This window comes from Nuphar pumila, chromosome 16 (assembly GCF_984573655.1).
Source record: "Nuphar pumila chromosome 16, dmNupPumi1.hap1.1, whole genome shotgun sequence".
Lineage (NCBI taxonomy): Eukaryota > Viridiplantae > Streptophyta > Magnoliopsida > Nymphaeales > Nymphaeaceae > Nuphar > Nuphar pumila.
The window spans coordinates 80,472,446-80,760,803 of NC_143264.1; the positions used below are offsets into that span (position 1 = coordinate 80,472,446).

General features: G+C 38.4%; 5 protein-coding genes across 12 annotated transcripts in view; 3 read left to right on the forward strand and 2 right to left on the reverse strand.

Moving 5' to 3' along the window:
* Window positions 1-27,486: 27,486 nt before the first annotated feature.
* On the forward strand, window positions 27,487-36,390 carry LOC149813804 (putative fucosyltransferase 10). 5 transcript variants are annotated; one of them, XR_016428294.1, is made up of 3 exons: window positions 27,487-29,820; window positions 29,941-30,189; window positions 30,488-36,390. XR_016428294.1 is itself a non-coding variant. In XM_089991750.1 (2 exons), exon 1 carries the CDS (start codon window positions 28,176-28,178, stop codon window positions 29,793-29,795), a length of 1,620 nt encoding a protein of 539 aa, XP_089847876.1. In that variant the 5' UTR covers window positions 27,487-28,175; the 3' UTR covers window positions 29,796-29,820; window positions 29,941-36,390. The 5 variants fall into 5 exon arrangements, 1 of the variants encoding a protein (XP_089847876.1); XR_016428295.1 differs by having other exon boundaries at window positions 30,520-36,390; XR_016428296.1 differs by having other exon boundaries at window positions 30,603-36,390.
* Window positions 36,391-62,642: 26,252 nt separating this feature from the next.
* On the reverse strand, window positions 62,643-64,226 carry LOC149813805 (putative fucosyltransferase 9). The gene has a single exon (XM_089991209.1). It carries the CDS (start codon window positions 64,224-64,226, stop codon window positions 62,643-62,645), a length of 1,584 nt encoding a protein of 527 aa, XP_089847335.1.
* A 3,516-nt stretch (window positions 64,227-67,742) lies between these two features.
* NODGS (nodulin/glutamine synthase-like protein) lies at window positions 67,743-208,902 on the reverse strand. Its single transcript, XM_089991248.1, has 19 exons — window positions 208,733-208,902; window positions 207,406-207,657; window positions 206,633-206,701; window positions 206,423-206,537; window positions 206,214-206,319; window positions 183,978-184,134; window positions 183,810-183,905; window positions 165,053-165,101; window positions 163,632-163,897; window positions 116,007-116,179; window positions 97,469-97,589; window positions 97,321-97,373; window positions 90,795-90,924; window positions 78,863-79,008; window positions 78,485-78,676; window positions 77,663-77,895; window positions 75,925-76,067; window positions 67,979-68,095; window positions 67,743-67,887 (listed from the first exon to the last, which is right to left on the reverse strand). Exons 1-18 carry the CDS (start codon window positions 208,898-208,900, stop codon window positions 68,033-68,035), a joined length of 2,532 nt encoding a protein of 843 aa, XP_089847374.1. The 5' UTR covers window positions 208,901-208,902; the 3' UTR covers window positions 67,743-67,887; window positions 67,979-68,032.
* A 45,455-nt stretch (window positions 208,903-254,357) lies between these two features.
* On the forward strand, window positions 254,358-263,117 carry LOC149813807 (uncharacterized). Of its 4 annotated transcripts, none has more exons than XM_089992194.1 (8): window positions 254,364-254,798; window positions 255,128-256,620; window positions 256,895-257,013; window positions 259,653-260,243; window positions 260,411-260,720; window positions 261,571-261,736; window positions 262,680-262,776; window positions 262,877-263,117. In XM_089992194.1, exons 2-8 carry the CDS (start codon window positions 255,238-255,240, stop codon window positions 262,992-262,994), a joined length of 2,784 nt encoding a protein of 927 aa, XP_089848320.1. In that variant the 5' UTR covers window positions 254,364-254,798; window positions 255,128-255,237; the 3' UTR covers window positions 262,995-263,117. The 4 variants fall into 4 exon arrangements, with proteins under 4 accessions (XP_089848322.1, XP_089848320.1, XP_089848319.1 ...); XM_089992193.1 differs by having other exon boundaries at window positions 254,371-254,798; window positions 262,674-262,776; XM_089992195.1 differs by having other exon boundaries at window positions 254,371-254,798; window positions 259,671-260,243; window positions 262,674-262,776.
* A 24,741-nt stretch (window positions 263,118-287,858) lies between these two features.
* LOC149813808 (elongation factor 2-like) overlaps window positions 287,859-288,358 on the forward strand; it is a 5,029-nt gene continuing 4,529 nt past the window's right edge. Inside the window, exon 1 of the mRNA XM_089991524.1 lies at window positions 287,859-287,929. The gene's annotated coding sequence lies outside the window, so the exon portion shown is untranslated. The remainder of the gene's footprint in view (window positions 287,930-288,358) is intronic.

A 288,358-nucleotide genomic window follows, 5' to 3' on the forward strand; every position in this document is an offset into this window, starting at 1 on the left:
TTGTTGATCTCCTTAAATCCAACTGGTTAAGATCGTTGTCAAAAATTTCTTTAACAAGATTTGCTTGGCAAAGGAAAAACTCACGAGATTTTAAAGAATTCTGTAAAAGGTCATAAACTAAGCGATAGAAAATCACAATAACACCACTCGACATATTGGAAACATTGAACATCTCGAGATGCTACGAGGATTTTCACGGCCTATGAATATTCCACCACAATATTGAAGATATTTAATATCTCATTCGTATTTGCAATGTTGGTCAGGTTGCCTGCTCATCCCTTAGATAATGTAGGATGCAAACGGTTATGATCCGGAACAGCTAAATAAAGGGGATTCAGTTGGGATCGGACGGAAACCAGTAAAAAATTGCAAAAATCTTCATCCTGGATACAATCCATTTTCATCCTTAGGTAAATTAATATGTTGGCCTGAGTTTAAAAAGAAAAAATTACAAATACCATTTTTATTTTTTATTTATTTACAAATACTAGTTTAACCTTTGAGATTTTACAAGTACCCGCCTTCGCTAGCAAAATAATTCCCAAATTCCCGACTCTTTTAACTCAATTAAGTTTACCAGACTATCCTTATCTCTGGTTTTGAGATCCCACGGGTCCACCTCCCGTGAGAGAGGTGAGAGGCCTTCCGTTTAGGGATGGCAGTGGACCGGGGTAAAGCGAGGCCCCGCCCCGTTTGGACCAGGGATGAAGGGTATGAAACGGGGACGAAGGTTAAAATCCATCCCCGTTCGGGGATGGAGGCGGGGATGGACGTACCCTTTTCCCCGCCCCTGCCTCATCCCCGCCCCGCCTCGTCCCTGCCACTTTTTCCCGCCTCATCTCTGTTTGAACCGGGGATGGAGGACATGAAACGGGGATGAAGGCGGGGGTGGATATTAAAATCCATCCCCGCCGGGGATGGAGGCGGGGATGGAGGTTCTAATCTTGAGGCGGGGCGGGGGTGGAGACCTTGTCCCCCGCCACACCCCACTGCCATCCCTACTTCAGTTGATGGGAGAACTCTGACCATGGTCTCTCTCTTTTGCTTTAGCCCCATTGTGTTCATTTAGGGATGAAAGTGGACTGGGAGAAAACGAGCCTGTTCCTCCTCGCTCAGTTTGGACCAAGGAGATGGAGGCGAGAATGAAGGTTAAAATCAAAACATGTGCAGGGTTTTCCTTCTCCGCCCTCGCCTTCACCCCATCCTCGATTCTGGTTAGTAAAATAACTAAAATGTCTTTAGGGATGGTAGTGGACCGAGAAAAAAGAGACCCCGCCTCGCCTTGCCCTTGGATCGGGTATGGATGTTAAAATCAAAACCTGTGCAGAGATGGAGAGCAAAATTTTGAAACAGGGTAAGGCCCAGGTCCACTGCCATCCCTATGCTCATTCATGGTCGTGCAGCCACCTACTGGTTTTATACATGCTCTTTGGCACCCATATGTCTGCTTTTTCCCTTCAGTCAAGTGAAGGTCACCACTCACCACCAAAATCTTCACGTGCCCCTAAATTCATGACCATTCGAATACCACCAACCCATAATTCTTCTCACCAAAACATCGTGTGTTTTATTTTAGAGGGGCGTTGTTCATCAGAAGCAAGGAATCTAGTTGCAGCAAAATTTGACGCATCCCATCCATAGTAAGCTAGTAACCATTTCGTATATGGGTAATTCTGAGATACAGATGGCTACGAAAAACCAAGACAAGCACGTACTTCCAGCGGTGGCGGAGGAATGGCCGCCGCCGGACAGAAGGAAACAGAAAAGGAGTGAGATGGAAGGAGTGGAGATGTCTAGAGAAAAATCAGTGGGATTGATGAGGAGCTCGTTATGAGCAAATATTGTGTCTACGGGTAGCTCGCGGGATTTCCCAGCTGTTGAATAAAAGAACAAGAACCAAAGAAGGCAGCCACAATTAATGTGGTTCAGATTTGTGATCCTACATCCATGACCAAGCAATCATGCAACAACGTAGTTGTTTCACTTCATTAATTCTTTGTGTGCCTATTTTACAAGGTATATAATATATATATATAGAGAGAGAGGTTGACAACGATAGGAATGCCAGTTATCAATACAAAGAAGAAAACTAAAAATGTGAAAACATAATATATTGTTGATAACATAATAGAAACACCTAAAACTGCTGCTCCATGATTGCCTTGATACACCACCGGCTTTTCATCACTCCCCCTCACGTGGGGCGTAAACATTGTAGCAGCCCCACTTGCTTAAGAAGGTGGTTAATTGAAGTTTTGTAAGACCTTAATCAACTCGTCAGCCAATTGATCTAAGCTTTGTGTATATGGTATACTAATTTCTTCATTCTGCACTTTTTTCCGCACAAAGTGGTAGTCAATTTCTATATACTTCATTCTTTCATGAAAGATTGGATTTACTGCTATATGGATCACCACTTGATTATCACAGTGCATGAGAACAAGAGACAAAAACTTGAGCTCAATTTTTGCCAACAGAGTTCTCACCCAAGTGATTTCACTAGTTGTAGTGGCCATGACCCTGTACTCTGCCTCGTCGCACGATCTAGAGACAACCTTTTGTCGTTTGCAAATAAATAAAATGCCCAGTGGTAGAACAACGATTCAAATTTCCTGCCCAATCTGCGTCTGAATATCTTCTGATGTCAACATGATTATTTATCTTGTATCATAACCCTTGTCCTGGCGCCTTTTTGAGATAGCTTAAGATCCTTTCTACTACATCAAAATGGTGTTTGCATGGTTTATGCATGCGCTGACTCACCCAACTGACTGCATAGGTAATATCTGGCCTAGTCACTGTCAAATAAATGAGTCTTCCAACTAGCCACTGATATCTAAAATGTCAGATATTGGTTCATCCTCAACACTTTTATCCTTGTAATTGCATTCAATAGGAGTATCCATTGGCCTATATCTAAGCTTCCTTGTTTCTTTCTGCAAATCAAGAGTGTACTTCATTTGTGACATGAAGATTCCTTTTTTTTGAATGAGCAAATCCAATCCCTAGAAAGTATCTCAACCTTCCCAAATCCTCTATATCAAATAATTTTTGAAGCAACCCCTTGGTAGCCTCTATATAGTGTCATCATATCATCTAAATAAATAAGCACCAAAACCACATCATCTCCATTTTTATAAATAAATAGAGAATTGTTGGCTTTACTTCCAATGAAGTTGTTTTGCTCAAGGGCATTGCTTAAATTCAAATGACATGCATGTGTGGTGACTGCTTTAACTCATATATTGACTTCTCAAGTCTGCACACCATCTTTGAAGACTCTTGAAGATGTCGTGGGGGCAATCTCATATACCTCTTCATGTAAATCACCTTGCATAAAAGCATTTTTAACATCCAATTGAGACAACGACCAATTATAATTGCAAGCAATAGAGATAAGTATATGCACCGTATTCATTTTTGCAACCGGCACAAATGTCTCATCGTAGTCCCACCCTTGAGTTTGCATGTACCCTTTGGCAACAAGCCTTGCCATGTGCCTCTCCACAGAGCCATCACTATTATATTTAGTCTTGAACATCCATCGGCATCCCACAACTCACTTTCCTTTAGAAAGTTTAGTTATATCCCACGTATGATTCTTGTGTAAGGCATTTAGCTCTTCTTGCATCGCCTTTACCTAGACGAGATCATTTTTTGCCTCTTCATATGTGGTTGGTTCCGGCTGGTTCTCAATGGCACTTAAATAGGCAAAGTATTTGCTTGAAACATTTTTTGTAATTCATATGTTTCTCAATCAGGTGTGAGAAAGCACTATAGGTAATGTAATCACTCAAATAGCTTGGAGGTTGGCTGAAACGTTGAGATCTTCTCAACTCAGGCATGCTAGGCGTTGTCTCGTGACTTTCATTTGTCCTAGGTTGACCTTCAGTATAGTTTTAACATGTTCACTAATAACCGGGTCATACCATTTGAAAATTGTCAATATGTCATCATAAGAGTTCACGCTACGGAGCACAACCTCCCCCTATCGTTGAGCTTCTCTGTAGTGATTTTTGAAGAATGACATACATTCATCAAATTTCACATCTCTTGAGGTATAAACACACTTTTCCTCCATGTTGTAACATCTATATCCTTTTTTACTTATTGAATAGCTGACAAACACACATTTTTGGGCTTTTGGACTAAGTTTATCACATTCAGTTTTATCAACAATTACATAAATTGTACTTAAGAAGACTCTTAGGTGGTCTATATTAATCCTGTAACCCTTGAGAATTTGAAGATGTGACTTACCTTTTAACCGGCTGCTAGGCAGTCAATTTATGAGATAGCATGCGGTCATGACCGCATCACTCAAAAAATGTTTAGGCATATAAGATTGAAAGAGCAACGACCAAGCTATTTCGAGAAGGTGCCGATTCTTCCTCTCGGCAACCCCGTTTTGCTGAGGGGTTTTAACATAATTAAACTGATATTCCATGCCACTATTGTTCTCAAAACATTAAAAAAAGGTGTTTTTAAACTCAGATCCATTATTCGTTCATAGAATTTTTATCCGAGTGTCAAATTGAGTTCTTATTAAATTGTAAAAGGACTCAAATTTTTTAAAAACTTGATCTTTGAATTTCAACAAATAAAGTCAGGTCACTTTAAAACAATCATCAATAAAAGTCAAGTAATATTTGAAACCATTGTAGGACTCTACAGGCGTTGGGCCCCAAACATCAACATGAATAAGATCAAACTGTTTTTAAACCACATTATTAGACAAAGTAAAGGATGGTCTAGACATTTTTCAATACTGACATACTTCATAAATACTATGATCATAAACAGAAATATGTGGCAGTAGAATTGAGAGAGTTTTATTTGACGGATGGCCTAACCGTGAATGCCATAGCTCGTCATCCTTGGACATACGAGTTATCAATGCCATGGAGTTTCTTTGATATACCACATACAGACCATTTTTAATCTTTCCTTCACCGATCATCTGGTTCGTCGACTTGTCCTGAAATATCACTCCAAAAAGTGAAAAAATGGCATTACAATTTAAATCTTGAGTCAACTTTGATACCGATAGGAGATTTGAAGCCAGATCTAGCATATAATAGACTCTCAACTTATTTCCAAGTAGATGAGTTTCACTTGTTCCCTTGACATTAATGGTGGATCCATTAACTATAGTTACCAGTTTATGGCCATTTATATCTTTCAAATTTTCAACGTTAACATTTGAACATGCCATATGTTCTGAGGCGCCAGAATCAACTATCCAAGTATTTAAAAAAGAAGAGGATGAAACCATACCTAACTCAATATTATTGGAGGTCGATGCGACTGTCATAGTTTGTGAGTCATTGCTGCTCTGTCCAAGGTTTTTAATCATTTCTGCAATGGTAGCCAAAGTTACCTCACTTTTTTTCTCATTTGTTCAGACCATATGAGCCTTCATCGGCTCCTTAGATTTTTCATTGCTACTATTGTTGGGTTTTTCATGCAATTTTCAGTAGCGGTCCTTCATGTGACCTTTTTTGCAATATGTATATGTAGAATGTTTCCCATCCTAGCCATGGTATCTTCACATTTCTGGTTTGGGATAGTATAGGCATTAAAGACCACCTTTTTACTCTAATCTTCCACTATTTCTTATTTCATATTCATAACTCTTTTACAGGATTCCTCCCTAATAATCATGGAGCAAACATTAGTCAAAGAAGGAAATTCATGGGTCATTAAGATTTGGCTACACAAATGTTCATAATCAGTCCCTAAACCAACCAACACTTTGAATGTTTTCTCCTGAACTCGAAGTCGTTTGAGAGACACAAAATCACGATAAGAACTGGTAAGAACCTTTAGCTCGTCCCACATGATTTTTAATTTTCCCAAATATGCACCAAACGACATGTTATTCTTCTTATATTCATGAATATGTTGTGTAAGCTGGTACATCCGCGCTATGTCCTTTTTTCACTATATAGATCTCGTGCAGCATCTCAGATTTCTTTTGCAGTATTCAAGAACAAAAAATCTTATGTTATAGAGATTTTTATGGAGTTCAATATCCATGACCCGACCAGATCATTAGAACTCTGTCGTTCTTCATATTTTGGATTGGTATCATTCGATTATGGGCATTTCCTAGTGATATAGCCTAATTTGGATTTATCACTGAGATAAGCCTCACTGATCTCTCCCATGACAAGTAATTTGATCTATTCAACAAAATAGACGTGATCTTAAGATTCAATGTTACATGCTTGTGAATTAGAAACTTTTCACCATTGCTGCTATAATTATCCTCAGATCGATTATTGGAGTTTTCTGCAGCATCCAAGTTTGGTGGAATATTGTTTACCATCAAAAGAAGAAGCAGATAGCGGCACCAAGAAAATGATTTGCCTCAGAAAACAACCTGCAATTTTGATACTATGTTGAATAAAAAAGCAAGAAGAACAAACGAAAGAAGGCAACCACAATTAACATGGTTCAAATTTGTGATCTTACATCCACGACCAAGCAATCACGTTGCAGCATGACACTTCATTAATTCATTGTGTACCAATTTTACAAGGTGTATATAGAGAGACTGACAACTATAGGAATGCTAACTAAAATTGTGAAAACAGAATATATTGTTGATTATATAATGAAAACACTTAAAATACTCCTCCGTAATTGTCTGGACCAGCCTTAGGTTCAACAAACCAGTTTGGGATTGAATCCATGGAACTCACTATGCTAGCAGGATTTTCGAGAGGTCTCTACCACAAATGTATGGATTATCGAAGCAGGTTATATGTCCCCCCCCTCCCGAAGACGCACTGTTTGCTACATTGCATGTTCGGGGGTCCCAATGAGTGCCACATATGTAAGCATGTGCAGCTCTTATCCCCATGTTTGTCAGCATCAGTTAGCGTCGGAGTCCGATTGCGGTTGCAAAGACTTAAGTATCATTTCTGCCATTGGTGTCATAAAACGACGATTCTAGAAAAAGAGCGGTTGCAAAGACTTAAGTACCCCAAAGATGGTTATTTAAGACCAAGTCCCTACACTGCAGAATTATCCAAAAAAGGAATCCCCCCTGAAGAAGGCCATGAACATCAACCCTCTCTCTCCCTTCTCTTTCTGCCTCTGTGCACATCCAACAAACGATCCTACATTGCTCCATCAAGCACCGACTGACCTGCACACTGACTGTAGCATGGTTCAACTTGATGAGTTTTGGAGTCTGATTCAGAGTTTTTGCCCTTACAAGAGGGGGGTCCGGGGGCTCCCCCCGGTGTGGGTTCCGCTGCGCGTTCAACGGGCGGGGGTCAGGGGGTCTGCCTCTGGCGAGGGGTCTCTAGGGGGCAGCGCCTCCCAGACGAAAAAAAAATAATTGGGCCTTGTATAAATTCTTTCTTTTCTTTCCCTCTTGTAACTGTGAAAAAAGAGCAATAAAGTTTTTTCTCCGAACGACCATGGTTTTTTACTCCCTCTCAGATTTGAGGGGAGGTTTTTCCACATAAATCTATGTGTCATTGTATTTTGTTTGATCATTCTTGTTTATTGTTTCCTTTAGTTGTTTCTAACTCACGGTTTTCGTAACACCCTTCTCCGCCATTGGTGTCATGAAATAACGATTCTAGAAAAGGATAAATTTTTTTTACGCGATTTACGAAAATTGTATTGCGATTTACCTTTTTTTTTTGCAATGATTTAGCGATTTACGAACATTGCGTAGCGATTTGCGGATTTTTTTTTGCTACACAATTTTCGTAAATCGCTACTCGATTTAGCGATTTTCTATTTTTTTTCACGTGATTTTCATAAATTGCTACTCAATTTAGCGATTTGCCATTTTTTTCGCTACGCGATTTGCCATATATTTTATTGTGAGTTCCGTGATGGGGAAGCCGGAGAGGAATGTGCCATTTTCAACGTTGGCGGGGAGGTGGGTCCTGTCGAAGAGCACGACGCTGGAGGTCAAGATGAGGACCTCGCAGTGCCATACCCCAATGAATGCCTGCCAGAACTTGAAGGTGTGAATGCTCGTGTTGAGTAGCGTCAGGGTGGCCTGGAAGGCATAGCCTTGATCGAAAGTATTGCCAACGTAGGGGTAGACAAATTGTACTTTGAAAAACTCCATTGTAGGTGTACTGGAGGAAGATTCTGTTATAGGTATCCCTCGAAGGCGGCAAAGAGGCCGCCGCAGTCGGTTTGCCTGCTGGACCAGGGCAACATTCTGGCCACTGCTAGCAGGAAGAGGACGATGATCGCCGACTCTTTGCCTCTCTTAATTTTTTCTCTTTATATATATAGAGAGAGGGTTTTACAGTGTTTCACAGAAGAAGAAGAAGATGACAACGAAAAGTTTAAACGGAAAAGAAAGAGAGAGCGCTTCAGGTTCATTTCGCTCTTTAGACTTTGAAGAGTTAACATCATCCTCGATTTTCTAAATGAACATTTTTGTCTTTTTCTCGAATCATCATTTGAGGATATTTTTGTCATTTTCTCGAAGCAAAAAAGAGTACTTAAGTCTTTGCAACCACACCGGTCTCCGATGCTAAGTGATGCCGACCCACACAGAAATACGAACCCCACATGCTTATACATGTGGCGCTTGTTCGGACCCCAAACACACACTGTAACAAACAATGCGTCTTCGGGGGAGAACACACAACACCCTCCCATGGATTATAGATTCACACTGGAACAAACAATGCATCTTCGGGGGAGAACACACAACACCCTCCCATGGATTATAGATTCGCAATAGAGGCCCTTATTCCTAATAACAACCAGCAACATGGAACAGCTCCTGAATATTTTTCAAAGGGGCGCATGGCATCCTAGTCACTAATCAGCGAAAGCCAAGAATGTCGTGCAGGAATCGACGAACCTATTATCCGCATATGAAGACTGAGAAACGAGCAGAGGTAAAATTAGTAACAAGCCAAAACCTCTTCTCGCACCTTTGAGTATCCGTTAACTAGCAAAAAGAAGATCTACCAACAGTAACCGAGTCTGTCCAAATGAAGCACACCCCACTAATAAGAGTGTTCATGCATTGGAGAGAGAATGGGCCCACCTCTCTCCCCATGTGAACAATGAAATTCACGCCGATGAAGTTAGATGTTAAAACCACGGTACCTATTTGGATCCGTCTGCCAAAACTCTCTTGTGAACTCTGGTCGCTGAGCGTATTTGAGGGTATTGCAAAATCATTAGGTGCGGAATATGTGGAACTAGACTACTATACAAAGATGGAAGAAAGGCTTCAATATGCCCGAATGAAGATCGAAGTTGTGCTGGACTTTCGCCCAGCTCTTTTTGTTGAAATCGATATTGAGCATGAACGATTATACATCAAGAGGTTGAATATGAGAACAGCAACAGATACTGCGGTCATTGCTGAGCCATCACCCATTCCTCTGATCAGTGTCGAGACCGGCCAGCACCGACAGCAGCAGGCCAACAGCGTGATGAGGATGGATGGCTCCAGGTGAAGGTAACCAGGAGGCAAATATACATCAACCACGACTCAACGGCCGATGAACAGTTTCGAACTTCTTTCGGGGAGCATGGAAGCTGAAGACCACGGTGGGCTGCACATGACTGTGACCCACGCAAAAGACACGCTGGGTTCAGTCGAATCTGGCCAGACAGAGGAGACGGCCGTAAAAAGCATAGGGCAACTATTTCATCCAGAGGCGGTGGCCGGAAAAGGGGCTGCCCCTACCTCCGACCAGACAGAAAGGAGGTTGGAGAAGGGGCTGATCATCGTAAATTGGCCTGGGCTCTTTTTCGGCAAGAGAGAGAGAGAAAGCACCTGTCAAGGAAGAGACGCCGGAAACCACCGATAGCCTGAGGGAAATTCCGGTGGAACGGCGAAATGGGCAGAGATGGGAAAGAGCACCAATAAAACAAATTTTATAAGACAAAATGGTGTCCGGCTCAAAGCAACAGATGGAGGGGAGAGGGTTGTGTATGTTCGCCCCCGATGATTCACTGAATCCCACGTCCGTGTTCGGGGGATTGAATGAGCGCCACGTATTCATGCACATGGGGCTCGTATTTCCGTGTATGTTGACATAACTTTGCATCGGACTCTGGTGTTGTTGCAAAGACTTAAGTACCCTTTATTGTTATTCTTCTCATAAAGTGGTGGTTTGAAAAAATGACAAAAATGCCCTTCATTTAAAAAAGAAAAAACAAATAGTTCAAAAAAAAGACAAACATGTCCTTCATCCAGAAAGTCGAGGATGATGTTGACTCTTCAAAGTCTTCTTCTTTTTCTGTTCAAAAAAAGGACAAACATGTCTTCTTCTTCTTTCTCCATAAAACACTGTAAAACCCTTTCTCTCTCTAGAGAAGAAATCAAGGGAAACAAAGAGTTCTTCCTAGAGAAGGCCATGAACATCAACCCTCTCACTCTCTCTCCCTTCTCTCTCTACTTCTGTGCACATCCAACAGGCGATCCTACATTGCTCCATCGTCATCTTCTTCTTCTTCCTTCTTCGTAAAACACTGTAAAACCCTCTCTCTCTGTAGAGAAGAAATCAAGGGAGGTAAAGGGTTCCTCCTGGAGAAGGCCATGAACACCAACCCTCTCACTCTCTCTCCCTTCTCTCTCTACTTATGTGCCTGATTTAGAGTTTTTGCCCTTACAGGAGGGGGGTCCGGGGGCTCTCCCTTCTCTCTCTACTTATCGGGCTTTCCTACAGCAATTTGTAGTATTTGTAGTGTCTTCCGTAAATCGCGAAACGCTATAGCGATTTGTAGTGTCTTCCGTAAATCGCTATAGCGATTTGTAGTGTCTTCCGCAAATCGCTATAGCGATTCGCAAATCGCTATAGCGATTTGTAGTGTCTTCCGCAAATCGCTATAGCGATTTGTAGTGTGCACATCCATTGATGGCCAGATGCACATCATCGCAAATCGCTATAGCGATTTATAGTGTCTTCCGCAAATTAGGACCAACTTGTCAGAGCCATATCTCCCTAACCGGAGGTCATATTCCAAATCCGTAAAAAGTGGTGTCTTTGTTATTGAGTCTAGTTTATTTCTGTAAATTTTCAGCAATTTCTATTGTCATTTCATTCCCCATTTTAACTTCAACGATACATTACAACCACAATCATCAAAAGAAAGATTGCCCAAGCTAAGAGTCACCGTTCTCGCCCTCCTCCTCGACAGCAACCCAGTCGGTGCAGTCGCGCTGAGGATGGCCAGCAGAAGCTCCACCACGTCGTCTTCCTCTCCCTAGCGAGGAGGTCTCAGCGGAGCCGTCGTTCCGGTGACGGGTGTTCATCTCGTTACGGTGACAGGTGTTCTACGAAATGTAAATCCCCCCTTCTGTAAGGGCAAAAGGCCATGAACACGCTGGGAGGAGCCCTCAGACCCCCTTCTGTAAGAGTAAAATCTCTGAATCAGACTCCATAACTCTTCAAGTTGAATGATGCTACCCACACTGGGAGGAGCTCTCAGACCCCCCTTTCTGTAAGGGTAAAAACTCTAAATCAGACTCCACAACTCTTCAAGTTGAATGATGCTACCCACGTTGTGATCTTCTAATGGATGTGCACAGAAGCAGAAATAGAAGGGAGAGAGAGAGTGTGTGAGAGTTGAATGATGCTACCCACGCTGGGATGAGCCCCCAAACCCTCCTCCTGTAAGGGTAAAAACTTTGAATCAGGCTCCACAACAGTCAATGTGCAGGTCAGTCGGTGCTTGATGGAGCAATGTATGATCTTCTAATGGATGTGCACAGAAGCAGAAATAGAAGGGAGAGAGAGAGAGAGTAAGAGGGTTGATGTTCATGGCCTCCTCCAGGGGAGATTTCTTTCTCGGATAATCCTGCAGTGCAGAGACTGAGTCTTAAATAATCATCTTCGGGGCACTTAAGTCTTTACAACCATTCCTTTTCAAGAACCGTCATTTTTTTTGCACCAATGGAGGAGAGGGTACTTAAGTCTTTGCAATCGCATCAAACTGCAATGTTAATTAATGGTGACAAACATGGGGATACGAGACACACATGCTTACATACGTGGTGCTCTTTGGGACCCCCGATCATGAGATGTAGCTAACTGCCCTGTTCGGGGGGGAGGGAACATATAACCTGCTTCGGATGGAGGGCATCCCAACAACTCGTCATTCTCTTAAATGATCGCAACACGATTTTTGTGCAATCATATTGCACCTGATGCGGACTCGCTTTCCTGACATCAAAGATGATCCGCCAACTGTCGCCCTCTCTATGTCTGTATACACCGTTGTATGCATGGATGAATGAAGCGGTAAATCTAACCATACATGTGTTTAGCACAATTTATTTAGTATATTATAAAATTTTATCATGTTTATTACACCATCAGATTTTATTTTTTAATTGATTAAAATCAATGGCTCACAATAAGATTTAAAAATTGAGTAAAATATCATAAGGGAGGCAACTTTGGCACATGAAAATACTAAATAGAATATGTTAAACCTGATTCAATAGTTAGATTTTCCTTGTAGAGCTTAGATTTATATAAATCTAAGTGCGTACGGGGTACAGTACCATCATAAAAGCACAATATATATATATATATATATATATATATATATATATATATATATATATATACAAAAGGAATACACGAAAATGTACAAAGATTTTAGACACTTGATTTTTTCAACCTTATAAAAACTTGCCCATGTGTCCGAATTGAACACTTCAAGAGCTGATCCCTATAAAATCAAGTACATAGATTGTATAATCAAATTTTAAAAATAAAACAAAAATACCTTGAAAAACTCATTTAGAACATATCATTTAGTACCTACCAGAGTTACTCTTTACTTTATATATATATAGGAAAATGGGTCTGTGCTAAACCAATTCAGTGCTAAACCGCATGCTAAATGGGTTTTTGGGCTTCTCCAGTGCTTTTTAAGCGGTTTCAGCCCCATAAATGTATTGGACATAGTCGATTTACTAAGAATCCTCACCCGGATCATGTGTTTTCGATGAAAAAAATGATGTTTGGACCCTCCAAAATTTACAAAGATTTTGGACCATTGATTTTTTGAACTTTATAAAAACCCACAAATGTGTTGGAATCAAATGCTTTAAGAGCTGATCCCTCTAAAATTAAGTACATAGATCACATCTGTACGGTCAGAATTTAAAAAAAAAAAAAAAACCCAAAAAACATTTAGCATGCAGTTTAGCACCAAATTGGTTTAATAGGGATATATATATATATATATATATATATATATATATATATATATATATATATATATATATATATATATATATATATATGTGTGTGTGTGTGTGTGTGTCTTGAGTGCGTACTCTGTGAGTGCCGTTTCACTCATCCCCTATGTCATCCCCAATAGGATGGGCTGGTAATGCCATGGGCTTCGGTCAAGCTAAGAGATTATAAAAATCATTAAAAATATTAAGGGAATCTTTTTTTTTGTTTTTGTTTTTTTTGAAAGGCAAGCTGGGGTTAGGCATACCCCCTACCAGATTTCATTAGTGAAGTAAACTGTTTACAAGGCTATAATCTTGTCTGCTAGGCGTCCAATCTTGGGGATGATCTTTCCATAATTTTTGGATCCCCCCTCGCCTATTTGGCCAAAATTTTAATTATGTGATTTGAACTGCATTTTGCTGTTATCACAAAAAGAGTCAAAACTGTACAAAATGCTTTTAACATCATCTGGCTTCCAAAAATCTTGCAACTCTGGTTGCTAGCTCTCTCCTGCCTGATTCCAACATTACTTTGTCATTGTGTTCTACCTGTCTCAAGACGGCACTCCATCCCCACCACTCCTTGTCTTGTAGGGGACTCTTTGAGAAGCATCCAGCTCTTATAAAGTCACTTGAATGGTTACGAATTGTGAATTTGTAATGCAACTGGTAGGTAGTGGAATGTGCCTGTAATGGACATCTGAATCCATCCCGGTTTGGGCAAAAACCACTTACACAAACGCCTCCAGCGGATTGTGATTTCATCATCCCTGTTTGAGAGAACCTGAAGAACTTGTTCTCTAATCATATGTAGGTTTTCTTTTTTTAATATGGTTGTGGTTTTTCTTGATAGAATCACCAAAGATTTGAGTGTTTCTTATCTTCCAGATAACCACCTTGAATGTTCTCCTCCAACACTGGTAAACTATTTTTTTCTTGAATTTCCTTGAGTACCAGGAATTTATGGCATCCATCAGGCTGTCTGGGGGTTGCCATGTGACTCCGAATAAATTTGTAGTCTGTCTCCAAATCCTAGCTGCAATAGGGCATCTTAGGAACAAGTGGAGACTAGGGAGCTGGAACCCTCTGTGTTGTAGCTTGTCTTGGGTAAGCAGGAGGACGTCTTCCATTGACCACCTGAGTGTGGTAGCTGCTCTGGGAAGGTAGCCCTTTGACCAAATTTTCTTGAATATCTGATTTTTCTGTCATCTCGACCTTAAAGATTCGCACGCAGACTTTATGGAGAATTCATCTTTTGGTTTCCAAATTAGTTTTTCAATGCCATCAGGATTCCATTTTTTATTATTTACCTGAGATCTCACAATCGGAGGTGTGCGCAGAATACCTTCTTTGTAAACACATTGAGGGAAGAAAATGGTTATTGGATCATCTTTTATCTTGTGTCCCATCAGACTGTGGTATAGAACCCCTTCAGAATTTGGTGGAAGATGATTAACGGGTCAAACCAGAAATCTATCTGGTTTCCTGCACCCACTTCCCATTTCACCTGTTTGATTATTGCCAACGATCCCTGGGTTATCGATACCTTTCCAAGCATAGGAGGGTTTTATACAATTTTGTGGTACTTGGATGGATTCAATGTGAAGGTATTTGCATTTTATAAGCGGGCCCCATGGTGATTGTTGATTATTCCAATTTTCTGTGATTGTTTGGCTATACATGCCTTCATTTCTTCAATGTTTCGAATGCCAAACCTTTTCCCAACTTATCAAATGGACCTGATTTTTCTATGGGGTACCTTGCCAAAAGCAGTGTCTAGTGATTTTATCCATGGTATTCGCAACACTTGAGGGGAACTGAAAAGACCCCATCCAATATAAGGGGAAAGCTTGGAAGATAGATTTGATTAGGATAACTCTGGCCGCTAGAGATAACAGTTATCCATTTCAGGTTTCTAGTTTGGCACAGAATCTTATAAGAAGAGAATCACATAGATGTTTCATAAGTTGACCTTTGAAAAGAGGAAGGCCAAGTTATGAGATTGGAAGCTCTTTGGGTTGCCACCCGCTCCAGTCCATGATTGTCTTCACTCTATCATGCGCCAAATTGCATTTGATGAAGATTGTTTTCTCTTTACTGATCTGCAAGCCTGAGGCCATTTCAAAAGAGCCCCATACATTCTAGAAATTTTTTTATGAAGCACTTTTGATCCTTTAAAAAGAATAGGGCATCATCTGCATAAAATGAATGATGCCAACTGAATTCCCTGTAGAGGCTGGAATGATTTTCCTTGTAAGGCAACAAGGTTTAGATGTCTGGTGAGGCGTTCCATGATCAGAAGAAATAAATAAATAAGGGGAGAGGAGTCTCTTTTTCTAATGCCTCTGCTTCCTTTGAACTGTGATGTTGCTTCAACATTTACAATGACAACATTAGAGATTTTTCTCATGCATTGTATGATTCTTGCAATCCAACTTGGAAAAAAAAAAAAAAAAACAGGAGGGTTTCCTTCAAGAAATCTCAGTCTACCCTATCATATGCCTTTGCTAGGTCTGTTTTGAATATGATTCATTTATTTTTGCCGGAGAGCATCTAGTCCACCATTTCATTGGGCAACAAGATACTATCTTGAATGCTTCGACCTTTTAAAAAGGCTGGCTGATTTGGGCTGATTATCCTATCTAAGACCCCCTTCATTCTAAGAAAAACCACTTGTGTAATGAGTTTGTGTATATGGTTGCAAAGCCCTATAGGTCAAAATTGACTCAAACTGTTGGCTCCCTTCTTAAGAATCATGGTGATGTGAGTGCAATTGACCCTTTTCAACAACTTCCTAGACTGAAAAAAATTACTGACTGAATTCAATAAATCCTCTCCTACAACATGCCGGTATTTTGAAAAAAGAACCCTGGAAAACCATCAGGGCTTGGGGCACTAGAGGCATCAAGCTCAAAACCTGTTTTTTAATCTCCTCTTGGGACACAATCTGTGTCAATTGATCATTCTCTTTGGGAGAGACTCTTGGTTTCCGAATGCCAGAAAATTGAGTGATTATCATAGGATCTTTTTGGAAGCAAGCGGAAAAGTAGGCCACTGCTTCCCGCTTGATGTATTCATGATCATTGATTTGTGATCCATCATTGAGGATTAAGGATGATATATTATTCTTTTTTATATTGTGGTTGTATTTGGAATGGAAAAATTGTGTTTTTGTACTTCTTTGCCAGAGAGTGGCATCGAGCTTTTTGATGCCACATAGATTCTTCCATTTCTTGAAGAGCTTCGAGTAAGTCTTGAAGCTGAATTTCTTTTTGGATTGCTTCTTGATTTCCTACTTTCAATTCTTTTAGTCAGTCCTCTAATTCCTTATGAACAGCTTTGATCCTTTCTGGGATGCTGTCAATCTTTGTTTTCTTCTATAGACTTAGAGCCTTTTGGTATTAGATAATTTGGTAGTAACCCTTAATGTTTTTAGTCCCAATTAGCTTTGACAATATGCTCATATTCCTCCATGGATCAGTAGTTGAAAAACTTAAAAAGGGGTTACTCGTGATGCTACTAGCAGATTTGAGAAGCACTGCATCCTGATCTGAAATGAGTCTTGGTAGCAGAGAGCCCTATGAGTTTGAGAATCTTTGAATCCAAAGGTGATTCACGAGACATCGGTCAAGGTGACCCGCTCGAAACCCTTGGCCGCCTTGCTTTTTTTTCAAAGTGTAACTAAGATTATTAGGTTAAACCGTTCACTAACACCCTTTACGATCCCCCTTTCATCCCCTTCCTTTCCCTTTCATCTTCTAATCAACTTCACACTGGCCATCTCTGGCAGGTGAATGTGCAGCCTGGTACTGCGCCAGATTTTTTTCGACCTTTCACCAGTCAAAAATGATCCTAACTTTTTTTTTGTTAGATATGCAGTCACTCCTGGCCAGTTTTAGATGGCCGAAAAATGGCCAAGATGGCGACCGGTGCTAGTTGGTGCCATCCCAACAATTTTCTGGTCCCAGAAATTTTCACTTTTTTTTTTCATTTTCATAAGACACCTAGCCATTTTCCAGCCATCTATCCGTCGAAAAATGGCTGGAATTGCACCGGCTGCATAAGCTATGCTAGCTAATACTATCCCAGCCATTTTCCAGCCAATAGATAGCCCAAAAGAAGCCAGAGAGTTTTTCTGCTTTTTTCTTTTTCTTATTTCAAAGGATGCCTGGCCATTTTCCAACCATATACCGGCCCGAAAATAGCCAGTCTGATACTGGCTGGCAAGGATGATGCTATCCCAACCATTTTTCTATCGGTGGATGGCAGGAAAATAAAGATTTTTTCCTTCTTTTTTTATTCTCATAGCCAGTGCCAGTCCAACCAGTTTTCAGCTGATAGATGGCTGGAAAATAGCCCAGTCTGGTACCAGCTGGCAAGGCCAGTGCTAGCCACTGTCATCCCAACCATTTTTCGGTGGATGGCAGGAATTTTTTATTTTATTTTTATTTTTCATAGGTTGCTTGGCCATTTTTCTGTCATCTATCAGCTGAAAAATGGCTGGACTGGCACTGGCTATTTCTGCTGGTGCAATCCAGCCAAATTTCTGGCCAGCCACTGGCCGAAAAATGACTGTGATCCATTTTTTTATTTTAATTGTTTTGATTTTGACTGTTTTTCCGCTGGCCAGAACATGGGAATTATTTAGGACTAATGAGTGCCCAGAAATTGGCTGTTCACTTTTTTTTTTTTTGGAAAATTTCTATAAAGTTTTTGAAAAACTTGAAAAACCAAGTTTCTGTCATCCACACAACCAAAAATTCGAACCTGGCTTTAGGCAAATCTTGGGTATCTCAAAAGCCAGGTTTTCATGAAAGCACACACACTAACAACGACACAACATGCACATGCATCCTGGCCCTGAGCTGGGTCCCACTATAGTGACAAACGTTTTTATAGGCAAAATCTCGTTTTTCAAAAACTCATGAGAAATTAAAAAATTTCATAAATCTCGCATTTTTTTGGCAAAAACTCAGCAAAAAAATAAATTTTAAAATATTTGTTATAAGAATATATTAATAAAAATTATTTAAAAATAAAAATACACGGGTTTTTCACGATAAATAGCCATTTAAAACATAAATATCGTATTTAAATAACGGTATTTATGTTTTTTCATAAATCTCACGATATTTTTAAAATCTCGCGAGAAATTGCCATTTTAAACTTTCAGGCAATTCTCGCAAGATTTTCATAAATCTTGTGATATTTGTCGCTATGGGTCCCACTAAACAAAGGCATTTGACGGAGCTCTGCCAAAGCTCCGGGGTCTACAGTTGTTACCATCCGTATAAGGGGCATTATATTTCATCACCACCGCACATCTTACTTGATGAGGTGCGCTTAGTCTCATATCTCACGGTTCTCATGTGAGATGTGCGGTGCAGATTGAGTATAACCCACCATCAGTAATATACAACATGACGCTAACTGATTTCCCCAAATCCTCTCTCTCTACAAAAAAAAAAATAACACGATTTCGAATCAGGTTGAATCAGTTAATTTTATTTTAAATTAGAAAATCATGAAAATAAAAATATGTAACAAAAGAACTGATCGATCCAATTCGGCCAGAAAGGAACCGATCCAGACCAAATCGAGCTAAATCGGGTTTGAATCGGCTGATTTTTCAAGGAGGGCTCCCTTCGACCTGAAGTGAATCAATTTTTGGATGATACGATTCAAATCAACTCAAGCAGGCCGATTCGCTTCAATTTTGATAACAATGGTGTGAACCGGATTTTATCCGAATGGTGATTTTGAGGATCAGGTGACACTTTCAGCGTGCGGTTGCACCTGATCACCCTTCATCGTTGGGATACAGCCAGTTGCGGGGCCGAAGCAATGATGGAGGGTGATCAGATGCAGCAGCACATTAGAAGTGTCCAATTACATTGCACCTGATCCTCCCTCCCTACTCCTTAAGGGAAAAATGCCTCTTTCCCACTAATGTCATCAAACAAATGATTCAGGTAGAGTTTGTGAAATTTTATACCAGACTCGGACCCGATCTGAGTTTGGATTAAGACCTGCAAATTTTCAATGTAAAAATGATAAAAAAATATGGTTTTATCCGGTATGATCCGGGTTTGGTTCATGTAGTTTTTATTGGGTCTGAGTATGATTTTTCTTATAGTGGACCCGATTAGACTCAAGTACCATACCTGAAAATCTGATCCAAGTCTAGTTCCACCAAGGTTCGAACCAAACCTGACCGTTGACACCTCTAATGTAACCCAACCATTTGCATTTTCTTTTCAATAATAACCATTTATATTTTCACCAACGGCCTGTTTGAAAACCAGGTAATGGTACATGAGTTAATGCATTTGGCAATAAGTTGGTTCAACTACCACTTGGTGGGATGGGAGTAGGGGTGGCAATCGGGTCGGGTTGGCGGGTTGGCGTGTCAGCATACCTCAACCCGAACCCGACCCGTTTATTAAACGGGTCGGCTGTGGCAAACACGAACCCGACCCGTTTAATAAACGGGTAACCCGACACGACCCGCCAACCCATTTAATAAATGGGTTGGGTCGGGTAAACGGATTTTCAGGTTCGCGGGTCAGGTTGGCGGGTCGGGTTGACGGGTTGACGGATCGGGTTGGCAGGTAGGCAGGTTGGCGGGTCGGGTTGACGGGTCAGGCAGACGGGTTGGCGGGTTGACCCACCCGCCTAACCCGTTTATTAAACGGGTCAGCCGGGTTGGCATACCCCCAACCCGAACCCGACCTGTTTAATAAACGGGTTACGCGGGTCGACCCGTTTATTAAACGGGTTGGCTTAAGCCCAACCCGAACCCGCCTAAGAGGCGGGTTGGCGGGTCCTGTCAGAAATTGCCACCCCTAGATGGGAGTTAATGCATTTGAGATGGAAAATGGTATTGTATTTACACCTGTAAAAGATAGCTAGATAATATATATGCAAAAACCAATAACATATATACGTACAAAAAAAGAAACTTGGTTAGCTTATCGATTGCAACAAACTTTGGTGTTATCTCATAATAAAAAATAATAACAGTAAAAAATATATATTTTTATAAAAAAAATGGAAAAAATTATTTCAGCAAAAACTAGTCGTTCAAAACCTTATAAAAAAAACTTAGTTGAGGGATGTCTGTGAAGTTGATAATGATGGTTTTACTAGAATATTTGCAGGAGATTGTTGAAAAACTCATTGGAAGAGGGTCAAAATTCAAAGATTTCTATCATTGATGAATAGCTACAAATAAAATTGATGCTGATGAAGAATTTTTGCAAAATTATCTCTCACCTAAATATTTGTCTAAATATCACTGAAAGATCACCAGAAAGATTGGGGACCACAAGAATGCTAAGTGTTACAAAAACAGAGCATTAGTATGAAAAAAATGGTTGAGAAACAAAGTGTCATTTATATGAAACAAAATTTTGCAAAAAAAAGTAATTTTGTAATACAAGTGTAATTCAAATAATAAATTTTGTAATACCAAATTTTTACATTTTTTTGTAATTTTATAATACTTCATGTGATACTCATCAGCAATTTCACAATTTTTATGATTTTTGTTTGTGACAACGTGAAACTCATCACGAGCTTCACAAATTGTTTGTAATTTTACAAACTTTTTTGTTATATCTCAACGTCCAATGTGATTTTGTTGATGAGTTTCATTAGTGTATTATTTTGACATCATGACGTGAGAATATAAAAAATTCATACTTGCAAGGGGTAAAACCCATAAAAAAAAATTTGATAACTTGCAATATTGTTAATTGGGCAAATTTGATAAATTATAAAGCATTTTTTTAAAATGCATCATTTTTGCTGTACAATATAATCATTTTCCATCTTTATAACCTCTAGGCTGCATAGAGATTAACATGTCTAAAAGTAACTTCATTTTAAATCTTCGGACTGAATGGGTTTAGAAGTAGGATCCATTTTCATAATTAACCGGGTTCAAATGAGAGAGTGGTGAGCAACGGATCAACCTGCTAATGAATCAGGCGGATTGACTGGGATGGGCCCACTCAAGCCCAGTCCATTAATTAATGGGTCAGGCTTGTGCCCAATTCAGGCTGGACCACTGCCAAATGTCCAGCCCACCCATTAGGCCCATATATATATATATATATATTTGAATGAAAGTAAACTTTAACTAGGGGTCACAACCAGCCCAGCTAGCTGGAGCTCGACCCGTTTAAGCTGAGCTCAAACTTGTTCAAAAATTTTAATGAACTGATCTTGAACAATGGTCTAGCCTTGACAAATATAAACGAGGCGATCGAGCTTGAACAGGCAGTCAAACTCGGTGAAGCTTGATTAGGCCGATTAAGCACAGTTTATATAGGTATATGATACCTTAATTTAGTATATATACCACTTCTGTTGGCAAAATCAACAAAAAGGATCGTTATACCCAGATGTTGGGCTTTCATGTGAGAGTGCTGGGATCGAATCCCAGTAGTGGTCAGCAAAAGTTGGATCTCCATTAGGGGTGGCAATCGGGTCGGGTTGGCGGGTTGGCGTGTCAGCATACCTCAACCCGAACCCGACCCGTTTATTAAACGGGTCGGCTGTGGCAAACACGAACCCGACCCGTTTAATAAACGGGTAACCCGAAACGACCCGCCAACCCATTTAATAAATGGGTTGGGTCGGGTAAACGGGTTTTCAGGTTCGCGGGTTGACGGATCGGGTTGGCAGGTAGGCAGGTTGGCGGGTCGGATTGACGGGTTGACGGGTCGGGTTGACGGGTTGACGGGTCGGGCAGACGGGTTGACCCACCTGCCTAACCCGTTTATTAAACGGGTCAGCCGGGTTGGCATACCCCAACCCGAACCCGACCTGTTTAATAAACGGGTCACGCGGGTCGACCCGTTTATTAAACGGGTTGGCTTAAGCCCAACCCGAACCCGCCTAAGAGGCGGGTTGGCGGGTCGGGTTGGCGGGTCGTGTCAGAAATTGCCACCCCTAATCTCCATGAGGTCTTCTGAGAATTTATCTAAGTTCATACATGACCTATTTCATTTAGAAATGCTATTCAGACACCCATGGGCTAAGTTCGTTTTTGGTTGACCACCTGTCTACTTGCACCAGATGGAAGGCCCCTGCTGGTAAGACTAATTCTACAAGTATAGCTGGTTTCAATTACAAGAGAGTGAGAGAGATCAATTTTTTAAAAAACTTATTTCCACAAATAAGTTTCTTAAAATCCAGTTTTCAAAAATCTCGTCCAAAGAGGCACTTGTTTAGAAAATAATAAACCTGATTCTACAGTTGAATCCCAAATATACATGATACCTTCGCTACATGACTAGGGCTGGTAAACTAGCCGAACAACAGGGCATGTTCGGGCTCGGGCTCGGGCTCGGGCTCGGGCTCGGGCTCGGTTCGTTTACCAGTGGATTGAGCTCGTGGCTCAGCTCATGTTCGTTTTTAGCTGAGACGAGCTTGATCTCGGCTTATCCCGAATGAGATGAGTCGAACGCGAGCCGACTCCTATAATGTTTTTATACATGAAATATATAATTTTATATATTATATACTTAATAGTTTGGATTTCACGTATCAAAATTTTCATAAAAGTGGCAGCCATCTTTGGAGTTAGGTGCAAAAGGTGGGGCCCGGAACACAAGAAAATATCACAAAGAGGGCCAGGTGGCTGTCGTGACGCTCGATGTTTGATACCTTCTTATCATTAAAGTATGGTTGTGTGGCTGGCAAAGGTATAAGGTAAATTCATATTCAGCCCTATTATCAGTTTTATTATTTTTCTAAGCAATTGAGGGGGCTGTTTGGCTGGTAAGTAATTCTTTCCAAAACATAATTTTCAAAGCGCTTAATTGGCTGAGAAAGTTCTGGTAATGACGTTTCGTAAACGTTGTTTTGTGACCTACAACGATCTTTTTCGAAAAAAAATTGGAAATTGAATCGTTTCTTCAAAAGTCTAATTTTCAAGCCGACTTGTGAAGGTAACCGGACGTCAAGAGTTTGAAACCCGTAGAGCGCGTTCTTTGCCGCGTCGGTCGAAGCTAGGTATAGTTTTCCGTGGGCCAAATGGATCGGATTTTGGATCCCAAAATACATTGAAAAGTAGGATTAATTTGGATCCCGGACAGCCAAAATTGTGCAAATTTGGCTTCCTGAATCTGACCCGTTTGCAACCCTAACATGGGGGCCTCAAGGGTTTTACCAATCCAAGTCCAGCCAATATGAAACCAGCAATGAAGAGTTTTTTCTTCAGCCAAGCAAAAAAAACAATAATAATAATAATAACTATTTTTATTCGTCAGGGCACCTAGGAATGGTAGTGGACCTAGGGAAAACAGGGTCCCCCCTGCCTCGTCCTGTTTGAACCAAGGATGGAGGTTAAAATCAAAACCGGTGCAGGAATAAACTTACTCTGGTCCGCCTCCTGTTAAGAAAACTACTATTATATCTTTATACATATTATAAAATCTTATATATATATTCTTAACCCTAATATAAAACCCTTAATCTCTCCTCTCTTCTTTCTCTAACGAGTCGAGTGAGCTTCCATTTCTCTCATCTTCTTCCTTTAAGAAGGAGGCAATGACGAAAGATAAAAAAAACAGGGACCCGCTCCGCCTTGCCCCGTTTGGAATAGAGATGAAGGACATGAAACCAAGAATGAACTAGAGATGGAGCTGAAAATCAAAACCCTTGCAGGAATAGTTTGAAATGGGGCAGGGGTGGAAACCTTGTCTCCCGCCCCAGTCCACTGCCATTCCTAGGGGCACCGTCTGTCTCCTTCTATTTCACACTTAGGCCCAATGTTGTCAGTATCATTGCAAATTGGCTTCAATCAGCAGATTTGTATTGTATCGGTAAAAAAATAGGTTCATAACTGACCCGTTTTATATTTTTTTCAAGTAAATAAAAATGCTAAAAATAATTTGTTTATATTTATAATATTATTTTAAAACTATATATACCATTGGGTTTTGAACCAGCAATATCCCAAGTCAACACAAGGTGATGTGCACTAGCTGCTCAGCCCCCGTTGGTCAAGAGCTGCTGCCTCCTCCTCCAATGTTGTCAGTTAGGTTTGTGGGGGAAATGAATTAATAAAGATGCGCTCAAGCAGGGTAGTAGTAAGCTACTTTGCTGTAGTGATTAATATTGGTGGAAGCGGTGGTTATGCTCTTACATAAAGATGGGCTACCCAGCACAGGTGATATAGCCTTGTGAGTAGGGGTGTCAACCGGTTGGGTTTACCCGGACCAAACTTGGACCAAATCCTATAGGGTCCGGGTATGGTGACAAATAAGAAAACCTGATTAAGACTCGGGTCCAGACTCGAAGGTCCAATTAATACATGGAACCGGGTATAGTTTGTGAAATTTTATTTCAAACGCGAGCCTGACCTGAGTTTCGAGTAATATCTGTCATTTTTCAATGTAAAAATGATAAAAATATTATTTTGTCAGGAATGTGTTGGGTCTGATTCATATAGTTCTTATCGGGTTCGGGTTTGATTTCTCTTATAGTTGACCTAGGTCCAAACTCGATACCATACCCAAAAATCTGGTCCAACCAGGGTCGCAACTAAACCCAACCAGTTGAACCCTCCTTGTGAGGAGTAACCATGAGAGAGAGAGAGAGAGTCCCGACTCTTGACCAATTTTGCGTCAGTATCAGTATCGGCCGATTTTCAAAACCATTCAAAGAATCGGCTGGTTTTCATTCTTCCTTGCCCTCTGAATCGGCCACTTATCAACTAGGGATCAACACGTGTCAGTAAAATATTTTAAATAGTACTAAAATATTAAAAAATCATTCTTTATAAATTTTAGGTATTTTTTTTTTAAATTAAGCAGAATCTGCCCTGTTTGGCATCGATTTTGGGGCAATACATTCAATTCGATTCACAACGATACTGATAACATTTGTTTTGACATATCATTTTTCAAAAAACTATTTTTAAAACATCGAGTTTTCATATGTGCCCTAGTTTAGAAAATAATAATAGTGAGTCTCATCAAAGTGGAATACGAATATGTCAGAGACCTTTGGTCCGCACACCATAGTCATAAATAAATGAAAGGAATGCATCAACCTCAAGTAGGGGTGGCAATCGGGTCGGTGGGTCAGCATACCTCAACATGAACCCGACCCGTTTATTAAACAGGTCGGCTGTGGCAAACATGAACCTGACCCATTTATTAAACGAGTAACCTGATACGACATGGTTAACCCATTTAATAAACGAGTCAGGTCGGGTAAACAGGTTGGCGGGTTAGCGGGCGGGTCGGGTTTGGGTAAACTAACGGGCGGGTTGGTGGGTCAGGTACGAGTAAATGGGTTGATGGGTGGGTCAGGTTTGGGTAAACGGGTGAACCTCCTGCCTAACCTATTTATTAAACGGGTCAGCCGGGTTGGCATACCCCTAACACGAACCTGACCCGTTTAATAAACGGGTTAGGCGAGTCGACCCATTTACCACACGAACCTGTTTAAGCCAAACCCAAACCCGGCTAAGAAGCAGGTTGGTGTGTCGTGTCAGATTTTGCCACCCCTAACCTCAAGCATCATGATCCTTTGCCCTCTTTTATGATATTTATTTCCATGATGTTGACCTGAAGTCTTTGTTATGCAGTTATCAGTATCGGCCCTGAATCCAATAATTCAGCTGCATCGAGACAATACCGATACTCAAGTGGATCACTCTGTATCGGCCCAAAAATAATAAAAAATTATTGCGTGTCAATCTGACGTATGTTAAAACTATTAAGATAATTTTAAAATAATATTAAAAATTTATTTTTGGCATTTTTTACATTTATTAAAAAATAGCTGGTTCAGGCTTGCAGCGTATTGATTTTCTGCCCGATACAATGCGTATCGGCTGAAACACACCGATACTGATGGTTCAACCCGTCAAAAAGATATTTTATTTATCAAGGACCAGACTCGGACTAGCTTAATGCCCGAGCACCAATAAAAATAAAAAAACATTACGTGTCAATGACATGTTTAAACAATTAAAATAATAATTAAAATATTTAAAAAGTAAATTTTAGTATTTTTTATTATTTATTAAACAACATTGGGTGCACTCTAACCTCGGGGGTGGTTTACTCATTCAGCATGAAAAAAAAAAGCCTTTGATGATGGCATCGCTGTTCATTAAGTTTCTTTTTTCCCTTGTATACGAGTGATACCGTTTACTATGGTAGAGAAGAGAGATTGTGGTGGATAAGGTGATGGGATGTTTAGCGATTTTTTCTCTGTGGACAAGTTGGACTTGTGGGACAGCGTTCACATTCATGTAGGGCACCTTTTATGCTTTGATGGATTCGGGCTTTGGACCATTGTCATATTCACGCCAGATCATCTTGTCCTCACCTCTCTTATCTTTTGTTTGTCTTCCTGGTGTAAATTTAAAAAATAAGAAGAGCGAACATTCCATCGAAGGTGTCAAGTTCTTGCTTTTAATTGCGAAAATGAGCCTCGGTTTCTGAATTTTTTTACAGGGGTCACTGTTTTCCTAAAAACTATTAAACAATGTTTTACCTTTATTATTATTATTATTATTATTATTTTTATTATTATTATTATGATGATGATCTATTAACCCAGATTGATTTCAAAAGGCAATACCAAAAAAAAAAACAATCATGTTTTTCCTCTTCTTTAAAAAAAAAAAAAAAAGTCATCAAGGATTAGGGATGGCAGCCGGGCGGGGGACAAGGTCTCCACCCCCTCCCCGCCTCAAGATTTTATCCTCCACCCCCACCCCGCCTCCCTGGCGGGGATGGATTTTATCCTCCACCCCCGCCTTCATCCCCGTTTCATGTCCTTCATCCCCGGTTCAAACGGGGATGAGGCGGGGCAGGGTGGGGATATTGGGGGGAAAAGTGGTTGGGACGGGGATGAGGCGGGGGGATCGTGGCAGGGACGGGGCGGGGCAGGGAAAAGTGCACGTCCATCCCCGCCTCTACCCTCGGACGGAGATGGATTTTAACCTTCGTCCCCGCCTCCATCCCCGTTTTATACCCTTCATCCCCAGTCCAAACGGGGCTAGGCGGGGTGGGGCCCCGCTTTCCCCTGGTCCACTGCCATCCCTATCAAGGATGTTGACTTGATATTTGACAGTTTTCAGCAAAAGTGTGGTTGGAAAATTTTGCAAAAGGTTAGCCCGTAAATGAAATTTAGCAAGGAAATATCATACAAGAAGACAAGGGGTCGTCGTCAGGCTTGAGATCGATGCCTTCTTTTCATTTATTTATCATACAAGAAGGAAAGTGGTCGTCGCCAGGCTTGCTAACAACTCGAAAAATCGATCAGAATTTTCGCAAATGAGACTGAAAAAATGCGAACTCAACATCATCCAATTCGGGCTCAGTAATGCGGTGAAGATGATCGTAGCAAGAGGAAAAGATGCTTGTACAGTGATCAAAGAGAGCAAATGAGGGGAATCCGATCGAGTTTCTGCAAATGAGGACAATCCGATCGTTTCCCACTCGAGCGAACAAGAGACAACGGGAGCAAGATAGAATGACAGACTTTTTGTTCTCTTATCCCTTCTCGCACTTCACGAGGGCAAGTCTGTCGCTAGCGTGCAAAGTTGAATGACAAGGAATATTTCCGCAATTTTAGACTTTTCTTGTAGTGGGTATCTATTCGACTTTTGACATCAGTTTTTATTATTTTACAAACAATTATTGGGGTCTTCTTAATAACTTTCTTGACCACTATCCTTTGTTTATGCAAACCATTTCTCTCTCCCATTTCTCTCTCTCTCTCTCTCGGCGTGAGCCCGTTTTATCTGTCTGATCTTCTTTTTCTCTTCCTGCTTTCTTTATTTGTTTTTGACTTTGCTCTTGTTCACTTCAAGTTCAACATTTTGTTGATATTCGTAATGTTGAATTTCTTTCGTCTCTCTCTCTCTCCACCAGTATTAGCAAGTACTTGAGATATTCCCCTTTTGCATCCTTGGCTCCCATTCTCAACATTCATGGTGATCAAGATGGTTCCCTTCATATTTTCCATGCTTGTATATTCTCTTAGCCTAACCATGACCCATGGCAGTTACAGCCCACCTCCAACCGAATACAGATACACCCTCTCCAACTTTTCCCAAGAGAAAATCCTTCATTGCACCTCTCTGTCCCCAACCGATCGACTTCTATGTGAGCTAGAAGGTGCCCTTGATGCCCAAGGCCATCCTACCACTACCAAGAACACCAAGCCTTCTGATCAACCACTGCCGCCCAACAAGTCATGCAAGTTCAGAGAAGACAACATCTACAGCCTTTATCCCTATCCTATGTCTCCTAACCCAGTGTTGGACAGAGTGCTAGAGAAGTATGTTGCCATGCACAAACGTTGCAGGGATGCAGATTTTGAAAACCTCAATGATTTCTATACTTCTTCTGAGGGTTTCTTTTTTTTCAAACGGTATAATCCCAACAAGAGACCCACCTGCCAATTCTTGATATGGAGGCCAGGCCGCAATGGATTCGGCAATCGACTCTTAACTTTGATCTCCTCCTTCCTCTATGCAATCATGTCTGCAAGAGTCCTCCTAATTGATTACCCAGTGTGGGATGACCTCTTCTGTGAGCCGTTCTTGGGCTCTTCCATCCAACTCCCTTCCGGAACGGAGCTCGAAGGACGACGCGGCCCGTGGTACACGGAATTTCGTGACGCTGGGTGTGGATCGGGCGCGCCGAGCACTAGCGACGTCTGCGAAACAAACGTAGTGAACTTGAAGCTGGAGCACACTACTCCTATAAGGGAGTATGAGTCACTTGTATGCCCAATGGGCTATGCAAGACTCAGGAACATACCGTTTATAACTATAAGGGAGTGCAACGAATATTTGGTGCCAGGGTTCTATGTCAACCCTGTGCTCTCCCCTCTACTTGATGTGTTGTTCCCGGAAAGGAATCCATTTTATTTGTTGTCAAGATTTCTCCTTACACCAAGTGATGCTATGTGGTCTGCAATTAGCTCCAACTTGGATATCCATGCTAGCAGGAGAATTGGGGTCCAGGTAAGAGAATTCAATAAACGGAAGTATACGTCGGAATACGATGCAAACGTGGTCGAATGCATCAAGAAGATAGGAGGATTTTTGCCGAGAAGGTTCCGAAAGCCGGTTCGTGCCAGCGAGTACGTCGGTGTCTATATGGCAACGTTGGTGAAGCGTCATCTGGAGGAGGTGAACTCCACCATGAGGGAGTTGATGGAGGAGACAGGGAAGGAGTTTAGGCTGAGTTTTCAGAGTTTGGATGGGAAGGAAGTGCATGACAAGAAGCATCAGGAGGAGGCATTGATTGATATGTGGGTGTTGAGTATGAGCCATGTCTTGGTCACCAGTCCGGGCTCCACCTTTGGTTACATTGCAAGTGGGTTGAGTGGTGTCCATGCTAATTTCTTACAAAAGATAGCTGGTAAAGGCTGTGTTACGGGAATTGGGGTGGAGCCTTGTCTTCATATTACACCCGGCGGTGTTTCTTGTGTCAAAGATGAGCCTGTGGTCTTAAGCGTAAATGATATGGTTCAAAACTCTTCTCTGGTGGAAGTATGCAATGATCGTGGGGAGGGTTGGACTGTGGTACACCCGATGTAATCTACACATAGCTACTAGAGAAAACGTAAGTAATTCAATATGTTTTTTTTTAACTATTACAAATGTGATTGATGATTAATTCAATGTGTTGATTGAGAACCCATCGATCCCATCATCTGATATGTATGATGGATCCATCCTACAGTCGATCCTTGCCGTCCTTTCAATGACTAGGATTAGTTCACATCTTCATCCGGATGTGGGCTAATCTTAGTTGTCCTGATGCATCAGTTGGAGCGCTAATTAAGATCAAGCTAGATTCTGTGACGTCTTATTTCAAATGATATGCTTTCCCGGCAAGCCCCAACTTCCTCTTCTTGTTGGATAGCTTCCAAGTGCTGCATAGAGCACAACCCACTGCTTCCATCCTCTGCAAATAAGAGTGCCTTTCCAGGTGAGCCTTCTTTATTCACTCTAAACTCTAAACAAGTGGGTGCGGACAGAGAGATGCCTGTCAGAAGATAGGATACTTTTTTCCCCCTTTTTGGCAATGAATTATTTTCAACGATCATCTTTATCTTTATCTTTATCTTTTTCTTTTTCTGAAATATTTACAGAAAACACTTAACTTTCAGTCTATTTACAAACATACACTTAACTTTTGAGATATTGCTAATACAAGCTTAGTCAACAAAACAATTCTAAAAAACTTAAGCGCTTGTTTTATAAAATTTTCCATCCTTTTTTTTCAGTTTATGCATGACAATAATGTGCTTCTACATAGGCACTCAATTGGATACCCAGATCCACACCTGCACTATGTCTTTAAAGGCTTCCTGTGGTTGGACTTCCTTAGTGAGTTTTTAGCAGGTCCAGCCTTGTAAGATCCAACTTGGGTGAAATTGAAGCTCACTGCTCTCTTAGCCTAGGTGAGAAGAGAAGATCAGGTCATATTGTATGTAACTGATCACAGGTTATATTCAATCTCCACCATATATGTAACTCACTTGAAAGCCATGAGAATGGAGCTGACAGACATTTCCGTCAAGTGAGATAGGCTGTGGGGTCTTTAAAAATTTGACAAATCAAGTGAGATGGTCTAGAAATAATTTTACAGAACATGAGCCTAAAATTTCTTCACCACATGCTCTTCTTCAAAGCAAGCTTACAGGTGCTTTGTTTTCTTGTTAGGCCTGTATGAAACCTAAAGGTTTTTTTTTTGGTTAATTACCAATCAGGGTTTTCCCTTCACGTGGATGGGTCACCAACCATCGCAACTTGCCGACAACCATGATTAAAGTTGATAGTGATGGATTTTAACCTTTTCAATTAAAAGCAACAATAATATTGATGAGAGAGAGAGAGAGAGAGTTTTCGTTCTGCTTGCTGGCACATGGTTGGATCTTTAATGCCAAAAAGATAGTACTGCAGTAAATATTCATATCTAGAAGGTTTTTTATTTGATTATCACCATTAGAGGTGGGCACTGGGCTGGGCAGCCAGCGGCTGGTCTGGCCGGGCCTGTCCGGTATATTTGGCCCTGGCTCGGTCCGAACCCGATCCTACCCGAAGTGGGCCAACACGGGATGGACCCCGGGCCAGCCCATTATTATATATATTTTATACATTATATATATAATATATATCACATAATATATATATATATATATATATATATATATATATATATATGATACATTATATATAACATAATATATATATATATATAATATATGTTATATTTTATATATAATATGAATATATATTATATATTATATAATAGGGCTGCCCTGGCCGGATTGGTCCATGGGCCTAATGGGCGGGCCATGGGTCAGGGTTTTCCCAAATTGGGCATTTGGCCCAATCCATTAGCCGACCTGATGCCCATCCCTAATCACCATTATTTGATTGGAATGACACTCTAAGACATATACATGCCATCAAAAAAGTCAATTTAATCTAAATTTATTATCAATAATATATGCCAAAAAATAAGGTTGCAGCTGCTAACCACCTTTTTAGATTACCCCTACTCTAACCTGGCTTTCTAAGGGGTTTCGAACCACAAACCACTCAAAGCTTTGGAGAGAGTGAGAGAGAGCCGAAAGAAACATCAACATTACTAAGGAAGAGGATCAACAAGCCCGCAAGCAAACAATAGACCCAAAACAAAGGGCCGAAAGTATGAAGGCAAACTAGAGAAAAAAGAACACAAAGATCAACCAGGGTCGTAAGGAAGAGAGGACAATTGAAGAGGGTAGATAACATGGGAAGATGTGCAAAATTGCGTACACATCAGTCAAGATGCAATGGACGAGCTTATCTAAGGCAACCGGAATTTGACAAAAGATCACATTGTTGCAAGACATCCACACATCCCACCAGTAAGTAAAAAGCCAAGTTTTCTAGATCAACCGTCACTACTTGCAACTGTGAACCTGCAGCAGGCCTCACAGAAGGTTGAGCGCAAAATATTCATGTCTCATGATGACATCAAGTTGATTCCACGTACTTTTAAAGACGTCCACAAAGATTGGGTAGGCCCGAAAGAGGTGGTAGGTGAATTCTTCTGCCGCTTGGCAAAGGACACATCTACTCGGATACTGAAATCTCATCTTCTTTAGGAAGCTGTTTGTCTGGACCCTATCGTGCAAAATTAACCAAGGCTAAGAACCGAGAGCGGGGAGTTGGGATATTAGCCCATAAAAGGCGCTCAGGAAGCCAGTCAGCCCCAAGAGGAAGAAGAGACCGATAAAAAGTTTTGGTGCAAAAAGCACTGTTAAACGCAATTTCCCATTGCGAAAGCTGTAAAGGGAAGTTCTGCATCCATCGTTTGCTGAGGTTGTCTTCGAAGGGCGACCTATCATCGGAGTGAACCGACTCAGATCGTCAAGGCTATTGTATCCTGAGGGAAGGATGCCAGACCCTTTTTGCACCGTATGTGGGGGCAAAACTTTTCTAAGGGGAGTATTTTTATACGCCTTTGCCTTTCGCAGAATAATAACATGTTTTATTTGTTGTTCTTATTCTGTTTCGTGCATATGTTTGCTTTGTTGCCTTTGTCTGGATTTTGGTTTCAAACCGAATATGACATGTTTGAACCCTGTTACGATTTGAATCAAATGTTTCATTTGCATATCATGTTATATGAAAATCTGATTTATATCGTGATTCTATTTTTTATTCTAACACTAAATGCCACATGCTCCTCTTGGATGTAAGAAAGATTCTTTGGTGCAACATGAAAACAAGGCTCCACGCCAAGTCCCGTGAAGCAGCCTTTGCCAGCCTCCCTTTCTAAGAAATTTGGAACACCGGCCAACCTAGATCCAATGTAACCAAAGGTGGATTCCTAGCTTGTGAACAAGACATGGCTCATACTCAGCACCCACATATCAATCAATGCCTCCTCCTGGTGCTTTGTGTCATGCACTTCCCATCCATCTAAGTTCTGAAAATTTAGCCTAAACTCCTTCTCAGTGTCCTCCACTAACACCCCTCTTGGTGGAACTCACCTCCTCCAAATGACGCTTCATCGATGTTTCCATATAAATGCTGAAGTACTCTCTGCCGCGAACCTGCTTTCGAAACCTCCTCGGCAAAAATCCTCCCTTCTTCTTGATCCATTCAACTACGTTTGCATCATACTCTAATGTGTAGGTACACCCACCAAATTCTCTTATCTAGACTCAAATTCTCCTGTTAGCACGAACATCCAAGTTGGAGCTAATTGCACCCCACATTGCATCACTTGGTGCTAGGAGAAATCTTGACAAGAAATGAAATTCATTCCTTTGAGGGAACAACACATCAAGTAGAGGGGAGAGAACAGGGTTGGCATAGAACCTAGGCACCAAGTAATGGTTGCATTCCCTTATGGCTACAAATGGTACATTTCTAAGCCTTGCATACCCCATTGAGCATGCAACTGACTCGTACTCAATCATAGGAGTAGTGTGTTCTAGAAGCAAATTCACCACAGTTGAGTTGCAAATGTTGTTAGTAGTACTCGGCACGCCTGATCCGCACCAACCGTCACAAAATTGCACGCTACACCAGCCTAGTTGTGGATTGAGCATGGTTGTCGCCGAGAGTTGGATGATAGACCCTAAAAACGGCTCACAGAAGAGGTTACCCCACTCTGGGTAATCAATTTGGAAGACTCTTGCGGACATGATTGCACAAAGGAAGGAGATCAAAGACTAGAGTCGATTGCCGAAACCATGAGGGCTTGGTCTCCATATCAAGTATTGGCAGGTTGGTCTCTTAGAAGAAGTATAGAAATCATTTGAGGTTTTCAAAGTCTATATCGTTGCAACGTATGTGCATGGCTATGTACTTCTCTATCCAACACTGGGTTAGGAGGCATGGGGTAGGGACAAAGGTTGTTGATGTTGTCTTCTCTGAACATACATGTCTTGTTAGGAGGCAATGGCTGAGGAGGGTTGGTGTTGTTGGTAGTGGTAGGGTGGCCTTGGGCATCAAGGGCATCTTCTAGCTCACACAAAAGTTGTTTGGTTGTGGGGAGAGAGGTGCAATGAAAGACCTTCGCTTGGGAAAGGTTGGAGAGAGTGTACCTATATTCTGTTGGTGGTAGGCTGCCACTGCCATGTGTCATGGTTTGGCTATGAGAATATACAAGTGTGGACAATATCAAGGGAGAGGGTGGTGTGTGTTCTCCCCCGAAGACGACCATTAGCTACATCGTGTGTTCGGGGGGTCTCAATGAGCGCCATGTATGTAAGCACATGGGGCTCGTATCCCCATGTTTGTCAGCATCAATTAGCATTAAAGTTCAGTGCGGTTGCAAAGACTTAAGTACCCTTTCTTGCTATTCTCGCCATGAAACGACGGTTCGAGAAAATGACAAAAAAATCCTCCATTCAAAAGAAGGGAAACGACGGTTCAAAAAAAGGACAAAAATATCTTTCATCCAGAAAGTCGAGGATGATGTTAACTCTTTAAAGTCCAAACAACAAAATAAACCTGAAACACACTCTCTTTCTTTTCCGTTTAAACTTTTCGTCATCATCTTCTTTTTCTTCGTTCTCCGTGAAACACTGTATTAAGGGAGGCAAAGAGCCGGCGATCCGATGGTGATCATCGTCCTCTTTCTGCTAGCAATGGCTGGAATGCTTCCCTCGTCCAGCGGGCAACCGACTGCGATGGCCCCTCCGTCGCCTTTGAGGGACACCTACAACAAAATCTTCCTTCAGTACACCTATAACAGAGTCTTTCAAAGTACAATCCATCTACCCCTACATCGGCAATACTTCTGATAAGAGTTATGCCTTCTAGGCCACCTTGACGCTGCTCAACACGGGCGTTCGCACCCTCAAGTCTTGGCGGGCATTCATCGGGTTCTGGTACCACGAGGTCCTCATCTCAACCTTCTGCGTCGTGCTCTCCGACAGGACCCACATCCCCGCCAAATCAATGGCAAATCGCTACACGATTTTCGTAAATCGCTACTCGATATAGCGATTTGTGAAAATCACGTAGCAAAAATAAATGGCAAATCACTATGCGATTTTCGTAAATTGCTAAATCGAGTAGCGATTTACAAAAATTGCGTAGCAAAAAAAAAAGGAAAACTACTAAATCGAGTAGCAATTTATGAAAATCGCATAGCAAAAAAAAAAATAGAAAATCTCGGGAAAGGGTGTTACAAAAACCTCGAGCAAGAAACAACCGAAGGAAACATATAAGCATTGTGATCAAACAAAACACTTTATTGCTCTTTTTCGACAGTTACAGGAGGGAAAGAAAATAAAAAAAATTTTATTCTGGGGGCGCTGCCCCCCGGAGACCCCCCAGGGGAGGACCCCCGCCCGCTAACCGTGCAGTGGGACTCGCACCGGGGGAGCCCCCGAACCCCCCTCTTGTAAGGGCAAAAACTCTGAATCAGGCTCCACAACTCATCAAGTTGAACCATGCTACAGTATAGGATCGTCTGTTGGATGTGCACAGAGGCAGTGTGCAGGTCAGTCGGTGCTTGATGGAGCAGTATAGGATCGTCTGTTGGATGTGCACAGAGGCAGAAAGAGAAGAGAGAGAGTGAGAGAGGGTTGATGTTCATGACCTTTTTCGGGGGGCGGGGGGGATTTCTTTCTCAGATAATCCTGCAGTGCAGGGATTGGGTCTTAAATAACCATCTTCGGGGTACTTAAGTCTTTGCAACCGCTCCTTTTCTAGAATCGTCATTTTATGACACCAATGGAGGAAAGGGTACTTAAATCTTTGCAACCGCACCGGACTCCGACGCTAATTGATGTTGACAAACATGAAGATACGAGCTACACATGCTTACATACGTGGCGCTCATTGGGAACCCCAAACACGCGATGTAGCTAACAACCATCTGGGGGGGGATATAACCTGCTTCGATATCAAGAGAAGAATTATTTTCACCATGTAATGTTGGGGATGGAGGGAGGTAGGGCATGCGAAAAGAGATCACAAGTCGTTAGTAGAGAGAGAGAGAGAGAGAGAGGTGGGAGGCAATTCAGTTCTAGGGGTGTTGTGGGATAAATGGCTTTCATCAAGAAATAGAGGTGAAACTATAGGAAGACTGAAAAAGAGAGTGACTTTTATTATCTTAAAAGCAAGATACCTGAACTTGGGCGCACGACATTCCTAAACGAAAAAAAGAAAACACAGTCATATGCCCTGCAATTTCTGCTAAATTAAGTATGGCCCTTTCACAAACTGGGTACGCCCCCAAACCCACAGAATCCTTTAAAGTTCTGTTCTGGCAGCCGCAAATAGTAGAGGAGATGAGGATTCAGTGAATTTTCAACCCATCTCACCTACACAGTGACAAATGTTTAAAACGGCCTAGCCCAGAAAAAATTCCTCCATCACTGACCGACCACACATCGGCAAGCCTCCAATTGGTACAACCCTTGAGTAGGGCTGGTAAACGAGCGGATCTTGAAGTGTTCAAACTTGGCTCATTCTTGTGGCGAGCCAAGCCGAGTTCGAGCTCATAATGAGCCAAGTTAAATGAGTTGGCTTGTTTATAAAAAAAAAATACATTGGTTTAAAGTTAGAAAGAACAGTATTATTAAAAAATACATGTAAAGTATATGTAAAATATATCTAAAATATTTTTTTAAATACCTAACGAGCTTATACGAGTCGAGGCAAGGCAAGCCGAGTACCTATTGTTCATATTCAGCTTGCCAAGCGTATTTTATGAGTTCAAATGAGCCCTTTACTCGAACTCAGCCGGCCTTGAACATGAGCCGAGCCACGAGCAGCTTGGCTTGTTTCCCAGCCCTACCCTTGAGTCTCTCCAGCCCACTAGGAAGCACACCTAGCTTTGACCTTGGGTTAAAGAACACCTCGTTCAAACTCGTAATGTCCTTCAGCTTGATGACATTTAGGAGTCGCCCCTACCAGATGAGCGGAGCCAGGCAGAACTTGAAATGTTCTTGTTACATAGATGCAAACATTTTTTTTTTGTTGAAAAAAAAGGCATGTATATGTTTTAAAGACTAAACAGTAGGATTTGAACACCAAACCCCTTATTTGCAAGTCGGGTACTCTATGCAACATGTATTATATCTTGGAAGTTTTATTCACAATTATTTATGCTCGTTTGCACATTAGGATTTAATATAAATATTCAGTTTGATTCTAGGTTGTGTTTGGATTTAAGGAAATGGTGGGGGCAGGGATTGGGATCCAAGTCCTCACTGTTTTTGCTTGGTTTCGGTTCTGGATCTCTGAGAATCATATTCCTTAGAAATAAGAGTTCAATCCCTGAAAATTGAATTCCTTCATTATTTACAATAAAAATGAGAGCAGTCCACCATATGGATCTGAGTACTGGTGGCCTTTTCTCATTCATCGGCCGGCCCGGCAAATTACTGAAGGGATTGCTTCTAGAAGTCGCCGGCCAGAGAACCCTTCGAAAGCAATTCCTCCATGTGAAGATGAAAACTTGTGGGAATTGAACACACCAGAAGCAGTTCTGCCTCAATATGGTGATGGACCCTTGCACGAGAACCTCTCTCAAGGGTCCCAACCTGTCCTGAATATGGTGATGGGAACCCGCTGGAGACCCATCAGAAGCAGCTAGATCCACATAAGATTATTTGTACCGACCGGATCCAGATCTCTATTTTAAGATCCGAATTAGATTTAGAACCAGTTTATATTATACGCTCTTATTCTTCAAGGTGTTGTAAAAACAACAAAGTTTAATTTGGCTGGTTGTGGGTAGCAGCCAAGCTCAATTAAGCTGCCCGTAGTTGGCTCTTATTTCTCTGCACAATGGAATGATTCCAGTCCACTTCGCCCATTATATATATATATATATATATATATATATATATATATATATATATATATATATATATGAGTGAGTGGTAGCTAGAGGTGTCAACGGGTCAGGTTAGGGTATGGTGGTAAATAAGAAGACCCAGGTCTGGACCTGAAGGTCCAATTAATACATGGATCTCGGTATAGTTTGTGAAATTGTATACTAGACCCGGGCCTGACCCAAATTCTGATTAAGACCCAAAAATTTTTTATGTAGTTCTTATAGGGTCCGGGTATGGTTTCTCTTATGGTGGATCTGATTAAACCTGAATTTAGACCTGATACCATACCCAAAAAATTAGGCCAGGTCTGATTACACCTGGGTCCGAACCAAACCCGACCCCGACACCCCTAGTGGTGGCTGCTTAATCCCATCCATGATTAATGAAACGCACTGAAGGAATTAGCGATGCTAAAGGTCCCAGTTTAGCGTCGATTCAAAAGCATGCTAAAAGCACATTATGCTAAAAAAAAGAAACAAAGAGTGTCCACGTACGCGCGGTGGATGTTCAGTGCACATGCGTTTTCATTATATATATATATATATATACACACACAAAAGGGATTTCATCGAACCCCCTTTCGTCGGACTTGAATCAAATGCGCACTTTGCGTGCAAGTGTTTTAAAAAATAATATTTTAACGTGGTCTTTGGCCATAAAGACCTGGTTTCCGCCCAAGTCTTTAGCGGAGCTCAAGACCGCAGCTAAAAAGTGTTTTTACTTAAAAAAATTTGTGCCAAAATCATCTGATTTTCGTCAGATTTTTTTGGGTGTTTAATGATACATCCATCTCGTATGTGCATGCGAAACCACTGAACTCAAAATCATAGGTTCAAGACAGTATCGCCTCAATCTGACCACATAGATATGTTCAGCATGGTTTGTTTGCTAAGGATTAGACCTTGGATTGTGTTTTTTTTATGAGAAAATATGGTTTTTGAGTCATAAAACTTTGGTATATTATGATCCATAAATTTTTAAAGCCATTAAAAAAAGTCTGCTTATATGTTATAATTAGATGACACAACTCATTTTCTACTAAAAAAACTTGTAAATTACCTTCATAGGGTCCAATCGAAAAAAAATGAAAAGAAAGTGTTTCTACTCAATAATTATGTACTTTCATTAGCGCCAAATGTTTACCATATATGTGTGTGTGAAAATTGAAAGTTAAATCATATTTCATTTTCAAATCAATTGAAATCCAAACAAAGAAATTGAAGTCTTTGAAAATTCAATTTGAGGAATTTTAATTCCTCAAATTGGATTCCCCAGGTCAATTCCTCAAACACAAGGCTGTCTTCAAATGAAGATTCGTAATAATTTAACTTTAGATTAAAGAGGAGGTAAAATGCTTGAAACTTCATGGAATAGAGAGGTTTTTACTCCAAAGAGCTCTTTTTGGCGCATTGTCTGCCTTCTTTTACTCGCGTGAGGTACAGTTTAGACCCTTATATTATCCAGCCCTTGCAATATTGATAATTTTATTATGAAGTCAATCCTTGTTCACTTCTTCCATCCATATTCTACTTTCCTAATTTCTCTCCTCTTTCTTGATGAAAAAAAAACAAATAAATAAAAGACCTCAACCCACGAGTGTCGTGTCCCTAAGTGACCGATTCTTAATGAAAAACAACAAAAAATAGCCTATTCTTAATGAAAAACTGCACAAAAATAGCATGGGACGTGTTTTTTTTTGGTGTCTCCATGTAGGGATAGCAGTGGACCGGCGAGGGCGGGAGACAAGGTCCCCACCCCCGCTCCATCTCAAAATCCTGCCCTACATCCCTGCCTCCATCTTCGCACAGGTTTTGATTTTAACCTTCATCCCTGCCTCTATCCTTATTTTTTGAGGGGTCTGGAAAAATCGATTTTTAACAGGATCAACGCTACTTGGAAAAAAGCTAAAAAAATACTAGAAAATAGTAGACTCTAACAAGGATATACTGTATTCTTTTGAGGAAATTCGGATCGTCCATCTAGGAGATCCCGAAGGTTTTTGTCTGCTAAAACAGAAATTGAAATTTCTTGAATTGTAAAATCCCAGTTTGGGATCCGATTTATTAGGGAGAGTCTCAGAATCCAAATGGATCTAGATTTTTTATAGGACATCACAGACAAGCAGAGAGATTCACAAATCAATTTTATGGAATTTTTGAACAAGAATACATGCATGAAATAACGACTAGGTTCTGCATAAAAAACAAAAATTTATGGAATATTGGTAAAGCTATGTAAAATTAATGAAATTAATCTAAATGCATATTTTTAATTATGAAACTACATGAAATACAAAACTAAAATAAAAAACCAATGGGGATATGATCTAGTTTTTATGTTGGCTCTCAAAACGAGAGATCTAATCCATTGAGTGGATGGATCTTTTCATTTTCTTAGCCTACACACATAAAGTGTGCATTTTTGTATTTATATATTTTTATTTTTTATTTACCATTCATGACTATAAATGAGAGCTTTCAACAATGTGAAACCAACTTTGGGATTGCCACCCCTACCCTGAGGAGTCGCCAAGCTTCAGCTTACGCAGGTGGCAGAAGACTGTTTACCAATGCTTGTTCTTCTAACTTACTACGTAATGATTCAAGATATCATTTCCCTTCATCAAAAACACGTCTGTGATACAGAAAACTAACAACAGAAGGCTCCATTCAGATTAAGGGTCCTTCAAGGGATGCATTAATTGGAGGCTTTCGACTCATGTACATGTTAAAATAAATTTTTTTTATTGAAGTAATACTTAAAACCATTAAAATATTAAAATAATATTAAATTGCTGGTTGTACGTGTCAGTGTCAGTGTCCGTGTCTATGTGCATGAGCGTGTCTACCTGTGTCATGGAAGACACACCACCAAAATGGCCTGTCACTGTGGCATAGGACCTAGCTGATCAAATTTCAGTAAACATCACCACAATCTATTTGGACTTGCATAAATGGATACTTTTTTGGCGCATTGTCTGCTTTCTTTTACCCGCGTGTGGTACAGTTTAGACCCTCCGTGCTATCGAGTATAGATCATCCAGCCCTTGCAATATTGATAATTTTATTATGAAGTCAATCCTTGTTCACTTCTTCCATCCATATTTTACTTTCCTAATTTCTCTCCTCTTTCTTGATGCAAAAAAAAACTCAACCCACGAGTGTCGTGTCCCTATGTGAGCTATTCTTAATGAAAAACAACACAAAAAAACTTATTCTTCATGAAAAATTGCACAAAAACAACATGTGTCTAGTCTTTTTTTGTGTCTCCATGTAGAGATAGCAGTGGACCGAGCAAGGGAGAAAGACAAGGTCCCCACCCCCGCTCTGTCTCAAAATCCTGCCTTTCATCCCCGCACAGGTTTTGATTTTAACCTTCATCTCAGCCTCCATCCTCATTTCATGTCCTCCATCCAAGGGGGCCCTGTTTCCCCTCGGTCCATTGCCATCCCTAAAGAACGATTGGGGATGGAGTGGGGCGGGAGAAAGCGTAAGTCCATCCCCTCACGAGTTTTGATTTTAACCTTTATCCCCGCTTCATGTCCTCCAACCCCAATCCAAACGGGCAAGGAGGGGCGAGGTACTTTTTAAGCACTTTTTGACAAAGATAAGTAACATGTGGTTTTCTAAAACTCAGAACCATTTTTCTGCAATTTCAGAAAGTATTTAAGAGCGGTTCTGTGTAAACAAAAATCACAGAAACCTGTTTCTGCAACTTTCTGAGTTTATCAAAAAGATAAACCTCTTTTCTACATTTTTCAGAAAAGCAGAAGCCTTTTAAAGCAAAAATGAAAACAAAAACCTCAAAATTTTTTAGTTAAAAAGAAAGGTTCAACCCTCTTTCTGTAATTTTAGAAAAGATCAATGCCTTTCTAAAATTACAAAATTTCTTGAAGCAATCAGAAAAGAAAAGAACCACTTTTCTGCAATTTTAGAAAAGTCAGATACGAGTTTTTCTATTTTTTAAGAAAAGTAACCCCTTTTTCGAATTTACAATAAATTTAAGGTTTAATCTAAAATTTTGTTTTTTTATGTAAAAGGGTTATATGTTATAACGAAAAAGGGGAAAAACAGATTAGGGTTTTCTCTTTTCATTTTCTCTTAACATGCTTTGAGAAAACCGTCGTTGGGCAGTGCTGAGCGACGTCGATTTTCTGGCAACCTCCTACTGCCTATCCAGAGACGCCCCGGTAAGCAGGCCCTCTCTCCTTCCTCTTTTTTCTGATTTTCTTTTTGTTTTCCGTTGTCGACGGACCAAGATGTTGGTCAAGCGGCAGCTCATGGTATTCGCCTTCGACGACTGCACAAGGCACCCGGCTTCCTGTTGGTGCCAGAGTGAACATTAATTGCACGGTGATGACCCAACGGAGTAGCATGTACCAGCGTTAGACCGATGTTCTTCTGCTAGCCATGAAGTTTTGGGTTTTCTGGCAGTGACCCTACAGAATGGAGGAAACCACTAAAACCCGATTTGGGCGTGCGCGGTTCCAACGCAGGCCAGAGTCGGTCCAATGATAATTTTTTTTCACTAATCAAACACTGTGGGCCTATGTTGCCGAATACGGCTCCATCCATTTTTGGTGACAGGTCTTAATGATCGTCGTTTACCAGAATATATATATATATATATATTATTTGGGAAAAAAAATTTACCCTAATAAATCGGGTTTTCTCAAGCAGAAAAAACTCATTGACCTTAATCGTTTATTTTTCCTGTTTGAATTGTTTGTTTTTCTTTTCTCAATGATGCAAAAGATATCGGCATGCACACTTTCACCGATAGGGATCTGTCAAACCCGCACAACCCGCGCTCTGATACCAATGTTGGGAACCAACCTTGTACGAGGCCAAATTTGCAGCTGGATGAAGACTTCACAGTTACACTCAAAATTGTCAAGGAGTTTGAACTCTCAATCCTCTTCTTCTTTTATGCTATGATTTCTTGTGTGTCTACCATACACTACTTCACTTGCATTTTATAGACTATGAAAAGGGTTCAAGCTTTGGGATACAACCCCTGGGAGAAATCCCTTCATCCCTCAAGAGACACTTCTCTTGAAATGTGGTTGTTGAAATAACCTCCAACCTCAAGAGATACTTCTCTTCTAATGCGACAGTTGGAATAGCCACTCCAAGAGTCACTTATGGCCATATGTTCTTACACTTACATGATTCAAATGTCAGTTTCTACTAAACTTCGTACGTAGATCCCATTTAGAGGGTCAGGCAAAAAACAGAAAAAATAAAATACAAAATATTATACTTTTTCACTAAGTGGTTTCTTATGCATCAGGTAGCCAACATCATATATATATATATATATATATATATATATATATATATATATATATATATATATATATATATATATATATAATGAACACGGTGCTAAATGAAACATGCTAATAGATTTTTGATATTATTTTTCAAAATGTTGACCCCATAGATGTATTCAGTATTATTGATTTTCTAGTAATTGACACTTGGATCATGAATTTTGAATAGAAAAAGTAGTATTTGGAGCCTCAAAAATTGTAAGCAATTGATTTTTGAAACCATATAAAAACCTATTAATGCATCATCAAAATCAAATGCCTAAAAAATGATTCTTATATATAAAAACAAACATATAGATCACATATGTATAGCCAAATTTTTAAAAAAATACTAAAAAACCAACATGTTCACTTAGCACCATGTGTTGGGATAAGCCACCGTAAGTAGCAGTTACCCACATTGCGGATAACCTCCCACATAAAGTGTTCCTTTCGATTTACATGCGCAAAATCAGGGGAGAACGGTTACACAAATCGTTCCCTTTCTGTGCCTATAAAAAGGGTATCATGGGCGACCCCGATATACAGAGAAACACAATAAAAATACAAAGGAAAAACAAAAAGGGAAAATAGGTCGAGAGCCTTACCTTTCATCTGGTGTTTTTCCATCTGGTGAGGGAATAATGATCCTGCTCACCGACTGCTTCTATAAGCCTGCGCTCGTGGAGGGTAGCAATCCGCCTGAGGAGTGAAGCCCCTCTGCTTTAGCCACCGCCAGCTACCATCCGACGCTTCCACTGACAACTTCAGGTATGCTCTGCCCATGTTGTTTTGCATTTTTTGTCTTTATGCGCAGGCTAAACCCAACAATGGGTTATGGGCCCACGCATGCCGCTGCGCTTATGCCCATCAGACCAGGACTTTTCTTAGTGGGATCGCCGCCTGAAGGCTACCCCTTTACTCGACCTTGACAGGGTTGATTTTTTAAGGGCAGAAAGGGGAAAATGACTCCATTGAGACCAGGCCGATGATCTGTCACCGTTTTCCATCGATGTCGGTAGTGGAGCTGGCTTCTTCCAGAAAACACCCAAAAATGCTCTTACCTCCGTTTTAGGCGTTAGTCGGGAAGGACAACCAGCAGTCAGTTGTTTCTTCTTTCTTTTCTCCTTGCAGAGACGTCAGAACTGTCATCGACGATTGTCGAGTCGCCGAACCTCTGCAGCATGCCGGGCTGCCAGAGATGTCGCCTCCCCACCATCGTCGGCCATGGCCGTTAGGCTATTGGTCAGATGGTAGAGGGTGCCACATCTTTTGCCGACGAAGGTGCCAACGACTATCCAGTTGCCGGATCATCAGAGATGGCGACGACGCTCTCTGAGAAAGTCAGAAATATCGGGGTTAAGGGTTTTTTTAAACCCTATTTCGTAAAATAGGATTTTGTTGTTTCGGGTCTGGTCAAATTTTGGATCCAAACCTGCCCCATCCGAACTGATCCATAAAGCTAACTGGATCGGATCCAGGATTTGGGTGAGGGACCCAGTTTTTGTAAGAAACCGTAATCCGCTATGATTTTGCATCTAGATTGGGTCCATGATTAGATCTGATCCAAATTACCCATTTTAATCCATAAAAGACACTTGGATCAGATCCGGTTCTCAGGTAAAGGATCCAAAATCTATATGACCCCAACCCATTATGATTTTGGATTTGGGTCAGGTCTGTGAAATCCGTTTTGGATTTCTGGAGCCCTACCTGAACCACTCAGTTCTTTTGGATCGGGTTACGGTTCAGACCCGGATCTGTTGACCTGTACCAACCCATGATATCGATCCAGTTTGGATTCGGATACAGATCTTCGGGTCTCAAATTTTGAATATGAAAATCAATCTCTAGATCGGATTCGGGTAAGCCAGACCCAGTTCTTTCAGTGGCAGATCTATAATCTGGTTAAAACTGGATTATACGGTTCTGGATCCGTCAGCTTGATAGAACCGAATCCAAATGGTCTGTAGCATAGCCCAAACTGGCTCATCCGGTTCTGCCTATTTTTGAACTAATATGGGTCACTCTAGAACCAGTTCTAAGACAACTGAGACTGGTTCATTGTAGCAGAGACTAGTTCAGAGTGATATAAACATGTTTTAGTGTATTCTGAACTGATTCTGAGTTTGTTTTGATCGGTTCATCTAGTTTTGGAACCGGTTCAGGGGTCATTGACCAGTTCATCCAATTTTGGCACCGGTTCGGGGTCTTTTGAATGGTTCATCCATTTTTAGGATCGGTTTGGGGGTCTTTTAACCGATTCATTAGGTTTTGAGACCGGTTTGGGGGTCCTTTTGACCGGTTCTTTGCATTTTGAGATCGGTTCAAGGGATTATGTCGTCGGTTCAGAGGTTTTATAGTCGATTCATAAGGATTGAGAACTAATTCAATAAATTGGTGACCGGTTCAAACTTTCATTCCATCGGTTTATCAATTTTTTGATATGGATATTGATTTTTTCTTCGGTCTATGAGCATAAGCATTAAGTTACAACATGTTTAAAGTGTTATTTCATTATTTTTATGAATATTCAATATTGGCATTAAGGATAGTTAGATGATTTAGTGTATTCACATCACCAAAGTGATTGAATACATGTATGTTGTCGAAAAAAATTTAATATTATCATACAATTTTAGCCAATATAAACATTGTACTTAGATTCGTGAAATGATAAACAACCCAAAGGAAGTTTTATCGTATTTAAAATTTATGCAGGGTAAAATAAGGTAAATAGGTTGAGATACATCGTGCATGTGTACCCAAATGTACCTTGCATTGATGGTCTAACTTCACAAGAACCTTAGTTTTATTAGGTATGGTCGGTAGGCGAAGTGGTTTTATGTGTTGGAGCTCTTACCAAAGTAAGGCTTCAATGACCCCCTACACTCGCCTGAAAATAAGCATATTAAGGGCCTTTATTCATTTGCTTTTTTCATTAAGTTTTATCTCGTATGAATGTCATTTGATACATGTCTTTTGATGTACAGTTTCTAGTCCTGTGATTTTAGATGGCTCTGGCTGTAATCCCTTTCTAGATGGATCAATCTTTAGTGATTGGAAAAAGATTATTTTCTTTACATTAGGATATATGGATTTAGATATGGCCCTAAGGATAGATGAACCTGCTGCCCTGACTGATTAAAGCACTGCTGAACAAAAGAGTGCTTTTGAGAAGTGTGATCATTCGAATAGGCTTAGACTGTTGCTTCTACCATCTAAGGTAGCTGAGAATATTTGAAGTATCATCCCACAATGCAGGACAGTGAGCGAATTCCTGAGTGCTATTGAAGCGCAATTCATGAGTTCAAACAAAACCAGAGCTAGTACCCTGACGTCAAAACTCATATCTATGAAATATACTGAAGGAGAAAACATTTGTCAGCATATTTTGGAGATGAGAAACATAGTGTCTCAGCTAAATAACATGAAGCTGACCATTTCTGATTCTTTCCTAGTGCATTTAGTTATAGCATCCTTACCCTTGGAGTACGGACCTTTCAAAATATCTTACAACATACGTAATGATGAATGCGCGTTTAATGAACTTATATCCAAGTGTGTTGAAGAAGAAGAGAGATTGAAAGGAGAGAAGGTATAGAGTGCACATATGGCTTCTCATGCACCCAAGATAAGACCGAAGAAGAATGCATTCAAGAGAAATGCTAGGAAGAAACCAACAAGGAATAAGACATTCCAAGGCAAGCAATCTGACTCTGCTTTAATAAAATGCTTCTTTTGCAAGAAAAATGGACATCGGAAGGCAGATTGCATAAAGTACAAGAAGTGGTTAAACAAAAAAGTAATTTGTCATTTATTTTTTATGAATGTAATTTATTACAAATATCAGAAAATAGTTAGTGGATTGATTCTGGTGCTACTGTTCATATTTTCAACTGTGTACATTTGTTCCTGAGTAGAAGAGAACCAACAATGCATGAGAAAAACATCTATTCGGGAAACAAAATGTGTTTGCATGTGAAGGGTGTTGTGACCTGCAAGATTACTTTAGATAGAGGCGTAGATTTGGATCTTCATGATGTCTTTTATATTTCATCATATAGTAGAAACTTAATTTCAATTTCAAAATTGGATAACATTGGATATTGTTTTAAGTTTGAAAATTCCAAATTGTTCATTTATAGAAATTCAATTGAAATTGGTGTTGCATTAGTTTATGATGGTTGATATAAATTTATCGTGAAGATCCAAACTCAGGAGTCCCTGACTTCTGAATATGCATTGGTTGAAAATAAACGTAATTTGATAAATGACAAATCCTACATGCTTTGACATCGAAGGTTGGGTCATATCTCTGAAAATAGAATAAAGAGACTCATAAATGAAGGAATTTTGAAATCTCTAGATTTTACCGATAATGACCCATGTGTTGATTGCATAAAAGCTAAGCATAGAAACACATATAAAGAGGGTGTCAAACGCTGTAGTGAGATATTAGAGATAGTCCATAGAGATGTATGTCGACCCTTTCTCCCCTGTTACACAAGTGAAAAATATTTTATCACCTTTATTGATGACTATTCTCGATATATGTATCTCTACTTAATCTTTGAAAAATCTAATGTTTTTCAGATGTTCAAAGAATTTAAGAAAGAAGTAGAGAAACAATCTGATAAAGTTATTAAAATAGTCAGATCTGATAGAGGTGGTGAATATTATGGTAGGTTTACTGAGATGGGACAACGGGAATGACCATTAGCACGATTTCTCAAAGAAGAAGGAATTGTGCCTCAATATACCATGCATGACAGTGCTTATTGGAATGATGTAGCTGAAAGGAAAAATTGAACGCTTAAAGAAATGATCAGGGCTATATTGAATTATTCAATACTTTCTATGAAGTTGTGGGGTGAAGCCTTAAGGATTGTTGTGCATATTTTGAATAAGGTTCCTACGAAATCTGTGCCTAAAACTTTCTACAAGTTGTGTATAGGTAGAAAACCATCACTGTCTTATATGCACATATGGGGATGTCCTGTATAGGTTAAGTTGTATAACCCCTACATTAAAGCCTTTGATCTAAGAACAACCAATAAATATTTCATTGGTAATCCAAAGATATCAAAAGGATATAAGTTTTATTACCCATCTCATTCACCACAGATTGTTGAAACAGATAAGGCAAAATTCCTTAAAGATGGTTCAGTAGGATTAAGTGCAATTCAAAACCTTGGTTTTGAGGAAGTACAGGATCCAGTTTCATCACCTGTTAAGGAAAACACCAAAAGAGACCACATTATTATTCCTAATGATGATGTGGTTAATCACCCGGTTGTTGATGCACAGATCCAAAGTGAACATATTGTGGACAATGCAAAAGAGAATGAACAAGATGAACATGTTCAATCTGAGCCTGAAGAACAACCTGTTTTGAGATCCACAAGAGTTAGGAAACCTGTCATACATCCTAATTATGTGGTGTACCTTCAGGATCCTGATGATTTTATAGATATAGATGATGACATGTTGACTTTTATGGAAGCTGTTGAAAACAAACAATCTTCGCACTGGATAAAAACCATGAAAGAAGAGTTGGACACTATGACTAATAATTAAGTGTAAAATCTTGTCGAGTTACCTAAGGAAGTAAAACCCGTAGGGTGTAAATGAGTCTTTAAGACCAAAAAAGACTTCAAAGGTAACATAGAGAGTCATAAGGCAAGATTGATTGTTAAAGGGTTCACCCAGATGAAAGGTATTGACTATAATGAGACATTTTTTCCAGTCTCAACTAAGGAGTCAATGAGAATTATTTTAGCCCTCGTAGCTCATTATGACTTAGAGCTACATCAGATAGATGTGAAAACAACATTCCTCAACGAGGATCTGAATGAAGATGTATACATGAAACAACCTCTTGGTTTCTCTGAAGATGGATCATTTGGTTTGCAAGCTTAACAAATCAATATATGGACTTAAACAGGCCTCCCGATAGTGGTATATTAAATTTTCTCAAGTCATTGTGACTTTCGGGTTTACATAAAATATTATTGATCAATGTATATACCTTAAGGAAAGTAGGAGTAAGTTCATTATATTAATGTTGCATGTGGATGACATTTTGCTTGCAACCAACGATATAAAGTTACTTTCAGAGACAACTATTTTTTGCATCACATTTTGATATGAAGGTTATAGGTGAGGCTGCTTATGTACTTGGCATTGAGATCCGTCGAGACAGAACAAAAGGTTTTCTAGGCCTTTCCCAAAGATCCTATATAAATAAGGTGTTAAAGTGATATGGGATGGAGAATTATTCTCCTAGTTCAACACACATATCAAAAGGTGACAAGTTGAACCTAAAGGATTGTCCAAAGAACGATGTTGACAAAGCACGGATGAATGCTTATCCATATGCATCAGTTGTTGGCAGCTTGCAATACGTGCAGACTTGTTCATAGCCAGATATCTCTTTCGCAGTAGGGGTGCTTGGCAGATTTCAGTTTAGCCCAGGCATAACCCATTGGAAGGCTGCTAAGAAAGTCACACGGTATTTGCAAAGGACAAAAGACTATATGCTGACATATCATAAAATTGATTATCTTGAGGTCATTGGCTACTCAGATGCGGACTTAGGAAGATGCCTTGATAGTAGAAAGTCTACTAATGGGTATATCTTACTTGCTGAGGGCATGATCTCTTAGAGGAGCGAGAAGCAGACGACCACTGCTGCTCACAACATGGAGGCAGAATTCCTAGCATTGTACGAGACTACCTCGCAGGCCATATGGTTGAAGAACTTCATATCACAGTTAAAGGTGGTTGATTCCATTGAGAAGCCACTGAAGGTCTACTGTGATAACGAAGTTGCAGTGTTCTTTTTGAATAACAATAAAAGTACTACGTCATGTAAGCATATAAAATTAAAGTACTTTATTGTTAAAGAAAGAACAGAAAATCATTTAGTGTGTATTGTCAATATTGGTACCAAAGAGATGATTGATGATCCTCTTACTAAAGGGCTAGCACCAGGATTGTATTCCGAACATGTATTGAGGATATGCTTGTTAAACTCTTTTTGACATATGTATATAAATAAAATGATCACGTTCAGTTCTTTGATTCTCGTTGTTATTTGTTTGTTGTCAATCTCATAAGGATTAAAGATTCAACTAAGGATATATAGAATATATTATAAAGGTGGATCTATTCATCAAGTCATTTCCATAAGGTTTTCTGGTTAAGGGTTTATCATTGGAACATGTGAGAGAATGTTGGGATAAGCCACCGTAAGTGGCAGTTACCCACATTGCGGATAACCTCCCGCATAAAGTGTTCCTTCCGATTTACATACGCAAAATTAGGATGGAACAATTACACAAATTGTTCCCTTTCTGTGCCTATAAAAAGGGTATCATGAGCGACCCTGATATACAAAGAAACATAGTAAAAATACAGAGGAAAAACAGGTCGAGAGCCTTACCTTTCATCCGGTGTTTTTCCATCCTGTGAGGAAATGGTGATCCTGCTCACCGACTGCTTCTATAAGCCTGCGCTCGTAGAGGGCAGCAGTCCGGCTAAGGAGTGAAACCTCCTCCCTCCTTCAGCCATTGTCCGACGCTTCCAATGGCAGCTTCAGGTATGCTCTGCCCTTGCTATTTTTGTTTTTTGTCTTTTGTTTTTTCTGTCTTTATGTGCAGGCTGAACCCAACACCATGCTCATTTTATAGGTTTTCATCTCTCTCTCTCTCTCTCTCTCTATATATATATATATATATATATATATATATATTGTAAGGAAAGTGGAAGGTACCCCCTTTTCCAGCCAGTCGCATGATTGAAGAAACGGAGTGAACGATCACTCCACAATGAATGTGCGAAGGCCATGGAAGAGATCCCCTTTTCCAGTCAGTTGAGTGATTGAAGAGACGGAGCGAACAGTCACTCCACAATGAATGTGCCAACAGCTCCCATTCGGGGATCAGACTTTCCTGGGATAGTAGTCTCTTTCATCACCTGAGGGTTCATAGATTCCTTCACCCTTGAGTTCCTTCGATCTTACCTTTTTAGGATGACAGTCTTTTTAACCGAGGATTCATAATATTCCTTATTTTCAGCCATCCTTTTCGGGGATTTGTATTTTTTTTAAGTTTTTCGACATTGAACTCCTTACTTATGGATTTTAGGAATTTTCTTATTATTATTTTCATCAATATATATATATATATATATATATATATATATATATAGAGAGAGAGAGAGAGAGAGAGAGTCGAAAGTAATTCAACATTACCACTCATGAAGATCAACAAAATGTTGAACCCATGATCTGAACAAGAACAAAAGCCAAAACAAATAAAGAAAGCACAAGAGAAAAGAACATTAGACAGATAAAATGGGCTCACGCCGGAGCCGCTTGCCCAGATTGCGACAAAGGATAGGTAGCATTAGCAGGAGGGAGTGGAAGATCACTAAGATGCATACGCAAGATCACATAAACATCTACCAAGATTTTATGCACCAGGTTTTGAATGCTAACTTGAATATGACGAAAATGAGCATCGTTTCGCGCCATCCAAACAAACCACCAAGAAGTAAGCAACCACGTCCGCCAGATGAACCTCCACCTCTTGCTGCGCCTAATATAAACCGGCCCCAAGATCAGATCTAGCGCAAAGGACTCCTCCTTAACAAATACTTCCGGATGCCTCCAGGTCCTGCTAAAGATTTCCATAAATATTGGGCAAGACCAGAACAAGTGAAACATAGATTCTTCTGCAGCTTGACAAAGCACGCACCAACTCGGGAGTTGAATGCCCCACTTCTTTAAATTACTGTGGGTCTGGATCCTATCATGCAAAATTAACCAAGCCAGGACTCTAGAACGAGGGGAAGGACCCTTCGCCCAAAGCACATCCTCGGGCAACCAATCAGCCCCTGGCGGTAGCAATGATCTATAGACTTTTTTGGTGAGAAACTCTCCGCTTGGTGCCAACGCCCACTGCAACCACTGACCAAAATTTTCGGAGACCTCAAAATGGTCTCTAAAGCAGGCTAAAGCCCTCAACCACGATTTACGCAAGTGCGAGAGCGCCAAACCTCGTGTTCCCAAATGAACCAGAATAAGAGTTGGATCCCCATATTTAGCAAGAAGAAAACTTGCACAAGGGTTATCCGGTTGGTGGGCCAACCAACATTGCTTGGCGACAAGAACAATGCTTCACAGTCTGGGCACCGGAATGCCTAAACCACCCATACGCCGAGGTAGTACCACCGAACGCCAACCAATCAAGTGACGCTTACCTTTGAGTTTACACCCAGACCATAGAAAGCCTGCCAGCAAGTGCGTCAGCTGCTTCTCTACTCCCACAGGCATCACAAACAGAGACATGAAAAATTCTGGAATAGTTGAAAGAACATGTCTGACTAAGGTTAGACGTCCAGCGCTAGAGAGATAAGACGACTGCCACGAAAGCAATTTGCGCTTCACTTTTTGAAGTGTCGGAGCCCAAGCCACTGAAGAGAGGGGCTTCACTTGTAACGGCAAGCCAAGGTACATAATAGGCAAGTCAGAAGTAGTGCAATTGAAAATTCTCTTTCCAGCTGCAAGCATATTGGCATTAACATTGAACATGGTAATAGAGCATTTGGTCTCATTTAGAGAAAGCCCGGACATGGAGAGAAAGAACTGAATGATAAGCTTGAACCTAAGCATCTGTTGAACATTTGCACGACCAAAAATGATTATATCATCAACATAAGTAAGAATATGACCCGGAACGTCAGAAACCTGCAAAGGATCAATGAAACCCGATACAACAGCCCGCTTAAGCAAGACCACAAGACCCTCAACAACTGCATTGAAGAGAGAGAGAGAGAGAGAGAGAGAGAGAGAGAGAGAGACCTGATGAAGCTAGAACCTATTAAAGTTTGAAGGTTATGCAACAGATCTCCCAGTCTGGGTCTGATTGCAGATTAGATCAAATGTAGCAGAGTTCAGTCCGGATCAAAATTTGATGGGATATACCGGATCCAACATGAAAATGGTTAAAAAAAGGGTTTATAAGTGAAAAAATGAAAATGGTTTGGATTTAATACGAAGATGAATGTAGATCCAACAGAAAATATTGATCGAAATCTCAACATGAATCTGTAAAAAGTACGAGCATTACAACAAAATCCAATCTAAATCGAAATTTGGATATTTTGTTAAGATCCAAGTCCTACAATAACGTGTCAAAGTCTGATTAAACATCCAACTTCAATTGCCTATTTGACACAAATCCAATAGCTCAACTTTTGAGTTTATGCCTTTCAATTTTGTAAAACTCCAGTTTTTTAAAGGTTGTGAAAAAAATGTTTTAATGAACTTTAAAATCTTGGGGAAAAATCCGGATTTAAAATTTTTCTCTTTTTCTTTCGGTCACCGCTCCGGCCTCTTCTCAAAGCTCCTCGTGCCGCTCCACGTGACAACTCGACCTCTCCTTCTAACAAACGCAGTGGTAGGACACATGGACAATAAATTTGGTGAGATGTGGGAACAAGGGCAAGGCATGGAGACGAGCACCCACCCCTAACCCCTTACTAGGGGTGGCAATCGTGTCGGGTTGGCGGGTCAGCATACCTCAACCCGAACCCGAACCCGACCCGTTTATTAAATGGGTCGGCTGTGGCAAACACGAACCCGACCCGTTTAATAAACAGGTAACCCGACACAACCTGCCAACCCATTTAATAAATTGGGTTGGGTCGGGTAAACGGGTTCTCAGGTTCGCGGGTCAGGTTGACGGGTCGGGTTGATCGGTCAGGTTGGAGGGTTGGGTTGGCGGGTTGACCCACCTGCCTAACCCGTTTATTAAACGGGTCAGCCGGGTTGGCGGGTTGGCATACCCCCAACCCGAACCCGACCGGTTTAATAAACGGGTTACGCGGGTCAACCAGTTTATTAAACGGGTTGGCTTAAGCCCAACCCGAACCCGCCTAAGAGGCGGGTTGGCGGGTCGTGTCAGAAATTGCCACCCCTACTGCTTACCAAATCAACTTCAACATGGACAAGTCATCAACATCACAAAGCCATAACACTGGATCAATTGCGGAGAGAAATTGGTTCAGTGGTCGCTGTTCATATTAATGCATTGATTTTTAAACAGATACTCACCCATAAAAGTGCGTAAAAGATGCATCTGACTTTTTAAAAGCTCGTACAGGATGCGTGCTAGAAATTGGTTAAATTAAATAGATTTAATTCTTTGGTTTTAGCACAGTCGTCACCAAATATCACGATTACGTAGGACATAGAAACTCGTTTATTGTTTGTATGCGTTTTTAATTATCTCGGAAACAAGAGTGGAGTTGTTTTTTTTAATGCTATGTATATATTTTGGTTTTGATTATATAATAGTTTTTTTTATGTGTAATTTACACCGAGAAACCACCTAATCAGAAACCTAATCGTACTGGCTCTGCCTGTCGTACTTACAGTCACTATCTTGGCAGCGTAAAACTCAGTGAGCTTACCCTTGCCCTTGCGTGATTGGATAATAGCTGCATTTGATAATTGATAAGCATTTAACGTTCAACCTTCGCCACCGTCGGCATTGAATAAGTTCAAGGGCGCGTTTGGATCGTGGTGCTTCGTAAGGGCATGTTTGATGCACCTTTCTCAGCGTGATTCGGACAAAAAATTAGGTTGAGAATGACAATTTTCAACAAACATTGAACTTTGTGGACAGCGTTCCGCGCGTCCGCTGCATCCATATTTGTTTGTGATTTGCGATTCAACCCACCCCCTATTACAAAATGAACAGGAACGAAAGGGATGGGAAAAAATGCATCGACGGGCACACACTCTCTCTCTGGTCAGTCTCACACTCTCTCTTTGCTGGGCTTCCACAGATCGTCTTCCACTCTCTCTTCTACAATAACCGGAGGGCTTCCACATATCGTCTTCCATACTCTCTTTTACAGTGATTGGAGGGCTTCCACAGATCGGTCTCTCACTCTCTCTCTCTGGACGATACCATCTCTCTCTCTCTCTCTCCTTCGCTTGCTATCCGTACGTGTACCCTAGATAGATGGCAGAAAGGGATTCCATGAAAGAAAATACTGAATATGTTACAAGAAACCTCTCATGAAATGAACACCACTGGTGTACCTTTTTTCCCCTTCCACCACCATGCCACCACCGGCCTCCCCATCGTCGTTCCTTTTTCGTTGCCCTTCCTTGGTAGCCGCCCAAGGCACACTACAAGAAAAACTCTAATTAGCAACAAAAAATTACGATGGATTTTTTTCGTCGTCAATTTGCGACGGATTAGCTAGAGAAAACTATCTGTCGCTAACATTCAAATTATTTGCGGACTTAACCACATAAAAAAATTCATCGAGAATCCATCGCGAATTAGCGACGACAAAATTTTGTCTCAAATTCCGTCGCAACTTTGCGCCGTCTCAGCATAAAAAAAAATTTGTCCCTACTCTGTTGCACATTTGCGACAACATTTGCGATGAAAAATTTCCTTCTCTAAGTTGTCACTAATTTTCTCGTAAATCCCTAATGCGAGTCCTTTTTCCCTTTTTGTTTCGTCAATCGCCCGACCGTCGCCCGTCTGCCTCCTGTCGCCCGTCCGTCGCCCGCCCGACCGACGACCTCCCGTCGCCCGCCTGCCCAGCACCCGTCGACCTCCGTTGGCCCGCCTGCCCGTCTGCCTCCCGTCGCTCGTCGTCTTGTCGTCGCTCGCCCGTTGCCAGGCGACCTCCCGTCGCCCGCCTGATCGGTGACCTTCCGTCGCCCGCCCGCCCGACGTCCGTCGACCTCCGTTGGCCCTCCCACCCAACCAGCGCCCGTCGACCCCTTTTTTCTTGTCTCGTTGCGCCCCCTCTGGATTTTCAGATGAGCCCTGTCCACAGGTAACCATTTCTCTTTCCCCTATGGTGTAACCGGTAACACATAAACGTAAGACTACGGGAGAGTTCGTATCAGAGAAGGCAAAAATGACAACGATATGTATTTATTGTATTAATAAACATTGTAATATACAAGTTATCATAAATATTGTAATTCTTAATTATTAATTCATACTATAATCATTACTTTGTAGGAGTTGTATGAACAATAGATGGTAGAGCGATATGGCGATGACTTCACTCAGCATTCACCTTTTGATCCTGCAGCATGGGTGACTGCAACAGGTGAACTAAAAAAGAGTCTTGTGTTCGGGTTTGAGAGTAATATGAACACTTACTAGTCGTTGCCCTCTCCAGTCACAGCTCACAGAGTTCTTCCGCCAACATCAACTCCAAACATTCAACTGACCCGCCTAATTCTTGGGATGGTGTACGCCAGCTTGTTAAGGACACAATGCGTGACTATTTACATGAAGCAATTTCCGATGTTGTCCGTAATAAGTTGTGCTGCTTTTTTAGGGACATGAGAACTTCGTCTGCAGGTGCCTCTCATATATGAAAGTTTCATATGATTTATTGCATGTCGTTAGTTTTCATGTTACTTTGATTGCCTAACCTTTCTTTTATCTTATATGATGCTGAATATAATCAGCATAGAGAAGCTGAAGGGGCAGATCGAGACAATGAAGAAGATGACGCACAAAATCTTGGTGATGATTAGATTCATGTGTTGAATTTGTTGTACCTTGTTGTTTAAAAAAAAACTGTTTGTAAATGTTCACTAGTAAATAATTAGAACTTGGCGAGAATTATAGTGGATCGATAAATTGTTTTAGTTGCTTTTTATATGTATTTTTATGTGTAATTTGCTTTTTATACACAAGAAATATAAATTGTACAAAAAATATAAATTGTATCACGAGAATTTTTTCTCGATATTTATATTTTAAACAATTTTTTTTTAAAAAAATTATTGTTTGCGACGGATATTATCCGTCGCTATTTACTATTAGCGTCCAATTTAACGATGGATTAGGGATGAATATTAATCCATTACAAAAGTGAATTGGCCAATGTTTTTGCGATGAATTTTAATTTGTCGCTACAATAGCGACGGATTTTAATCCGTCGCCAAACCAAAATCTCCGTATATTAACGATAACCTTGCGATGAATCATGGCATTCGCTAATTCGTTGTAAATTAGCGACGAAATTTGTAACCGATAGTTTGCGTCGTTAATTAGCAACTATAATTTTGCGATGAAAGTTATCCGTCGCTAAATCAATGTTAATTCGCCGCTAAACTATTTAGCTATGGATTAACGATGAATTAGCGATGGATTGAGGTCGTCGCTAATCCACAAATTTCTTGTAGTGGCAAAGCCCCTTATTCTCCCTCTTCGCCTTCCACCCACCATCCTTAACTGCGGCTGCCACCACCATCACCCTCCCACCACCTCCACCACCACTTTCTGACAGGCTCATAGTTGTCCACTAGACCGATTCTTTAGAGTTCAGACTCCTTTTTGGGAGGAATTGTTAAATTGGATTTGCTCTAAGTTCGGCGAACGGTATAGGGCAAATAGATCCGGTTCTTTTGCTTCTAATCTTAGTTGCATTTGATGAGAGATTCAGATTTTGTATTGCTCCAATGGTCTGAATCTTGTCTGAGATGGTTGTGCTTTTATATATTGCTTCTGTCTAGTTTTTTTGCATGGGGTTGATTGATTCAGTTTTATGTTGTATTTATATATTGTTTATGCTATGGTACAAATGGGAAAATAATCAGATTTGTGGCAAATTACTTTGGATGTTAAAGACAGATGTGAGATCTCAAAAAAATTAGAAATTACTTTGGATGTATTTAAGATTGTTGATGCCATTTGTGCTCACTCGAGTCGAGGATGTAAAGGGTTTAAAGTAATGTTGTTTTTAGGATTGAACCAAGCATAGCCTAATCATTGTGCCAAACTAAAATGCACTCCAAATCTTATGTTCAAGACAAACTGACTTGCTCAAAATTTGATTTCTCATATTTACTCAAATTTAAATTCAAGTTGCTATTGATTATGATCAGTTTTGCTTGCAAATGAGTTGAGACAAAGGCTATTTGATAAGAAATATTAGATAATCATTATATATAGAGGCAATAATATGTGCTTTTTTAAAGACGCTTCTTTTTATCAGGATTTGATTTGGATCCAGTTTGATATCAGACAGAGAACAATTTATTTCTCCGGTTGGTATGGTAGCAATGACCTTTAAAATTTATTTGTTCTCAGATAAGTTACATGGGGTTTGGTGAGATTTTGTTAATGCAAAAGGAAAAAAATGCTCCACTGAAAAAATCATCCCCATCACATTTTTTGCATCACAGTGTTTGAAACAATCTCATGTTTTTTATTTAAATGACACTTATTTCTGAGCTTTCATTGCATCCTTTATTATTTTCATGCTGAAGTTTTTTATCTTTTACTAATCTCTTGTTATATGTATTGGCATTCATACAGTAATTTGATAACCCGTACTATGTTCTCAATTTTTTTAAAGTAAGAATGCTTTTTCTTAGCATTTAATATATCCTTTATTTACATGTTTCATAGAATTCAGAATGGCAAATGTAACGGGTAAGGTACAAGAAGTGCAAGGCTGAGAAAATGCAATGGGGTACTCTTCGCAGTGTAGAATACCTATAATGAAATGTTCTTGAGGATTGAAAGAGAAGGCAATGAGGGTGGTGGAAAGTGAAGGAGAAGTTTGGGGTAGAACTTACCTTAGAAAAAATAAAGAACAAGTTTAAGCGTGCTAAACTCAACTTGCCAGTAATGAACAAAATCTTAAACACATAAGGCTTTGGATGGAACGTTAAAATGAAGGTGCCATTGGCAGATACAAAAATATGGATCGAGTGTGTTAAAAAAAACCCAACATAAAAAAATTATCAAAAACCTGACAAATGACATTATTTTGAACAAGCTGTGGAAATTTATGACGAATCAACTGCTATAGGCCGTTATAGGTCCATTCAATCAAAAGTACAACCACCACCACCACCATCTCCCATCAATCTCGGTGTGGAGGAATTAAACTCATCAACAAAATTTTCAAGTGATGAGATACCCACGAATAGCCCACAAAACAATTTTCAACATACCACAAACCAAAAAATCTGGGCCAGGTCTGGTTACACTTGGGTCCGAACCAAACCCGACCCGTTGACACCCCTAGTGGTAGCTGCTTAATCCCATCCATGCTTAATGAAATGCACATACGCTGAGCGTCAACGCTTTTTTTTTTTTGCAAAAAAACAGTTTTAGCAGTGCTTTTGCTCAAAAGCACCACTAAAAATAGGGATTAGCGACGCTAAAGGTCCCAGTTTAGCGTCTCTTTAAAAGCATGCTAAAAGCACATTTTGCAAAAAAAAAATAGAGTGTCCATCACGCACACGCGGTGGATGACATGCGTTTTCATTATATATATACACAAAAGGAGTATCATCGAACCCCCTTTCGTCGGACTTGAATCAGAAGCGCACTTTGCGGGCAAGTGTTTTAAAAAATAACACTTTAACGTGGTCTTTGGCCACCTCTAAAGACCTGGTTTCCGCCCAAGTCTTTAGCGGTTGGGTGTTTAACGATACACCCATCTCGCGCGCGTGTGTGTGAAACCACTGAGCTCAAAATCATAGGTTCAAGACATATCACCTCAATCTGACCACATAGATATGTTCAGCATGGTTTGTTTGCTAAGGATTAGACTTTGGATTGTGTTTTTTTTTATGTGAAAGTATGGTTTTTGAGTCATAAATTTTGGTACATTATGATCCATTAATTTTTAAAGCCATTAAAAAAACCCTGCTTATATTATAATTACATGACACAACTTATTTTCTACTAAAAAAACACTTGTAAATTACCTTCATAGGGTCCAATCTTTCTACTCAATAATTATGTACTTTCATTAGCACCAAATGTTTACCATATATGTGTGTGAAAATTGAAAGTTAAATCATATTCCATTTTCATAACAATTGAAATCCAAACAAAGAAATTGAAGTCTTTGAAAATTCAATTTGAGGAATTTAATTCCTGAACTTGGATTCCCCATGTCAATTCCTCAAACACAAGGTTGTCTTGAAATGAAGATTCGTAATAATTTAACTTTAGATTAAAGAGGAGGTAAATGCTTAAACTTCATGGAATAGAGAGGTTTTTACTCCAAAGAGCTCTTTTTGGCGCATTGTCTGCTTTCTTTTACTCGCATGTGGTACAGTTTACACTCTCCGTGCTATCGCCTATAGATCATCCAGCCCTTGCAATATTGATAATTTTATTATAAAGTCAATCCTTGTTCACTTCTTCCATCCATATTCTACTTTCCTAATTTCTCTCCTCTTTCTTGATGAAAAAAAAAAAACCAAAAGAAAAAGACCTCAATCCACGTGTGTCGTGTCCCTATGTGACCGATTCTTAATGAAAAACAGCACAAAATAGCTTATTCTTAATGAAAAACTGCACAAAAATAGCATGGGACGTGTTTTTTTTGGTGTCTCTATGTAGGGATAGCAGTGGACCGGCGAGGGTGGGAGACAAGGTCCCCACCCCCCGCTCCGTCTCAAAATCCTGCCCTACATCCCTGCCTCCATCCCTGCACAGGTTTTGATTTTAACCTTCATCCCTGCCTCCATCCTCATTTCATGTTCTCCATCCTCCGTCCAAACAGGGCTAGGCAGGGTAGGGGCCTGTTTCCCCTCGGTCCATTGCCATCCCTAAAGAACGATTGGGGGTGGGGTGGGAGAGAGCATTAGCCTATCCCCACCTCTATTCCCTCACGAGTTTTGATTTTAACCTTCATCCCCGCTTCATGTCCTCCAACCCCAATCCAAACGGGCGAGGAGGGGCGGGGCCCCATTTTCCCTCGATCCACACTGCCATCCCTATCTCCATGTAACATAGGTTTGCATGTGAAATATGCGGAGTATGTAAGTAGCTAAGCAACTTCTAACATTAATAAAGTTGTAATGACACAGTCCAAGGAGCCAAATGTGTACTTCACATGTTTGAGAAAATGCTCCCACAATGTCACAGGTGGCAGCAGGCTGTTTTTATTTTTTTGACTAGGAGAAACCACCCCAGGCTCAGAGACCTCGCCGCCCTGGCTTAGCTTGCCGTACTATAGTCTCTATCCATGTTAGCCTAAAACTCTGAGGGCTTACCCTTCGACCCTGAGGTAGGGGTGGCAAAATCTGACACGACCCGCCAACCCGCTTCTTAGCCGGGTTCGGGTTTGGCTTAAACGGGTCAACCCGCCTAACCTGTTTATTAAACGGGTCGGGTTCGTGTTAGGGGTACGCCAACCCGGCTGACCCGTTTAATAAACGGGTTAGGCGGGCAGGTCAACCCATTTACCCAAACCCGTTCCGCCAACCCACCCACCAACCCGTTTACCCGACCCAACCCGTTTATTAAACGAGTTAACTGTGTCGTGTCGGGTTACCCGTTTAATAAACGGGTCGGGTTCGTGTTGAGGTTGCTAACCCACAGACCTGACCCGCCAACCTGACCAGATTGCCAACCCTACCCTGAGGAGTCGCCAAGCTTCAGCTTACGCAGGTGGCATAAGACTGTTTACCAATGCTTGTCCTTCTAACTTACTACGTAATGATTCAAGATATCATTTCCCTTCATCAAAAACACGTCTGTGATACAGAAAACTTACAACAGAAGGCTCCATTCAGATTCAGGGTCCTTCAAGGGATGCATTAATTGGAGGCTTTCGACTCATGTACACGTTAAAACAAATTTTTTTTTATTGAAGTAATGCTTTAAACCATTAAAATATTAAAATAATATTAAATCGCTGGTTGTACGTGTCAGTGTCCGTGTTTATGTGTCTGAGCGTGTCTGCCTGTGTCATGGGAGACACACCACCAAAATGGCCTGTCCCTGTGGCATAGGACCTAGCTGATCAGATTTCAGTAAACATCACCACAATCTATTTGGACATGCATGCATGGATACTTTTTTTTTACACGGAGAAACCGTACCCGGAATCGGAGATCTAGTTACACTAGTCTTAGCCTAAACATGTCTAAACATCCAGGCACTAAGGAAGACAATTCGAAGAACATATACAAGGGTTTTTTGAAATTAAAAACATAAAATTTTTTATGCAAAAACAACAAATTTAACCATTAAATTACATTTTATTCAACGCGGGACGAGTCATAACGTGACTGGATCAAAACTCAAGCAAACTATGGATTTTATGTTCTGACAAGACAAACAAGTCACAAAAAAAAAAACACTGTTGAGAGCAATATTTCATTGTTAAGAACATTTATGGCTGTTACAAATTAGAACATATTGAAAGTATCCTCTGTTTCTCTAGTGTCTAGGGATAGGTCACATCGCGAGGTATTACTGTCCAACCGGATTCACGATCATTGCAGACTCTCACCTTAGAAGTCTTTTGAACCATATCATGCAGGCTAAACGCCACAGGCTCCTCTTGAACACACAAAAGACTCTTTGGTGCAGCATGAAAACAAGGCTCCACCCCAAGCCCCATGAAACAGCCTTTCCCAGCCTCCTTTCCTATGAAATTTGGAACCACACCACCCAACCCAGTTGCAACATAACCGAAGGTGGACTCCTGGCTGGTGACCAAGACATGGCTCATGCTCAGCACCCACATATCAGTCAATGCCTCCTCCTGGTGCTTTGTGTCATGCACTTCCTTTCCATCCAACCTCTGAAAATTCAGCCTAAACTCCTTCCCAGTCTCCTCCGTCAGCACCCTCATGGTGGAATTCGCCTCCTCCAAATGACGCTTCACCAACGTTGCCACATAGATGCCGAAGTACTCTCCGGCGCGAACCCGCTTCCGGAACCTCTTCGGCAGAAATCCTCCCTTCTTCTTGATGCATTCAAGTGCATTTGCATCATACTCTGATGTGTACTTCTCTTTAAGAAATTCTCTTACTTGGACTCCAATTCTCCTGCTAGCATGGACATCCAAGTTGGAGCTAATCAAACCCCACATAGCATCACTTGGTGTTAGGAGAAACCTTGACAACAGATGAAACGGATTCCTTTGAGGGAACAACACATCAAGAAGAGAGGAAAGCACAGGGTTGACATAGAACCCAGGCACCAAGTATTGGTTGCACTCTCTTATGGTTACAAATGGTATATTTCTAAGTCTTGCATAGCCCATTGGGCATGTAATTGACTCATACTCACGCAAAGGAGAACTATGGTCCAGAAACAAATTCACCACGTTTGTGTTGCAGAGGCTGTTAGTACTCTTCGCGTCCGACCCGCACCTGGAATCGCGAAATTGCACGTACCATGGGCCTAGTCGTTGGTTCAGCTTGGTTGTAGCAGGGAGTTGGATGGAAGAGCCTAAGAATGGCTCGCAGAAGAGTTCGCACCATTCTGGGTACTCAATTAGGAGAACTCTAGCTGACATGATTGCGTAAAGGAAAGAAGAGATCAAGGACAAGAGTCTATTACCGAACCCAGCTGGGCTCGGTCTATATATCAAGTACTGGCAGGTTGGTCTCTTAGAAGAAGTGTAGACATCATTGAGGCTTGCAAACTCTATGTCCTTGCAACGTATGTGCATGGCCAAATACTTGTCTAATACTCTGTTCAACACTGGAGATGGAGGCATAGGGTAGGGGTAAAGGCTGTAGATGTTGTCTTCTCTGAACTTGCATGACTTGTTATTGGGCAGTGGCTGATCAGGAGGCTTAGTGTTCTTGGCAGTGGCAGGGTGGCCTTGGGCATCAAGGGCACCTTCTAGCTCACATAGAAGACGTTCGGTTGGGGGAAGAGACGTGCAATGAAGGATTTTCTCTTGGGAAAGGTTGGAGAGAGTGTGCCTGTATTCGGTTGGAGGTGGGCTGTCACTGCCATGGGTTGTTGGTAGGATAAGAGAATGTACAAGCATGAAGAAGATGAAGGGGATCATTTTCACCCTTTAATGTTAACAATGGGAGCTAGGGATGTAAAAGGGTATCAGAAGTTATCTCAGAGAGAGAGAGAGAGAGTTTGCAGCAATAACGACAGAGGAGACTTTGCAAGCAGGAAAAGGTAGGGAAGACTGGAAAGAGATCGACTTTGTTTAATATAAAACAACAAAATGTCAAGAAGAGAGGGATATAAAAAGATAAAATGCCAAGATTGTTTTGCCGCAAGGGGAATTTTTTTAGATCATGTTTTTCTGACATAAAAACTTCTTTTTAGCAGTAAAATTTTAGTACATTGCGGCCTGTTGATTTTTCAAGCTGTCAAAAAATCTGCTTTTCACACCATCCAGAGACCATTTTCTACTAAACAAACCTTATACATGGATCATATTTGCAAGGTCTAATTTACCTAAAACTCTGAAAAACAAATATGAAAAATATGGTGTTTCCTACTTCTCATGATATAATGGTGCCATGAGTTGTAATTTTCTAAATGGGTTGTATAATTTCCAAAGTCAAGACCACCCAGTAACAACTAATTACACTGCTTTTAAGGTAGCTTATTGTGCTCCTGAAGCAACGGTGGCATGATCAATCTCTTAAGAGCGACTCAACATAACTCGAACCACTCGCTGTGTTTACTGTAGTCAGTATCAATTAAATCGATGACCAACGGTCAACACAGCGAGTGGTTTAAGAGGTGCTACAAAAGTCACCAGTATCTTTCTTGCTTTATAAAAATCATGGGTTTGTTTAGGCCCAAACATCAGACCGGGATTAATGATCTCTTAACTCATCCCCTATGTGGTCAAGCCGATCACATGGCATTCTTTCATGGGCCCCACCGTAATAGAACGCACCACTCACAATGCCACCATGTGATCGGCTGGGAGCACACAGGAGATGAGTAGGGGTGTAAACGGGTAGGATTCAAGCAGGATCTTATCAGATCCCAGTATGAATCTGAAATTTAAACAGTAGACCTGGATCTGGATCCAAATTGGATCCAAGGAAGTAAGATTGATTCCAAATCCAAAATACATGTGGTAATATTGGATCCAGAAAAAATAGAACAAAAACAAGCTATTTACATGTAAAAAATGCAATCAAGTTGGATTTTGATTCGGATCAACTCCAGATCTGACTTAAAATGCTGACCTGTATCTGAAAGTAATTCGATTGAACAGATCTGAATCCAATCCGAATGCACATTCGGATTTTACTTAAATGATCCCACATCCGGAAATAACATGTTGGACTTGGATCGGACCATATCCGGTCCATTTTCATCCTGGAGATGAGTTAAGAGATCATTGGATCCCGAACGGGAAGCAACTTAAAACGGTTTGCTAATGTATCTGGCTTTTGTGCAATGCGTCACCAAACTTTCAATTTTTAGGGCTACGGCAGTTGAGGAAGGATCAGGTGCAATCACATTGTACAAATGCAATGTGCCGCCCGATCACCCTCCATCTTCTGTTCTAAGCCTGTTAGAGTGGGCCCCAACGGAAGATGGATGGTGATCAGTAAATCAACACATTGCATTTGTGCAATGTGACTGCGCCTGACCCCAACGCATGACAGTCTAACCTACCTTTATGTGGTCACAGTCGTTCACATGGCATGCTTTCATGGGCCCCACAATAGTAGAATGTGCCAATCATAATTCCACCATGTGATTGGCTGTGAAACACATGGGAGGTGAGTTCAAAGATCATTTGGATCCCGAACATGAAACATCTTGAAACAGAATGTGGCTTTTGGGCAAGGCATCACCATTCACCAGCATCCGTAATTTAGGGCTATGGCAGTCTACCGCACCCACCGAGGCTCCGCAGACCTGGTTGGGTGGATTGTGTTTAAGGCCTTGAAGTTGAAGAAGGTTAAGAGTTCGATACGTGCGTCTCTTTCTACTTGGACCAATCCAAATGAGAAACCATCTATTGTGGCTAAGGGAGGTAGGAACACGGATCCCATCATTTGAAATAGGATGGGTTCCATAGTACATTCAATCATAGCCGTCAAATCCATGGCGGTTCTGCTGGATGGCTAGGATTGAATGTACGATGAAACCCATCCTATTTCAATGGGATCCGTTTCCGGGCTGTAGTACTTGTAGAGTTTTACACGGAAGAAACGGATTCAGACCCACTGTCAACATGACACCTCTTAGACTGCATTGGAAGATCCAAACCAAAGTAGTTGTTTTCCATATTAAATCGAAAAATGGCAGTCTACCATTTGTTATGTCTGAATGTGCAACGAAAGGCTTGGGGTAAAAGGAAATAAATAAAGGATTGGAATAAAAGATAATACCCGGAGATGAAGAGATGAACTGGGACACAGGAGCTGCAGATCAAACGAACTGCTGACACTGCTTCAACCATTGACTGCCCTTGACCTGAGCGGGCTTGACTGACCCTTTCTCTGTTTACTCGTGCCTATGGCGCTGCCTAGTTGTGGCACTGCTAACTAGGGGTGCAAATGGGTGATCCATCTGCTTGGTAGGAGCAGTTTGTGCAAGTCACCCTATGATGGGACGTTACAAGTTAGAACCGCACTGGTATGGGTGGTTGAATAGCCACCAGTAGGGCTTGTTTACTGAAAAGGAGGGGGGCCTTAATTCTCCATCTTGATCATCAAAAAATGAAATGGGTCGGATATGGGAAACGTCAACTTGACACGATATGTGAGACTTTTGTAAATTGGGTTCTGTTCTGGGCATGGATGCAATTCAGATCTCGCAGCGGAATCTGAAATAAAGATCCAATCCAGGTCTTTGAGAATGAATTTACTGACAACAGAAAAGAAATATTGTTTTTTATGTGAAAATATTGAAACGGTTCAGGTCAAGCACAATTCCTTCCTGGATCCAATGACATTTCTTAATCCGATTCCGGTCTACATCCAATTAGACCTGAGCATGTATGATCCAAATCTGATCAGCATATGGATGTCTGATACGACTCTGATAATATGTGCTGGATATCCAGTAGAACCCTGGGTAGAGACCCATTTGCATTCCCCGTGCCAGCAACCCCAAGGCTTGCATGAATGACAACGATCACCTGAATAGAAACGGGGCGGCAGCATGGTGGCAGTACTGTAACGTTTATTAATCAAATGAAGAGGTCCTTATCCATTACACTTAACAAGGACAAAATATTTTGAAATTTCTTGGCCCCAAACTAAATGGCCCACCCCTGTCCCCTTCAAAATGTGCATGTTAGGTATGTTTTTTGGCAAATCTGACCATATGAATGTGATCTCCATGGTTGAAAACATATGAATAGACTCAGGATTTTAAAGGATCCAAGAATTAACCGTTCTGAAATTTGTGAAATTCTACACATCAAAAAAATTTAATCCAAGAGTCTATCATATGTTTTCAACCATGGAGATGACATCTATAGTCAAATTTGCAAAAAAAAACATATCTAGCATACAGATTTTGAAGGGGTGGACCATCCCCCTTCTGGTAAAAAAAATCAAAGTTTTTTTATAGTGCGCTTCAATTATTGAATATTAAAGTTGATATCTTCTTTTATTTTAAACAACAAACTCTGTGAGAGCAGATCTTATAATGCTTTGTTGCAAGACACCAAATTTTATAGGATAAACTTTCTTAGTTGAGATGCAAAAGAAAATCACCCATCTTCATTCCTGCAGTATCCATCATGGCAATCAAATAGCAACCAAGTACTGAATTAGTTCTTTGTTTGAAAAAAAAAATGAGAATTCTGGAAAATCTTACTCTTGCAGATGATATGGCAAAACATCTGGGGCCGATAAAAACCAATAGTGGCTCTCAGTATCGGTGTATGAGTTGCTTGACTGCATCACTATTGGCCAAGTAGTAATCAACCTCTGACTGCAATCCATTGGCACGGAGCAAAGTCCATGATCAGCAGAAACAATACAATGCAATTCAAGCAACAGAAATAACCAAATTAATGTACATAGATAACAAACACATGAAAAATCTGAGGCAGCAAAACAGATGCCACTCAGAGCACTGAAACTCCATATATATATATATATATATATATATATATATATATATATATATATATATATATATATATGAGAAGGGGGATGGTCTTACCCTTTTTTTCATTAGGCCCCGTTAGGACCTTCCAAAATTCATACTTTCAAGTACTTTTTTCTCAATATATACCGTTAAATGTGTTTATCATTGTAATGACCCCAACTCATACTTCTTGAAAATGCAGTTTTTTTTTAAACCATTGCGAAAACATTCTCAGAGACTCGGGGCCTTTACAGTTCCATTTCCCAGACAACCAACAAACCACAAGAGATCTTACATTTACTAATTAAGAAGACAATTGCTTTAGAAATCAGAGTGCATAGACAATTAAAGGTAAGAAAAAGTAAAGAAAAACAGAGTCACGTTTTCCATCTGCGAAGTTGTCTAGCAAACGTTTAAACTCGTAGCTCTTTCAGAAACGAGTCGCTTCACTGATCCCTTGCAGCTGCGAAAATCATAAAAGTAAGGGTCTCAAAAATTCGAAGAATCCTGCGTACGAATCTCTCTAATTAAATAAATTAGCACAACGAATACATATAAGAATTCATACAATAACTTAGAAGGATACAATTATGATAAATTCATAATTCAATTAAGCATCAATGCAATAAGAAACAATTATTAAGCAAGAAGAAACATTATATAAATAACAGAGATCACAATTTAAGCAATACAGTCATTTAACATGCATTAGAGAACAATATCATGTATTCACCAACATTTAACAGTTAAGAGAACAGATAAACATGCATGATCTAATGCATAGCAAGAATATACATGGCTTCAATGCAATACATGAGTAAATTATTACCTCTTATTAGAATTTTATTTTCATATGCATGTCCATATTGAATGCACACAATTAAAGTTTTTTTTTTTAATTATCGCTGTCCGCGAATACACCAAACGGGTAAAATCTCCGATGTCAAGTTAGGTTCTCAGGGTAACTTAGCACAAAAGTTGTATTTTATTACTGGGTTCCAAACTTAGCCCTCGACCGAAACAGCCTTCGGAACATTAGACCACCCACTTAATGTTGAGAACACTAGGGATCACCCATCCACAAGTGTCACTTTTCTTGGTATACTAAAACAACAATTGTGTCTACACACCACCCCTAGGAAAAGTGACGGACTTTCCCTAAAACCGTGGACAGGAAAAAGAACCTCAATATCGGGTTCAAGGACAACAATAATGTACATAGAGTTTTTGTATTCTTTCGATTTTTCCAAAACCACAACTCCAAGAGTCTCGTACTCCCGACGAGGCATCTTAGAAAGTACATTATATTGTTCTTTTTTTTATGTTATTATTAATAGTTTCATTAATTTGTAATTCAACATGCCAAATTAATATCACAAATTCGCATTTTCAAATGCGAGGCTCATTACAGGGCTCCAGCCCGTGGAAAAATGCAGAACGCAATATAGAGGAAAATGTCAAATGTAATTTTTGTGACGTATAAAAGCAAAGGAGTAATCCAAGCTCAGGGCTCACCAGGCTTGCGATGATTCATTGATCATTGATACATCATATGTAAAAATCGTAACAACCATGCTATAAATGCAATGATGTCAACATGTTTTTAAGATACACACTTATATATGTCGAATAACAATGTGCATGCATTAAACATCCATATGCATATGTTCACAACCTTCATATGAATGAGCTTATGTGTAGTCATTCACATATATGCTTTCATTCATGAGCGCTAAATTTTAAAAATGTAAACATGCATATATTCCCAAACGATACATCATCTCCATTTGAAACATATGAATATTCATACAATAATGCCCATGTGAAGCACACACAAATTTCTAGTGAGCACATGCCATATCTTTGGAATAACACCCTGAATAAGCATATCATAACAAATAGGCATGTGGAACATACACAAAACAAATAGACGTTTACATATGTACATGTTTTGTAACCTGTAGAAAATTGCGCCCAGGTTTTTGTATAGGACACCCGACTGAAATTGGTTGGACCCAGTCTGTTGCACCAAAAAAAGTGCAGCAACTGCTGCCCATCCTGCTCAAAAGACCGACAACAGACCTTCTATGTTCGGTAGGGTGCGGCTCTCGGTTGTTCAGCCATAACAAATAGTAGCTGGCTAGGGCTTGGCAGACCGCAGCCAGTCTACATGCACGACAGGCTGGCAAGGCCTGGCAGAGGGCTGTCAGGTCTATACCAGTTCAGCAGCAAGCTATACTGGGCCTGACAGGGCCCAGCTTGCCCAGTTCCATTGGTTCTGCCTACAACTTAGTGTTTATTATAAATATTTTTTTTTTAAACAAACCAACACATACATGCTGGGCCTGACAGTTGTTTGCACCTACCCAGCCGACTACTCGACTGGGCCTGGCAGAGAATGGTTACGCCCAGCCGAGCCGAGTCGGGCTGCCAGCCAACCCAGCAACATCGCACAGAATAACCCAGCCAGCTTCGAATGTGCAGAGACAAACCATGGTTTGTTCTATATCTGGTATACATAAATACAAATGTATATGGTTGATACTCCTACAAGTTCAGATGTTATGAACATATATACACACATGAACACTCAGTTACAGGCATGCATATACAAATTCTGGGCATCCAAAGTTTGCTACGAGTCTTTCAAGAATAAATTGACATGAAGCATTCAACAGTATATGCTATTCTCGTATAAACAATAAGAAAAACATTAGAATAAAATTCTGTTTTAACATGTCAACGAATATGCCTAGAAAAAAAACCTTTTGTAAAATGTCTGCCACATGCTGCCAAGGCCAGCCAACACAAAGCTTAGTTTTTCAAAACAACATTTCTTTTTAAAACACTTTTTTTTTGCACCACCGAGCCTGCCCAGTCAGGCCTAGCAAGACCTGGTTACACAGGGGCAGGTCTGGCCAGACCATATGGCCCCAAAGAAAACTTAACAAATATTAATTTTTTTTCTCAGTAAATCTAGCCCAGAATTTGATCTGATTCCTCTCAGATCAAGCACATACAACGATGAAATAAATAACAAGCCATCAATCCCTTAATGAGCCTAAGCTCAAACTCGAGCCAAAACTCATGTACACTTTGATTTTACCTAAATGAACATTACGATTAGAAGGATAAACCATGCAGGAGGTCACGACAGACTTGGACAGATTTTAATCTAAGCATTTAGCAACATACATATTTCATATGCATTCCTATATAGTTATACATGCACATGATCAAGAGTAATAATCCTAAGCATTCACTGTATAAGATACACATGCGGATTCATACCATGATCATGCAACTATTTAAGAGAAATACATGTTGAAAATCAGAAACAACTTGCATGTCTTTCACGATTCTACATAGATATTAATCTAACATAAACAAGCACTACACATGCTCTTTGGATCATGATAAAAATTTGTTTCAACAAAGAAAAACATGTACCAAAATTTTTATGTGAGAAACGATCGTAAGGATCACAAGTATATCAATGGAAATCGATATCCACCAAAAGAAACCTCTAAATACGCAGCTCTACTACCAATAAAAATTTTGTTTTAGCAAATACAGAATTTTTATTGCATAAAAGAATGAAAATATCAAGAGTACAACCATGGAGGAAGATCCATGCATCATCTTCCATGTGTTTTTGCAAAAGCATAGATATAAACATTTTTTTCATGAACTTTTATCAAATTATTGCATAAAAATCCAATCTATATCAATTTCTCACTTGATTCAAGAGAGAAAACCCATACCTTGAATAAAAAAGTGAAGAAAAATAGGAGTGAAAGTTGAAAAACGTGGATGGATGGCTAGGCCAGCTCTCCTTCCTCCTTCCTCTCTTTTTTTCTTTCCTTCCCTCTTTCTTCCTTTCTCTCTCTTTCTCTTTCCTTTTTTTTTTTTGACTTTATATAGACAAGAGGGAGAGTGAGCCCCCCCCCTTTTCCAGCCCTCTTTAGATGGGCTGGAGAGGGAGAGTTACATCATAAGTGGACTCTCTCTCACCTTCGTTTCCAAGAATTTCCAAAACTCTATTTTTTTTTTACTTTTTCAAAGTTCCTAAATTTCTAAAGTCCCTTCTTAAAACCTCTCAAGCGTTTTTAGGCATGAGTAAGGACTCTATTAAGAAGTCCTTCTCAACCCTAAAATACAAATTTCGGAATTAATAAAAATTAATTAATTAAATATTAAAAATTAATTAATTAAATATTAAAAATTAATTAATTAATAATTATCTAAAAACTTCCAAAAATAGCCAAATTAATTTAGGAGGCTTCTTAACCAAAATAAACTCGAACTTAAAGCTTGAAACTGTTTTTAAAGTTAGATTTTCATTGGACATGAATTTGGATCTGGATCCAAATCCAAAATCCAAACCCATATCCAAAACGAAATTTGATTATGATCTGGATCAAATTCAGATTAATATGGGTCTTGGATAAGATCCAATTCCATATTAATTCAGATTAAAACCATTGAATCCAGTCCGATCCAAATCCGACAAACTGCTTCTTTTTCAGAAAAATGTGATTTCTATGCCAACCGGAACTCGAATTCGAAAAAGTAACATACCGTTGCGCTCGGCATTTCGAGACGCATCCAACGACATATTACACTACTATCGAATTCTGAACTTTAACCGAAAATAATCTGAATTTTGCCAAAATTTCGCTTGAATTTAAAGGTTGAATTTAAAACTCTTTCTTACGCTTCGATTGGCTCATCTCGACCTTGTAAATGATACCTGAGCCAGGCTCAGACTCAAAAACATCGGTCTAAATAACGAGGTTCAACCGATTTTTCTCTCTGAGTGCCAAATTTTCAAAAATCTCAAATTTAACTAAGTGTGAAAATACGCGATATTACAATCATTGTTTACTCAATAGGAAGCATGTATTGGATTAAGATTTTTTATGGTCAGATGTGTATTTTAAAGAGGTAAAAAATTAATGGTTGATATTATACTAAAATTTGATGATAAAATATTTACATTTTTATATCAAGTTAACTATAGTACCTAGGGATGTTCTCTGGTGGACAATGATGAAGAAAGGTGTTTCTCTCAAGTACATTAGTATAATTAAAGATATGTACAAAGGAGTAGTAACCAATGTCCGCACTTGTGGAGGGGTGACAACCAATTTTTCTATAACGGTTGGGTTACATCAAGGATCTGCATTAAGCCCTTTTCTACTTGCTATAGTGATGGATGAGCTTACGAGATCAATTCAAGAAAATGTGTCGTGGTGTATGTTGTTTGCTGATGATATTGTTTTGATTGATGATTCTAGAGTTGGGGTTAATGCTAAGTTAGAATTATGGAGACAGACATTGGAAGCAAGAGGTTTTAAGTTGAGTAAGAGTATGACAGAATATATGGAATGTCGGTTTAGTAAGCAACAAAGTAGTGATGGGAGTGTAGTGAAGCTTGGTGAGCAAAAAATATCGGTGGATGACTGTTTCAAATATTTGGGATCTATCATTCAAAAGTAAGGAGAAATTGATGGAGATGTAAATCATAGGATAAAGGTTGGGTGGATGAAATGGAAAAGTGCAACTGGAGTGTTGTGCGATCATAGAATGCCATTGCAGTTGAAGGAAAAGTTTTATAGGACGACAATTAGGCTTGCTTTACTATATGGTACGGAATGTTGGGCTGCCAAGAGACATCATATTCAAAAAATGAGTGTAGTTGAGATGCGCATGCTTAGATGGATGTGTGGAAATACAATAAAAGATAAGATTCGAAACGAGGAGATACGTAAGAAGGTAGGCATTGCATCTATTGAAAATAAGATGAGAGAGAATCGTTTACGGTGGTTTGGACATATTCAGCGAAGGCCTAATGATGCTCCAGTTAGAAGGATGGAGAAATGGGAAAATATATTAGTTACAAGAGGTCGGGGTAGGCCTAAGAAGACTTGGATGGAGATGATAGGAAAGGATATGAATGCTTTGAACCTCACCGAGGACATCACATTGGATAGAAATGATTGGAGGAGAAGGATTCATGTGGAAGACCCAGAATGATTTTCTTTTTTGGTTCATATCGCCGACCCCAATTGTTTTGGGACAAAGGCGTAATTGTTGTTGTATATCAAGTCAACTTGAAAGAAAGCTTGTTTCTTAGTAAATAAGCAATGATAAACACATCTAATTAGACCGAGCAAAAAATACTTGAAAGTACGATTTTTAGAAGATCCTAATGGGACCTAACAAAAAAAGGGTAGGACCTATGTCACATGGGTGCGGGTGCGGCGCAATTTCAAAAATTTTGGACACGAGGACTCGGCTATATATATATATATATATATATATATATATATATATATATATATATATATATATATATATATATATATATATATAACAATAAATTAATAAGATAGCACTAGGAACAATCAAAGTAATAAGATAGCACTGGCCATGTGACTGTGCACACAGTCTGGCTATATATATATATATATATATATAAAGTTTTTTTAGTTTTTTCCCCTAAAAAATAGACAAATATAGACTCGGTCAAAGTTGACCAAGTCTATAAAATAGACGGACTCGGCCCAGGTGCGTTGACCGAGTCCGACACCTGTTGACCGAGTCCGCCCCATGTCTGAAGCCGCACCCGTGTCGGGGCGTGTCGACGCAGGTGCGTCGACCCCCTAGCCGAGTCCGTGTGACATAGGGTAGGACCATCCTCTCTCTCTCTCTCTATATATATATATATTTATACTTTGAGAAAAATTATGTATGCATGTAACTATGTATGAATGTATATGTGTGTGTATCTATGTCACACGGACTCGACTAAGGAGGTGCCGCACCCGAGTCGACACGCCCCGACACGGGTGCGGACTCGGGTGCGGCTTCGGCCCGGACTCGGTCAACGCCGAGTCGGACTCGGTCAACGAGTCCAGGCCGAGTCCGTCCACATTTTGGACTCGGTCAACTTTGACCGAGTCCAAAAATGTCCCTAAAAAACCAATTTTTTATATTTTTTATTTAAAAATATATATATAAAAAGGCACAGTGCAGACTGTGACTGTGCTGCGTGACTGTGACTGTGCACAGTCTGTGCAGTGTGCACAGTCACAGACTGTGCACAGTCTGTGCCTGTGCACAGTGCACAGTGCTGTGCCTGTGCCTGTGCCTGTGCCTGTGCACAGTCTGTGTCTGTGCACAGTCTGTGTCTGTGCACAGTCTGTGCCTGTGCACAGTCACAGTCTGTGACTGTGCACAGACACATAGACTGTGCTGCCAGCTGTGGCATTTTAAAAATAAAATAAAATTATATATATATATATATTTTTGCCGAGTCCCCGTGTCCAAAAATTTTAAAATTGTGCCGCACCCGTGTCGCACCCGCACCCACACCCATGTGACATAGGTGTGTATCAAACACCATACAAGAATGGTTGAAAACAAGTAATGGATCAGGTCAGATCCAAAGCTGCTCTAACCCACACCCAGAGAAGTGCCAGTACCACTGTCAACACAGGACGACACGGGTATGACACCTTTCTGGAAGTATGCATGTTATATAGGAGCTAGGATACTGCGATAAAATTCTATAAAGAGCTTCACGCTTCTCAATCATGCTTTTTGGGAAACTTGGACCAGAAATACGAACACAATGTGGCATGAAATATGCCAAAGGAACTAACCTTTCTAACAGCAACCACTGTGGAGACAAGCTTCTCACCAAGTAAGTTCTTCAAGACTTCATCTTTAGCAAGAGCTTGAACAGATTCCTGAAGTGATGTCGGCAATTTATGAAGGGTTTTTTCATGATCACTAGGGTTTGTATCTGTCCATGAAAGAGTTTCATTAATTACAAAAGGTATATCTATTATACTTGCAGCATACTATAGAACCACAGGACCTGTTACAATAGACAACAAACACGATTGTGAAACAAAATGGCATAAAGCAATGCCCATGATAACTGTGAGCAATGTACCATCATGTGCATTGGTTTGTGTCCTATATCAAGGATATCCACATCAAGGTAACCCATTTTTACATTTTTTTCTCTTATCATAGGTATGATTAGCAAAAACTACAAAAGGCTGAACTATTGTCAGAACGCAAGTTCACAGGAAGCATTAGTTTCTCCTAACTCATCTAGAATAGTTTTGAACCATATCTCTTGATACAAGTTGATCTCTTATCATCTATAACAAGGTACCCATCGTCCCTGCAAAATCTCCACAAAATGGATGATGCTTGAAGTAAAGAGCTATGGTTTCTCTTCAAGTATTAAAGGATTCTGTACATGTAAGAGAGATTTATCACAAATTCGCTAACAGATTCATGGTAAATGATATAACCATGTAAGTCCTCAACTCATCTTAATACATCCTCGCATCTTTAAGAGTTTCACCCTTATTAGCCCCATTTTTTTTATACAATTCAAGCAACTTTCAGATATCTTGCCTTTAAACATCCCGGTCTCCTTAAAGGGGTCAACAACATTCTTTGCTTGATATAAGGAAACACTAAGAATCATGATCTCCTTCTTGCTCCATCAGAATCTCTATCCATTCATAAAATTATAAATCTCGTGTAATCATCCTCAATGATTCAATTACTTTAACTACAGTATTAAAAAAAATGAAAAGAAGAATAAAAAAGCCTTTTGACATGAAGAGGCACCTAAAAAAAGCTTTTAGCACACAACAATCAAGAATGACATCATAATATGCAACGAAAGAAAGACACAAGCATGAGAAGCTACTGAAAGCGAAGGTACATGGAGTGAAAGGCACCATTGTGATCATGTCCAGGACTCAAAAAAACCCTAGAGGCCCAATCCTTTGCATAGATGAGGACACTAGAAAACAAACAATCAATGACATGCTAAACTCATTCCAAAATAGATACATACATCAAATACCAATAACCCAGTAAACCTAAGCATAAATCAGGGAGACAAAATTTACACTATTTCACAAATAAAAAACAATGAGGAAGTGAGCCAGTCCTTGTGCCAAGAACATGATTGTCATCCAATAGTCAACAACTGAGTGTGTTAACCTTTATATATATATATATATATATATATATATATATATATATATATATATATGCGTAGCAGGTATCTAAATTACAATGAATCAACATGAGGAATGAAGTAATCTTTCTTTTTTGGCAAAGACCAGGGAAAACACCCCAACACCTGACCGCACATTGGCAGGCCTCTGGTTGGTAAAACATCGAGATACCCCTGCCTACCGAGGAGTACACCCAGCTTCAACCCTGAGGCAATGGATTCCCTCCATGTATTTAGGATCGTGATCATCATATGTCAAATGACAAACCTCGGTCACCCCTAGCCAAGAAGACGGAGCCTTTGTGGGAAAAATTAACCTGACTTTGTTACTCAATATTTCAAAAACTTACCAACTGGTTCTGGCAAAATAAGTTTTCTTCTGAGCCCATCTATACCAGCAGCCATTATTGCAGCCAAACCCAAATATGGATTTGCACACCCATCAAAAGTTTTAATCTCAAAGTTGCTCACAAGTCCACAGCTTATTCCAGGAGGACATGCTGTCCTGAGGGGTGCTTCCCTGTTCTCCTTTCCCCAACAGTGATATGCTCCGCTCCAAGTATTAGGTTTAATCCGATCATAACTGTGAAACAGATTGGAAGTGTGAGGATGTATATAAAGTACCATTTTAGAATTTTCAAGAAAACAATGTGTTCATGCATGTAGCGGCACCTGCACTTATGTGAAGTTGCATTTACATAAATTTGACATTCCTTTACTTTCTAATTCCCCGATTGTATGCTGTTTAGCATATTTTAACAAGAAAAAAATTCACCAAGTGGGTGGAGTGCCCGGGCCTCATTCAACAAAAGAAAGATCCATGGATGTGAAAACCTACCTCCCTTCTAAGAGCTTGGATAGTGGGCAAGGCCCATTAACCCAGACTAGAGCTTGGTAACCCAATCAACATTGTCACAAACATGTAATTTGTAAATTTAATTGATTCCAAGGAATAAATAAATTCTGCATATTCTTAATATTTTTTTTAGACTTTTAGACATCTGCCTCCTAGGCACCAACTAGTGCTTTTGACTACATAGGGCCCATACCACCTTATGTACAATTTCATCACCATCAAAATTGCGTAACTCTAGCACCACAGAAAAGCATATTGACAAGAACATGTGGAAAGAGAGCTGAATTGACAATACAGATTCAACATAGGTTAGTACCTGTTTGGAAGTGGAGCTGTAAATGCCATTATTGAAGGAAGATGTTCGAAAACACCAGCCATGAACTCCTCTGCAACTTTTGACATTCCAAATTTAGTTGGTGATTCATTTGAAGCCATAAAGACATTATTTCCATTTTTCCCCAAACTTAGATGTACATGTGACCCTGAACCAACATCATCAAGGAAGTACCTGAGTGTCATTAAGAAACATGTATTAGTGATCCCTGTGCAACAAATTCACATCAGACTGTAGAAAAATATTCAATATACAATGCAACAAGTATAGACAAGAGATTAAATTTAAGATATGCACTAATACGCTGGGATTTTGCATTATAGAATTATAGAACACATTGCATGCAATGGAACAGCATACTTTGGCAGAAATGTAGCTAAAAATCCATGTTTTCGTGAAACTGCTCTTATGGCTTCACGAGCCAAAATCAAATTATCAGCAGAATGAGTACAGACTGTATGCCCCAATGCTATTTCAAACTGCCCTTTCCCTGCTTCTGCATGTATCTGAAAATTCAAGGCCACTTTGTGAAGCATGATAAGCTACAACTCATGTATTTATTAATTACTGAATAAGAAAAGAAGAAAGAAATCTTCAATACCAAGAAAGATCTCTTAAATAAAGAATGAATCATATAATGTTGGTTCTGTTACAAATAAATCTCTTACAGGCAATGGATAAATTTCAGCTAGTACTGGAAACATAAAAAAGTTACAATTCTCACATGCAATAGATCAATTTCAGCTAGTACTGCAAATAGAAAGGAGTTCTACTAAATTAAAAAGCATTACATGACAAAAAATAGAATCCAGAATCAAATTGCCTAGGCAATAAATATTTCATGCCAGAAACAAACTTAGTGACAAAAGTGACCAGTTGAAGCACCAATTTTCACACGACACTTTTGAACTGAAAATTTTGATGTAAATATTGAGAACCACAATAACTAATCAATTTTCCATGGAAAATTGGTTATTCAAATATGTTGGTGTAGGTATGTATTGAGAAGTCTTGGGCGAACATGAATAGTTGAAAACAAATTTTACCCAAAGTACTTGGATAAACAAGCATGGGTGGACATGCACAAGGATTTCAAACTTATCTTGTCTAAGCAGACAAGAATGACATCATATAAGACATTCATATTGAATAAAGTAGAAAGTACACAAGTGTGTGAGCATACATAAAAATAGAAAGCACTTCAGAGTTTCAAAACGGCACATGATAAGAAGTCAAAACTGTGGCCACCTATGTCACATGAGTGCGGGTGCGGGGGTGCGGCACTTTCAAAAACCTTGGGTGCGAGGGTGCGGCAGGGGCAAAAATGTAAAAAAAAAAAATTATATATATATAATTTTGAAACAGTTAACATTTAATAGTAAACATTGTCATAATATCATTCATCATGCATGCAATATATCAACCTAAATATCAATCAAATAAGTAACGCAATTACATAAATCAACCTAAATATCAATCAAATAAGTAAAGCAGAAAATGTAACGCCCCGAAATCTTAACCCAAATTTTGAGGATTTTTTTTTCAATACAGCGGAAACAAGTAATATTATAAGGTTAAGCATTCTGGAACATTACAGTGGGGAGAAAATCAAAATCATTTATTTCATTTCAATATCAATGAAAATTAACATAAGAGTTTCTCGAACTATCTCTGGAACAGTAAATCCAAAAATTTCGATCGAAACTTCATCCCGCAGCCGCTCCTAACTCCAACTCTTCACCTGAAAATTTATAGGAATTAGACTACAACTGTCTAAGTAGAAAATCTATAACTTTTAATGTGGTACATCATGAATCCAGTATGTGATATGAGTGTCATGTATGATTTTCGGCACATACAAGGATAAGTAAAAATATATGCTACGACCGTCAACAATTTATCAGAAGTTAACTGACAAGTAATATTAATAACAACATTTATTTATCCCACAACCACAATATGAATCTACACAATTATTCAGAGAAATGCATTTATGACAATTCATAATTCAGGTACGCATTCATACCACAAGGTACATCCATTATGCATAAAGAAACATTAAACCATACCATGATGCACAATTTTAGTACAACAAGACATTTAACATACATTGAAAGTTAAACATCACGCATCCACCAAACATATAACAATTAAGGAAACAGATAATATATGTGTGTTCTAATGCATATCAGGAAAATGCATGACTTATATGTAATGCATGAATCCATCTATTATCTTTCCTTAAGTTTCCCTTTCCATATGCATGCTCTATTAAATGCATACAATTTAAGTTTCTTTTTTTAATTACCGTTGCCCGCGGATACACCAAACGGGTACAAACCCCGAGGTCAAGTTAGGTTTTCAGGGTAGCTTAGCACACAAATTGTATTTTATTACTGGATTTCAATCTTAGCCCTCGACCGAATCACCTTCGAAACAATAGACATCCACATCTAATGTCGGGGACACAAAGGACACCCCACGCTCACAAGTGTCACTTCTTTGGTACCAAACAAACTCACACATGTGACCAACACACCACCCACAAGTAAAGTGACGGACTCTCCCTAAAACCGTGGCCAAGAGAAATAACCTTAATATCGGGTTCAGGGGACAAAATTGCAGCACACAGAGTTTTTGTATCCTCACAGTCTCCCCCAAGACCAGAACTCTAAGATCCGCATTCTCCAGATGAGATATCCCAGAACGTATATTACACTGTTCTTATTCATTATCTTTTTATTAAGAGCCAATTATTGAGTTTTGCACTTCCACATGCAAAAACAAAGCAAAAGCTCGCATCTACCCCTGCGAGAACCATCACGAGACTCCAGCCCATGGAAACACATTGAACAGTGCAATATAGAACAATAAAGTAAAATATGATTTTTGCGATGCATTTAAACAATTAAAGAAAGAACAAACCAAAGCTCAAGGCTCTCCAGGCCAATGATGATTCGTTTAGACCATCGATGCATCATATGCAAAAATCATCACAACTTGCAATTTTGTGACGAGGTCAGCATGCCTCCAAATGCACATTCATTCAAACCAATTTAACAATGTGCATGAGTTACCACAATCATATGCATGTGTTCACCATCCATGTGCAAGTGCTTTCATGTAATCACTTAACACACATGCATTCTTCCATAATTCATAAGTATACGAGAACATTTATGCATAATTTTACATGCTAAACACATATCGATTTTGTGTATGCACATGTACTTGAAACCAATCCATAAATGCAAAACAAATAAACATGTCCCATCAATGTAGGCACATAAAACTTTTCATTCATAACATGTGTTAACATCCGCACACAAGAACATAACCCAATCATAAGCATGCCATTTCCCAATCATATGCATCCTCACTATGTGTGTTACCTACATCACATACGGGTATTAACCAATGCATATCCCTTTTGAGTGTGTAAGTGTGCATATAAAATTACACATACTCATCAAGCATACATGCTCAAGAAGCAACATCAATAACCTAGTCATGCTCACATTCAAGATTACACAACTGGTACCATGAAATGCAAAAACAACATTTACATAATTTTCGGGCAGAAGTGTAAGCTTTAACACATGCTAGGAACTATGGTCGGACTTACCAATCCCGGACCCCCATCCTCCTAACTAAAATAGTCAATTCAGTCCAGCCGACTATATGTCAACCAATCATATTAAAACTTCATGAACTTCCATGAGAAGAATACAGTTTGCATAATACCAGGATCCAGTACCACAAAAATAAACACATATACACAAGTTAAGTTGTTTTTCTTTTTTTTTTCAACACCCCATACCTATGATGAAGCATCTTTAACATGACCTGTCCACTTTTGTCTAACATCTAAATAATGATCTAGCATAGTTTATGTAAATAAGTGAAATATCATTCCTGAAAAAGGTACGTTCTTATAAGATTTTATGATAAATTATAATAATTCTTCCCACACAACCTTCAAGATTGCTTTTTAGCCACAATTTGATACAATGCCAAGCCCATCAAGATATACCAGAACTAAACTAATAAATGTGAATCATCGTTGTTAATTATCTGACTACTGTGTGAGGAGGGAACAGGCATGCATTGAAAACACCTCACAGTGGCATTGTTCAAATAATACAAATGTACTGCATGTTATCCATTGTACAAAATGGGTGCATTTCATCCATTTGATAAGCACTTGCAGACACCCCTCATTCTTCAAAATCAAACTGTTGAACTGGATGACCTAAACAGCTTATTCAAATAAATCACAGGGTTTTACCAGCATTCCATTTAAACCAACATTTCTACATTTTTATTAAATGCAAAAGAGAAATTTTCAAATTAAAGGATGCAGTGGATGCACAGCTTGTCCAGGAAGACTGATGTCTACAGGAGATCAACCTAACAGAAATAGTCATTTCAGACATTCTTTCAAAATTTTGAATTCAAAGAAAGCAATTAGCAGCCTATTAGGAACTCTAGATTCATTTGTAGCATCTCAGTTCCAGTGTTAATAGCAGTCCAACTTATTTAAGCATACCTCTCCTTGGAACAAATGTATCCTACACTCAGCCTTCTTCATAGCATGTATAATTTTTATTGCCAAGAAAATTCTAACCACTCTTTGCCCTAAAACTAGGGATGGCAATGGGGCGGGGGACAAGGTCTCCACCCCCGCCCCGCCTCAAGATTGTTAGATTTGCAGATCTCCAATCTTTTATCTGTAGAAGAGGGAATAAAGAAAGTGATGATAAGAGGCTGCACGAAATAGAGGGGGAACCCTTTCACTTTGGGCGTCCATTCTCATTGAATATAAAAAGAGCTTACAAGACTTATTAGGGTACAAAGTTACCCTTGAACAACAATAAAAATTACAACATATCCACCTTATAGGTGACGTATGGAAATTAGACATACAAGTGACTGGATCCGGATCTTAAGGATCCGATCCAGATTCAAGACACTAATACAGAACTAATGTTATCTTTTCACCCTCCCTCAAGATGTACATGGCCTTGTACCATGGACAACTTGCCTTTTTGTATCCAAAATTTGTCCTTCGTTAACCCTTTGGTGAATAAGTCTGCTACTTGATCTTCAGTTCTCACAAATTGAGGTTCAATCTCCTTGTCTTCAACCTTTTGCCTCACGAAATGTTGGTCTATCTCAATATGTTTAGCTCGACTGTGATGAATGGGGTTGAAAGACATATTAATCGCACTCTGATTGTCACACAATAAGAGTGTTCGAGAGATATGTTGTCCCACTTCAATCAACATATGCCTTATCAAAGTGGCCTCAGCTGTGGCCGCCGCCATTGATCTATATTTTGCTTCTGTACTTGATCTTGCAACAGCCTTTTGTTTTCTACTGCTCCAGGATATTAAGTTTAACCCAATAAAAACACAGTAACCTGAAACTGACCTTCGTTCATCTGGATCTCCTCCCCAATCAGCATCACTGTAGACAATAATCTCATGTTTTGTTGTCCGTGACAAGCTCGATTTATACAGGAGACCATCTCCAATCGTCCCTTTTAAATATCGAAGAATCCTTTTAATAGCTTCCATATGCCCTACCCTTGGTTCGTGCATGAACTGTGAGACCTGATTGACAGAGTAAACTATGTCAGGTCGAGTAAAAGTTAGATATTGGAGCATGCCAACCAGGCTTCGATATCGTGTAGGATCTTCATATAAATCACCATCCTTTGAACTCAACTTCTGGTGAAGCACACATGGAGTGCTCAGAGGTTTACATTCCTTCATACCTGCCTTAGTTAAGATATCCATGGTGTATTTCTGTTGAGTGAGCATTAGGACATCTGATTTTCTGTCAACCTCAATTCCAAGAAAATACCGCAACTTCCCTAAGTCTTTCATCTTAAATCTTTGACTTAGAAGTTGTTTGACCTTTTCAATATGATTTCTAGAGTTCCCAGTAATAACAATATCATCCACATATATGAGCAACAAAGTGACCAGATCTCCCTGTCTAAAAATAAACAGAGAATGATCTAAAAGTGACCGTGAAAAACCGTGCCTCTGTATTTCCACAGAGAAACTGTCAAACCACGAACGTGATGCTTGTTTCAATCCATAAATTGCCCTTCTTAACTTACATACATACCTTTGAGAGTCTCCTTCAGCATATCCTGTGGGTTGCTCCATGTAAACTTCCTCCTTAAGATCACCGTGAAGAAAGGCATTTTTAACATCAAGTTGACTTAGTACCCATCCATGTTCAACGGCTAAGGAGAGAATAAGTCGAATTGTCCCCATCTTTATAACAGGACTAAAAGTTTCATCATAATCTAGCCCCTGTTCTTGGGTGAAGCCTTTGGCCACAAGCCTCGCCTTGTAGCGTTCAATAGTGCCATCTGGCTTGTATTTTATTTTATATACCCACTTTGATCCAACAACATTTCTATTTGATGGTCTTGGAACAATCTCCCAGGTTCCACATTCATGTGGTGCCTCCATCTCATCGTTCATGGCCTCAACCCACCTTCTAAAATGTGTTGCTTGGTGAAAGGTAATGGGTTCATCCTCTTTGTTCAAAGAGGTTAAAAACAGTTGAAAATCCATGGAGAAATTCTCATAACTAACCCACCTTTCAACAGGATGTCGAATTCGATTCGACCTTCTAAGATCGAGATTTTGTGAGGATGCATAACCAGGCATATTGGCCGTTGGTCTGTGCTGCTCTCGTCGAGTATATACAATGTCCTTGTACCTGCCTGGTTGTGATGAGGTTTCTGCATCTTCTTGATGTCTCATATTGTCATGTTGTTCAAACCTCTCTGTTACCTGTCTAAATTCTGCAGGACAGCTAATATCGGTTTCAGTAAATAATTCTGAGCTCAGCCATGGATAATAGAACTCAACATCATTCGACGAGGAATTTGTGAATTCTGGATGAGAGTCAAAGTTCATCTCATCAAAAATGACGTGTCTGGAGACTTTGATGCGCTTTGTTCTTGGATCATAACACCTGTAGCCCTTGTAGTCATCTGCATACCCGACAAATCTGCACTTTACAGCATTATCTTGAAATTTGTGCCTTAATGAGCTGTCAACATGGACATAACAAACGCATCCAAACACATGCAGATCATGATAATTGGGGTGAACTCCATGTAAAGTAAAATATGGAGATTTGTTTTCCAAAATATTCATTGGCAATTTATTTATAATATGGACTGCAGTATGGAATGCTTCCGTCCATAAATTTATGGGTAGATTGCTGTCGTGCATCATGCTCATTGCAGTTTCCACAATGTGTCGGTGCTTTCTCTCAGCAATTCCATTTTGCTGAGGGGTGTGTGGGCAAGACACTTTCCTTCCTATTCCGTTATTCTGGAGAAAACTAATAAAGTCACTAGAAGAAAATTCACCTCCCCCATCGGACTGTAAATATTGAATATTTTCGGAGAAGTGGTTCTTGACAAAAGAGTAGAATCTTTGAAACAAAAGGAAAGTTTCTGATTTATGTTTCATGAAAAATATCCATGTATAACGAGAATGACTATCAACAAAAATAAGATAATACCTAGTACCAGAACAAGAATTGACTGGAGCAGGTCCCCAAACATCCGAACAAATAATTTCAAAAGGCTTTGAAGCTCTTTTATTAACACTATGAAAAGGGAGCACATGGCTCTTACATAGATGACAACTAGAACATTTTTGTTTATTCTTTTCAAGACTCAAACTCTCCTTAGGAATGAGATTATTAGTGACAAGTTTTTTAATAAAATGATCACCACAGTGACCCAACCGACCATGCCATAGATCTGGCTTATTACAATCTGAGACACTGAAGACAAAATCAGAGGGGGCAAAGGAAGACACAGACGAAGGCTTCAAGGCATTACAGACTGGCTGACGACATGTAGAAGGATCCTCTTGAAAGATGTACATGTTGCCCTGTCGTTTCCCTTCAGCGAATGTTTTCTTCGAGTGTAGATCCTTCACATGAACAGAAGAAGGAGTGAATTCAACAGAAACATGATTATCATCAACTAGTTTGGAAACAGAAATAATATTCTTTTTGATATTTGGGGCATGAAGAACATTGGAAAGTTTGAGAGTGGACTTGGACATAGGGATAACCGAATTTCCAACATGAGAAATAGAATGGCGGGATCCATCTCCAGTGACTATACAGTTTTTGCCAAAATAAGAAATAGGATTTAGAAGCTTACCTGCATCTCCAGTAACATGGGTTGCTGCCCCAGAATCAACATACCATGTCCCCTCCTCATTCTGTTTCAAATTCAATGCTGCTAGGGCTGACATAAGCAATTCTTTTAATTCTCCATTTGATTCAGTTCCTTTCTTATGTTCTCCTTGCTGGTTTTTGTCTTTATTCTGTGGGTTAAACCAACAGTTAGCCCTAACATGACCCCTTTTGTTACATATGTAGCATGTAGGCATGTTTCTCTGTCCTTGAGAACTCGGAAGAACATTAGGAGTGGGTAAAAGCCCACGTCCTCCTGATGTATTTCTGCCCTGTCCTCCGCATTCTCGAAAACTGAATCCACCTCTCCCTCGTCCATAGCCGATTCCTGTAGCAAGAACATCATGAGTGTGTCCTTGCTTGTGAGGTTCCTCTGGCAAACCTTTTAATGACATCTCATACTGTAACAACTTAGCGCGCAAATCTTCAAACTTTGGTAATTCAGGTAAACACAACAATGAAGTCGTGAGAATATGGTAATCAGCCCCCAATCCACTCAAAATCTGCTGAACCATGTCCTTATCGCTAACGGGGCATCCAATGACAGCTAACTGATCAGCAATTCTTTTCATTTTATTCAAAAATTCCATGACGGTCGAAGATTCCTTCCTCATCATCTGAAACTCACGCTTGAGGAATACAACTCGAGCTTCTGAAATCTGAGAATATGTGCTAACCAATCTGTCCCATAGCTGTGTGGCTGTGCAATCATCAGGAATGGCAAGGAGAACCTCCTGCGATAGAGTCGAAGTGATATAGGCCACAAGCAGCTGGTCTCGTTTTTCCCAATTGCGATATTCTGGATTCTTGATAAGAATGGTAGATGTTGCCCCTTTGTCATCTGTATCTTCACGAGATACAAATTCTGGAGGGGCTGGCATGGATCCATCGAGATGACTGAGGAGACCCTGACTCCTTATAAAAGGGATTATTTGTCTTTTCCAAATCAAAAAATTCGAAGTATGCAGTTTTTCAGACACAAGTTGGTTAAGGAAGCTCGCAGAGAGATTGGATTGCGCAGTTGGGAAGTCCATGAGAATAAAGACAATATTCAGCGAGAAAAATAAAAGGGAAAAACAGAAATAACAAGTTTAGGGAATGACAGGTTCAGATTTGAAGATTTGACGCAAAGGTAGAAAGTAGATAAAAAATAGATAGGTCTGAATTTACAGTTTCAGATCTGCGGTAGCCTGAAATCTACGACAGTCTGAAAACAAAAATTTAGGAGACGATCTGAAATGGGTAGAAGAACGAGGAAAAAGAAAAAAAAATAGGTGAGTTTAGGTAACGATCTGAAAGGGGTAGAAGAACGAGGTAGAAAGAATGGCTACACGATTTGAAATGGGTAGAAGAGCGAGGTAGAAAGAATGGCTACACGATTTGAAAGGAAGTTCGTGTAGATCATACCAGGCTGCGAAAGTAGAATCTTAGATTTGGAAAATAGGGAGACTCTTCAATCATGCCTTCTGGAAATCATGTCCACGCCCAGATCTAACGTGCTCTGATACCATGTTAGATTTGCAGATCTCCAATCTTTTATCTGTAGAAGAGGGAATAAAGAAAGTGATGATAAGAGGCTGCACGAAATAGAGGGGGAACCCTTTCACTTTGGGCGTCTATTCTCATTGAATATAAAAAGAGCTTACAAGACTTATTAGGGTACAAAGTTACCCTTGAACAACAATAAAAATTACAACATATCCACCTTATAGGTGACGTATGGAAATTAGACATACAAGTGACTGGATCCGGATCTTAAGGATCCGATCCAGATTCAAGACACTAATACAGAACTAATGTTATCTTTTCAAAGATTTTATCCTTCACCCCCCGCCTCCATCCCCGGCGGGGATGGATTTTATCCTCCACCCCCGCCTTCATCCCCGTTTCATGTCCTCCCTCCATCCCCGGTTCAAACGGGGATGAGGCGGGGCGGGGCGGGGATATTGCGGGGAAAAGTGGTCAGGGCGGGGATCGTGGTGGGGACGGGGCAGGGCGGGGAAAAGTGCACGTCCATCCCCGCCTCCACCCCCGGACAGGGATGGATTTTAACCTTCGTCCCCGCCTCCACCCCCGGACAGGGATGGATTTTAACCTTCGTCCCCGCCTCCATCCCCGTTTCATACCCTTCATCCCCGGTCTAAACGGGGCGGGGCCCCGCTTTCCCCAGGTCCACTGCCATCCCTACCTAAAACAAAGATCACTATTGCATTCCAATCCGGGCATTATCCCAAATAACATAGTACACACTTTAAGAACCATACAAACTGCACATTCAGGAATGACATTAGTGTTCATCTTATTTCTAAAACATTTCATGCCTTTCACTCGTTACCAAAAATTTTAGAAAACAATAATACTATGTATTTCAGTAATGAACAGAATCACCTAACTCCAGATGTAAGTGAAATGTCCAAACCACATATTCAAGAAATCTATGTGGGAAAACCTCATTGGCAAATTCCGAACTAGGCTCATCGATATCCCCAAATCTGTCTAGATTTGGGGTGTAACCCAGCCCTAAATCCCCAAATACACCTAGATTTGGGATTTACGGCAAAAACCCCAACTCATCTGGAGTTCTCACAAGGGGTTGCCGGACTGGGCGATGGCAGTGGGTCGCTGGCAGAAATCGTCGTTAGGGCCTGCCGAAAAATGCTGCGGAGAGGGAAGCAGGTGGGAGTCGAGGCAAAGAGGGCATCAGCGGTGGTCGACCGTGGCGTCGCGGCTCCGACGATGTTGCGAGGACCGGTGGCATGGGGAGGTCGCCAGCATGGGAAGGGAGATGGGTTATGTGGCGCAGAGAAGAGAAAAAGAAAGAGAAATAGAAGACCTACCTGTGCGAGGAGGTCGGCATCGTCGGTGCCACCGCACGCAGAGGAGGAAAGGTGAAAGAGGAGGAGGAGGGAGGCGCAATCGATGGGAGCCCTCCCTCCCCTCTCATGCTTTTAAAGAGGATTGGGGGCGTCGAACAGGGAAACCCCAAAGAGTTTCCCGTTTTGTAATGGGGACGAGGGGAAACGCAACTGCGAGGGGGGGGGGGAGAAATAAAGGCGAGGGTTTAAACCCTTGCGATAACTGTTAATAACCCTAACAAGTTACGAGTCCGGGTCGGATCCGACCCGGGTTCGAAAGTTTTTTTTTTGTAAAACTTGGGTTTTACTTTTACATGTATTGGATCCAGTCCAATCCAAATTCGAACCCGACCCGTCGAGGCGGTCCTTTTTTAAAAAAATGTGATTTTCAGGCCAACTGAATCCAATCCGATCTAAATTCAGACTCGGCCCATCGAGGCGGTCATTTTTTGAAAAAATGTGATTTTTGGGTCAACCGTAGCCCGAATTCGAAAAAGTAAAATACCATTATACTCACCAAAGCAATATCAACAGACTTCTTTCTATTCTTTCTATATGGAAAGATCCATCTGATCCCCTTTCTTTTCATTTTGTAAAGACGAAAAAACCTATTTTCGTTCGCCCCATCCACATCATTCATTATTTTTTCTTTCTATTTACGGCGACGAAGAATAAAAATATCACTATATTTATTCCATTTCCTACTCCTTTGACTAAGTATAAAAATACACGATATTACACAGGCCCACTCATAATAATTCAGAATCAAAGACTTCCATGTTTGATCATTTCATGTCACGTCCCAAAACCTGTCAGAGTCATCATGATGTTTTTAGACACTGATATAATCCAAAACATATTGTGATATTTACAAGATAGATGCCATTTCAAAAATAGTACAATAATAATCCAATATTTACCCGATAAAGGTCACCTTTATTTCTATTACTTGTATATGTTTCCTTCATATTATGTATTTGCTGATATTTTACCAAGATTTTACAGGAAAAAACAAAAAGTTCTAATTTATTGCCAGTTCTAATTCATCAGCATCACCTATCACAAGAAGCTACCCTTACACATATTGGACAAGAAAGAACCTATAAAAGAATAATAAAATCAGGCACTAGGAGCTCTTTTTGCAGACCATGTTATGAAGGCAATCGCAAACCATAGAATTAGTCTACCTGTTCCACTGAAATTCCCATGGCACCGAGAGCATCATTCACTTCCCTTAGAATTGGATATGCAGCATCAAATGCTGAAGTGGAGCAATATGGAGTTAAATCTAATGTCAACCATTTTTCTTCCCCATCCCTGCATAAATTAGGGAAAGGGTTGAGGAAAAATTGAATGGTGAATTAAAAGCACTAATAAAAGAACTCTCAGATTAAGTCCAACTGTAATTACATGTTTTTTTTTTCATACAAACTGTGGTTACATTATTTTTATACATTTGTAATAGGGACTGTCCATTAGGGACAGATCTGACTTTTTTATGTTTTCTTTATTTTTTTCTTTATTTTTGCCATTTACTTTTGTAGTGAGGGCATTTTGGTCAAAAGACCATCGAGTAATTGGGATCTCCCAGAGACTATATGGGGCTCCCTTGGCCCCTTTTGGGATGTATATAAAGGGACCTCTTGTCCCTATTTTTGTAATGCTTTTCTAACCATTTTAACTCAATAAAAGATCTATTATTTTTATGTTTGTGTTCTTTTGTATATGCCCATTGGTGGCTTTTGTAATCTTTTGTATTTGCCATTGATTGGCTTGTGTATTGTCCCTTTGTGGAATTGTGTTTATGCACTCTCTTTTGATCATTGTATGCCCTTGGTGGCTCTTTTGCTTTCCTCTTGCTTTCATTACATGGTATTAGAGTCAAAATATGATCATCTTGGTATTTGGCTTCTCGTGATGGATTCAAGATTCTTTGATTGTGGAGATAAGGAAATCTTAATCCGGCAAGTATTTTAAAATCATTGTTTGTCCTTACTTTTGTTGCCTATCTCATGCATTTTGTATGAGAAAGCATTTTTTATGGTTTTTTAAAGAAATTTATTAAAAAATGTTTGCTTGTTATTCCTTTGAAACCTTTTTTGAAATACTTGGTTTTTTGGTTGATTATAAGCACATGATTGAGTTCTTTGGAATTTCTTTGCATATGTTTTATTGTTTTTTTTAAATTTACTGTGTTTTTTATCCTTATCTTAGACTTAGTTGAACTCATATTGATGTTGTTTTTTATTCTTGTTAAATATTTTTAAATGATTTTAAATATTTATTTTAATTTCGTATAATGGTTTTGTGTGTTATTCACCCGTGCGATCTTATGAGATCTTGCTTAACTTGTGTTTGAATTTTCTTTGACATACACTTATGTGAAACCTAGAATACTTTATGTATTTGAGAAGTATTAAGATTATATGTGGTTGGTTCTTAGTGATCATGAGTATCTTATTATTTTTGGAATTTTGAGTTTGTATAAATGATTTTGCTCTATTGATATATGATCGTTATGCACTTGTGATTGTCTTATATTTTACATACACATTAATGAATGAGTTTGTTTATTTGTGCATAAGGTTTTAAGCATGTTCTCTTCATGCATGACTTGTTCTTTATGGGAATTATTCACTCATCCTTGTGGAATTTATGTTGAACTCTTCTATGAGCTTTATGAATGCATTTTAATGTGCATTTCAAATATAACTGATCATGAGTATCTTATTATTTTTGGAATTTTGAGTTTGTATACATAATTTTGCTCTAATGATATATGATCTTTATGCAAGTGTGATTGTCTTATATTTTACATACACATTAATGAATGAGTTTGTTTATTTGTGCATAAGGTTTTAAGCATGTTTTCTTCATGCATGACTTGTTCTTTATGGAAATTATGCACTCATCCTTGTGGAATTTATGTTGAACTCTTCTATGAGCTTTATGAATATATTTTAAATATTATTAAAAAATATTTATTTTATTGTGTGCTCTCTTGTTGGCCCTTTAGTGGCCCTTATGATTGTACCCATTTGTGGCTTGTTTTTTTGCCTCTTGTGAGGTATTTATGACCTGAGCAGTTTTATAAGTGCACTTATTGCACTTGAATGATTTATGCCCTACATGCTTATGTATCATAATTATTAATAAAATATTTATTGAAAAGGGTTTTGTGAGGGCTTTCTTTGGAGACCTTAGTGGCATTTGTTGTAAAACCCACGTTTTTTTCGAGAAAAAAAAATCGGAGTCGGTTCGGACCCGAATCCGACCCGGACCCGCTATAGTTATCGAGGGTGAGGGTTTCTTTTAAACCCTCTTGTCCCCCCGTGCGCCACACTAAACCCCTGCCTCTGCACTTCCCTCTCCATGCCACGAAACAGGAAACCCTTCGGGGTTTCCCTGTTGAGCTCCTCCTCGATCCCCGTTAAAGGCATGTCGAGGGGAGGGAGGGCTTCCATTGCCTGCACCTCTTTCCTCCTCTCCTCTCTCGCTCCCTGCGTGCGGCAGCACCGATGACGTCAGCCAATGCCACTGACTCTCCCCAAGTATTCTCCTCCTTCCTTTCTTTTACTTCTTCCTCTTTTTCGGGTTGCCAGAGGGCCGGCAGGAGGCCGGCGGCCCTTGTTGTGCCTTCCCCTTCTCCCCTCTTGCTCTGTGTACGTCGGGAGGTCGGCAGGAGCCGACGGCCCCTTGCTGCGCCTCCCCTCTCTCTCCCTTTCTGATTTCGGCAGGCAGGGGAGATGCCCCTACCGCCTCTCAATCTATGGCAGACAGGGGACTCGCCCCTACCTTCTTTCTAAGTTTATGTCAGGCAGAGGCTCGCCCCCTTGCCGCACCTTTCCCCTCTCTTTATCTCTGAGCTGTCGGAAGGCTGGCAGCCCCTGCCATGCTCTTCCTTCCACTTTATCATTTTTGTTGGGCAGGGGCTTTGGCCCTTGCTGTTCGTCTTGTTCAGGCAAGGGCCTCGGCTCCTGCCGTCTGCTATACTGTCAGGCAGGGGCCGAGGCCCCTGCCAATTGAAGTCTGTCAGGCAAGGGCCTTGGCCCAGTCCTGCCTCCCGGTCCAGTTAAAAAAAATTAAAAGCTCAGTCCTAGCCCAACTCTGATTCCATATGAAATAGATTTTTATCCATTTTTGTAGCCCAGTCCTAGCCCAGCCCTGACTGCAGCAAATAGTTTGATTTGTCCATATGAAATAGATTTTTATTAATAATTGTAGCCATTTTTTATTTTATCTCAAAAAAAAAAAAAAAAACGGGGGCGCTGCCCCCGAACCCTTATCACGCCAAATTTTTGTTTTTTGCTACACCCCTATTTGCCCCCTCCCCCCCCTCACATGAATCCTAGCTACGCCACTGCCGGTGGTGCTCCCTGTTGAAGCCTCCCCCCCCAACCTTCTCCCTCTTTGTGTGTCTCTGTCGAGCCACCCCCCCCCCCCGCCCCCCATGCCCAAGCCACTTGCCATGCACAGGTGGTCAGAGGTCCTCCTCTCCCTAGGGCTCGCAACTGGCAGAACCCAACCGCCATCAACTCCTCACGAGCCCTTTGCATCTTTGTGGCCGGAGGTCACCCTACGCCCAGTGTGCCCATGCTTCGTGTTGGGACTGGTCGAGCCCTCCAACCCAAGTTACCAACCCTAGATTCTTGTCGTCCCCTTTTCACCAAGGAACCAGCAGATCCAGATTCGAGATAGACAGAGTGAGAGAGCGTGAGAGAGAGGGGGTAAGAGAAGATAGCGTACCTGAAGGTCCTGAACATCTTCATCGCCGGAAGTCAGTGGAGGCCACCGAAATTTTTTGAGGTCGCCAAAACTCGGAGGTCGCCGAAAACTCGAGAGAGAGAGAGAGAGAGAGAGAGAGAGAGAGAGAGAGAGGGAGGAGTCGGAAGATACGCGTGAAAAAACAAAACCCTAAGCCCCTTTCGATTTTATTTTTTCACAGGTTTTGTAAAATACCCATTTTATCCTCAGTAAAAAACATATTCATGCGTAAAAAAAAATTAAGGGCAAATTCGACCTTTCCACAATAGCATCCCCTTTTAAAGGGGTACACGTACCCGTTTAAAGAGGTACGCGTCTCCCATTAAAGAGGTATGTGTCTCCCTTTATCGGGGTATGCGTCCCCCTTTAAAGGGGGATGCGTACCTCTTTAAAGGGAATCACGTCCCTCTTTAAAGGGAATCGTGTTCCCCTTTAAAGGGGTGCGTGCTTCCCTTTAAAGGGGGACATGCTTCCTCAATTGAACCTGCGCTTCCTCTCGCGTTTCAGAAGCATCGCGTTTCGCGCTTTCAAAGCGCGTCCCAGAGAAGCGCGTTTCCCCTATTCTATAGGCATTTCCGGTAACTCTGGTTGTATCACTCAATTGTTTATATGGCCCTTGTTGTTTATAGGATACTATTGTTCTTTGTCTATGATGGCTAAACTATTATTTGCTTATGACCATTATGGTTTGTAAGTATTAATATTATAAAATTTATTGTTCATACCTTGGTTGGAATATTATTTTCAAATCATCCTTCTTATCTCCTTTTTGTCATTAGTTTGTTTTTTATTACAAGCTCACTTATACCTCTCTTGTTCTTTCACTCCCCTCTTATTTGAGTGATTTTTCTTTAGATAAGAGATTTTGTTTTATCAGTTTTATAGCCATGTGTATGATGAGTTAAGTGTACACATTGTAACTTATGATATTGTTTACAGTTTTACAATCATTTATGATGTGAGGCGTGTGCATCTCTTGGGGTTGTAGCTAGTATTTAGTGTCAGTTTAGATACTCGGTATTGCTGGTGCATGGTCACTAATATAGTTATTGTTGACATTTGTGTTTGGTCTCTTGTCCTACACGTTGATACACTCCAATTTTGAAGATGATGAATTTGAGGTCAAAGAGGTCATTGATTGTGGTGAGCAAACTATTATTGAGATTTGCAAATATCATTTCTCCTGTTATGATTTGTTGTATGTGGGATTTTTAAAATTTCTTCATGTATTTTCTAATCTTTTTCGCTACCCATTTTCCTTTGTATGAAAAATGGTTATTCACTTAAAAATTTTCATGCATTATGTGCATTAAATATGCTTTAATTGCATGTTGGATATATATGTTGAGGGTGTTTGGATTTGTTCCATGTTGGTTATTGCATTTTAATATGAATTTAATTAGTTCTTTTGTTGTGAGCTCCTTTGAGCACTTAGGTTTAATGTGCATGTTGTCGTGTTTTGCTTAGTATAATTAATGATTTGTACTTTTATTTAAAATGTTTACCTAAGACTTTGGGACTTTATTTATGCATAATTGTTTATATCTTCTTGATATTTTATGTGCTTGTCTTTTGAACTTTAGTGGTCAAAATTCAACTATGATTAGTATTTATGTTTTCTTGAAAATTTACTGATTTTATGGTTATGATTGTCCAAACTAAAATTCTTAAAAATTGTTTTTTTGAAGTATATTCATTGTGTCAATCTTAATGATTATTGTACCTTGCTTGAATTGGTGCTAATTTTTATACAATTTTAAAAATTATTGTGTAAACTTATTTTTCTTAATACTCATTTTTAAAATTGGTTAGTTTATTTTTTATATAAGGTACTTCTATGTTTTGTAGGAGTGCTCACACACACACACACACACACACACACACACACACACACATATATATATATATATATATATATATATATATATATATATATATATATATATATTGGTCTACTTTAATTTGTGTTATTCTTGTTCAAAATATACTTTTTGAAACTATATACATATAATCTATAGTTATTCTTAAGTTCTATCATGTTAAAACTCTTTTTCATTTAAAACTATTGAGTTAGGATATTTTCCTTTGTGTAGTTGTAACATTTGTTTTGTTCTCCCTGTAGGTTCTTAAAGATGAGATGGGTTGAGAAAGTAATCTTTTTGATGCATCATATCATGAAAATGGTGATAGCTGATGAACGCATTTGGTGACGATTACCAATGAAGACATTTGAAGACTTGTATTTACAAACTTTCAGTTATCACACCATAAGTTTGAGGGGGAGTGTTAATATATATATATATATATATATATATATATATATATATATATATATATATATAATTATGCTTATTGATTTGTAATAGCTTATGTCCTCTAGTGGTATTTTGGTCATTTTGCATATTTATAATAGGGATTGTCCATTAGGGACAGATCTGACTTTTTTATGTTTTCTTTATTTTTTCCATCTACTTTTGTAGTAAGGGATTTTTGGTAAAAAGACCATAGAGTCATTGGGACTCCCCCAAGCTCCCAACAACTATATGGGGCTCCCTTGGCCCCTTTTGAGATCTATATAAAGGGACCGCTTGTCCCTATTTTTATAATGCTTTTCTAAGCAGTCTAACTCAATAAAGGATCTATTATTTTTATGTTTGTGTTCTTTTGTGTAAGCCCATTGATGGCGTTTGTGATCTTTTGTATTTGCCATTGATTGGATTGTGTATTGTCCCTTTGTGGATTTGTGCAAGTGCACTCTCTTTTGATCAATGTATGCTCTTGGTGGCTCTTTTGTGTTCCTCTTGCTTTCATTACAATCATGTATCCTACACTTATTTATGTTTGTTTGCCATTTGGTTTTTAAGAGATAACATTTTTTCTTTCTCTCAAAAAAAGATATGAATGACAAGATCAAGATTGTGATTAGTGAACAACTCAATTCAATCTTACCTCCATGCACTTTTTAAAAGAAAGAACTCATTTTCAAACCCTGCATTCATTTCCTGAATTCACAAATTAAAAAAAAAAACTATTAGTTAGTAAATACTTCTAGAAGCCAAAAATAGGGTCTCTTAAGGAAGATGTCAAGCTTCAGCACCAAATCAAATTCTTCCTTTAAAACTTTTGAAAGCCTTCTCAAAGCTTCTCGTGGACAATATTCCCAAGCTTGACCAGGTTTAATTTGCATGTCAGCCAAGACCATCTCTTCTTGTGGCGACCTGTTAAAAATAACAATTATCTAAATAGTCAGGGTCCACCAAATTGAAATTAGGCACAAAATGGTGGAAAGAAAGGTGTTTATTCCATGCAAGAAAGAAGGATGCAGAAAATATAATCATCAGATAATATCTTCTGGAAGTGACCTATTAAAAGTAATGGCTAACATAATGGTTCATAAAGGATTTCAAACTGAAAGCTTTGAATACCATACAAGCAACAGAAAGGATGCATAACATAAATTGGAAGCAATTTTAGCAAAATATCAATGGGATTTTTGGAGATCTTGAGGTTTCACAAAACTTTTTCTTGTCATTGCCATTGGATATGATTGTTAAAGTGTATATATATATATATATATATATATATATATATATATATATATATAATCACTATCACTGATATTGCCGATATTTTGAAAATATCATGATATTATTGGCTATTTCAAGTTAGTCAATAATATCGGGAATATATCACGATATTTTTAAAATATCACCAGAAACAAAATATCACGATATTATAGTGATGTTTTTTGAGAAAATTTAATTTTTTTTTTTAATTTTAAGTTTGCATTTCCTATTTTTTGTTTCTTTTATATTTTAAAACCTTTAAACCATGTTTCTTTAAATTTTTGAAAGAAAATTAATGCAAAACTTATTATTTTCTTATCTTTTTTGTTATTATTTATATTTTTCAATTTTTTAAACTCCCAAGATTTATCAACTTTAGAAAATCTCTCCGAGAAATACCCTTGTCAAGAAATTACCTTTAACGATACAGGTGACTATGATATATACTTATAGTTTTGTGTATGTATATAAATATACATATATTTCTTGGTGTAAGGAGTAAAACCTGTAGAAGGATAGATGAGATGCACCGAACCCTAGGTAGAGAGAGAGAGAGACGGCTGCACAATAAGAGAACTTGTTAAACATGATTAGGGCTAATATCTATGTTAAATAGAGAGAGGCCAAAAAGAGAAATTACACATAAGTCCCTCATTAAAATAAAAAATCAAATAACCTCTAGTCTAGGAAAACTTAACCATAAAACCTCTTAATCTCAACACTCCCCCTCAAGCTGGAGCATAGATATCAATCATGCTCAGCTTGTCACAACATTTTGAGAAATTTGGTCTAGCAAGAGGTTTTGTAAACATATCTGCAACTTGGTCCTCCGACTTTAGATATTTGGTAGTGATATGACCAGCTTCAACCATAACTCTTACATAGTGGCAATCAACCTCAATGTGCTTTGTTCTCTCATGAAAGACAGGATTGTTGGCTATATATGTTGCAGCCTTGTTATCACACATCATGGTCATAGGAGAGGAAACCTTCACCTGAAGGTCACGAAGAACAGTACGAACCCACAACAATTCAGCAGTTGTTTGGGCCATAGCCCTATATTCTGATTTTGCACTCGATCTAGAGACCACATTTTGCTTCTTACTTCTCCATGAAATCAGGTTGTCTCCCAGAAACACACAGAATCCTGCGGTAGATTTTCTATCTACTACAAATCCTACATAGTCAGCATCAGAATAGGCCACTATCTCCAGAGTTCCACCTTTCCTGAACAATAACCCTTTTTCCAGGAGAAGATTTTAAATACATGAGAATCATTATAGTTGCATTCCAATGTACCTCAGTTGGTTTGTCCATAAACTGGCTAACTTTGCTTACTGCTAAAGCAATATCCGGCCTGGTCACAGTTACATACAGTAGCTTCCCTACTAGTGAGCGATAGCTTTTGCTATCAACCGGTTTTGACCCTTCTTCAAACAACTGAACTTTATGGTCCATGGGAATATTTGTTGGTTTAGCTCCCAACATTCCTGTTTTCTTTAACAAGTCAAGAACATACTTTCGTTGAGACAAAACCATTCCTTCACGGCTCCTGGCAACTTCTATACCCAGAAAATATCTAAGTGAACCAAGATCTTTTGTAACAAAGTTTTTTTAAGATGAGCCTTTGTGGCTTCAATATCTTTCACATCTCTCTTGTAAGAATGATGTCATCCACATATACCACCATAACAACTATGCCTGAGTTAGTTTTCTTGATAAATAGTGTATGATCTGCCGCTGACCTGTTGAAGCCAAAGCGTGACATCACTTCAAACAACTTTTGAAACCATGCACGTGGACTTTGTTTCAAGCCATAAATCGCCTTTCTCAATCTACACACCTTCTTCTGACACTCCCCCTCAACCTCGAATCCTGGAGGTTGTTGCATGTAAACTGTCTCAGATAGATCCTCATATAAAAATGCATTTTTCACATCTAATTGACATAAGCTCCAACCATGATGAACAGCTACTGAGAGAACAAGACGGATGGTGCCCATCCGTGCAACAGGAGAAAAGGTTTCAAAGAAATCAATATCATATGTCTGAGTATATCCTTTTGCTACTAATCTGGCCTTGTACCTTTCAATAGAACCATCCGATTTGTACTTTATTGTATATACCCATTTGCATCCAACAATGTCAGCATCTACTGGGGAATCAACAAGATCCCATGTATGCTGAGACACTAAAGCATCCATTTCTTCTTGCATAGCCAGCTTCCAGCGGTTATCTAGCTCTGCCTGTTTATAGTTCAGATGAATCGTTTCAGCAGATAAGGCTGAAATAAAAGTTTTCATCTGATTTCCAATTCTGACATCGGAGACAAAATGAGATATGGGATATAAGGTACATTGTCGTGTCCCCTTGCGTAGAGCGATAGGCCTGTTATCATCATCATGAAGATCATGACTGTCAGTAGTACTTACCTCAGGAGAAGAAGAGGATGGAGGCACTGGCGGAGGTGGAACTCTACGCACATATACCAATGGAGGATTATTAAATCGTGAAGAGGATGAAGTTTGGCTCGGTAATGAGGGCACAGATTCCAAAGGAAAAGGAGGTATAGGTAATGGAAAAGACTCAGCTGGATCAACATGCAGCGAGGAACTGGTACTAGAGTAATATGGAATGGATTCCAAGAAAGATACATCCGCACTGAGATACTCTCGACGAGAAATAGGATCATAACATCGATATCCCTTTTGATTTTTTGGATAACCTATAGATATGCATTTTGTAACTTGAGCAGCTAATTTATCACGGTCAGGGGCAAGTTTGTGTACAAAACAAACACATCCAAATATTTTTGGTGAGAAAGAAAAGAGTGGGGCATTAGGTTTTAGGATATGTAATGGAATTTGATCACCCACAGAAGATGAAGGCATGCGGTTGATCAGATAACAAGCAGTGATAATCGCATCACCCCAATATAACGCAGGAACATTGGATTGAATCATAAGGGCCCGGGCAACATCAAGCAGGTGCTGGTGTTTGCGCTCAGCCACCCCATTTTGTTGAGATGAATAGGCACATGTAGTTTGGGGTTGAATGCCATGATCTTGGTAAAATTGTAACAGAAATTTTTATTTAAACAAGAGCATTATCAGTGCGAACAATCTTGACAACAGATTCAAACTGAGTTTTTATTTCAAGAATTGAGGATTTGATAATACTTGGAACTTCAGATCGTTCTTTTTATTAAAAAGACCCACGACAACTTAGAAAAATCATCAACAATAACAAGATAATATCGACACTGAGTCCGAGTAGGAATCTTACTAGGACCCCATACATCTGCATGAAGAAGTTCAAAAACTTTATGACTAGACTGAATCTGACTTGAAGGGAACGAACTTCGGTGATGCTTGCCCAACTGACATGCTTCACACTGAAATGATGTAGTAGAAGGAATTTGAGGAAAGACATGACGAAGCTTTGACAATGAAGGATGACCAAGACGACGATGCCACTGAACAGGACTGGATGAGTGTTCCACTGAAGCATAAACATTACCCACTGGATGGTGTAGGTAGTAGACTCCATTTTCTTCATAGCCTCCACCAATCTTCTTCCCCGTCAGCAAATCCCGAAAATGACAACCCATCGGATCAAATATCCCTCTACAGTTTAGTTCTTTGGTAAGACAACTAACAGAGAGTAAACTTTGAGGAAAATTGGGAGCATGAAGAACATTTTTCAATTGTAAGGAGGAGGATATAGAAATATTTCCCTGACCAACAACTGGTGAGGAACTCCCATCTGCTAATGAGACTCCCCAATGAGCAGTAATATCCTTATGATCTGAAAAGAAATTAGAATTTCCACACAAATGTCTGGAGGCACCAGAGTCAATAATCCACTTACTATCATTTTTATGAAGATGATCCCCTGTTGAGTAGGCAACACCAGCTACAGGAGAAGAAGATGAAGGTCGATGGGTTATCAGTTCATTATATTCTGCTCGACTAAGAGTAATACAGTCACTAGCAGGAGTAGTTTCATTTGCATTTGCTACCTCTAGAGTTGTAACATTTGCTTTTGGAACATTAGGCTTTGATGAAGAGAAGGTTGGTCGTCCATGTTTGTCCCAACAACGTCTTCTAAGTGTCCTGATTTTCCACAGAAAGTACATTGAAAGTCTACCTCTACCTCCCATACCTCTTCCACGGCCTCGTCCTCTAATATTTTGAGTGTTTCCACGTCCATAACCTGATGAGACAGCTAGAGCAGATGTCTGAGATATAGGATGAGATTGTGGAAGAGAAAAAACAAGTTTGCTTAAGCGATTGTATGCATCAGCAAGCGTAAGTATATCAGATCCAATCAACATTTGGACTTTAGCAACAGAGAATTCTGAAGATAATCCTGTGAGAAACCGAGCAACCATAGTCTGTTCTTGCTGATCCTTTTGTTTCGAACAACAAAGAGGCCTGTGAGCATTAAGTCTTTCAAATGCTGATTTGACGGAGGCATAATATTGGGCCAAGGTTTGTTCTCCCTGCTGCAAATTATATATCTCTTGTTCAACTTACATGATACGACTCACATTAGTCTCTTGAGAGTACGTATCACGAATATTATCCCACATCTGTTTAGCTGTATTATAGTAAATTAGACCATCTGCAATATGGGGTTCGACACTATTCATAATCCATGACATAACAATGTCATTATCTTCATCCCAAGTGATATATTTTCTCAATTTATCATCTGGTGCAGTCTCCAATAGTATGTGTTTTCTACGATGTCCAGATACTGACATCATGAACGTTCTGGACCACCTGACATAATTTGTTTCATTCAATTTCACAGACGAGCCATACGAGAAGGGATTTGCAAATGCCTTATATTCCCCAATAGTCTCATTATTGGAATCGAGTTTCGAAGCTTCACCCATAATGAAAAACACTAGCCGATAATGCTGCAATAAATGACCATAAAAAAAAAACAAACAAACAAAACACAACCAACGATCAGATCCCCTCTTTAGATAGCTCAGAGTTCAAAACAACACCCCGCAGAAACGATGAGGAGTCACGATAACAAATCTGAAAACAGATCTACCACACTAGGTTGTTCAATACACAGCAGAAAAGATGATGAATCACGGCACCAGAAAAAAAAAATCGACCACACTAGGTTGTTCAACACACATCAGAAACAATGATGAGTTACGACAGCAGATCTGAAAACAGATCTGAAAAAAACAGAACCACTTCAAACATGCCATCTAGGTCCACGACCAAAACAACGACAAAGGATCATTACGCCTATGATCTGTTATAAGCACATCTCAAATAAGATCTTTTCACGAATAGAAATCATGGTTGTGGCAAGTCAGTTAAAAAAAATCCCCTTATCACAGAATTCACAGCAGCCCCAAGATAGCATAGATATCCTCCAGATCCTTAAATATCCAGATCTACGACTGTACAGTATACTTTTCTTTCACTTCCACTTCGACCCATAATAAAAAAATTTGTTTTTTTTTTCTTGTACATCACCCATCGCTGCCGATACTCGATCTGGTTAACAAAAATTTGTTGTGGCCTTTAGATCTGATTGCAGATATGTGTCATGACATCTGTCAGACACCAGATCTGTTATCAGATCTATGCAACAAAACAAAAAAAAAACTCGCACCTTTTATTTCTTTACTCGAGCTTTTTTTTTTGGTGTAGACAGAACACGTGACGCACACCTTTGCTGCAGAGAACCTGTGCTCACGTTCCCAAGACCAACTGCTCTGATACCATGCGGAGAATATTACTGGAGTCAACAGGAGTCGATACACACACACACAGAGAGAGAGGTCGGCTGAGAAAGAACGTAAAAACTTGTATATCGATTAGGGCTAATCTCTATGTTAAATAGAGAGAGGCCATTATAAAGAAATTACATACAAGTCCCTTATTAAACACAAAATAACAAATAACCTACTTTTAAGAAAACTTAAACTTAAAACCTCTTTAATCTCAACACTTACCAGACTGGCGATCCTGTACCCAACAACCATGAGAAGAGAAGGAGATATTACATCCATAGTCAAATATTTTCGAGACAGATAAGAGATTCAAATTTAGTTTAGGGATCTATCTAACTTCTAGAATAAAAAACTTTTTGAATTTTTTAAAAATTTCAAAACATCCTACTCCTTTTATTTCAAGAGATGTGTCATTGGCTGTAAAAACCTTTGACACACTTGACTTATTTTTAAGACATTCAGATAGACTATTGACATTTGGGGTCATGTGAAAAGAAGCACCAAAATCTAAAAGCCAAAGAAAGTTACATGGACTGAAGAAGGATGAAACAGCCACTCCAGTTGAGGCTTCAGTTGAAGAAGATACCCCTTTGATAAGAGGTTGAAGAATTTCCATCAATTGAACCATAAATACAGGTGTATCTTGATCTTTTGGCTCAGATTCAACAGATGCAACTCTTTTTTCTTCTCGCCTTTTTAACTTTGAACATTAAGATCTGTAGTGCTCCGGTGCATGACAACGATGACAAATGACTTTTCTTTTGTCAAAGTCACCATTTTGCCTTTCAAAATGAGGCGGCTTGAAAGTGCGAGTATGCTTCCCCAGTCTAGACATAGCTAGAACAAAGTCATCATCAACTTTTTGAGTACTTTTTCTAAGTTTATTTTCCTCCATAGTGAGCTCTTCTATAGTATCAACAATAGAATGAATTTTTCCACGATGTAAAAGGGCTGATTTGGCGGATTCAAACTTCGGCCTTAGACCATTCACAAATTGACAGAAAGGTTTCATATCAAGTTTCATTTGGCGAAGCTTGATATCTTCGACACAATGCCATTTGGGCTCAAGAAGAGCCAACTCTTCCCAAAGTTCGGACAACTCATTGTAATATTCTCGAATAAATTTATCTTTTTGAGTCATTGTCCGAACTTTGTCTTGTAAATTGCACACATGTGCAATATCTTTAAGGGAATACATATCTTTAAGGTATTCCCAAGCCTTATCGGCATGCTCAAACTTGGCATGACTAGAGCATTTTTTAATGTCTACGCTATTAATTAGCCATGACATAATTTTTGCATGTCCTATCCTCCACTCTTTCCATTTCTTTTCATAAGTGGCTAACGCCCTGCTCTTCTCTTCTTCCGTTAGAGGAACCTCTTTATCATCCTCTTTCTTGGAAAGAGATAGTTTAGGTTCCAAATTGAAACCATCCACTAGACCCCATAATCCTTTTCCTCAAATGTGTTGCTTCATAATCGAAACCCACATTACATAATTAGTATCATTTAGCTTCATGGGTATGATGGTGATTTTATCATTGTCATCCATCTTTTACAAGGGTAAAAGAGGAATAGATGAGAGAAGAGAGAAAAAAGTGTAGACAAGAGAACCAGAGAGAGGATAGAGAATAAGAGAGATGATACAAAACCAATTTTTGTAGCATAAGTCCTCCTTTCTTCAAACAAATCTTCTTGAGCCAAGAACAAGGTGATGAAACACCTTTTGCAAATGAAACATGTAAATCGAGGCAGAAGCACTTCAAGATCTAAGGTCTACGCGACTTTGATACCATGTAATGAAATGGTGGTCATGCACAAATACACAAACAACTCTCAAACACGTGTCTATTGGAGACACGACAAGCATGACCCTTGAAAGGGTATAAATGGAAACAACAACAACAACTAAGCCTTCATCCCAAAACAATTGGGGTCGGCGATATGAACCAAAAAAAAAATCATTCTGGGTCTTCCACATGAATCCTTCTCCTCCAATCATTTCTATCCAATGTCATGTCCTCGGTGAGGTTCAAAGCATTCATATCCTTTCCTATCACCTCCATCCACGTCTTCCTAGGCCTACCCCGACCTCTTTTAACTAATATATTTTCTCATTTCTCCATCCTTCTAACTGGAGCATCATTAGGCCTTCGCCGAATATGTCCAAACCACCGTAAATGATTCTCTATCATCTTATTTTCAATGGGTGCAACGCCTACCTTCTTATTTATCTCCTCGTTCTGAATCTTATCTTTTATTGTATTTCCACACATCCATCTCAGCATACGCATCTCAGCTACACATTTTTTGAATATGATGTCTCTTGGTAGCCCAACATTCTGTACCATATAGTAAAGCGGGCCTAATAGTCGTCCTATAAAACTTTTCCTTCAACCGCAATGGCATTCTACGATCGCACAACACTCCAGTTGCACTTTTCCATTTCATCCACCCAACCTTTATCCTATGATTTACATTGTCAGATTTGCTGCATAAATCAAAGACGAGAGAGGACGAGAGAGAGAGAGAGGGCTTTGAAGTTGTTGGGAATCGGCAACCTGTTTCCTCACACAGGCTGCGTTAATACTCTATTAACATTAATAGGGTTACAATAATTTACACATGGACAAAAGTGCCCATGTATTAGTAACTCATATTATATTAAAATACAAAACCAGGAATGGATATGGGTCCTTTATTGAATGGATCCATATCCAGCCCACATTCTAATATATTCTAATACCCTCCCTCAATTTGAGCATGGGAATGAACCATGTGCAACTTGTTCTTCAGATACCAGAAACGTTGACTTGTAAGACCTTTTGTAAATAGATCAGCAATTTGGTCTTCTGAAGGCACATAAACTGGTTCAATCTCTTTGTCTGTTATCTTTTGTCTGATGAAATGTTGATCACTCTTGATATGCTTAGTGCGACTGTGATGAATGGGATTGAATGCAATTTGTATAGCACTTTTATTATCACACATAAGTGTCGAATTTGAGATATCATCCCCCATCTTTGTAAGTAGATGCCTAATCCAGGTCACTTCTGCAGTGGTGGCTGCCATAGATCTATATTCTGCCTCTGTGTTAGACCGTGCCACAGCCTTCTGTTTTCTGCTACTTCATGAGACGAGATTTCTTCCAATGAAAATACAGTACCCTGAAACAGACCTCCTCTCATCTGGATCCCCTGCCCAGTCTGCATCTGTATAGGCCAGTATGTTATGTTTTGGTGACTTCGATGAAGATTGAGTATATGTAAGTCCATCACCTATCGAGCCTTTTAGATAGCGGAGGATGCGTTTGACAGCATCCATGTGACCAGTCTTTGGTTCATGCATGAACTGAGATACTTGATTAACAGAATATACAATGTCTGGTCTAGTAAAGGTAAGATATTGCAACATACCCACTAAACTGCGATACTTGACTGCATCAAGATATAACTCACCATCACAAATACTGAGTCTTTGGTTGACAACACTGGGTGTGGATAGAGGTTTACAATCTGTCATTCCTGCTTTAGCCAGAAGATCAAGAGTGTATTTGTGTTGATTTAATGACATTTTGTTATCTCGTCTGTCCACCTCTACACCAAGAAAGTATCTCAATTCCCCAAGGTCTTTCATTTTGAACTGTATACTCAATAAAGTTTTAATTCGTTGAATGTGGTTGGGAGCATTACCAGTGATCACAATATCATCAACATATATGAGTAAGAAAATCAGGGCGGTATCATTCCTGTATATAAACAGAGAATGATCTAGTTGGGAACGAAAGAAACCATGCTTATGAATCTCTAAGGAGAAGCTTTCGAACCATGACCTGGAAGCTTGCTTCAAACTATACAAGGCTCTGGTTAATTTGCATACATAATCCTTTGGGTCTCCTTCTGTATAACCTTGAGGTTGTTCCATGTAGACCTCTTCCGTTAAATTTCCATGAAGGAATGCATTTTTAACATCAAGCTGACTAAGGATCCAACCATGTTCAATTGCCAAGCCAAGTATGATGCGAATAGTACCCATTTTCACTACTGGGCTGAATGTCTCATCGTAATCCTGACCATATTCTTGAGTGAAACCCTTGGCTACAAGACGTGCCTTGTACCGTTCAATGCTACCATCCGGTTTATATTTAATTTTATATACCCATTTGGAACCAACAACATTCTTATCTGGAGGACGACCAACTACCTCCCATGTTTGACACTCATGAAGTGCCTCGATCTCCTCATTTATCGCTTCAATCCATTTGTTGGATTGGTCAGCTTGATGAAAACCACGTGGTTCATCATGTTTTTCAATCTTGGACCATAGAAAAATTTGAAAGTCCATAGAAAAGTTGTCATAACTAACCCATTTTTCAATAAGATGTCTTATCCTACCTGATCTTCTTGGTGCTTCTCTGTTATCAGGCAATGCAACGTGTTCTTCAGCAGGTGCATTCGTTTGCTCTCTAGGTCTCCTGGTATACACATTACCTTTGTATCTCAGACATGTTGTTTGTGATGCATCATCTGAAACCGCCTCACCATGTATGCCTTCAGGAGTCAAAATAGTATCTTCGGCAGTATGTGAAATAAGTTCTGCACTAAGCCATGGATCATACCAATTACCAGCTGCATCACCATGTTCTCGATTATGATTTGCTTTACTTTCCAGAAAACTATTTTCATCAAAAACAACATTTCTGGAAATTCTAATCTTCTTATTGGCAGGGTCATAGCACCTGTAACCCTTATGTTCATCTGCATAACCAACAAATTGGCATATGGAGGCTTTGTCCTGAAATTTAGTTCTCATGGATTTGTCAATGTGTACATAACATGTGCATCCAAAAACTCATAACTCATCATAATTAGGATGTGCACCAAAGAAAACATAATAGGGAGACAGATTTTCAAGGATAGGCATAGGAAGACGATTTATCACATAAATGGCAGTGTGAAAAGCTTTTGTCCAAAGACTAATGGGCAAGTTACAACCATGCATCATACTCATTGCGCTTTCCACAATATGTCTATGTTTACGTTCAGCAATTTCATTTTGTTGCGGAGTGTACGGACAAGAAACTCTACGATGTATCTCATTATCTTGAAGAAAATCTAAAAATTCTTTGGAGGAATACTCACCACCTCCATCACATTGGAGAGTTTGAATGTTTTGGGAGAATTGAGTTTTAACATAGGCATGAAAGTGACGGAAGATGGGAAAAACCTCTGATTTGTGTTTCATAAAAAATAATCAGGTAAAACGAGAAAAACTGTCAATAAAAGATACATAATATTTGCTTCCAAAAGAGGAAGAATTGGGAGCTCGGCCCCAAATATCAGAACATATTATTTCAAAGGGCATGGAGGCTCTTTTATTTATTTGATGAAAAGGAATTACATGACTTTTGCAGACCTGACAACTGGGACACATTTTATCCTTCAATTAAGGTAAAACAGACTCTGAAAGAAAACCATTGGACACTAACTTGTCAATAAAGACTTGACTACAATGACCAAGACGAGAATGCCAGAGATCTGGCTTATTACATTTGGATATACTTAAGACGCTTTTGGAGACATGATCAGACTTGGGCTTCAGGACACTGGAGGTTGAATCTTCATTGAAGACATACATGTTTCCTCGTCGCTCTCCTTTAGCGAACATCTCCTTTGTTTGAAGATCCTTGACAAAGACAGAAGTATGAGTAAATTCCACAGATGAATTGGTAAAGTCAACAAGCTTAGAAACAGAGATAATATTTTTCTTTATATTTGGTGCATGAACAACATCAGATAAAGGAATAGATGACTCGGACAAGGGAATGAGAACATTGCCTATGTTTGAAATAGGGTGATGAGTCCCATCTCCAGTTACAATATTAGATTTACCAAGATAAGGAGTCAAAGTAGAGAACTTACCTGTATTGCCAGTGACATGAGCTGCTGCCCCAGAGTCAACATACCATATTCCATCATCATTTTGTTTTAGATTCAAGTTGGCCATCACAGATAAGAGAAGATCCTTAGCATCATCACTGACTCGAAATGTACCTGCAGTTCCTGATGCAACAGCATTTCTATTATTTTGTGTTCTATTCCGATTTTGTGGATTGAACTAGCAGTTGGCTTTGATATGACCACGTTTGTTACACTGGTAGCACGTGGGAACATTCTTTGAAAAACTGACATCGGAACTTGGTGTAGGTAGTAACCCACGTCCACCCTGGGTTGGAGTTCCCCTGCTTCTACCACGTCCTCCTCGTGAACGATCAGTTATTATTCCTGTGGAAAGAACCTCATGCGTAGATGATTGTCCTGCTGAAGCATCAGACATGCTTTTCAAAGTCATTTCTTACTGAAAGAGTTTGGCACGTAATTCTTCAAAACTGAGTAGCGTAGGTAGGCACAATAAAGACGTCACAAGAACATGATATTCTGATCCCAGAGCATTCAGTGTCTGCTGCACCTTTTCTTTATCTGACACTGGATATCCAACCATGGCTAACTGATCTGTAATGCTTTTGACTTGATTCAAGAATTCAATGATGCTCATTGCCCCTTTTTTTAACATTTGAAATTCGCGTTTGAGAAACAACACTTTGGCCTCTGATATCTGAGAGTAGGTCTGAGCTAAATTCTCCCACAAAACTTTGGATGTGCAATCATCAGGAATGGAGATCAGTAATTCTTGCGATAACGTGGAAGTGATGTATGCGACACGGGTCTGATCGCGCTTCATCCAAGAAACAAATGCAAGATTGCGAACAATATTCGGCAATCCCCCATCCTCTTTGGCTTCGCTTGTGATGAATTCTGGAGGCATTGGAGTGGAGCCATCCAAGTGACCTGAAAGATCTTGACTTCGAATGAAAGGAGCAATTTGCCTTTTCCAAGTCAGATAATTGTTTGTAGTTAGCTTTTTCGAAACTAGCTGCCCTAGGAAATTGGAAGAAAGACCCGAATTAGCTGAAGTATTCATTTGTAGACTAATTGACAACCTTTTTTTTTAAATGACACTAGTGGCAGAAACTGGGTTGTTTTATCATAAACTGACACAGTTGACAGAAATCGGTACAATGTCACGACAAGAGAAATGGGAGCTCTATATATATACCCCCTTTTTGAGTGTATGGAAGATTGACAGAAAATGAATGAGAGATCAAAAGAATAGATTTTATATGTATCAACAGGAAACAAAAGAATATTTATGTGTATCACAGGAAAATAAATGAGAATATCACAGACTAATCAATATCACAGGCAGATCAATATCACGACAGAAACTAGAAAGAGAGATAACAGTAAACAGCCCGAGATCTGACGTGATCTGTTCTATAGACAGAAGACAGCACGTCAGGTCAGACCTGTTCTTTGAACAGAAAAAGGCACCAGAGAAACAACACCAGATCTGACGTGATCAGAGGCAGCACGTCAGATCTGTCCTTAAAGAAAAAGAATAAATAATAATAAGAAGTAGATTAGAAGGGACCCAGATCTTAAAGGAAATCAGATCTGTCGTGAAACAGAAAATAAAAGCAGGAATAAAAGAAAGGAAGAATAAAGAATAGAGAGGAAACCAAAGACGATCTGTTGAAGAAGATGAAGGAGGGGCTCGGCTTGGCTGAAGGATCTGAAACTTGACCTGTTTCTGCTGAAGATGAAGAGGACTTGGCTGAAGGATCTCAGCCTCTGAATGAGAAGGAATCGACTGGCTGAAGAAGATGGAGGCGTGTTATGACTCGGCTAGCTGAAGAAGATAAAGGTGTGTTATGCCCAGACCTGTCGTTGCTCTGATACCATGTGAGATTTGCTGCATAAATCAAAGACGAGAGAGGACGAGAGAGAGAGAGAGGGCTCTGAAGTTTTTGGGAATCGGCAGCCTGTTTCCTCACATAGGCCGCGTTAATACTCTATTAACATTAATAGGGTTACAATAATTTACACATGGACAAAAGTGCCCCTGTATTAGTAACTCATATTACATTAAAATACAAAACCTGGAATGGATATGGGTCCTTTATTGAATGGATCTATATCCATCCCACATTCTAATATATTCTAATATACATCTCCATCAATTTCTTCATACTTTTGAATGATAGATCCCAACTATTTGAAACAATCATCCACCGGTATTTCTTGCTCACCAAGCTTCACTACACTCCCATCACTACTTCGTTGCTTACTAAACCGACATTCCATGTATTTTGTCTTACTCTTACTCAACTTAAAACCTCTTGCTTCCAATGCCTGTCTCCATAATTCTAACTTAACATTAACCCCAGCTCTAGACTCATCAATCAAAACAATATCATCAGCAAACAACATAAACTACGGCACATTTTCTTGAATTGATCTCGTAAGCTCATCCATCACTATAGCAAATAGGACAGGGTTTAAAGCAAATCCTTGATGTAACCCAACCGTTATAGGAAAATTGGTTGTCACCCCTCCACAAGTGCGGACATTGGTTACTACTCCTTCATACATATCCTTAATTATACTAATGTACTTGAGAGAAACACCTTTCTTCATCATTGTCCACCAGAGAACGTCCCTAAGTACTCTATCGTATGCCTTCTCCAAATCAATAAAAACCATATGCAAATCTTTGTTCCTCTCTCTATTTCTCTCAATAAGTTGTCTAAGAAGATCTATAGCTTCCATAGTTGATCTTCCAGGCATAAAACCAAATTGATTCTCCGATATCATGACAACCTTCCTCAAGCTAGACTCAATCACCCTTTCCCAAAGTTTCATAGTATGACTCATGAGTTTGAAAGGGTATAAATGGAAGAACACTTGAAATAAATAACAATTTATTCATACACAAAAATGCTTAAGAAGCATTGTTTTACAAAGGAGGGGTTCACCCCTATATAAAGGAGGGGTTCACCCCTATATATACAAGAAGAAGAGTTTGGAGAGGAAGAGCTCTGAGCTCTTCCTCAGAGTCGTTGGACCTAGTCCAACGGCTCTATTTGTAGCCATTGGACTAGGTCTAACGGCTATAGGAATGGTCAAGATCTAACGAGATCTTGACCATCTAGTTCAAAGTGAACTAGAAAAAAATAAAAATAAAGAAAATGAAAAAGAAGTAAAAATATAAATATATATAATATATATATATATATATTATAAAAATAATATATATTATATATGTATTTACATGTTATATTTTAACAATAATAAACAACAATGATGTTCATAATGAACCTCAATCCAACATCCAGTATGGTGAGTCTAATGTCACTAATAGTGGACCTCTAGTTATCCAATATGAAAGAACCGATGATAGACATCCAAATGCCTTAGAATAATATTCTAGCATAGAATCAAGCACTCTTAGGAAATCCGCTCATGAAAACTTTATACATCAATATAGAGCTTGTATAGCTAAGATATTTTCTTACATTAAACCCTCCTCGTACAACAAAGCCAAAAATTGTCCAGAATGGATGAGTGCTATGAATGATGAAATACAAGCCTTAGAAAAATCAAAAACCTGAAATATAAGAAGTCTTCCTCGTAGAAAGAAGATAATAAGTTATAGATGGGTGTTTAAAATTAAAACCAAGAATGATGAAACGTTAAAGAGACACAAGGCTAGACTAGTGGCCAAGAGATACTCTCAGGAATATGGTATAGATTATGATAAAACGTTTGCTCCAATAGTTAGGATGACTTTCATTAGAACACTTATACTTGCAGTTGCCATTAGATGTTGGCTCATTTATCAAATGGATGTCAACAAACCTAGATATGAGGTTTTTGTTGGAAAGGTGTTTTACTTAAGGAAAGCCCTTTATGGTTTAAAACAAGCGCCTAAAGCCTAGGATTATCATTTTATTTTTGTTATGGTTAAATTAGGTTTTACTTCCTATTATATTGACACTGCTATGTTTATTAAGAGATCTGATACAGGTATTGTTATCCTTCTTCTCTATGTTGACGATATGATCATCATTGGAGGAGACAAATAGGGAGTTAGTTTTATTAAAAATATTTTAAAACAAAGTTTTGAAATGACTGATTTAGGATTTCTTAGATATTTTTTAGGGATTTGGGTTGCATATTCCGCTCGTGGTTATTTTCTGACTCAATTCAAGTTCGCTTCTAACATCATAGACAGGTCTGAAATTATAGATGAGAAAAGGGTGGACATTCCTGAAGTGATAAATGCAAAAATGAAGATAGATGATGGCATACCTCTAGATGATCCTACTTCTTACGGCCAAATGATTAGGGCCCTCACATACTTGATCATTACATACCTCACATGCAATTCATACAGCCAGTCAATTTCAACATTTCCCTATCAATGTGCACATGGGTGTCCTTATGCGTATCATTAGATATTTACAAAATTTTGTTTCTAAGGGAATTGTTTTGTCTTCCGCCTCCCCACTCAAATTAACTGCTTATGCTGACTCTGACTGGGGAGGAGATTCTAATGACAGACGTGCAACTACAGGTTTCTGTGTGTTGGTAGGTGATTCATTGGTGTGCTGTAAATGCAAGAACTAGCAAAAGTTATCATTGTCGTCAACCAAAGCTGAGTATCGTGACATGGCCACCACAACATCTGAAATTGTATGGTTGAAAAGATTATTGGAAGACATGGGGATGCATATGCAATCACCTTCAAGGTTATACTGTGACAATAAAAGCGTCATCTATATAGTCAGCAATCACACGTTTCATGAGCGCACCAAACATATTGAAATGGATTGCCACTATGTTCATGAAAAGTACCTGAAGAAGACCATCATTTTGCCTTATGTATCGTCGAAATTTCAGTTGACCGACTTCTTTACGAAAGCTCTTCCCACTTCTCGGTTTCATTTCTTGCTTGACAAACTTTCAGTGATTACAGTGTAAGTTTGAGGGGGTGTTAAAGTATATATATGATAGTATATAAACTTATAATTTTGTGTATGTACATATATATACATATATTTATATGTATATATATATATATATTTCTTGGTGTAATAAGTAAAACCCATTAGGGGTATTTTAGTTATTTTACCTTATATAATTAGTTGTATTCATTAGGAGCACTTTAGAGTTTTCTTATTTTTTTTATTTCATTCATTCTATCAAGGGCATTATAGACCTTATAATGTCGTTGAAATAGAGCTACTCTCAATGGCTCTAGTTGATCCTTATTGTGTATAAATAGGGGATGAGTCCCCTCTTGTATTCCAAGCTTGTTCTCAAAGCTCTCTCTCAATAAATCCTACACATTTTTTATGTTCTCTCTCTTGCCCATAGGTGGCATTGTGTGTGATTGTATCTTAAGTGGTCTCCATTTGTGTATGTTGTACTTGCACATAAGAGGCATTTGTGTGTATTCTTTGTATTTCACTACAATGATCCATCCTAATTATGTAACACAATAAAAGCATACGAAATGTTGGTGGAATGTTAACTATTGGATACTGGGTTAACTGAACTATTATAGAAAACAGACAATGAGCTGTTTGGCAATTTTGAGGTTTTGTGAACCTTTTTCCTGTCATTATGATTGGGTATTATTCATCTTAACTATGTAAAGTTAAATGCTTGAACAAGTTATATGAAATATTTATGTAATTATTTGATATGAACATGCACTTGTGATTAGATGTGCACAAGATGCATTAACATTTAACATAAGTTACAAGTTCTACTGTGTTAATTTTTTTTTTCACAAAAATAAAGGCAGAGCTGCATTGCATGGTGATCCATCTCCCAATTGAATGGAAGAGCTAGTTGCCACACCTGACTATGTGAAGTTGTGAACTACAACAGCCAGCAGGGGAAGTTGGAAAGACCTAACTCAAAGGAAACATAGCATTTAATATACCAACACAACCAACAAATGTTCATTTTATCACAAAAATCTTCAAATTATTTCAGATCAAAATTTTGGTTCTCCATAACCCCTAAACCAACTCATGTAATAGAAGTAACTATATGGTTAAGCATTTTCATAGAGAAAGTGATGTAAAATATGTTACAACAGTTACATAGCCACTAAAAAATTTCTTGATCACGTTTAGTACAAAAAGCAACCTCAAACACGTAAATTGTTATTAAACTTTCCCCACTTTGGTAAAAGTCTGGTGACCCTCCTAAACAAAAAAACAAGTTTGATGAACTAAATATAAAAGATCAGACAAAACTTTGGCAATGAAAAGCTTAAAAACTTTGACAATGAAAAGATATCTGCAAAACAAAATTGGCTCCCTACTATGAAATATTAATATTATAAAGCATAACCACAACATCGAGCATGTTAAGAGTGTCGTACCAGGGCAGCCTATGCTTTGTTGTAAGATCTGGTATTAGCCGAATTTCACCCACAGCAGTAAGGTTGGATCCTTCTGCAGGACCATCACAATGGGAGGTCATTCCCATTGAACAACATGTCAAACCGACCCCATGATTTCTTACAACTTGATAGAAGCGTTTTTCAGGTATTACCTAAAAATATAGAAAAACATTAAGGCATAATTTTGAGGAAAAGTAAGAAGAAAGACGCTCTTTTTTCATAAAGTTGGAATTTTCTGCATGTTATCATCAAGAAGATTTTAAGCTTAAGGACATATATAACCATGAAATGCCATTAAATGTATTTAGACAATAACAATTAGTAGATAATTATATTGAAGTGACATGGTAGATAACAAAATGTTAAAAAGTAAAATCAGTTACCATGTATAATCCAGCAATACGACTAAACATAAGCCCAAAAAGTGATCTTGATAAAATGTTTTTCCTTAAAATCACATACAAGTCTAGTGTTGGCATTCTTAAGAATATCCTATTAACTCCAAGAGAAGAAAAGAAAAGGAAATGATATCAACAAAAGGATGGACCCAAGGTTGTAAAAAGCATATCAACGCCCATATTGGAAGGGTCCAAAATAGATAGATATTATCAGAAATTTTGTGTTCATAATATGCACATCTATGCCAACATAATATTCATTTGCATGATCATACATAACCAATAAACATTCTTGCCATTCATGTAACCAATTTTGGGCATGCTCGGGATACAAAACATAACCACCGAGTCATAACTATACTGACACAATGCACAGAACAACATTAGTATGTCCTTGACAGCATATTTTTCACGAAGAAAACATACAGCCCAAAGGCAGTGGGCAACGGACAATGTTGCACATAAATCATAAATAGAACACATTAACAACATTAGAATAAATCATTTGGCAACATCAAGAAATAACTAAAAATTCAGCCGATTATGACAGCATGTAGGTGTTAAAATGTACTCCATATATATATATATATATATATATATATATATATATATATATATATATATATATATATATTACATCAATACCTGATAGGGGTATTTTTGTAATTTCACATAGTTGTTTTAGAAAACAACTAATTTTATTTTTTGTTAAAATATAATTTCCTTTTTTATTTTTTTGTTTTCTTTTTTGTATTTTTTAGGAACCAAAAGGGGGCTCCAACCATAGAGTTGTTGGAGCCCCCAACAGTCACAAACAGTGTTATTAAAAACGCGCCTCAAGGCGCAAAAAGCGCGCCTCGCCTCAAGGCGAGGGGCTTTATGCCTTGAGGCGCACATACAAAGCGCAAAAGCTCCAAGGCGTGCGCCTCATGCGCCTTGAGGCACACACCTCGAGGCGAGGCGCGCCTCAAGCCAAGGCGTACACGCCTCAAATGTTTTAGTCAAATGAGGGTCAAAGCCCTCATTTGACCAAAAATTAGGGTTTTTTTAATCAGTTTTAACCTATGTCACACGGACTCGGCTCCAAGGTCGCCGCACCCGCGTCGACACGCACCGACACGGGTGCGGACACGGGTGCAGCTCGGACTCGGTCAACCCGAACCTGGGTGTGGTCAACGCACCCAGGGTCATTTTGGTCCATTTTTTGAATTTTTTTTTTTTTTGAATTTTTTTTTTTGAAATTTTCTGGGCTACATCTGTAAGGAAAAAAACCCATCACAACTAAAAAACCTGTACACTTTCAAGTTTTAAGTACAGAATGGGCACAACTCAAGTTTTTGTGGTTTTTTCCTGTATGAAGAAAGTGAATTATTACAGTGTATGAAGAAAGTGCCCAAAAGTGAATTATTCCTGTATGAAGAAAGTGTACAGAATGCCTTCACAACTCATCACCTGTCCCCTAATGGGCACAACTTTGACCGAGTCTTATATATATATATATATATATATATATATATATATATATATATATATATATATATATTTTTAATATATATATATATAGCCGAGTCCCCGTGTCCAAAATTTTTGAAATTGCGCCACACCCGTGTCGCACCCGCACCCGCACCCATGTGACATAGGTTTTAACCAAGTTGAGGCATTTACCCTCTGTTCTCCCGCCTGCTCTCCCTCTTTTCACGCTCCTCCTTTGCCACTGTCGCCCACGTCGCCACCACTTCCACTGCTGCACCCGCTCGCTCGCTCTCTCCCAGAGGTCAGGTATGTTGTTTTCCCTTTCATTCTCTCTCTCTCTCTCTCTCAGAAAAGGAGGTTTTCCGAATTAGAGCAATTCAATCAGGAGCAGAACACCAAATTCCTGTGAAATATGACTGATTTAGGCTAATTTTGGCGGATTGTTGTGCTGTCAACTTGCAAACAGCTTGCTTGAGTTGCCCGTGTCAATCCATGCAACTATGTGGTCTACTAAGTCTTTGTTGCCATCAGGCGTTGGCAGGAACCAGGTGGTTTTGATTGTTTTTGAACAAACTGGATGATGTTAGTGAGCTGGTATCCATTCATAGTAGTGTCGAGTGATCTTGGTGGTCATGTTAGGATTGCATAGGCCGAGCTTGGCCTGCTCAGCCTTGTTCATTTGGGTCAAACCCAATTAGAGATCAGACTCAGGTGTTGGTGCTGACCCGAGCTTGAAACCATGACAAACAGAGCCAACAAGTAGATCTCAAGTTGGATTCATATGAAAAGTATTGTATCTTTTAGCATTGTTAGTAATAGGAATCGACATGCTGGATCACCCCTTTTCAAACCACATACTCCATTCAAATGCTCTACGGCATTGTGCATGACATAAGAATCTTGTAAAAAAATATATAATATATGTTTAAGAATTGACTCACGAAGTTGTGCTCCCTTTGCACATGATCAGCTTGACAACCCTTCATGATCAGCTAGTGGCTTGGCTAATTGAGCCCCTTTTATGAGATCTTAAAATTAGCTGAATTGGACAAGCCACAGGCTGCTCGACTCATTCCCATCCCTATATTACAAGATAATAGTAGCTATAGAAAATGGTGACATCAAACATGGTTATTTTAGAAAAATAAGCAGAGAGGCAGACCATTTGCTAATATTTTGGGATGCTCATGCCATTGTTTTCTCTACGTATCAGTGTCTTTTGTACACTTTTTACATTGGTATAAAAAATTTAATATAATCTATGTGATGTGGTCCCTTCTACTAGGCTGTTGTTTTGGTGTTGAACTCATACAAATACCAGTCACCAATATTGACTATATTTTAAAGGTATCATGATGTCAATGTTTTTTTCTGCAACAACTGATAAAAATGTGAATGCATTAATGTTATTTTTACATGTTAATCGCATATTTTTTCAGTATTTATTTGAGATTTTTTATTTCTTGTTGGTTGTTGCTTCATCAATAGAGAATTTTTTAGTTATTTATAATTTTAGATAGTTTTTTTAAGTTAGTTTTTTTTTGAAGCTTACGCTTTACGCCTCGAGGCTTACGCTTCGCCTCAGATTTTGGTGGGGTGCCTCACTACGCCTCAACGCATTTCACAACACTGGTCACAAATGTGACCGTTGGGGGCTCCCAACGACTCCATGGGAGCCCCCTTTTAGGCTCTTCTTTTGAGGCCCTTGGCCTTCCTTTTCCTTTCACTCCCTCTTGTACAAACAGGGGTGAACCCCTTTATGTATGCATTCTTGAGAGCTCTCTCTCTTTTCAATAAGAGGCTTTTTATATTGTTGCCTTCTTAAATGCTTGTGTTTGTATTGTCCCTTAGTGGACTTGTGATAGTCTCTTTTATTCATTGTTGTAAGTGATTATAAGCACTCTTTATATTTTCGCAATATCTCATGACATGGTATCAGAGCCACTCGGTTCTTGAAAGAAAAGTGTGGCACTTATATTTCATATTTTGTGTATCTCTTCTCTTCTCACTTCTTGGTAACATCATGGAGGCAAAGATCGACCTATCCTTCAAGCTCAATGGAAAGAATTACATGATGTGGGCATCGGCAATGGAAAACAACCTCAAAGGAAAGAAACATTGGGGTTTTGTCATGGGTATCGTTCCGGAACCTAAACTTATGCTCACAAAGAACGAAGGAGGTCAAGAAAAAGCTCTTGAAGGAGATGCTCGCCTCAAGACCATTGAAAATCATCAAAAAGAAGTGGAAGATTGAGAAAGCAATCACGCAAAAATCCTTGCGTGGTTTATGAACAATGTTGAACTCAAGGTATGTGCTAATATAGCTAAATTTCGTCGGGTCAATGAGGCTTGGTTCTTTATGAAGGGTATGTATACCCAAAAGGATCTTGCAAGAGCGTATTTTTTGCAAGAAAAGATTAGAACCACCAAAAAAGGTGATTCTAGCATTCAAGACTATTATAGTGCCCTAAACCCACTATGGGATGAATTGGCTCTTTTAGAGCCAAAATGGGTTGCTATGGAAGATATTGAATTGAGACAAAAACAAATGGAACAAGAATGATTGTTTCAATTTCTTTTTGGGCTACATCCTGAATTTGAGCAAGTGAGATCCTCACTTCTCCATAGATTTATATTTCCTCTAATTGAGGATGTTATTACGAAATCACTCAAGAGGAGACAAGGTTTGGCATGAGTAAACATGTTGATGAAGTGTTTGTTGTATCCAAACCCGACAACAATGTAAGAACCTATAAACCTCCACATTTTAAGAAACAAGGAAACTATAATGGAGGAAGAAAAATGATTGTTTGTCATCATTACTATGAACTGGGTCACATCAAACCCGCTTGCCCAAAGCTTAATGGAACTTTCAAGCCTAAGGTAGCCTCTCTTGAAGAAACTACCACCAAAGAAGATGAAGGCAAGAATGGTGACCTAAAGAAACTCTTGGGCAAATATCTATGGCTCTTCAACAAATTCTTAAAGCTTCTTCCTCCACATCGGGTGCGGCTATTGCTTCTACATCATCACCCGATACGTATTCTTGGATCCTTGACTCCGGAGCCTCTTTTCATATGACCCCCCATGAAAATGCACTTGTTGATGTTTGCACCAATTCAAAGGGTTCTTGTGTCTCTACGGCCGATGGAACTTTTTTGAAAATTTCATGTATTGGCTCTTTTAAAGACTCTCAAAATTTTTGTGTTCCAAAAGTAAGAGTTGTTCCCAAACTAAATTTAAATCTCTTTTCGGCCTCCCAAATTGCCGACCATTTGAAATATCTTTCTCATCTAATGGTTGCTTTGTGCAGGATTTCTGGTCCGGGAAGCGGATTGGGGAAGGCCATAGGAAGGGAGACCTCTACTATATGGATCATCTAGACCTTCCCACAAATTATTTTTGTTCTTATGTCCAAGAAAAAATATGGAAACTTGGCATAAAAGACTTGGTCATCCAAGTTATTCCAAAATGTACCTTTTTCCCTTTGGAAACAAATTTTGTAAGGAAAAAGAAATTAATTGCAAAGATTGTATTTTTGGAAAAATGAAGTCTAATTCGTTTCCAACAAGAACTTTTCTTTCGTCAAGACCATTTGAATCGGTGCATTCCGATGTCTGGAGGCCTTCTCCAGTCATGTCTAAAGGGGGCTACTCTTATTATGTTACTTTTATTGATGACTTTACTTAGTATGTTTGGATTTATTTTCTTAGTCATAAGTCAGAATTATTTACTTTCTTTAAAGATTTTCATAGAAAAAACCAAAATCAATTCCAAAGTAACATATCTACTTTGAGAACCGATTCCGGTGGTGAATATTTATCTTATGAATTTCAAAACTATTTAACTCAAAATAGAATTTGTCATCAAAATCATGTCCTAGAACCCCTCAACAAAATGGCCTAGCGGAAAGAAAACATAGGCACATTGTAGAAACCGCTAGAACATTACTTGTCTCTAAAAATATTCCAAAGAAGTTTTGGGTCGAAGCCGTTCTAACCGCAACTTATCTAATCAATAGAATACCCTCTTCTAAGTTAAAGAATGCTTCTCCCTATGAAAAGCTCTTTAAATTTTTACCCGATTTCAATCGTCTTCGAATTTTTTGTTGTAAATGCTTTGTTCTATTGCATAAGAAAGATAAGTTGTCTCCAAAAGCAATTGAATGTGTTATTCTAGGATACGGTGAAAATCAAAAAGGGTATAGATGTTATGATTTTAAAAATGATAAACTTTATGTTTAAAAAGATGTAACATTTCTAGAAGATGAGAATGGTTTTGATAAAATAAAAGAAACAAATGAAATTGATTACATATTTTTATATGATCTTATTGATGACATACAAAATGATTCTCTTGAAAGCATAGAAGATACATGTGAGGTGTTCAATCTTGATATAATACCCTCAAATGATAATAATGCAAATATGAATGTATACTGAAGAAGAAATCAAGAAAACCCTATTAGTGCCCTCGAAAAATACTCCCAAATTTCTGAGTCTACAGAGGAACCACAAATTAGACATTCTTATAGAATATCAATACCACCAAATAGGTTTGTATCCTATGATTCTTTGACACCCAACTATCGAGCATGTTTAATAACCCTACATTCTTATTTTGAACTAGCTCACTATAATCAAGCTAAATCTATACCACATTGGGTTGAAGCAATGCAAGTTGAACTAAATGCACTAAAAAGGCTAATACTTGGAAAATAGTTAATCTACCCCCACACAAAAAACATATTGGGTGTCGTTGGGTTTTTAAAGTCAAAACTAAAAGTGATGGATCTTTAGAACGATATAAAGTTAGGTTAGTCACTAAGGGATACTCACAAGAATATGGAATTGATTATGAAGAAACATTCGCTCTTGTAGCTCAAATGACCAGTGTCAGGACTTTAATAGTTGTCGCATCAACCAAGAAATTGCCTATTTATCAACTTGATATAAAAAATATTTTTTTTAAAGGAAGTTTAAATGAAGAAGTTTGCATGGATCCACCACCTGGAATTAATATTGAGCAAGATCAAACTCTTCGACTTTTAAAAGCGTTGTATGACCTTAAACAAGCTCATAAGGCTTGGTATGATCGTTTCAGTGATATCATGATAAAATTAGGATTTCACTCTTGTTATACTGACACTGATCTTTTTGTTAAAAATGCAGGTACTAGTATTGTTATCGTAATAACCGCAAATTTTTAGGCATTTATTTAGATATATTATAATACAAATTTTATAATATTGTGATTTGGGCCTGGAATCCAAGTTTCAGATCCAGGACCCATAAAGGAATCTTTATGTATATATTTATCTCGTATAATCTCTACTTTGTTGGTTTTTCACAGGAAATGGTGAACAGTGAAGTTGGACGTGCATCTGGGAATGGATAAGAGTCATACTTGAGCTTGACGGCTTCAGCAGATGACAGAGTGGCTCTTTCTTTTGTCTTTTAGTTCTTTTAATTTCTGCAATTATTACTTTACTTTCAGTTGAAGAAAACATTGTCTTTGAAATTTTCTTACTCATTAATAAAAGAGTTTTAGTTGGTTGATATGGATGATAATTGCAACTTCGTTTATGGTGTGTGGTTATCCAACTGAAATTGGAACTGTAGGGACCCCAGGTCTCTGAGAAGTTTTCCGCAACTCTTAGAAAAAAAAATATTCTGCATTTTTAAAGGGTCTAGATTGGGGTCGTTACAGGTTTGGTATCAAAGCCACCACAAAGACTTGCAATTTTGATCATCTTTTGAGTATTAAAAATTTTTACTTTGGTATGTGAGCCCTGTCCTGAAGCGTCGACAAGTGTGACTCGTCCTCCAGAGCAGTCTTCTTCACTGATATGGCTATTTAATACTTTTACTTTAAGTATGTGAATTTTGTGTGATTGATTGAAATTATAGTTTAATATTCTATTGGTATGAATTTAATAAGTCTTGGTATGATTACGTGAACGATTATTGTTCGTGATCAACCCTAAGGGGGTAGGATAAGTAAGAGTCTAATTTATAGAAAGGATGTGCGTTGTAGATGTTGCATTATACCCGTAGAGGTGCTTCGTCCTCTGCTGCTGCTCCTGCGAACTGACAGGAACAAAGAGACTTTATGATGGAAGCCATTCATACCTTGACGGAGACCATGACGGCTCAGGCGACATAAACAGCGCAGGCGCTGCAAGCGGCACAGGCTGCATAAACGGCCCAAGCGGCACAGGCTGCACAGGCAGCGACTCGTGACCCTCCTGTCAATATTGTTCCAAACGCGGGTGGAGTTTCTTTCGAAAAATTCCTGAAGTTGGATCCGCCAACTTTTTCAGAAGAGGCAAACCCAGAGGCAGCGGAGAACTGGGTTGAGGAGTTGGAACGGGTGTTCGACGTCCTGTCTGTTCCTGAGGACAGGAAGACATCTTTTGGCACGTACCGTCTGAAGGGCGATGCCAAGAAGTGGTGGGACACCCTGCGAAGGGTAAAGTTCGCCGATTGGGACGAGATCCCCTGGGAGACGTTCAGGGAAGAGTTTCTAGACACATATTTCCCCGCATACGCCGAGGAACAGATGCAACGGGAGTTCCTTGATCTGACTCAGGGAACCATGAGTCTGGTAGATTACACTACCAAGTTTCGGAACCTCGAGAGGTACTGTCCGAACCTCTTCAGAAATGAGAAGGCAAGAGCATCGAAGTTCGTGCACGGACTAAAGGATGGATTACGAGCTCGCGTACTGTCAGGTCGGCCTCCTACCTTGGCCGATGCTATCGAGTCAGTCATTGTTCTGACCAAGGACTAGGAGAGGTCTAGGAATGTATCGCAAAAGGGAGGCACAAATGGAGGGGATGCTTCGGGCGGAAAGAGGAAGGACCCACCTACAGGCAGAAAGACTCAAGGTGGCAAGAAGCAGCGAACCTATAATGGGCAACAACAAGAAAAGGCCCCGTCAACATGTCGTAGGTGCGGCAAGAACCATCCACTAGGTTTTTGCCTGTTGTTCAAGGAAAATTGCTTTCAGTGTCAACAACCAGGGCACATTGCTCCTTTTTGTCCGAACAAGCCAGCAGCTCAGGTAGGACAACAACCACTGCAGCAGCAACAACAGATACCTCAAACGCAACAGGGTCAGCGGAAGACTAATGGGAGAGTTTATGCTGTTACGACTGCTACTCAGGACTGATCTGGTCTAAGGTATCTCTTAGTTGTTAATCATTAGGCTCATGCGATATTTAATTTTGGTACTACTCACATTTAGTACGTTATAATTTCGCGCACGAAATTCTTTTAAGGGGGTAGGGATGTAAAACCCGAAAATTTTTATTATAAAATATTTCAAATTATGCAATTTGGGCCTAGATCCACATTACGGATCTAGGACCCATAAAGGGGGTAATTAGGATTTATTGATTTAAATCTCGATTTAATGATAATAATAAATAAATAAAATTTTTAAATTTTAAAAATAAATTAATCCGAGGATCCACAGTTGGATCCATTCGGATCCAACTTGTGGATCCATATTTGATTTGGAGCCGGGTTACGGGTCACGAGTCCGGACCCGAGCCGCGCCCCATGTATCAGCCTTTAAAAAAAAGAAAAAAGGGGGGGGGGGCAACCCGATAAGGGTTGCCCGATAAAACCTAACAGGAATAAGGAAAGGGGGGAAGGGGGGGTTACGCAGGGCGTAACCGACCTCCCCCCATCTCGGCTAAGAAGGAGGGGGGCTTGGGGCTGATAAAGGGGGGACTGGAGAGGGGGTCTCGCCCTCTTCACTCAGTCCCCCATCTGTCTCTCCCCGTCTCTCTCTCCCTGTCTGCGTGCGCGCACCGGAGGAAGAAGAGGTCGCCGGAAAAAGCTGCGGCAACCCACAGCCATCGTAGCTCCAGCGAGCACCCTTCTCCACGGCAGTGAAGAAGAGCGACACCCGCAGCCCCGTACTCTCATCTGCAGCCTCAAATCGCCGGGAAATCAAAAAAAGAGGTACGGGTCTTCCTGGAAATGGGGTGAGGGATCGAACAGGGATTCGATTCCGTGTGTGTGACTTGGGGTAGTGTCCACAGAAAACCCTCATCGGCGCAGGTGTCTTTCGTTTTCAAAAGGGTAAAAAGGGGGTTTTCAGTGGTCGGGGCACCCGATTTGGGAAAAATCAGGGTGTAGCCCTAAAATCGATACCCCGATTTGGGGGTTCCCTGGCTGGGTACCCGTGAATATGCATGGGAGGAAAAAAAAAAGGGGAAAGGTTGCCTTCGTATGATTCCTATGTGAATTAAGGGTTTGAGATGCCGATCATAGTTCAAATGCTAAGGTTCATTTCATGCTTTGTATGCTTACCCAACGGCTAGCCATCTAGGCAATCTACACGTGTCTCATCCAGTTTTATTTCTATTTTTAATTAATTGATTAATTAATGTTTTGTGTTTACCTTTCATGTTTAAATAAGGTGCCATGCATTTTTCGTGTACCTTGCTGTTATATTGGTTTTTAATTGTCTGATTGTTGTGTGGTACTCGAATACTATTTCATTGTTCATACAAGACAAGGATGCTTGTATACTATGGACACTGGGATCCATGTCAATGCTTTTGTACATTGGCATTGCATGTTTGCTGTAGTGCAGATATACTTTCCCATGAGTATGCACATGATTATTGGATTGCAAGATGAACGATAGAATATGCTAGTTGTAGGAGTCAGTAAGTGCACTAGATGAAATGTGTCCGGGATTTTACTGGCCATTCCAGAAAAGTGGCAAGTATATCATATTGTTTGCAGAAAACATTTTTATCTTGAAACTGTCTTCTTTATTTGTGAAACATAGTCAATCTAGGTCATACCCCAGGCTTGTGCAAAACAGTATGAACGACAAGTTCCTTGTTGCTTGGTGTAGGGCTCACATTTTGTTTTCATTTCATAGCACAAAGAGCTTTAATATATATGTACCGAATATAGGTTTAATATGAAAAACATTGTATTTGCACATTTGAACTTTGTACTACCTATTTATGCAATTACTCAATGGTTTGTAAACTCGTAATACAAAGGAATGACCATCTGTGACTTAATCATGTATAGTGTTAGGTTCAAAAGTGAGTAATCATTAGAAGTATACTTGATAAAATGAATATCAGTTAGTGTTAATTGACTACACTATTAGGTGTTGAACGATTATTGTTAATTGAATACTCTTTTAATGTTAATAAGCATGCCTCTAAACAGGTTATGTCAATTGAATACCTTGGTGTATGCTGAACAGTTAATAGAAATTGTATACTCTGTGATATTCTTATTATCATACCCTATTATACTAGCATACCCGGGTATCCTCTGATTTGATACAGTTGAACTGTATTGCAACAGTATGACCTGCTTTCGCCATACTGATTTTTATTGCACCATTATGAATTGCTTTCACAACACTGATTTTCTTGAAACAGTAGGAATTGACTTCACTTGATTAAAGCAACATTGACTATTGGTTTTTGTATTAGGTTATACCAGATCGTTTACCTTTCCCTAATTATGAATATTTGAGATACCTTCTCTTGAACATCTTGTTCTGTTAATATGTTATTGCAAAGTTTGTTTGGTGGAGGTGCATACATGAGGTGAATGCGTGCAACCCTGAAATATAAATTTCTAGATCCGGTTTATGTGCTTGTGTGGGGATGATAACTCATGCTATGAATGAAAGGTTTCATGTATCTACATGATGGGACATGTTTAATTATCATGCATAAATATTCTCATATACTTATGAAACTATGGATGAATGCATGTGTGTTAAGTGATTACATAAAAGCACTTACACATGAATGGTCACACATGCATAGATCTGTGGAAGCTCATGCACATTGTTAAAATGGTATGAATGAATGTGCATTTGGAATTATGTTGGTATTATTGCATACATTGCAAGTTGTTATGATTTTTGCATACGATGCATCGATGGCCTAAATGGACCATCATCGGCCTGGAGAGCCGTGGGTTTGGTTTTCTTTCACATATGTTTTTAACTGCATCACTTAAACCACATAAGATGGTTTGGCAGATTACTACACTGTTCTAATGGTTTATACGGGCTGGAGTCCCGAATGGGTCCCTGCAAGGGAGGATGCGGGGTTTTCACTTTACTTTTGCATATGTGTGGCAAACTTAAAAAAATGAACTTAATTAAAAATATAATGAATAAGAACAGTGTAATATACATTCTGGGATATCTCATCTGGAGTATGAGAATCTTAGATATCCGGTCTTGGGGAGACTGTGAGGATACAAAAACTCCGTGTGCGTTGTTGTCCCTGAACCCGATATTGAGGTTCTTCTCCTGGCCACGGTTTTAGGGAGGGTCTGTCACTTTACCCGGGAGTGGTGTGTTAGTCACAGCTGTGAGTTTATGGTACCAAGGAAGTGGCACTTGTGGGCGTGGGGTGTCCCTTGTGTCCCCGACATTAGATGTGGAGGTCTAATGTTCTGATGGATGGTGTTGTTTCCTGATATCGGTCGAGGGCTAAGTTGGAACCCAGTAATAAAATAAAATTGTTTGTTAAGCTACCCTGAGAACCTACTTGACCTCGGGGTTTGTACCCGTTTGGTGTATCCGCGGGCCACGGTAATTAAAAAGAGGAACTTAAGGTTGTGTGCATCTAATAGAGCATGCATATGGAAAGATGAAACTTAAATAAAAGATAACAGAAGAAATCATGCATTGCACATAATTATGCATTTTTCTGTTGTGCATTAGATCATGCATGCTTGAATCATTCTTGATATCATGACATGATTTGTTGGTAGTATAAGATATACTTTTTGAAATCATGCTGCAAGGTTTGGCTATTCAGTTCCTGATATATGTGTACTGTTTTACTGTACTTGATTGGTGAGCATATGCAATTATTGGTAGTTATGCATATTTGAATGTTGCAAATTTTATATCTGCACTCACTCAAATCACTACATGAAATTTTATCCATGTTCTTTATCTCACCTGATTTCTTTAGAAGTAGCTGTGCTCAGAATTTCGGTTCTAACACCCTACTTTGTTGGTTTTTCACAAGAAATGGTGAACAGTGAAGTTGGACGTGCATCTGGGAATGGATAAGAGTCATACTTGAGCTTGACGGCTTCAGCAGAGGACAGAGTGGCTCTTTCTTTTGTCTTTTAGTTCTTTTAATTTCTGCAATTGTTACTTTACTTTCAGTTGAAGAAAACCTTGTCTTTGAAATTTTCTTACTCATTAATAAAAGAGTTTTAGTTGGTTGATATGGATGATAATTGCAACTTCGTTTGTGGTGTGTGGTTATCCAACTCAAATTGGAACTGTAGGGACCCTAGATCTCTGGGAAGTTTTCCGCAACTCTTAGAAAAAAAATATTCCGCATTTTTAAAGGGTCTGGATTGGTGTCGTTACAGTTGTATGGCCTTAAACAAGCTCATAAGGCTTGGTATGATCGTTTCAGTGATATCATGATAAAATTAGGATTTCACTCTTGTTATACTGACACTGATCTTTTTGTTAAAAATGCAGGTACTAGTATTGTTATCGTAATAACCGCAAATTTTTAGGCATTTATTTAGATATATTATAATACAAATTTTATAATATTGTGATTTGGGCCTGGAATCCAAGTTTCAGATCCAGGACCCATAAAGGAATCTTTACGTATATATTTATCTCGTATAAACTTATATGTATATATATGTGCAAAAAAAAGAAAATTTTTAATTAATCAAATTATTCAAGTGATAGCTATTTATATAAGGCATAAATGGGCTTGGGATCCACATTCGGGATCCAAGACCCAGATAGGATCCTTATGGATATAGATAAAATACCATATATATATATATATATAAAAATTATACAAGTGATTTCATGGGATCCACGATTGGATCCATTCGGATCCAATCCGTGGATCCATACCGAGTGGGAGGCGCGGGTCCAGAACTGCGACTGGGTTTGGATCCTGAGTCGCAGGTCGTAGACCCGGCCCGCTCGTTAAAACAATAAAAAGGAGGGGGTGGGTTTTAATAACACAACCCGATAAGGGTTGCCCGATTCTTTTAACAGGTGTTAGGGTTCAGAGAGAACCCTAACCCCGATCGCAAGGAAGAGGGGGTGGGGGTGGGCGACAATCGCTGAAGATGTGGTAACGACCTCCGCCACTTTCGAAGGGCCTCCTCCCTCTTCAAAAAAGGTCCGTACCCTTGCTCTCTCCTCCCCCATCTCTCTCCCTCTCATTTTCGTGCACATCGTCAGAGCCTTCATCGTCGACAGCTCCCACCCGCGGCAGGCATACATGCCACCCTTGTCAAACGAAGCTTCTTCCTCCTCGTTGTTTCTCCTCGACCTGAGTTCGACAGTGGAGAGATTGCCCTCAGGCGACCCTTCTCTCGTAACGGTTGTCTCCGATCACCGGAAAAATTGCCGAAAAGGTATGGTTCTTCTTTAGAATCTGGGTGAGAAATCGAAGACTGGTTCGATTCCCTGTATGGATTCGAGACGAGAATCCCTACTAAAAACAAGGGGATTTTCATATTCATGGTGCCAGGAATCCCCAAACCTTGAATTTGGGGATTTCGAAAACTTGAACATAGAAGTTTGATGGGGTCGACCGCAAATCCCTACGTAACAAGGAGAGGGTAAGGGCTTACGGCAATGGAAAACCCCGAATCGACTTATTCGGGGAATTCAGAATCTCGAGTGTGGGGTTAGACGAATTGGGGGTTTCCATCAACCCTAATCCGAAAACCCAAATCTATGATTTGGGGGTTTCGGATTTTCATTGTGAAGGGGATGTACAACTTCGATTTTCTGCTAAAAGGGGGATGTCTAGTCTCGAATGTCTATTATAAGGAGAGTTTTATTCGACTTGGGGGTTAAATTGTATGAAATCAAATCTTTTAGTACTATCTGTTACTAGTTCATATCATGATAAATGTCTGTCAATATGGCTATAGGGATGGGGTTCTTCTGGAAGATCTCACACCCTACAGACAACTCATTGGGTCTCTCACCTACTTAACCATCACCAGACCAGATATCACCCATGCGGTTCACTCAGTTAGCCAATTTCAGCATGCTCCTACAACTGTGCACATGAGTGTTGTTCTCCGGATCATTCGTTACATTCGGAACACCATCAATAAAGGGTTATTTTTATCCTCCTCTTCTTCCTTGAATCTTCTTGCTTATACTGATGCAGATTGGGGAGGTAATCTTAATGATCGAGTCTCAACTACTGGTTTTTGTGTCTTTCTAGGAGACTTTTTTATTGCCTGGCGATGCAAGAAGCAGCAGAAAGTTTCACTATTATCTATTGAAGTTGAGTATCGAGCTATGGCAACCACAACAATGGAACTTGTATAGCTTCGCAGTCTGGGGTTGATATTACCGAAGCTTCGAAGCTATGTTGCAACAACAAGAGTGTCATCCATATTGCAAGCAATCATACCTTTCATGAGCGTACCAAACATATCGAAATGGATTGCCACTATGTTCGTGATGAATACTTACGAGAAACAATTGCTCTACCATATGTCACTTCAGAATATCAGTTGACGGACTTCTTTACTAAAGCCCTTCCGGCTCCCCTTTTCATGTTTCTCCTTGGCAAACTTTCTGTTATTTTCCCGTAAAGTTTGAGCGGGGGTGTTAAAATGTACTTCATATATATATATATATATATATATATATATATATATATATATATATATATATATATATATATATATTACATCAATACCCGATAGGGGTATTTTTGTAATTTTATATAGTTGTTTTAGAAAACAACTATTTTTATTTTTTGTTAAAATGTAAATTTCTTTTTTATTTTTTTGTTTTCTTTTTTGTATTTTTTAGGAACCAAAAGGGTCGCCAACCATAGAGTCGTTGGAGCCCCCATAGGTCACAAATGTGACCGTTGGGGGCTCCCAACGACTCCATGGGAGCCCCCTTTTAGGCTCTTCTTTTGAGGCCCTTGGCCTTGCTTTTCCTTCCACTCCCTCTTTTACAAATAGAGGTGAACCCCTTGTATGTATGCATTCTTGAGAGCTCTCTCTCTTTTCAATAAGAGGCTTTTTGTAACGACCCCAATCCATACCCTTTAAAAATGCGAATTTTTTTTTTTCTAAGAGTCGCGGAAAACTTCCCAGAGACCTGGGGTCCCTACAGTTCCAATTTCAGTTGGATAACCACACACCACAAACGAAGTTGCAATTATCATCCATAACAACCAACTAAAACTCTTTTACTAATGAGTAAGAAAATTTCAAAGACAATGTTTTCTTCAACTGAAAGTAAAGTAACAATTACAGAAATTTAAAGAACTAAAAGACTAAAGAAAGAGCCATTATGTCCTCCACTGAAGCTGACAAGCTCAAGTATAACTCATCCATCCCCAGATGCATGTCCATCTTCCCTGCTCACCATTTCCTGTGAAAAACCAACAAAGTAGGGTGTCAGAACCGAAATTCTGAGCACAGTTACTTCTAAAGAAACCAGGTGAGAGAAAGAACATGGATTAGATTTCATGCAGTGATTTGAGTGAGTGCAGATATAAAATTTGCAACATTTAAATATCTATAACTACCAACAGTTGCATATACTTACCAGTTAAGAACAGTAAACAGAGTCATAGATCAATAACTAAATAATCAAACCTTTCAGCATGATTTCACAAAGTAAGTCATATGCTACCAATAAGTGATGTCATGATATCAAGAGTGAGTCAAACATTCATGATCTAATGCATAACAAAAAAATGCATGATTAGGTGCAATGCATGATTTCTTCTGTTATCTTTCATTTAAGTTTCATCTTTCCATATGCATGCCCTATTAGATGCACACATCCTTAAGTTCCTCTTTTTAATTACCGTGGCCCGCGGATACACCAAACGGGTACAAACCCCGAGGTCAAGTAGGTTCCCAGGGTAGCTTAACACAATTTGTATTTTATTACTGGGTTCCAACTTAGCCCTCGACCGATATCAGGAAACAGCACCATCCATCGGAACATTAGACCTCCACATCTAATGTCGGGGACACAAGGGACACCCCACGCCCACAAGTGCCACTTCCTTGGTACCATAAACTCACAGCTGTGACTAACACACCACTCCCGGGTAAAGTGGCTCTCCCTAAAACCGTGGTCAGGAGAAGAACCTCAATATCGGGTTCAGGGGCAACAATGCACACGGAGTTTTTGTATCCTCACAGTCTCCCCAAGACCGGATAACTAAGATTCTCATACTCCAGATGAGATATCCCAGAATGTATATTACACTGTTCTTATTCATTATATTTTTAATTAAGTTCATTTCTTTAAGTTTGCAACACAATATGCAAAAGTAAAGTGAAAACCCCGCATCCTCCCTTGCAGGGACCCATTCGAGACTCCAGCCCGTATAAACCATTAGAACAGTGTTGTAATGTGACAAACCATCTTATGTGGTTTAAGTGATGCTTTTAAAAACATATATAAAAGAAGACCAAACCCACGGCTCTCCAGGCTGGTGATGGTCCCATAGGCCATCGGTGCATCACATAATAAAACCATAACAGTGTTTCCTTTATAACACTAAGCCAAAATGCCAAACAACATACATATTCATGCAAATATAAACCCAAACATATGCATGTCATAATTCATTCATATGCATTTTCAATATGTGTGTGTTACCTACATCACATACGGGTATTAACCAATCCATGGTTTCCTTCAGGGTATGAGTGTACATGTACCATTTCACATATAAATCAAGTGTACATGTTCAAGAAGCATTACTAATAATTGAATCATGCTCACACTCATGCGTACCATAATCATAAAAATCAAGTGAAAGCATAAACCTCCACGGCAAGTGTTTCTATACCATCCAATACACAAGCTTTTAAATAACACGTGGATTCTAGCCAACAATATAATGTTCAGCTAGAGACATCCAAGCAAGATACATTACATATATAAGATTTCAGTTTTATGTATCCATCCTCCCTAAGCAGTGGAACATGAGCACTATTATACACAACTGAAAATTTTCAGGTTATGTTTCAATGATCCCACGCTGCATCTTACAAACTTTGAGCTTACTACACTCAAGCACCATCTTATGCCAATAGACAGCCTACAACATCACATTAGGTAATGCATGCAAGATTCTATCGGACTTTAACTGTTCATGAACCTAGCAGCAGTGTATTACACTATTCATGTTTTAATAGTTTAGGATTTTGTATATTCATTTATGAGAATAGGAAGTCTGAATAACCTCATTTAGCTAACTTATGGAAACATATGGAAATCAGCCCTTCTAATAGAAATCAGGACATTCTTCAAAAATATACATGCTTTCGATGATATAAGACTGTGTAAGACCATACATGACCACATGAACTTGGATTAACTTGATTCCAATAGTTAAGAAAATGAATAGAACTCAAGTCTAATAACAGGTAACTAAGACATATGTATTCAGGTTGAATATCAATTAATAATCACACAGGAATATATTTGATATAACTGATACATTAGCATAGTCTTTCTATTATAAATACAAATTCTGGTTTAATGACAGAACCCAGAGTTTCTTAGAATGATTTATACCCAAATTCTGAATTTAAAACAGCATGGAACCTGTGATACATTTAGCTCGACATCGATCTAGCATCTTATTATCTTAAACAGGTTGTTTAATTTAGGGGGTACACAATGCAGTTCCCAACAACCTGATTTGTAGTTCAAGTTCATCTTAAGAATCTGACTCTTATCATCATGAATATACCATCTCAAGACACAAATGAAATTATTATATAAGATCATAAAACTATATGTAAACATAAGGCCAAAGCATGATAGCAGTAGCAGTATGTGCTACGGATCCTCACAATCCTGCAGGAGGTTAAGGAACAGAATGGGCTTTGCAGCCCTATCATCATCTTTCCGGCTATTTACATTAACAATGCTATTTAATATCATCAAGGAAAGAGGAAAGGAACCGAAGGATTTTCTGCCCTGTGCTCAACAGAACAAGACTCCCTGCATTTCTTGGGTTCAAAACAGAACTTGATTACGATCAGTGCATGAAAAATTTCACTGTCATTGAACTCAATCCTTACTAGCTGCTGTCAAAACTCATACCACCAACAGTAAATGTTAAGATCGTGCTAGAGCTGAAAAATTTAAAAATGTATTTCCACTGCCAAATCTACAATTTAAAAGTATGCATATAATACAGGTTAAGTCTTATATACATGAGCAACCATATCAGCCTGTCTTAGGGCACACTTCTAGATTATTTCTAAAAACTCAGTACACCCGAATGAGAATTGTTGTACAGTTCCTGCTCACAGGTCGCAATACTAAACCAAAAGTGTCAATGAAGTATGCATACATTAGCTTTTAGTTATAGAACCACGGATTTCTTTTGTCCCACAAAACATGCACATTCAACAGAAACTTATTATCAGAAATTTACGTATCTCATTAGCACCCTACCCATCGACAACATCAGTTAAAAAAAAGGATTTGTTTACGCCTATTCTAACAGAGCCAAGCATCTAATACATAGAAAGACCGAAATCTGAAACCTGGGTATGGTTATTACCCAAACCCCTTTTTCAATAACAAATCCAAACACCCCATAACGTATTTGGATTTTCACGAAATCAAAGGTATTCTCCCCAGTAATCGAAAAAAAAACTGAAAACCCCTGATTCTTGAGAAAAAGAATAGCCCCAGAAAAGGGTTTCCCAAGAACCCATCTCAAATCATCGCACGGAATCGAACCCTTGTTCGATTCCTTCCCCGAAATCCAAGAAGCACCATACCTCTAGAAGACTTTTCCGGCAATCTTTCCGGCGATCGGAGGCTGGAAATGCGAAGGTCGAGCCGCGGCTGGTGCTCCTTGCTGCTGCCGTGAAAGGTTGCTTGTCGTGGCCTTCAATGGCAGCCGGTAGCCCCCCCCGTAATCCGGCGTAACCCACACCGAGAGAGATAGAGGGAGAGAGATACGAGGGAGATGAGGGAAGAGGGTGAGACCCCCTCTTCCGCCTCCCCTTTTTATCGCCGAGATGGTTACGCCCCTTGCGTAACCCCCCTCCTGCCCCCTTCCTGTTTCTGCTAGGGTTTTATCGGGCAACCCTTATCGGGTTGCCCTTTTCATTTAACAGGGCTGAAGAATATGGGGTGGGGCTCGGGTCCAAACCCGAGACCCGCAACCCGGCCCCAAGTCAAAATGGATCCACAAGTGGATCCAAATGGATCCACTGTGGATCCTCAAATAAATTAAAAAAAAACTTAAAAATTTTATTCATTTTAAATCTCGCATTTTATATAAAACCTTAACCCCCCACCAAAATGGATCCGCAAGTTGGATCCAACTATGGATCCTCGAATCCGCTTAATATATATATATATATTATATTTCTATAGTATTACCAATATTAATATTATTTATTTATGATTATACACATATATATATATATATATTTAGATATATATATATGTACATGGATCCGGTATATGGATCCCATACCCATCTACGCACCCCTATTGAATGATTATTCTCCGAATTATTTAGTTAATTACAAATTATTGTACTTATATGTACATATCAAATTTACGAGGTAAATGTATGCGAAAAACCCCTTTATGGGTCCTGGATCTGTAATTTGGATCCAGGCCCAATTTGCAAAATTTTATAAAATTTTCGGGTTTTACACTTTTTATATTGTTGCCTTCTTAAATGCTTGTGTTTGTATTGTCCCTTAGTGGACTTGTGATATTGTCTCTTTTATTCATTGTTGTAAGTGCTTATAAGCACTCTTTATATTTCCGCAATATCTCATTACAGTAGGGAATATTTTATCAGGGTGCTCACATAGATAAAAAAAAAGTACAATATTGAGGTGTTTTCGATGCCAAACCATATGGCAGCCTTCCACCAACATAGTATCATTTATATCACAGCTAAAACAACCCAGCCTCAATCAATGCCAAGGATATTCAGTTGCAAAGACAAGCAACAAAACATGTTTGAAACCAAAAACAGATAGAATATGTGTTTGGTGAAACCTACACCGGAATTAGATTTATATAGAACTCGACAAGTCTCATCAAATTTGCATGCATATCAGGCTAAGCAAGTCTGATCAGATTTGCATACCGTCAAATCTGAACAACAATGTGTGTGTATATATATACATAGGCATAAAAAAGAAACAAAATCTGAATCATGTGTTACCTCATAACCTTTGGGCAGGTCTGGTCAGATTTACACACCAAAACAGTGGGCAGAACCTATCTAATTTGCACGCAAAATCGGAGGGCAGATCTGATCTGATTTGCATGCGAAAACAACAGACAAATCTGATCAAATTTGTGTGCAAAAACAGTGGTCATATCTAATCAGATTTGCATGTGAACACAACGGGCATATCTGATCAAATTTGCATGCGAAAACAACGGGTAGATCTTATCAGATTTGTGTGCAAACACAGAGGGCAGATCTGATCGAATTTGCATGCAAACACAATAGGCAGATCTGATCAAATTTGCGTGCAAAAACAGCAGGCAGATCTGATCAGATTTGCACACCCGTCATGCAAATCAGATCTTATAGCTTTTAAAATATACAAAACATGTTTACAAATGAAAAATATGCAAAAAATAACATGCAGGTCAGATTTTCAGTTTTAAAACACGAATACCATAATCACGTAAATCAGAAATCATGCTCATGCCAAAAGAAATTAACGGTTGATCTAACAACACACACAGACACACACACACACACACACACATATATATATATATATATATATATATATATATATATATATATATATATATATATATATATATATATATATATATATATATATATATCAATGTTTTAAAACTCGCCGAGTCAACTCGGTGACTCGACTAACTCGGCTCGGCTTAGCCCTCCAGCGAGTCAACCCAGCAAACTTAACTCGGGCTGCAAAGACTCGGCTGCTGACTCGGCCTAACTCGGGCGAGTTCTGGGATGTTTGAAATTTGATTTTTTGGGTATTTCAGAATAAAAAAAATTGTAATATTATTGAGAGAATTACTGGCTTTCTAATACTCGCCCCAGAACCTATAATTCCTAGAATAGATAGACCTTTTAAGGTAAATATGTCTCATTTTATTATCCATCAATCAATATTTCTTTGATTCTCCTAATCATGTATTTTGACCTTGCTATGATGACAACACAAATATGTTAACAGTTAATTCTTAACAACTCAAATGTAACGTGTTTAGACTTGCAAAGGTTTCTAGAAATAAAAAAGAGTCAATAGAGAACATTTAAAGAAGCACAAAAGAAAGCATGTACTTTTCTCCTCATTATGACAATGGCAAAAATATGTTCAAGAGTTACTTAACAAATCAAACAAGTAACCTGCTTACTCTTAAAAAGATTTCATTAAAAATCTATTGACGCTACAGAATGACTAGTAATGGACTTTTTCAACTGCAATAGCTTACTTCAAAATTTCAAATGGCTAGCAAACCAAAATATCTCAAGGCCCTTCTTTTAACTGGCTCAATACAAACATCAGGGGTTGCCACAAAATTAAAAAAAAGTGTTGTACTTAGTTGGAGGCCCTAGTGTACGAAGACAAATACTTCATGTCTTCAAAAATATGAATGTCCTCCACTTCAGCATTATTATAGACTAAAATAAATTGTACCAAGTTAACAACGATTGCCATATATTTTGATTCTCAGCTGACAGATCACAAATTTCCTTAATGGTAAATAAAACAACCAACTGCATGCACGTACACACACAAAACTGCTTACTATTACCAATAAAACTTCATCTCATTGAAGCCATGATAAGCAACTTTGAATATTTGTATCGATCCTTCTACAAAGACATCATAACTAATAAATATTTGTTAGAAAAAAAAAAATATATATATATATATATATATATGTGGTTTAAGACAAATTATATATTGTTTTTCTTTTAAAATCAAAAGTTAACGAAACCCGGTCCGAGTCACCGAGTTGACCCGCCGAGTCACGAGTCAATAAAGAACGAGTCGAGTCCCGAGTCACTTGGGTTTTAAAACCTTGATATATATATATATATATATATATATATATATATATATATATATATATATGTGTGTGTGCGTGTGTACCAGAGTTGCCACTCGAAGAAGCGGAAGCGGAAAGTGGGAAGCAGAAGCGGGAAGCGAGGCAATTTTAGGAAGCGAGAAGCGTGGGATGACTTAGAAGTGAACCAGGAATCGTCTCGGAACCAACCAAGGAAGCAAACCAGAAAAGACCTAGGAAGTGAGGGGAAGTGAAAAAAGTGAAAAAAAAAATATAAAAAAAAGGAAGCATGCTTTCCATTTTTTTGGTGTGCTTCCCAACACATTTCAAATGTATGATGTTTTGCGCTTTTAAAATGTGTTTCCCCACTCCCAAGGGCGTTTTCGGTAACTAATATGTATATATATATACATATATATACAATCTGAAAAAAAAAAAGGAAAATCGACCCATATATATGTATATATATACATAATCAACGTTATGTATATAACATATATATTTGTGTATTCCAGTTCAGATTTTCCCCTTTTTCCACTAAAATCTCACATAAACTGGATTTAGATTGTTTCTTCCCGTTTGAATCAAGAGAGGAATCCGTACTTTCGATTTGAGACAGAAGAGATCGAAAAAAGACTATCGGCAATCAGAAAGAATCTTCCTTTCCTTCTCCTTCTCCTTCTCCTTCTCCTTCTCCTTCTCCTTCTCCTTCTCCTTTTTCTCTTTCTTTTTTTTTCTTTCTTTTCCCTTCTTTCTTCTCTCTCTCCCTCTCTCTCTTTCTCTCTCTAGAAAACGAAATCTAGAGAGAGGGACGAGTTAGACCCTTATATAAATTTTTTTTTTGGTCTTCTAGAGAGAGGGTGACATCCCATATGGAGTCCTTCTATAGAGGATAGAGTTCTACAAAATGTAGAACTCTATCTCTAGCTAACTACTATTTATTCTCTTATTTTATTTTATTTCTTTTACTATTTCACTTTAACCAGGTTTGGGCTCTTCTAGAGGGTGACACCCCCCTCTAGAATCCCTATATAATAGGTTGAGTTTCACAAATGTAGAACTCTGCCATATCCAAAATAAATTTTAAAAATTAATTAATTTTTAATATTTAATTAAGTATTTATTAAATAATAAATTTTCAGAAAGTTTGAGAGGGTGTCTTCCCCCTCTGGGAGTCTTTTTAACATGGAATTTCAGTCAATTAACTTTTATATTGAATTTAAAACTTTAAATTAGTTGAACTTTGATTTTAGATCTGGATCCAAGATCCAAATTTATATTCAATATCCATATGGATCACAGCCTGGACCAGATCCTAATTAATATGGGTCTTGGACTGGGTCTAGATCCATATCAACATGGATCATACGGATCGGATCGGATTGGGTCCGATCCAATCCAGAATTGATCACATCGAGGCAGGTCATTTTTTAAAAAATGTGATTTTCGAGTCAACCATAGCCCGAATTCAAAAACACAAAATATTAATGTTTTCAGAATTTTGAGACGCATCTAATGATATATTACCTGAATTTCGTCTTCGAATTTCTCCTGAATTTAACCCGAATTTTGCTCGATTTTAAAGGTCAAAAATAAAAAGTTTTACTAAATCTTAATTGGCTCATTTAAGTCTTGTCAATGGGTCCTGGGCCATGCCCAGACTCAACCGACGCCACCTAAAATCGAGGATTTATCAACTTTACCAAAACACTTAGCTAAATTTTCGGAAATCTCAGAATTTAACATGGTAGGAAAACACACGATATTACATGACTGACCAGATTTCACAAATCCAATAGAAACAAGATTTTTGGAACTACATAAGGAAAATTTCAGCTTTCCAAACAATTCTTCAAATATGGTTTCTAATCAGACTCAACCATTAAACCACTCCCACACTCATGTAAGTTTCATGCTAAGATGTATATTAAAAACATAACTAGTTTAGGTTATTAAAACCCCAACCAAGAAAATAAAATGCAGGTTCAGATATTGAGACTCAAACCAAAAAGCAGGGGTAATAAAATTGAACCATGATTAGGAGAAAACACAGGTTCAGTTGAAGCCTAACGACCCAAGAGAAATCTATATACAGTCCAGCAAAGGTATAGGCACGACAAACCAAGGTTTGTACATGAACACAGGTTTTTATTTCCTCAAACCTACACTTGATCCAACCTATGCCAAACTCCTCATCCATCGGTTTAAGAGAAAAACCTGTACCTTGCTTTCAGATTTGCGAAAACGTAGAGGAAGAAGGAGGAGACGTTAGAGAGGGTCTCTTACTCTCTCTCTCTTTCTCTCACTGTAATACCCACGATTTTTTTTATCAGATAAATAAATTTAGATTTTAAGTCATTAAGGTGATACATGAATATTTTATTGTTTTAATTATTTATTCGTAATTGGATCTTGGATAACCTATTTGGATCCTTGAAGTAAATCGGATTTTAATGAGAAAATTTCTACAACACTTTAGTGGGAATTGGTATAGCTTAAGACGATGTTCGGATCCACAATATTGCATTTGGATCTTCGATATCAGAATTTCAATATTAATCTGGATCCTTGTATAGAAACCATAAAGATCAATGTACATTTAGCTGGATCCATAATAATTCATTTGGATCCATAGTTCTAAATCAGAGTATGATCAAAACTTCGGATTTCTAGATCCGAATTTATTAAAAGGATTGATGAAGCACAATGGATCTTGGATCCATATTAATTTATGTTAATTTTGGATAACGTAAATGGATCTATATTAACCTATGAAAGACCCACAAGATCGTATCGAAGAATAAACCAAATGTATTAAGAATATAGTATTTTAAAGCTTGTAACATTTTGAATCCTCAGACGGATCCAAATTGCCCAACTAGGGGGTTTCATTAAAAGATTTGGGTCGCGGGTCTCGGTGGTGGCCAAACTGAAACCGTACCCAATTGGGGTGTAATATATATATTTATATATATATATAAGATAATAATAATAATACTAAGTATAAATAAAAATATATGGATCCGTAGTTGGATCCGTATGGGTCCAAATATCGGACCCAAACCATCGATGGGCCGCATATCCAAACCGTGGCTAGATCGCGGGTCATGGATCCGGTCGATCCGCGCCCCGCACCTTACCGTGCGTTAAGAAAAAAAAAAAGGCCCCTACCCGATAAATCAAGGGTTAGGGTTCATTTTTGAACCCTAACTGGTCATGAGGGGTGGTTGGGGAACGTAGATGCGCAGCCGAGAGGAGTGAAGGAGGTAACCACCTCCTTCCTTTTCGGGGGCACACCCTCCTACTTGACTCCTTTCTCTTCTCACTGCAGCCCCACCCCTCTTTGCCCTCTCGCTCACCGATGGCCTCAGCCAACACCCTCGCTTTCCCTCCCGTTTCCTTTCCAGCCGCCAGCAGCGCCGCTGCCATTTCCCCTTCCCTCATGTACTCTCGTTATCTCTCTCTCTTTCACGATTCAAGAAAGAGACTCTGCGGAGTCTTGGCTGATCGATAGCACAATGATAGGAAAGTCGACGAAAAGGGAGAAAAGCTTCGGAAAGAGGTAGGGTACTGTATTTTTCTTTCTAGTATAATATGGGGTCATGCATGCTATGTGGGTTGGCCGGACCCCCAAATCCATCAAGTTGGGAATTTAGATTACTGCGGAAAACCCAAATCGAGTTCCTCCTTTTGCTCAGTTTTCGGATTTGTTGTTAAGAGTGGGTTTCCCCTGTTCTGAAAAAAAGGGGGGGGGGGGGGGGGGGGGGTTAAATGATTCTGTAGTATATTTTGTTGCAAGTAATGGAATGGGTTGTTGCACAACCAATCAGCGTGACCGAGCCTGTGAAGACGTCTCTCTTAAAAGTTTTTATTTCTCAAATTGCGATTTTCTGCATAACGTAAGTTGTGTGCTTGGTGCTGTAAGCATGCTCTACCCAAATTTGCTTTTCAGTAAGTATGGATCTTAGTGGAAATCCCTGTTGTGTCATTTTTTTGGTACTTTATATGCCTAGTGTTGTGAATGAAGGTTTTGGTTTGGAATGATAGGATTTCCTCTGCATTCCTGGTATACGTCCTGTTTATGAACCTGGATGTTTCTGAAAACAATATTATATAGGTCCCTGAGTATGAATAGGTCCCCTGATGTAAGTCTGGTGCATATGATTGAGTGTTACGTTTGTCTAATACTATTCATGACTCTGGTTCTGTGTATTCAATACTATTAATCATGCATGTTAATGGTATATATATATATATATATATATATATATATATATATATATATATTCTTATATATCCTGAATTAGTAGGTCGTAGTAACCTGTCCGACAGGTTACTGTTTGTCATGGAAAGATATTTTCATAAATGATTTGCATATAGGATCTTGATTCCGGTTGCACCTTCTAAGTGCTCAAGGCTATTTTGTAACGGTGTTACAATGTTTTGTTGGGTACTTTGCATACTTTTCCATTCCATTAATTGACAATTCAACCTAGAGGATGTCTTTTGATTCTGTGGACTGTTGGTTTAATAGTCGTGCATGACCTATAATCGGGTATATTGTTTCACAAAATCTTGCCAAATAAATCTGGGTACCTAGATTGTGGTCAAGCTACCTCTCCACATGGAAAGTGTTCAAAGTTGGCGTTCGTGTGAATACAACAAGTCAGTACGGTAGTAGAGATGATGCAGCAAGTATATGCATCATATAGGTGTTGGTGCTGGTATATGGCAAGATGCAGCGGCCTTCCCCAAAGGGTCATGGGTTGCACCTACATTATGAATACACAGTATAATACATACTTTAAATACAGTACTCTGCTTCTATAGAGAAAATGCAAAAAGTAATCTGCATTGATAAATAGGTAAATCTCTGATCAGATTGTAAGAACATTACACACATTACACACGTGGAAATATTGTTTTAAATGCATAGTATTGTATTTTGTGGTTGTCATAGGACATATATATATATATATATATATATATATATATATATATATATATATATATATATATATACATATATATATATATATATATAAAATGGATCTTATTGGTAAAGCCACGACTAGTACAGGTACGTTTTCAGTAAAATCAATCCTTGTGGTCACCATGGGGAAATATGTGATTTTCAAATCCGGAGATTTAATCACATATAAGGTTGATGTTCGATTGTATATTAAGCCATACCTTATGTGTGTACTTAGCTGATGATAAGTTTGTTCAATTGCATATTAAGTGACAAAATCTTTATTGTTCAAATTAAGCTGCATAATTTAGTATGTTCAAATGCATATTTCTTAAAATGTTGAAAATGCCCACTAAGTGTATATCTTTTAGAATGTTCAAATGCATCTTTCTTAAAATGTTGAAAATGCCCACTAAGTGTATATCTTTTAGAATGTTCAAATGCGAATGTGTTGGGAGAAAGGTATCTAGTTGTATTACCAAATCTCTAAGATTACACTGCATGCTTAATAAAGGACACCAACAGTGTGTTTGTTGGTTTAGCGGAGCTTTTAGTACATGTCACCCTATGTTGGGATGTCACAAGTCAAAACCTAATGGTATGTGGTGTAAAGTTGCTATTGAAGAATAAATAACAATAATGATGATGAACGATGATCTGGTAACCGAACCTATAGGTCGGTTTGTTGTGGACATATGAATGTCAAGCCAGTGTGTTGTGGGTCATGCATAGACCATCGAAGTTATGATGTGAATCCACATGAAAATGACAATATAATATTGTTGCCCGACTGGTTTAAAGGCACTGGGGCATTCGTGCTTGACTGGTTTAAAGGCACCGGAGCACTCCGAGTGGGTTTGTGCAATCAATATGAAGAGAAAAATTGGGATGAGTACCTTGGCAACATGACTAAGGTTGGGAACTTACTACTCTGGTAGTAGGAGGTAGATGGGGAAACACCCCATACTTCGGGAAAATCATTAAATGAAAAGATTAACCCTCTCAGATTCGGGTTTACCTTGGAGAGAGTAGGTGGTACAAAACTCTGGGGACGTGTTTATCTGTTTCGAGCTAAAGTGACTCGTTGGTCCCCAGTCCTCGGAGTTGGGGGGACTCAGACTACCAATGTGTCCTAGGTGGTAGCTCTTTGTTCTTCTGCAGAAGTTAGGGATGCATCCTGTTTTTGGTTTTGGCCTTTGGGAGGTTCTCTCGGTCACTGGCCGCTCCCTTAGGATTTTCAGTCTCAGTTAGAATGTTCGGGTTAATAAAACAACTTTGAATAATATACCCCCGAACGTTCTCTTCTGTGATGGTTGTCTTGGCCCGTGTGTACTCACGGGATAAGAAAAGATAAACAATAATTAAAACAGCTAGGTATCATAGTGAGTGGAGTTACTAAAGAGACAATTTCATATTCTTTCTAACATGCTTTATGTTCTGAGCGTGTGATGAAATACAAATCCTGAAATGTGTGGATATGAAGTAATTGAATTCATATTATGACTATTACCTGAAAGTTGTGCATGTTACTGTTATTGTTGTTGCATAAAAGCTTTACTTGCTTAATTATAATTGTTGCATAACCTGCTTACTTACTTAGATATATGTCTGTTATTGCTATTGCATAGTCTGCTTTACGTGCTTTGGTATATGCTAAAGATTCACACTTGACACTCACAGCACATGCTAGACACATGATATACCTGCAAGAAAAAATTACAGTTTTCCTACTTAGATGTGGTAGTTTAATTCCAATCAATTTACTATTTTTCAGGTAAAGAATAGGGTTTATGAGCGGCTGCGGGATGAGGCTTCGGATCGAGATTTTTGGATTTATTGTTCCAGGGATCGCTTGGGTTCCTCTTATGTTTTTAAAACTCTAATGTCATTATTCATTGATAAATGGAAGGAAATAAATGTGTTGGGTTTTCTCTCCACTGTAATGTTCTGAAATGCTTAACCCTATATTATTTCTTGTTTCCGCAGTTATATAAAAAAACATTTTCAAATTTTGGGTTAAAATTTCGGGGCGTTACACTCACCCATGGTTCAGCCTCTGTGAAAATATCTTCGAGAATACCAAGTTCGAAGATGACCTGAATAACCCACAAGATTCACTAAGAGAATAAGTGCACAAAGGCATAATGGAACACTCACAAAGGAGCACAAAGGCATAAAAAATAATCTTTTATTAAGAGAGAAAGCACTACAAAATCATAACATTACAATGGGGAAACACCCCTTTATTTATATGCTACAAGGGACCCAAGGAGGGGCTCCCATATAGACGTTGGAGCCCCTCCAACAGTCATATTTATGACTGTTGGAGCGGTCCAACGTCTATGTGGTGAACCCCTGCAAACAATAAAAAAAAAAACTAAAAAGAGAAAAGAAAAGAAAAGGAAAAAAGAAGAAAAAGAAAAAGCATATTCAAGTGAATATATGTGTTACATGCGAAAAGATAGATTTACCCCTAGAGGGTATTACAAAGAATATATATATATTTATATATAGAAATAGATAGATACATACACATAAATATATATGAGATACAATTTAACACCCCCCCCCTCAAACTTACGGTGTAATGACCGAAAGACTGCCAAGGAAAAAATTGAATCTAGGAGAACAGAGCGCCTTAGTAAAAAAGTCAGCCAGTTGATATTTTGATGTTACATAACGTAGATCTATAACTTTCTTCTGATATTTTTCTCTAACATAGTGGCAGTCTGTACGCTGTTTGTTGATGATATTGTTTTGATTGATGAGTCTAGAGTTGGGGTTAATGTTAAGTTAGAATTATGGAGACAGACATTGGAAGCAAGAGGTTTTAAGTTGAGTAAGAGTAAGACAATATATGGAATGTCGGTTTAGTAAGCAACGAAGTAGTGATGGGAGTGTAGTGAAGCTTGGTGAGCATACTGGTGGATAATTGTTTCAAATATTTGGGATCTATCATTCAAAAGTATGGACAAATTGATGGAGATGTAAATCATAGGATAAAGGTTGGGTGGATGAAATGGAAAAGTGCAACTGGAATGTTGTGCGATTGTAGAATGTCATTGCGGTTGAAGGGAAAGTTTTATAGGATGACTATTAGGCCCGCTTTTCTATATGGTACGGAATGTTGGGCTGCCAAGAGACATCATATTTAAAAAATGAGTGTAGCTGAGATGCGTATGCTTAGATGGATGTGTAGAAATACAATAAAAGATAAGATTCAGAACGAGGAGATACGTAAGAAGGTAGGTGTTGCACCCATTGAAAATAAGATGAGAGAGAATCGTTTACGGTGGTTTAGACATATTTGGCGAAGGCCTAATGATGCTCCAGTTAGAAGGATCGAGAAATGGGAAAATATATTAGTTAAAATAGGTCGGGGTAGGCCTAGGAAGACTTGGATGGAGATGATAGGAAAGGATATGAATGCTTTGAACCTCACCGAGGACATGGCATTGGATAGAAATGATTGGAGGAGAAGGATTCATGTGGAAGACCCAGAATGATTTTCTTTTTTGGTTCATATCGCCGACCCCAATTGTTTTGAGATGAAGGCATAGTTGTTGTTGTTGTATAGTGTCTATCTCTGTAATATCGTGTATTTTGGTACTTATTCATTTTATGAGATTTTCAAAAATTTGGCCAAGTCTGGCAGAAAAATCGTTTGAGACTCGATTTTTAGACTGATGTCTTTGAGTCTGGGCTTGGCCCAAATCTCATCGACAAGGTTGTAACGAGCCAATCAAAGCGAGATAAAGAATTTTAATTTTAACCTTTAAATTCAAGCGAAATACGGGTTATTTTCAGGCGAACTTCAAAATTTTATATGCATGTAATATATCGTTGGATGCGTCTCGAAATTTTGAGCGTAACAATATTTTACTTTCTTGAATTTGAGTCCTGGTTGACCCGAAAATCGTGTTTTTCTGAAAATTGAGCAGTTTGTCGAAAGGGATCCAGAGTTGGATTGGATTGGATCCAAGGCCTACCATCCAAACTAATATGGATTTGGGTCTTATTTAAGTCCTACTCAAATCCGGATTTGATCTAAATCTAGATCTTGATTCATTTTCGTTTTGGGTATGGGTTTGGATCTTGGACCCAAATCCGGATCCAAATCCAAGCCCCACGAAGAGAGAGAAGGAAAAAGAGAGAGAGAAAGAGGGAAAAGAGGAGAGAGAGAGAAAGGGAAAGAGAGGAAGAAGAAGAGGAAGAGGGATCCTCTTCTCCAACAACCCCTTTTTCACCATTGTAATTGTTCTTCTCTATTCTTCGATTTTTTTTCAAAGGTATGGATCTCTTCTCTTGATACAAGTGAGAAATCGAATACCGATTCGATTCTCATGCTATACCATGATCTAAAACCATGGTAAAAATGTAGATCCATGTGATCCCTCTAAAATACACGGAAGAGGATCCATGTATTCCTCTTTCATGGATGTGTTTTGATTCATTAAACCCTTTTGAAACTTTATTTTCTGTGCATAGTCATTGTAAGAACTAAATCAGAATTTATTTCATGGTAGGAATTGTTTCCTTCTGTGTTTACATGCTATTACAAGAAATGCATGAAAAAGCATATGAAATCCGTGGTGTAAGCATGCATAACTGTGTTATAAATCTGTGATTTCATGCTTGAGTAGATTTAATTAAATCTTGATAAGTACTTCTGATTCATACAAATATGTTTAGCTTAGTTTTACAAAAAAAAATGTATATTTTGTTTTGGGTTACTGCTGGGCAGGTCGGCTGAGTCCCTAGAGCAGTCAGGGACCAGCCGACTGGGTCGGCTGGGTGGTTTGGCTGCAGGCCAGACGCAGCCGACTGGGTCAGCTGGGTCACAGTTACAAGAAAAAAAGGGTTTAATAATAAATGTTTTTGTTATTGTGGCTGTCCAGCCCTGACAGCACACACAGGCCCGGATTGGGCCTGTGCATGGCGGGCAGTCCGGCCCGGGGCTGACCAGACCGACCCACTGACTAAGGTCAGCTGGGCCTGTTTGGGTATGTTCAGGCCTGGGTTCAGTCCAGACAAACCCAGCCGACTAGAGCCGGCTGGGCATGTTTGGAAACCCAGTCGGTTGGGTGCGGTTGGGTCATGTATCTCAAAAAAAAAAATGTGTTATGTATTCTGTTTCTCTCAAGCCTAATGGGATTTGATGTACAGGTTGTTGCTCATACAATGAGCAGTAGCACATGATTAGTTTGGCTGCTCAATGGAGTTTACGTTTTGACAATTGACTGCTTTCCTACCTTATGCATGTTGTCAGTGCCTACTTGAGCTTGTGTGACGATATATCAAGCATGTAAACTTTCAGATTTTCTCACTCATGTTATGTTCAGCCATATTCATGCAAAAGAATGACTCTGAACACATGCCTAGACTATTTATGACATGCGTGTTCATGGTGTTACTGTATAGTTGTTCTCTATGCTAGTGTATACTTGAAAGTAAGATGTTTTATATGAAGACAGTGGTATGAATACTCACATGTTAAATCAAATGGGTTCACGAATGAAGGTTTGCATGTGACATGAACATGTGAATTAATGTATGCATTTGTCATGAATGTGCGAATAAAATGGAAGCTATTGATGAATATGAAATTGTGAACTCGTACGCATGCATATGTATATTATTGCTTTATGCACATGCATATGAATATGAATGCATTGTGGTATGTTATTCCTGGTTTTTGCATATGATGCATCGATGCATTAATGATCCAAGTGAATCATCGCAGGTTTGGAGAGCCTCGAGCACTGGGTGATTCGTCTTTACTTTTAAATGCATTGCAAAAATCATATTTATTTACATTGCATTGTGTTTACATTGTTTTATGCTTTTCCGCGGGCGATAGTTCCATGATGGCTCTCGCTGGGGTAGATGCGAGCTTTTGGCTTTTGCATGCTGCATTACAAAACTTAATAATTAGCTTTTAATAAAAAAATAATGAATAAGAATAATGTAATTTACGATCTGAGATCTCTCATCGAAAGAATAGGCATCTTAGAGATTTGGTTTTGGGGGACCATGAAGATACAAAAACTTTGTGCGCTTTACTTATTACCCCTGAATCCGATATTGAGGTTTTTTCTCCTTACCACGGTTTTAGAGAGAATCCGTCACTTTACCTTAAGGTGATATGTTTGACACAGAGTTACCGCCTAAGTAAAGGGAGAAGCGCGCTTCCCCGAAGCGTGCTTCGGAAGCGCGAAACGTCGTTCTTCCGAAGCGTGAGGGGAAGCGTCTCTCTTTTTTGAGAAGCGTGCTTCCCCCATGTTTCTCCCACGCTTCCCCCTCGCTTCCCCATTTTTTCCATTTTTCGCTTCCCCCTCGCTTCCGGTTCGCTTCCTAGGTCGCTTCCGAGACGGTTCGGAATTTTCTTCTAAGTGGTCTAATGCTTCCCCGCTTCCTAAATTTTTGAAAGTGTCTCGCTTCCCGCTCCCGCTTCCCGTATCGCTTCCCGCTCCCGCTTCCTCGACTGGTAACTCTGGTTTGACATAGTTGTTGTTTTGGTATACCAAAAAAATGGCACTATTGGATGTGGAGGTCCTTAGTGTCCCGACATTAGATGTCGAGGTCTAATGTTCTGAAGGTGATTTGATCGAGAGCTAAGTTTGGAACACAGTAATAAAATACAACTTGTGTATTAAGTTACCCTAGAAACCCTATTTAACCTCAGAAAATTGTACCCGTTTGGTGTATCCGCAGGCAATGGTAATTAAAAAAAGGAACTTAAGTTGTGTGCATTTAATAGGGACATGCATATGAAAGGAAAACTAAAATGAAAGATAATAATTTACTCATGTAGTTCACTGAAGTTGCATATTCCTGCTATGCATTAGAACATGCATGTTTAATTATTCCCTTAATTGTTACATGTTGGTGGATGCATGATGTTTGATTCTTAATGCATATTAAATGTCCTGGTTACTTAAATTGTGATCTCTGTTATTTATTAATGTTCTCTCATGCTTAGTAATTGTTTCTTACTGCATAAATGCTTAAATTGAATTATGTAAATGTCATAATTATATTCCTCTATGTTATTGCATGAATTCTTATCTGTATTCTTTATGCTCATTTATTTCATTAGAGGTACCTTACGCAGAATTCCTCAAATTTTTGACACATTTATTTTTGTGGTTTTCGCAGACGCAGGTGATCAGTGAAGCGACTAGCTTCTGGTAGAGCTACGAGTGTCATACTTTTGCTGGATAATTCACAGAGGGACAGTGTGGCTCAGTCTTTTCCTTTATTTACTTTTATGTCATTAAAATAACTCTGATGTCTTTTGCAATTATTGTTAGATATTTTTTCTTTCATAATTAATAAATAATGACTTGCTATGGTTTGGGATGATAAATATAAGATCGCTTGTAGTGTGTTGTGTTATTCAATTGGGAGTAGAATTGTAAAGGCCCCGGGTCTCTGAGAATATTTCCGCAATTGATTTTAAAAAAACGCATTTTTAAGAGGTATGAGTTGGGGTCGTTACAATCTCAATATGCTTTGTGCGCTCATAAAAAGTGTGATTCTTAGCAATATATATTGCACTCTTTTTATCACAACACAACTTCGTGGGTCCATGAACAAGAGCCCCCATATCTTCCAACAGCTGGCAAATCTAAACAATCTCCATGATTGTAATTGTCATGGCTCGGTATTCGGCCTCAGTGGATGATAGGAACACCTTTTGTTGCTTCTTGGATCTCCAAAAAATTAATAATTCACCTAAGAACATAAAAAACCAGTGGTAGAGCGACGGTTATTTGGATCACTTCCCCAATCAGTATAAGCACTTAGATTTAACTCAGAATATGAAGATAAAAATACTCTCGGAGAATTGCACTCACATGAACTGATGTAGAAGCATGCTGAAATTGACTTGCAACATGAACGACATGTAAAATATTAGGTCTAGTGATGCTAAGATACATCAAAGACCCTACAAGTTGCCTATAAGGAATGGGATCTTTTAGAAAAACCCCATTATCAATTTTTAACTTTGTTCCTACCACTTCAAGAGTTTCACAAACTTTATCATTTGTAATTCCTGACCTGTCAATAATCTCAAATGCAAATTTAGTTTGAGATAAAAAATAACCCATGCGAGAGTAGGCAACTTCAATGCCTAAAAAGTATGTCAGAAATCCTAAGTCTGACATTTCAATTTTATCTTTTAGTATAGACTTTATACTCTTAATCCCTTTAGCAACGTCACTTGTAATTAGCATATCATCAACATATAATAATAAAATCATGATTCTTGTATTGAATTTCTTAACAAACAAGACAGTGTCAGTAAAACATGAAGTAAATTTATTTTCTATCATTAAGTTATTAAATTGATCATACTAAGCTTTGAGAGCTTGTTTCAAACCATAAAGAGTTTTTTGTAGGCAAAGAACTTTACCTTTAGGAACATCCATACCTAGAAAAGCATCCATATAGACTTTTTCATTTAGATCACCATTTAAAAAGGCATTTTTGACATCCATTTGATATGTGTTCCATTTTTTAATTGAGGCAATAGTAATAAGACACCTAACAGTAACCATACACGCAACGAGGGCAAAAATTTCATCGTAGTTTATTCCATATTTTTTACTATACCCTTTGGCAACTAGACGGGTTTTATACCTTTCAAGAGTCCCATCACTCTTGGTCTTGACCTCAAAAACCCATCTACATCTTATTATCTTCTTTTCACTAGGTAGATCTTAAAATTTCCAAGTTGTAGCCTTTCTAAGAGCTCTAAGTTCATTATCCATGGCTTCCCTCTATTCGTCAATTTATTTTACTTCTTCAAAGTTTTTAGGTTACACATATGAATGGATGGCGCTAAGGCAAACTCTATATTTAGGAGAGAATGATTCATAGGATATGAATCTAGAAGAAATTCTTCTAGCTCTTTATGTTCTTCGAGGATTTAGATTATTGCAGTAGGCTCACTAGATTCACTATATTTCTCAATTGCACTTTTAAAAGTGTTTCTATCTCTATGTGTATAGGTGATAGGGTCACTAAATGTTCTTACTTCGATAGGTTGATCAAGAGATTGATAAAAAGAGTTGTTATTCTCTTCTATATTTTCATCATCACTAATGTCATTATATATGATTTCATCATCATTTCTAGATAACAACTCAAACAAAAAAGAGTAATCCGCATTATCTCTATGAGGTTCACATTCTTTAAAATCACTAACAAATTCTAAAAAAGTTACATTTCTATAAACATATAATTTATCATTTTTAATATCATATCATCTAAAACCTTTTTGAGTTTCAGAATATCCAAGAAATGCACAAAGAATAGCTTTTAGTGAGAGTTTATCATTTTTATCAATAAGAACAAAACATTTGCATCCAAAAACTCTCAACCTATTGTAGTCAGGTTCTTTTCGATATAGAATTTCAAAAGGTGAGATTTTATTTAAATTTTTTAAAGGAAGACGATTTATAAGATAAACGCATGCAAGAGCCACCTTGGCCCAAAATCTTTTAGGAATATTTTGAAAAATAAACAAAGTTCTTGTGGTTTCAATAATATGCCTATGTTTTTTTTTTCGGCTAGACCATTTTATTGGTGTGTTTTAGGACAAGATTTTTTATGAACAATTCCATAGTTTTCAAGATAATTTTTAAATTCATTTGAAAGTTACAAAATCGGTCCTAAGAATCTTTAAGTTACTATTAAATTGTTTTTAATCATCATATGATGTCTTAAACGATATAAAAACCTCATGTTTATGCTTAAGAAAATATATCCAACAATATCTAAAATAATCATAAAAAAATAACATAATATGCAAATCTTCCTTTAGATACGACGTGTGTCGGTCCCTATTGTGAACATAGATCTTTGTTCAAAAGGCAAACTTCTCATTTTTCTAAGAATACAATCATTACAAGTGAAGACACTTTTACAAAGATCTTTAACAAAATATAAATAGGAAAGTTTGATGACATTAGGATGTCCAAGTCTTTTATGCCAAACATTGATATCTTTATCTTGGCCAAGATTACAAAAAGAATGTTTTGGAATTTGTAGAAACTCCATGTAGTAGAAATCTCCTTATTAGAATATGAATGAATATGGTGTAATGAAATATGCGGAAAAGCAAAGAGTGCACTAAGCACTTACAACATCTACTAATGAACAAACAAAGAGGGGCTAATACCCAAACCCACAAGAGACAACACAACATAAAAATATGAATGCCTCTTATTGAAAGAGAGAGAGCTCTCAAGAGTGAAAAATACAAGAGGGGAGCACCCCTATTTATACACAAGAGGAGAGGGAGAGGGCCAAGAGGCCTTAAAAGGAGAGCCACCTAGGGGGCTCCCCATGTAGTCGTTGGGAGCCCCCAACGGTCACTAATGTGACCGTTGGAGGCCCCATCGACTACATGGTGGGGCCCCTTTTGAGTGAGCAAAAAACAAAAAAATAAAAAATACATTTTACAAAAAATAAAGAGAAAAATAAACAAAGAAAAACAAGTACCCCTATCGGGTACTTGTGAAATGACAAAAATACCCCTATCGGGTATTATATATATATAAATATATATATATATATGAATTACATATATTTTAACACCCTCCCTCAAGCTTTACGGGGATATAACCGAAAGCTTGTTAAGGAGAAACAAAAACCGAGGAGCCGCAAGAGCCTTAGTGAAGAAGTCCGCCAACTGGTACTCTGATGTGACGTAAGGTAGTGCTATAGTTCCTCTTAGGTATTCATCCCGAACGTAATGGCAGTCCATCTCAATATGTTTAGTACGCTCATGGAATGTGTGATTGCTTGCAATATAGATTGCGCTTTTGTTGTCACAACACATCTTCGAAGGAGTAGAGATGACAATGCCCATATCACTGAGGAGGCTTCTTAGCCACATAAGTTCCATGGTTGTAGTGGCCATAGCACGATATTCTGCTTCCGTCGAGAACAATGATACTTTGTGTTGCTTCTTGCATCTCCACGAAATCATAGAGTCACCTAAGAAAACACAAAAACCGGTAGTTGAGACACGGTCATTGGGATTTCCTCCCCAATCTGCATCGGTATAAGCAATTAAATCAAGTGACGAGGCAGAAGAAAGAAAAACTCCCTTAGTTATGGTATTTTTGATATATCTGACAATCCTTAAGACTGCACTCATGTGCACGGTTGTAGGTGCATGTTGAAACTGACTGACAGAGTGGACGGCATGAGCAATGTCTGGCCGTGTGATGGATAGATAGGTTAGAGACCCAACAAGTTGCCGGTAGGGAGTTGGATCCTCGAGAGGTGTTCCATCTTCCAACCTTAATTTTGCATTGATGACTTCTGGGGTTTCTGTCTTCTTGTCATCGGAGATACCCGATTTGGAACAGATGTCAGCAGCAAGTTTCATCTGAGAGAGAATGTACCCTCGAGGAGAGTACGCCACTTCAATTCCTAAAAAATATCTTAAGAAACCAAGGTCAGACATATCAAAATTTTCTTTCAAAACCTTTTTAATATCATTAATGCCTTGCTCATCACTTCCTGTGATGATCATATCATCAACATAAAGTAGTAAAATAACTACAGAAGACCCTGCACTTTTCACAAACAAAGCAGTGTCAGTATAACATGAATGAAAATTTAAACTTGTCATTACATTACTAAATCTATCATGCCAAGCCTTTGGAGCTTGTTTTAAACCATATAATGCCTTGTTAAGTTTAAGAATTTTATTTTTACCAATACATACTCCTGGTGGGGGATCCATGTAAACTTCTTCATTTAATTCGCCATTTAGAAATGCATTCTTAACATCAAGTTGATAGATAGGCCATTTCTTTACAGACGCAATAGCAATAAGAGTCCTAACACTAGTCATTCTAGCAACCGGTGCGAAGGTTTCTTCATAATCTATACCATATTCCTGAGCATATCCTTTAGCTACTAATCGTGCTTTATAACGTTCTAACGAACCATCACTCTTGGTTTTAATTTTGAAGACCCATTTACATCCTATTGATTTCTTTTCAGTGGGTAACGAAGTTATTTCCCAAGTTTTTGCTTTTTCAAGGGCACTAAGCTCTAAGTTCATGGCTTCAACCCATTGGGGAATATTTTTGGCCTCATTATAGTGTGAAGGTTCATGAAATGAATGTAATGCAATTAGACATGCTCTATATCTAGGAGTTAGGGACTCATAGGAAACAAACTTATTTGGAGGATTGGAGATCCGACTGGATCTCCTTAAAGATGTTTCTTCAATGTCGGATCCTTGAGAGTATTTTTCTAAGGCACTTATCTGAGTTTGTTGACCACGCCTAACATATGTTTGGATTGGTCTATTATTCTCAACTACAGCATTATCAAGAGGGATTTCCTCTAGGTCATTCAAAGACTCATTAGAGATTTCCTCTTCTTGAGGAGTCTCATCTTCTTGAGATAGAAGATCAAATAAAAAAGTATATTCACTTTCGTCAATATCTTTAGTTTTCTCAAAACCATTTTCATTTTCCAAAAAGGTTACATCTTTGGATACATAGAGTTTGTTATTTTTCAAGTCAAAACATCTAAAACCCTTTTGATTTTCTCCATAACCCAAGAAAACGCATTCAATAGCTTTAGGAGATAATTTGTCCCGTTTATGAGTAAGGACAAAACATTTACATCCAAAAACTCTTAATCTATTGAAGTCAGGTGTTCTTTCAAATAGTTTTTCGTATGGAGATGTATTTTGTAAGGATGAAGATATCATTCTATTTATTAAATAAGTTGAGGTTAAGGCCGCTTCGGCCCAAAAATTCTTTGGAATTTCTTTGGAAATAAGGAGTGTCCTAGTAGTTTCCATGATATGTCTATGCTTTCTTTCGGCCAAGCCGTTTTGTTGAGGAGTCCTAGGACACGATCTTTGATGACAAATCCCATTTACTTCTAAATAGTTTTGAAATTCATTTGATAAATATTCTCCACCCGAATCGGATCTAAGAGTAGAGATATTACTTGAAAATTGATTTTTAACTATCATATGAAATTTTTTAAAAAACTCAAAGACTTCGGATTTTAAATTGAGAAAGTAGATCCATACATACCTAGTATAGTCATCGATGAAAGTGACATAATAGGAGTACCCTCCTTTAGACATGACGGGGGAAGGACCCCAAACGTCCGAATGGACTAACTCAAAAGGTCTTTTGGATACAAAAGTCCGGTTTGGAAAAGGAGTAGATTTCATTTTGCCAAAAATACAATTCTTGCAAACAAAATGTTTCTCATTACAAAATTTCTTTCCAAATGGAAAGGAGTACATTTTTGAGAAACTTGGATGTCCAAGTCTTTGATGCCAAATATCAATATTTTTATCTTGGACATGGTTACAAAAAGAGTTAATGGGGAGTTTCAAGTTGCTCATGTAATAGAGATCTCCCCTTCTATGGCCTTGCCCAATCAGCTTCCCGGACCGGAGATCCTGTATAGAGCAATCCTTAGTTGAGAAGGAGATTTTACATCCATGATCGCATATTTGAGCAACAGAGAGGAGATTTAAATTAAGTTGAGGTACAACTCTCACGTTTGGCACAAAGAAGTCTTTTGAAAAGTTTAAGGTTCCAAGACTTTTAACTTGTAAAGATGTACCATCGGCAGTTGAAACATAGGAGTTTTTAAAATTATTACATAAATCGGAAAGCTCATTTTCAAGGGGGGTCATATGAAAAGAAGCTCCAGAGTCAAGGATCCAAGACGACATACCTGGAGGAGAGGAGGAAGCTACGGCGGCACCCGAAGTTGATGGAATCTTGAGTAGAGTTTGTAGTGCCTCCGATAGTTGAGCAAGAGAAAACGAGTCCGTTCCTTTGATTGCTTCCTCTTTCTTTTGAGTAGCTTCTTCAACGGAAGCAACTTTATTTTTTGGTGCTTCATTCAACTTAGGGCAATTAGGTCTTATATGACCCGGTTCTTGACAATGATGGCAAATGGCTTTTCTATAGTTGCCATTATAGTTATTTTGTCTTCCAAAATGTGGAGGTTTGTAGGTTTTCATATGGTTGCCGGGTTTGGATACGGCCAAGACATCATTTCCTCCTTTAATCATGCCAAGACGGGTTTCTTCTTGGCATATTTCGGCTATGGCATCTTCCAAGGGAAGAGGCTTTGATCTATGTAGGAGGGAGGATCTAACTTGTTCATATTCGGGCCTAAGCCCATGTAAAAATTGGAAAAAGTGTTCTTTTTCCATTTGTTCTCTCCTTAATTCCACATCTATACTAGAAACCCATTTTGGTTCTAGTAAGGATAGCTCATCCCATAGAGGGCCAAGAGTGCTAAAGTAATCCCTAACACTCATTTCTCCTTGCTTGATAGTCCGGATTTTTTCTTAAAGGAAGAATTGACGAGCAAGGTCTTTTTGTGTAAACATACCTTTCATGAAGAACCATGCTTCATTTGCCATCCTAAATTTGGCAATGTTGGCGCAAATCTTGAGCTCCACATTATTCATGAACCAAGCAAGAATCTTGGCATGCTTACTCTCCCAATCTTCTATTTTAGATTGGTGATCTTCAATGGCCTTTATGCGGGCATCTCCTTCAAGAGCCTTTTCTTGATCGCCTTCCATCTTAGTTAGTTGGAGTTGTGGTTCCGGAATGGTGCCCATAACGTATCCCCAAAGCTTTTTTCCTTTGAGGTTGTTTTCCATGGCGGCGGCCCACATCATGTAGTTGGAACCATTGAGCTTGAAGGAGAGATCAATCTTTTGTTCTCCTTCCATAACAACCACTTACAAGAGAATATCAAGGAGAGAGAAACAAAAAAACAAATATAGCTACACCACTAGCTATATTAAAATGAAGAGCATACACAAGGCTCTGATACCATGTAATGAAATATGCGGAAAAGCAAAGAGTACACTAAGCACTTACAACATCTACTAATGAACAAACAAAGAGGGGCTAATACCCAAACCCACAAGAGACAACACAACATAAAAATATAAATGCCTCTTATTGAAAGAGAGAGAGCTCTCAAGAGTGAAAAATACAAGAGGGGAGCACCCCTATTTATACACAAGAGGAGGAGAGGGAGAGGGCCAAGAGGCCTTAAAAGGAGAGCCACCTAGGGGGCTCCCCATGTAGTCGTTGGGAGCCCCCAACGGTCACTAATGTGACCGTTGGAGGCCCCATCGACTACATGGTGTGGCCCCTTTTGAGTGAGCAAAAAACAAAAAAATAAAAAATACATTTTACAAAAAATAAAGAGAAAAATAAACAAAGAAAAACAAGTACCCCTATCGGGTACTTGTGAAATGACAGAAATACCCCTATCGGGTATTATATATATATATATATATAAATATATATATATATATATATGAATTACATATATTTTAACATATGGATCCTTTATTGGATCCATATCCATATCCATTCACGTGTTTTATAATGTAATATGTATTTCTTATACAGGGCATTTTTGTCCTTGTAAAAATGTCGTAACCCTATTTAATATAATCAAGGTTTACAACAGCCCATAGTGAACATAAGGAGGTTGTCGATTCCCAGGTAATTCCTCTCTCTCTCTCATATTTTCTTATTTTCTATAGATTGTTTCTGCTTACCAACTGATTTAATATGGTATCAGAGCAGCAAAATTTCTGGGCGTGAAAAGTCGTCTCTTCCTTCTCGTCAACGGGTGTCGATCTGGCTCCTATCGTCCTCTTCTCCTTCTATCTTCAAAGTCGTGCTTTCCTTCTCGTCAACGGGTGTCGATCTACCTCCTGTCGTCCTCTTCTCTTTCTATTTTCATTCACCAAAGGTTTGTTTGTTGCTCTTTTCTTCTTTCTCTACCTCATGTTTCCTAAATATCCAATAGTCTTTTTGCAGATCTGAATCGCATTCAGATCTGCTGTGTATTCCAACAGATCTGTCGTGTCTTTCTCTTTCCTCTTAAACCCTAAAACACTTCTGCGTCCTTGTGTCTGTCTTCATCTTCGTATATTTCTAATATTAGCGTCTGGCTATCATGTTCTCTTCCAATCTGCATCTCATCCTCTAAAAATTTTTTGTTGTTCTTCACCTGTCGACTTTGTCGTGTGGGTTATTTCACGCTTTCTCCTTCATTCAGGTCCTATATTCAATCTGAAATCAGTCATATCATTTTTGCTTTGTTGTTTTGATTTCAGATCTCTCTTTAAAGCTATTGTTGTTATTTTTTATTCCTCTTAATCCCTCAATATGAGTCTCTAAGGTTTGTCAATAGATACTTATGCCAACTCTGGTCTTTCTTCCAACTTTCTAGGGCAGCTTGTCTCTGAAAAATTAAATTCAAATAACTACCTGACTTGGAAAAGGCAGATCACTCCCTTTATTCGAAGTCGAGATCTTACAAGTCACTTGGATGGCTCGGTTTCAGCGCCTTCAGAGTTTATGACACAAGAAACAAAGGAGGGAGAAGGAATGGCAAACGTTGTTCGTAACCCTGTATTTGTTGTCTGGATGAAGCGCGAACAGGCTCTTGTCGCGTATATCACTTCCACATTGTCTCAAGAGGTATTAGTTTCTATTCTTGATGATTGTACAGTTAAAACACTGTGGGAGACTCTAGCTCAAACTTACTCTCATATATCAGAAAAGCTAAAGTGTTATTTCTTAAGCGTCAATTCGAGCTTTTGAAAAAGAGATCAATGACTATTATTGAATCTTTAAATCAAGTCAAAAGCATCACAGATCAATTAGCAATTGTTGGATATCCAGTATCAGATAAAGAAAAAGTACAGCAGTCGCTAAGTGCCCTGGGGTCAGAGTATCATGTTCTTGTCACTTCTTTATTGTATTTACCGACATTGCCCAGTTTTGAGGATTTACGTGCTAAACTGCTTCAGTATTAAATGTCTTTGAAAAGCATGTTTGATACTTCGGCAGGGCAATCATCTACGCATGATGTTTTTGCCACAGGCATGACAGCTGATTGCACACATGGAGATCTTTCCTATAGAGGGGGGTGTGGCAGAAGTAGAGGAGCACAAATCCAGGGTGGACGTGGGTTGCTACCTACGCCAAATTTCACTGTCGGTTCTTCAAAGAGTGTTCTCACATGCTATCATTGTAACAAATGTGGTCATATCAAGGCTAACTACTAGTTTAACCCACAAAATCGTAACAAAATTCAAAACCATAAAAATGTTGCCACACCAAGAACCACAGGTACTTTCCGGGGGAGTGATGATGCTAAAGATCTTCTCTTGTCTGCAATGGCCAACTTGAATTTGAAGCAGAATGATGATGGAGTTTGGTATGTGGATTCTGAGGCAGCGGCTCATGTTATTGGAAATGCAGGTAAGTTCTCTACTTTGACCCCATATTTTGGTAAATCTAATATTGTAACGGGAGATGGGACTCACCACCCTATTTCAAGCGTAGGTAATGTCCTCATTCCTTTGCCTGAGTCTTCATCCATCCCTTTATCCAATGTTGTCCATGCAACAAATATAAAGAAAAACATTGTCTCTGTTTCTAAACTTGTTGATTTTACCAATTCATCTATAGAATTTACTCCTACTGTTGTCTTTGTCAAGGATCTTCAAACGAAGCAGACGTTCACTAAAGGAGAGCGGCGTGGAAACATATACAATTTCAATGAAGATCCAGCCTCCAGTGTCCTGAAGCCTAAGTCCGATCGTATTTCTAAAGATGTTCTAAGTATATCCAAATGTAATAAGCCAGATCTTTGGCATTCTCATCTTGGTCATTGTAGTAGAGTCCTTACTGAAAAACTAGTGTCTCATGGTTTTATTTCAAAGTCTGTTTCACCTTCATTGTTGAGGGACAAAATATGTCCCAGTTGTCAGGTCTGCAAGAGTCATGTACTTCCCTTTCATCAAATAAATAAAAGAGCTTTCATGCCTTTTAAAATAATATGTTCTGATGTTTGGGATCCTGCTCCCAATCCTTCCTCTTCTGGAAGCAAATATTGTGTCCTTTATTGATAGTTTCTCTCGCTTTACCTGGATATTCTTTATGAAACATAAATCAGAAGTCTTCCTTATTTTTTGTCACTTTCATGCCTACGTTAAAACTCAATTCTCCCAAAATATTCAAATCCTCCAATGTGATGGGGGCAGTGAGTATTCCTCCAAAGAATTTTTAGATTTTCTCCAAGATAATGGGATGCATCGTAGAGTTTCTTGCCCGTACACTCCACAACAAAATGGAATTGTCGAACGTAAACATAGGCATATTGTGGAGAGTGCAATGAGTATGATGCATGGTTGTAACTTACCTATTAATCTTTGAATAAAAGCTTTTCATACTGCTACTCATGTGATAAATCGTCTTCCTATGCTTTTTCTTGAAAATCAGTCTCCCCATTATGTTCTATATGGTGTACATCCTAATTATGATGAGCTACGAGTTTTTGGATGCATATGTTATGTACACGTTAATAAATCCATGAGAACTAAATTTCAGGACAAAGCTTTTGTATGTCAATTTGTAGGTTATGCAGACGAGCACAAGGGGTACAGGTGCTATGATCCTGTCTATAAGAAGATTAGAATTTCCAAAAATATTATTTTTGATGAAAATAGTTTTCTGGGAAATGAAGCAGGTTATGATCGTGAACATGTGGACGCAGTTGCTAATTGGTATGACCCATGGTTCAGTGTTGAACTCATTTCACATGTTGCAGAACAGTCTACTATAGCCCCTGAAAGCATACATGGTGAGATGGTTTCAGATGATGCATTAGACACACACACACACACACACACACACACATATATATATATATATATATATATATATATATATATTAGGATCCATTTAAGCCACATATATATATAATATTTATTTAATAAAAAAATATATTTATTAAATTTTATAATTAGGCAAAATTTGCGAGATATTACAATATATATATATATATATATTCATATGTATATATTTTATTTATAATGATGTAATAAGTGATGCCCTCTAGGGGTATTTTCATCATTTCACGGCATTGTAATAGGTTGTGCACATTAGGGGTACTTTAGCTCTTTTACTTTATTTTGTTCTTTTTGCCACTTCTCCTCCTTTTCTCTCCTCCTATTCTCCATCTCATTTTTACACTTGCTAGGAGCATAAATTTGAGGTGAATGTGTTAATAATCATGAAAGCCCTTGGACATCAACAATTCACACACACACACAAGCAAAATGAAATAGTGGATTAACCAATTGACTTGGCTGAATCGAGTGAGCTCGGACAAGTCTTGGGAAAAAACATGGTCAACCTATTGGTTAGACCAGGTTTTTTGTAGAGCTGATCAACTTGATAAAATCATTATGATAACCTACCATGTTTTAAAGCAGTACAGTGACAATTAGCAAACAAATTATGAACTCAATAGCGAAGATCAGTTGCTTAAAAGCTTTGAGTCCATGTTATGTATAATACAATTGAACACTAGAAGGTATGTATGTGAAGAAACAAAGGAAACAAGAGAGAGAGAGAGATCATTCTATTACATTACTAACAACCATTACGTAGCATGTACAAGCCTAATCAATTAAAAAAATTTAAGTGTCAAATGCAGCCAAGAATTGACAAATTAATGTTGCTTACTTTATATATGTATTCTCAAGCCAAAGACACTTGGTCCAAGAAGAGATAAATAAAATAAGTTCAAAACTTCAAAATAACTCACCCGGCAACGATGTTGTCCTGAGGTGTCAACCCAAATAACACGTACAAAGGAAATCTCTTGTGCAGGTTGATCAACAAGTTCATTTATTTGGGATGCATAGCAGGCAGATTCATATGAATCTATTTTTTGATTGACCTTGTAAAATTGTAAAGCATTATCTCTAAGGATGCTCTTTGCTGCATGAATGGCTTCCGAGATAGCAAGATCACCATCCTCACAAGCACCACGTAAGACAGTTGAAAGAGCATGGCGTGCTCGTTTTGCACCTATGATGTGGAACACCGAGAGTAAAATATGCAGGAGACAACATTAAGCAACTTACTACTTTACATGCAAAGAGATGAGTTATGGTATGTATAATATTAATCAAAAATTGAGTAAAAACACACAATGCATTCAAAATAAAGACAAATAGATCTTCATTTTTATACCAAAACTTTGTTGGTTTTGAGTAATAGTTCACATTGTTTCAAAAAATATAGTGTGCTAATTTTTCCAGCCTATGCCTATTTATGTTAACATTTGATGACACCAACACTGAGACTGACCCTCCAACACTTACTGCCATTCTAGTTTTTTCTCACATAACATCCAACACTTTGAGAGCTCAACACATGTGACCTATTACCAATATTTATTGATAATCACTTTGCAATTGTAGTTTCAGAATTATTTTTTCAACAGAATTCTTTTTTTCTGCAAATTGGACTGAAGACAGACCTTTTGTGCTTAATTTATTAACTCAGTAAAATTACAGGCATCTTGACATTTCTGTTTTGAACTTTTGTATGTTAGGGTCTTATATAAAGTATCAATCAAATTATAGCATAAGATATTAGCACTTTATTGACATGAAGGGTGTATTTTAGTGTACAGAGTGGTGCAAAATAATTTGGATTGTGTCCATGAATAAAGCAAACCTATGTGGGGACTTAGTCTGGATGAAGATTTGAAACATAACAAAAAGTTGCTTTGTATTTAAAATTTTTTGGGGCCAAATTTGATTTCACAAAGATCTTCTGACCAAGAATGGTGCATTCATTGAGAAGCACTATTCTGGAAATAGCTTGGTTAAGCCAAATGTGGATACAGTAACAGCCATTAACAATTTTATATATTTTAGACTTTCTGTTTAAATTTGCCCAAATGAGTGCTTCACAGCTTCAGTAGCAAAAAATTGAACATCAGCTCCAGATATACTAAAAGTTCTACCATTTTGGCTCAACAATATATAACCACAATAAGATAAATTACTTGGTCGTGCTAGCAAACCATAGGTAAAACAGAATTTTCCTCCAAACTAATAAATAATATACAAAATTTATCAAAGATAAATACCCATGATCTCATTCTATGTATTTTCAAACTAAATAAAAAACATAAAATATAAATTGATAGCATTAACCCATTCAAAAGCATACCTAAGAAAAATGTTTCAGGAAAGGCATATCCATCCGTGCTAAACATCACCTAATAGCCAAAGAGAACAAGAAAAATAAATATATTTGCTGAAGGTCAAATAAAAATTAGCATCCAACTGTACGAAAAATGTTGATGCATTGTAAGCCACTGATTATTTTGATCAAAATAACTCATGCCCGAGTGTGCCCTGTAGTAGTACAAGTATCGCCTTATATTGACAAGAGTACAGCCTTATAGAAGTAGCCATGTTACATAGATACAAATGAAAAGATGAAATATCAAACTATGATTTGTAAATATTGGGACAATGCCATATTTTCTTTTTGAAAATTGTTTCTGATTGTTGCCATATGTAAGCTTTTTTTCTTAGAAAACCCACAAAGCACTATAAGGTAAAACTTGTGATATTTGGTGACCATGAGCACAAGAGGATATGCTTTCCAAAATATAAGTTTTATACTAGCTTCATGGTTGATTCAACTCGAGTTGCCTACTAATATATTGCAATGTTTGGGAACTATTGGCCAGGATTTATCTTTTAAAGCTATGGTTTGCACTTAATCAGATTAGAGATTAAGATGGAGTTGCCTTCTAATAAAAAAAAAACTCCATACATGAGTCTGTTACGGACCCTTTTACTGCCCTAGGTCTGACCCAGAAGATCCACCCCAGTCCGGGATCCGCCCCAGTGGTAGCCGCCCAGCCGGTTTGGGACTCCAGGAAATTATTAGAAACCCAACCCAGCCTGGAGTTCTGCTCAGGATGTGTAATAACCATGATTTTTTTTTAAACTTATGTGATTTGGGCCTGGGATCCAAGTCGCGGATCCGGGACCCATAAAGGGGTCTTTATATATATATTTATCTCGTAAAACATATATGTACTTACATAAGTGCAAAAATTTTAATTAGGCGAATTATTCAAGAGATAACTATGCATATATTATATATATGGGCTTGGGATCCACATTTCGGATCCAATACCTAGATAGGATCCATATGGATATAGGTAAAATACCCTATATATTTGTATACAAGATTAAATATATATAAAAATATATATTATATGAGTAATTTTAGGGGATCCACGATTGGATCCATTTGGATCCAATCTGTGGATCCATACCAAGTGGGAGGCAAGGGTCCAAAGTTGCGGTCGGGTTTGGATCCCGAGCCGCAGGTCGCAGACCCGGACCCGGCCCCCTCGTTAAAAAAAAAAAGCCCTTAGACCCGGGTCGGACCCGACCCGGATCCGTAACCCGGTAGGGTTTTAAACCCGATATCGGGTTGCTGTTTTTAAAAGGGGAAAGTAAGGCAAGAATCGTGCCCTAGGCACAATTCCTGCAATACCAGAAGGGAGGCAGGGGGTCGGCAGGCGTAACCGAAACCCCGCGCCTCTCGGCAAGAGGGGGGGGGGGGGGCGGCGATAAAAAGGAGGTGGAAGAGGGGGTCTCACCCTCTTCCCTCGTTTCTCTCTCCCTCTCTCTCGTGTGGGCGTGCAGCGGAGGGCTGAAGGTCGCCGGAAGGCTGCAGCCACCAGCAGCCACCGCAGGCTACGACTGTAACGCCCCGAAATTTAACCCAAATTTTTAGGGTTTTTTTTTTTTTTTCTCAAGCGGAAACAACTAATAAGTCTCGGGTTAAGCATTTCAGAACGATACAGGAAGGTAAAAGCAAACCACACCATTTATTTCCACTTCAATAATAATAAAATCCAACATCAAAGTTTTCACATTTAGTCTCAAAACAAAAATCTCAATCTGAAAGTAAGCAGAACCGCCAGGGAACAATGAATCAAGTCTCGGTCAGCGCCTCATCCCGCATCGCTCATAGAACTACTCTTCTCCTGAAAATAATAGAAATTATAGGAATTAGACTACCACGTCTAAGTAGGAAAACTGTAATTATTCTTGCAAGTAGATCATGTGTCAAGTGTGATGTGGGTGTCGTGTTTGAATTACAGTCTAAACATAACCACATAAGGATTTCGATGCAATAGCAATCATAGACATATATCTGAATAGAAAGGTAGATTATGTAACAATTATACTTAAGCACAAGAAGCATTTTATGCAACTACAACAATTAAGTAAGGTATTAAGCAATTCAAGCAGAACTTACACTAACATGAACAACATCCATAATATGAATTCAATTAACTAATAAATACACAATTTAGGATGTCGTTTCAACATAAGCGACGAATATAAAACATGATGGAAGAGTAAGCAATTGTCTCTTTAATGACTCCCATACAGTGATACCTAACTGTCCTAGTTAGTGTTTATCTTTTCTTATCCCGCGGGTACACACGGGCCAAGGCAACCATCACAGAAGAGAATGTCCGGGGGTATATTATTCAGGGTTGTTTTATTAACCCGAACACTCTAACTGTGACTGAAATCCCAAGGGAGCGGCCAGTGACCGAGAGAAACTCCCAAAGGCCAAAACCAAAACAGGATGCATCCCTCACTTCTGCAGAAGAACAAAAGAACTACCACCTAGGATAAATTGGTAGTCTGGGTCCCCCAACTCTGAGGACTGGGACCAACGAGTCGCTTTACGCTCGAAACCAAAACACGTGTCCCCAGAGTTTTGTACCACTTACCCTCTCTAAGGTAAGCCCAAGAACTGGGTGGGTTAATCTTTTCATTTAATTTAGTTTCCGAAGTACAGGGCATTTCTCCAACTTCCTTCTACTACCATGGCAGTAGAATTCCCACCCTTAGTCAATTTACCCAGGGTATAGAGTCGTCTCAATCCTTTGTCATATTGATTTCATAACCCACCCAAAGTGCTACGGTGCCTTTAAACCAGTCAAGCACGAATGTTAAAATTTATGTGGGTATTAACCTTTTTAACTTGAGTGCCAAGGTAAAGCCTGCAAGTACCAGGCTTGGTGGTTCACCTGCCAGCCTTAATCCACAAACAATTACACATAAATGAAAATTTACTCTTATTCATCAATCACTACCATGGATTTCTTAAACTAAAAGAGTGATTACAACTCTCTTTGACTTGCATGATCATTAACTTAGTTCGGCCCTTTATAAGGACCAATGGTGATAAAATTTACTAACATGATGATTGGCACATTCACAAACCACTATGGATAATTCATTTATAGGAACGTAAGATTCCTATGCATACTATTTACAACATGTAAAAAGGGAAGTATGCATCCCCTAAAGATCTTGAAGTATTTACAATTGTTGAAACTAACATATGCAGTGTTTATAGCCAATATGCCAAAACATAACCTTTTGATGTGCATCACAATGCAGGCCGAACTTAATAGAGTCTGTAATCCTATTTTGCCTATCTCAGTTATACACCACAGGAAATTCAAGGTACTAGATCACCCAATCATTACAATGTATATTTTTTTTTTTTTATAATTAAGTATAGCATAGCATGCTGGGTTACGCAATAGACCAATAAATCCAACTAGACACTGTTCAGCCATATTAATTTAAGTATCATTTAACCTTACAGTTCACTAAAATACAGCATGTACAATAGCTATCGGATCAGCCAATTATCGTACTAAGTATAGCATAGCATGTTGAGTTACACAAGAAACCAATAAATCCAACTAGACATTGTTCAGCCATATTAGTTTAAGTATCATTTAACACTACAGTTCACTAAAATACAGCATGTACAATAGCTATCGGATCAGCCAATTATCGTACTAAGTATAGCATAGCATGTTGAGTTACACAAGAAACCAATAAATCCAACTAGACATTGTTCAGCCATATTAGTTTAAGTATCATTTAACACTACAGTTCACTAAAATACAGCATGTACAATAGCTATCGGATCAGCCAATTATCGTACTAAGTATAGCATAGCATGTTGAGTTACACAAGAAACCAATAAATCCAACTAGACATTGTTCAGCCATATTAGTTTAAGTATCATTTAACACTACAGTTCACTAAAATACAGCATGTACAATAGCTATCGGATCAGCCAATTATCGTACTAAGTATAGCATAGCATGTTGAGTTACACAAGAAATCTAAAAGACAGAACCGGAATTCATTCAGCCGCATGAACTAAACACATTTTTTTTTTTCAGTTCAGCCATCATACAGCATATACATCAAATAATGATTTCAGCCATGCTACTGCATTTTACAGGATTATTAAGTATTAAACCGCATGTCGTATTATGCAGAACCAACAAACAGAAACAGCTACTGGACCTATACCAGACTCAACCATGAAATACATTGGTGATAACGGATCAAGCATCGGCTCTTTTGCATGAAATTACCAGCAGTATCAATTCTGTTACCGGGAATTTTCTAAGAAAACATAAAACACCAAATTTCCTATTCAACACAAAGGATTTGCACAACATAGATTCTAAAATTCAAGAAAATATAGTCCCAGCCAAGTCATGCAGTCCCAAAGGTTATATACGACGCTAAATCATAAATTTACAGGAATGTATATATATATATATTTATATACATATATACATATATCAGAAATTTCAGAGGAATGTGTATATAACTGAAATCATAAATTTCAATAAGGTAGATCCACTAAATCATGAAATTCCCAGAGACATACGCAGGTAATAACCCATAAAAAATAATTTTAAAAAGGGACAGATCATGATTTCCCCCTAACTGCATAAAAGTCTCTTTTTTTTTTTCCATAATAATATGAAACCCCCAAATCGCAGATTTGGGGCTTTCGGTTTGGGGTCGACAGACGACCCCAAATTGGGAATCCCCTTGAACCACAATGCACATATACAACTAATTAGGGATTCGAGAATCCCCTGACAGGACTCAGCCAAAATTTTATCCCATTCGCAGTCCCTCACACTTTATTATACGCACTCCCCTCCCTTAAACCAATCGATTTGGGTTTTAGACAACCCGCACCCGACCAAAACCCATGATTAACCGGAAAAACAATCACAGAAACCCTACCATTATCCGGCGAGGGTGTTGCAGCATCCACGAGAGGGGTCGGTCGGCCTGGACAGCACCACCACCGGAGAGGTCGGTTGCGTCTCCTGACACGGCTTCAAACAGCAGGCCCGAGCTCGGGGGAGGGGAATCCGAGGGTTAGAGAGAGAAGAGAGGGAGCATGGGACAGCGAGAGAGGGAGAAGGAAGGGTTTGGGGTCCCCCTTTGTAGGTGGGTGACCTTCCAAAAAGGAAGGAAGCCCGGCGGCTTCGGCTTCCCCCCCCCTCCCATTTCCAAATGTTAGGGTTCAAAAGAACCCTAACCAGTGACTTATCGGGGGGTTTCCCTCTTCATTTTTTTATCGGGCAACCCCCTTATCGGGCCCCCCCCCTTTGTATCCTTTTTACAAGGTGTGGGCCGGGTTCGAGTCTGACCCGCGACCCGCACTCGGGATCCAATCACAGGTTGGATCCGGGTCTTATAAAAAAATTCTGGCTTCTTAATTGGATCCAAAAACCCCACTTATATATTTATTTTATTTCTTTTCTTATTACGTATTTTAATATTTAAATAGGTTTATCTTGTATAATATGGGTGCTGGATCCGAAACTTGGATCCGTGCCCAGATTCGCCCATTTTACTCCTAAAATACTAAAATTTTTAACGGTAAAAATTGCAGTTATTACAACGACAACCCCTTCTCCTGTTTTTTTTCCTGAGTGCGACAACCACCGACGCCAGCACAAAGATCCCCTCCATGACACCGGAGCAGTCGAGGCCGGTGGAATCGTTCGCCCTCTCACGATAGCCGCAACCCCCAAGCGTTGGATTTTAGAGGTACGGGTTTTTCTTTTGGGTTAAGTGAGGGAAACGAACATGGATTCAATTTCCATGAAGTATTTTAGGGTGAAAGCATGTGGGTGAGTAAATCCAAGCATTTACTCCAGGATCCATGGATGAAATCCATGTGTATTCATTTTTTTTTGTATGCTATTGCGGAATAATACTCGTGTGGTGGTGTTTTTCCATTTAAAACAGAAGGTTTGATCCATAAAAAATAAAAATAAATTGATTTTCTTATGTATGTGCAGGCTAGTAGTTCTAATCCTTATGAAAAACCCATATTAGGGATTATTAGTGCTTGTAAATCTGGAAATAAAGCCAAAAACATGGTTGAACGTAAGTTATGAACTTTATAAACCTGAGTACGTTTGAGTTATGCAAGCATACATGCTGTTCTGAAATTTTTGGGATTTTGGTATGCTGTCAGCAATAAAAGAAACAAAAAAAAACAGAGTTAATAAATTTTTATTAGGGCCCAGGCATTCAGTCGGTTGGGTTGTGTACCAGACCCAGCCAACTGGGTCGGCTGGGTGGATCTGGCTGTGTGCTAGACCCAGTTTTGGCTGGGCCATTTGTTCAAAATTTTTAAGATACATGTGGTGTTCCCTAAATTTCCAGATTTCATTAACTGGGTGTATTTCAAAGCATGTAATTAAATTGATTTTGAACTTCTGGTTATGGCTATATATACTGACGTGGAATTTTTTTTTTTTTGGGGGGGGGGGGGGGGGGTTAATAAAGTTTACTTCAGATTTATTATGTCAATCTGAATTAGTTATTTGAACCTGATTTGTTAGAATGAATCGAGATTGCATCCATTTCAAACTCTGATATGTCTTGGTTAACTAAATAATGTATTGAAATTTTGATTTTTTTTTTGTTTAGAAACTGTTAAAGCTTAATCATTTTGGACATTTAATTAAACCTGAGACTAATAGGGGTTGAGCCTGGTGGTTGTGGAGCCTCATCCGAGTGCATCGGCTGGGCATTTTCGGCCTTAGCCCCAGCTGATTACATGTCGGCTGGATAATGATTTTTGGGCTCGGTGTGTCTTCATTTTGGGTTGGGTGCAGTTAACAGATTGCTTTTGTTGTAATGGGTATGGCAGGCTGCACTGTTACGGAGAAAATTTTCTAATATGAATAGTCCTTGCGTTGGATCGAATCTCAAACAAAAGACCCACTTAGCATGCAAATTCCAGAATTTGCTTTCTTGTATTAAATCAGCCATCTACATGCTAAAGAATGGATTATTTTCAGATGCATGTACTTGACATAATATGTTGAATTAAAGGAATATCACAAGGCTGCATCTTATGCATGTGTGTACATTGCATCATTGTTCACTTGTTTATTTGAGAAGATTCATGAATAGAGGCATTTAATTGGCATGATTATGTGATCACATGCATATGAAGCTTGTCTAGTTCATAACTCAAAAGTTTGCATACACGAATATGCATCGTGAAACATGGGAAGTGAATGCTTGTTCGAAATTATTGTTGTAAGAGAGTGTACTTGTGCATAGTCCCATATGGAATTTAGATGCTTTTGCAGGGTCAAAATGGCATGGTTGTTCGTATGTTTTAATTGGATCGATTCATGAATGAACTCTTGCATTTGACACGAGTATGTGCATGTCATGTAAACATGCATTTAATGTGGGTGTGTGAATTTATGCATATGCTTATGAAATTATTGTTTCATGCACAACTTGCATACATGAATGCGCATTGAAAAGCATGTGAAAAGAATGCATAAGTGGCATACTCTTTATGATTTTTGCTTATGAATGCAGTGATGATCAAATTGGATCATCAGGGGCTGGGTGAGCCTCGATGACCGGTTGTTCTCTGTTTTAGTTATTTTTGATGCATTGCAACAAACCAAATGTGATATTATTGTTTCACAGCGCTGTTCTTTGTTGTCACGGGCGGTGGTCCCTTGAAGAGTTTGGCATGCTGTTTTGCAAGCTTATGTTATTAAAATTTTTACATGTTGATTTGCAAATGTAAAAGAGATGAATTAATAACAAGATAAAAGAAAGTAAAGAACAGTGTAATTCATTTTTCTCCTTGATGTCCCTGCTTTAGCTTGGGAATCTTGGATGTTGCGATTTGGGGGAAACCGTGAGGATACAAAAACTCTGTGTGCGTGTTGTTGCCCGTGAACCCGATATTGAGGTTCTTCTCCTTGTCACGGTTTTAGGGAGAGTCCGTCACTTTTCCTTTGGGTGGTGTGTTTTGACACAGCTGTTGTAACGCCCCAAAATTTCGACTTGTGATTTCGAAAATCTTATCGAAAACCTTTCAAAGATTTAAAGTTTAACTTTTAAAAAAACGACAGCGAAAGACATTTAAAAAGGAACACAAGTCAACAATTCTGGGTACGTTAGCTGAAAAACCATCATTCACATGTACAACAACTTAAAGGAATTTAAGAAATAAGGCAATAGATTAAAATCTGCAGTTTATTACAAAATGAGCATTTTATTCCAAAGTTCAATAAATCTAAGAAAACTCCAAAAAGTCTCAGAGCCAAGCCGCCAGCAGAAAGAAGATAAATCTTGATCCATATTGCACCACGTCATCGGCCGCCAGTGAAATCCTACTCCTGACCTGCCCATAAAATGGGTCAGTTTAATAACAAACCAGTAGGTGCACGAACAGATAAGTAGAATGAAAATAAAACAAGACATTCATGAGATAAACAGTTATGATATTTAAGCAATTCAAACAATTGTAGTCTATTCTAACAAATGTAATAAGTGCAAAGAGCTGTTAGTTGAAGCAATGTAAGTCTCACTCATCTACAACTATTCATGAAGATATTCCTTAAGTTCTGATATTAACTGGCCTGTGGGTACGCACAGACGCGAAACGTAGAAACAGCCGAGACCGATCCGGGGGTTTATTATGTCAGGTGTTTTCATTAACCCGGATGGCTGACTGAGTCCGCTCCTAAGGGGACGGTCAGTGACCAAGAGAGTAAATCCCCAAAGGCATTCGTGGCCCATGGATGCATCCAACTTCTGCAGAAGTGCCCGAGAGTTACCACCTAGGATAATTTATGGTAATCCCAATTCTCCTAACTCCGATGACTGGGGAAAACCGAGTCTTTTGCCCGTGGGGTGGTTGTTAACAACCTGTCCATCAGAGTCTTTGTACCATCCATCCTCTCCCTTGATGAACCGTGAAGATCGGATGGGTACGACGGGGGTTTCATAACCGCCGCCCCATCCTACATGCTCTGGTCCATTAGACCCACTCGAGCATCTTGCTTGTGAAGGCGAAAAGTCACCATTTATGTGATCTCAGCATTGTGCTAATTGCACTCATCGAGGTTGCTACAACCTCATCATCCCACCATCGTAACCCACATGGGACGTACTTGTCCAAAAGTACGATCGTACATTCCTAAAGGTACAACTACGATGAGAGGGCAACATAATGTTTTATGATTCTTTTGGTTCTTACATGACATGTTTTGCTTTTCTGAGCAATTGGCCTGTGGAGGCCGATATTATCACATCAAAATCAATAAAGTGTAGATTTCACACTTCAATATACTCCATGATCTTACACAGAATTCATACCGTACCTGCCTTAAGGTTTGATTTCAATAGCAATTGCAGTGGTTTTGATTCTATTCACAAAGTCTATCTTAAGTATGCAGTTTCAAAGGAATAAGCATGCATAATAGACAATTATAAGTTAAGTAATCCTACACGTAAACAGGCATGCCAAGTAAACTACTTGACTCTTTCTAGAATGAGCCTACCCAAAGAATTTACATTATGCAATTTCAAAAGAATCACAAAGAGTAAAACTTTGACCAACCAATACTTCTTCAGATACGCAAGTATGCAAAATAACTATTCTATCTCAGAAGTCTTATTTTATTTTGTTCATACATACTATTCGTGCGACTTTCCCCTACCTCGGGATGTCGTGCAGCTGCGTGCGTCTACGCGTGTAGATGATACGAGGCTCGGGCCGCGGAGCCAGAGCGGGGGGTCCGATGCGAGGTCTGCAACAGTGCTACGTTAATTATTATGCGGAGAAGTAGAAAAACAAGCCTGCCTATAGGAAAAAAAAGAGGCAGCAGGGGTGTGCCCCTGCTGGCCGAAATCAGAAAAACGACAAGAGCGAGCCCTTGCCTGCAGACAGCCGTGGGGTGACAGGGTTGAGCCCTCTGTCAAAAACACCAAGGCGGCAGGGGGGGGGTCAGCCCGTGCCAATCGCAAAGAAGCGGCAGGGGCTGAGCTGAGCCTCTGCCAGAACAATCAATGTGGCACCAGAATGCTAAAGTGGCAGGGCTGAGCCTCTGCCAGAACAATCAAGTGGCAGGGGCTGAGCCCCTGCCCGCAACAGCCAAGTGGCAGGGGTTGAGCCCCTGCCAGAAACGGTTAGGTGGCAGGGGCTGAGCCCCTGCCTGCAAAAATGAATATGGCAGGGGCTGAGCCCCTGCCAGAACAGCCAAAGTGGCAAGGTCACGACCCACTGCACAGCGAATAAGAAATGGCAGGGGTCTCGGCCCCTGCCTGCCACAAAAAGAATGGTAAGGGCCTTGGTCGTTACCTGACGAGAATGGGGAAATGGCAGGGGCCCCAGCCCCTGCCTGTCGAAAAAATGGGGAATGGCAGGGCCCCAGCCCCTGCCTGAAGAATTAAGGGACGGCAAGGGCCTCGGCCCCTGCCAGAAACACCTACGAATGGCAGGGGTCTCGACCCCTGCCTGGCAAAAATCATGGAGCCGCAGGGGTGTCCGGCCCCCTGCGTGCCGAGGGTCAAGAGCAGCAGGGGGGGGGGGGGGGGGGTATTCCCTGCCCTCCTAGAGGCCAAGAGGCGGCAAAGGGATTGCCCCTTCCTACCGGAGATCGAGAGGCGGCAGGGGCTAACCCCTGCCAGAGAGAGAGAGAGAGAGTTCGGGGGTGACAGGGGGCAGCCGACATCATGTCGGATTCCCTATCACCCCCGGAGGTGGGGGAGTGTCGCAAGGCCATTGGTGCCCTGCCGACACTCTGGCGCACCCCCAGAGGGAAGAGGGGACGACAGGGGCCTTGCAGGCCACCTATCGGCCCTCCGATGATTACCGGAGAGGCGGGAGGGCACGGCAGGGGCTGTGCGCCGCCTGCCGGCCTCCCGGCGAGGTGACAAAGAGGGGGGGTGAGGAAGAGAAGAGGGAGGAGAAGAGAAGAGGGAGGATGGCGTACCTGGGAGCGGTGACCGGCGTCGGCGACGTGCACAGCAGGGAGGAGACCGGTGCGGAGGGGGGGCGAGGGCTGCGAGAGGGAGGCGTGACTCCCCTCGCCCTCCAACCTCTCTCTTAAAGGCGCAGGGGGGGCACCCGAATGGGGAACCCTCGATGGGTTTCCCTAACTTGCCCTGAAGCGAAGGGGGAGAAGGGGGGTTTGCGGCGCCCGAAAACTCGGGTTTTTAAAACCCTAATAAAAAAAAGGGGCCCGGGTCCAACAATTTTTTTTTTTTAATTGGGGTTTTACATCCTACCCCTCTTAAAAGAATTTCGTCCGCGAAATATTTATTACCTTGAATAATCAAAATACAGGTCAGGATATTTTTCCCTAATATCGTTCTCAGGTTGCCAAGTACATTCGCCAATTCCATGATGTTGCCACCGAACCTTTACAAAGGACATGGTTTTTGATCTTAACACTTGGTCACGACGGTCGACGATCTCCACTGGTCTTTCTTCGAATGTCAAGTCCCCTCTAATGTCCACATCATCATAATGAATGATGTGCGATGGATCGTGAACATACTTCCTCAACATGGATACGTGAAAAACATTATGGATCTGAGCATACTGCGGAGGTAACGCCACACGGTAAGCTGCTTCTTCAATCCGCTCCAGGATTTCGAACGGTCTGACGTATCTGGGACTCAGCTTTCCCTTCTTCCCGAACCGAAATACGCTCTTCATCGGAGATACCTTAACAAAAACCATATCGCCAATATCGAAGGTAAGCTCTCGTCGGCGCTTATCTGCATAGCTTTTCTGCCGACTCTGAGCGGTACGGAGTCTTTCTCGAATCATCTGCACCTGTTGAGTATAGTGTTGCAAGACTATAGGTGCCTCCAAACTTCGTTCGCCAACCTCGTCCCAGTAAACAGGTGATCGACATGGCCTCCCATACAAGGCTTCGTATGGGGCCATCCCGATGCTCGCATGATAGCTGTTGTTATACGCGAACTCCGCCAGACTGATGTGGGAATCTCACTCTCCCTTCTAGTCCATCATACAGGCTCGAAGCATGTCTTCTAAGGTCTGAATCGTACGTTCCGACTGCCCGTCAGTCTGAGGGTGAAACGCAGTGCTGAACTTCAACTTTGTGCCCAACGCCAACTGAAGTTGTCGCCAAAACCTTGAAGTGAATCTAGGATCACGATCGGAGATAATCGAGACTGGAACACCGTGCAATCTCACAATCTCTCTAACATAGAGATCAACGAGACTATCCAACGATTGGTTGAGACGGATAGGTAGGAAGTGAGCCGACTTGGTGAGTCTATCGACGATCACCCAAATCGCGTCGTGCTTCCTCCGCGTCCTCGGAAGACCGACTATGAAGTCCATGGTGACATCCTCCCACTTCCATAGAGGGATCTCTATCTGCTGCATGACCCCACCGGGTCTCTGGTGCTCGATCTTGATCTGCTGACACGTTAAACACGTCGAGACATACTCAGCCACGTCTCGCTTCATACCGTTCCACCAATAACTGCGCTGTAGGTCCTTGAACATCTTCGTGCTACCAGGGTGAATTGTGTACCTAGACTTGTGGGCTTCCGCCAAAATTACATCTCGAAGGACCGGGTCGTCAGGAACCCAAAGGCGTTCCTTCAACCATATACTTCCATCCTCCTTCAGACGAAAAAGTGTATCTGCCAGTATCGCTTGAGCCTTCCACTTCTCGTAGCGTGCATCAGTTTTCTGCCCATTGATGATTCTTGCTAGTAGCTCAGGTTGAGCAACAAGGTGAGATAAGCCGATTGAACCCTGAGTGATCGCGAAAGGTTCCCATGAGGCTAGGTCTTCGATCAACCTCCATCCAGCAAATAAGGCATTAATCGAAACTTCTGGTGTTTTGCGGCTGAGGGCGTCAGCCACTACGTTCGCCTTTCCTGGGTGGTATAAGAGGGCGTCAGCCACTACGTAGTGGCTGACGCTCTTAGCCGCAAAGCACCAGAAGTTTCGATTAATGCCTTATTTGTTGGATGGAGGTTGGTCGAAGACCTAGCCTCATGGGAACCTTTCGCGATCACTCAGGGTTCAATCGGCTTATCTCACCTTGTTGCTCAACCTGAGCTACTAGCGAGTATCATCAATGGGCAGAAAACTGATGCACGCTACGAGAAGTGGAAGGCTCAAGCGATACTGGCAGATACACTTTTTCGTCTGAAGGAGGATGGAAGTATATGGTTGAAGGAGCGCCTTTGGGTTCCTGACGACCCGGTCCTTCGAGATGAAATTTTGGCGGAAGCCCACAAGTCTAGGTACACAATTCACCCTGGTAGCACGAAGATGTTCAAGGACCTACAGCGCAGTTATTGGTGGAACGGTATGAAGCGAGACGTGGCTGAGTATGTCTCGAAGTGTTTAACGTGTCAGCAGATCAAGATCGAGCACCAGAGACCCGGTGGGGTCATGCAGCAGATAGAGATCCCTCTATGGAAGTGGGAGGATGTCACCATGGACTTCATAGTCGGTCTTCCAAGGACGCGGAGGAAGCACGACGCGATTTGGGTGATCGTCGATAGACTCACCAAGTCGGCTCACTTCCTACCTATCCGTCTCAACCAATCGTTGGATAGTCTCGTTGATCTCTATGTTAGAGAGATTGTGAGATTGCACAGTGTTCCAGTCTCGATTATCTCCGATCGTGATCCTAGATTCACTTCAAGGTTTTGGCGACAACTTCAGTTGGCGTTGGGCACAAAGTTGAAGTTCAGCACTGCGTTTCACCCTCAGACTGACGGGCAGTCCGAACGTACGATTCAGACCTTAGAAGACATGCTTCGAGCCTGTACGATGGACTGGAAGGGAGAGTGAGATTCCCACATCAGTCTGGCGGAGTTCGCGTATAACAACAGCTATCATGCGAGCATCGGGATGACCCCATACGAAGCCTTGTATGGGAGGCCATGTCGATCACCTGTTTACTGGGACGAGGTTGGCGAACGAAGTTTGGAGGCACCTATAGTCTTGCAACACTATACTCAACAGGTGCAGATGATTCGAGAAAGACTCCGTACCGCTCAGAGTCGGCAGAAAAGCTATGCAGATAAGCGCCGACGAGAGCTTACCTTCGATATTGGCGAGATGGTTTTTGTTAAGGTATCTCCGATGAAGAGCGTATTTCGGTTCGGGAAGAAGGGAAAGCTGAGTCCCAGATACGTCAGACCGTTCGAAATCCTGGAGCGGATTGAAGAAGCAGCTTACCGTGTGGCGTTACCTCCGCAGTATGCTCAGATCCATAATGTTTTTCACGTATCCATGTTGAGGAAGTATGTTCACGATCCATCGCACATCATTCATTATGATGATGTGGACATTAGAGGGGACTTGACATTCGAAGAAAGACCAGTGGAGATCGTCGACCGTCGTGACCAAGTGTTAAGATCAAAAACCATGTCCTTTGTAAAGGTTCGGTGGCAACATCATGGAATTGGCGAATGTACTTGGCAACCTGAGAACGATATTAGGGAAAAATATCCTGACCTGTATTTTGATTATTCAAGGTAATAAATATTTCGCGGACGAAATTCTTTTAAGAGGGGTAGGATGTAAAACCCCAATTAAAAAAAAAATTTGTTGGATCCGGTCCCCTTTTTTTTATTAGGGTTTTAAAAACCTGAGTTTTCGGGTGCCGCAAACCCCCCTTCTCCCCCTTCGCTTCAGGGCAAGTTAGGGAAACCCATCGAGGGTTCCCCATTCCGGTGCCCCCCCTGCGCCTTTAAGAGAGAGGTTGGAGGGTGAGGGGAGTCACGCCTCCCTCTCGCAGCCCTCACCCCCCCGCTCTGGCTCCGCGGCCCGAGCCTCGTATCATCTACACGCGTAGACGCACGCAGCTGCACGACATCCCGAGGTAGGGGAAAGTCGCACGAATAGTATGTATGAACAAAATAAAATAAGACTTCTGAGATAGAATAGTTATTTTGCATACTTGCGTATCTGAAGAAGTATTGGTTGGTCAAAGTTTTACTCTTTGTGATTCTTTTGAAATTGCATAATGTAAATTCTTTGGGTAGGCTCATTCTAGAAAGAGTCAAGTAGTTTACTTGGCATGCCTGTTTACGTGTAGGATTACTTAACTTATAATTGTCTATTATGCATGCTTATTCCTTTGAAACTGCATACTTAAGATAGACTTTGTGAATAGAATCAAAACCACTGCAATTGCTATTGAAATCAAACCTTAAGGCAGGTACGGTATGAATTCTGTGTAAGATCATGGAGTATATTGAAGTGTGAAATCTACACTTTATTGATTTTGATGTGATAATATCGGCCTCCACAGGCCAATTGCTCAGAAAAGCAAAACATGTCATGTAAGAACCAAAAGAATCATAAAACATTATGTTGCCCTCTCATCGTAGTTGTACCTTTAGGAATGTACGATCGTACTTTTGGACAAGTACGTCCCATGTGGGTTACGATGGTGGGATGATGAGGTTGTAGCAACCTCGATGAGTGCAATTAGCACAATGCTGAGATCACATAAATGGTGACTTTTCGCCTTCACAAGCAAGATGCTCGAGTGGGTCTAATGGACCAGAGCATGTAGGATGGGGCGGCGGTTATGAAACCCCCGTCGTACCCATCCGATCTTCACGGTTCATCAAGGGAGAGGATGGATGGTACAAAGACTCTGATGGACAGGTTGTTAACAACCACCCCACGGGCAAAAGACTCGGTTTTCCCCAGTCATCGGAGTTAGGAGAATTGGGATTACCATAAATTATCCTAGGTGGTAACTCTCAGGCACTTCTGCAGAAGTTGGATGCATCCATGGGCCACGAATGCCTTTGGGGATTTACTCTCTTGGTCACTGACCGTCCCCTTAGGAGCGGACTCAGTCAGCCATCCGGGTTAATGAAAACACCTGACATAATAAACCCCCGGATCGGTCTCGGCTGTTTCTACGTTTCGCGTCTGTGCGTACCCACAGGCCAGTTAATATCAGAACTTAAGGAATATCTTCATGAATAGTTGTAGATGAGTGAGACTTACATTGCTTCAACTAACAGCTCTTTGCACTTATTACATTTGTTAGAATAGACTACAATTGTTTGAATTGCTTAAATATCATAACTGTTTATCTCATGAATGTCCTGTTTTATTTTCATTCTACTTATTTGTTCGTGCACCTACTGGTTTGTTATTAAACTGACCATTTTATGGGCAGGTGAGGAGTAGGACTTCACTGGCGGCCGATGACGTGGTGCAATATGGATCAAGATTTATCTTCTTTCTGCTGGCGGCTTGGCTCTGAGACTTTTTGGAGTTTTCTTAGATTTATTGAACTTTGGAATAAAATGCTCATTTTGTAATAAACTGCAGATTTTAATCTATTGCCTTATTTCTTAAATTCCTTTAAGTTGTTGTACATGTGAATGATGGTTTTTCAGCTAACGTACCCAGAATTGTTGACTTGTGTTCCTTTCTAAATGTCTTCCGCTGTCGTTTTTTTAAAAGTTAAACTTTAAATCTTTGAAAGGTTTTCGATAAGATTTTCGAAATCACAAGTCGAAATTTTGGGGCGTTACAGCTGTTGTTGTTTGGTATACCAATAAAGTGGCGCCAGTGGATGCTGTTTTCCATGGTGTCCCCGACTTTGGATGTTGTTTTCCAAGGTTCCGATGGATGGTGTTGTTTCCTGATATCGGTCGAGGGCTAAGTTTGGAACCCGGTAATAAAATACAAATTGTGTGTTAAGCTACCCCGGGAACCCTACTTGACCTCGGGGACTGTACCCGTTTGGTGTATCCGCGGGCAATGGTAAATTAAAAAAGAGGAATTTAAAGATTGTGTGCATTTAATAGGACATGCATATGGAAAGAGGGGAGTTTAAATGAAAGATAATAAGGGTTCATGCATAGCACATAAATCATGCATATTCTTGCTACGCATTAGTTCATGCATGTTTACCTGTTCACTTGGTTATTATATGTTGATCATTGCAGGATGTTGATTTCTATTGCATTTAATTTCCTTATTGATTAAGTTGTGATCAATGTTAATTACTTCGTGTTCCATTATGTTCAATGTTTAATTCTGCATGAATGGTTAATTGTCTTATGAATTGATTATAACTGTATTCCTCAAAATACTACATGGATCTTATTTATGCCTTTTTCTTATTTGATTCATTAGGAAAACCTGTACGCAGAATTCTTCGGATTTCTGACCCTCTATTTTTATTGGTTTTTCCCAGATATCGGTGATCAGTGAAATTGACTCGCTCTGAGGAGACACGAGGGTCACATTTGCTTCAGATTGTTTCACTTACGAACAGAGTGGCTCTACTGTTATTTTATTTTAGTTTTTCTTATTTTCTGCAAGTTGTTATTTCACTTTTGACATTGAGTATGAGACTCTTATTGATTCATTAATAAAAGAGTTTAGTTGGTTGGTTATAAATGTAAGTTTGTTTGTGGTGTGTAGTTATCCAACTGAAATTGAAACTGTAAGGACCCCAGGCCTCTGGGATGTTTTCCGCAACTCTTAGAAGAAAAAAAAATCCGCATTTTTCAAAGGTATGAGTTGGGGTCGTTACAGAATGGGACTCTGGTGGGATGCCCCCCCCTCCCCCCCCCCCCTAGAGTCCTCTCTAAGGTGGGATTGTGGATTTATTTTTACCTTTTTATTCCTCTATATTTCTATAAATAGGCATGTATAGCTATTTTATTTTTTAATAAGATTTATCGAGTTCAACATCTAAATTTCGTTCTTGGCTTGTGTGATTGCTCCTTGAGGGAAAGATTCTGCTCCCTCACCCATCCATCCATCCCCACTCATCGTCGGCCAATTGAGAACGTGTTTCTCCCTTTCAGTCGCACTTTTTCCTTTTGCCTTGATTCCCGCATCCTCATCTCTCTCCCTGTTGTTTTCCCTTGGCCATGTCCCCCTGCCCTGGGACACACCGTAACCACTCTCCCCCTTTCGCGCACCTCTGGTTATGTCCCCTACCTTGGGACATGCCTCTTTCACTTCCCCACCTAGCCGTGTCCCCGCTTGGGGCCACGCTCTGCTGTTGCAGCATGTCTGACACCCACCAGACCTGCCACCCCTGCCTCTGTTGTTGCACCCTCTGCTGCTGCTGCCGCAGCCTGTGCACCCGCATGTGCCCTAGCTACGAATTGTTGGGCCACGCCCCGCTCCGTGTGTTGGACCGATAGAACTGATCTTCCTAGGGTTTCTGCTCTATCAAAGTCATAGATAAGCAAGCAGTGAAGAAGCACATCATTTAATGTCTAACCGATGAAGATATTGACTCACTTCTAACTAAATATCATTGTTTAACCTTATATACAAACTTCATTTAGACTGATAATGTATGTACTAACATGAGCAGAAGACTTATGAGATAGTGCATCCTAAAAATGCATATAGATATGCAAACAAATCACTAGGTAAGCATGTTAAAAAAAAGTAATGCAAGTAAATAAAGTATAGAAATGATCAGCAGAAAGGCATAGATGCATAGCCATTATCCTGGGTTAGCAATTAGCAGCCCTGCACAATTTTTCTATTACTACATAGTATAAACTCATTAAAACAGGAGTTATAGGCCAAGAACTTTTTATAAGTTTCTGAACAAAATGAAAGGTATAGACACCACCTTCACAGTCCCAATGTTTTCAAGTTAATGAAGTTAATGACGTGAAAAATCGACGAAAAACCTTCATGTAGGATGCCGTGAAAAATCAGAACCATGTTAACTGACTCAAGCCATCACCTTCTTTATAGGAGCTAACTCCAGAAGCTCTTTCACTGAAGAAACCATCCCATGAACACTAAGCTTTGGTATTGCCAAACCAAAATCAAGATAGACCTGATTCACTTCACTATTAGTTTATAATACACATCACAATAACTAAATGAAGTAAATTTTAGAAGAATATACATTCGGGTACACAGAAGCAAGATATGATGCTTCCTTTGAGAATGGATAGGATGCATGAAGTAGAACAATCCGACACTGTGCAAATCGTTCATCCTCAAGGAGTGTACGTAAGTGAAGTGGGTTGCTTATTCGCAAATCTAGGTCTTTATCTCCAAAGCTGAACAGGGAAAAAAAAACATAATGTTATGACATCCAAATAAGGGGGAATTTTTTTATGATATCTTAATGAAGCACTAGCTAATCATAACAACAAAGATTTTCTTTTTTTCAAGGGTGCTGGAAGGTAAGCAAGTTTTAATCCAGAATTAGTTACAGTAACAAAAAGCATGATTCTTTCTTTCAAAAAGAAGCATGAATAGCAAGGCAAGAGTAAATATATTCATTTTAAGGGCTCCCAGTGAAGCATCTTTTCATGATCAACACAGAGCTGTCATTGACTCCCAAGTCCCAAACATACTTCCCACAGGGCAAAGGAATCCATAGAGGCAACCCTACTACACCAGATAAATGCATACTTTGACAACTTAGAAGGCGACGTCAAAGCAATCCTTTGCTTATCTGGGCATGCCCTAACATATAAGTTCATGCAAAGGTGCTAGGATGAATACTTTGAAAACTTAGGTGACGTCAAAGCAATCCTTTGCTTATCTGGGCATGCCCTAATATATAAATGTTGGTAATTTTTTCTTTCCAATAGGTTGGTTACATGTTACCTATCTTTCTCTTCCTTTAGCCATGTTGTATGGTAGTTTGTTTGTAGCTATTTCCTCATAATTCTCTAACCAGTACATGAGATTTTGCCTCTTTGTCTCCTTTCTTCTCCTTACATAGTACCAAGTATCAACATAATATTGTCTAGAAATAGGATAATTTGATGTTTTCCTACATAAGCATAAAGATTGGCACCACAGAAGGACATGGTTTTAAATCATCAACCTGAGTGAAAATTGAAATGAAATGGTGGTCTTCCGCACATGCACCTGAATCCACCAAAAGAATGTCTATAAAGACACTTCAAGCAAACTCATAAAAGGATATAAAAGGAAGAACACAACAATAAATAAATAAATCTTTATTGATAAAAAAAATGCTTAAGAAGCATTCAAGTATTTTACAATGGAGGGGTTCACCCCTATTTATACAAAAGGATTGGAATGGGGAGAGCTCACTTTGAGCTCTCCCAAAGAGTCGTTGTACTAGTCCAACGGCTAAAACCTAGTCAAGTTCTTGTTAGAACTTGACTAGATTATATATCTAGTTCACATTGCACTAGATATATAAAAAGAATAAAATAACGAAAATAAAAACTATAATAAATATATATATATATAATAATAATATAATATTATATATATGTTACAATTTTTAAATTTTAACACTCTCCCTCAAACTTACGGTACAATGAGCGAAAGTTTGTCTAAGAGAAAATGAAATTTGGGAGTAGCGAGAGGCTTGGTGAAAAAGTTTGCTAATTGATACTTGTTAGAACTTCAGTTTCCTCCTGGGTTGATCTGCAAAAGAGGGAAATGTGAGAAGAAAAAAAAAGGGAGAAAGAAGATGAGACGCTGAGTCGATATTACTGCACACAGGCTGACGATATTCTTTTTCAATGTAATATCGTGGCCTGGTTTAATCTATTTAAGCATTAGGTATTAGGTTACAATTTAACAAGTTACAAATTACATGTGTGCCCCAGTAAACACGTCAATAGGATTTCCCAGTTTGGGTCTGGGTGACCCAGACCCAAACTGGGTCCAGCATACGACACTTAATACTCTCCCTCAAGTTGTGCATGGTCTTGAACCATGGACAACTTGTTCTTCAGGAACCAAAATCTGTTTTTCGTCAAACCCTTTGTAAACAAATCCGCCACTTGGTCTTCTGTAGAAATGAAATGAGGTTCAATCTCTTTGTCTTCAACCTTCTGTCGAATGAAATGCTGATCTATCTCAATGTGCTTTGTCTTACTGTGGAAAATAGGATTAAAGGATATGTTAATGGCACTTTGATTGTCACACAATAAAATAGACTTGAAAATCTGTTCTTCCAATTCATTCAACAAATGTCTCATCCAAGTAGCTTCAGCAGTTGCAGCAGCCATTGATCGATATTCAGCCTCAGTACTTGATCTAGCCACTGCTTTTTGTTTTCTACTGCTCCAGGATACTAGGTTCTCCCCGAGAAAGATGCAATATCCGGAAACCAATCTCCTTTCATCAGGATCTCCTGCCCAGTCTGCATCACTGTAGACCATGACATCATGCATGCTTCCTTTTTTCCAACTTTTCTGATACACCAACCCATCTCCAATAATACCTTTTAAGTATCTCAACACCCTCTTGACTGCATCCATATGCCCTGTTCGTGGCTCATGCATGAACTGCGACACTTGATTGACAGAATAAACAATGTCAGGGCGAGTAAATGTAAGATATTGAAGCATGCCAACTACACTTCGATATCTTGTAGGATCCGGGTACAAATCTCCATCCTGTGAACTGAGCTTTTGATGTAAGACACTCGGTGTAGACAAAGGCTTGCAGTCTTGTACAGAGTTACCGGAAGCTTCTTGGGTAGATGGGAAGCTCGCTTCCCGAAAATTCGCTTCGGAAGCACGATACTCCTCGCTTCCGAAACTTCATGAGAATCTCGATTCTCCCACGCTTCTTTTATGCTTCCCATACACATGGTCTATGCTTCCTATATGCTTTTCTAACATTTTTTTTATGTTTTTCATGTATTTTCTCTCATGCTTTCACTCACTTTCCATGTACTTTCTTTAAATTGGTAGCCATCATTGCTAGATTTTAACAAAAATTTAACTCTTTTACTGAAAAATCATGAAATATAAGAATGATCAATTTTATTTTAGTTTTTATTTGTTTCTTGTTCGATTCCTATTCAGTTACCATACTGCTTCATTTTTTATTCATATCTTGCTTTTAAATTGATACTTCGCTTCCCGCTTCCTATAAATTTTAAAATGCCTCGCTTCCGCTTTCCGTATCGTTTCTCGCTTTCGCTTCCTAGTTTGGCAACCTTGGTCTTGTATACCAAATTTCTTCAATAAATCTAGTGTGTATTTATGTTGTGTCAAGGTCAGGTAACCATCCTTCCTGTCTACCTCGACTCCAAGGAAATAACGCAAATCTCCCAAATCTTTCATCTTAAACCTTTGACTTAATAGTCCTTTTATTTCTTCAATGTGATTCATGGAGTTCCCTGTAACTATAATATCATCAACGTATATCAACAACAAGGTGGTTATGCCTTTATCCTTGAAAATGAATAAGGAGTGGTCTAAGAGAGATTTACAGAACCCATGCCGCTGTATTTCTAAGGAGAAACTCTCAAACCACGATCGTGAAGCCTGCTTCAAACCATATATGGCTCTTTTTAATCTGCATACATATGTGCTCGGGTCTCCCTCAGCATATCCTGGAGGTTGTTCCATATAAACTTCTTTTTTCAAGTCTCCATGGAGAAATGCATTTTTGACATCTAACTGACTCAATGTTCATTCATGTTTGACGGCTAAAGACAATATAATTCTTATTGTCCCCATTTTGACCACTGGACTGAAAGTCTCATCATAGTCCTGACCATATTCATGTGTAAACCCCTTTGCAACAAGTCTTTCTTTGTATCGTTCTATAGTGTCATCGGGTCTGTATTTGATTTTATAAACCCACTTGGAATCAACAACATTTCTGTTAGGAGGTCTGGCAACAATTTCCCATGTCTGACATTCATGAAGCGCTTCCACTTCTTCATTCATGGCCTCAATCCATTTGTTTGATTTCACAGCATGATGAACCCCTATAGGTTCATCATGCTTATCAACCTGAGACAGAAAAAGTTGAAGATCCATAGAAAAATTATTGTAGCTAACCCATCTGTCAATAGGGTGTCTGATTCTATTCGAACTCCTCAGGTTTCCAACAGGCATATAAGTATCTAATCCAGTGTGAGGAGCAGGGGGAGTACCTTTTTCTCTTCGCACATGCACATACCCTTTAAATTTTTCAATAGGATGCGATTGTTAGGATGCGATTGTGGGTCTGCCCCTTCTTCAGTGTATGAAGCTCCACCGACTTGATCCCCAGGTTGAGGTAAGCATGCTTGGCCTGAGTCAATATTATTTTGGTCAACCGAGTTTGTTTCTTGAGTACACTGAGATGAGCAATCACCATAAGTATCTGCAAATAATTTTGCATTCATCCACGGATGATAAACTTCTTCTCTGGGAATCCTTTGACTAGTATTAAATGATACATCTTCAAGATTGTTCTCGTCAAACACAACATTCCTGGAAAACTTAATACGCTTAGTCATGGGGTCATAGCACCGATAGCCTTTATAATCATCAGCATATCCCACAAATCTACACTTGAAAGCCTTTGGTTGGAATTTGTTCCTGAGATAATCATCAATATGAACATAACAAATGCATCCAAACACCAGCAGAGCATTATAATCGGGTTGAATGCCGAAAAGAGAACAGAATGGTGAACTATTTTGCAAAACTATCATAGGCAGACGATTTATAATATAGACAGCTGAATGGAATGCTTCTGTCCACAAACTAATGGGAAGATTACTGTTGTGCATCATGCTCATGGCCGTTTCAACAATATGCTTATGCTTTCTCTCAGCGACCCCATTTTGTTGTGGCGTATGTGGACAAGACAGTCTACGCTTTATTCCATTACTTAAGAGAAAATCAGTAAAATCTTTCGATGTATACTCACCACCTCCATCACAATGAAAATGCAAAATATTGGTAGAGAAATGGTTTCGAACAAAGGCATGAAAGTTGCGAAATATGAAAAAGGTTTCAGACTTATGCTTCATAAAGAATATCCAAGTATAACGACAGTAGCTGTCAATAAAGATGAGATAATATATGCTGCCAGAAGAAGAGCATACAGGCGCAGGACCCCAAACATCTGAATAAACAATTTCAAAGGATCTTGAAGCTCTTTTATTTATAGAATCAAAAGAAAGTACATGACTCTTACGCATCTGACAACTGGGACACTTTTTATTACTGACCTCAAGGGCTAAGCTTGATTTAGGAATTAATTTGCTTGATACAAGTTTCTCAAGAAAAGAATAACTGCAATGACCAAGACGACCATGCCCAAGACTTGGCTTATTACATTTGGAAAGACTAAAAACATACTCAGGACCTGACTTAGATAACTCAGACTGAAAAGACTTAGACTTCAATAAGGGCTTCAAGACGGGACTGGTACGCACAAGTGGATCTTCCTTGAAGATGTACATATTTCCTTTTCGCTCCCCTTCAGTGAATGTCTCCCTCGTTTGAAGATCCTTGACATACACAGAAGAGGGAGTAAATTCAACATAAGAATGTGTATCATCAACAAGTTTAGACACAGAGATGATGTTCTTTTTTATGTTAGGAGCATGAACAACATTTGACAAATTGAGAGATGATTTTGACAAAGGAATGATTGCATTACCAATGTGAGAAATGTGATGGTGAGATCCATCTCCAGTAACAATACTATTTTTACCAAAGTAAGAAACCGAGTTCGAGAGCTTACCAACATCGCCTGTAACATGGGTCGCTGCTCCTGAATCAACATACCATGATCCTTGATCATTCTGTTTCAAGTGTAACCCAGACAGTGCGGCCAGCAAAAGTTGTTTCACCTCCCCATCAGACTTGGTAACATTATCTTCCTTCTTGCTCTCAGTGTTTTGCAATTTGCCTTTATTTTGAGGATTAAACCAGCAATTTGTCTTGATATGTCCCTTTTTATTGCACAGGTAACATGTCGGGACAACTCTTTGAGTTTGGTTCTTCGCATTAGAGTTGAACGACATATTGGGTGTGGGAAGCAAACTTGGACCTGCAAATCTGCCACGACCTCTTCCTCCTCTGAAGCCATTTCCTCCACGTCCACGACCAAAGGAGAACCCAGTGGCTAAGACATCTTGGGAGTCAGATTGAGCACTAGAATCTTCAGTGATGCCTTTCAATGACATTTCGTATTGTAGAAGTTTTGCTCGGAGGTCTTCAAATGTGGGAAGCACAGGCAAGCACAATAATGATGTCACCAATACATGATAATCTGGGCCTAAACCATTCAATGTCTGTTGCACTTTATCCTTGTCTGATACTTCACATCCAATAATGGCTAATTGATCTGTAATGGTCTTCATCTTATTCAAGTAATCCATGATAGATAGACCACCTTTCTTAAGAAGCTGGAATTCTCGCTTGAGGAATAAAACTCTTGCCTCAGATATCTGAGAGTATGTCTGTGTCAACTTGTTCCACAATTCCATCGTTGTGCAGTCGTCGGGGATAGCAACTAGTACTTCCTGAGACAAGGTAGAGGTGATGTAGGCAATTAATGCCTGATCTTTTCTCATCCAAGAGACATAATACGGGTTGCGAACACGGTGAGTAGATACAGCCTCATGAGCGTTGGTTTCCTCCTTTGCAATGAACTCTGGTGGGACTGGAATTGATCAATCTAGATTACCAAAGAGATCTTGGCTCCTGATAAAAGGAACTATTTGCCTCTTCCAAGTCAGGAAATTGGAGTTATTTAATTTTTCAGAAACAAGTTGACTAAGGAAGTTTGATGACAAACCAGACTGAGATGGAAAAGAATCCATGGTAACGAGACACGAGAATATAAAATGGAAAGCACTCTAAGAAAGGGCAATCAAATGATTACTTAAAACTCAAGATAATGTAACTGTTCAGAATCAGTCCAGAAGAGAACTCACTATAACAGAACTCGGATCCTTTTTTTTTTTAGATCACGAGAATACTCAAATTATCAACTCAATATTTATGAATCAAGCCAAAGCACAACTAATCAACGTTGTGCATATTCAAGATATCGGATCACGTGAACAAGGGCCAGATCACGTTGATTAACTGAGTTTTCAGATTAATCAACAATGAATATTCAGATAAAGGAATGGGAAAACAGATCCAACAGAAAGAGAAGAAAGGAAAATACGAGCAACGATTCAAGAGATATTGATTAATCGTATTTGCAGATTAATCAGCAATAAAGAAATGAGAAAACAATTTTTAGAGAAAGAAGAAAGAAGAAATTGTGTTTTCAGATGAAGGAAGAAAGAGGAAATCACGAGTGTCAAGATAGGGTTTCAGATGAAAAACACGACAGTGCTTTAAAAAAAAACTGGAAGAGAAGAAGAGAGGGTTTCAGATGAAAAATACCAAGTGCTTTCAAAAAGAACTGGAAGAGAAGAAGAGATCATGGTTTGAGAGAGAAAACGATAACCCAGATTGGGAAGAAGGAAAGTTTCCTGGCTGAAATTAGATGATCTCTAAGGTCATACCTTTTTGGAACCAACACCGAGCCCTAGGTCCAACCTTGCTCTGATACCATGTTAGAACTTCAGTTTCCTCCTGGGCTGATTTGCAAAAGAGGGAAAGGTGACAAGAAAAAAAAGGGAGAAAGAAGATGAGACGCTGAGTCGATATTACTGCACACAGGCTGACGATATTCTTTTTCAATGTAATATCGTGGCCTGGTTTAATCTATTTAAGCATTAGATATTAGGTTACAATTTAACAAGTTACAAATTACATGTGTGCCCCAGTAAACACGTCAATAGGATTTCCCAGTTTGGGTCTGGGTCAGACCCAAACTGGGTCCAGCATACGACACTTAATAATACTCTGATGTAACATATGGCAGATCAATATTTACATATGGCAAATCGATAGTTCCATGTAGATATTCCTCACTGACGCAGTGGCAGTCCATTTTAATATGTTTAATGCATTCATGAAATGTTTGGCTGCTTGCAATGTAGATCGCACTCTTGTTGTCAAAGCACATACATGAAGTTTGTGTTGCTTCAACTCCCATGTCGGCAAGCAGACGTCTGAGTCAAACTACTTTCATAGTCGTGGTTGCCATGGTATTCAGCTTTTGTGGACGAGAGAGACCTTCTGCTGCTTTTTGCATCTCCACGAGATTAATGATTCACCTAGAAAGACACAAAAACTAGTGGTTGAGTGCCTGTTATTAGGATCACCTCCCTAACCAGCATCAGTACATGCAATTAGATCTAGTGAGGAGGTAGAAGACAAGAAAAGTCCTCATGAAAGAGAGGACTTAATATATCTAATAATACGCAGAACGGCTCCGATATGAAAAATGGTGGGAGCATGTTGGAATTGGCTGGATGTGTGTACAACGTATGCGATATTTGGTCTGGCAATAGAAAGATAGGAAAGTGCTCTGATAAGCTGTCTGTAAAGAATAGGATCTTCAAGAGGTTCTCCATCATCAATTTTCATCTAAACATTGACAACTTTTGAAGTGTCTACTTTCTTATCATTTGTAATTCCAGACCTGAAAACAATATCAAAAGCAAATTTAGATTGAGATATTAAATACCCATAAGGAAAATAAGCAACTTTAATTCCTAAAAAATATATTAATAAACCAAAATCAGTCATTTCAAAATGAGTTTTAAGAAGTTTTTTTATGTTTTTAACTCCCTATTTATCGCCTCTAGTGATGATCATGCCATCCACATAGAGAAGAAGTACTATAATCTATAATCTCTGCATCATAATTCTTAATAAACAAAGCAATGTCAATCAAACAAAATTGAAAACCAATATTAAGCATGTAATGAAGTGGATTAAATCTGATACACATGCAAGAACACACTTTCAATCAAGTAGAATACTTGATTGAATCAACGAAATGACCCACACAAGGGTCTTAACAAATTGTTATTGCATAAAAAGGCACTCCAAAGAGTTGAAAAATATACACGGCCCAAGGGGCTATTTATAATACAATGAGAATAAGGGTTTGGACATGTGACTGTTGGGGCTGCACCCAACCGTCACATTTGTGAACTTCCTTACAAACAGAAATTTTTCTTTTAAATATATATATATATATATATATATTAATGATATGCGCGTACAGACATGCATAGATTTGGTCAAATTATGCAACAGCAAGCATACACTTATTAAAATTTTGCATTGACAGTCATGTAGCACTTGATAGCAATTGTGTTGATGTGCCTATGTTTATTCCAAACATAATCAGTGCATTGCTAGTTACACACGCACGTGATAAAATGTGCAACTGATGTTTCTTCCAATGAAAAAAAAAACATGCATTAACATATATGCACATGATGGAAATATGTACTGACATGCATATGCAAGTTTATTGAGATCATGCAATTAGCCTGAATATGTACAGTTAATGGGATTATGCATTTATGTGAGTATACACGCACGTAGGGAACATGCATTAGCATGAATAAATGTATGCAATGAAAGTATGCACTTGACTTGATTATTCAAAGGAAGTGAATAAAGACATGATTATGAATGTTTTGTTTCGTACACATTACACAGGTTTGCATTTATGAATATGCATTTAGAAAGCATGTGAATTATGGCATGTTCTTATGGTTTTTGCATAGGGTGCAACGATGATCGTAATGAATCATTGTGGGCTTGGTAGGCCCGAGCTGTGGTTTGCTCTTTCCTTAATCAATTCAAATGCATCGCAAAAATCGCATTTATTGTTATTGCATGGTATTGCTCTGTTCTATGTGTTTCCATGGGCGGGAGTTTCGTGATAGTTCTCAGAGGGGTAGATGCGAACTTTTGCCTTTACTTTGCATGCTAAATTGCAAAACTCAGTAATCAGCTCTTAATAAAAAGATGATGAATAAGAACAGTGTAATATACGTTCTGGGATATCCCATCGGAAGAATGGGAATCTTAGAGTTTCGGTTTTGGGGGACCACGAGGATACAAAAACTCTGTATGTTTTATTTTGACCCCTTAACCTGATATTGAGGTTCTTTTTTTTTGCCACGATTTTAGGGAGAGTCCACCAATTTACCTGGGGTGGTGTGTTCGACACAACTGTTGTTTTGGTATACCAAGAAAATGACACTTGTAGACGTGGAGTATCCCTAGTGTCCTTGATATTAAATGTGAAGGTCTAATGTTCCGAAGGTGATTCGGTCAAGGGCCAAATTTGAAACTCAGTAATAAAATACAACTTGTGTGTTAAGCTACCCTGAGAACCTAACTTGACCTCGGAGATTTTACCTGTTTGGTGTATCCGCGGGCAACAGTAATTAAAAAAAGGAAACTTAAATTGTATGCATTTAATAGGGCATGCATATGGAAAGAAAAACTTTAAGGGAAGATAATAAAGTGTTTATCATTGCACATAAATCACGCATAATCCTGTTATGCATTAAAACATGCACAGTTACTTTTCCCTTAATTGTTACATGTTGGTGAATGCATGATGTTTAATTTCTAATGCATGTTAAATATCCTGCTTACTTAAATTGTGATTTCTGTTATTGATTAATTTTCTTTCATGCTTAATAAATGCTCCATGTTGCATAAATGCTTACCTGAATTATGTAATTATCATAATTGCATTCCTCTGAATTATTGCATGAAATCTTTTCTGTGTTCTTTAGCTCATTTGTTTTATTAGAAGTATTTGTGCTCAGAATTTCGGTTTTGACACCCTACTTCTATGGTTTTTCGCAGCCATAGGTGATTAGTGAAGCGACCGGCTTCTGGGGAACTTATGAGTGTCACGCACTTGCTAGACAGATCACAGATGGATAGCGCGGCTCTTCTTTTATTTTATTTTCATTTCATTTAGTTGTTATTGCACTCTGAATATTTCACTTATGCAATTGTCTCTAGACTTATCATTTATTATTTCAATAAAGGTTTGGTTTGGTAAGGATGATAATTATAAGTTTCATTGTGGATTGGTTGTTTTATCCAATTGGGGGTGGAACTATAAAGTCCCCGGGTTTCTGAGAAGACTTTCGCAATGGTTTTAAAAAAAAATTGCATTTTTCATGGGGTATGAGTTGGGGTCGTTACATTCCAACTCCTCCAGTAATTGTCGGAGCCACACTAACTCTGACGTGGTCGTTGCCATGACACGATATTCACCTTCAGTTGAGGAGAGAGACACCTTTTGTTGCTTCTTGCATCGTCATGAGATCAGAGAATCACCTACAAAAATACATAAATCAGTAGTTGAGCGTCTATGTCACATGGGTGCAGGTGCAGGTGCGGGTGCAGCGCAATTTCAAAAATTTTGGACAGGGGGACTCGGCTATATATATATATATAAAAGACTCGATCAAAATTGTGCCCATTAAGGGACAAGTGATGAGTTGTGAAGCCTGATTAAGGGGTTTTTTTCTTACAGGAGGGGGGGTTCCCCCCGGTGCGGGTCCCGCTGCGCGGTCAACGGGCAGAGATCAAGGGGGGGCGCACCTGGTGGGGGATTATAGGGGGGCAGCGCCCCCCCAAGAATTGTTTTTTTTTAAATTCTGTAGCTCAGAAAATTTAAAAAAAAAAAACAAAAAATGGACCAAAATGACTCTGGGTGCGTTGACCGCACCCAGGGTCAGGTTGACCGAGTCCGAGCCGCACCCGTGTCGACGCTGGTGCGTCGACCTTGGAGCTGAGTCCGTGTGACATAGTTGAGCGTCTATCATTCACATCCCCTCCACAGTCAGAGTCTGAGTACGCAATAACTTCTAATGAGGACAAGGATGACAAAAACAGCCCATAATTTATAGAGTTCTTAATATATCTAATAATTCTCATTACAGCACTCATATATACTATAGTGGGAGTATGCTGAAATTGACTGACAGAATGGCTAGCATGAGAAATATCAGGACGAGTAATAGAAAGGTAAGACAACGCTCCAATCAATTGTCTGTATAGGGTTGGATCTTGCAGAGGTTCTCCATCATCCTTTTTCATTTTTGCATTTATGACCTCTGGAGTGTCAACTCGTTTCTCATCTGAGAGTCCTGATCTCTCAATAATCTCTGGTGCATACTTAGTTTGTGACAAAAAAAACCCACGAGGTGAGTAAGTCACTTCAATACCGAGAAAATATCTTCAAAAACCAAGATCTGTCATATCAAAGTTGTCTTTAAGCACATCTTTGATATGATTTACTCCTTGCTTATCACCTCCCGTGATTATCATATCATCCACGTAGAGTAGCAATATGATCATCCCTGCATTGGAAGACTTAACAAACAATGCAGTGTCAGTAAAACAAGATTTAAAATGAAGTTGAGTCATTAGATTACTAAATCTATCATACTAAGCTTTGAGAGCTTGTTTTAATCCATTCAAGGCTTTTCGTAACCTAAGAGTTTTTTCAAGTGCTAAATTCAAACCTGGTGGAGGATCCACGTAGACCTCTTCATCTAAATTACCATTCAAAAAAGCATTTATTATATCCATTTGAAAGATAGGCCATTTTTGAATTGATGATATAGATATAAGGGTTCTGACAGTCGTCATTCGAGCAGCTGGGGCAAAGGTTTCATCATAGTCAATTTTATATTCTTGACTATATCCCTTAGCTACTAATCGAGCTTTATATCTTTCCAATGTTCCATCCCATTTAGTTTTAATTTTATAAATCCATCTACGCCCTATAGTTTTCCGTCCTTTGGGTAATGTTTGAATTTCCCTGCTTTTTCTAAAGCTTTTAATTCATCATTCATCGCTTTAATCCACTCTTGATGGTTTTTGGCTTTATAATAAGATGATGGTTCGGTATACGAGTGTATAGTCATTAAACATGCTCGGCATCTTGGTTCAAAGGAATCATAAGATACAAATCTACTAGGGGCCTTGAAAATTCTTATTGATTTTCTAATACTATCATTGTCTACATCTTGATTTTGTGAGTATCTTTGTAAGGCACGTGGTGGGTGATCTTCGGTCCGCCGAGTGTATGTTTGTATGGTAGTATAAAGTGTTAAAATGTATATCCTAAAAGTCATTATTGTAAATATAAATATATATATTTATATACCTAGAGATATATTTACATATAATATATTATATGTACATATATCTCTACATATATAAATATATATATTTATATATATTTACCCGAAAGGGTATTTTTGTCATTTCCAGTTTTTGCGCATATTCACTTTTAGAATATGTTGTAATTTTATTTTTATTTTTTATTTTGTAATTCTTTTTTGTTTTTTTTATTTTTAATTATTGTGCATTGGGGGTCCCCCAATAGAGTCGTTGGGGGCCCCCAACGGTCACAAATGTGACCGTTGGGGGCTCCCAACGACTCCTTTGGGAGCCCCCCTTTTGCACCCTCTAGCATTTGTATAAATAGGGGTGTTCCCCCCTTGTATTTCCTAAGCTTGAGAGTCTCAAGCATTTGTTCTTTTTATTCAATACATGCATTATTGCATGTTTTCTATTTTTACGCTTTTTGCGTATTGTGTTCAAGTGTTGTGCGAGTGTTTGTGAACACTTCTTTTATAAAGTATTCATGCTTGTATGCGTATTGTCTTTCCATAGACAATTTTACATGGTATCAGAGCTTGGTTGGTGATAGAGGATCGTGGGATTCTCCTCCTTTTAAGTGCCTCGAAAAGCGTGCCTTCGGATTCTTGAAGATTGAAGTGGTGGATCTTGTTTCTCAAATATTTTAGAAGGATCTTGCGCAAGCTAGCGTTTGGATATTGTGTCGGTACGCCCTTTATCCCTTTCTCTCTACTCCATAATGGGCGAAAAAGAGTCTCACTTCACTCTTGGCTTCAAATTAAATGGGTCCAACTATCATATTTGGGCCGGAAACATGGAGGCTCACATAAAAGGGAAAGGGCTATGGGGTTATGTGCAAGGCACTATTCCGGAACCGGAACCCAAGATTACCGTGGTAAATGGAAGTGAGATCAAGGTTCTTGAAGGAGAAGAAAGAGTTAAAGCTCTTGAAGAATATTCTAAGAAACACGATGAGTGGGAAATGAAGAATTTCAAAATTCTTTCTTGGTTCTTCTCATCCGTTGAAACCAAAATTAATGCCAACATTATCAAATTCAAAAAGGCATCGGAAGCTTGGCATTATCTTGAAAAAATGTATACATCGAGGGACCTATCTCATAAGTATTATCTTCAAAAGAAGGCTCTCTCTCTTACTCAAGGTGAAATGACTATTAGGGAATATTTTGCCGATCTTTCCTCCGTTTGGGATGAGCTTGCCATGCTTGAACCAAAATGGAGTGGTGAAGCAATTGAACTCCGTCACAAGCAACTTGAAGAAGATCGGTTCTTCAACTTTTTGAATGGGCTAAGGCCCGAATTTGAGCAAATAAGATCCTCCCTCTTATCTTCCTTTTCTCCTCCCTCTCTTGAAGATGTACTCACCAAATTAAGTGGTGAGGAGACTCGTATGAGTTTATGTAAACAAGGATCAAGTGTTCTTATGGTTCCTTGTAATCAAGAAGAAAGTAATGAGGTCAATGCCGTATCAAGACCCGGGAACAATGTAAGAGCCTACCGTCCCCCTCATTTTAAACCACAAAATCAAGGTGAATATGGTGGGCCAAGAGGAAAAAGGGACTATAGCAAAACTATTTGTCATTTTTGTAAAGAACCCGGACATATCAAACCCGTATGTCCCAAATGGAAAAAGCTTCTCGCAATGGCTACCACCGGTGTTCCACCGAAGGAGGAGGCATCATCAAGTGGGTCACTTTCTTTAAGTCAAATAGTGGAAGCCCTTCAACCTCTACTCAAGGGAGCTACCTCCGGTGCCGCCGTATCTACATCATCTCTTCCAGGTAAAGTCTCTTGGCTTTTGGACTCCGGTGCATCTTTTCATATGTCCCCAAACATGTTTTCACTTTCCGATTTCTCAAAAAATGTTTCCCCCTCTTTTGTCTCCACTGCGGATGGAACATCTCTTGAAATTAAAGGTATAGGTAATTTCGAATCTCAAGACTTTTTTATTCCGAAAATTAGATTTATACCTAAACTTAATTTAAATCTTCTCTCTGTTTCTCAACTCTCGGACCATGGTTGCGATATTAAGTTCTCTTGTGATAAATGTTTAATACAGGATCGCCGGTCCGGGAAATTGATTGGGGAAGGCTTTAGAAAAGGAGACTTATACTATATGGAATCTCTTCGAGTTCCAAAATCTTTTTGTAATGTGGCCCAAAACAAAGATATAAATGTATGGCACAAAAGACTTGGTCATCCTAATATCACCAAGTTGTCTTATTTGCATTTTGCAAAAGATCTATGTAAAAGTTCATTTTCTTGTAATGATTGTATTCTCGGAAAAATGCAAAGTTTACCTTTTGAACAAAGAACCATGTTCTCTTCTAAAAATTTCGAAATTGTTCATTCGGATGTTTGGGGACCCGCACCTGTGACTTCAAAAGGAGGCTTTTCTTATTATGTCATTTTTGTGGATGATTTTTCCAGATATTCATGGATCTATTTTCTTAAGTTCAAACATGAAGTTTTTTCGTGTTTTAAAATCTTTCATTCAATGATCAAGAATCAATTCAACAGTAATATAAAGATATTTAGAAGTGATTCTGGAGGGGAATATCTCTCTAATCAATTTAAGGTATATCTTGAGGATCATGGAATTATCCATCAAAGGTCTTGTCCTAAAACCCCTCAACAGAATGGGTTGGCCGAAAGAAAACATAGGCACATCATTGAGACCACTAGGACCCTCCTTATCTCCCAAAACATTCCTAAAAATTTTTGGGCAGAAGCAGCTCTCGCTTCTGTTTATCTGATAAATCGTCTGCCATCCAGGATATTAGGAAAAATATCCCCTTTTGAGATTTTATATAAAACGGAGCCGGATTATAATAGGTTACGTGTCTTTGGGTGTAAGTGTTTTATACTTACGGATAAGAATGACAAATTATCTCCCAAGGCTATCCCTTGTGCCTTTCTTGGATATTCCGAAACTCAAAAAGGGTTTCGTTGTTATGATCTTCGAGATGATAAGTTATATGTCTCTAGAAATGTAACCTTTTTGGAAAATGAAAGTGGTTTTGAAAAAATTGTTTCTGAACAAGAAAATTTTGATTATTCCTTCTTATTTGATCTATTGTCTAGTAATGATGATATATCTAGTGATGATGATATATCATCAAATCACGATGAGGAAAATGATGATAACATTGGTGAACATAACTCACTCAATGAACAAGAAAGTAGACTTTCAAATGATCCCATAACCTACTCTCGTAGAAACCAAGACACCTTTAGAAGTGCTTTTGATCAGTATAGTGAACTTGTTCCTAATGTTGACCACCGGAGATCTGAAAGGAATAGAAGACCTCCAACTCGGTTTGTTTCTTTTGATTCTTTCTCACCTCGATATAGGGCTTGCCTTAGTGCCATTCACTCGTATTTTGAACCAAGGAATTTTGAAGAAGCCAAAAAATGTATAGAATGGCAAGAAGCAATGCAAAATGAACTTAATGCCCTTAAAAGGGCTGAAACTTGGGATTTTCAAACTCTACCCATAGGAAAGAAAACTATAGGTTGTCGATGGGTTTTTAAGGTTAAAACCAAAAGCGATGGATCCTTAGAAAGGTATAAAGCTCGTTTAGTTGCTAAAGGGTATGGGCAAGAGTATGGAATTGACTATGAGGAAACTTTTGCCCCTGTAGCCCGAATGGTTACAGTTAGATGTCTTATTACTATTGCATCTATTAAGAATTGGAACATTTTTCAAATGGATGTGAAAAATGCCTTTTTAAATGGTGATCTTAACGAAGAAGTATATATGGATGCTCCACCCGGCATGAAGATCCCTAAAGATAAAGTTCTTCGTCTTCGTAAAGCCCTCTATGGTTTGAAACAGGCCCCCAAAGCCTGGTATGATAGATTCACTAGTGTAATGTTAGAAAATGGATTTTCCTCCTGTTATACTGACACCGCTCTATTTACTAGAAGATCTAATGCAGGAATTGTGATTCTATTACTCTATGTTGATGACATGTTAATTACAGGTGATGATGTTCAAGGAGTCAAGGGTATTAAGTCCGTCTTGACTTCAAAATTTGAGATGTCAGACTTGGGTTTTCTGACATATTTTCTTGGTATTGAGGTTGCCTATTCGCAACGTGGTTATTTTCTATCTCAGTCTAAGCTTGCTTGTGAGATTATTGACAGATCAGGAATTTCTGATGACAAAGTATGCGAAACTCCTGAAGTCGTAGGATCAAAAATGAAGATTGATGATGGCGTTCCCCTGACTGATCCTACTCCTTACAGGCAGCTGGTAGGCTCTCTAATGTACCTTAGCATTACTCGACCTGACTTGTCGCATGCTATTCACATCGCCAGTCAGTTTCAGCATGCCCCTACAACCGTTCATATGAGTGCTGTCCTTCGCATCATTAGATATTTGAAGGGAACCATGAACAAGGGAGTTTTTCTATCTTCTTCCTCTGAATTAAAATTGCTTGCTTATACTGACTCAGATTGGGGAGGTGACCCTAGTAACCGTCACTCCACCACTGGTTTTTGTATTTTCTTAGGAGAATCTTTGATCTCGTGGCGATGTAAAAAGCAACAGAAGGTCTCCTTATCATCCACTGAAGCCGAATATAGAGCCATGGCATCCACCACCATGGAAATTGTATGGATTCGACGTCTTCTGGAAGATATGGGAGTTGTTGTCAAAGAACCAACAAAGCTATGCTGTGACAATAAAAGTGCAATCTACATTGCCAAGAACCACACCTTTCACGAGCGAACAAAGCATATAGAGATGGATTGTCATTATGTCCGAGAAGAATACTTGAAGAAGGTTATTGATCTACCATATGTGACATCTGAGTATCAACTTGCCGACTTCTTCACAAAAGCTCTATGTTCGCCCAGATTTCATTTCCTTCTTGACAAACTTGCGGTTATCACACCGTAAGTTTGAGGGGGGGTGTTAAAATGTATATCCTAAAAGTCATTATTGTAAATATAAATATGGTTCGGTATACGAGTGTATAGTCATTAAACATGCTCGGCATCTTGGTTCAAAGGAATCATAAGATACAAATCTACTAGGGGCCTTGAAAATTCTTATTGATTTTCTAATACTATCATTGTCTACATCTTGATTTTGTGAGTATCTTTGTAAGGCACGTGGTGGGTGATCTTCGGTCCGCCGAGTGTATGTTTGTATGGTAGTATAAAGTGGGTCAATATTATCAAGACCATTGTCAACATTTTCACTTACATCATGAGTGTCTTCATTTTTACTCTCATGCTCATTATGAATGTTTTCACATCCATCATGTTCATTGATAAGATAAAAAAGAAACAAATAATCATAGTTCTCTTGGATTTTTTCTTTGCTAAAACCATCTTCATTTTCTAGAAATGTAACATTTCGTGAAGCATATAACTTGTTTCTTTCCATGTCATAGCATCGATATCCCTTTTGATTTTCAGCATAGCTTAGAAAAACACAAGGGATTGCTTTTGGGGAAAGTTTGACATTTCTATGGGTAAGAATAAAACATTTACATCCAAAGACTCAACCTTTTGTAATCGGGGGAGATTTTAAACAATTTTTCAATGGGAGATATATTTTCAATAGTTTTTTAAGGCATTCTATTTATCAAATAAAATGTTGTAAGAACGGCTTCAACCCAAAACATTTTTGGAACATTTCTTGATATAAGAAATGTTCTAGTGGTTTCAACAATATGTATATGCTTTCTTTCAGCTAGACCATTTTGTTGAGAGTGTATAGGCAAGATTTTTGATGAATAATCCCATTTAAGTCAAGAAAATTTTTGAATTCTTTTGATACAAATTCCCCCCTAGAATCAGATCTAAAAAGTTGAATGTTAGTTTTGAATTAAGTTTTTACATAGAAATAAAAAAAATTTAAGCATTCAAATAATTTTGATTTTTGTTTAAGAAAAAAGATGAAAAAATGTCTATTATAGTCATCTATAAACACAACATAGTATTATACCCCACCTTTGGATATAACAGGAGTCGGTCCCCACACATCCGAATGTATTAACTCAAAAGGATTTTTTGGTATAAAATGTCTTTATTCAAAGGGCAAAGCTTTCATTTTGCCAAGAATGCAATTTTGACAAACCAAATTCTTTTCTTTATAACTAGTAAGAAATGGAAACAAATGTAATTTGGTCACACTAGGATGTTCTAGTCTTTTGTGTCAATTTTTTATATCTTTCTTTTCCATAAAATTACAAAAAGATTGTTTTGATAACTCAAGATTGTCCATTACATAGAGATCTCTTCTATGGCCTTGCCCAATCAGCTTCCCGGACTGGAGATCCTCTATTAAACAATTATTAGAAAAAAATAAAACTTTGCAACCATAATCTGTAATTTGTGAAACTGATAAAAGGTTCAAATTTAGCTTTGGCACAACTCTAATACTTGGTAGTGGAAGTTTGGTGGTTTTTGAAAAAATCCAAAACTTTTGATTTTTAAAGATGTGTTTTTTGGTGCAGATCTTATAGATGGAAGCCAATTTTAGAGAAATTGTATCTACTAAATCAGAATTTTTGGTGCCTATTTTTACTTGTATATTTTCCCTATTCTTGGTGACCAAATACTATGCAGTGGTCTATGATGCTAAAATGACTAGAAGACAACCTCTCTATCTCAGGCATCCATCTTCTGCCACAACATACAGTGGACACTAGGCTCTGGTGTAGGATCCAATATTCTTATTTTTCACACCCATAAAGGGGTTACAAAGTCAAGGGTGGGAAAACATACCCATAAGTCCACAAAAGCCACCTTTTGAAGGGTTTAACTCATTTGCAAAAAACGCTTGAGTATTTCAGAGCATATTCACCAAATGCTAGTCTCTAGATATAGTACATCATCAATTCAAATGCACAAAGAACCCATAGATGAACAAATAAACAAACATCTTAGCAATATTCTCCAAGATTGTAGAACAAAACTTAAAACTTGTATTAATTGTTTGTTTCTCTTCTAGTGCACATTTAGCGTAAAGAAATAATGGTGTCAGTTGGGCTAGCTTTCCATTTATAGGCATCTAACACTGAAAAGCCTACAACAAACAACAACAACAACAACTACGCCTTCATCCCAAAACAATTGGGGTCGGCGATATGAACCAACAAAGAAAATCATCATGGGTCTTCCACATGAATCCTTCTCCTCCAATCATTTCTATCCAATGCCATGTCCTCGGTGAGGTTCAAAGCATTCATATCCTTTCCTATCATCTCCATCCAAGTCTTCCTAGGCCTACCCCGACCTCTTAACTAATATATTTTCCCATTTCTCCATCCTTCTAACTGGAGCATCATTAGGCCTTCGCCGAATATGTCCAAACCACCATAAACGATTCTCTCTCATCTTATTTTCAATGGGTGCAACGCCTACCTTCTTACGTATCTCCTCGTTCTTAATCTTATCTTTTATTGTATTTCCACACATCCATCTAAGCATACGCATCTCAGCTACACTCATTTTTTGAATATGATGTCTCTTGGCAGCCCAACATTCCGTACCATATAGTAAAGCGGGCCTAATAGTCGTCCTATAAAACTTTCCCTTCAACCGCAATGGCATTCTACGATCGCACAACACTCCAATTGCACTTTTCCATTTCATCCACCCAACCTTTATCCTATGATTTACATCTCCATCAATTTCTCCATACTTTTGAATGATAGATCCCAAATATTTGAAACAATCATCCACCGATATTTCTTACTCACCAAGCTTCACTACACTCCCATCACTACTTCATTGCTTACTAAACCAACATTCCATATATTTTGTCTTACTCTTACTCAACTCTCTTGCTTCCAATGCCTGTCTCCATAATTCTAACTTAACATTAACCCCAGCTCTAGACTCATCAATCAAAACAATATCATCAACAAACAACATACACTACGGCACATTTTCTTGAATTGATCTCGTAAGCTCATCCATCACTATAGCAAATAGGACAGGGTTTAAAGCAAATCCTTGATGTAACCCACAAGTGTGGGCATTGGTTACTACTCCTTCATACATATCCTTAATTATACTAATGTACTTGAGAGAAACATCTTTCTTCATCATTGTCCACCAGAGAACGTCCCTAAGTACTCTATCATATGCCTTCTCCAAATCAATAAAAACCATACGCAAATCTTTGTTTCTCTCTCTATTTCTCTCAATAAGTTGTCTAAGAAGATGTATAGCTTCTATAGTTGATCTTCCAGGCATAAAACTAAATTGATTCTCTGATATCATGACAACCTTCATCAACCTAAACTCAATCGCCCTCTCCCAAAGTTTCATAGTATGACTCATGAGTTTTATACCACGATAGTTTGTGCAATCTTGTATATCACCCTTATTCTTATATAAAGGCACCAAAGTACTCTTCCTCTACTCCTTAGGAGTTTTATTTGTCCGTCAAATCTTGTTAAAAAGATTTGTCAACCATTCTAAACCTTTCTCTCTCAAGCATTTCCAAGCCTCGATAGGTACACCATCTGGGCCAACTGCCCTTCTTGATTTCATTTTCTTCAAAGCCTCTGCAATTTCTTTCTTTTGAATCTTGCGCATGAAGTCACGATTCATCTCATGGAAAGGAATGGACAAGTCTCCAAGATCCTGAGCATGACTTCCATACTAAAGTCAGGTTCTAGAAGGCTAACGGTTTCATTCCTTCCTAAAGTATCATCTAGTAAATTAGATTAGTTTTGGACTAAGGGGTTCAACCTCAGGCAACTGTATTCTCTAGGCATGCCCTGATGCCAGAGAAAGAACAGCCATACATTCCAATGTGCACAGACTCTTTGCTGAGTATAGAATTATCCAAAGAAATGAAATTTATAGAATGTGACCAAGCAATGATCTGTCCAGATCATGTTTCCATATAAATAATGACAAGGCAATCTCTAAATGTTTCTCATGTGTTGGCATCTGCAATAAGTATACTGCATCACAAAGTACTAAGACTCTCATGTTTCCCTTCTACACTCACCAATTAAATTACACAATCAAGATATGCACAAACATATATGCAGTAAATGCACTACATCACACAAAAGCTAAGATTATCACGTTTCATAATTACCATTCATCAGCTAATTTTACAAACATCAAGGTTTAGGCAAATATCACACATTAGTTTACCATGACATCAGAGAAATATATAATCTATCAACCATTAATTCCATGTCACAAATTTCAATAGTAGGTAAAATGCCCATACTTCTTATAGAACTTTGTATTACTATCCAAATTTAAGTCGCACAAAGAACTTAAGATCTACAAAAGGTAGAAGGCTCTATGTGGAACCAAGAGAAAAAAAATGTCTTCAGCATTCTTACCCTGTATGTATTTGAATAGGCAAGTCAAAACATAATGCTACCTCCAAGCTGCATGTGAATATGTAGTCAATGAAGTTCTTGCTCTTGATACGAACAGGTTTGCCACCTGAACAGAAGTAGAACTAAGAACAGTTACATAAAAATGTTGCAGAAGATAATTTTTGTGTATCCAAATTCCAAAAACATCATGAACACCAAATACAACTCACCACTAAGGTCTTTTAGAAGCCCATCCTCAGCATTCTCCTTACAGATATGTGTATCAATTTCTAGGCCACTTCGGTAAGCAGCTATGCTCTTCAGAGCCACAACTTTACCAGCAGCTTTGCAGTTTTGTTAAGAAAAACATATCTACTAAAACAATGATTGGTAAAAACTAAAAAGTACATGTCAATAATAAAAAAAACTTCCATAGGATATTGTTTCAACTTTGTTAAGAAAATATGATTAAATCTATCGAGTGTCCATTCCTTCCCATTTTGTAGACCCTGAAAATAAATGAAAACACAATCTCAAGAAATTTAATGCTGCAAATTTAGATCAGAAGTACCTTTATGTGTAAATTTGTTACATGTGACACGCCTTTATTTCTCTTTTCAAGTAAAGGAGATAGCGTTGGGAAGATATTGAGGTCTGGCAGCCCAAGGATGCTACACTCGACATAAGGTTGGCTCCATTGCTACAACAAGAAATGCTCCAGCAAAGGTGTGGACAAGATCCAACCTCAACATGGCAGTAAAACACCATATGGTATGGTCACTTTGCCCCACTTGTGTGAAGTATTTGCACAATTGACACTAGTAAGAAGTCTAAGATGTTACTAAAATGCATTGCAAACAAACAATCAAACAAAATAACCTTCATGCAGGGCTTCAAGGTCTCATTCTTATCTAACTATGCTTATTGTTGCATCAACTAAACTGGAAGCATAGGTCACAAACAACATTATAAGACAAAACGGAACCTAAAACATATCAAATGACACATTGCAATGGAACTCTTTTATCAGCAAAAAGGAAATCAAAGTGCCTAATTTTTTCATAAAGGCAAGTGGCAGGATGCTATAATGAATAAAAGAGGTGCTAGGAAGGAAAAAGCTTCTTCAAAATACATAATGCCTATACCAGGTTACTATTTGTGTGAGATGTATGTGTGTGTGTATATATATATATATATAGAGAGAGAGAGAGACCTCCTCAAGTATTTCCTCAGCAAGGCGCTCAATTCTCAGTATTCTACTAACAACAGGCACATAACTCTTGTGCCACTCAGCATCATGCATTTTATTGAAAGTGATCCCATCATCAATAAAGACTGCAGAAATCTTTGCATCTTCAAAACATTTTGAGCAGATCCATTGAAGCCCAGAGGACTCACGATGTCGCTGTACTCCATCTAACGATGCCTCACAGCCATACAGGCTAGCAATATCCCTTATGCTTCTCTGTTGTTTGAAAGTGTCATTCTTGGTTAGAAACAAGAAAACCTCTATTATCAAGGGCAACAAGCCATAACAGCATTTAATCATGTAATTGAATAATAATCAATATGAGCATGGAAAAGACAGTGAGCAAGTAAACATTCTGCAATAGAGAAATGCCAGCACTTCGATGTGACTATGAGCTGTCAGTATGTCATTGCTACAAACAGAACTTCTATTGACAATTGAAGAAATCCCCAGGTGACATTGTGACAATACAAAAAAAAATCATCAAGAAAAGAATTGACAAAGTTTAACCCCACCTAAAACAAGCACGAAAAAAATCCACTTTAAATTTCTTCAAGAACCATCAAACTTGTATGATTCGAGGTTAAGCACAAAGAGCAGAACTATGCAACTCTTTAGGACAAGTAAAATGCAGTACATATAAAAACACAGTCAGAAGTTCCTATATCACAAAATAGCAATTTCTCACTTCGACAACTATACGCAGTTTACAGATACAGAGATTCACCCGATGCAAAGCAAGGTCGTACACATCCAAATTTCCTTTGTAGCACTATGCAGATTTTCAAATCCCAAATTCAGAAACTATTATACAAACACAGTAACCTTCCACATTCATCATGAAATTCTTCTAATAAATGCCTTCCCCTACCAGAGATCATGAAAAAACAGGCAACGATTGCCACTCTCTATCTGTAGAAGCTTAGCAAAACAAAATCAACACCGACATTTTCATAAATTCAGTCATCATACTCCATGGTATCCACCATCAACCGTCCTAATTTAAGCACTTCCCAACATCAAGATTCACATTCCAGTGAACGAAGCTAATCGATAACACACGCAATCGTCTACGAAACGTAACAGCTCATCTCCTAACAAACTGATCAACTCAACTCAGTGCGATCGAACTTGCACAATCAAGATCCTCTCAAGCGATTAGCGAGCGATCGATTGCGCACCGACAGAACAAACGAACCAAAACAGAATCATCGAAGAACGAGAACATCAACAGGAGGAAATCGATTACAGAGAAAAGCAAAAATAAGAAGATAAGGATCGAGGAGGCGACCTTGAAGGAGAGGGTGTGAGGGGCGTCGTTAAGGGCGCCTCCTTCCGCCTCCGAGAAGCATCGGATGAAGGGAAAGTCGGAATCCAGAGAGACGATGTTGTGAGCGTGAGCGTCGACCAGAGAAATGCTCTCTATCACCTTCTCTAGTTCTCTGTACTTTCCCGCCATCGCCTTGCGCCTCTCTCTAAGCGTATCTTAGTCTGGCTGTGATCTGACTCTGGCTTCTATGCAAAGCCAACCAATGTCTCGTCACTCTTTAGACGTGCTAATTATTTTATTTTATTTTATTCCGTTGCGTTCGTTTTATCCGGCGTGGTGAATTACCAAGAAAACCCTTGCCATACTTCGTTTTTTTATCCAGTGTTTATTTTTTATATCGTTAACAATGTTATTTTTTTGAGATTTAAGAAAAATAAAAATAAAAAATAACCATAAAAATAGCGGTTTACATGTTAGTTTTTATATTTCCCGTTATCATATTCTAGTGATTTCGGTTAATAAAGCTACATTTAAAATGTATGTTTCTCGATAAATTTAAAAAAAAAAAAAAAAAACTTTTTCTGAATTCTAGTTAAAGAGTTATTTCGTGTAATAGACACGCTTAGAGCAAGAAGCTTTGTCGTTCTCAAATAATAGTTTTTAAGGATAAGTGTTGGGTCTTAGATTTGAAGCTTCTAATTCCAATATCTTAGCTTTGTTAAAATAAATAAATAAAACTCACACAAACACACACGCACATATGTGTGTTTATGTTTTTTGCCTTGTTTTCTACAATTAAAACTGTCGCTTGTGCGGTAGGAGCAGGTAGTGCACGTCACCTTGTGTTGGGACGTTGCAGGTTCAATGAACCTGGTATAATTGTTTAACTTGTAGGGGTCTGCCTAACCCCAGTTTGCCTTTCAAAAAAAAAACTATTTTAAGCCCAAATTTTTATAACTAAAAAAAAGAATAACAAGTATAAATATGTAAACCATTCCTCATGAAAAGTAAAAACGAATAAATCATCAAAAACATGATCTCGTTAGAAAACTGAAAACATCATAGTGTTTGCAAAACATTGCGAAATTTTGAACGTCTTAAACAGTTGATAAAATGCTGCGATATTTTTGCAATATTTTCAGAAATGTCGGGATCGTCTTCCGCTAGGGCAAAATTTGAAGTCCATCTTAACGTCATTGTTGTGATTTTCTACTTAATTGCTGATTTGTAAAATGTAACCCATTACGGGTAAAAAATTATCACGGAATTCTTGTAAAAGAATGGTGGTATTTTCGTCAAGTAGATGTGTTGGTTCTTGCAGCAGCGTTCAAACGGGAATCTCTTTCCCTTACTCGGAAAACTCTTTTCCTCCCAAAATCGAGGGCCAAATTCTCAGGGAAGCACTCATGCGGACATCGTGGCCGTCTGTTTGCATTTTGGATGAATGCCACGTGGTTTTGTTGACTTTTGTGCTTTTTAAAATGCAAATCGGATGGCCACCATGTCCGCATGAGCCAAAACGCTCATTTTCAGCATGACCTGATCTGCGCCCGGCCCTTGCTTATTTGGACGCGGTCGGAGTGCGACCTTTGGATGATGGGTCCCACCGGTTTAATGGGAGGCAAGGAATATGGGACCCACTCCCAATGTATGTAACGAATTTTACACGCATACACATGGACGAAGTAAATCTGAGAATCAGTCCGACACCCTGTTTCAATGTTCTCCTCGAAAAAATGATAATTTATTTTAATAAATTTTATTTTTTATTATATTTAATAATTAAAAAATAAAATATGTAAACTGGTTTGTAAGTTTTACATTTTTTTTAAAATTTCACTGTATTTCTAGATACTTGATCTCTTAGATTATCCTATTCTGGTGTATGATGTATATAAGAAGGATCATTTAAGGCTTGAAAATCAAAGACTCAGAATTTTTGTAAATATTCAAGCATATAACAAATAGACCACTCCAAATGCATTTATAGGTTAGATTTGCAAAAAGCCCTAAAATTTTTGGTAGATATTAGTTTTCATATTTTGTTAATTTATATATTTCAGTTTTCCTCTTAATGGATTTTAAATAAAATATATTTTATGTTAAGATAAGATTAGGAACAAGGAGATATGTAAGAAGGTAGGTGTTGCACCCATTGAAAATAAGATGAGAGAGAATCGTTTACGGTGGTTTGGACATATTCGACGAAGGCCTAATGATGCTCCAGTTAGAAGGATGGAGAAATGGGAAAATATATTAGTTAAAAGAGGTCCGGGTAGGCCTAGGAAGATATGGATGGAGGTGACAAGAAAGGATATGAATGCTTTGAACCTCACCAAGGACATGGCATTGGATAGAAATGAATGGAGGAGAAGGATTCATGTGGAAGACCCATAATGATTTTCTTTGTTGGTTCATATCGCCGACCCCAATTGTTTTGGGATGAAGGCGTAGTTGTTGCTGTTAAATTTTTAAAAATATTGTTAATAATAAAAAAACATGTTTTTTAGCCTTTTTTTATTGAAAATATTACCTTTTTTCAAAATAATCTTGAGTGAGGTGTTGGTTTATTTGTGATGTAGCCAATAGTAAAATCCTGACAAGGGACAATAACCCACGTGATCTTGTCTCTCTTTTAATGGCCATTATAAGATTTGTCAGATTTGGATCGAAGGCGATTGAATCCGAATCTAATTTGATACAATTAACGTGACTTAGAATAGAAACTAAATTGGGCCACCTCTGCGCACTCGTTGATTGTGTGGGCCAAACTAGATTAAGCAGTTTTTAGAAAGGAAAACTGAACATTAGGCGAACGTTTGCATGCCTCAGGAAGCTTGGGCCTTTCTACAGAAATGCACAAGATAAGATGCATTCTCACTGGGGCCACCATGGCAACACAATGGTGGAAAAGGGTCCCCCCCTAGGGGGGGGGGTTCGATTTGCTATTCTTAGGCACACATCACCGCAGAGCATGCGTCTGCTGCAGGCAAACACACCCTAATCAGTGGATATAAATAGGGATAGTATTTCCTTCTCTCGTGGGTAAGTAACTCCCTAATTAAAATTCATAGGGAAAGGTTGTTTTGACCAAATCTGGCCATATGGATGGGTTCAATGAACGTTATAAGAGTGGAAATCAACTCTTGAATCAGAGTTTTTGGACATAATAACATGCTTTTTTGAGGTTTAAACCATGATATGCATGACTAGAAAACTGAGTTCTTTGAACCAATGATTTTGAGTTTTGACTTTGATGATTCTTTACCACATAGTTTGATCTATTTTGAGTATCAAAGAAACTATATCCCAATCCAGTTTTGTTAACCGAGCATCGATCTATTTTGAGTATCAAAGAAACTATATCCCAATCTAGTTTTGTTAACCGAGCATCTTTGAGAACCAAGAAGTCTTTATAGATTTTCTTAACCATTAGTGAACTTAGTCACTATAGATAGGAAACCATTTGATTTTTCTTTCAAACTAGATATTTCTTCTTGCAAAGCATTGGTTCTAATGCCAATTTCTTTTATCTTAGATTATTGAGAAAAGTTTTTCTTTTTGAGATCTTTCATCTCTTGAAGTAATACTTTGTTGTTAGAGTCAAGAGTTAAATTTTCTGTTTTCAACTTTTTATTTTTAGAACGTAGACTCTTAAATTTAGTATATAATTCATTAAAAGCTTCTAATAACTCATCATAATCAAATTGACTTACCGATTCTTCTTGTACTACAAAGCACATGTTGGCGACTTCTTCATTCGATTCTTCGTCGGAAGAAGAGTCACTTTCATCCCAATTTGCTTGAAATGCTTTTTTTTCTTGAATTGGTTCTTAGTTTTGACTTTGAAAAGAGGACAATCTTTTTTTATATGTTCGACCTTTTTTGCAGTTGAAACACTTAACTTCATCATAATTTGATGGTTCAGTTTTCTTTACCTTTCTTTGAAATCTCCCCTTTTTGATAAAGCTTTTAAATTGCCTAGTGATAAGGGCAATATATTCATCCCCATCAGAATCTTCTGAATCTGAAGTGGCCTTTAATGCAAGAGATTTCTTATTTGGTTCTTCTTCTTGTCGATCTTGAAGTTGAACTTCATATGCCATCAAATTACCAACCAAGTCTTTAAGAGAAAGGGTGTTCAAATCATTGGCTTCTTCTATTGCTGTGGTCCTTTTCTCTCATTTTGGAGTTTAACACCTCAAGATTTTTCTAACCAAATCTACTTACGAATAAATTTTCTCAAGGAATTTGACTGTATTTGTAATGTTGGTTATTCTTGTTATCATTTTAGAAATTGACTCATTTTGCTTCATTTTAAATAATTTAAATTTATGAACTAAAGAAGCAATTTTAGATTCCTTGACCTTTGACGTACCTTCATGAGTCATAAGAAGAATATGCCAGATTTTATTTACTGAGAAACTTTGAGAGATTCGATTAAACTCTACCTTGTCAATGGCACAATATAGAGCATTCATAACCTTGGCATTGAGTGAAGCAATTTTCTTTGCTTTATCGGTCCATATGCTGAAATTTGTTGATGGTGCTTGATACTTTTAAAAAACGACCCTCCAAATTTTATGATCCATGGATTGTAGGAATATTGTCATTCTTATTTTTCAGTATCCATAGTTTGTTTCGTCAAAGAGAGGAGGACAGACTAAGAAACATCCTTCTTTGTGCTGAGAAGACGATGTTGTCATGCTAGATGATGGTAAAATAAAAAGATAGCAAACCTTACTTTGATACCAAATGAAAGTATTGCAGGATCGATGCAACTAGCACTAGAGGGGTGGGGTGGGGGGGTGAATAGTACTTTTAAACTTTGTCTTTGAAATTTGAAAGATTTTGAAATCTGCAAAGCACTCACACACAAAGAACACAAAGATTTTATCATGGTTCGGTCCTCCAGACCTACATCCAGTCCCCAAGCAAAACCTGCTTGAGATTTTCACTATCAAACTTGTATCACTACAAGATCAAACAGACCAAAATTGGTCCCACTTTCAGCAACAACCCTGCTGAAAGCAAACTTCTTCTTTAAATCAAGGAGACTCTGTCCTTTTTACAGAAAAATTAAAATAAATAACTTACAATCAGTCTATGAGCCTTTCTTATGAATGCAAATGAAGTGGAATAGGTTTGTAGAGACTTTTAAGGCTTTAGAAATACTCAACTCACTATTTCACTGACTCACAAAAGAAATTGGAGTGAAGAACTTGAGTGAAAAGACTTAGTGAGTGAAAAAGCGAATGCTTGAAAGAATAGGAGTGAAAAACACAAGATTCGATGTTTCAATTCATTTATTTTGAGAGTAGATCTCACTCTTATTTATAGTTAAAAAAAATCAAACATTGGTGGTACGAAGGGGTGTTAAACTGACAGTTTTGAATAGTCAAAACATTTGAAAAATGAAAGAATGCAACTTCTGAAAAGTTCAGAAAAATGACTATATTAGTCGACTAAAAAAGTTATCAGTCGACTGAAATCAAATATTAGCAGACTGATTATTAAATCAGTCGACTAATGTGTCTAGCCGAAAATATTTGAATTCTGGATATTGAAAATTAGTTGACTAAAGAAAATATGGTCGACTGATGAAAATCATCAGTAGAGTGAAAAAAGCTTTTAGTCGACTTCTGTTAAATTTTTCAGAAATCGGACATTCGGGTTGGTCAACTAATAGTAGATTAGTTGACTGATCAGAAAATAGACATTTTGCTTTAAAAAAAAAGGTGCAAGAAAATCGGTTGACTGATAAGACTATTGGTCGACTGATAAAACTAAAAATATAGGTAAAGGGCTTTTTAAAATGATTTTTGCAAAAGATTTTTTTTAGGAAAGTTTTACTAAGTATTTTTAGGTGTAATGAAAGTGAGATATGCAATCAAAGTAAGGCTCTTACAAGAATCCAAGAATTTAAAGAGTTTTACACTTGCACGAAATCTTCAATCAATTCTTCAATGTTGAACTTGTAAACTTCTTCAATTCTTTTCTTATTTCTTTGTTACCATAGCTGAAATCCAGTTGTTCATCATCAAAATATCGTACTTGAATTATCATGTACAACTTCCTTGTCTCAACAGACTCTTCTTCCAAAACCTTTTCATTTTGAGGCTCATAATCACTAGTTCTATCTTCACATAAGATGGAATCACATGCGATTTCAAATCAAATAAGATGCAAGCAAATAGTACCTTGTTGCTGATGTCAACAACAATAGTCTTGATTTTGTCATTAATCATTGTTTGCATTTTGTTTTCATTCGCATTGACGATGTACATGTGGAGAGGTGATACAATGACAATGTGGACAGAGACTAAAGTTGCCATTGTTTTTTTTATGATGCTGCACTTTGGAAAAGATCATTCTTTCTTAGAATTTTGTATTCTTTTTGTTAGTCCATGCACTCCTGCAGCAGCAGAATTTGATTTGTCCGGTGGCCTTTTTGTGAAGGATAGTGGACAAGGAAATTTTTATTCCTACATAATATTGATTATTTTAAAATACATAAAGAACCATTGTCATGGCAACAGAACACAGGAAAATGAAGGGTTGTTTAAAGAATTTGTTAGTTACATACTGCATATGACATTATCTTCACATATACTTGCATGAACCTTTTTCGTCAATGTGAATGGAAATCTAATATTGCATTTGAGTGCACAAAATGAATCAAGGGCCATGAGTGATGAAAAACTTGAAATGAGAAATTATGCTATTGTCACCGCTAACCATGAAGAAAGCTCTCATGCCTGAACTCATTTTACTATTTGGACATTGTTTATGTTGCATTACATATTACATACGTAGTTAATGCAAACACACATGGTGCACATATGTGCATGTGGATTGCAACTTTGACATCAAGGTTGTATGGAGGTTAGTCAAATCCATTTGCAATTTGACCTCTTTCTCTTGTAATAACATTCCAAGGTGCAACACCTATTCATAGAAGTACAGATGTATAGTGATTTTTTTAACACCCTTTGTTGTTGGTGAAGCAAGACATGCTAGATTCTTAAACTGTTGATGACCTGAACTATCCAAAAAAGATGGAGACATATTACATTGTCAATGCTCCCACTGTGTTTTCTGCCTGCTGGAAGGCCATTTTCTTGCACGCCTTGAGTTTGAAATACTCTTGGTATTTGTGGTCTTGTCTCTATGGTAGTAAAACTTGGTCTACATGTACTGGCTATGGCTTGAAAATTTTGTAGAGTTTTTTTACCCTTGCATTTCTAAGAATGGAGGCTTTCCATAAAAAGTCATTCAGTAAAAGTGGCATTGCCCAATATGCAAAAAATCAGGCCTTCTATGTTTGTTTTCCTATATTGAAGTTGATCAGGTGCTAGAGTAAATTGGAGTCAGATAGGACATCAGTGTGCCAGTTGGAACTTGCCAACTGACAACCTGGATCGAGTCAGGAAAATTTTGATTTCAGTTGTTAGTCTTCCAAAACTTGTCTGTGGCTTGTTAATTCAGTTTATTATTTGGCAATTTAGAGTGATTATGTCATTTCTTAGCTTATAAGGTTCTCATGCTTTGGCTGGGACTGAACCGAAAAGATGAAGAAGCTCATAAAATTTGTGGTTCTAGTTCTGAGGGTACTTCTTTAAGATATGCTATAGAGTTTTTAATATCTGCTGATACTATGATGCAACCTTTTCTTTCAAAATTTTCTATGCTATTCAATGATGGGCAAACCATGATTACTTGTTAGGTTGTCAAGCCTTTGTTGCAAGAAAGAACTAGGAGAAAGATACAAGTCTTAAATGGTAATGGAAGAGAAGAACTATTGAAGGTATTATCATGGGAGTCTAACTAGTAATTCCCCTTGCGAATTTCCTCATGAACATGAATGGAACTATTGACTTTTGCAAAGGACGAGTCACTTGCAGCTTGTCATGTAACAATCTACTCATACCATGCCAGGCTGAGTTTCTTGTTTTTTAGCTAGGTTGTCTAGTGATCAAATGATTATCAATTGATGATATTCAAGGGACCATACACATTATATGAAATATGATTCTTCTGTTGTAATAGGTCATGGATTGTGCTACCCTTCCTCATTTTTTAAGGCAGCAAGGTTCCGGATCATCCAGATACGGTGATGGTCAGACTTCATGCTGCTTTTCTCTTGAACACCAATTTCATCAGGAACTGTATGCCTACATGAAAAAGCAAGCTTCAGCGAAGAGAACAAACAATTTTACTAGAACGACTTCCATTCATGTAGAACATTGCTAAACCCTTATATTAGGAAAAACACTAGTTCCTGGGCATTCCAACAAAAACCATCACACTATTACAAACAATTTGAAAACAAAAACAGTTAAAAATAACTGTCATCCATTCTGAAAAAGAGTTGGGAGTGAAACAAAATAAACAATAAGAAACAAAAATTCATATAGCTGAGTACTAGCAAACAAATTAAGAAGCACAAGGAAAAGTAAGTTCCACAATAATATGAATCCATTCACATGTTCCAGAATATAGAAAATATGTACTACACCAACTTTTTGAATGGCCCACAGAGTGAACACCAAGAACTATTAATTCCCTTGGCTTTCCCACTGCAGACTCTAGGGTTGCAACTGATATGTATTGGATGATGATCTGCAATGTCAGTATTCAGAAATGCACACAACGCTTTGATACAACCATAATACAAAGCATTGTAACTCCTCTCTTATCCAAATGCAACCACACGCATCAGGAGTTACATAACGCGATGATCCAAACACACCATGTATCCAAAAAAACACTGGTACCTCACCAGAAGAAGGATCATATCCAGCATCATATGTCGATCCGGTTTGGACTCGAGCTTGAATTTAGATATAAATTTGCATACCAAATCCAAATCCGACTATTAATTGAATTCAACTTATTTTACCAAATCCGACTAATGGGATTCAAATTGTTTTGGGTATTAGATGTAAATCTAAGCCTTTGACATCCCTAGTTCAGATTCAAGATGAAACACCAGGTTCCAAGACACGTTTCTTGAACAAAGGTATTCTTAATTGAGTCTAAGGTTGCGTTTGGCTTCACATGAGACATGTCTTGCTATCATAAATAACTTGATGATTATGTTCACTTCTTTCGATTCTCTTTCCCACTAGGTGGGTACCCATATTTTTCTAATCAATCAAATTGTTTAGTGAAAAGAATGACTTTTCCAATGCTAAAGGCATCTTGGCAAAATTCTACGCATGCATGTGGCTTGGTAAAAACATAGTTATTATTATGATTATTAGAATGTGGCTTGGGTAAAAATATACATACTCGAGGCAAAATCCAATTAAAGATCCATATTCAAGGCAAAAATCCAATTTGAGATCCATAGTTGAGGCAAAAAATACATATTCAAGGCAAATTTTCAATTTAAAAAATATTCATATTCGAGGCAAAAAATCATATTTGGGCCAAAAATCCAATTCGAGATCCATATTCGGGGCAAACATCTAATTTGAGATCCTTATTTGGTGCAAAATTCATATTCAGGGCAAAAATGCCATTCGAGGTCTATATTTAGCATAAAAATCCAATTCCAAATCCATATTCATTTCAAAAAATCATGACTTTAGATATAATTCCATAATTGGATGAATATCCAAGCAAAAAAACATAATAAATTTGTTAAAACATGTAAAACGGTGGACGAATCGGGTTATACGATCCAAAATGAAGTAATTCGACTCATTATCCTTGATTGTGCAAGTTGTCCGCACATCATCATCAAACAACGGATATTTAGAACATATCATTTGAGTATGATCCAAACAAATGTTGGACTTGGAACAATTGTTACAGAACGAACATAACCAATGTTATGTTCTGTTCTTTTTGTTCATTTCGTCCAACCCTGGACAAGCCATCAAACATACCCTAAAGGCATGGAACACGTCAATTTTTATGCAGTATACGTGGGTGTAAGTTGAGGGCATGTTTGAATGTCCGCAATACATGGGGTCATGCACCCACACAAAAGTGGGATGCACGAATGGGTGGGATACCTGGATGCATTTTCATGTCCGAGAGAGTTCTGCCCTCCTTCCTAAAACAGGGGAGAGTAGGACAACCCTGGACACCTTAAAAAAAATGAAAAACCAAAAACACCCCATGGACACTTTTGATTTGCAAACGGGATTGGACAAAACATGGTCGCATTATCCACCTGTCTTTGAATCAAACAGTCCCTGAAGGATCTTGCTACATCAACCGCTTTATGGATGGCCCGCCCCATCTCAAAAATTTGCCCTTCGTTCCCAATCCATCCCCGTCTCAAAATAGTTGTCTTCATCCCTGTTATTATTGCAAAATGTTACTTTTGCAAGTCAAACTAACCTTTGAAAATAACTCACCTCCGTTTTAAAATTTTTACGGGAAAGGGACTCGCTTGTCAGTACGAGATTCAACCATTCTTGGCGCCATAACCAGGGGTAATCGAACCAAGGATCAACCTTATGCTTTGCTTTGCTCGACTGTCTAATCGATATTCTATTCCTAAATGCACAAAGAATCAGGCATGCGCTTATGTATTTTGAAAATGCAGATTGAAAACATGATGTATGCTTCAAAGATTTTAAAATACTTGGAAAAAGGATACTTTGAAAATCGTGAATCACATTTGGGAAAGTATTTTGAAGAAAAGAAAAATTGATTTATAAAGAAATCCTGATGTTTTGAGAAAATCAATTTCTGAAGGAAACTTAGGTAAATTTTGAGAAAATTGATTATTCTGAAGTGCATTTGTGAAATAACTCAACCGGGATGGGCGTGTGGCCCTAAAAAATCCTTTTCATGATGCAGTCTAACCTAAATGATGCATGAATGCAATTGGATAAAATGTTTTCGGAAGAATTTTGACGAAAATCATTGATAAAAAGGATTTTTGTGCCTTATAGAAGTTAGATGAAATAAATTCGCTATATATCCCTCACTATGGTCACAAATACATATTGAATATAGTTCATTTGATTCTAAAAGGGGTAAATACTTAGAAAAGTTTTGAAATATGCAATGATTTCTAAAAATGCCTAAGAGTGTAGGTCATTTGTGGCTTAAAAGAAGATAAATATGGATATTGTTCGTATTCTGACTATGGCCATAAATACGAACTCAATCGAGTTTATTAACTACTAAAAAGGTAGTGCACATGCCATTCGTGTAGACCATGGTAAATTTGAATATGCATGAATCATCATCCATCACACATTAACATTATTTGAAAAATAAACTATATGCAATGCAACACTATTATAAGAAGAAAATTAAATTCTTATTCTAATGTTTACCGTTATAATTTATCAAAAAGAGAAAATAAAATAAAAGAAAATATACTCTTGAATAACCCTACAAAATTTGCAAACCTATTAGTGGATAAATGTCGGCTTTTCGGGATTTATCCAGTAATATCTGAAAATTGCTGGATTTATCTAGATATAAGCCTTTTTACTGTTTCCCTGAGATAAATATAATATAAAAGGTGATGTATAGTTTAATAAAAGGTGAAATTGAACTTGATTAGGAGATTGAAATTTCAAAATTGGGGTAAAAGTAACAAAAATACCCCTGAAAGCAAGACCATGGCCTTGAAATTAGGATTTTTAGAAAAGTTTTTTGTAAAAGACTTGATTCGGGGATCAAATGAATTTAAAATGATGCCAAATCAGGTTGATAGCATCCTAACATGATTATAAACCTGATAAAATACTAAAAATACAAAAATAATGGATGAAAGTATTAAAATATACAAAAAGAAGATGAAATTTGCAGTGCTTTAGTTGAATCAAAATTCTGCGGGCACCCTGTTTTCATGATTTGACTAAACAACATATAAATTAAATTCAAAAATTTATAAAAATTGACATGTATACTTTTGATAACCCTAAAATTAAACTGAAATTGAAAAAATATATTTTTAGGAATTATTTTGATGCAAAAATTAAATAAAAATATGAAAAATAGACAATTTTACCTATGGTCACGAATCTGTCATAGTTTCAGACCCGAATTGGGTATCAAACCACCATAGAAATTTATAAAAATTTAAAAAGAAAAATTAGACAGATTAAAAAAAAATCTCTTTTACAGATCTGAAAAAACATCTTTTGTTAGGGAGATATCATTCCGGCAATATACGCTTGATTCCAGCTTATACGTAATGAGTTGAAATAAATAGATCCAATTTCAGGTGTAGGAAAATATATCAAACAATATTAAAAAAGTATAAATTTTTTGCAGATGATAGTAAACACATAGATTAAGCTACTCATTTTTACGGATCATCGATCGGATCTTCAATTAGAGAGATATAATCTGAACAAGTTGATATAGGGTTTAAACAAGACATAACGGCTTGACAAAAATAGTTTCTGATTTATGATAAAGGAAAAACAAAGATCAACCATAAAAAAAACTGGAAATTTTGCAGGGTATACTAGATATGATTATGAACTCACTATTTTTTATGGATCATTGATCAGATCTCCAGCGAGGGAGATATCACCTCGCCAAGCCATACCTGATTCTATATAGTGTGTTTATGGTACAAGAATTAGAGTTTGGTTTTTGGTTTTTTAGAAAGGTTACAAAACTCAAAATAATCCAATTTTTTTATGGGAAGTCCCTGACATATGCACGGTTATACCATAAAAAATCATATTTTTTTGACAGAAAAATAAATATGAAATCTCATTGTTTCTGCATGCCCGAAATCGAGATTTACAAATTATCGATAATACATGAATAACCATAATCTAAACATGAAAAATAATAAAGAAAAAGCCATAAATAACATAACAAATTTGGACTTGATGCTTGACTAAATAAAATAAACATAAGCATGATAAAATAAAATAAAAAATTAGGAAAAGCATGGTTGGAATTCGATTTAGCCTTCGAAAGAGGGATTCGATCCATAGAGGGATCAAATCTCATCTTTTATTTGGCATAAACATAAAAAACAATAATCTACACAGTTTCCATGGATTGAAAACATGAAAATCATTCCTACACAACATTAGATTGCTTTCTTGAATTGCTTTGATGGTTCTTGAATGAAAGGCATACTTGAAATTGACATGCAAGGGGTGACCATGGCTAAAATGTCCATTAAAGCATTAAAAATTAATGAAGATAATAAAAAATATAGAAGAAGTCTTACCTTGGGCTGCAGCACCAATGGAGGAAGGAGAGGATGTTGGAGGAGAGAGAAGGAGCAAGAGAATAAATAGAGAGAGATGAGGGGTCAACCCCCCTTTTTGGTCCCTTTTTATAGGTTTTCAAAACTCTTAAATAAAGAGTTCGAAAATTTCAAAACACTAGTTAATTAATTAAGATAAGTGCTAATAGGGGGCGATTTTTCTAGTGGGGTTTGACTTTTCAAACTTTTTAATTAAACCCTAATTAAACAAATCCTAATTAGCCTAGAAAAAATCTAAATGTGGGCCACCTACTATGGACCCACATTTGATTTTAAAAGTCCTAATTTCAAGGTTTTAAAAATGAGGTTTTAAAAAGTGAAAATAACGGTTAGGTTTTTAAAATCAATTTGGCTTTTTCAAAACTCCTAAACTAACTTGAACTAACCTAAATATCTTCAAATGTGGCGCCACCCACTGTGGGCCCCACTTGGTTTTTTAGAAAATGATTTTGGAACTTTGAAAATAAAGGGGTTAAAATGATTTTTTTCAGAAACTTCAAAAGGACACCTAAACTAACTAATAATTTTTTTTTGTATTTTTGAAATATGAAATATATGAAATGAAATAAAAAATTAGGGTTTTGCATCCCTGCAGGGTGGGCCCTGCTTGAAGAAAGTTAAAAATTGGTTTAAAAATAAAGTTTTTGAAATAAAGGGTTTTAAGAAAGAAAGTTTGAAAATAAAATCAAAGTTCTAAATCAACTAGAGTTCTAATGGGATTGAAACTCTTCCAGATGTGGCACCAACTATGTGGGCTCCACATCAGGGTTTTGAAAAAGTTAAAATAAAGACTGAAAAGGGTTTTGAAACGGAGTTGAAATCACCAGATAAGAATAAAAAGTTTTGAAAATAGAGTCCTAAACTGAATGAAACTCTGAAACAGAGTCCTGAAATTTTGGAACTCTTAGATTTGGGTTTTTGAAATGACAAACAAAGAGATTTTGAAAGATCTTCTTAGAGATTGATGAAAATGAACAAAATACGAGACCATAGTCAAAGTCCTAATCAATTGGGACTCTAGGATAGAGTCCCAAAATTTTAAAACTCTTAGAATTGAATCCGTTTTCAAAAAACAAGTAAAATAAAAGTAAAAGAATGAAATCAGAGTAGAGTTTTGACCCGATTGAGACTCTGGGAATGAGTCCTAAAATTCTGGAACTCTTGAAATTAGGTCTGTTTTCGAAAAATAAGTGAAAGTAAAGGTAGGAAATGAAATCAGAGTAGAGTTCAGAACCGACTGAGACTTTAGGATAGAGTCCTAAAATTTTGGAACTCTACAACGAAGTCCTAAAATTTTAAATTTTGAGTATTTGAAAGATAAATTAAGAAGTTTTTGAAAGATTTTCTCAAAAGATGAAGTCAGGGTTAGAGTCCTGATCTAATCAAAATTCTGAAAAAGAATCCGGATTTGACTAAAACTTGAGCATTTTGACTTCTTTCGGAAGATTTAAAAAAAAAATCATAAAAATAGGTAAAATAAGAGGTAAAAGATAGAGTTTTGATCTGACTGAAACTCTAAGACAAAGTCCTAGTTCGAGTGAAAATCTAGAATTTTGATCAAAATAAAAGATTTTGACAAATTTTATTGAAAACAAGTAAAAATATAGATGGAGGATAAAGTCCTGGTCTAACTGAAACTCTGTGATAGAGTCCTAGTTCAACTAAAACTCTGAAACTTGAAAATTTTGGATGGAGGGATTCAGAAGTGACACCGCCTAGGTGGGTCTCATTCGATAAATAAGATGATTTTAAAAATTGATTTTAAAACAAATCTAGATTGTTTTTCTGAGGAAAATGTTTTTGAAATGAAAAATGCAAAGCCCTGGGGTTGGCCAAACGACAAAATGTTGATTTAAAACTCATGTTTTTTAAATTGATTTCGAAATAAAGGTTTTAAAATCGAATCTGGATTAGATATTTTGAAAACAAGTGCTGGATCTCGAAAATGACATGCAATGACATGAAATATGATAAAAATGCCAGAAAATGATATGAAATGATATGAGATGACATGAAATAATATGCAAAATGCCGACCCTGGATGAGGAAATTGAAGTCTCAGACCCCTGGCAGAGACAAGGATTTGAAAATTCTTGTCTGAAGACAAGCCTTGATAATTGAGATTGGGCTAAAAATGGAGATTGAATTTTGAAATATTAGAATTTGGGGGCAATATTCAGGCTCTGAATAGCCCTGGCTTAGATGTCGACCAACTGGTTTCCTAAAGGATTTAGAGAGCGGGTCCCAGTGGCAAGAGGAAAGGGTTTGTGAGCGAAGGTGGAAAATTTGGGGTGTTTACAATCCCCATCTCAAAATAGTTGTCCCCATCCCTGTCCCCTCTCAAAATATCCTTTTTCTTATTTTATGAGGAATAAGAAGAAAATAAGAAAGAGATAAAGGGTTTAGGGTTAGGAATATATGTATATATAAAGATTTTATAATATATAAAGATATATTAATTTAATTAATGGGGATAAGGGATGGGACCGGGCGGGCTGGGGGCAAGAGTAAGTTCATTCCCGATTCATTCCCTATTTTATGTCCTTCAACTTCAGTCCAAACAGGATGGGTTCATGGGGATCCCCATTTTCCCTCGGTCTGATACCATCCCTAACCACTCAGTATGAAAGTATTATTTATAAGGGAGTAATTTGTCACAACGAGGGTCGTAGTGCTTGACTGCATAAGGGTGTCATCTATTGAGTGAAACAAATGATCCTTTAAAAGGGGAATGTCTAGGAGGGAAAGGGTTTGTTCATGGATGGAGGTGTAAATTCATTTCGATAGGAAAGATTATATTTGCATTTAATATTATGGATGTCAATAGGATTCAGGTATTACCAAATCCAACTTAATCAGATCAGAACTATTTAGATTCGGATGAAAAAAATACAAAACTGAATTTAGATCTGAAGAGTTTAAATTTTAATATTTACACTTAATTGGATTCTGATTCACTTTTTTATTCAAATTCAGATACGATTTTCAATGTAAAACTCAATACCAAATCCAAATCCAATTTGTTATCGGAGCCAATTTTGGCTACTAGTCGATTCGGGTCAGATATCAGGTTATATCTAACCCATTGACATCCCTATTTATTATGTGTAGTGCCCATATTTCTCATGAAGATGTTTGTTTCACTCTTTCTATAATGCATTTTCATGCCACAAAAAATGAGGGCATTGTGCCATGCATTTCCATGTGGCCCATCGTGGCAACACACACACACACACACACACACACACACACAAACCTCTTTATAAAAAGACAGCCCAGAAATCAATGTTCATCCCTTCTTTTTCTATGATAACCCTTTTCATGAGTGGTCAAACTCATTTTTTGCGAAAGGAAAACTGGTACATAACATGGCACAATTTTTTTTTGGCATTATGCAAGCACATGATGAAGTGTCCAATTACATTGCACATGATCTTCTTTTAGGAAAGATGCCCTCTTCCCTATAAAAGATGACCTCATTCATAGAAAAAATGCTAAAGAACACCTCTTGAATGGAGTGTTTGTTTCAGCCCAAAACAAGAAAATAGTTCTCTTTCCCTGCCTAAACTATAACAAACGGTTGGCGACAAGAAAATGATGGGCCTCATAGGCCCACGTTGCACATTTCTCCTAATAAGATATTTCCTGCCTTGGGCTATCTTTCACATGAAATACCCATCCAATGTGTCAACATGTAACAAACTGATCCATTCCGGTGGGCCTGAGTCAGGTTTAGAGGTTTAGGTAGGCCAGGTTAGGTTCATGGTCAAATCAAAAAGTCAATTCGGGGGCTATGGTAGGCCTCCTCTGATAGAGTTTGGTAAAAAAATATTATTCACCCAAATGGTGCGACAAATTTTTTTAAAAAATTAGGGGATGATTTTAGTCACCTTATGGAATAAACGTGCCAAATTTAAGGGTCAATGGATTTGTATTTTTGGAATTAAAAAATAAGCAAGTTACAAATGAGATTTAATTTTCTACATATTGGATTGAGTTTGGATAAAATAGACCCAGATTTTAAAATCAATATATTCGTACAGAGATATGATAAAATATTGATTTTTGGAGGGTCTGATACAAATATTCTAAGGGCGATTGGGTCCAACTTTGAAGTCTAAATGATGAACGATTTGGGCTAGACAACTTCTACAAATTCGGCAAAAAATCTGCTTTATCAGCAAACAAATTCTAGACATGTTCAAGTTTATAAGAGATTAAGGCTTGAAAGAGGTTTAGGAAAAGGGTTCCAATAACTTATACATTTTAGGGTGAGTGTCTTAAGGCTAAGAAAAGGTCTGGTTTGTCTGAGATTGGCTAAAGGTCCATGTACATGGCACAGTTGGGTCGAGTCCACCATATTGATGATGCAGTTAACACAAACACCTAAGTAAAAGTGATTCTACTTAGTACCTAGGATATTCTAGACCAAGCAAGGTCTGAAACACCTTATGCTAACCACGAGAAGCGCCCTTAGAGAAGGGTGAACAGGGTCTCGAAGGGGTAAGGAAAGGTGTAATGCCCTAAAATTTTAACTCAAAAATACAAGATTTTTTTTAACGCATACTTTAATATGAAGTCTTGTCTATGGCATTGCCTTAACTGAAGTAAGCTCTAAGGAGTTGGCTTGTGCAAGGATCAATGTTTAATAGCTTCTTAGAGTCGAGTTCGAGAAAAGACACCTAATTGACAAAACTCTAACAAATAATTTTAAAATCACAACAAAAATCATTAGTTTGAAATCAGTTAAACATTCTTGGCGAGTTACAGGTATTCAAATACACCATCATTCATAAACTTAAAGCATCTATCAAATAAATGAAAGTTATTACAATCTAGTCTTAAATGTAATAATCATTTAACTTAAAATATAGTTCTCTGGATTCAAATTGTTGGTTCACATGGCTCTTCCGACAACAATCCTGCATCCCCTCCTACTTGTTATCTGAAAAATTGTAAAGTAGGGAGGTCATGCTATGAGTCTCAGTAGGAAACATCATAACTAAGCATGCACGTACAAACTAAGCATGCACGTACAATACCAAAATATCAGTTAAAACCATTATATTGCACGATTAAACCACAAAAAAATCATTGAACATGCATAAATCATAATTCTATGCAAAATGCCATAAATCAAGAACAATATTATGAATATGCAGTTGACTTATTAGGGCATATTTCCACACAAGTTAGCATGCATAAAAGTGATTGAGTTTAAAGCTTTAAGTTTCTCTTTATTATCCTCTTGTGGGTACTCTCTATACAATCATAGCCTCGGAAGAGACCATGTGGGTATTTGATCATGCATAATTTTTATGCATAATTTCATATATGATCATGTGTGATATGCTTAAAAATGCTTGTTTGTTAATGGTTTCACTGATTTTCATCAAATGATAATTTGAGCAAATTGAATCCTCTTTGAGTCTTTTTGTGATATTAATTAAGTTTTCTGAAAAATACTTTCAGAAAGCTGGAGTTGTTTGAAATATTGAAAAATTTTATCGACTCGTTTTGAAAAGCTTTCTGAAAACCTAATTAAAAATTATAGATAGTGGGTTTTGAGAATGAGGGGGCGTCTTTCCCCTCTTGAGATCCATGCCCCCCCTCCCTCTCTCTCTCTCTCTCTCTCTCTCCTTCACCTCTTCTCTCTCTTCTCTTTCTCCTCTCTTTCTTCTCCAATCGGTTCCTCTCCCTTCTCTTCCTTCTTCTTCTTCTTTCTCTTCTTCTCTTCTTACCCCGTCGTCGCCGGTTTCTCATATCCCCATCATCGGAGACGGTGGCACGTGTGTGTTTGCAACGGAAGACCACTCTTCTTCTCAACCCCTCCGGCGGGAGCGACCGCGAGGTACGTTCATTCTCCCCTTTTTCTTTCATTAAAAATAATTTGTTAGCATCATATTTTATTTTCAATAAATCTTTGATTCGTCTAGAATAGTGTAAGCCGTCTTTGTTTTCTACATTTAGGTTAGAAATAAACCCAATACATTGCATCGCATAGATAACTCTTGCAATTTTTTTGGTTCTTTTTATTGTTCTGATTTTTTTTTTTTTAGAAACCGCAGTCCATACATACTCTTTTAAAACATTAAGGGATCAGCCTGAACGGTTGATTTCATACAGGCCTTGATCAAACGTGAAACTGAGTAATGTCATTGTCGTATCAGATTTCTTGATCGGTGTAAGTTGCAAATGACACAGACTTGCGTGATTTGCTGTCACGTTTTGTTAGCCTGCTGAAATCCGCATACACTGCATGGTATACGCAGAATCAATCTGCGTCAACTTGTCCCGGTAAACTGTGAGGAACCAGCACATATACACTGTTTCCGATATTAACTTCTTTGTGTCATTGGGATCCAGCAAACCGTGTTTTTTTCACATTGACGCAGGTTGAATTTCAGTGGCCAATATAGCGTAGTAACTTTAGTTTAATTGATTCTAGATTTTTAACGTTGTGTGTGTTATTAACTAGTTAATCTGCACTAATGTATTTTGTTTAGTATGTTTTTAGATTAGTGAGTCATAGTCATTTAATTGGTTAGCAGTTTTACATGCAATTTAGATTAATCGTATCAGTCCTTGATTTAAACATTTGGTAGTTGATTAGCTAGTCATGTTCTAACGTGCAAATTTATTCTCATTATCATTCAATTAATTTAACATTAGGTTGAGTAAATCTATTAAAATCAAGTGTTTCGTCTTTTACACTCAATCAAATTGATTAGATTAATTTCTTTCATAGTTGTAATCTTGTTAGTTTAGATTCAAATTTTTTTAGTTAGTTTGTTAAGTGGATTGTTACAAATTAATTTATTGATTGTTAGTTAGTTTTGCTATTTTGTCATTTAGTACTTTAGTTTGTTACAAGTTAGTTCTTAGGTTGTTACATGTTAGTGGTTTGTTAGAGCTTGTTAGAGTAATTCTTGATTTTTCTCGATTGAATTATTAGATTTTGGTATTGGTTCTTTTCGTGGTTCCGCTTATTTTGTGTTTTGTGTTTTTGCAAAAAAACGGTTGATCGTGCGGTAAGCACTCAAACAAGCCCTCTGAGGTCCCCTCAAAAGGCCTTTAAATTCCTTCAAGAAACTAAGCAACCCTCCAAAGAAAGGAAAGATTATAGCAACAACAAGAGGGAAGCCGGAGATGATAAGAAGGGACTAGAAGCTCAAGCACTGAAGATCCATTTATTTTCTTTTTAGCATAGGATTTATTTTATTTAATTAATTCAATTGGGTTTGTAATAAGGCCACTTTATTTTTATTTGTTCAAGTCATCTGCAGAGGGCCACACTCTCATTTAGTTAATTAATTAATTCTTTTGTTTTTTAAAGCAATAAAGAGTAGCTTAGTTTTCTGTGGAATACAAAGTGTTTCTCCCGTTTCCTCAGATCGACCTGAACTCCACCACTCGTGCAAGTCAATTTTTATTATTTGGTGTCTGGCTTGCATAAATCATTTTCATAAAAAATATCTTTTAAAAATCTAATTCATAAAATTTACACCAGTATTTGTTATTTCAGGTATTTTAATTCCCTTAGTGATTTATTAAGACCGATCCATTGAGGGTGGTCTGTGACCGAGAGAAAACCTACCAGTGGTCGAGATTCTGCGGATGCACCCTAAACACTTTTGCATAGGACATGAACCTACCAGTTATGACACATTGGTACTCTTGACACCCTAACACCGTGGATTGATGACCCAAGTGGGACGCCGTTGCTCTCAAATAAACACAAGATAGTTCAACAGAGTTTTGTATCACTAACCCTCTCAAAGGTAAGCCAGAATGAGTTATTAGGTGCTGTTATTAAAACCATGTTGTACATGTTTTTATCTCATGTGCCTACACAACATCACAGGCTCCAGAAGCCTAAGTACCCATCCAGGGTTACTTACTACATTGTCTTTCAGGCATAAGCATTATATTACCTATCTTGGTAGTTATATAGTTCATTAGCTCAATAAATTACATAACTCATTTATTATGCTTAGGTTGTTTAAATCATTCGAGAATCTTGCCTGAATCCCATATTATTATGTATGTGTACATGGTGTATTCATTTTTTCATATTTTGGTGCACCTTAGCATCCTACTAGGTTCTTATCAACCCTCTTTTTCACTCGTGAGCAGTCTTGTGTGCACACATGTCTTACACGTCTTATAACACAATAACAACCATGCCACAATATGTTATATTCATGCACCCATGGCACTTCATTGGTTTCTTGAACCATGCATCATCAATTAACAAGTGCAAGCATGTCTCTTAATGTCTTGACTGCACATCCACATAAGCATATGCAGCCTTGTGCTTACGTAGCATGAATCGGTCCCTTGAACTGGGAGCATTCATATGTGCCACATGCAATTCAAGTATCATCGCATATAACCATGTCAATTAACATCATGATTCATACCCTAACATCATATCATAAGCATATGTTATTTATTATTCTCATTTAAACATGTACATATAGCATGCATTCATTTAGCCTTTTAATTGAAAATTACAACACAAACACAATCATATGAGCATAATAAAACACCATCATAATAAACATCATTAAGACCACATATTATACCTAAACAAGGTATGCGTCCGATTGGTCCAACTCTGGAACTCATTAATGTCAAATTGGTCCATACTCAGAACTATTTTCAATTTCTAGACAACATGGTCAGAGTTTATGAGACGTAAATTATGACATGGCCTGAATATAAGGCAAAACTTATGATATTTTCATAGTAGGTGCTCAGATGAGTTAGTTAACCATAGCCATAAAACCTGCCCCAATTGGATTCAGATCAAGGAGAAATAAATCATTAACTGAAATTGATTTTTTGTTTATTAAACAAAACTGGTCAGTCATACAAAAGATGCAACAACCAACAAAAATTTAAATTGAGTTAAATTTTGTTTTTTTTTATTGGAGTTAGCCTCGCATGTCTGGAAAATTCTCCCATTGAAATGAAGTCTAAACTTCATCTTATATGTGAATTAAAATTCTTGCACTGCAGCTTGTTCCTATTCTTGAAAATGTTGTGTTTAAAAAAAAATAAGTTTCATAATTTTTAATTCATAGACCGTAATGAATCTATGCATAATTTTTTTATTGAAGTTTCTTCAATGTATGGTCTAACACATATATTTTTTTTTACCATAAACATGAAATAGATTTAAAGAATTAAAATCAGGAAACTCGTGCAATCATTTACAAAATTTTTGTCAGGACAAAAATTTTGTTCTGACTTGCAAATGTCATATTTCCCAATCCGAACATACTGAGCTAAATTTTTTCTAGGACTTCCTCTATGTGTCTGAAACACCTCTTTAAAATTTAATTTTTTTGGATTCACCATTTGAGAGAATCAATCAACTCTTTCAAACTGGTCAAAATGAAATTAAGGACAAAATGCATTTTTTTGGCTAACACTAATAAAATGCAAGTTTTTCATAAAATAACTCATATAAACATGCTTCTTTATGATTTGATTTTATATAACACATCATAAACATTTATGCATCCAATTCAAGCATTCTTACATCTCAGAGTTCATATTCATAATAAGAATTCACACAAAAATCAAGAAACCCACATAACCGATTTTCCAAAAGAAGTTTTTTCACAAACCAAATATCGATTTTCATAAAAATGAGTCATATTCTTGGATTTTTAAAACAATTATGTGCATCTAATGTCAAATCAAACAAGAATATAATCTATCACATGTTGTTCATGATCAATCTAACACAAATCATGGATCAAGAATCACATAAAACCATTTTATAACGGAATTTCTTTGACTCGGTAAAAATGCTTTTAGAGTTTTAAAACCCTCAACCTCTATGATATGAGTTCATGCAAGAACCATGACTGATATATATATATATATATATATATATATATATATATATATATATATATTGAAATGCATCAGCGAATTCTTTCATTGCACTCACAAGCCCCTTAGCTTTATACATGCATTCGTGGTTAGGATGTACCTACCATTAAAATGCTGAAATACAAATGCCGAATCAAAAAACTGGAGAAAATCAGAAACGTAGGATGGTCATCCTCTTTCTATAGGTTGCACCTCCTATGAAAGAACAACCACCAACTCCAGATACAAGGAAAAGAAGAAAAAAAAGAAGGAAGAGAGAGAGAGAGCAAAATAGGAGAGGGCCATGAAAAGGGTTTTTACAATGCTTTTTGGGCCTCTCAATGACTATGGTAAGCCATATCCTCTTCCCTTTTCTTACTTGATCCCAATTGGTTTCCAAATTCTCAATTTTCCTTTTTGTTTTCATTTTATTTTCCCTTTATTTGTTTTATTTATCTATTTTTTTTCTTATCTATTTAAGCAAGGCAGGTGGGGACGTCCCACCTCCTGGAGATGGGACATTCCACATGGAGTCCAAAAACTTACCTAAACTTTTCAAAAATATATATTCATGAGCTATTTTTTTTAAATAGGAAACTTTTGAATTTTAATTTTGATATAGGATCCTAGGTAATTCACCATTTAGAAAGGTAGAATTCCAGCTAAGTAGGATGGACTCACTTAGTGAGGGCATCCCAACCTCTTGGGATACCTTTCCATTTCATACAATTTAAATTAACTAATTAAATTCCTTAAAATTTTTATTTTAAATTTCAAATCAAAATTTTGATCCAATATCTAATCAAGATCCAAATTATTTTTAAATCTAAGTCAGATCCAAATCTAAATGCCAAATCCAAATTCACCTCTAATTAATTCTAATTTCAAATTTATGCTTGATTTAATCCAAATTCTAATTTATGTGACATTAAATCCAAATTAAGCTCAAATTCCAAATTCATGTTGAATTAACTTCAAATTCAAGTTACCATACTCATTTTATTCTAATTCAAATGCATATTTTAGAAAAATTAAATCCACAATTGAGACATAAATTTATCTTTATTAATTTAAATAAATACCGAAAATTCACCGGTATTACAAAATGAGAGAGAGAGAGACATCCACAAGAGAGAGGGAGGCTTTAACCATTGAGAGAGATAGAGGAAGAGAGTGAAATATTTTTTAGAGAGAAATTCAATTCCAATTTCATATCCTCACACTTACAAAATGAGCTCCTTTTATAAGCCAAGGGAGCTCTCATTAAAACATTACAAATATCAAAGCTTCATAATATAAATAACCCTAAGTACTTAGGTACTATCTATTTCCAAACCTTGGTAATACCTCCCCAAGGTACTAATGAGGGCCCAACTCACAAGAGTCACTTGGGCTTACAAGGCACTTTAAGGAGGGAAGCCAAAGGGTATACACGACTTTCATGAGGTGGGCTTGACGGCTCTTGGGTGGCGCCAACTAGTGGGGCCCATGCATCTTTCATGGCTTATAGAGGGGACGCTCAAGGCTAGTCTCACTTGCATGCATTTAATTAAGGGGGGCACCCAATGAGAGGGCCCACATGACTGATGTGGCATCTCCTTGGCATGAGGCCCATGGGGATGAGGTAGTTTGTAACAATTGGAGCTCGAGTAACAGGCCCTGATCAACTTGGCTTAGACTTGTTTGCCTAATATGGACCTTAGGAGCTGGATCACCTATGACTTGGTCTGCATCACAAACACACCCTCGAAGTAGCTTATAAAAACCTTCAGGAAATGTAGCATGACATATATTAGGGAGTGTTTGAATCATCGTCTGCACCTGTCTACGAGACACACCAAGCGTGGGTCCCATGCGTGCCCATGCAAATATGACACGTGCAGATGCAATATTGGTGTGTTCAGCATACAGTTATTTGACGTAAAAAAAAAACAATTTTTGGGGGTGCATGGACAGGGCAAGGCATTACATCATGTCATGTTCGTGGGCGTGCATGGATGTTCTGATGCATCCTGTCCACACACATCCGTGATTCAAACACACCCTTAAAGACATGACCTGGTCCATCTGGATACTAGCTAAAAAAATGTTTTCTTCGTAACTTTTTTTGAATTGGACCATCAAAAATTAGGGGGAAAATTTTCAATTTATTTTCCTCGTTATGGAAAAGTCGTTACCCATGCACCCTACACAAGCTGTACCTCAACTATCATTTTTTTTAATTCTCATTTTAGTTAAGGAATTTTAATATTTTAGGGGGTGTATCTAGGGATAGCAGTAGACCGGGGTGGGTGCGGGGGACAAGCTCTCTACCCCTACCCTGTCTCAAAATGTTGCCTCCATCCTCATGACAGAGAATACTTTGGACCTCCACCCCCACCCCATCTCAAAATTATTGTCCTTGGCCCCATCCTCAACCGAAAGTTCATGAAACCTACATGATATTTTGCTATCATTCAAAGAAAACTCAACAAAAAACAACTCTCCCTCAAACAAGAGCACCTCTATGGTACCCATAAATTCTATTGTTATAACTATTATGAGGGCTCAAATGAAAAAAGTGTGCTACTAACCTATTTCGAACAGAAATCAGCCGAGAAAGGAGGGGATGCCAACACCAATACCTAGCCACTAATCTTGTTCCACCTTCTGTCACTACCACCTTCCTCGACGACTTAGACTCATTAGAGGAAGGAGAGATGAGAGAAAAGGTCATAGAACTTAGGGTTAAGGGTAGGAAACAAACATATATAAATGATTGAAATATTATTTTATAAAATAATAAAGATATATTAATAATTTTAATAATGGGGGTCGGGGCGAGGTGGGGGAAAGAGTAAGTCCACCCTCGCCTCTATTTCCATATGGTTTTTGATTTTCACCTTCATCCCCGGTCCATGGGACAGGTTCAGATAGATGTCCCCCCCCCGGTCCATTGCAATCTCTAGGTGCATCCCTTCATGACCTCTAATTTTTCTAAAAGGTTCCTAAGTGCTAACCATTTTCCAAACATTATAAAACCATTGGAGGCCTTGTTTGAATGACAACCAAAACCTGGTTTGGTGTGGTTTCCACTGAAGAATATGGTTTGATGCATGTTTAGATGACACCAAAACCTGGTCAAAACCAGGTTTTGGTAGGTTTTTTCAAAGGGGTAACCTGGTTTATCGGGTTACCCCCTCCCATCTAGGGATGGCAATGGACCGTGGCGGGGGACAGGGTCTCCACCCCCGCCCCGTCTCAAGATTAGAACCTCCATCCCTTCACGGGGATGGATTTTAACCTCCACCCTGACCTTCATCCCTGTTTCATGTCCTCTTTCCCCGGTTCAAACGGGGATGAGGCAGGGTGGGGCCCTGTTTCCCGTAGTTTATTGTCATCCTTTAGAAGGACTGGGGATGGGTTGGGGCGGGGAAAAGTGTAAGTCCATCCTCGCCTCCATCCCCAAACGGGATGGATTTTAACCTTCATCCCCGTTTCATACCCTTCATCCCAGGTCCAAATGGGGCGAGGCGGGCCCCCGCTTTCCCCCGGTCCACTGCCATCCCTACCCCTCTTTCTTCATTTTCATGTCTACCCTAGGCCTGCCTGTGGCCGGTCAGAAAATGGTCGGCCTGGCACTGCCATGCACGGGCAGTACCTTGCCGGCCATTTTTCGATTATCCGCCTAAAATGACTGGAATATGTTTCTTTTTTTATTAACTTTTATATCCATGTCTGGCCATCTACTGGTCAGAAAATGGCAGGACCGGCACTAGCTAGCACTGGTCTTGCTAGCCGGTGCCGACCCGCTTATTTTCTGGTCGGCCGGAAAATGGCCAAGCAGCATTTTTTTTTAATATGGCGCCTGGCCATTTTCCGGCCATCTACCAGTCGGAAAATGGCCGGTCTGGCATCGATTGGCATGGCCGATGCTGGTCAGTGCCATCCTGGCCATTTTCCGTCCAGTAGATGACCGGAAAATGCACGTTTTTTTTTTCAAATTTCTGGCCGGAAAATGCACGTTTTTTTTCAAATTTATATGACCCTTGGCCACTTTCCGACCATCTAGCAACCGGAAAATGGCCAGGCTAGCACCGGTCTGCCTGGCTGGTGCCAGCCCAGCAAATTTCCGATGAGTGGGTAGCCGGAAAATGGAAAACAATGTTTTTTTCTCAAACCAGAAAACATACCTAGAAAATCAGGTTTTTGGTCAGCCAATCACCTGAAACCCAAGTTTACCAAAACCTGGTTTAGAGGCGCAACCAAGTTTTTTTAAAAAACTTGGCCTGTCATCCAAACGGGCCTTGGTATTTTTCTAACCATATTTACTCTCTCTTTCTCCAATTCAAACCAAGATCAGTTGTTAGGCAAGCTACCACAGTGATTAGCTTGTATCTTAATTAAAGCTTTGTCTAAGTTTCAAGAAGAATCCAAGCTAGGAGCACCGATCACTAGAAGCGGAGCGTTGAAAATGTGGATCCTTTTCTGCGTGGAAACCTAACTATTGCAGCTGTAGGATCAAGAGACACCCTGCCTCATAGTCCTTGATCTCCATTAATAATTCTCTCTTGTTCTTAAATCTCAACATCTAATCTTCTCTTTTAGTCTGTACCTTAGTGGTGTTTCTGGCGAACAATCAGAAAACGTCGGATACACAATAATCTTGACATACCACATGATGTTTGGGCGGTTGAAAGGAATCCAAGGTTAGATTTCTGTCACATTTTTTGACACATGCTTTATGATTTAGTGCATTATAGGACAACTGAGATTGATGGTATCCAAAGGCAATAATTGCTGGGATGTTGCTAAGCTTTCTGTTAAACAAGTTCATCTTTGTTACTTTAGGCACTTCAACCAACGTCAAAGTTTTAGAGCTGCTAACCGGGCGATCTATGTTTAAATCGCATGGGTGTTACTGCCTGCGCAAGCCAAAGCTAGGCGACCCCCTGGAGGAAAGGGGTAAACCTACAAAGTTTTATCTTTTATGCTACTAGAACAGCGGCTGTAGGTAAGGCAGGCAGAGCCAGCACAACTAGGTCTCTGATCCTAAGTGCAGCTTCTCCCTGTAATAAAAAAAATAGAGCTGTATAGGCACAGAAAAAGCTAAAACTTGATTGGCTAGATGGAGAATTTATGCTCTGTGTGCCTCGATGGTATCTTTCTTGATGCAACTTGGTTCCACTCGTTTCTTATGACAGCGTATTATCATTACCCTTTTTTAGAATATCATTGATACAAGTTGTTTTGTTCAAATCTGACCCCATAGATGGATTAAGCACGGTTATTTTAATAGCAATCGACCCTTTGATTATGTTTTTTCAATAAAAAAATTGATTTTTTTAAATTACAAAAAATTCATCTTTCTTCATCTGGTTGATCTTTCAATTGCAAAAAAATCCTGCATACAGATTAGATCCGGTGATTCAAATGTTGATATTCACTTAGATATACAATGTTGATTGTATCTGCAGGCAAAACAACTTGCGACATTGAGAGCCAAGGGAGTTCCACTTGTCTGGTAGGAGCAGTTAGTGCACGTCACCTTGTGTTGGGACGTTGCAAGTTTAAAACTCAATGGTACTGTTGTATGACTGGTGGGTTTTTCAACTTGCCTTTAAAAAAAAAAAATAAACGTCCATAGAGGAGTATGACGATAAGGTGACTTTGGAGATGTCTGACTGAATTGTTTCTTGAGGTCCAATTGGCTTCTGCCTAAACGGCTTTTGTGGGAGCACTTTAAATTAATTTTAATATTTAAAACATTTAGATCATTATAATTGTGCGTATTCTATGTTTATTTTTACTGGATTCGATCTGACAGCTTGATTGATAGAATCTCACTATCTTAATCAAAATCAAAGGGTCCTGACCATCCTCAAGTTTACCCAATGAAAAATAAAAAGAATGCATTTAAAAGATATGTGGGTGCGGATGCGCCGATGTGGCACTTTAAAAAACCTTAGCTGCGGGCGTGCAGGGGAGGGTATATATATATATATATATATATATATAATATAAATAAAATTGAACTTTGTTAGGGTTAACTGAATTTACTTTTGAATAGAAATGGACTTCAATGTAATTGACTTTGCCTGACACAAAGGAAGCCTTATCCAAGTATCGCACCCATGTGGGTGCGGGTGCAGTGCCCTATTAGAAGAGTCCATGTTACATAGCTTCAAAGGAATGTTTCCCATGGTGGTTTGGTATGACAACTTTTTCTGCTCTATCTCCTTATCATGTCAACTTGAGTATTTGTGTCATACTTGGTTGTTTGTAGGGGTGGCAATCGTGTCGGGTTGGAGGGTCAGCATACCTCAACCCGAACCCGACCCGTTTATTAAACGGGTCGGCTGTGGCAAACACGAACCCAACCCGTTTAATAAACGGGTAACCCAACATGACCCGCCAACCCATTTAATAAATGGGTTGGGTCGGGTAAACGGGTTCTCAGGTTCGCGGGTCAGGTTGGCAGGTCGGGTTGACGGGTCAGGTTGGCGGGTTGACGGGTTGGCGGGTTGACCCACCCGCCTAACCCGTTTATTAAACGGGTCAGCCGGGTTGGGGGGTTGGCATACCCCCAACCCGAACCCGACCCGTTTATTAAACGGGTTGGCTTAAGCCCAACCCGAACCCGCCTAAGAGGCGGGTTGGCGGGTCGTGTCAGGTTTTGCCACCCCTAGTTGTTTGAACTTTGGCCAAAGACTAGAGAAATCATATTAGTGATTTATTTTTTATATTTACATCGCCCCCAAGATCAAAGACCTAACCAACTGTATATAGTACTTTTCATTTGTCTTAAATCTTAAAACTTTTGTTTCAGTTGAGCTACATTGGGACTGTGACACAACCCAAACTACCATGGCAGCAGTGAAGAATCTTGGATAACGGACAAAAACACAATTTAGCAATATCACATAAGTGAAGAAGGGCAATGCTTCTTTGTGAAACTCTTTCTGCGACTGCACAATCATGAGCGGACTTCACAGGCGATCACTCATCCAGCTTCGAGCTGGATTTGAAACAACTACTTCTGTCTGCCCAATAGGTGCCTATGTACTTGGGCAATTATAACTGGTAAAGATGGGGTTAAACCTCAGCTTAACTAACCATGAAGGGCATAAGAAATGGGCGCATGTAAATACCATGTATTTATTTCTGAAACTGCAAAGTTCTTTTTTTATTTATTTATAACCCGAAGAAACTGCACCCTGCACTAAGACCAGATCGTGCTGGCTCAGCCAAATATACCTATTATCATCGTGCCCCCGAGCCTATGCTACACATTGGCTTGCACACAGAGGTGATGCCCATAGAAATCGAACCTTGACTGCCCGTCTAGCAGCCAAGGCCCCACCCCGCTACGCAAGTTCTTGGTTTATCACTTTTTTACCTTTTTGCATGTCGGAATTCTATTTGGATATATTTTCACCAAAATAGTGCACAAAATAGACCTTAAGATCTAAAGTTGTCAAACCATTTACCTTTGTTATATGGCCTTTGGCAGGTAAGATTGCTTATTTTTTGCTCAAAAAACAAAAGTTGTGATTGTTTGTTCTGGCTACAATTTGTTTGGTGGTTGCTTGAAATTTATTCAACTTGGAGAAGAACCTTTCCAACATATCTGTTAACTAAAGATTATACATGTGAAGACAAGATACAGAATCACAAGCTTGATTTTACTTTTCACCACACAACATGGGCACTAATTGCCAGGTTACTCAATGTCATGGTGGTTGAAACTTGAGTGCAACTAACCTAACCTACTTGGTCACCTAACCTAACACTCTCTCTCTCTCTCTCTATATCTATCTATCTATCTATCTATCTATCTATCTATATATATATATATATATATATATATAAGTGCAGGTATTTAGTACAAGTTAAGGTAACAAAAAACTATTGAGTAAAAATCATCAAATTTTCATATTTTTTAGATTAATTTAAATGTGATCTATGTAATTTGTTTAGTAGAAAATGGGTTTTGAATCGTGTGATTGTGATGTGCAAGTGGGCTTTTCAAGGGATTCAAAAATCAGTGATCCGTAATGTACCAAAACTCCATGACTGGAAAAATTATGTTATTATGTACCCAAAAAAATCTCCATGATTTGATCATTAATAAAGTAACCATGCTGACACACAGTTTACTACATAGTTTCATGCCTTCATCAGTAATAAATATTTGCTACATGTTTTGCACGTGTCCATTCAGACCTTTGACCGCGAAGCAGTTCCCCTTTTTTCTTCCTCTACCACTGGCAGGCTGCGGTCCCATGTAATCTACCGTATTACAGAAGATAGTGCAAAGAAAAGCAAGTCGGCATTTAAAGATTTCATAAAATCTGAAGCATCCAATCTCCTTGTGGTTGAACACTTCCTCACTGCCCATTTACTGTAAGATTGATTAATGAAAGAGATGGCTCCAAATTATTCGTACGGCACCTACTTGTCACTTGTTACATAATAAAGGTGTCACAGAATCCAATGTGTGCTCAGTCTACTGACTGTGACTAATCTGTCCAAGTCTATGTAACCTTTTTTGGTCCGTTTTCGTGTTTTTCAAAATTATTATTATTATTAGGAGGAACCTACCTAGGAACAGAGGTCACTTAACGGGCCTCCCCTCTTAGATAGATAGTGAGTAGGGGTGTCAACCGATCGGGTTTGGTTCGAACACAGGTGAAATCAGACTTGATTAGATTTTCGGGTATGGTATCGGGTCCAGACCTGGGTCTAATCGGGTCTATTTTAAGAGAAACCATACCCGAACCCAATAAAAACTACATGAACCACACCCAGACCATACTTAGTAAAATAATATTTTTTTATCATTTTTATATTAAAAATTTGCTGTTCTTAAACCGAACTTTGGTTGGGCCCGAGTCTGGAATAAAATTTCACATACTATACCCAGGTCCATTTATTAATTGGACCTTTGAGTCCGGACCCAGATCTTAATCGGGTCTTTTTTTTTGTCACTATACCCGGACCCTATAAGGTTTGATCCGGGTCGGGTTCAGCCCATTGACACCCCTAATAGTGAGTCCCAGATGAGTGCTCTAGCATGCAAAGAGCACCCACTGGATAAGCCACCTTTATGATCCTTGGGAGAATCGATCCTGGGCAAGATTAGGTTCCACCACCTTCCAAAAAAAATCATCCTAGCTACATGGGCAACCCGTGATGGGAGAACTTTTTGAAATTTTATAAGAAACTCGCCTCTTAAAAGGGAAAACTTGTTTCTTTCAACATGAAAATGATTTTTCTTGATATTATGAACACCATTTCCGTGTTAAAAGACTTTTCTTTTAAATTTTATGTTTTTATAATGAAATCTACACATATAATAAATATTTTTTATAATAATCTTAAAATTCATTTCAAGCAAAATGTACATGTTTTAAGAGATGTCACAAGTTTGATCCTAATGCGTGTCCCTTACCATGAAGCTGTCTGTACTTCATAGTGGGTAACGACTAACGAGGATGCTATAGGTTTCAATATCAATGAACTCATGAGTGAATGAGGTGGTTTTTACTTGATATTTAAAACAACAAATAATACATGTTTTACTAGGGGTGTCCAAACCCTATAGGGACTGGGCATGGTGATAAAATAATAAGTCGTGATTAAGACCTGGGTTCAAACCCGAAGGTTCCATTAATACACGGAGCCAAGTATAGTTTATAAAATTTTATACCAGACCCGGCCTCAACCCGAGTTTCGAATAAGACCTGCAAATTTTTAATGTAAAAATGATTAAAAAAATATTATTTTACTAGGTATGACCCAGGTTCATGTAGTTCTTATCGGGTCCGGGTATGGTGATCCCATTAGACTCGAGTCTGGACCCGATACCATACCCAAAAATGGTGGCCAAGTTTGGTTCCACTTGGAACCCAACCAAACCCGACCAGTTGACACCCCTAGCTAGTTTTAACTATATTTTTATGTCATTTGATGTGTTTCTATTTTTGTTTCTTGCTTGCCCTTAAGCTTCACCATTGCTTCAAGCTTCACTTGTTGATACCATGGTAGTTTCGGGTGATAGTATAGGGAGACAATGCCCACATATTGTGCAGCTTCTATGACATTAGGTCGACCCCATTGCCTTTTGGGCAACCTTAAGGCCTTAATTATTCCTATGCACCAAGACATGCTATACAGCAAAATTCATGCACCAACTTTGCATTTTCATGGATACTTAGATATGAAGGCTCGGCAGGGTGAGCTTAAGTGCTAGGGTCACACAGACAGCATTCAATGTGGGGCCTGCAATATGCAGCTAAGGGCCCATGCAATGTGAAAAGATAATGTGCCATCGCATGTCACAATTTTTTGTGCCTTACTCCCCTGATCACCCTCCATCTTGGGGACAGGACTTGTCAGGTATGACCGTATGAGGCTGACCTGATGGAGGGCGATGGGGTGCTTAAGGCAGAAAAAAAATGTGTCGTGATGGTACTTAATCCGAACTCCTATGCAATGCTGTTAGGTGATTGCCTCTATCACATACCCGAGCACTTAAAGGGCGGGCTCCGTAATCCCTTCTCTGGTGCATTAAGAGTTAATTTGACTTGTTTGGGGACAAGAGACACTTCTTCCTCTTCACTGCACCGATGACCGAGAAGATGAGTTGAAATAGCTACACCTACTGCCTAGCAAAGAACCAACCGACTGCTGTTGAAAGGTCTAATCAAGCTCTACCACCGAAATGACAGCCCAATAAAATTTCAAAAATATTGAATTTGACATAAATCCTAGCCATTCGGCTTAAGCATCTGGACGGAGGATTAGTACGCATCCAGGTGAAAAATGTGAACTTAATCTTAATCATTGATTGGGGGCAGGATTAGTACCCAAAAAATTTTGCTTTAATAAAGGAATAAAGTGGTTTTCTCTGGTTATTTCAATATATATAATAATAATAATAATGTGTTTCTTAAGCCTTTTTTTGTTAGGTCTCGTTAGTTTTTTTTTTAAATAGTAGTTTTAAGTATTTGTGTTCACGTCGACATGGTAGATGTGATCCGTAGGGTTTGTTTAGTGGAAACGGATTTTTGGATCGCCCAAAATCAATACAGGTTTTTTTAGTGATCCAAAATCAATGACTATGAAGGTACCAATTTTTCCTTAGTGACAAAAACATAGCTATTGAGATTCCGGCGATTCAAAAGTCTGTTCCCATCTAAACAAAACCCATAAATCACATCTTGTTAGACACGAGAAAAAAACTTAAAACTACAATTTTTTAAGGCGCCTAACAAAAAAGGAGTCTTATATATATATATATATATATATATATATATATATATATATACTTATTTTAAGAACATTCACCGGCTCTCATTGACTTTCTAAGTTAGCAACAAAATATTCCATCTATATATTTCAATAAATTAACACCCAAATGCATAAATTTTCATGGGCCCATACGATATATATGCAAGAAAAAACCATAAATATAACTGCTATTAATTCCATACCCGTTTTATACACGAGGAGTTTCAAGCACATTCTTTTAGTCCATTACTTGCTAGACTACCAATATATATACATAACCATTATACTAATCAGAATTTAAATTAAGTGTAGACAAGATTTTGAAAAAAAAAATCACCAAGAATTGGCTACAAAATCCGGAGATTTGGGCAATTAATTGTGATCAATCACCGAGGAAGAATTCAGAGGGCATCGTCCATTTTGTAAACGAGCAGGTTTTGTGTAGGGCTGGGCCTGCTGGCCGGTAAAAGAGCTGAGCTTGGGCTGTTCATGCTTTGCTCATTAAGGGTATATACCCCAGCTCAAGCTCGGCTCATGAACTCGTCACGAGCCCAAGCTCGTTAAGAGCCGAGCTTTACCACTTGGAACATTCTAAAAAATTATTATTTATTTTTTTAAGTTTGCTATTATATTAAATATATATTATATGTATACTATATATATGAGTTAATATTGGCTATTAATCAAGGTATGAAACTAATGAGTAGAAATCATTATTTTTTTTAAAAAAATCCAATATTGTTATGGTTTGTTTGGTAGAAAACTCGTTTTGGGTCATATGATTATAACAAGTAATTAGGGTTTTAAAGGGTTAAAAAATCAACAGCCCACAATATGCTTTTTTTTAGCTCAAAAGATCATATTTTTATATCAGAAATGCATGATCCAAGGCTTCATCCTTAGCAAACAATCTTTGTAAAAACCCTCTGTCATTGTTGCGCCATGAAAGATCCATTCACCTGCTGCTGATGGACTTTTCCTGCCATGGTGAACACATCTATGTAGTTAGATTGAGTAGTTACAACTTGCACTTATATTTTCTAGCTCATTAATTCTATACCTATATTAATATCGAATATTTACCTTATATAATTAACATAATTAATATGCATATTATGTATATAATATATACATATATAATATGTAAAACGAGCTTGTCATATTCGTGAGCTCGACCCATTTACCTGAACGAGCTTGCTCGTCTCACGAGCCAAGACGAGCGAACGGCTAGCTGCTCGTCTCGCTTCGCAGCCCTAGTTTTGTGGCCAACAATCCGAATCACGGACGGTGAAAGGTCAAGCGGAGATTATTTTCAGAAAAGTGGATGGGTACGATGAGAAAAGCGAACAGCTTTTGCTGAAAACTACAGCCAAGTCCTTGCATTCATCGTCGTGACCAAAATGCCCTCCCTAAGTCTGAGTTGTGGGTTAGACCGGGTCTCTATTCCGAGTCGGTTCGCAGGCCCTTCTTTAAAAACTGGTCTGAGCAATCAAGGTCTGTTAATGAGTCGTGCATCCAACTCATTAGAGTTCTGGATATCCGGCAAAAATCATAGCTTGAAGCCTTGAACCCGGTCATGTTATTCGGGTCGACCCAAATAATATTTGGGTTTTCCATGCCCGGATTCAGGTTCAGGTCAGATCAAGCACCCAACAGAAAACGGGAAATTAACAGGTGGTTTGATTTGTTTTTGAGTCCTGAAATATCAGAGCTAGGGCTACCATGGCTCGAGCCTGAGTTAGATCCAGATCCAAAATTGAGGCCCTGGATTTGTTGAGGTGTGGTTCCCACCGTTTAGGGTTGGATAGCAACAACAGACCTTGTAAGATCCCTAATTTTAAAATATGTGACACGTAAAAGTTTTGCATCTTAAATGGATCTCAGTTCCATTTCAGGTTTGGCATAAACTTTCAAACGCCATGGGTTCATATACTACTCGGATCTTGTGGGTCCAATTTGATTAGCTAATCGGACTTACCTTAGTAGGTTCAGGGCCTAATACGGTCGGGCCTAGTTGAACAAATCTTGACTTATTTTTTTTACTTAATTAGATCCAAATCACTAAAATGGTCTGAGTTGTCCCACACCATTGCTTGAAAAGTTTTTTGATAGGATCTCTATAGTCAATCGAAACCATGAAAAATCAGGGTCCAGTTTGCACGAACTCAAAAACCCTTTCACAATCTACTGAAGGAAGATAAACCAAATTAGGGATGCAAATAAACGGGTCAGATCCAGATCAGACGTGTGCAATTAACGAGTTCTAAATCACCTGTTATGGTGTAACTGGATTTGGGCTTAGACTACCCATATAAGATTAGATTTTCACACCATTTCGGTTCTAATTTTACACGGGGTCCGATTTGAAAAAAAGAAAAAGGAAACCACAAACCAGATCTGATGGCTCATTGGATATCAAAAGGGCTTACCCAATATGAGCAAACTGGCAATTGGTTGGTGAGTCATCCAAACCAGAACCCATCAAAGTTGACATCCCTAAACACAACCTGGATAGGATATGGGCCTAAATAGAAACTCGGTTCGTTGTGGGTCCAGTTAACCATATCTGAGTCATCTTATCTAGATCAGATAGGACCAATTACATTCCTCCAACATGATTCAAGATGCAAAGTTGCAAACGGGTCCGATACAGATTGGATGATAGCATAAGGTTGTCCCGCTACAAGAAAAATGTTAAGTAGCGACGGATGAGAGACAGAAAATTTCCGTCGTTAATCTATCACTAATTGGCGACGGATTTTGAGACAAAAATTTATTGTCGCTAATTTCCCGTAAAACCCTAATGCGAGCTCCCTTATTTCCCTTTCCGTTTCATTCATCGCACACACCCGCCCTTTCTCTCACCCCATTGCTCACTCTCCCTTCTCCCCCTTCCTGTGATCGCCTCTCTCTTCGGCAGCTTCGCTGACACCACCTCGTCGGACATCCGACCTCGACCGGCATCACCTACCCTCGTTGCTCCCTTCTCTCTCCCTGAGTTTCCTCTTTTCCCCTACCACCAACAGGACCGACGCCGATGACGCACCCTCCGACCCCCTCTCAGGTGAGCCCCCTCTCATCTTTCTCTCTCTCTCATTTTCCCACTTCTTATTTTCCTCTCAGAGGATGAGGAGGAGCGCAGCCCCCGCTCTTTCTCTCGGCACCTCTCACCTTATGCATTGCTCTTTTTCTTCTTCCCTGCTCACCCGTCTCTCTCTGTACCATCGAGGTGGTATCCCATTTAGTAAGTAGGGGCCTGTGTCAAGCTGAGGAACTAGGATCGAACCCCTCTGCCATATGGGGCAGTGTCGACGTAACCCCAGCCCCTGCCTCCTGATTTCAATGGGAGGGGTGCCACCCCTCCCTGCTCGCTCGCTCTCTGTCCTCTCTTTTCGACAGGGGAGGGGGAGGCCCTCCCTGCTCCCCCCCTCTCTCTCTGTACGGATGGGGTCGGGCTCGACCAACCGAGCCCACCTCCCTCTCGGTTGAGGTTGGGGCCGAGCTTGGCCTGGCAACTGAGCCCACCCCTCTCCCTACTTCCTCTTTCGCAGTGGAGGGGCCAGACCCCTCCCTATTTCCTCTAATAGCAAGGGAGGGGCCTGCTCCCTTTTCAGGCAGACATGCAGACAGGGGAGACACCCCCTGCCCCTTCGTCTCTTCCTTTCCTTTTGACAGAAAGGCAGGGGTTGCACTCCTACCCCCTTTTTCTGTCAGGTTGTTGGGACAGGAAGGGGAGGAGACAGTTTTGCAAATATAAGCTATTTTTTGAAAATCTCCTCTGACCTAGACTGATGACCTTGTCATCCTCCTGTTTTGATAGCCTCATACCACAGTCGACCCGCGACCGGATTCCCTTCACCGGTGAGTCTGCAGATATATCGTCTCTCCCTCTCTTTGTCAGCTAGTGGCGAATCCCTTGCTACCTCTTGATGGGTTGTTGCCCCTGTCGTATATAAATGTGCTTTGCAGGTACATAGCTGAGCTAATTGTGCGATTCTTAGTGCTAAGCATCACATGCAGCTAAAAATGCAATGAAAAAAGAAATAAGAAAAAAAAATGTAAAGGCAATAGCATACAAATCGGGTAAATACCCATGGTGAGTAACTGATGCAAGTGCATCACATGTTATTTACTTTCTTTGATGCAACACTTTTCTATTCACACACTCACTTTGTTGTGGATATCTAGGACTGCTTTATTGAAGTTCAGAGATCATGTTGAGCATGAATCGAATATATGAAAATAAAAGTACTCTTATTTTTGTAGTTCGAAGTCCATGCTAGTCACAATAGTAGTTAGCGGGATATTGGAGTGTGTTTGCTGCAGGTACATGTTTGACATTATTATGATATGAATGATTGAATGTATTGCAATGTTTGACGTGACTGTATCCATGCTTGCATGAAGTTATTTTTGAATTAATTATGCCCTCCGTGTAAAATTGTATCGTGAAAACATGCTTAAATTAAATGTATTGTGTTTATGAATGCGATTTCATCTTTTTAAATATATATATATATATATATATATATATATATATATATATATATATATATATATCAAATCATTATATCGACCAACAATGCATGATAAATTTGATATTTTTTTTATCGACACATTATTATGATTCTCTTTTAACTGGTGAATATAATATCTGTAACATTATAGGATAAAATTACTGTAAACCGTGAATGGATGTACCGTAGGATAGGTTATAATAAGGTGTCGCTTGAATATATGGATGGTGTTGATAGTTTTATTGAATTTGCAACAGCAAGTGTCAGTACAGTGGATCTCATCGGTCGGATCAGGTGCCCCTACATGATGTGTAAGAATAATTGATTTATAGAACCTCATGGTGTTAGACATCACCTATACAAGAATGTTTTTGTTTGTGGTTATCAGAATTAGACGCTTCATGGTGAAGAATTTTAGAATATTTTTGACGTATGGGTGGATGTGGTGCACGATAATCTATATGTAGATTTAATATTTGATGTCGCAGGATCAGAACTGAGTTCTGCTATGGGTCCTAGTGATGTACCAACTGGGGTAGAGGAAGAAGCAAAAAACGATGTAGCTAGTATATTTTATGACTTACTTAGAGATGCTGATGAGCCACTATGAAATGGTTGCGAGAGTCGCATTATCTTGTCTGTAGTTCTTCAACTACTAAACTTGAAGTCAGAGTATAATTTGAGTCAATCATGTTTTGACCGTTTGTGCTATATTGTGAAGACTATGCTGCCTAAAGATGTGAAATTGCCACAAAATTTCTATTATGCGAAAGTTGTGGTCAACGCTCTAGGTATGAGATATCAAAAGATAGATACTTGTCCAAATCATTGCATGTTGTATTTCAAAGATCAAGAAAATAACAGATAGTGTTCATCATGTGTGCATTCTCTGTTCAAGCCAAAGACAAGAGATAATGCCAGCACGAGGTCAAAAGAAGTAGGTCTGCCATGGTGATGTTAATGATTAATGAATATGTGATTTATAATATGTGACTTAATTGGTCGTAATTAGAGTCATTGTTTATACTTGTAGGTCCGCCATGATGATGTTAATGATCATAGAATATATAATTTACAAAATGATCCGACCAAAGTTGTGCAATGTTACAACGTGTACATCATAAATGGTTATCGATTTCATATAAAAGACTACGGTTTAAACAAGTCAACGATGAATAGTAGTGTGTGTGTCAAGGGTAGCAATTATGGTGAAAATGAACTTGACTACTATGATGTTATTGAAGAAATAATGGAGTTGACCTAGGTATAAATAACATGGTAACTTTATTCAAGTGACATTGGTTTGATCCCACAATAACAAGAGTCGACAAAGCCTCAGGCATTGTGAAGGTGAATCATAAATCAAGGTTTGAAACATATGAACTATTCATATTAGCATGACAAGCACAACAAGTTTACTATACTTCATATCTGAATATAAGGAAGTCAGATAGAAATGATTGGTGGGCGATTTGCAAGGTAAAGTCTAAACTATACCCCGAGTATGATCAGTTACAGGAAGACAAGATTGCTGAAGAGGGTGATTAGTATCAATCAAATGATATGTATGACTTCTCTTATGGTCATGATGCCACACATGATTTGCATATAATATCTCCATTGTCCGATGACACACGTATGAAAGAATGCGATCCAAATAATATACCAAGTGGATGAGTGCCCAATGAAGAAGAAGACGAAGATGAGGAGGAGGATGAAGAAGAATATAAAAGTCAAACAAGTGATGAAGAAGTATACTCGAGCTAGCAAAATACATCTTATAATAGATACCACGTCACTTTCTCATATGCTCATATTTTTGTAGTTCGGAGTCCATACTAGTCATGATAGTAGTTAGCGGGATATTGGAGTCTGTTTGATGCATGTACAGGTTTGACATTGTTATGATATGAATGATTTGAATATATTATAATGTTTAACGTGACTGTATTCATACTTGTATGAAGTTATTTTTTATTTGATTATGTATCCATGTTTATGGAATTGCATATCATGTTACATTCCATGCATACTTAGCATGTATATGCACAGTTTATGCATAGTTATAAAACTGGTTCATGTAGGACCTTTAAATCTTTACATTTCATGCATATGTCATATCCATGCTAAGATTAAGAGATATGTAACTGATCCAAATAACATTTTTATTTGTTAAAATATGGTTCGTAGAGGTCACAGTGGTCGAGCACCCAATGGTAGCCAGTCTCAGCCTTCGTCTTCACGTAATCCTTCAATAGGTACATCATTTAAATAAATGTACAATTGATTAATTTATATATGCATTGTCTGAATTTCTAACTCATTGTGTTGTAGATGATGTTTCGCCTGCACATGACCCACCTACACTAGCTATTCATACACATCACGAGACAATGCCGGATGCAGGGTCTTCTCAGTCTGACATGCAACGACTCATTCAAATAATGTATATCGATAGTCGATCATTAGTATAACATTGTCACTTGTCCAATACTTATCTTATAAATAGTGTATATCGATAGTCGATTGTTAATGTGTACCAATTTATATGCACTATAAGGTTCGAGCCACAAGAATTAATACGAGAAATTAGGAAGTCACTATTTCAACATCTACCAAGACCGGTCGCTCAATGAAAAGAGTACTCGAAGGAGGTGTTGAAAAGATTATAGTTCTCATTCATGGTATACAATCGTTTATCATTGTTAATGTGTTTCATATATAATTTTTTGTTATAGTCATGTGCACTAACTTTCTGAAATTAATTATAGGCTTCGAATCGCTTCGCGACTGCAAAAAAGGAGCAAGACACGAGGATTGTGTGACAGAAGGTGGCTGTCAATCGATTTGTCGACATGCTGCAGCAATAAAAGCAGCTGGTGGGATAGATGATCTACTGCAGTGCAAGGGTCATGACCCTTCTACTATAATGACAGATTATTGGGATGCAATGTGCAACAAGTGGGCAAACCATGAATTTTGAAACCGCTCAGCAAAGACTGCACAAAATCGAGCGAAGATGCTTGATGTCCATTTACACACCGGTGGTTCCAGGACTTTTGAGAGCCACTAGAAGAAAATGGTAAATCAACAATATATATATATATATTGTCAAATTTATAAGTATTTCTACATAATTTCTAATTGATTTTTTTATCATCTAACCTTGCAAAAAGCTGAAAAATGAGGCAGCATGGGTGACTGCAACCGGTGAACCCAAAAAGGGTAGTGTGTTCGAATTTGAGAGTAACATGAGCACCACACCAATCGTTGCCTCCTGCAGTTAGGGCTCTCAGAGTTCTCCTGCCAGCATCAACTCCCATTGTTCGATTGACCATGCTGTTTCTTGGGATGGTGTCCGTCAGCTTCTTCAGGACACAATGCGTGACTTTTTACATGAAGTCATTCTCAACCTTGTCCATAATGAATTATGTACCTTTTTTGGGGACAGAAAAACTTTGTTTGTATTCAACATGAGCTCTGGTGCCCGTCAGGTATGAATGATTGAATCACTATGGATTTTTATTGCTAACATTAGAACACATGTATGCATGATTGAATCACTATAAAATTTTTGACAACCTTATAACACATATATGCATGCTTGAATTACTATGAAAGTTTGTTGACAACCTTAATACACATATAAACATGATTTCATCACTATGAAAGTTTTTTTACTGCCTTATAACACATATATGCATGATTTAATTACTATGAATGTTTTTTGACAACCTTAGAACACATATAAACATGATTTCATCGCCATAAAAGTTTTTTGACTGCCTTATAACACATATATGCATGCTTGAATTATTATAAAAGTTTTTTGACAACCTTAATACACATATAAGCATGATTTCATCACTATGAAAGTTTTTTGACTGGCTTAGAACACATATAAGCATGACTTCATCATTATGAAAGTTTTTTGACAACCTTAGAATACATATAAACATGATTTCATCACTATGAAAGTTTTTTGACTGCCTTATAACACATATATGCATTCTTGAATTACTATGAAAGTTTTTTGACAACCTTAATACACATATAAGCATGATTTCATCACTATGAAAGTTTTTTAAAGGCCTTATAACACATATATGCATGATTGAATTATTATAAAAGTTTTTTGACAACCTTAGAACACATATATGCATGATTGAATTACCATAAAAGTTTTTTGACTGGCTTAGAACACATATAAGCATGACTTCATCACTATGAAAGTTTTTTGACTACCTTATAGCACATATATGCATGATTATGATATATAACACATTTATTTGACAACTTTATAAACCATATATGCATGCTTGAATCACTATGACATTTTTTTGGCAACCTTAGAACACATATCTGCATGATTGAATCACTATGAATTTTTTTTGTCAGCCTTAAAACACATATCTGAATTCTGTTAATGTTCTTCACTTTATTGCTAGTCTATGTATCATTCAGACATGTTACTTTGATTTCCTTAGATTAGGTGCATTGCATATAATTTATTTCATTATATTTTGTTTATCAATACTAACATTTCGGTTCTCTTGTAGGATGCTGGAGATGATCATCGTAGAGGAGCTAATGGCGGCATGGATGAAGGGGAAAATTGAGATATCGAAGAGGATGATGCTCCAAATCTTGGCAATGATTAGATTCATGTGTTGAATTTATTTCACGTACTTGTTGTTTCAAACAAAACTCTTTGTATATGTTCACTTGTAACTAATTTGAACTTGGCGAGGATTATAGTGGGTTATTAAATTTGTTTCACTTATAACTTGTGCTAATTTTTTTTCACCTGCTTTATATATGTCTTTTTTATGTGTACTTTGTTTTTTATACATAGGTTATATAAATTGTATTATGAGAATTTTGTTCTCGATATTTATATTTCAATTTTTTTTTATTTTGTGATGGATAATATTCGTGGCTAATATCTGTCATGAATATAGCGACGGATTAGAGATGAATATTAATCTTTCTCAAAAACTGAATCAATCGATGTTTTGCGACAGAATGTAATCCATCGCTAAGCTGCCGTTAAATGAGCGACAAAATTTAGCGACGAAAACGTATCCATCATGAAATTTTAGCGATGAAATATCGATGGATATGTATCTATCACAAAACCAAATCAATCCTTATTTAGCGACGGATTAGCGATTGATCTTGACATTTGCTAATCCATCGTGAATTAGCGATGAAAGTAGGGACAAATCAGTTCTGTCGCTAATTAGCGACCAGGAAATTACGATGGACACTATCCATAGCTAAGCCATCGCCAATTCGTTACGAAACAGAATAGCGACAAATTTGCGATGGATTATTGTCGGATAGCATTCGTCTCTAATCCACATATTTCTTATAGTGTCCATGGGTCGATTAAGTATCAGGTATCCAACCCGTCGTGAACCAAAAATTTTGAGTCTGGCTAAAAAAATTGTCTTCTCTAAACTGCTCTGAATAATATTTGTGTTGAGTTTGAGCTACGGTTTTTGTTGGATATCTAACCCAACTGAACCCTATATGAATAATTTAGGTGCATTTGTGAATAAGAGTGTATATATATATATATATATATATATTTTTAAAATTGTAGGTGCCCAATTTGGGATCCATTTTCTTGTTCAGACATAAAATGAACCTGAATACAAGCTATTTGGATTGGGTTTGGGTTTTCCTTAAGTTGTCGGATATTCTATCTATTGATAGCCATATATAATGTATCAGAATCCGATTCTGAATCTAAACAGAGGATCCAAATCCGATCTTAGACCAAAACCAGATCTGACATGACACATAAAATTGAGATCCAAATCCAAATCAAAGTAAAAAAGATGAAAAAAATCCAAATCCAATTTGAACACCCATCCTTACTTTACTTTTAAGATTCATATCCAAAAATAATGGGTGCGCGAGAAAGCAAATATCCAACCACATCCAATCGGTCGGTACCCCTAAAATAGCTTCATAAATGACCGACCCAGACCATGATCCGATAATTAGAACTGATGAGGTCCAGATCCACATTATCCCTTAACCTAAGTGTGTCGATGGGTTAGGATTGACCGGACACAACCAGTATCAAACCCTATATGGCCAAGGTTTGGTGATAAAGAATAAGATCCGATCAGAATCCAAGTTGGCCCAAAGGATCCTATTAGTATATGGGGCCAGGTATGGTTTGTGAAATTTCATACCAGACCCAAGTTCTGATTAAGATTCTTGATTTTTAGACGTAAAAAAAGAAAAAAAAATATTATTTTATCTGGAATGGATCGAGTCTAGTTCATGTAATTCCTCGAGGATCCGGATATGGTTTTCCATAAGGTGGGACCTGATTAAAGTTTGCTCTGGACCTAGTACCCGCACCTCAAAGTCAGATCCAGGTTCGGATCCACCTGAGTCCAAACCAGATCCGCCCCGTTGACACCCCTAATTTATACGTTCATCCGCATCCAAATTTCCAACCTGAGGTCCACGCCCGGGACCGATCCGCATCCATCCGATTCTCATCAACTCGTTACGGTACCAGTCCATCCGATTCGATCTCCAACCAACCAGAGCCAGCCAGCAAGGCACGACCATTTCCGTAAATTCTCGAAAGACAGGGAGCATTTCCTTAGCCGGGGACAAGCAGAATGAGACAATGCGCCACGCGGCACGGCTCTGTGGCTCCTTGAAAAACATTACGTGGAGGGAACGTGAGAGAGGAAAGATACGAAGCGGTGCCGACGCATTTCTCTATTTGTAAATCCCCCGCCTCTCTCTCTCTCTCTCTTTTTCCTCCCATCTCTTCTTCTTCGTCTCTCAATGCCCCGCATTGGGATCGGCGGTGTGGCGTTCCCAATTCCCGCAATGGAAGAGAAGGCGACGAACTCCAAAAGGCGTCCTTTTCTAATTCGTCTTCAACCTTTCGTTCTATTTCTTTATTTTAATCCAATGAAGGAATGAATCACGAATGAATCGATCAACAGAACCTCATACTTTGCTGGTTCTCATTGATCCCAGCTTTCTCCTCTCTTTTCTGCTTCTTCTTTCGTGTTGTTCTTTTCCGTTTCAGAATTGCAGAAGAACAGCGATTATTTTCGCTTCTTATTGCGCGAATTTTGCAGCAGGAGGGCTTTGGTTGGTCCCTTACGCAACCCCCGCTCCGTTTTCCTTTGGTCTGACGCAAACGCTGGTACGTGATACGGTGGTTCGTTTCTTTTCTTTTTTCCCCCGTGCCCTGATCGCTTTCGAAGTTTCTCTCTTATTCCGCTGAATTTCGTTGAAATTGCGTTTGGATGGTTGAGTAGAACGGGAGATGCTTTGATAAAGCTGGGGTTTGTACTTTCTGCCGTAATTGGGTTTTCTTTGTTTTTTTTTTTCACGTGGTCGGTTTTGTTAGGTGGTTGGGTTTTTAGGGGTTTCGTTTGGATTTTTAGGCGTTTTTTATCGTGATTTTTTCTTTTTTGGGTGGTGATGGTGGTATCCAGGGATGTGGATTGATGGTTTTGTGATTGTGTTTAGGGATGATGGAGGCGGTTCGATTTTTGGAGGTTTTGATGTTTCTGCGGCGGAGTGAGTTCGGTGGTGACTTATCGATTTAAAACAGATTGTATTTTTTCGGTCGAGAAGCCATGACTAATATCCAAACGCTGCAGCAGAAACAGGAATCGAGTGAATTGGTCGAATCGCATGATGCTTGTGAGGAGTTCAGGCGAGGTTTCGAGGAGCTCGTGAGGGATCGCTTGGATTCTTGTATGCCGCTTGCTTCCTGTAGCAGTTCATGCGGTGAGCCTGGCTCCGGGGTTAGCTGCGAGCGGTGTTGCCGGAGGTGCGTCGGGGATCGAATGCAGTATCAGTGCCTTCATGAGGATATGCTGGAGGATGAGGGTGAAGAGGGCGATCAGTTGGTGCGCCGGAGACGGAGGTCTGATCTTGACGGCGACGACGTGGCGGAGTCTTCTGCTGCGAGAAGACGGTATTCTCGCATTCTCAGTAGGTGGGCGGTCCGACAGGCTCAGGATATGATCACCACGATAGAGCGGCACAATCGGGAGATGGAGCTAATGGCAATTTCTCGTTTACATGCTGTCTCTATGCTGGATTCATCTTTTTTGAGAGAGTCGACAACGTCGAGAGGGCAGGGGGCAGTGGAGAGGCCGAGCACTCAGGCGTCCTTGATCCGTCAGATGTGGAGGGAGCTCGAGGATGAGAATGTGATCAACCATGCTCGAGAGAGAGCAAATGCTAGGCATTCTGATACTGACTCGCCTAGATACAGAAGGCTTGGGAGTGATACTCGGGCGCACCATGGAAATGAAGATAGTCAGAGTGCAATTACTAGTACAAATATGTCAGCAAGCCAAGTGAGCGAGCAGAGAGGTATCTCTGAGGATGAAAGCCTTGATCCCGAGGAAACTCAATGGTTGGAGAATGAGCATAATGTTGCTGAGGTGCCGAGGGGCGGAAGTGAGAATGAGTATGGGATCTGGTCGCATGGTCAAGCAGATTCCCAGAATGATGAACATGTTGATCAAACCTCTAGCAGGGAACAGTCCCCAGATCTCGGTGAAGGTGAAAGAGAGAGAGTGAGACAAATATTTCAAGCTTGGATGATGGAAAACGCTAATGAAGCCTCTACTATGTCGAGAAGAAGCAGTCCCAGGACTGAATTGCTTGACGAAACCGAGCGTGAGAGAGTGAGATTGGTGAGAGAGTGGGTACATATGGCAAGCCAGCAGAGAGATTCTCGTTCTAATAGGAGGCTGCAATCCCTGGAATCTGTTGTTGAGACAAACGGCATACAGGGGCAAGCAATGGAAGCAGCTCAAGAAGGGCTTCCTGCTGATACTGATGAAAGCCAACCGGAGCATATACACAGAGATTTATTAAGACTGCGTGGAAGACAGGCTTTACTTGATCTACTGGTGCGGATTGAGGGAGAAAGACAAAGAGAACTTCAGCGGTTACTGGAGCATCGGGCTGTTTCAGACTTTGCTCACCGCAACCGTATCCAGGTAAATAGACTTTCATCAAGCCAGACCTTAAATTCTTGGTTTACAGTTTATTTTTTAGGAAGCTATATTCTTATCCTCCTGTACAAATCTTGTGAAGATTGGGTTTCTCATGATCTTTAAAAAATGATTGTCTATAAGGTGTAATAGTTGTTGTACTTGCTTTGTAGTGAACCATATGTCCTCTGAGCAATTATGACAAGCATTTTCAACTTTTCACGAAATGAGTTATTTTGAAGTTGGGTTTACTGTTTTCTGATGTGGAGTTCATTGTCAGTCATTTCTCAGAGGCAGGTTTCTACGAAATGGGAGATCCAATGATGAAGAAAGGCCACCTTCATTGGCTGCTAGAGAACTGGGCCAATTAAGGCAACGCCATACTGTTTCTGGTCTGAGGTAAGCTTCTAGTTTTCTCAACCTTCCGCACACTACTTTTCTTGAACCATTATGAAGTTGGATACTAGTTCTTTTACTGGTAACTGGGTCTATCTGTTTCTCTTTTGGGGACAAACTTTCAAAGTTTATGGCGAACATGGATGTTTTCAATTATGATGATTATCCATTGGGACAAGAAAGGGACTCTGGTGGATATGATCTGGTTCCCTTGTTCTTTTATGAATTTAGTGGAGTTTAAAATCTTCTTGCGAACTTGAAGCATTTTCTGATGATTCTTTTTCAGAAGTTAAGCATAGGACTAGGGAAAATTTGTTTATAGAATTTAAAAAAAAAATCAAAACATAGTGAAACTTCTGGAAATTGAGGTAGTAAGTAGTATTTAAAAATTGCTTGTTTCAATAATTGCACTTAGTAATTTTTGCAATACATGTTTTCAGTGGCTGTAGATTATTTTTTTTGCAAAGAGAACTCTCCATTGGGCGAACATCCACTGGTTGGGCATGGACTTCTCTTGGATTGACTTGTAGGATGGGGACCAAATTCTCTGCACATTAATGCATGCGATCCATATATCTTGTATTTTTTTTTTGTACATTATTTCATGCACCCTTTAGATGGCAGCTCGTCCTTTGCTATTGGTGAAACTGTGCCTTTTCACTATAAAGAACTGCACGTACCAAATCAAAACCCAGACAAGGCACATAGATATCCATTGGGTATCTAATAGTCTTCAAAGCAGTGGGGGAGGGGAATGCACATTTTACTTACATAGGCCACTGAATTGTAATGTCATCGTTGAATGTGTTGAGTTCATGCAAAAGAAAGAATTATTGCATTACTGAGGTTGCATTTCTGATGCTGGGTACAATGCCCTTCCTGTTGCTCCTTGAAGTGAAACATTTACAGGTCAGTATCTTTTGAACATATGGGATGTCACTGAAAGTATCTGATGGAGTCTTGCCATATTATGTTGGATTATATTAGGCAATCTATTAATGGTGTTCATCCAAATTTTGTTGGTAAAAGTTTACATAAAAGGCTCTATCTTATTACATAGACATGTTATTTTTCAGGTTATATAAAGGATTGTAGAGGTTACCATTGCTTTAATCTATGTAGTATATGCTGAAGTTATCTTTTACCGTAGGCATGTTATTTCACAGGTTCTGTAAAGGATTGTAGAGGCTACCATTGCCTTAATCTATATAGTAGATGCTGAAGTTATCTTTTACTAGAATTTATTCCTTAATCTGTGATGCTAGAACTAAATTGAATTTATAATAGACTAATGTCCCATCTCCATTCAAACAGTCATCTCGTATTCAGCTATTATTGTATGTTACACACATGAGGGTGATGCTCAAGAGTATAAGACAGCAGGTCTTATTGTCATTCTGCCACATCTAGTTAGGGACAAATGAAAGTAATCTTTTCCCAACACATAGTACCTTGTTGGTGAAGAGAAGTAAATTCTACCTTCTCATTTGAAGATTTACTGGGTACTGACAAATTCAAAATGAGATACTGGAAAGGGAATTTTTTTCTTTCTTTTCACAGTTGAAGTGCATAAAAATCTGTTGATTTACCAGAAGGAATGGAGATGTTGTATAGTACTGTAGATCAACTGCAATCCCAACTCTTACAAAGCACAGAAGTACCACAGAACTGTAGATGCACTTAAATACTGGGTTTTCTTAGGCTAGAAGTTTTTTTCTGATAGAGTGTAAAACAACACATAGTACCTTGATGGTGTAGAGAAGTAAATTGCCTGTTACAGCAGTACCAGCTTGGGTATTGTAACTATCCTAGCCAAGGGAAGACACAAATGAAATGGTATCTATAGTTATGCATGAACTAGTAAGTCCTAGACACTCTTTCCTTCTCAACTTATAGCACGAGTCCTGGAATAAATTGTCATGCTATGTCACATGGGTGCGGGGGTGCGGCAAAAAAAAAAAAAAAAAAATATATATATATATATATATATATATATATATATATATATATATATATATATATATATATATATATATATTGTGCAGGGGAGGGGTCGAGCCCCCTCCCTGCGCCCTCTTTGTGCAGGGGAGGGGTTGAGCTGATGAGTTGTGGAGCCTGATTCAAAGTTTTTGCCCTTGCAGAAAGGGGGGTCCGGGGGCTCCCCCCAGCGCAGGTCCCGTTGCGCGGTCAGCGGGCGGGGGTCCAAGGGTCTCTGGGGGGGGCATCGCCCCCCAAAACAATTTTTTTTTTAATAAAAAAATTGGACACAAATTTTTTTTTTAATAAAAAAGTTGGACATAGTTGTCATGTCGGTGCCGCACCCGTGTCGAGTCGAGTCGACGCGGGTGCGGCACCCTGCTAGCCAAATCCCTGTGACATAGTTGTCATGTTAAAGCTTTTTGTTGATTAATCACCAACTGATAATCCCTTGTGGATATCGATCCAATTGATGCTTGAGACAAACCTATCTAGGCTGAATTCCCTGAACATAATACTAAAAGTGCATGATGAAGGCATAAAATTTTAGAAGGGCTTGAGAGCCCATAAATTTTCAATGTGTCCTCTCAAGTTTATTTGCATTTCTGTTCTGTTTTTGGAAACTTTGGTTTGAAATTACAATGATGTATATGTTATGTGATTAGGGATGGTTTTCGGTACAGATTGGAAAATATTGTTTGGGGTCAAGCAAGCAATCATACTGATTCTGCTGCTGGTAGTATTGTAAATGTTTCTAGAACTGATCAAACAAGGCCAGTTTTGGTGGTTCCAGATGAAGTTCAGAATGAGTCTCAGCCAAGAGATGAAGAATCTGGTGCACATCCAATATCAGAACATATGGATGCTGTGGAAAGCAACACAGCTGTGCTAAATGCTCAGGAAGAGAATTTACAGGAAGGATCTACAGAAGACATGAGAAGGGACTGGCAAGAATCTGCTGTGGTCCGGGTTAATGAGGGGCAAGCTGGGGCTGTGGAAGAACTTCATGGAGATTGGCAAGGTCAATTTCAAGATCAAGCAGAAGTAGATGCATTGGAAAATAGAGATTACAGCCCTCTGCAAGAACATGATCGGTGGAATGAAGCAAGTCCCCAGGATGCAGCAGATAATTGGCAAGAAGAGCTTCGTGATACTACAAGAACTCGGAGAAGTTCCTCCATTCACAGAGTTAATGGATTTCAGCCTCCTGATGATGATAGTGTCTACAGTATGGAACTCAGGGAGCTCCTCAGCAGGTTTTGTTATCTTACTGTTTAAGAGTGTATATCCCCTTTCAGTGTCTTCTCTTGAGCCTTTGAAATTGTCTCATTGATTAGGATACATTTTGGAAAGATAATGATCAAATGTCTATCCTGTACCCCCTCCTTCCACCCACCTTACATCTTTTGATATTTTTTTGCAGGCGAAGTGTTTCAAATCTTCTTAGAAGTGGATTTCGTGAAAGCTTGGATCAATTGATCCAGTCATATATTCAAAGGCAGAGTCAAAACCCAGTTGACTGGGATTTGCAAGCTGTTGATCACCATGATGCCTCTGAGGAGCAAACTCAGGAGCAGCCGGGAGAAGGTGGTCAGGTTGAGGGTCGGCGTAACCCTACCCTTAGACCTATAATGACTCTTCCAACTCCTCCAGTACCACCACCACAACCTCTTTGGCATCAGGATCTGCAAGCTACTAACTGGCCAAGGCAAAGGTTGCACCGTTCTGAATTGGTATGTATATTTCTTTTCAACTTTGTACATTGCGTGCAGCTGTAATGACTGATGCCCTCATTTTGGGATACGTGGATGTTTTATGGTAAGAAATACTAAATACATATACTGTAGGACAAAATGGTTATTACCGTTTGGATGCTGCTCATGTAAGGTCCCTTGAAAACCAAAATCGGCTGACACATGCATAAATTTAACCTCATCATGCAAGGTAAATGCATGGATGCATATGTACCGTCTGTTCCTTGAAGCTACAGTGTTTTAGGAAGGGAGATTTTCATGCAGAGCCCCTCTTTTGCCTTATATTCCAAAACAATTCTGACATTTCTAAATGTACTTTTTAAGACCTATTTTTTCCTCAAAAATGGACAAAAAAAGAACCAATGATTAACTCCTGTCATGGAGTCTGCTATAATTCTGATGAAAAGGCTAATTTAATTATTGTAGATAATTTCTATATTAGGTGTTGCTGAGTTAATTCTACATATTTAAAATGCAAAACAAAATCATAAAATCATATCAGATACTGTTATTAAGTTTGTTGTATGTTAAGGATGTTGCAGACAAAATCATGGCCATAAACATAAAAACTTCTTTTAGAATTAGAAAATCTTTGCAACTAAGGGGGCAACTGCCACATCTTGCTGCTCCACGGATCCACCACTAAGTGTGCATCTGTTTCATTGGTTTTGTGGTTTGCTGGATGTGGATAATCATATCTATGGTTTTCTTTCCCTAGTTAGTTTTCATGCATAACATAGAGAATTAAATGCTTATGATCTGAGGTTTTGAGAGTCACACTATGCTTGCCCCATTCTAGTTTTATTGGTTACTGCTTATTGTCATGCAGGAGTGGGACATAATTAATGACTTGAGAGCTGACATGGCTAGGCTTCAACAAGGGATGAATCACATGCAGCGCATGTTTGAAGCCTGTATGGATATGCAATTGGAGTTGCAGCGCTCTGTCAGGCAGGAAGTCTCTGCAGCTTTAAATCGATACAGTGAGGGGAAAGGTCGGTTGTATGGAGTTGCCATTTGTCTCATGTTCATGTTCACATGCTAGAGATTGTGTGCCTGATTTCATGGTTCTGTTTTATGTTTGTTCTGTCTCTGCATTTTATTGCTTTAGGGTATGCTTATTATTTTTGGTTCTAAGTATGGGTCATTCTTACTATCTGATTTATTGGTTCACGAGAGTTCTATCTGGGAATATGAAGAATAAATTCTGTTTTGGAAGTGTGGCTAACTTGCTGGCTTATGCTTATCATGCATCCCTGAATTTCCTTGGAGATGTTAGTTCATCTAGATGTAATTGTTGGATCAGATTAGAAATAAAAAAGGTCCAAATTGAACAGTATTGGGAAATTTTGAAAAAAAAGGATCAGATATTTCTTTGCTTGCTTAGAAATTTGAATAACAAAAGATATGAATATAATTATTTTATGTGAACAATATGATAAACAATCATATCAAACACTGAAAATAGAAATACAGTAGATTGGATTAAAAAAAAGGTTTCTCAAAATCATAATAAATAAGTAAATAAGAAACAAAATATAGATTTTTTGCTTTCATGAACATAAATCATACTAAAGACTTCTTTTAAATGTGTGTGTGTGTGTGTATGTGTGTATAAGCGCAGCTATAGGTGGTCCCCTTGGAGGGGTCACACACTCCCACAGGAAATTCATTTATTCATAATGGCACATTTGTTCAGTTTTGCAAGTGTTATTGTGCACAAATGCCACATGCTTATGGAGTATGAAAGTAAACAACACTGATGTTTCCATGTGCCTTTTATATCAGCACACGATTTTGATGACTATGTGCGACATTCTATTAGCAAGTAGCAACTCCTTTCCCAACTGTTGGGGTGGAGGTTGTCCCTTGCATGTAGTTCAAATCTTGAGCAATGGAAAAAGCAAGATACCTGATATGTCTTTGTTGCAGAATCAGGGGGAGAGTCGTCAGTAGATGGCTCAAGGTGGGGGAATGTTCGAAAAGGGATGTGTTGTGTTTGTTGCGATAATCATATTGATTCTCTGTTGTACAGGTCTGCTTTCTCTTTAACCCTTTAGAATGTGGCAACTGCTTTTGCATCTTGGATTGACGATGGGGATTTGTTTTTCTCAATTTTGGTTCTTTGCTTGCAGATGTGGGCACATGTGTACATGTTTAAAATGTGCAAATGAGTTGGTTCGAGGCGGAGGCAAGTGCCCACTCTGTCGTGCACCCATTGTTGAGGTGATTCGTGCTTACTCTATACTGTAAAAAGAAAAGATTTTGGCATGGTGATTATGTCTCTCTATTATTTTTTAAACCAGTGTACGAGACAAGTGAACGTGAAAGGCACCTCTTGTTCACGGTTTATCCTAATAAAATTGTTAATTACAAGATTTTTGTCTTTGTTTTTTCAATTTTGTTAGTAGATGCATTGGTTCACGGACACGCATTAAAACACTGTTTCAAAAACATTATCTTGTCACCATTTTGGACAGCAGCCCTGGATGGCTTATCCAAACAGTCAGTTTTCAAGAACCGACTATACAGGAACTCCCTTATCGAAACGTTTTTTACAAGATTATCTTGTCACCATTTTGGACACGCATTAAAACACTGTTTCAAAAACATTATCTTGTCACCATTTTGGACAGCAGCCCTGGATGGCTTATCCAAACAGTCAGTTTTCAAGAACCGACTATACAGGAACTCCCTTATCGAAACGTTTTTTACAAGACTGCATCTGTATGACCGGTTCTCGACGAAATGCAGACGAGTGATAGCTTATCAACCATGCAACAGAAAATACCAAATGCCCAGTACTGCCTTGCCTGAAGTCCATGAGTGCAGCATCCACCAAAACTTTTGATTTGGACCAAAGATCAACCAAATCTGTTGTCTGTTTGGTATGCTGTTATTGGTCAGAAATGAAACCACAACATAAGGATCAACATCTTCATTTTCCTATAATAAATAAATAAAACATTTGAAATAAAAAATGAAAATAAAAAATTTGGTCATTTTCATCTCAGTCCAAATTAGATAGGCGCAGGGCCCCAATGGAATAGACTTTTAAGAATTACAAAGATATGGTGAAAATGCAAATCAATCCACAACCACAAGTCATGAAATATTTGACCGCATGCGGTGAAAAATGCAAATTTCAGCAATCATTAACGTCAAGCATTATTCTACTTTACCAAGACACAAAAATGTCACGAACTTAATTCCATTTGGCCGATAGAATCACAAAAATCAAATATTATAACCAACACAAATCAGTAAGGGTCTGTTTGCTGCATAATACAAGATCTCTAACTTTATGAAAGTGTTGTGTTTGGAAATGCGAAATGTAGTAATCTTGAAACTCAATCTATCTAATAAAATCATGCACTCATAAGTACCAAAAGAAGTATCATGGACTGAAAGTTCAACCTTGGATATTCATACATTGTCCTCAAATTTTTCCGAGCAAATGAGAATCAGACTACCAACGGGGGCTCCGATTGTTTGGTAGGAGCTGTTAGTGCACGTCACCTTGTGTTGGGGACGTTGTAAGTTCAAATCCCAATGAGACGTTGTATAACTGGTGGGGGTATGTCTAACCCCAGCTTGCCTATAAAAAAAATGAGAATCAGGCAATCATTGGAAACTTTTGTTTTTTTGGAAAAATAAGGAAAATCTGTGTATTTAGATTCACAAATAACAAAACGTGAACATATTCCAAATAGGTGATTGAAATTCTGATAATTTGAATTAAGGTTTTAATGGAATGTGATTTTGTCATAATTTTAAGGCAGGGAATTCAAATACTTGTGACTATGATTCAAATATGAAGTTTTGGGCATAAAAAATAAACATTGGTACTCGCTTCAGCCGTTGAAATAGAGATCAAATGGATCACCAACGGGGGCTCCGCTTGTCTGGTAGGAGCAGCTAGTGCAAGTCACCTTGTGTTGGGACGTGTTGCACGTTTGAATCTCATTGGTATAGTTGTATGACTGGCCTAACCCCAGCTTTCCTTTCAAAACAAAAAAAACTCAAATGGATCATCAAATGTAGTTTGCTTCCCAGGAAGGAATCAAGCCCAATCACTTGCAATAAGGCATTTTCACTCCTCCTATATATATATATATATATATATATATATATATATATATATATATATATATATATATATATATATATATATATATATATATAGTGAAATGGGTTCATGCTAAAGCGCGTTGACCATCAATCGTGTATGTTGATGGATGTTCAATAAAAAAAAAATCATGTCGAAAACCCTTTACTGGCACACAAAAAGCACCATTAAAGGTCCCACTAAAGGTCTGAGATCTTTAGTGACGCTTTTAGTGCGCCACTAACGGCTTTTTTCAAAAAATGCGCTCAACTTTCACTAAAAGAGCCAGTAAAGGTCTCAGACCTTTAGCGAGAGACCTTTATTGGCGTTTTTAGTGAGCCTAAAGGTTTTTTGCCGAAAAATCATGTTTTTGATGCATTGATCGTCCATCAATGCACGCGACGGTCAGCATGGTTTAGCTCTGATTTAGTACCAACGTGGTTTAGCACAAACCCATTACTATATATATATATATATATATATATATACTGAGACCATGCCCAACACATTTATGGGGTTGAAACTGCGAAAAAATACGGAAAGAGCAGGAAAAACCATTTAACACGTATCATTTTGCATATTTCATTTAACACCTACCCATTACTCCTCTATATGAGTAATGGGTAGGTGCTAAATGAAATATGCAAAATGATACCTGCTAAACGGGGTTTTAAGTTTTTTTGGTTTATTTTTAAATTATGACCGTACAAATGTGATTTATGTACTTGATTTTATAGGGATCAGCTCTTTAAGTGTTCAATTCGGACACATGGGTGGGCTTTTATAAGGTTCAAAAAATCAATGGTCCAAAATCTTTATAAATTTTCAAGGATCCAAATGTCATTTTTTTTAATCGAAAACTCATGATTCAAGTGTGAATCCCTCGTAAATCGACCATGCCCAACACATTTATGGGGTCAGAACTGCAAAAAAAAGCACCAAAAGGGCTGAAAAAACCATTTTGCATGAATCATTTAGCACCGACCCATTACTCTCTCTCTCTCTCTAGAGAGAGAGAGAGATTAATGGGTCGGTGCTAAACCCATTTAGTGCTAAATTCCGTGCTAAATAGGTTTTTCGGGCTTTTTCATTTTCATTTTTAAATTTTGATTGTACATATGTGATTTATGTATTTTATTTTATAGGGATTAGCTCTTGAAGCACAACACATGGATGAATTTTTATAAAGTTCGAAAAATCAATGGTCGAAAATCTTTATAAATTTTTGAAGTTCCAAACATCATTTTTTTCATAAAAAATACATGATCCGGGTGTGAGTTCTTAGTAAATCGATCATGCCCAACACATTTATAGGGCTGGAACCACATAAAAAGAAGCTGAAAACCCCATTTAGCACCAAATGTGTTTAGCTAGGACCCATTACTATATATATATATATATATATATATATATATCGGGGCCCGGGTCACTGCCCACCTCTAATTATAGCAGTGGGACACATGATGCTCCTTAGACCTGATCATAATGTAAAGGCTAGATGGTTCAAGGTTAAGGGTTTGATTCAACCAGCCACATATCTTTCCCAAAGTCAATAGAGTGCCCATCACCCACCTTAATTTTGACGCCCTCACAGAAAATATTACCAAGTTTGAATATGTTTTTTTTTAGAGAGACCAACTTTGAATATGTTAATCCACCAATTTTCCCCGATGCAAATGGACCAACACCATTTCATTATGAGAGATGGGTGGAGACGAAATCGATATTTCAGATTTCCAAACCCCAAAACTTAAGGGAAAGAGTAACTTGTCTCCAAACATCGAAGATATTTTGTTGTCCAAGCATGGGTGGTCAAGGTTTGATTCTCATGAGTGTCTCTTCTTTGCGTACAGGAGTAGGGGTCCTAGCTTCTGAGTTTTACGCTGCTGGCAAGACGACCCTAGGTATGACAGGCTGAGCCAGCCAGACCAAGTCTTCATGCTGGGTGCAGTTACTTGGGGTTATAACTTATAAATGCAGCTGAATCTTTTCCCTACCTTCTTAGGGATTCGAAAAATGCTTAAATAATGACGGGGGATGAAAATTAAGACATGTCAACTAGGCAAGAATAAATACTAGACCGACCATATTTCTATGCTAGCCCTCGTTCTCTCCTCCATGAGTGCCCAACGAGGCACCCTAAAAACACTCTTATGTAACACAAAACCCATTTGATTGGCAAATTACCCAATTCATGCCTGTTTTTTAGCGCGACTTTTTCCCATGTAGTGCAAGAAAATGACTACAGTGCAGAGAAATTTTTGTATATGTACAATCGTTGATTTTTTAATCGCCTAGAAAACCTATTTAGATGTCATGGTCCAGTGATATTCGAACACACCATGTGGATCATTTTTACAGTCCATTGATATCCAAACATACTTGTAGATCACTTTTATAGGGGTAGGTTTGAAAAAAAAAAGAATATTTAGCAGGTTAATTGGACATGTAGCTGACCATAACACAAACACGTACTGACGTGCATACACGTGTCATAATCAATTGATCCAAAAGCCTATTCATATTAAAGAGGTCATGTAGATCACAGCCATAAGGTCAAACTTCAAAAAAAAGGGAAACTAAGATTCTCTACACCCTCCTAGTATAGGATCACTCACATGGGAAAATTGATTCCTCCCAACTATCTACACGGTGATAACATAGTTACCGGAAGCTTCTTGCTATCTTTGGAAGCGGGAAACTCCTTGCTTCTCCAAAAGAAGAAAAAACTTTGGGAAACCCACTTTCAAAAATATAGGAAACTAGATTCCCTTCGATGAGAAGCCCGCTTTCCCTTTGTTTTCCAAATAATTTCTCTTTCGCTTCCTTAAAGTTTATCTCTTGCTTCTTGTCACTTTCCACTCACTTTTCCTCACTTCTTACATTTTTCATATTACAAAGTTATAATTTTTTTATAACAAGCTTGCATGTTGGTTTTATATCATATTATATTTCTATTATGTCATTTCCTATTTGCTTTTGCCCGTGTTTCATATATCTTTCTATGTGTTTCCTTTTTGTTTTCATGCACTTGCATAATCGTTTTGTAACAGTTGTTTGCTTTCCGCTTCATATTACTTTTTAGCATGCGGTTTCTGGCTTCTGGCATCCATTTTGTTTTTTGGTAACTATGGTGTGGATAACATTGATTTTTTATGTTTCACATGTTTAGTAAATCTGACCCTACAGATGTGTTCAGCACGTTCAATTTGTTGGGAAACAGACGTTACTTATTTTTTTAATGTTTTATGAGTCTTCAAAGTTTTTAAACATTGTGAATCATTGATTTTTTAATAGGAAGCAAACAAGTTGGATTTGGTTTAAATGTGGGCATTACTACCGAATATGACCTAATTAGATACAAACTAATTGCGTTGAGGGAGTCTCAATGGGTCATTCAGGAGTCCCACATGAAGAGGGTTGTTGGATATGCACGAGGGCTCTTTTCTCATCGGGTGATAAGATAAGGATATGCTTTAAGTTGTTGGTAGTGAAAGGCATTATCCGTTCTCTAAACAACAAGGGTTATCTTTCCAAATGTGTGTGTAACCCTTCCTTATATATAGTTGTACCTGTGCTCCCCTATATTCAATATAATGAGCGGGCTTTCGTCAGTGGATGTAGGTCTCTTATGGCCAAACCACGTTAATGATGTGTCTCTTTCTCTTCCTCTCTCTCTACCTCTCTCTATGTCTGTCTCTTTCGATTTATTTTTTTAGATTCTTCATGGTATCAGAGCACACCAGACATCTCCATCCGCCTAATGTCAACGGAGTTTTTTATGAGCATCACTGCGATTGTGATAAGGTTGCCGCCCAATGTGCAATACAGTGATCACCTTGTTGCGATCGTGCCCATCTCTGCCAGTCCAGCTCCAACCGTGTTACAAGTTGGAGTGACTTCCAGCCTCAATCTCTCGCCCTATGTTGTTCTATTATACGTTGCAATTCTTGCTAAGCATGGCATCATCTAGTCTACCTCTCTTATCCGTTTATGGCTACCAATGAAAGAGAGACCAACGCCCCAGCCGGATATGAAGCCACCAAGACCCTTGCACAAGGCCAGATTAACCCAAGCCTGAAGATCACCTCCATTCCCTTGAACAGTACCAACTATCTCTCATGGTTCAAATTTGCCTAGTTGTACCTGAGCGGCAAAGGAAAGCTAGGTCATGTTAATGGAAAAAACCAGCCTTTGTTGCCTCAGATCCAACCTTTAGGAATGAGAATCCTTAGGCCATCTCGTAATGTCCTGGCTATTAAACTCGATGGAGCCGAGAATCATCGAGGGATTCTTGTTTTTGAACTCTGCCACTGTTGTCTAGTCTGCTAACGATATCAACTCTCTTAGGACATCAACAATCTTAAGAAACTCAATTGCCCATTCAGTGAATACTTGGGCTCTCTCAGGGCCATGTGGGGTGATCTCGACTTGCACTCTCACACCATCTATGATCCTGTAATAATAAAAAAATGGCATGAGCAGGATAAGATGTTTCCGATGCTCGCATGCCTCAACTCTGACTACGAGGTCATGAGGAGTCAAATCCTCATGTCTGGAGAACCCCTAACTCTCAATGTCGTTTGCCCTGCCATCCTAAGAGAAGAAGCCAGAATAAAGGTGATGAATAACACTAAGCCCAACTCCCAAGACCTTAGAGAAATATCTGCCTTCACCATGGAGAAAGAAAAACAAGACCATCAGCTTGAGAAGAATCATCTTGATGTATCAAAGTTCAAAAACAAGAAAATTTCCCGCATCTACTGTAAAAAGGATGGGTACACTAGGGATCAATGTTGCTGTCAACTACAACATAATCTCTCCTCTTGCCCTAGCGCATCTCAAAATTACTGCAGGCTATCACAAAAGGCAGCTTGACAGGTATGGTAGTAGCTTCATCGACTAAAAACAAATCTCCTGTGGATAAGTCAGGTACTCACTCATCCCTTCTATCTGTCTTCTCCCAAAATATGTGGGTCATTGATTCTGGAGCTGGTGACCATTGCTAATGGGTCTCATATTGTTGTTCATAGGGTTAGAAAGATCCAGTTCTTTGACAAAGACATAACTAGAGAAGTCCTCTACATGCCCTCTCTTGATTCAAACCTCATGTCTGTCAGTAAAATAACCAAATCCCATAATTGCAACATGAATTTCTCCCCTACTAACATGATATTTCAGGAGCGCTTGACGGGAGGATGATTGGTGAAGGTAAGGAATCTTGCAAGCTTCATATCTTGGACCCAAGATGCAGGGCACTCATTTCCAACCATGAATCTTTAGATGGGGATAAATGGCACAAACGTCTCGATCACAAATCCAATGGTGCTTTGAAAACTCTATTTTTTAATGTTATTTTTTATTCTAAGTCTTGCAATGTATGCTGCTATGCTAAGATGACTCACCCACCTTTTCCATTATCAGAAAGAATCTCACACTCTCCTTTTAAACGTATCTATTCAGACATGTGGGGTCCAGCCCCCGATGACTCTCATTTGGGTTTTAAATATTATGTCACTTTCATAGTTGATTTTTCTAAAATCACGTGGGTTTATTTCATAAAGTCTAATGACATGGTTTTAGATCACTTTAGGGACTTTTATGCTATGGTGGAAGTCCAATTCAATGCTAAGAAAAAAGTTTTGCGAACCGATAATGAGACCGAATACCTCAATAAAGACTTTGACAACCTTGAGCATAGTCACATAATCACTCACCAAACCACTTGTGTGGGTACTCCCCAACAAAACACAGTGTCAAAAAAAAATATGCACCCTATGGAGGCTGCTTAGAGTCTTCTATTTCAAATGAACATTCCTAGGGAATATTGGAATGAGGTCGTGGCCACCGCCTACTATGTGATCAACCGGTTACCCAAAAGGAAGCTCAAAAAGAAATCTCCCTTAGAAGTTCTAAAAGACAGAAAGATCTCTATCGACTACCTAAAAACCTTTGGGTGTGTAGCATATAAGTGAGTCCTACCTTAAAATCATTATAAGTTCAATCGCATGGCAATCAAATGCATATTTCTCAGCTACTCTAACACTAAAAAGGGATACAAATGCTACAACATAAAAAGTAGGAAGTTGTACATATCTCAGGATGTTAATTTCAATAAACACCCTACTTCCCTAGCACATCCTCTGCTCTCATTCAGTAGGAGACTATTAAGGACTTTATTCTGCCAAACTTGAGCTCCATAGATGATGTCACTACCCCAACTGCATCCCAAAACCATGCCGGCACCGAAGGCACTGCTATCACTTATGAGCACGAAGACAGGGACAATCATAGCCCCTCATCTAGTGCTCAAGCGCTTACTCTCAGAAGATCTGAAAGGACCTCAAGACCCTCATCCAGATACGATGACTTTGTCACATACAACATCTGTTGCCATCCCATAGATGATTGGGTCACCTATGACCATTTGCCAAAACAATTTGTGGCCATCCTTTCTTCCATCTCAGCTCACCAAGTACCCCAAAGTTTTAAAGAGGCATGCAACTCCACTAAATAGAACAAAGCCATGAACGAGGAGCTCCAAGCCCTGAACAAAAACCAAACATAAGAGATAGGACCCCTTCCCAGAGGAAAGAAACTCATTGGATGCAAATGGACTTATAAAATAAAATATAAAAGCGATGGATCTATAGAGCGTTATACGACTAGGTTGGTAGCAAAAGGGTTTACTCAAACCCAAGGGGTTGGCTACCAAGAAACCTTAGCTATTGTTTAAAAACTGAGCTTCGTACATATACTTCTCTCCATTGCCAACAATTATAACTGGAATCTCTTCCAGCTTGACATTAAAAATGCCCTTCTATAAGGTGACATTGAAGATAAATTTTACATGAATTTGCCACCCAGGCATCACCAAGAAGGTAACCCCAACCTCGTGTGCAAACTCAAGAAGGCTATTTATCGTTTGAAGCAATCACCTTGGGCACAATACTCAAAACTATACTATGCCCTCATCAAGAAAGGCTTTTGATGTTCGGTTGTTGACAACACCCTATTTGTCAAGAACTCCATAGACTCCAAAGTATACCTACTGGTCTATGTGGATGACATCGTGATAATAGGAAATGACCCCAAGTGAATTCAAGATCTCAAACGTTATTTATATCAGGTATTCAACATCAAAGACCTTGGAAAACTCATATATTTCCTAGGAATAGAGGTGGCTCACTCCAAGAAAGATATATTTCTCTCCCAGAGAAAGTACACCTTAGACCTCTTAAAAGAAACCAAAAAACTAGGGGCAAACTAGTCGAGACTCCTATAGAGGCAAACACTAAAATTGATGATGAAGGCGAGACTATCAAAGACGTTGAAAGGTACAAAAAACTTATGGAAAAACTCATTTATCTCAACGTGACATCACCTATGTTGTGAGCTTGGTTAGTTAATTCTTGCATGCTCCCAAGGAACAATACCAACTAACAATCGATCAGATCTTAAGATATATCAAGAAGACTCCTAGACAAGGAATCTAGATAAAAAGAAATAGGCATCACTGCATAGAGGGATAATCTAATGCTGATGGGGCAGGAAGTCATAACAAAATAGAAAATCTACCATGGGATTTTGTGTCCTTGTTGGCGGCAACTTAATCTCTTGAAAGAGTAAAAAACAAAGCATTATATCAAGATCCAGTGCCAAAGTCGAGTACCGGGCCATGGCCTCCACTGCTTGCGAGCTCACTTGGATCAAATCTCTACTTATCAAATTGGGCTTCACAGCGAACACTCCCATCAAGATGCATTGCGACAACCAAGTTGCAATCTACATTGCTGCCAACTTTGCCTTTCATGAGAGAACGAAGCACATCGAGCTAGATGATCACTTCATAAGGTAGAAGATCCAGTCCAAGGAGATATGTACTCCCTACACTAGGAGTTCAGAACAAATGACAAACATCTTTACCAAGCCAATGGCTAAGATACAATTTCACAAAATTCTGAGCAAGTTGGGATTGATATCCATCTATCTCCCAACTTGAGGGGGAGTATTGGATATACACGAGGGCCCTTCTATCATCGGGTGCTAAGATAAGGATATGCTCAGGGTTGTTGGTAGTGATAGGCACTATCCGTTCTCTAAACAACAAGGGTTATCTTTTGAAATGTGTGTAACCCTTTCTGATATATAGTTGTACTTGTGCTCTCTTATACTCAATATAACAAGTGGGTTTTCGTCTATGGATGTAGGTCTCTTATGGCCGAACCAAGTTATTGTTGTCTCTCTTTCTCTCCCTCTCTCCTTACCTCTCTCTATGTCTATCTCTTTCGATTTATGTCAGATTCTTTAAGGGTGTCCCATTGGGTCATCCAAGGGAGGGAGTCCCATTGAGTCATCTAGGAGTCCCACATGAAGAGGGAGTCCCACGTGGAGAGGAGAACTCAAGATCCTTGAAAGTTTCAGCTGAGAAAACATCTAAGACTCCTTTGGACTATGGGAGATCACAAAATCACAAATTGTGTCAAAGTCCAAGATGTAATCAAGGGGTGTTTCTTTAAGGAGAGATTCAATTATTGTATGACAAGAAACACTATTTAATAAAACCTCTCTCTCTAGTTGATATTGAGAGAGAGTACTACACCGTGGATGTAGGTTCTCCCTAAATCAAACCATGTAAAATTCGTGAGCCATGTGGTGTGTGTATGAATGTGTTTGTGATCCTTTGATTCTTATATGGTAATAGAGTCATTGTGTCCTACAGGGTGAGATCTCTTATGAAGGCTCATATTTTGTTCACTTCAGGTTATGTGTCATTCTTTCATCATGGTCATTGCTTTGAGTTGTATTTTCATTCGATGTGTCATCCTCATCCTCTCCAAGTTCTTGATTGTTTCCTAGTGCTGCAATCTAGTGAAACATCTTCTCCAATCTGGTTTTGGTTAAATTAAATAGAAAAAAGCTATCTATTATGGAGGCCACAAATCAAATATGTGATGTACAATCAAGACCTAATCAAGTTCGTTGATTTGACGTATGTTGCTTTCCCTTAGTATGTCTAAGGCTTAAAAGAAGGTAAGCCTCTCACTATGAATCCCGAGTTTTTTGTATGGAAGAGGTCATACCAACTTGCATTAAGCTTGATCAAAGTCATTCTGAGTGAGTTTGTACTTACTCAAATCATACACATCCCTATAGCTAGAGAGGCATGGGTAGTTCTTGAGCATGCGTATGCTTCTCAATCGAGCCTTCATACAATGCAGTTAAAAAAAGAGATTCAAGATGTTGTCACGGGGGATCAGTCCATAGTTGATTATCTAAACCATCCCAATTTTTTAATTGATTCTCTGCAAGCCATGGATAAACCAATTTCAGAGAAAGACATGATGCAGTTCGCGCTCATTGGGCTCTCTCATGAGTATGAGAGATATGTCATCACAGTCACCAACCTTATGTGTCGTTAAATAAGGAAAAAAGGAAAAAATTTGACGTGTCATTAAATAAGGAAAAAATGCATCCAACTGATGAAAAAAAGGTTTGTAGTAAGTGATACTGTAGCCATAGCTTTTTTCACCCAACAGAGTTATGGTAGAGGTGGTGGCTTCCTTAGAAAGGGTCGAGGTGGTCATGGTAGAGGTGGTAAGAACAATTGGCATTTTAAGGCTTGTGGTAGTAATCAGGTGAATAGTCCACCACCTAATAACCAAGGTGGTAATCAGAGTGTTATTTGTCAGTTCTACAAGTAAAAGAATCACACTACAAAGAATTGTTGGGACATACCAAAGACTTTTACGACAACATCAAACATGAAATTGGTATCCTGACACAGAAGCCACCCATTATATGATCATCTGATGCTACCATGCACAATAAGGTTGAGAGTCAAGGTTCAGACAATGTTGTGGTCAGCAATGGGGCATGCATGACAATGCTCAATATAGGTAATATGGTCCTGACACCCTGTGGCAAGTTTTTCTCCTTAAAGAATGTTTTACATGTTCTACATATAAAGAAAAATCTTTTGTTTATTGCTCAATTTACCAAGGATAATTAGTTCATGTTTGAGTCTTATCTTTCTGGTTTCTATATTAAGGATTTGAAGAACAAAACATTGCATTTAAAGGAGAGTAAGAAAGGTGGCTTATATACATGGCCAACCAATGAATAGGAAAGCAGGAGCTAACATGGCTTGGCATGGAACTCAGAAGTAAGTTGAAAAGTGACATTGTCATCTTTGACACATTAATAAGGATATTTTAAAATTTCTGCATGAGAAACACTATTTTGTGTTTGATGATAAACCTATGTTTGATGTCTATTCTAGTTGCATGATTGGTAAAGCTTATCACTTGTTGTTTGAAAATTCTACTACTCGTGCTAATGCTCCATTAAAAGGTACATGTGTTGACTTGTGCTATAATACCTTAATTTTTATAACCCAAAAAATGATATATTTTTTTAAAAATACTTTTAAATATTTAATAAATAACAGCAAAAAAACTCATCGGGTCTAAAATTTGACGTGCTACTTTACGGAATTATTTACAATCATACAATTATGTAATTAAGCAAATTCAAACATCCATACGATAATAAAAAAATCAAATGTCTACACATGTCCAAAATTAATTATATTTATCCTTTAAAAAAATTAAATAAATAATCAGAGTCTAAAATCTTCATAGATATAGGAAAGGTAGGTTCAATCCCCGTTGCAACCTCCCGCCTTCGCATGCAAGCATCTACTCACTTTCTGAAAAATATTAAATCATATGGGGTCAGACATAACATATCTTAGTAGGGTGAAATATACTAAACTCATGAAAGAAATTATGAAACACGAATTTTATCTAATTTTTTATGTGATAATCAAATCAAAGTTAAGGAAATTATGCATGCATTCTATTTAAGCAGAATCGATTCTTGTCTTTAATTATATTTTCTTTCTTAAATGATGCATGCCATGCCTAACACATGTGCATACATATCAGGTTTCACTTCTTAACTCTATTGGTATGACACAGGCTTGAAAACCTAGATGAGGGTCATGGCGTAGAGGTATTTTCATACATAAAGGTGACTTCGATCTGGCCAGACACCTTTCACTAGGGATAGGGTGAGGGACAATAATTTGAGAGAGATTTTTAATACCTTTAATCCCGATGCATGAGATTTTCACTCATGAGTATCTTATCCTCTATGTTTCAGTCTATTGTGGAGGTTTTCTCATAAAATCGTGGGAGGGGAGGAGCAACATTCTGTGCTAAAAAATATAACTTACCCAATGAAGTTTTGTATCACTTGCCACTCTCTTGACAAGTATCTTTTACATGTGATGTTGCATTATTTTACTTGATTACTTAATTCTTTATACTAAATTATAATCGAATCCATCAAAATGATTGAGCCCCTAACATGGTAATGGATGCATTTATAAGGCATTGGCATTGTAACATTTTTTCATTCATGTTTTTAAACAAAAATATGTGTAGATACATAAATGCAAATCTTATTCATTACTTGACATCCATCCATGCAAACATGACAACATCATCAACATTATCATTATCAAATGAATTTACATATAATTTTTGCAGGAGTTTCATTAACATTCATAATCATACTATGCAATTCGGACTCCTCAGTCCCTTGATTACACATAGCGCCCTTTTAGAGAAACATGACTTATCATATAAACATACATGCATGCCTTATCATAGGCACATTATACCCTGTATAAAATCAGACATACTCATGCATACACACTCTATAATTTGGTTGAATTAAGAGAAATTATGCAAAATATAATAAACTATGTAAGTACCAGAGTTTGGTCCTTCGACCGATTTTAATTTGTGAAACTCTCAACTCTTCTCGACTGTTATATAGTTAAAAAAACTTTTCTCATTCAGTGAATAGAGCTAAGTATTTCATAGATTATAGGAAATTATATCAGGTTTTCGTAGCTATAAACCGTTCATAAAAATTCTTCCATATGAGAGAGTTATAAATGTTTTACTATATACATATCCTTTTCTGTTCTCACAGTCACATAGTTATCCTCAATCCATGAACATATCCCAAAATTTTACAATAGGTAGAAATTTTTGTTAACTTTCTAACACAATGAAGCACTCAACAAAACTCTTCCGGACGAGAGAGTTATGAGCATTTTACAAGCTGGATGTCTGGTAAAAAAATAGTGATATCAGGTCTATGCATTCGGGTGGGGCCAAACTGGGTCACCTGAATTCATACACCCATATTTTTTGACATAAATTAATTTAAAATCTTAAAAGAAATTATATATCTAAGGTTCATATATCCGAAATTTGATAAATCATATTTTTTCTCAACCATTCAGCCAAAAAAATAGACTCGTTTTACACATGTTTTATTTCTTTAGAAATTAATTTGGTAAAATACATAAATAAACAAATAAATCATGAAATTTGCATAAAATTTAAAATAAAAAATCTACAAAAATCACATAATATACAAATAAACATAATCTACCAACTACAATTAAACATTTCATGAATCTAACTATAAAATTCATGATTTTCCTAAATTTACTATTTTTTTTAAACTGATATGACTAAAATCATAATATCTTAAAATTTCGACCATAAAAATCTACCAAATTTTTACAAAATGTCTACAATATCATATACTACTGACCCAAATAAAAATTTATATAAAAATATTAGCCTAATTTATATATTTTGAAAATTTAGAGTTCTATTTTATGAGAAACTGATTTTTGGGGGAAAATGTGTTTTTAAGATGGTTTTCTCTGAAAAAACTATTCTTTTTCCATCTTTTGATAGCCCTAGGCCAAACCCACGTATGTGAGGGTTTGTTTAGGGTCTATACTTATAAAAAATAGATAGAATTCGTGCTACAAATTCTGTTTGGTAAGAGAAGTATAGATCCACCTACCTTTTTGCAGAAAATCTAATCCTATGCGTGTAGTTTGATCTTTTTGCACGTAACGACCGGTCTACACAAACTATAAACTTGATGAAACTCTTATGCCCTCCTCAATCATTTGAAGCCCTCGATTATGGAATCAAGAGAGAAAACACCAAGGGATTGGTGTGAAAAAAAGAAAGAAAAGTGGAAAATAGAGAAAATTAGGGGAGAAGAAGCTTTTGAAAAAAAAATCTCAAATAGAGAGGGTCATGAACCCCTCCCTTTCTTAAATAGAGAGTATGGGAGGTCAAGGGCTAGAGTAAATGCCAGCCCTTGATCTAAATCAAGGTTGTTTTCAAATCCCATCCCTCTCTACTTTCTTTTTTTATATTGTATTTCCTTTTTGTTACCTTAGGATATATAATATGTATTATATATCATAATATATATTATATATAATATATAATATATAATATATAATATATAGAATGACAAGGGCTGGTCGACCTCCCCCAATGGGGTTGACCTCATTTCTAAATTTTGGAAAAAAAGGTCCAACTTGCTTGCTTGGCAAGCAAGTTGGCTAATATATATATATATATATATATATATATATATATATATATATATATATAGTTCTTTTCTTTCCTTTTTTTCCTTTGTTGCCTATTCTTTTCATTGGTCCAGCCCTTACTAGACCCTTCTAGAGATCTCTATAGTTGGTGCCTCCCCTTATGAGGTTTGATTTTAGAAAATGGTAAGTTTTGGCTTTTTTCTCCTTTACTTGGTTTTTGGTAAGTTTTATTTTAACTCTAATTTGAAGTTAATTTTTGTTTATACTATTTTAAACTTTAAATTGGGATGCCACATAGGATGAGATGGCGCACCTATGGACTTTAATTTTTGAAATCCATTCCATTAAATTCTAACTTAATTCCATTTAAATTTATTTTAAATTCAAATGAGATTTTTCCTAAATGAACTTGTAATTCACATGAAATGCTAATACATGTAACTTAATTAAATTTTATTAATAAAATTTCAAAGTCTTAAACATTTCATTCATTTATTTTCCTAAGGTAAATTTGAATTTTAAAAGAAACAATTTAAAGAAAATATACTTCAAATTTTCTAGAAACCCTAGGCGTATGGGTTATTTGTCCACATTTTTATTTTTTTATAAACCCCACAAGCCCTCATTACATCTGTATTCAAATAAGATCCATATTGGCTTTAAATTTAATTTATATTAAATTAAATTCTTAATGCAAATTCTCTTGGAATGAATTAAATTCAAATCTAATATAAATCCATTTTAGTAGTGTATTTAAATCTAATTTCATTCCTTGATTAAATTTTGACTCTTTCTAGTACATAAATTAATTCTCAATTTAACATTAATTAAGATTCTATATTTTACATAAATTAAATATAAAGTTTTATTTTTTAAATATTTCTTAATTACCAAAATATCATAGTTATTACATTAAAACTTAAATTCAAATTCTGAATTTAGTTTCAACAGAGCTTTAAATTTTGAATTGACATTCAATTAAGTCTTGATTTGGATTTGAATCATACTCAAATCTAATTATAATGTTCGAGACATATCCAAATTCAAATCTGATCCGAATTCAAATTTCAAAATTAGAATTCAGATTGATAAAATTTCAAAAATTAAAATCAAAATTCAATAAGACTTCAAAATAAAATATATACATAGTTCAAATTTTGACTAATATTAAAACTCAAATTAGATCCGATAAAAATCAAAACCCTGATTTAAAATAAATTGTTAACTTAAACTTTATTTTGAATCTCAAATAATGCCTAAATTATAATTAAATTTGTAGATTAATTTTAAATAATATTTTAGCCTTAATTTACTATTATTTTTTGCAAAGTATAAAAAAATTATGGGTTTTACAAGCTCACCCTAACTTTGTCTCGAGTGGGATATCGTTATTATTTGCTTTTAGTTGATGATTACTCACACTTTTCTTGGCTTTTTTCATTGATTCTAAAGTCTGACAGTTCTAAATGTTTTGAAAATTTTAAAAATTATTGAAAAACAACCTTGAAAATTCATTAAGATCTTTTTTAGTGATGGAGGAAATTTATGAGTAACATTTTCTTACAGTTTTTGGACCAACATGGTATAAAGTGGCAAATTTTATCTCTTCACACCCTTCAACAGGACAATATTGTTAAGAGAAAGCACATAGATGCAGTTGAGGCCGATCTTAGCATGCTTGATTATGCTTCCTTAGGGGTGAGGTTTTGGGTGGATGTCTTCAGGATGGTTGTATATTTGATTAACGGATTCCTAAATATGGGTACATGAATATTTTTTGTTGCACTTGTTACCCTTACCTTGTTCCACATAATAGAACCAATCTCATTCCTAAGTCCAAGCCTTGCATGTTCATCAGTTTCAGGGTGAATGATAAATGATACATGTGTTTGGATCTAGATCTTGACACTCATACAATCTGCATGTCTGAACATGATAGATTTGATGAATCAAACTTTCTCTTTATTGGAGCTGGTCCACCCACTATCATTATAAAGGTAACCCATTGGTTAAAACTTTGAGAGTCCCACATTCCTAAACCTTTAGACTCACCAGTTGTTATACAAAAGTTATGCTTGTTGTACCTAGTCTTGATAACCATATGTGGATCCCTATTTTTTGAAAAAGATTTGAAATGGATATTAAAGCGGATATTTAAAAATGGATTTAGATATGGACTCTAAAAGAGGGTTATGTTCTTCAAGAATGCAAATCTTTTCTCCTCCAGTGAGTAGGAATCAACTGATTCAGGGATGCAACTTTTTGTCTTACAATTTATGGCATGAGATGTGGTGTACCTTGATCTTATCTCTTAAAAAGAAAAGTGAGGTTGATGGTGTAGGGCACCACCAATGCTCTAAAACACAGAAAAAAATGGCACAAATATGAGAATTAGAGATAAACATGCCCAATAAATGAAATAAGTAGAAACAAATGAAGAAAAGAGCTTATCACCGGCTTAGGTATCCCTTGTAATGAGTGCGAGACAAATCCAAAAGAGTTTTAGCAGGGTTAAGACATGACTCGTTCACTCTAGTTTCAAATTTCTAGATTGGTGAAATGAGAGAAAGAGACCCCTATTTATAGATTTTCTGATGGATTTTGAATCTTAATTGATGGATTTGGGATCTAGATATCCAGATCTACCTATTGTGTAGTAGACTCACTCTGATTGTTTGATGATTTGAGGTGTAAAGCTATGATTGACTATTGGATTTCTTAAGCGGTAAGAAATTATGTTTTTGATAAGTTAAGAGGATAAGTTTTGGCTTATGGAAGGTTCAATTATGAAATATATGGGTTTTAAAAGGTTTTGGTAAGGCTTATTCTCATTCCTGCGCATTCCTAGGACAAATTGAGAAACTTTGTCTTACGATGTTGACATTCAAAAAATTTTGGGTTCCCCGAATCAACTTTAATCGTTAGTCCCTGACATCATGTCATGCCATGACTTATCGAAAATTGAGATGCGTTTATTCATAATTCTTGAGATTCAGGGTGTGAACCATTTATACTTTATTATTATTCATTAAGAATATAAAGTATTCTAGAAAAAAAGAGTTTTCTAATGTCCCAATCCATCACCAAGCACACTCAAGTATTTTTAAAAGTCCCATTTCATAAAATGCATTTTAAAGAATATTTTTGAAGACTTTCAATATTTTTAGGTATTTTTAGAGGAAATCTAGTTTTTACAGAACTTTGACCCATAAAATAACATCATCAACCTCTTTCAACTAAAAGTAGAGGTTTCTAGCTTTTCAATGAACCAAAAATTACTTCGATATGACACTAGAGTAAAAAGTTATAAGCAAATCATGTTTTTGGTTTTTGAAAGAGCTTGATTGGAAAGTAGGGTGTACTTGGGCATTTTTAATCTTTTAAATTGTTGAATTGGGTTTCAAATTTAAAAGACTGATTGTAGCCACAGATGTTATGTTTCTGACACACTAAACCACTTATTAAATATGCTTATAAATCCCAAGTTATTAACTTTTTCCTGCAACATGTTGGACCAAGCCCCGATCCATTTAGATCCATGTTAGTGACATGCATTGGTGCCAATTAGATATGTACCAGTGCTATACACTAGTGCCGATCTCTTGATTTAGACTAGATTTGGACTTGATCTAATCTATTTGGATCAGTGCTAGAGCCAAGCATTGGTGTCGATCTATGTAGCTCCGAACACGATTTAGACTCATATCCGACCCGACCTAGAAGCGACCCATATTGAGTAGATCCACACCCGTGCTAAGAATTGGTGTTGATATGGATCTATGCTAGTACTAAGCACTGGCGTTGATTTAGATTCTTACCAAAGCACTAACACTGATCTTGGTGGGCTATTCGATAGGAAGCCTATATAATTGCCTCTTGTGCCTCATTTTTGAGACATTTTGAGCTTGGGTGAGCTCCTCTACTTGAGTGCTTTGGTCTTGGTGGAGAATTGGGAGCACCCGCCTTCCTCCTTCCTTTCCTTCACTTCGGAGAGCGGCCCTATGAGGTAAATTTTCTAACGCTAGGTAGCTCTCTAGGTAGTTTTTTTAGCTAGTTTTCACACTTGGTTGGCCACCAAGTTGGAAAATAACAGAGTGCTTGACACTCTTTCTACCTAGAAATAGTTTGCTTTTTCTGCTTTTCACTTAAAATTTCTAATGTAAGGGTGATTTTTTTTTTAAGTTACTACTATAGCTTAGGAATTAATTTTCCTAGTGTAGTAGGGTGGTCCGTTCCACTGGAAAAGCCCTTTTTCACGTAGGATATTCGGTCAAAGAAGCAAAGCACTGTCAGATTTTTGACTTGCAGTGAAGTGTGGAGGTTATGTCGGTCCAACAAGTGAGGGCTAGGGCTTCTTGGAGCCCAAATATCTCTTTTCCTCTTTCCTCATTATTTTCCTATAATTTACTTTTCTTACTCATACTAACAACATGCATTGTCTTTGTCTTATTTGAGCCTTGGATGAGTCCACCACTCCAAGCTTACTCCACAGGTGCTCAAAGAGACTTCGGAAGATCAATTTTTTCATAAAATCTCAGCCTTGGTCGGATTATCTCTCGTCACATGGAGAGTAACAGTTTGACCTTGTACTAGCGAGAATCACACAATTGTTTGAAAGAAGTTGGTTTGTAAAGAAAAATCTTTTCAAATAAAAATCTCTTGTTTTCAAAGTTAGGATTTTGATTCTACAGTTCTTTTTTGGCTCACTCAGTGGGACTCTCTATTCCTCAGGAATTGACTTTCCCAAGTTTCTTTTGAGCGTCCACACATTGCTAAGACTTTGCATGTCATATAGTTTGTATGAAAACATTTTCTAACCCATAACAGGTTTTTCAAAATTTAATTATAAGATAATGTGTGCTCCATATTTGCTTCTCTTCTTTATTTGGATTGAAAGATCCTCCTACTTGTAATAGGAGCATTAGCTCGTGTATATTAGCAGGTGACCAAGGAGCCCTTTTTCCTACGCATAATAGGAGCATTTCTTTGTTCTACGCATACCAAAAACATTAACTTGTGTATATAGTGGACATAAGAAAGGAAGCCTTTTTTCTTGTAGCATATTGAAGCAAGCTAGTATGAGAAATTATTTTCCTAAAAAAATTGGTTTTTGAAATTGCTTACAAGATGAATTGATTGCATTCTTGTTTGTCGTCTTAAACTAATGGGTAGATCTACGAAGGAGACTATTGTAGAGATAGTGAGTGACATTAATCTCCAGTTTAAGGAACATAGGAATTAGGATGATGACCTATATATGGATCATTCAAGGGTACTCACAAGCACCCAAAGGGCTATGATCTTGAGGTTTGAAGTCTGAGATGAGGTCCCACAAGCGAGGGAGGACCCAAATAACCAAGAAGAAGATGGAACTGAGAGAGAAACAAGTGATGAAAGTGTGAAAGATGAACTTTCAAGGGAAAAAAAATATTGGGAAACAGAGGACATGGAGTCTAAAAGGAAAGAAGGATAGGAAAGAGGTTACCCCTAAGAGAGGGATTCATCTAGTGAGAAAAAAGAAAGGGTTCATGAGAAAATAAGACTCAAAGGCATGAGAATATTTGAAAGATTCTGGGAAATGATGAAATATTTCAACGAAAAAGAATTAAATGATGATGAGAGGTATACGTTCATGAGGAAATACATGATTCTTGTGAAAAGATGACTTAAGAAAAGAAGAAAAAAAAATAAAAGTAAAAGAAAGGACTTTGACTTTGATAGTGATGATGAATATTTCCCTAAAAAAACTGCTTCTCATCCCAAATATTCTAAGAAAGAACCCACAAATAAAAATAAGAGGGTGACCCTGGTCTATGAAGAAGAAACATCTTTAGATGAGTATGATCCTAGGAAGGTGAAATATTTCTGAAGAATTCATGAAGATACGAAAGGAATGTGAAAGGAAAAATGTTCAAACTGAAACCCTTAAAAGTTTATGAGGACTCTTCAATAGAAGAGGAAGAAAGGGTTCCAATTCATAAGAAAGAGAAATCTCATCCCAAGGTCCATTAGAATTAGGGAAAAAGACGATGAAAGTCCCGGGAAGGTTCGAAAGAACCCAAAGCAAAGGAAAACAAGTGATCAAGTATGAGTTAAGTTCAAATTCCGGTTCAGAGCCAAATAGGTATGATCCCAAGAAGAAAGTTCGAAAACCCAGGGAAAGATATGGAAGCCAAAGGGAAGACAGTATGACCACGTGTCCACCACCTTCATATAAAAAATTTCATGTGAAAATTTTTCTCTTATTCGAAACAATTAGAAAAATTGTAACTTTTCTTTTGCTCTCACATTTTTTCGCTTCCAAACGTGCCCACATATTTTTTTTGAGCTTATCGTGCTAGGAAAGGCTTACCAAAAATGTAGAGTGAGGAAGAAACTTGACATGGAAACCCTTATGTAGGCCCAAACTGCATTCTTAGCACAAAATCGCTCTAACTTAAAATGATTCCATACTGAGTGCCCTAGAAAGTGCAAACTGGATCCAAATCTAGTTCAAATGCACTAACCCATCTTCATGTTTTTCAATTAAATACGAAGAAATCCAAAATCAGAAACATATCCAAACCCTAATCGACCCAGTCGTTTACAAATTATAGCCGTTTCAAAAGGTCATATTTCTTTTATCTTTCAACTTCATTCTAATCATGGGTGGCTATGGTGAATAGATTGGATTTGGTTCAGATACTAGTAAATGAAAAATCCTAGATAATCACACACAACTTAGTTGGATCAACATCCAGATTCAGACTGGGCTAGGGCTCAACAAATCCAAAGAGCCTCAACTCCTTTCCCTTTTCAGATTGGATTTAGTGCCATGGGAGAATATTTCCGCGAAGCATACCAGAGATACTTTCCGACAAAAGATGGAAGGATTATTGACCTAACATGGGAAAAGAGAATCACCATAGTAAGTTGCATGAAGGTTTTAATTCTTTAATCTATTCTGGATTTTATGGATTCATATCCGGAAACCCCAAACCCAATTCTTTGACATCCGTGTAACATGTAGCAGTGAAAATGGATCGGGTTTATCCAATCTGAATCCAACACATTATATCCAGATATGGATCCCTAAGCTAAGATCCAAATGTGCTTTCAGATGGGATTCGAATTTGCTTGATGTTGATCAATGTTCCATGTTGGATCTATATTAGGATTCTAATCAAATCCAATTTGTTTTTTCATCTCTCTCTCTCTCTCTTCCATCATCAACCATACAAAAGTGTTCAATTGGTAAAAACCTTTAGGTTTTCCTTGTTGTGGGAGGTACACCTAGCTTCGACCTTACAGCAAGGGATGCTTCTGTGTTTCTAACTCGTGATGTCCTGCTAACTTGATGACTTCACAAGTTGCCCATACCAAAAGAGTGAGGCCCTTGTGAGTAATTTGTTTTTATATTTTTATATGTAAAAAAAACTTGTTTTAGAAAATGATTGGAAAATACAAGTAAGAAAGAAAAATGACAACTTTTTTAACTGTTTCAAACAGAAGAAAATTTTTGAAAGAAAAGTTTTCCTAAATAGTATGATTTTGAAAAAAAAATTCTTTCAAAAATTCTTTTTGCATTGATGCAACTATTCACCCACAATAGATCTCATTTCATAGGCTGCCACAAGAAGAGCTTCCTCCATCTTCATCTTCCTCCCACCCACCACCATTTTTAGGTCTCTCTATCATTTTTCTCATATTTTTTACTCTGGTATTCTCATGCTATACAAACAAGCAAAAAAATTTTTATTTAGAAAAAGTTGTCATATCAAAACTTCTCTTAGGCAAATTTTTTTTCCTATGAGAAATTTTCAAACTTTCAAAAGTGGACTTAGTCTTTTTGTTTTTTTAGTTGCATGTAAAAAACCCAAAGCTTTGCAACTTATTGGTATAAAACTCATAAGTCATACTATGAAACTTTGGGAGAGGGTGATTGAGTCTTGGTTGAGAAAGGTTGTCATGATATCGGAGAATCAATTTGGTTTTATGCCTGAAAGATAAACTATGGAAGCTATACATCTTCTTAGACAACTTATTGAGAGATATAGAGAGAGGAACAAAGATTTGCATATGGTTTTTATTGATTTGGAGAAGGCATACAATAGAGTACCTAGGGACGTTCTCTGGTGGACAATGATGAAGAAAGGTATTTCTCTAAAGTACATTAGTATAATTAAAGATATGTATGAAGGAGTAGTAACCAATGTCCGCACTTGTGGAGGGGTGACAACCAATTTTCCTATAACGGTTGGGTTACATCAAGGATATGCTTTAAGCCCTTTCCTATTTGCTATAGTGATGGATGAACTTATGAGATCAATTTAAGAAAATGTGTCATGGTGTATGTTGTTTGTGATGATATTGTTTTGATTGATGAGTCTAGAGTTGGGGTTAATGCTAAGTTAGAATTATGGAGACAAACATTGGAAGCAAGAGGTTTTAAGTTGAGTAAGAGTAAGACAAAATATATGGAATGTCGGTTTAGTAAGCGACGAAGTAGTGATGGGAGTGCAGTGAAGCTTGGTGAGCAAGAAATACCGGTGGATGATTGTTTCAAATGTTTGGGATCTATTATTCAAAAGTATGGAGAAATTGATGGAGATGTAAATCATATGATAAAGGTTGGGTGGATGAAATGGAAAAATGCAACTGGAGTGTTGTGCGATCGTAGAATGTCATTGCGGTTGAAGGGAAAGTTTTATAGGATGACTATTAGGCCCGCTTTACTATATGGTACAGAATGTTGGGCTGCCAAGAGACATCATATTCAAAAAATGAGTGTAGTTGAGATGCGTATGCTTAGATGGATGTGTGGAAATACAATAAAAGATAAGATTCGAAACGAGGAGATATGTAAGAAGGTAGGCGTTGCACCCTTTGAAAATAAGATGAGAAAGAATCATTTACGATGGTTTGGACGTATTCGGCGAAGGCCTAATGATGCTCCAGTTAGAAGGATGGAGAAATGGGAAAATATATTAGTTAAAAGAGGTAGGGGTAGGCCTAAGAAGACTTGGATGAAGATGATAAGAAAGAATATGAATGCTTTGAACCCCACCGAGGACATGGCATTGGATAAAAATAATTGGAGGAGAAGGATTCATGTGGAAGACCCAAAATAATTTTCTTTTTTGGTTCATATCGCCGACCCCAATTGTTTTGGGATGAAGGCGTTGTTGTTGTTGTAAAAAACCCAAAGCTTGGTAGCAAGTAGACCATAGATTGACTCTCCAATAGGGAAAACTTTGTGGTTAGGACCGCAACCATAACTCATTGGATCTCATTAGGATCCAGACCCAGTTTTAAACCCTTGCATGTATTTCGGTTTAAGATTCCGTTCTAGAATGATCCGGCCCATACTGATCCGTATCTACTAGTAATATGCATGCTTTCGGATCTACTATGGTTCCGTATCCTGGTTCGGTCGGATACTTGACCCAAACCCGATCCCTCCAAAACCATAGGTTTCGGACTCGGAAAATCACCGGTTCGATTCAAAAGACGATCCGATAATCGAAGAAACATCTTTGGAAGAATCGGAATGGATAAAAGGCACCTTCCCGTCCAAGAAATTTAGGGTTTGCGTGTGCGCCTCTCTTCTTCCTTCCTTCTCTTCTTGCTCTAAACCCTCTCTTAACTCTCGAGGTAAGATCCCGATGCCCTCTCCCTTGCCCTATCCTTCTCCTCCGATTTCTTGTTTCAGATCCGTCGTTCGATTTTTGTAGTCCATGGATCTCCGTTGTATTCCACTCTGAATTGTTTTTCTTGTTTTTTTCTCCCTTTTTTTAGTTGTTTTACTTGATTTTTATTCTTGGTATTGGGGTTTATTTAGATCTATAGTTCTTATTTTATATCTGTAGCTCGAGCCTAATCCTAGATTTTATGGAAATATATGAACTTGTGATATTGGTTTCTGTCTTTATTGTTTATCTCCTGTCGGTGGGTTTGGAATCTTTAGATTTTTTCTAATCTAGAGTTAGGTTCAGTATCTCTTTCTTTTTCATGTAATTGTCGTGTTTGTAACTTGATTTTTTCTGTTTCAAGTTAGTGAAGTTACGGTTCCCTTGCATGTTA

Excerpts from the sequence above, each read along its gene's own strand:
- LOC149813804 (XM_089991750.1), top strand. The coding sequence starts at position 28,176 with ATGGTGATCAAGATGGTTCCCTTCATATTTTCCATGCTTGTATATTCT.
- LOC149813805 (XM_089991209.1), bottom strand. The coding sequence starts at position 64,226 with ATGATCCCCTTCATCTTCTTCATGCTTGTACATTCTCTTATCCTACCA.
- LOC149813807 (XM_089992193.1), top strand. The coding sequence starts at position 255,238 with ATGACTAATATCCAAACGCTGCAGCAGAAACAGGAATCGAGTGAATTG. Across the intron at positions 260,721-261,570 it reads GGTTGCACCGTTCTGAATTG|GAGTGGGACATAATTAATGA; the intron begins GTATGTATATTT and ends ATTGTCATGCAG. Across the intron at positions 262,777-262,876 it reads ATTGATTCTCTGTTGTACAG|ATGTGGGCACATGTGTACAT; the intron begins GTCTGCTTTCTC and ends CTTTGCTTGCAG.
- NODGS (XM_089991248.1), bottom strand. The coding sequence starts at position 208,900 with ATGGCGGGAAAGTACAGAGAACTAGAGAAGGTGATAGAGAGCATTTCT. Across the intron at positions 116,180-163,631 it reads CAGGACAACATCGTTGCCGG|GTAATACCTGAAAAACGCTT; the intron begins GTGAGTTATTTT and ends CTATATTTTTAG. Across the intron at positions 78,677-78,862 it reads TTAGCTACATTTCTGCCAAA|GTACTTCCTTGATGATGTTG; the intron begins GTATGCTGTTCC and ends AATGACACTCAG.